Source organism: Molossus molossus, unplaced genomic scaffold (genome assembly GCF_014108415.1).
Source record: "Molossus molossus isolate mMolMol1 unplaced genomic scaffold, mMolMol1.p scaffold_m16_p_12, whole genome shotgun sequence".
Classification (NCBI taxonomy): Eukaryota; Metazoa; Chordata; class Mammalia; order Chiroptera; family Molossidae; genus Molossus; species Molossus molossus.
This window is the reverse complement of record NW_023425347.1, coordinates 88,604,017-88,888,440: the sequence shown is the minus strand read 5'-3', so window position 1 is coordinate 88,888,440 and position 284,424 is coordinate 88,604,017. Positions and strand designations below refer to the sequence as shown.

The 284,424-nt window shown below is 47.1% G+C and overlaps 11 protein-coding genes, 1 non-coding gene and 1 pseudogene across 14 annotated transcripts in view; 8 read left to right on the top strand and 5 right to left on the bottom strand.

The window, feature by feature from the left end:
• Positions 1 to 56,208: 56,208 nt before the first annotated feature.
• Positions 56,209 to 61,833, top strand: LOC118626815 (elongation factor 1-alpha 2-like). Its single transcript, XM_036256826.1, is given in 5 exon segments — positions 56,209 to 56,241; positions 56,555 to 56,728; positions 56,827 to 56,972; positions 56,974 to 57,103; positions 61,645 to 61,833. Coding segments are annotated over 5 exon segments (672 nt in total).
• A 5,929-nt stretch (positions 61,834 to 67,762) lies between these two features.
• RPL11 (ribosomal protein L11) lies at positions 67,763 to 73,632 on the top strand. The gene is made up of 6 exons (XM_036257424.1): positions 67,763 to 67,800; positions 68,579 to 68,729; positions 69,517 to 69,623; positions 71,852 to 71,983; positions 73,030 to 73,140; positions 73,555 to 73,632. Exons 1-6 carry the CDS (start codon positions 67,795 to 67,797, stop codon positions 73,582 to 73,584), a joined length of 537 nt encoding a protein of 178 aa, XP_036113317.1. The 5' UTR covers positions 67,763 to 67,794; the 3' UTR covers positions 73,585 to 73,632.
• A 34,140-nt stretch (positions 73,633 to 107,772) lies between these two features.
• LOC118627392 lies at positions 107,773 to 107,936 on the top strand. Its single transcript, XR_004959138.1, has one exon. It is a non-coding gene; the product is annotated as a U1 spliceosomal RNA (small nuclear RNA).
• A 1,883-nt stretch (positions 107,937 to 109,819) lies between these two features.
• ELOA (elongin A) lies at positions 109,820 to 129,897 on the top strand. Its single transcript, XM_036256140.1, has 11 exons — positions 109,820 to 110,011; positions 116,383 to 116,439; positions 117,640 to 117,746; positions 121,333 to 122,506; positions 122,878 to 122,992; positions 125,206 to 125,358; positions 125,465 to 125,562; positions 126,755 to 126,935; positions 127,472 to 127,583; positions 128,121 to 128,302; positions 129,512 to 129,897. Exons 1-11 carry the CDS (start codon positions 109,859 to 109,861, stop codon positions 129,571 to 129,573), a joined length of 2,394 nt encoding a protein of 797 aa, XP_036112033.1. The 5' UTR covers positions 109,820 to 109,858; the 3' UTR covers positions 129,574 to 129,897.
• A 5,016-nt stretch (positions 129,898 to 134,913) lies between these two features.
• On the top strand, positions 134,914 to 135,600 carry LOC118627113 (annotated as a pseudogene).
• A 2,887-nt stretch (positions 135,601 to 138,487) lies between these two features.
• Positions 138,488 to 139,662, bottom strand: LOC118626814 (60S acidic ribosomal protein P0-like). Its single transcript, XM_036256825.1, has 2 exons — positions 139,553 to 139,662; positions 138,488 to 139,489 (listed from the first exon to the last, which is right to left on the bottom strand). Exons 1-2 carry the CDS (start codon positions 139,660 to 139,662, stop codon positions 138,541 to 138,543), a joined length of 1,059 nt encoding a protein of 352 aa, XP_036112718.1. The 3' UTR covers positions 138,488 to 138,540.
• A 7,778-nt stretch (positions 139,663 to 147,440) lies between these two features.
• On the top strand, positions 147,441 to 158,074 carry PITHD1 (PITH domain containing 1). The gene is made up of 6 exons (XM_036257078.1): positions 147,441 to 147,726; positions 148,345 to 148,388; positions 148,755 to 148,832; positions 154,795 to 154,899; positions 155,643 to 155,751; positions 157,143 to 158,074. The coding sequence occupies exons 1-6, from the start codon at positions 147,529 to 147,531 to the stop codon at positions 157,242 to 157,244; spliced, it is 636 nt and encodes a 211-aa protein (XP_036112971.1). The 5' UTR covers positions 147,441 to 147,528; the 3' UTR covers positions 157,245 to 158,074.
• Positions 158,075 to 160,158: 2,084 nt separating this feature from the next.
• Positions 160,159 to 164,618, top strand: LYPLA2 (lysophospholipase 2). The gene is made up of 10 exons (XM_036257294.1): positions 160,159 to 160,325; positions 161,736 to 161,838; positions 162,101 to 162,132; positions 162,261 to 162,326; positions 162,813 to 162,860; positions 162,953 to 163,023; positions 163,164 to 163,237; positions 163,316 to 163,417; positions 163,519 to 163,692; positions 163,779 to 164,618. Exons 2-10 carry the CDS (start codon positions 161,761 to 161,763, stop codon positions 163,827 to 163,829), a joined length of 696 nt encoding a protein of 231 aa, XP_036113187.1. The 5' UTR covers positions 160,159 to 160,325; positions 161,736 to 161,760; the 3' UTR covers positions 163,830 to 164,618.
• Positions 164,619 to 164,689: 71 nt separating this feature from the next.
• Positions 164,690 to 169,094, bottom strand: GALE (UDP-galactose-4-epimerase). The gene is made up of 11 exons (XM_036256225.1): positions 169,061 to 169,094; positions 167,304 to 167,429; positions 167,049 to 167,164; positions 166,851 to 166,964; positions 166,437 to 166,613; positions 166,067 to 166,180; positions 165,907 to 165,973; positions 165,721 to 165,806; positions 165,532 to 165,609; positions 165,204 to 165,318; positions 164,690 to 165,061 (listed from the first exon to the last, which is right to left on the bottom strand). Exons 2-11 carry the CDS (start codon positions 167,422 to 167,424, stop codon positions 165,003 to 165,005), a joined length of 1,047 nt encoding a protein of 348 aa, XP_036112118.1. The 5' UTR covers positions 167,425 to 167,429; positions 169,061 to 169,094; the 3' UTR covers positions 164,690 to 165,002.
• A 1,981-nt stretch (positions 169,095 to 171,075) lies between these two features.
• On the bottom strand, positions 171,076 to 185,401 carry HMGCL (3-hydroxy-3-methylglutaryl-CoA lyase). Its single transcript, XM_036255849.1, has 9 exons — positions 185,319 to 185,401; positions 183,575 to 183,658; positions 181,919 to 182,026; positions 181,105 to 181,200; positions 179,630 to 179,778; positions 176,658 to 176,721; positions 175,125 to 175,313; positions 173,170 to 173,295; positions 171,076 to 171,669 (listed from the first exon to the last, which is right to left on the bottom strand). The coding sequence occupies exons 1-9, from the start codon at positions 185,376 to 185,378 to the stop codon at positions 171,568 to 171,570; spliced, it is 978 nt and encodes a 325-aa protein (XP_036111742.1). The 5' UTR covers positions 185,379 to 185,401; the 3' UTR covers positions 171,076 to 171,567.
• Positions 185,402 to 189,812: 4,411 nt separating this feature from the next.
• Positions 189,813 to 205,612, bottom strand: FUCA1 (alpha-L-fucosidase 1). The gene is made up of 8 exons (XM_036257163.1): positions 205,194 to 205,612; positions 202,599 to 202,733; positions 200,376 to 200,513; positions 197,383 to 197,488; positions 194,455 to 194,655; positions 192,872 to 193,059; positions 190,784 to 190,883; positions 189,813 to 190,559 (listed from the first exon to the last, which is right to left on the bottom strand). Exons 1-8 carry the CDS (start codon positions 205,574 to 205,576, stop codon positions 190,419 to 190,421), a joined length of 1,392 nt encoding a protein of 463 aa, XP_036113056.1. The 5' UTR covers positions 205,577 to 205,612; the 3' UTR covers positions 189,813 to 190,418.
• A 4,319-nt stretch (positions 205,613 to 209,931) lies between these two features.
• On the bottom strand, positions 209,932 to 247,667 carry CNR2 (cannabinoid receptor 2). Of its 2 annotated transcripts, XM_036256597.1 has the most exons (3): positions 247,460 to 247,667; positions 221,127 to 221,243; positions 209,932 to 212,158 (listed from the first exon to the last, which is right to left on the bottom strand). In XM_036256597.1, exon 3 carries the CDS (start codon positions 212,111 to 212,113, stop codon positions 211,031 to 211,033), a length of 1,083 nt encoding a protein of 360 aa, XP_036112490.1. In that variant the 5' UTR covers positions 212,114 to 212,158; positions 221,127 to 221,243; positions 247,460 to 247,667; the 3' UTR covers positions 209,932 to 211,030. The 2 variants fall into 2 exon arrangements, with proteins under 2 accessions (XP_036112490.1, XP_036112491.1); XM_036256598.1 differs by lacking the exon at positions 221,127 to 221,243.
• Positions 247,668 to 284,312: 36,645 nt separating this feature from the next.
• Positions 284,313 to 284,424, top strand: part of PNRC2 (proline rich nuclear receptor coactivator 2) — a 3,768-nt gene continuing 3,656 nt past the window's right edge. The window contains exon 1 of one of the 2 annotated variants that reach the window (XM_036257041.1): positions 284,313 to 284,424. This exon is cut by the window's right edge and continues 52 nt beyond it. The gene's annotated coding sequence lies outside the window, so the exon portion shown is untranslated. The other variant, XM_036257042.1, reaches the window with a different exon arrangement.

Sequence of the window (284,424 nt, the reverse complement as noted above, 5' to 3'; positions counted from 1 at the left end):
TCTTTCTTTTTTTTTTTTTAAAGAAATGTTTACCACTTTATTATTATTTTTTATCCTCACTCGAGGACATTTTTGCATTTATCTTCAGATAGAGCAAGAGGGAGGAAGAGAGAAAGAGAGAAACATCAATGTGAGAGAGACACATTGACTGGTTGCCACCCAAACAACCCCAACCGGGGCCAGGGACAAACTGCAACCAAGATACATGCCCTTAGTGGGAACCGAACCCGGAACTCTCTGGTCCGCAGGCTGATGCTCTAACCGCTAAGCCAAACCAGTAAGGACCCTTCTGTAATTTTCTAAGATTATGGTTCCTGAAGGGAAGCCTGGGTTTGAATCCTGGCTCAGCCACTTACCAGCTGACTGCCCTTGACAAGTCTCTGGACCTTAATATCCTTATTCAAGGACTAGCCAGGGATACAATTGCCCGTCCTTGTCTGTTGTCTTTATTGTTGCATCCCAGGGCTTAGAATAGTACCGGCATATAGCAGACCCTAGATAAATATTTGCTGAATGAATGGACGAAAATTCTAGTACAGTGCCTAGACACATAGACGGTGCTCAGGATCTAGTCACTGTTATTATTACTAATTTCCGAAGGAGAACCTCCTGAGGATTTCTGCTGTCCAGCCTATACCTCTCTCAGGATCAGTGAATACGCTGCTGTCAGTGGGTCTTGGGTGGGCTCATTCGTGTGAGTCCGGATCCCAGAGCCTGGACACCTGGGCTGGTGGAAGGGGGTTGGGCAGGCAAGAGCCTGATCTTACGAAGTTCAGGAGGAAGATGGGGGCATCAGAGCTGCTACATGTGGGGCTCAGCTGGGCAGGCAGCTCTGCAGACACGCCTCGCCCTGGCCTCCCTCTCAGCTGGGTCTTACTCCACGCCTCCGGAGACTTTCCTGAGACTGCGCTGTCCATTGGCGTGTAGGGACCTTTTTTTGCAGCTGGGATGAGAGACAAAGAACACCTTGATAAATAAAAATAGGGAAACTGGCTCCCTGCTTCAGTCAAGTTTCCAGCAGGAACCAGATGGCTCATTGGAAGAGGCGACCGGAGAGAGAGTTTAACAAAGGGCCTTCATCTCCCGGGTCGGCAGGGTGAAGAGATGGGCGGGCACCCGAGGGCTGGCAGCAGCAGGGAGCGCTGGCCACCCTTCACCCGAGGGGCGAGGGGGAGTGGTGAGAGCTGTAGCTCCAGGAGGAAGCTGCGGCCTTAGGTAGACGTGAACGCGGTCAACCCAGCCCAGGGGGAAGGAGGGAGCCAGCACAATAAAAACCTGTTCCCTCTCTCTTCCTTTACACACCAGTCTTCTGCCAGAGTTTCCACTGACAAACCAGAGTGGAAGCCAGAGAGCAGAGAAGCCCAGGTGTTTCCCTGGGTGGGAATGGAAGGCCAGTCTGGAGGGGCACATGGATAACACACAGCAAACTTTGCTTTTGTTTTTAGCACCTGTGTGTGCGAAGGGCTTTACATGCATTATTACAGTATTATACATATTGCATGTATTCCGACAGTTGCTCTGGGAGGTGAGGGAACCAAGACTCAGAGAGGTGAAGTCACTTGCCCCATGTCACACAGACTGACCCCCAAATCCATGTTCTTGCCATGCAGCATGACTCTGACAGGGCTCATGCTGACTCTGGCTATGCTCTACTTCCCAGGGAAATCTCTCTCGACTTGGTGATGCTAAGAGTCAAAGGGGAGAAAATTCAGGGATCAGGGTGCACTGATGGCAGGGAAGATGGGTGCTTACCAAACCGTTCCAGGACCACCTCTGAGGATGAGTCTCAGTCCTTTTCTGATTCAGTTGCTGTGAAACCTACAAGGCAAGGGGAGCAGGGGCTGGGTGGGGGAGGGGCATGCCCCTGGAGATCAATAAGTAATTAGGTAATTACCACCTGGCATTCCACCTCTGAGAGGAACACACACATCTGTACAAAGAAGCACATGTAAAGATGATCACTGCGGTGCTTTCTGCAACAGTGAACAACTGAAAACCTCTAAATGCCCATTGTTCCATGTTTTGATGGTACCTGGGACTTATAGAGGTGACCAAGTGACGACAAATAAGGCCAATGCCATTGAAAGAAGTTGTATTACTTATAGTTCCCAGGAAGAGGGGGCACATCACACACATGAGGCCACGTGGGGAAGCACCAGGGTTGGTCAGGAGGCAGAGGAGGTGGGGATGGGGTGTGAGTGGGGGGTGGGGGCAGTATGGCCCACAACCTTGATTGTGGTTTCCTTAGTAAGAGTGGGCGAGGTAGGGTAGGCAAGTTTGGACAAGTTTAGGATGGGACAGTTTGAATAAGGTCGCAGGCTCTGGCGAGAGGAGTGGTCTGGAGCTGTCCAGTACCTGGCTGGGTGATTTAGGGCAGGGGAAATACTGGCCTGGGGTCTGAGAGTGAGATAAAGGAGGTGGTTGGGGACATGGCTCTGAATATGAGAGGTGCGTCCTCAGGCAAGTTGTTTACTGTCTCTAGGAATTAGCTAGCCCTGGGAGGGGCAGTCTTTCAAGGATTAGCAAGGCTCTAGGATGTGAACCAATAGAAAACAAAGAAAATTAAAAACATAATTACATTTTGAGAATGACTAAAAAAAAATGACAGTACATTATATTTTAGAATACAGTACAGCAATTCTGACATAGATGACTCCAAGACATTGTTAAGAAAAGAAGTTGTGCCCTGGCCAGTTTGGCTCAGCGGTTGAGCGTTGGCCTGTGGACTAGAAAGTCCTGGGTTTGGTTCCCGCTAGGGGTACGTACCACAAAAAAAAAAAGAAAGAAAAGAAGTTGTGAAACAATAATTATCCATATGATTTCATTTATGTGAAAAAAATAAGCACAGAATGAATCTTAAACTTCTGTACATCTATATGTATGTGTGCAGTGAGCCAAAATATGTATAAATGAATACACACCAAACTAGTATCAATGAAAAGAAAGTCTTTTATTATATCTATATGTTTTAAAATGTTATAAGTACATGTTTGTATATTAACTGTATAATTAAATATAAATGAATTGGCCCTGGCTGGTTTGGCTCAGCGGTTAGAGCGTCGGCCTGCAGTCCTGAGAGACCCGGGTTTGGTTCCCGCTAAGGGCACGTACCTCGGTTGCAGTTTGTCCCCAGCCCTGGTTGGGTCATGCAGGTGGCAGCCACTCAATGTGTCCCTTTCACATCGATGTCTCTCTCTCTCTTCCTCTCTTTCCCTTCCACTCTATCTGAACAAAAAAAAGGAAAAATGTCCTCGGGTGAGGATAAAAAAATAAATAAAATAAAAATAAAAAACAACCCGCGGAAGTAAGGGAAATTGGGGGAAGGGTTCAAAGGGAAATTGGGTGGTCGAAAGGTACAAACTTCCAGTTATAAGGTAAATAAGTCCTGGGGGTGTAATGTACAGAATGGCACTATAGGTAATAATGCTGTATTGTATATTTGAGAGGGTTGCTCTTAAAAGTTCTCATCACAAGAAAAAAACAAATGTGGAACTATGTGAGATAATGGATGTTTACTAAACTTGAGCTAATCACTTCATAATATATACGCATGTCAAGTCATTATGTTGTGCAGCTTAAATACAATGTCATATGTCAATTCTATCTCAGTAAAACAGGAAATAAAAATATAGGAACGACCCTTCTTCTCCCAGTAATGTCAGACCTATGTGATGAATACTGTGATGGGGAAGCATGGGTGCCGGCTGGTGTGGAAGTAGAGAGGAGGTGCCCCTCACCATGATTAGGCAATCAGGGAGGGCTTCCCCAAGGAGGTGAGTCCTGGGTTATGTTTTGAAGGATGGATGAACATTTAGCCAGCTGAGGAGGTGAAGAATGAGGATTGTAGACATAGGGTACAGTATGTCCACAGGAGTGGAGGAATAGTTGTATTTAGGAATGTGAGATTTGAGAGGGAGAAAGGGGAGGCATGAGGCTGGAGAGGTGGGTGGGAGCAGACCTTGAGGGGCCTCATAAGTCCAGCTGAGTTTTGATTGAGGGCAAAATGGGTGAAATCATTTGGTGATTTGGTGAGGAGTCTTGGAAGGGCTTTTGGCTTTGTTGGTAATGGGCCAGGATGGTGAGGCCAGGAGGGGGCAAGGCAATGAGGGGGATGGGCTAGGATGAGGCCAAGGATCAGCAGTCAGCCCCTCTCCCTCCGCACACTCCAGCCAAGAGCTTTCCTCCTGAGCTCTAACACATGACTCAAAATTCAAGGTGCCTCAGAATCACCTGGAGGACTGGTCAAAAAGCCATCTCGCTGGGTCCCACCCTCGCGGATTGTAATAGGTCTAGGGTAGGTCCTGAGAATGTGCTTCTCTAACCAGTTCCCAGGTGATGCTGCTGGTTGGGGGCCCCCGCCTTGAGAGTTCCTGCTACAACAGACCTTTCCATTCCCATCTCAAGTCCTTTGCACTTGCTGTTCCTTCTCCTTGGAATGCTCTTCCCCAAATCTTTGTCACTCCCTCAGAGAAGCCTTCCTTGACCACTCACTTTAAAGTAGCCACTCAGTCACTATTGTCTTGCCCTGTTTTATCTTCTTTAGAGTGCTGGTCACTATTAGAATGATCTTCTTGCTGTATTGGTTGACTTGTTTATTCATTGTCTGTCTGCTTCTATTAAAACATAAGCCCCAAACAGAACAGAGACCCCAGAAAGTGACCCACACCATTATGGTCAATTAATATTTGACAAAGGAGACAAGCGCATGCAATGGAGTAAAGACAGTCTCTTCAATAAATGGTGTTGGACAGGTAGGTACATGCGAAAAAAATGAACCTAGACCACCAACTTACACCACACATAAGGATAAACTCAAAATGGATAAAAGACAAATGTAAGTTGTGAAACCATCAAAATCTGAGAAGAAAACATGGGCAGTAAAACCTCAGACACCTCATGCAGCAGTATTTTTGCCCATACATCTCCCAGGGCAAGAGAAACAAAGGAAAAAATAAACAAAGGGACTACATAAAACTAAAAAGCTTCTGTACAGTAAATGAAACCAGCATCAAAATGAAAAGGGAACCTACTGTATGGGAGAACATATTCACCAATGATACATCTGATAAAGGGTTAATTTCCAAAACATGCAAAGAACTCATACAGCTCAACACCAGGAAGGCAAACAATCCAATTAAAAAATGGGCAAAGCCCTGGCCAGTTGGCTCAGCGGTTGGAGCATTGGCCTGCAGACCAGAGAGTCCCGGGTTTGATTCCCACTAGGGGCACGTACCAAAAAAAAAAGGGCAAAGGATCTGATTAGACACTTCTCCAAAGAGGATATACAAATGGTCAATAGGCATATTAAAAAATGCTCAACATCACTAATCATCATAGAGATGCAAATTAAAACTACAATGAGGTATCACCTCACACCTGTCAGAGTGGCCGCCATCAATAAATCAACAAACAAGTGCTGGCGAGGAGGTGAAGAAAAGGAACCCTAGCATACTGCTGGTGGGAATGCAGACTGGTGCAGCCATCGTGGAAAACAGTATGGAAGTTCCTAAAAAAATTAAAAATGGAACTGCCGTTTGACTCAGCGATCCCACTTCTGGGAATATATCCTAAGAATCCTAAAATACCAATCAAAGAATATGTGTACCCCTATGTTCATAGCAGTGCTATTTACAATAGCTAAGATCTGGCAATAGCCCAAGTGCCCATCAGTAGATGAGTGGATAAAAAAGCTGTGGTACATATATACAATGGAGTACTATGCAGCTATAAGAAAGAGAGATCTCTTATCCTTTGAGATGACATGGAGGGACCTGGAGAGTATTATGCTAAGTGAAATAAGCCAATCAGAGAAAGACAAATATCACATGACCTCACTTATATGTGGAATCTAATGAACACAATAAACTGACAAACAAGATAGGTCCAGAGGCATGGACACATGGAACAGATTGACAGATCTCAGAGGGGAGCAGGGTGGAAGGGACAGAAAAGAGATTAACTAAAGAACATATATGCATATATACATAACCCATAGACACAGGCCATAGTGTGGGGAAGGCCTGGGGTGGGACGGGAGCTGGGTGGAGGGGGCAAATAGGGGTAAAATGGGGGACATCCGTAATATTGTCAGGAATTTTTTAAAAAGTGTTAGCTCCAGGAAGGGTCTATCCCTGGGGGCTAAACAGTGCTTGGCATGTAGCAGATGCTCAGGAATTGTTCAGCACATCGAAAGTGGCTCGGGTGGGTTCCTGCCACCTGGGGGAATCTGCAGGGCTGGGGGTTCTGGAGGTGGGGGCACTGGTGACAGATACCAGAAGAGAAAGCTGTTGGGATATTGAACTGAACTGTTGACACAGGTTAGAAAAACTTATCCTCTTCTGGGGGCAGGGACAGGGTGGGGTGAGAAAGAGTTTAAAATAGGCGACCTTTTCAAGCAGATGTGGGAGGAAGGAAGGGCCCTGACATCACAGCTGAGAGGCCCAGAGCTGTTGTGGTCCAGGGACCGGGGCCACCAGAGCAGGCCCCCAGCCTGCGTCACTCCCACCTGTAAGTCAGGTGACCAGGCCAAACCTGGGGGTGGGGGTGTGGTCCTGGGAGGGCTGGGGAGGGCTGGGAGAGGTGGTAGCTGCTATTCATCCTGCCTCTTCTTTCTCCCGTCAGCCCTACTCCAGCATTCACCAGCCCACTGTGTAATGAAGGCCTGGGGACAGCACAGGTCCTCCATTTCCTTGTCTGGGAAGGATTAGGTTCACCACTTGTCACAGATGACCTCCACAGCTGTTCGCCTCCACTCATTGCACCCACATTTGCCTCTGAGTTCTAGAACAGTCCTGCCTCAGGTCTCCATTCAAGATATCCACCGGCCACCCAACACTCACCCTACTACCTCCTCCTCCAAGTCCACGCTCCCCACCCTCTAGGCTCCTGGGTGCCGGGTGCGGCGAGGAAAGAGCATGGGTATTGGAGGCTGACGGAGCTGGTCCTGGACCCAGGATCCAGCCCTCTTCCTCATACCCTGGTGAATCTTCGCCCCTCTGACTCAGTTTTCCTTTCCACAGAGTGGGTATGTCTCCCTTCAAGATTGTGGTGAAGATAAAGAGGACCCTATTATGAAAGTTGGTTGCCTTTACTTTTTTTCCAAAATTTTTTATTGTGGTACAAAAACACAAACATAAAATTTACCATCTTAACCATTTTTAAGTACAGTTCAGTGGCATTAAATATATTAATAATATGCAACCATCACCGCCATCCATCTCCAGAACCCTTTGCATCTTGTAAAACGAAAACTCTATACCAATGAAACAATAACTCCCCGTTTCCCCTCCCCCAGCCCTGGCCACCACCACTGTGCTTTTCGTCTCTATGATTTTGATCACTCTAGGTATCTCATCTAAGCGGAATCATACAGTACGTGTCGTTTTGTGACTGGCTTATGTCACTTAGCATAATGTCCTCAAGGCTCACTCATGCTGCAGCCTGTCAGAATTTCCTTCCTTTTCGAGGCTGGTGACATTCCATTAGACAGATGCACCACACTTTGTTTATCTACTCATCTGTCAGTGACCATTGGGCCGCTTCCATGTTTGGTTACTGTGAATAATGCTGCTATAAACACGGTGTACGGATACGTCTTGGAGACCCTGCTTTCAATTCTTTTGAGTACAGACCCAGAAGTGGAATTGCTGGGTCACATGGCAATTGTACTTTTAGTGTTTTGAAGAATCACCATATTCTTTTCCATAGCAGTTATACCATTTCACATTCTCATCAGCGGTTCCTTGGCTTTTTTCCCCCCTTTCAGTTCCAACCACTGCTTCCCTGAAGCCTCTCAGAATTGCTCAAAAAGGTGAATTCCAGTAGCACTGACAGCCTATGGGCTGGCCCACCACAAAGTCTTTGGCCCCAGCCTGTCTGAAAGCAGAGACAGTTCACTCACCACCAACTCTGCCCCCGCTTCTGGCTCAGAGCTGCTAGTGGAGCAGGTGGGTTTACAAAGCACCAGCCATGCACCGTGTACCCTCCTGGGTACTTCACAAGCACCAGCTCCTTCATCCTCATCACTGTACGGAGCTGTAATCGTGCCCACCAGAGCAGTGAGCCCTGGGAGGTACTCTGACTCGCCCAAGCAAAGATTGCTGAGCTATGAGACTGGGAAGGAAAAGTAGGCAGAGCCCAGTTGACAAAGGGCTTCGAATATACCATCTTGAGGGCAATGGGGAGCCACTGTCAGTTTTAGACAGGGAGGCAATATGATCAGACTTGGGCTGAAAGCTGAGCAAAGTTGAGATAGGTAGGGAGGAAAGGAGAAGGATTATGGTTTGATTTCTGTTTCCCCAAAAGGTAAGAAGGTAGGCCTTACCTTGGCAATGTGGGAAGGTGATGCAGGCAGGGCAGATGGGAAAAAACCTGGCATGTGTGACCTGGAATGAGCCATTTGAGCTGGGTTTGGGCAGGGAACTTGAGGTGGGTCCGCGTGGCCTAATACAGGGGCTATGTGGTCTCATGCAAGTTCCTCTGAGTCTCAAGTTCCTCATCTGTCAAATGGGCTTAATCACCTTACAACCTCCTGGGGAGCTGTGAGAGTTCAATGAAATCATTAAGACATGCAAAGCACTTACTCAGGCCAGTGCCAGGCGCCCAGCAGGTGTTCAGTAACCACCAGAGCTTTGTGGGGCACTGTCATTATTTTTATCGGAACCATCCCAGCTCCTCTGACAACCTCCCAGGTGGGCTGGGGTCTTGGACTCCTAGGAGCATCCCCAAACCTAGCTGTGTGGGGTGGGCTTTGTCAGATGACTTTCTCTGCTCCCTGGCAGGAGGGGTGGGAACGGCAGCCACGCGTGCAGGTGCCGCCTCTCTGCCCTCCGCAGCTCCTGCTCTCTGCCCCGGTCTATTTCCAGCAGCGCGGCTGCCTGAGGCCAGCGCCAGGTGTGGGTGGTGAGTCAGAGCCCGGCCTAGCACACCCGGTGGCCCTGAGGGCCTGAAGCTGTCGCGACCTCCCTCCCTCAGTGTTTCCCATCAGCCCTATGGGCACTTTAATGGGGGGAGGAGGGGGCTGGACCAGTGCTAAAGAGTCCCTCACCAGTGTCACCAAGAAGACAGAGACAAAGCCCCAACCTGCCGTAAATCTAACTCTTTGCTGGCTGGAGGTGGGTGCAGGGGCCATGTACCGTTCACCTCCTCTCCCCTTACACCCAAGACCGGGCTTGGCACACACAGCACGCGATAATGTTCTGAAGGAGCCAACATTTGTATAGACCTCCGGAGAACAGGATGGCTGTGTGCAGGGTGCTTGTGAGGACAGAGCTTGGGTTCTGGAGATAGACAGACAGACAGACAGACAGACACAGAGTTTCTGTGACCCTGGGCAGGTGAATTTGTCTTTCTGAGCCTCAGTTTGCTCATCGGTGATATGGGGGTAACAACGTACACCTTGTAAAGGACCGATGTGAGGTATGAATGAGGCCACCTCAGAGGACTGTCTGCTGTGCCTCAGACTCTACCTATAACAACATTGCCAAGAAATTTTTTAAAAATACGGTTTTATTGTCCGGCCAGTGTAGCTCAGTGGCTGAGCATCAACCCATGCACCAAGAGGTCGCTGGTTTGATTCCCGATCAGGACACATGCCCAGGTGGTGGGCCCAATATCCAGTGGGGGGCATGCAGGAGGTGGCCAATCAGCGTTCTCTCTCATCGATGTTTCTCTCTCTTCCTTCCACTTTCTCTCTAAAAAAAAAAATCAATCAAAACATTAAAAAAATTTTTTTATTGATTTTTTTAGAGAGAGAGGAAGTGAGAGGGAGAGAGAGACCGAAGCATCGATGAGAGAGAAACATGGATTGGCTGCCTCCTGCATGTCCCCTACTGGGCATTGAGCCCGCAACCTGGGCATGTGCCCTGATCGGGATTTGAACCAGGACCTCTCAGTCCATAGGACAACACTCAGTCCACTGAGCCACACTGGCTGGGCTCCAAGAACTTTTGTTACATGTATACTACCATATCTGCTCCTCCAGGGATGGTGACCAACTCCTGGATCAGGGCTGGGTCTCATTCATTTTTGCTCCCCCATGCCAGGCGCTGGGCCTGGCACAGAGTCAGAGCTCCATACATGTTTGTCACATGACTGATTCCATCCAAGACTAGAGCTTGTGAGACTGAACAGTGGTAATTGTGACAGTAGGCCTCACACCATTCCTACCCAAAAGAGAAGACAGCTTTTGGCTTACCATTTCTTACGCACCTGTACGCAAAGAACTTCGTAGCTTTTTTCATCAAATTCTCACAGCATCACATATGCAGGTACTGGTATTATCCCCATTTTAGATATGAGGTGACTGAGGTTCAGAGACATTGGGTCACTTGCTTGCAGTCACATGTTGACCTAGAGGTAGAGCTGAGACCCAGATCTCTAGCCTCATGATGTTCTCAGTGGTCCCTGGCATCTCTGGTGTAGACGTAGAGGGAGCAGGCACTGCTAGCGGATTTCCTTGCTGATCTGTGCTGGCTTCAGGGGCCAGGATCTCAGGTCTGTCTGCAAGTCTATGTACCCCCCAGTACTGAGCACTTTTAGGAATAGGACTATGTCTCCTTTACCTTGATAACTCCAGGGCTCGGCAGAGGGTCTGGCATGAACAGAACAGGTGCAGGAGGCAGCCAATCGATGTTTCTCTCTCATCGATGTTTCTATCTCAGAACAGGTGACTAATGTGAGTTTTCAGAGTGAGTGAGTGGCCTTTGGCCTTCTCTGGTGACTGGGTCCCATACTGTGGAGATGGCACACATTATTCCACTTGAAGGCACTGGATTTCTGGACTCCATTCCAACCCCTGCTGGCAACAGTAGGCACATAAACAGGGTTACCACACCCAGCTGAGCTGGTTTCTTAGTCATAGGCAACTTTCCTCCATTTTGGCTTTTCTCTGTCCAGCCCCAGATCAATTCTCCCTCTTTCTGCTTCGACTGGAGTTTTCTTCCCTCGCTCTCACTCCTGGCCAAGTGGGGACTTGCTTTCAAGGTCACTGAGGTAGCTTCCTGTCAGGTGGGCTGGGCCTTTTTGTCTCTGGGTCTTTAGTCATTATAGCCCCAGTTCCTAGCACCATGCCAGACACATAATAGGTGCTCAATAAATACTTGTTAAATGAATGAACAGATCTCGGGAGTCAACATATCTGCAGCTCTGCTGGTAAAGCTCTGGATTGATACATGTGTGACCTTGGCACTTTGGGGCCTTGGTTTACCCATCTTTGAAATGGATCATTTGATGGAACCAGCCCTGCCCACCCCAGTGTTCATTGCAGCATGCTGGACAGACAGTGGGCATTCCAAAAGACAGGCCTCTCCCCAACCCTGTGCACCCCCAGATTCTGATGAACCTCAACAATTTTTGTGGGAGAAGCAAAGCTCTAAAATTATTTGCAATCATCGCAATTATTGACCTGGGATCCAGCCACTCACTGCAGCTTAGAGTTTTACAAGCCTCAGTGCAGGAGTGAGACTCCCTTTTGTTCTCTTCGCGGAAGCAGATTGCAGAGCATCTGGTGTGAATGACATTATTACAGGGACTCATTCGCTCATCTCTTTCTCTCTTTAACAACCATTTAGAGGGCATCTTCTAAGCACTGGCTCCAGGGATATAAAAATGAACAAGAAGCCCTTTTGGAGCTTACACTCTGGTTGGAGAGACAGGATATAAAAAAAAGAAAAGAAAGAAAGAAAAAGGATACATGTTAAGCAAGAGGATTTCTGATAAGAGATGAATGACCCTGACACAGCAGGCCCTCCATGCTCTTTGGATTGGGTTTGGCTTCAACCAGAAGCCATTAGACCTGACGAGTAGGGGAATAATCCTGTACATTAAAAGAGAAATCATCATACGAAATGATCATATTATAGGTACTGATGAGGTCAACATGGAGTGAAGGAGTGGCTCGAGGGGCCCCTAAGCAAGCAAGTATTGGGGTTGCGTTAGGCTGTATGAAAAGCTGAGCATTAAATGGTAAGTATGAATGAACCCGCAGCAGTACCCTAAAGGAAATGAGCAGGGTGCTGGGCTAGGGAGGAATGAGAAGGTGCTGACGTAGCCAAAAGCAGCGGGAAGAGCATGCCAGCAGAAGGAACAGGATGTGCAAACACTCTGAAGGAGGAAAGGGATTATCGTGAATGCTTTTTATCAAAAATAAAAGAAAACCTATATAAAACCATAATTTTTTTTAGTTATTAGTAGTACCAGATTAATTTCCTCCTTCAACAAACAAACCCCTAGTGTATAGCTGGCCCTGCGCTAGGCCCCGGGGACAAACAGTGATGTATGAAACTGACATTCTTGTCACATACATCCTGGACCTGGCACCCCATGGAGATGGGCTGATCAGATGTTTGTGAAGGGCTCCCAGCTTGGATCCTTGGGGAATCCAAATAAACCCCGCAGGTTCTGGCATCCCAGGCCTCCAGCCAGCCGCTCCTGGCCGTCCTGGGAGGGAGGCTTCTGTTTCCTGCCTCTCCCTCCCCCACCCACCTGGGCACAGAGGGTCTTTCATCCATTGTTACTGCTTCCTGCCCATCCATCTCCAGCTGCTGGTCTGAACCCAGCAGATTTACACTGACAAGCGGATGCTTTTACCGGGACCCTCCAGGGGGGATGAGGAGGGCAGTGGTCTGGGTGGGGAGCAGAGGGGGAAGGCAGGCCTTCAGCTCTGTGACATGGAAGAGTTTCCTGCCCTGAAGAAGTGTCAGACCCTACGGTCTGAGAAGACGAGAGGACTGGAAGCAGGCCTCTGTCCCCAGACTCCTCCCCTGTGGGAGGGAGAGATGAATGACCCTGACACAGCAGGCCCTCCATGCTCTTTGGATTGGGTTTGGCTTCAACCAGAAGCCATTAGACCTGACGAGTAGGGGAATAATCCTGTACATTAAAAGAGAAATCATCATACGAAATGATCATATTATAGGTACTGATGAGGTCAACATGGAGTGAAGGAGTGGCTCGAGGGGCCCCTAAGCAAGCAAGTATTGGGGTTGCGTTAGGCTGTATGAAAAGCTGAGCATTAAATGGTAAGTATGAATGAACCCGCAGCAGGAAGGGCGATCCTGGCAGAGGGCACCGCATGGGCAAAGGCCTGCAGATGAGAAATAGCACTGGGTGCTCCAGGGACGTGCAGGTGGAGATTCAGAGGCCCAGAGGGAGATAAGGCAGAGTTAGGTGTTGGGTCACAATCCCGCAGATGATGAGGGGGTTTTAAGGGAGGAGGGACAGATCTGAGCTTGAGCTTACTCAGTCCAGAGGATGGATGGGAAGGGTGGTACCTGAAGGCGCTGAGGTCACACGGGAGGCTGGTGAGGTAGCGCTGAGGGTGGTAAAAAGGGAGAGAGCTTTCCTGCCCCTTTGTACTGTTTCGAAGGTTAAATGAGAATACTACTCATAAAGGGCCTAGCACAGAACCCGGCACATAGTAGGTTCTCAGTTAAAGGTCACTGTAAATATAGTTAAATGCTGAGGGTCTGGTAGCAGGGATGGAGTAGGAGACTGGTTTGAGAAACACTGAGAAAGTCAAATCTGCAGGAACCATTGATGGATTAGATGTGGGGGTGAGAGGAGTCAGAGAATTCCTTAAATGTTAAGCATCACCATATCTATGAGCCAATTCATTCAGCTCCTTGTCCAGCTCCATTCATCTAGCTCCTTGTTGAGTACCTACTATGTGCAAGGCACCTTCCTAGGTGCTGAAGCTCCAATACATAGCAGAGCTGGTCCCTGATTCCCTGGAGCTCACTGTTCAGACTTGGTTAGTGATGGAAGGACAGCCTCTGGAGCTGTCTGTCTCATGGAAGATTCTCTCGGTGATTTGCAGACTTCTCAAACCTGGCCTGCCCCAAACTGGATGCCCACACCTGCCCCCCCTGCCTGCAGGTTTCCCCACCTCAGGAAATGGCACTGCCACCCACCAGGCGCTCAGGCCAGAAACCTGCGTGTCCCTGCAGGGACCTCCTCCTCTCTACTATCCACCCCACCCCCTTCAAGTCCATCTGCAACTCCCATGAAGTTGATTTCCAAAACAGATTTGAATCCATTCAGTTCTCTCCTTTTTCCCTTTCCTATCTTGGTCCAGGCCACTGGCACTCCTACCTGGAGACTATGTTCTTGCCTAACTGGCCTTCTTGTAGCTTGGCCCCACCCCCACCCCCATCATTGTCCCACACAACAGGCAAGAGGAAGCTTTCTAAAAGGCAAACAAACCACACCCCCTGATTCCACCACTCTAAACCTTGCTTCTGTGGCTTCCCATCGACCTGCAATCAAATCCATAAGGCTAAGCAGGTCCTCAAAACCAGCACAGATCTGGTCCTGCCCCTTCCAGGCTCCTCCTGCAAGTCTACACCTCTTCTCTCTTTCCCCTGCACGGGCCTTTTTTGAACCACCAAGCTGCTTCCCTCTCACCTTCTGGCTATTGTGCATGCTGGCCTCTCTCCTGGAGATGCCCTGCCCTCCATTCTCTGCTGGGCTGGTCCAGGTCCCAATTTTTTTTTGTTGTTGTTCCTTAATGTATTTTATTATTATTATTACTATTATTATTATTATTATTTTAATCCTCACATGAGGACATTTTTCCATTTTCGTTCAGACAGAGTGGAAGGGAGAGAGAGAGAGAGAAACATTGATGTGAGAGGGACACATCAACTGGCTGCCTCCCTCACCACCCCGACCCTGGCCAGGGATGAACCACAACCAAGGTACATGCCCTTGACTGGAATCGAACCCGTGACTCTTTGGTCCCTGGGCCGATGCTCTAACTGCTCAGCCAAACCAGCCAGACTCCAGATCCCACCTTAAATGTTCCCTCCTTCCAGGGGCCTCCCTGCCCAGCCTGGTCTGCCCCCTTAGTGTGTGCCTTAGCCTTGATTGTTTCCCTCATAGCCTTTATCCCAGTTTGCTATTATTTTGTCAACTTTTGTTATCTGTCTCCCTGCTCCTTCGACTACAAACCCTTGAAGGCAGCGTCCAGGTGTGTCTCAGTCCTTCTCCTGTCGTTGGTCAGATACTGTGTTCCATAGGTCCCCAGCCAGCTCCTCAGTCTTCGGCAGCATCCCCCAACTCCCTTTTGGCTCAGGCAGAATTGCACTCGGTCCCTCTCCAGCCTCAGTGGAATAGTTTGTGGGCTATCTTGTCATCTATCAATCTCTAATAAACCTGGTTATTTTTAGAACAGGTGAAAGCAACGATCTAACATCTCTGAGAGGATTTTCCACTCCCATCTGCCTTTTGACTACACTTTGGTTTCCTGTGGTGGTTGCTGAGGCTGCCAAGCCAACAGGCTTTGTTATTCTGGGGTGAAAAGAAGGCCTTCATAAGAAAATCACGCCCCCCCCCCCTTGCGCCTTCTTCCACCCTGGTTTGGAGAGAGAACTGAGGTGCCAGGAGGTGCATCCCCCTGGCAGATAGTGGGGAGCCTGGGAGGAAGCCTGGTGCTCCACCCATGGGCTCCTACGGGTGACCTTGGCCTTGTCACTTTCCCTCTCTGAGCCTCAGTTACTCATTTCTAAAAGGAGGGGGTTGGAGGGTTAATCACGAAAGGCTTCTGACTGCTAAGATTTAAATGGAACCATGAGCCACTGCATCTTTTCCATCCCTGGGTATCAATTAGATGACAGTCTCAATTCTTTCTATGAATGAAATGTAGTTGGTGCCTCTTATAGCACATATGCAAATATATGCAAGTTGATACAAAATAAAGGATCCTAGAAGCTCTTGTTTACTGGACCAAGGTCTGGCCAGACCCAGGGTGGAGGGAGAAGCTTGGCTCGCGCTTTCATCCTGCTTGGATGTCTTTCCTCATAGACCATTCTGCAGGGAAGACACTGAGGCCCATCGAGGGAAACTGACTTGTTCACGGTCTCTCAGCAAGACACTGGCAAAGCCTATTAGCAACTAGGTCTCCAATGTGGTAGTTTTCTTGCTGGTTCTTTCTGCCATGCAGCTAGCTCTAAGGAGAAAGAGGTACATCCCCTGGTCAACACGAGGTGAGTTAGAATACGTTTCATGAAAAAGTTTATTTGGAGGAGGATGTGGGCCCTTTGGTTATGTGATGAGGGTAAATATGTCCTTTGAGTCAGAGGTTGGAAAATGGAGACGTGGAGAGTACATTCCATGTAGAGGGGACAGCATGTGCTAAGGAACAGATGTGGAAAAGAGGACAGTGCAGCCAGCCATGCTCAGGTGTTCCTGCTTCTAGAGACAACTTCGAGATAAGCCCCCTCTATATCCCTTTCCAACCAGAACCTACCACTCCAGTCTCTTTTAAATGGAAATTCTGGAAACTCCATTGCTTGTAGGATAGAGCACATGTATGGAAATGGTGAAAACAAGTCTGGATAGCTACCTGGAGACCAACTTGTCCAGGCCTGAAATTGCAGGCTAAGGAATCTGGACTTTATTCTGAGAGCAATAGGGAGTCATTGAAGGTTTTATGGCAGGAAGCGAAGTCATCAGATTCATGTTTACGATGACCCAATTGGCTGCTTGTGGCAGGGAAATCAATTTGGAGGTGAGGGCAATAGTTCCAGTGGTTAAGATAAAGGCCCGAACCAGGTCAAGGAGGCAGAGGCAGAGCGTGGACATTTTTCTGAATGGAGCAGTCTGAGCCTGTTTGGATGAGGAAGCAAGGGAGAAAACGGAGAACAGTGGGTTCTGCTTAATCCAGGGAGAAAGGGAGCTGAGGCCTCTCTTCTATCCTTCTCATGACTGACTATGCCCCAAGCTGGTGCCCAGGCAGGAGGGGAAGGAGGTGCCCAGTTCAGTGGAACAGCTGCCTGCCAGGAATCCAGGACAGAAGGCAGCTCACTTTGATCTCTGGGGACATTTATTCTATTTCTCTAACTTGTTAAGGAAAGACCTGAGGGCCTTAGGGGACCACAAGCCAAGTATTTCTCAAACATTTATTTTGTATTCACTAGGGCAAAGTATTAGTGTGGGGGACAGATATGCTGAGGCCATATTTTCTGAATCTCAAACTAGGACGTGCAATCTGTATGGGATTTTTTTTTTTCAGCGTCCAGATTTATCTATATGACAAGCACTTTAATGACATGTTATGAGTTGAATTGTGTCCCCAAGAAAGATATATGGAAGTCCTAACCCCCAGTACTCAGAATGTGGCCTTATTTGGGAATAAGATGGTTACAGATATAATTAGTTGAGATGAGGTCATACTGGAGTAGGATGGGCCCTTCATCCAATATGACTGGTGTCCTTATAAGAAGAGGAGAGAGACCCGCAGGGAGAACGCCATGAGGCCAGAGCCATGCCGCTGAAACCACGGAGCGCCAAGGATCGTCAGAAGCTACGAAGAGGCAAGAGAGGTTTCTTCTCAGAGTCTCAGACAACGTGGCCCTGAAGACACCTCGATTTCAGTCCTCTAACCTCCAGAATGCGGACAGAGGACATGTCCGTTCTCTTAAGCCACCTGGCCTGTGGTACTTTGTTACAGTAGCCCTAGGAAACAAACACGGAAATAAATCACATTTGACTTGTGTCCACCGAGGCCGCTGCTGATCGCCACTCTAAAGGTGGGCATCTTTCTAGAAAAAAACACGGCCATGCCACTCCCTTGCTCAAAATTTGTCCATAGCTGCTCAGTGCCCGGGGCGATTCTTTGAGGGGCTTCTTGCCTGGGCTCCGGCGGCCCCCAGCCTCAGGCTCAGCACCTTCCCCGCTCTCGCGCCAGGACACCGGCTCCTCTTCGGGCTTCCTCTGGGGCTCCCTCCACATCCTGCCCCACATCTGCCCCCTCTTCCCTTTCCTCGGTGGAGCGGTTGAGAGCAGGCCACCTGTGTCCAGTCCTGGCTCTGCCATTTCCTAGCAGTGCCCCTCTCTGGGTCGGGAAGAGGCCGTCCACATCCTGGCATCTGGGCACACCGCAGGTGCTTAATCAATGCTGGTTGAATGAACTGTTGAGCAGAGAATTGCCAGGGGCCAAGGGGATCTGGGAGGTAGAGCTTGAGGACAGCTTTCGTAGGACGGTCTGCCCATCCTTCTGGAAGTGAAAGTCTTACCGTTAGTTCTGAGAGCACGAGAAAGAAAGTGAGAACCAGAGAGAAAACGGCAGAACCTGAACCCTGCTCCAGCACGCTTGACCTTGCCCCCCAACCCCAGCACATCCTGCCCCCCATGGTGCCCCTCTTCATGCTGTCACCCACGCACACCTCACTCGTCCCAGCCAGCAGCTTCCTCTGACACACATTTTCCATTGCTGGGTGGGGCACCGCAGGTTACAGGTGAAAACAATCTCCGAGGTTTCCTTTCCAGGGTCCTTCCCCCGTCTCCCAGGCCCCCACCCCCGTTTGGTTCCTGTCCCTGCTGAACCTGTCTGTCCACAGCCCCTGACTTCAGTGGCACAGGGTCAGTTAGGGGCCAGAATATTCAGGTACAGGGCGGGAAGTCAGGGTGCTGGCTCTGCTACATTTGAGCTGTGTGACTCTGGGCAAGTCCCTTCCCCTCTTTGAGCCTCCTTTCCCCCATCTGTAGAAAGAAGCAGTAATTCCAGTGATTTGGGATTGTTGTGGGAATTAAATGGGACAAAGGAGAGAGCATGAACGAGTTCCATCAATCTGATTATTTGTGGGGACAGGGCAGAAACCCAGTGGCAATAGAGAAGGTCCCCTTCTCCGGGCCCAGCACTATGCCAGGCTTTGAGGGGTTACAAGTGTTTAGACTCCATTGTTGACTGTATGTATATGGGTGAGGTGAGGGGGGAGACCCAGACTCTAGTGGAAAGAACACTAGAATGCACTGGGGTGAGAGACCTGAGCTTGGGGACCCCTAACTCTCTATGTGACTGTGGCATGTCCTTCCTCCTCTCTAGGTTTCTATTTCCTCAATTTACAGTAAGTGAACTAATCCAGATGCTCTCTAGGTCTGTGAGTTCCAACATCCCAGACTCTATGCTGTGCTCAGAGAAGGCAAGACCTGGTAAGGCTGGCGCAGACTTCTGGGTTGTCACCATTTTTAAGCCCCTCCTGAGAACCTGGAGTGAAGTCTTGGCTCGAGGCCAGTCCTTCATTTCCTCCCACCGGCTTCTGCTGCCGGTCCCTTTGAGTCACTGGCCAGCCCGCATCACTGCCCATCTCGTCAGCCAGGCTTCCTCCTTCTGGCTTCACAAGCCCCTGTTCCTCTTTCAAAACCAGCTCAGGTGTTCCTTCCTCAAGCAGCCTTCCTGACTCCCTAGGGTGCAGTTGGGCATTTCCTCCGTGGCGCTCCCGCTGCACCTCCTAGAGCCCTCCGTCGCCACGCTTACGCCCCTTGCTTAGACGAAGTGTCCATCAGCCCCGCCAGGTCTGGAGGAAGATCTGAGTCTTAAGCACTGTTACACGTAGAGCATCCAACCCCGGACCAGGTGCAGAGTCAATAGCAACAGACGGGTAGATGACAGGATGGGAGAACGTGAGTCTGGATGAAGGAATGAAGGAGCCGAGAGATGGATGCATGGATGGGCACACCGTGGACGGCGGAGGGGATGGACAATTGACGAGTAGTGAATTGGTCGGGAATACTCAGCCACTGATCATTATTTTTAGCACCGCACACACCTCTGGAGGCACCAAACACACACCCGGACGTGCCAGGGAACTCTCCTTGCTCCCATTACGGCTCTGGTTTCTCATCCAAGGACGAGGGTCTGAGAATTCTCCCACTACTCTGTCCACGTGAGAGCCTGGGGTGAGCTGCCCATTGGAATGTCTTACCTTTATCATCCCCTTTCAACCTCCCAAGCATCAGTGTGAAATGATGGTGACTAAATCACTGTGACCTCTATAAACTCCACTAGGCTCAGGGAGTGGGCATTTTTTGGATAATCCAGTGTTCGGGCTAGGAAGGAATTGCTGACTATGGCTTTGGCAAAGATGCCAAGCTGGCTTCACAGTGTGCCTAGGCTAGTTGCCAACTTACTCTCCCCATCCCGACTGCGCCTTCCTCCCGTTAACAAGCCCCTTCCCCTAAGAGAATTGAACACTGTGCCAGCCACCCTGGGTTCTATGCTGCCACCACACATACTCCTGGGCCATCTTGATAGGGGTTAGAACCCATTTGGGAGGGTTGTGACCCTTTCCCAATCTGTCCCATCGAATCAACTGTGGTAGAAACCTCACCGGATGGGGGGGTCAGAAGACCTCAGTTGAAGTTTGACTTTTCAGTGTTTAGCTGCTTCTCTCTGGGGAGGAAGGTTTGGCCCTGAGACAGAGCAGGGCAGCGGGAAGAGGTAGGCTTTGGAGCGTCACAGATGCAGGTTCAAATCCTGCCCTACTAGGGAGTAATTGTGACCTCAGACAAGTAACAACTCCTCTGTGTCTCTGTTTTCTCTTCACCGGTTATCTCTTCTCAGCACCATTTATCCCCCAGAGCTGTTGTGAGGCTCAAATGAGATGCTTGCTCGACCCCTAACCAGAGGAGGCTCCTGAGCCCCGCAGTGCAGCCAGGCTGAGCCCAGCTCAGTGTAAGACACACACCGGAATGTGAAGACTTAGAAAACAACAGATCTAAGGAACTTTCATATCACTTTTTATTGATAAGATTATACGTTGATAACATTTTGGAATGTGGGTTAAATAAAATGTTAAGTTTTCTGAAAGATGCTGACCCAAAGTCCCCCTGGACAGCTTCCCAGCCTCCTCCGGCGTTGGATGGTTTCTCGTCTGCCTCTGCCGTGGCTTTGAGCAAGCACTGTGGTTGTCTGTGTAGGTGTCTGTCTCCCCAACTAGCCCATGAGCTCCTTGAGGTCAGGGGCTATATCTTGGTCATCCTCTGCTCCCAGTTTCCTGGCACACAGCAGATACTCAGCAAAAGTTACTCAGATGGGTAAACCCGCGTATGTAAAAGCAGTGTGAGTGTCTGTTATTCCACCACACCTGAGTCCTGGATGAGTAGGACAGAATACAGTGTGATCAGGGCTCTGGCAGGAAACAGATGGTGCACTCGAACTGAGTAATTTGAAGAGAGTTTCATCAAGGGACTATTAACAAAGACATGGGGAGGATTCAGAGAAACCGAGAGGGATGGTGCTGTGTCCGGGAGCCAGCAACAATGGGGAGCCGTTACCACGAAAGGCCTGGAGGGTGGGGGGAGAGAGGTTACCGGGACCCAGGGCCAGAGATAGATGCACAGGGCTGCCTGTAGGAGCTGTAGCCTTTGGGTGAAGGATACAGCCAACCCGGGGCAACCTTGCAGGAAGGGGCTTGGGAAATAAGTACTCAGGCCCCATTCTCCATCTGCCCTCTGCCCTCCTGCCCCTCTGCTCCACCCAGCCAAGAGCCAGAGGCAAAGAAGACCATTGATCCCACTCACAAAGGTCACCTAACAGGGCACAGAACAGGATGCAGAAAGGCAGAGGGGAGTTCTGGTGGGCGCAAACAGAGAAATAAGTCATCACTAGAGAAACAATATACGCCTAGGATCTTTGAGGGCCTCTGGCTATCCTTATAAAGTGCAAGAAATGCTCACAGCCAACCACAATAGTTAATTAAGCAACTACTGTGTGATGGATACCATGCTAATCTGTTTCTCAGGTTCATAGCGTGTAAGTAACTTGCCCAAGATTGTACAACAGGAGATGGCATGGCAGGTTTGGAACATAGGTCGGCCCCAAAACTCACGTTCTGGTCGCCTCTTTGAGGCTGCATGTCAGGTACCATGCTAAGCACTTTATCTACATTATCTCTAGTCCAACAAAACTCTGCAAGGTTGTATCCTTCCCCTGTCTCAGAGAGGTCAAGTAATTTCTCTAGAACCACACAGCTCATGGAGGTGGGAATGGGACAGGGAAGCAGAGTTGAAGAATTTGCCACTAAACGGGGCAGGTATCTGACAGATTGCAGTGGCAGCCTCAGGGATTTTTTTAGCCCCTATGGGTGGAGTCACCTCTCACCAGGTGCCTCCTGGAGCCACTACCCAGCTGCAACCACCAGCTCGATTTTCAGAGCTGGGCAGGGCCCTCAGCATCCTCTAGGCTGGCGCTCGCCTGTGACTCGGAAACTAAGAATAATTGCGGCAGTGACAACCATGACTTCCTGAGCTCCTGGTATAGTCATGCAGCGTCTTTTTCTACATTGTCACTGACTGACCACAACTCTCCCGTAGGATTGTACAGTATCTACAGGCAGGGATTAGGGGCTGCTCACTTTGCAGATCAAGAACTGAGGCTGAGAGGCCAATGCAGTCTGAGGTCACAGAGCAAATCAGACCCCACACAGCCAGGCCTGCCCCCAGGGAAAGGTATGCAGCTAACAGCAATGATTCTGGACCCAGCCGGGCTGGGTTCTCCCTGGCTCTGCACTAACCAGACTTGTTGACCTTGGGCAAGTCACTTTTCTGTGTCTTAGTTTCCTCATTTGTAAAATATGAATGACAATAGTATCTACTTCATTTGATAAGGTGAGGATAAAATGAGTTATTATACAGAAAGCATTTAAACAGGGGCTAGAACATGCTAAGGAGTATTCTACCTCCGAGTCCTCTGAGCTTGCCAACCACAGCCATGAAGGGTGTGAAATGGGCCATCCTGCAGGATGCTTTCCTAGTCACTGACTGTGTAGCTGCCACGGGGCCCTGCACCGTGCTTTACCTGCCTCTCGTGCCTACCACATCCAGCCCTCACCCTCTCCATCACCATCGCCATCACCCTTTCACAGACAAGGAGACTGAGCTCCAGAGAGAAGTAATGAGCTGGCCAGGCCTTCACACCTCATACATCACAGAGCCAGGACAGCCACTCCCAAGATGATGCTGGTAATTCCCTCTCTCCCAACCACAGGAAACCCAGATTGTTATGATTATTGGTATTGTTGTCCAACACAATACCGGAGACAATAACAATAAAACAATCATGAAGGGTGCTTATTTCCTGGGGCTCCATAATCAGCGCTGCCCATGGGGAGGGCCTGGGGCCTTCAGCAGAGGCGCCTCGAGGCAGGATGAACAAACAAGCAGTGAAAACTCGCAGCTGTGCCCCAGGTGCTGGGAGAGAGAGTGGGGCAGGAAGCGGGCAGGCCATTTCTTTCTTTCCTCTTCTTTCTTATTTGTTTGAGAAGCAACTTTACTTTCTAAATCGGTCATTGTCACCCGTTGGCCCCCGCCCCACCTGGGCCAGGGCCTCTGGTGATAGGGGCTCAAGAGGAAGCTCTAAGGAGCAGAAGGGACCATCATACTAGGTGTGGCAGGTCCCCAGGCCCAGCTGGACTGGGGTGGGGGGGCTCTTCCTTGGCAGGGGCCTCATGGGCCACTTTCCTGTGACCAGGGCCTGGCAGACAGTGACTGGCTGAGGTGGGATCTGAGTCCTCCAGGTTCAGCTGCAGGGGAGTAGTGGGGGCAGTGGTTAGGGCCATGGCCCTGGAGTCAGACCTATTTGGCTTCCAAGCTCTCTGACCTCACCTCTCTGAGCCTGTTTGCTCACCTGTAAAATGGGAGGGGTGGTTGTAAAGATTAAACATAATTAAATAACAACCAATGTAAGGCATGTAGCACATTTACAATACTTAGCATATATACTAGCTGGAGATTTACTTAAGAAGCCAGCATTTATTGGGCACTTACTATATGCCAGGAACTTTTTAAGCATCCTACACGAATTCATTTTAATCAGTACAGTAATACTCTCCCCACCTCCACAGATAAGAAAACTGAGGCCCGTGCATTGCTCACACAGGGTGGGTCCGGGTTTTGCATGTTGTCAGTAGAGCTTATACAATATTAGGAGACCCCCTTTAAGAAAAATTATATAAAATTGCGAAATGAGCTACAAAGCCATGAGACAAGGGACTCAAGGCTTAACCTTCACTCTCTCTCTCAGCTCAAGATCACCTTCCTAGCAAATGGCAGAGACCAGATGGCCAGCTCCAGAACCCAGCGTCTTATAAAAGCAGAACTGATGGGCAATGAGGCAGTCACTGCAAAATGCCATACAAGGTGCCAGTGATTAAGAGGACACATTTATGTTGTGCATGCCATAAGTCACACTTTTCTAATTTAACACCTCCTCCAACAACCCAATGACACTATTACATCCACATTTTACAGATGAGGACATTGAGGCTCAGAAAGGACTAGCAACATAGAGCTAAGAAGTTGCAGAGCAGGATTCAAACCCAGGCAGCCGGACTTCAGGGGCTAACTGTTTAACCACTACACTAACCTGTACCTCCCTCATCACCAGGGATCAGTGACTCTTGCCTTCACCCCTTGCCTCCCTGTGCAGGACCTCTCGTCTCTTATCTGACAGCAGCTTGGGGTGGGGATAAGACACCCAGGCTCTGGAGTAAGAGATGTTTGGATGCTAATCCTCATCCTGTTGCTTCCTAGCTGTAGTCCCTAAGTCAGACTTTCCACATCACTGATCCTCAGTTTTCTCATCTGTAAAATAGGATTGTATCATTTACAGGGTAGCCCTAAAGTCTGGATGCATTGATTATTATTTCACATGTTTTGTAATGAATGTACTATTGATAAACTACTTATTATGTATGAACATGTGCCTCTGTTACCAGACCTTATGGCTGCCCTGGACAACACTTCAGAGGGTGGTTTGGAGGACCAGAGAAAAAGAAGGTGAAGTGCCTGGTCCATACTAACTGTTCCAGACCGGTAAGGTTGCTATGGTGGAGGCACTGCGAGAGGTCATTTGTGAGGAGTGGCTTGTGGAATGGAGAAAGAGCCCAGGGCCAGGTGTCAGGACCTACATTCCGGATGGAGGTCTGCCACCAGTTCACTGAGTGACCTTGAACAAGTCACCTCACCTTTTCTGGGCTCTATTTCTCTATTTGCAGGTTGCATGCACCACCCCCATAATGCAGGGATGTAACTGTCTCTAAGGTCCTTAAGATATTGAATGTGTATTTGTATTAGAGCGCAGGAGTGTCTTCTGGGACCCATCAGGGCTGCTCCCACGGAGGCGCGCCCCTTCTCTTGGGATGCTCTGTGGCAACCACCTTGAGACAGAGAGGAGGGTTTGCAGGGAGCTCTCCCACCCCATCTGCTCCAGCAGAGCCAGAGGGCCTTGATCTAATCTCTGCTTCCTCGCCTGTGGAATGGGGATGGAGATAACAGACTTCTTTATCCCCACAGAACAGGTAAGGAGACTGAGGTTCCAGGAGGAACGGGACTTGCTGGAGGTCATGGCTCCCATTTGTCTTTGTCCTATTGTCCCTGTCCCACCCTCCCACAGGCATGGGCTTTCCCAGTGTGGGGATCTTGGCTCCTTCTCCCCATCCCGGAGGGTTGGGTCACATTATCCTTTTGTCTCTGCCTGGCATCCTGTCTCTCCTTTCTTCCCTACCTGGTAAAATCATTCAGTGGGGTCAGGTCCCTGGGCCAGCCCTGGTGCCTCCACTTATGAGTGTGCTGACTCTGCCCTGTTCGGTTTGGCTCAGCGGTTGGAGCGCTGCCCCGTGGACCAAAGGGTCATGTGTTCAATTCTAGTCAAGGGCATGTACTTGGGTTGCAGGTTCAATACCCGCCCCTGTAGGGGTCGTGCGGGAGGCAGCCAATCAATGTGTCTCACTCATATCGATGTTTCTCTCCCCCCTCATCCCTTCCACTTTATCTAAGAATCAATGGAAAAATATTCTTGGGTGAATAGTAACAAAACAAACAAACCAAAAAAAAAAAAACAAGTGTAGTGACTCTGAGCAAGCCACCTTACCCCTCTGGGCCCCCATTCCTTCACCCATGTAATGGGAACAACCTGTGAAAATGCTCAGTACACCCAGCACCCCGCACCATGGTGAGCATACACAAAATGTCAGCTTTTTTGGTCTTCATCAGTTGTACTTTGGACCCACCTCAAATGTTGCCTTCATAGGGGGTTGCCCTGGTACCTCCACACAGACCCAGTTTCTGTGGGCTCCCACAGCATGGCATTTATTGCCTGCATTATGACCACCCGCCATCACGTCTGTATCCAACACTGCAAACTCCGTGTTCTAGTCTTCTTTGCATCTGTTGTGTCTGGCACAAGGACTTGTATATAGCAGGTGTTCAAAGGTGGTTGAGTGAATGAATGAATGATGCCTCGGTAATGCTGAATTTATTAGCTATACTTTCTGCCCTATCAGGCAGCAGGATTCTGGATGCTGTTACTATGACTACTGCTACTATTTATTCCACCAGCACTATAAGTAGCTCCCATTTATTGAGCATTTACTATGTGCCAGGCAGTGGAGTAAGCATTTTTTAGGAAACAGGCTCTTCTGGGGTAGATAGTAGAATCTGTACTGGCCCAAGCAGGGTTTATAGCCTTTCCACTCCAGGTGGGGGTGCGTATTGGACCCAGCACAGTAGGGGCCTATCACTCTTTCCAGAATTTGCCTTCAAACATTCCCTCCTTGTAGAACTTCTCTCTTCCCTTGAAGATCTTGCTTCTCCCAGAACCTCCCTCATACTCATCAGTCTCCTTCCCAAGTTCTGTCCAACCCTTAAATGTTGGTGTCCTAGGGTTCTGCCCTCAAACCTTATAGTGAACCAAGAGAGTGATGAATTTAATTTTGTCTGTCTGACTTATTTTCCCATCCTCTCCCACTTCTTGTCTATGGTGGGTGTGCATCAGAGGTCCCCACCCACTGAGAAGGGCAAGTAGGCCAACCACAGTGCCCGTTCTCCTTGATACAGTGATTGGGTTGGGCCTGGGCATGTGACGAAGGCTGGGTCATTCCGGGCCCTCCCTGGGACTGTGATGGAGCCGATGGGGACTGCTGGCTTTCTCCTTCTGAAGTGTTAGCTGATGGAACGTAAATATGTAGCTTTCCTGGGACTGGAGAGGGCCCGCCTGCCGTGGGACAGAAGAAAGCCCATTCTTTTATTTTTATGTCATTTAATTAATTTATTTATTTTAATAATTTTTCTTTATTGATTTTAAGAGAGAGAGGAAGGGAGAGAGAGAGAGAGAGAGAAATATCGATTGGCTGCCTCCTGCATGCCCCCCCACTGGGATTTGGCCCACAACCTGGGCATGTGCCCTGACCGGGAGTTGAACCAGTGACCCCTTGGTGCATGGGCTGATGCTCAACCACTTAGCTACACCGACTGGGCAAGGAAGCCCATTCTTAAAGAAAGGCAGAAGCCAGTGCTGACTGATGGGGGTAGTGGTGCGATAACCCAAAGCTATTATTGGGAACCCCCTGGATCCAGCAATGCCTGAAGTCGACTCACTCTTGAAACTCCAGGATAAAGGAGACACTCAAGTCTTAATTTCTTTTTTTTCCTTTTTAATTTTTGTTCTTAACCTAGTTTGAATTGAGTTTCTATCACTTACAACCAAAGATTCCCAACTAATACAATATTCTCTTCTCTCTCTCACTTCTCCCTGGATAGTCTTGGTTCTTATCTACTCCCACACCTGGGTGCCTGGTGCAGACCGCTCTTAAAGAAATAAATGCCTGACAGGTACCTCAAAGGTGACCTCACCTGCTCCCTTCCTGGGTTCCCCATCTGTCACCATCTACCTCAGCCTCCAGAGACAGAGCTCAGTCATCTTTGTCTTCTCTCCCTCCAACTGTGCTGTTGTAGGCGCTGCTGTTCTCCCGCACCCTCGCCATTGCCTTGGGCCGAGTGCTGCCCGACTCCCCAGGGTGGCACTGGAAGCCCCGCCCAGTTTGCCTTCACCCTGAACCCAACTCTTCTCACCCGTGTTTCAGCCGCACACCGCACCCTTCCCCCGAACACACCAATCGCTTTCCCGTCCGGAATTTTCCTGCTGCAATGTGTCTCTGCCCAAATGTGCCTTCCCTTCTCCTCACGTGAGCTACCCCTCTCCTCAAATGTTCTCCCCAGGCTGCCTCCTCCTGGAAGTCCTCCTCCCGTAACCCCTCGGGAGTCCACGTCCTCCCAGGACACCTCTGCCTCTCGGGCTCATCGGACCAGGACGCCCCTGAAGGTAGAATCTCCTACACCCTGTGCCAGCCAGGCATGCTGTCACCGGCTGACGTGGAGGGCCCCACACGAGATCCTCTCCACGGGATCCTTTGAAACGCAGTGGCTCAGTCTAGTTCAACTCTTTTTTTAAAAAATTTTAAATTTTTATTTATTTTTATTTTTTTTATCCTCACCCAAGGTCATTTTTGCATTTATCTTCAGAGCGGAAGGGAGAGAGGGAAGAGAGAGAGAAACATCGATGTGAGAGAGACATATCAACTGGTTGCCACCCACACGACCCCCAAAAGGGCCGGGAACAAACTGCAACCGAGGTACGTGCCCTTAGCAGGAATTGAAACCAGGTCTCTCTGGTCCTTGGGCCAACGCTCTAACCCCTGAGCCAAACTGGCCAGGGCTATTTCAGCCCTTTACGAATCCTTGAGTCCTTAGGACAAAGAGGCACTGGAAGAAATCATAATTACAGTCTGTGCATGTGGACAGCAAAGAACATTACATTACAGAATGTTTCCGGATTTATTTTCTTATGTGGCCTTTACAATCTCCTCGGGTTGGCAGAGAACCTGTTATCAAACCCATTTTACAGACGGAAAACATGGTTCAGAGAGTTTTCTCTCTCTCTGAACAAATCTCCAGTCTTGGGCAAGCCCCCGACTCGCTCAGAGCCTCAGACTTTTCTGATTCCAGCATTCCCCAAGCTCCCCATTTCCCAGATAGGAGTGGGAAGCAAGGCAAAGCAGGGGACCTGAGTGCGAGAGCATGCGCCTCTGGACGGCCCAGCAGTAACCACAATGACAACCACTGCCCCTGTGCACAGTGCTTTAGGCACCTCCTGAGCATTGCCTGCTTGTGAGGAAGAGGTCATCATTCCCTTTTACAAATGCAGAAACTGAGACACAAGGCAGTTAAGAGACTTGCCTCCCTTGGACAGGTTCTTCCTGATGACTCAGTGTCGTTACAGTACTTGAGAGTTTATAGCGATCACATCTTTTCCTTCCCCCATCACCAGACTGACACTCTCCCATTTTTAAAAAAAGTTTTCTTTATTGATATTAGAGAGAGAGAGGCAGGGAGAGGGAGAGAGAGATAGAAACATCCATGAGAGAGAACATTGACTGGCTGCCTCCTGCATGCCCCCCACTGGGGATCAGACCCACACTTGGGCATGTGCCCTGACCAGGAATGGAACCGGTGACCTCTGGGTACATGGGTCAACGCTCAACCACTGAGCCACACCAGCCGGGCACACTATCCCATTTTATAGAGGCAGCGATTGAGGCTTGGAAGTCAATGGCGGAGCCAGGAGATGGGCACTAGGTCATCTGATCTGGTGGAGCAAGCTGGGAGCCAGGGGGCTAAGCTTGGGCGGGGGCGGGGCCTCGGCAGGGCTGGCCAGGAGTGGGCGTGTGAGTCGGTTGCCCCCCTCTTCCGCAGGCAGCAGGCAGAGCCCAACTTCCCTGCAGGGAGTGCGCCAGGTGCGCAGCCGGCCGGTGGCCCTGCACACGCTGCCAGTGTGCCCTCGCGGGCGTGGGCGAGGGACCCAGACGGGCGGAGCCCCACGCCCATCCTCCCTCCCACCCGCCCTTTCTCCCGTGCCTGGTGGCAGGTGAGTGGGTGTCGAGGAACCGCCATGCAGCGGAGAAAACAGGACGCCGCAGAAATCAGATTACTCACCTGCAGCTGCGAGTACCCAGGGCTAATAAAAGCTGAGCTTCCTGTTGTTTCTTTATTACCACCCTCTGCCTCCCCCAGCCCCAGGCGCTCCCAGCTGCAGCCAGAGCCCTAACTGATTGCCAGAAACCAGTAGCTTCGGGGTCCAGGACCACTCTGCCACCTGAAAGTCCAAGCACGCAGCACACCATTGGGTTCATGCTGCCTCAGGGTGGCCCCATCACCTGCATGAGAATCACCTGGGGTGCTGGTTGACAAAACAGGTCCCCAGGCACTACTTCGCACCTGCTGAATCAGAATCTCAGTTTGAGGCCTAAGAGCCTGCGAATTCATACCAGTCTCTGGTGTTTTGTATGCAGGCTAAAGTTTAGAACTATCAAGTTCAGGTATTGGAGGTTCAAAGATGTGAATTTGTTTTTCCTGACTGCCACCCAGTTACAGATGGAACCTGTCCCCAATATGGGCCAAGTAAGTCCCTGACCCCAGGGCCTCAGTTCACTCACCTGTTTAATGGGGATGAATATGATATTTCTTGGGACTGAAATGAGGCTCAAGTGAGAGAATATGTTTAGCACAATTCCTGCTTGTTGCTCCTGGAGTTTACAGACCAACCAGGAATAGACATTAAACAAAGATGGTAAGTAAGACCTAAGATGTAGGCACGATGGCCCGGGGCTGTGGGGCACAGTGAAGGGGCCCTAGATCAGTCTGGGAACGTTGAGAAAAGCCCCGCACCGTGCAGCTTCACCAAAGCTCAGCCCACACCATGCCAGGAAATCGTTCTTGCCCAGAGCATTGACATCCTTGAGGGCCAGGTCTGGTGGCTTCTTCTCAGCCTCCCTGTGACATCTGACTCTGGGGTGGGCCACACCCTCCTGCTTCAATCTCTCTCCTCCCTCAGCTTCAGGGAGACCTCATATTCCTATTTCCCGCCTCCCCCACAGCAGCTCCTTTTCCGTCACCCCAGCATCTTGGCCTGCTGCACACCTCCCCAGCCTTCTGGACAACCTCACCCACTCCCAGTTACCTTCTCCAAGCGAGCTTTGCCCTCAGGTCCCAGTGTATAAATGCAGTACCCTTTATTTGTTTATTTAAAAATTTTTCCCCTTTGTTTGTTTGTTTGTTTATTACTTATTTATTTATATCCTCACCTGAGGACATTTTTGCATTTATCTTCAGATAGAGCCGGAGGGAGAGAGGGAGGAAGAGAGTGAGAGAGAAAGATCGACATGAGAGAGACACATTAAGTGGCTGCCACCCACACAACCCCAACCGGGCCGGGGACAAACTACAACTGAGGTATGTGCCTTTAGTGGGAACCAAACCTGGGACTCTCTGGTCCGCGGGCCAATGCTCTAACCACTGAGCAGACTAGCCAGGGCTTTTTTTCCCTTTATTGATTTTAGAGAGAGAGGAAGTGAGAGGGAGAGAGAGATAGAAACATCGATGAGAGAGAACATGGATTAGCCGCCTCCTGCATGCCCCCCACTGGGAATGCAGCCCACAACCGGGCATGTGCCCTGACTGGGAATCGAACCAGTGACATCTTGGTGCTGGGTCGGCACTCAACCACTGAGCCATACCGGTAGGACAAAACACAGTACCGTTTAAATATCTCCATTTATTAACCTCCAAGCACTCCAACTCAGCTTGACCAACTCTGAACCCGTCATCTTGATCTCCCCTCCAACCTGCTTCTCCTTCTGGGTTCCCTGTCTCAGGGCATCACACTTGGATATCGTCCCAGGTGATTTCTGCTCCTTTGCTCCCACATACAGTCTCCCAGTCCAATAAATTTTATTTCCCCAATAGCTTTAGAATCTGTTCCCTTCTCTGCAGTCCTCCTGTCCCTGTGGACTTTAGACCCCTAGTTCAGGACTGCATAATCTCTAACCAAGATTATTTTAACAGTCTCTCTTAAACAGCTTTCTTGGCTCAGGTTGTATCTCTCACTTTAGCCAGAGGGATCTTTCTGAGACACAAATTCTGTCCCTATCTTTCTTTAAACCTTCATTGACCCTTCAGAGCCTTCGATATATAATCCAAACTTCAGTATACAATCCTTCTCCTCCCATTCAATATTCACCTGGGCAGAGTGGCACCCTCCTCTCCACACCACCTCCTCAGCACTGTGCACTCACAGGGACAATCACTGAGCTTGTAGTAAGTGCTCAATATCAGGGCAAGCCAGTTGTTTTTCTAGCTTTATCTCAGCCTCGTAGCTTTCCCATTCCTGATTTACAGATGAGAAAACTGAGGATGAAGGAGTTTGGGTAACTCACCCAAGGTCACACAGCTAGTACATAGCAGAGTGTGGATTCATACTCAGGTCTCTCTAGCTCCAAAGCTTGTGCTTTTCACTGCTCTGATCTTAAGCCACCTCCTCTCAGTTAGATTGTGTTCTCAATTTTTGTATCTTAGACACAATTTTGTGTCTAAGAGGGTGCTTGTTATTTGGTGGATGCTTGTTGAACGAACAATAAACTCTATCCACACTTTCATTTGATTCTTACAATGACCCTGGGAACTACAGAAGTTTACATTTTTATTATGTAATATTTAATTAATACAAAAAATGTGTGATGAATGTCTGGTTTATGAAAACAAATATCTGTGAACGCACTGCATTCCTCATTGGCTTGATTTTTTTCACGCATTGCTAAATTTTGCATTTTAGCTGTCATTCATTTTTTTCAGCCGTCTAGTACTCCATTGTCTAAACAGACCTAGGTCACTTTACTTATTCTCCAGTCAGTGGGCATGTATGACGCTTCTAGGGTTTTGCCATGATCATTCTTATAACATATCTCTTGGTGCACACATGCAGGAGTTTCTCTAAGCTACATACCTAAGATTGAAATTGTGGGTCATAGAGTATGCATGTCTGGCTTTACAAATGCTGCCAGATTGTTTTCCTAAGTGCTTGTACCAGTGCACACTCTCCCCTTCCTCTGCCACGGTGGATGAGAGTTCCAGTTGCTCCACATCCCCACCAGCATTTCGTATGATCAGATTTCTTCATTGTCCCTAATGTGTCAGTCTTCATTTGCATTTCCCCAATGAGATGCTGAATATTTTCATTTGTTTATTTTGCATTCTGGTTTCTTTTTCAGTGAATTTCCTGTTCAAGCCTTTTGCCCAGTTTTTTAAAATTAAGTTTCTTACTGCTTTGAAGGGTTTTGTTTCTTAATAGAATGAGAATCTAAGACCCAAGTTCACAGGAGACAGAGTTGGGTCCCAAACCTACATCTCTCTGATTCTAAGGTCCTTTGTACCAATAACGTTGCTTCTCATTCATTCATTCATTCATCCATCCATCCATCCCTCAAATGTCTACTGCTGACCTGAATAAGTACTGGAGAGGCAGTAGAGAGTTGTGGTTAAGAGTGTAGACTCTGGCCCTGGCCGGTTTTGCTGAGCGGTTAGAGCATCGGCCTGCGGTCTGGAGAGACCCGGGTTCGGTTCCCGCTAAGGGCACGTACCTCGGTTGCAGTTTGTCCCCGACCCTGGTTGGGTCGTGCGGGTGGCAGCCACTTGATGTGTCCCTTTCACGTGGATGTTTCTTTCTCTCTCTCTCTCTCTCCCTCCTGCTCTATCTGAACAAAATATCGAAAAATGTCCTCGGGTGAGGATAAAAATTTATAAAAAAAAAAAAGAGTGTAAACTCTGGAGCCCCTCTGCCTGGATTTTAATCTCTTCTCTGCCTCTCACTAGCTGTGACCAGGCTAAATTTCTAGCAAATCATACCTTAGTTTCTTTCTTTTTTTCATCCTCACCTGAGGACATTTTTCCATTTTTTGTTCAGACAGAGTGGGAGGGAGAGAGAGGAAGAGAGAAAGAGAAAAAAACATCGACGTGAAAGGGACACATCCAGTGGCTGCCTCCCGCACAACCCAACCAGTCCCGGGACAAACTGCAAATGAAGTATGTGCCCCTAGCGGGAACCGGACCCGGGTCTCTTTGGACCGCAGGTTGACGCTCTTAACTGCTGAGCCAAACTGGCTAGGGCATACCTTAGTTTCTCTATCTATAAAATAAGGATAGTACTAACAATACTTCTCTTACAGGGTTAATGTGTAGGGACTGAATGAGTTAGTTCATATAAAGGCATTTAGGACTGCATCCAGCATAGTCAGTACTGAATAAATAGTACATGCCAGGCACCATGCCAGTAGAGTACTTGTTCTGGGGACATGGGGATGAAAAGACAGAAAATGAAAAGATGACAACATAGACTGACCAGGCACTGACTCAGCTGGGCAGTCATGCAGGGAAAGCCCTCTGAAGGAGGTGACATTTAGGCTGAAGTGTGGAGGATGAGAAAGAGCCACTCAGGCAAAGAGCAGAGGAGAGTAGCCCATTATAGTAAAGGGCATATTCAAAGGCCCTGAGGCAGGAAGAGCAGGGCATGTCCAAGAGACCGCAAGGAGCGCAGCATGGCTGAAGCCCAGCATGGCTGAAGCCCAGTGAGCGAGGAGGTGAGGCGCAGGAGGAGAAGGAACAGAAGCCACCGGGGTGAAGACTCTGAATTTTATTCTGAGGGCAGTGAGAGGTTTTGGACCATAGAGTGTTGTGATCTGGTTTGTGTTTTTAAAAGTTCACTTCCACTGCTGTGTGAAGATCAACTATCTATGAATTCATCTAAATACTTCTCGTAGCTACTCGTATTTTTAGTCAGTACCCCTTCTGTGTAAAGCAGAACTTCCCCTCGTTGATCTTATATTTACTGCTTTTGAGTTTCAAGGGGAGCCACCTTCTGCCTTGTGTCCGAGGGTTAATGGCCCCATGTCAGATCTCTGGTCAATATTTTGACAGGGGGCTGAGAGGGAGGTCTCCCAGGTTACACCTTACCTGCTCTGTAATGTTTCTCCACCTATAAAAGGAAAGTGATGAGAGTTGCCACCTCAGAGATGCTGTCAGGATGAAATGAGATGCAGCTGATGGCAGGGAGTGACCAGCACAGGCTAGCTGCCATGACAACGACGATGGTGATGACAATGATGATGGTGGTGGGGATGATGGGATTCTGCTGAGTGATCTTGGGTGAGTCACTGAACCTCTCCAGCCTAAGTTGAGAAATGAAGATGTTGTCAAATAAACCTGTAAATGAGGTTATTGGACCAGAGGATCTGTGGGACCTGTCCAGCTCTGGTGCCCTAGAATTCTCTGATTTCGCCCCTCTCTTCCCCTTTCCAGTCGAGCCAGGCACTGGCTTTCCTGGAGCTGTGTTGTTCCCTGCGCACAGTGTGGGAAGGGTAGCGTGGCAGAGCGACACCTGGCCTGCAGTCGGGAGGCCTGAGGTCCAGCCGTGACATTGACCGTGGGGTCCGCATCACAGTGCATGTACCGAAAACACATTTAAACACACGTGGAAGGAGAGGAAAGAGAGCGATACGCATGAATCGCTGCTACAGAGTTACACTCCCCTCCCACCCGGGAGCTCTCACGCGGTGATGGGGACATGAGGTAATGTGACCTGCCACAGCCCCCCAGTTGGTCCCAGTTTCCCCATGCCCAGCAGAGTGTGTGGGCTCTTTCCATGCTGACTGTGATTAAGGTGTTCCAAGGAATTTAAATTTTTTTTTTAATTCCTCACCTGAGGATATTTTCCCATTGAGTTTTAGATAGAGTGGGAGGAAGGGAGAGACAGAGACACATGGATTGGTTCCCTCTCGCACCACCCTGACAGGGGGCCAGGGGCCTGGGGGGAGGTATGGATCTCTGACCTGGAATGGAATCTGAGACTCTTTGGTCCGTGGCCGATGCTCTAACCACTGCTCAGGGCTCCAAGGCTTTTTATACTGTGTGATCCTAAATACAAACCATTTCACCTGGTGGTCAGTGGAAGCCATCGCTCTCTAACAACACCAGGGAAAGAACCTGCCGTTCTCACCGTCAGCTGATGGATAACCCTGCTTCCTGTTTCACTGGGGAAACAGAAGCAATGGAAGGAAACTTCCCGACTCCCACCTCGACCTCCGCTCACCTGCCACATCTGGGCCCCCATTCTCTGTCTCCCGGTTACACAGATGCCACGTAACCTGGGGTTAACTTCTAAGACCACGCCCTCCACCTGGGCCCCTCTTGCTTGCTCCAGGGCATCATGCAGAGCTCCTGGGTCTCCTGCAGTGCTGCCCCCCCCCCCCCCCCCCTCCGCTCCTGGTCCACTCCCCCCAGCACACATCACACTGCGCTTCGTCCCGTCTTAAACAGACGCACCAGCCAGGACACTTTTCTCTGTTCCCTTTAGAGTAAAACTTCCCCAGGAGCTTTCTGGATCTATAATCTGAATTGCTTTCTTCTCTTTCTCTCTTTAACTCACTCTTTCACTTTCACACCTACCACTCCACGAAAACGTTCTTGTCAAGGTCACCAATGACTTCATGCTGCCCAATGTAACGGTCACTTTTCAGTCCTCATCATCAGCATTTGACCAGGGGACTGGGCCCTCCTCCAGGTACAGTCCTTCCTGTATCTTCCTGGACCGCACTCTCTTGGTTCCCCTCCCACCTCACCCCTGTTTGGTCCCGTCTCCCTCATCTTCCCAGTGTCCACATGCTGGCGTCCCCTGCAAGCTGGCCCTGGGACCTTTCCACTGCCTCGCTCACTTTCCTAGCTGGCTCCCATCCGTCCAAGGCTTCACACACATCTTCTCTACTGATGACTCCAGATTTGCTTCCCCAGAGCAGACCTTCCCACTCGACTCCAGAATCGCACATCTCTACTCAGATGGGCGACGAGAGACCCAAACCTGATACAGCCACAAATGAACTCTTAATTTTTACCTCCAAATCTGATCCTCCGTCGGGCTTCCCATCTTAGCAAATGGCAACTCCTTTCTTCCTGTTGCTCAGGCCACAACTCGGGTTGTCCTTGACTCTTCTCTCTCACCCCCACACCTGAGCCAGCACGAATACCGCCAGCCTTGCATCTAAAGATGTCCAGAATCTGACCCTCAGCTGTGTCCAAGGGATCATCATTTCTTGCCTAGATTTGTGTAACAGCCTCCCAACAGAGCACCCTGCTTCTGCCCTTGCCCCTTCCCCCATGTTCTAGTCTCCATACATAGCCAGCAACACCTTTTAATAACAGAAGTTAAATGACATTATTTCTGTTTTCAAACCCTTCATTGGCTCCCTTCTCCCTCCAAGAAAATCTTAACACCTTTCCATTCCCAAGAGGTCCTACATGAGCAGTGCACAGCCCTCCTTACCTTATCTCCTTTTGCTTTCCCTTCCCTCACCGTAGCTACATTGGCTTCCCTGCTGTTCTTTGAGCAGCCAAGAACAATTGCACCTCAGGGCCTTTGCACTTGCTGTTACTGCTGCCTAGAGTTGGCTACTCTGGCCCATTTATCTATCCACAGGGCTCACTTCTGCTCATCATTAAAGAGGCTTTCCCTGGCCACCCCACATAAAATAGCATCTCATCCTCCCTCCTTCCCTTCTGCCACTTTCTAGCTCTTCTTTTGCTTTATTTTTCTTCATAGCACTCATCATCATTGCATGGACATACTAAGCATTTTCTTGTGGATTTATCATATGTTTCCCTTAGAATGTCAGCTCCACAAAGGCAGAGGCTTTGTTACATTCTCTGCTGTATTATCCAGAACAGTGCCTGGCTCATAGATGATAAATAAATATATGTTAAATGAATTAAAGTGTTTGAATAACTGGGAAGCTCTTTGTTGGTATCCACTGTGGCATCTTCCTACAGGATTTTCAAACATTTGCTCATTCAACAAATATTTAATGGGGTATTTTATTTATGTGCCAACTTTATTATTATTGCTATTGTTATTATTATATTGATGTGAGAGAGAAACATTGATCAGCTGCCTCCCATATGCACCCCGACTGGGGATAAAACCTGCAACCTAGGTATGTTCCCTGACCAGGAATCAAACCCATGACCCTTCAGTGCACGGGATGATGCTCCAACCAATGAGCCATACTAGCGAGGACTATGTGCCAACTTTAAAATTTAACCCCTAGTGCCAGGCCAGCGTGGTTCAGGGGGTTGAGCCTCATCCTATGGACTGAGAGGTCCCGGTTTGATTCCGTAGGGGCACATGCCCAAGTTGCAAGCTCAATTGCCAGTAGGGGGCGTGCAGGAGGCAGCCGATCGATGTTTCTCACATCAATGTTTCTCTCTCTCTCTCCCTTCTTCTTTCTCTAAAACAATCAATAAAAACATATTTAAAAAATAATAAATAAGCCCTGGCCGGTTTGGCTTAGCAGTTGGAGCGTCAGCCTGCGGACCAGAGAGTCCCGGGTTCGGTTCCCGCTAGGGGCACATACAAAATAATGATAATAATAATAATAAATAAGTAAATAAAATAAAACCTAACCCCTAGTGAGATGAACTTCCACTGTATTCTCAGTGTCACACCCCTCTCAGGCTGTGAGACGGAGCAACCATACTTCCAACATACATGCACTGAGCACCTCTCGTGTGCCAACTTTTGTGCTCAGGTCTGAAATTGCTAAAGGAGCAATAAAAATAAGATAATCTCTGGAGAGAAAGGCACAGTTAAAATATATACTATGTGCACACAATTGCTGGAAGCGTGAAAACATTGGTGAGGATGTGGGGACCTGGAGAGTCTCCTGCACTTTCAGAGGAAGTGTGTTAGCACAGCCTCGTGGAAGGCGTGTCCTTCTGCTCCGGAATCACCTTCCAGTCTAGGACTTGCCCGCAAGAGATTATCACCCAAAGGCAAAAAGACAGGGATGTTCACTGAACATTTTGTTTTTCATTATAGTAAAAAGTTGGAAACAGCAGTGTCCAACCACAGGAGGCTGGTAATGAACATTGTCATAGCTCCATACAACGGAGACTAAGGGGCCAGTGAACATGACACTGTGGAAAAACATTTAGTGAAACTTGAGAAGATATTTGTAATATATTATTATTATTTAATATTTGTTCTTTATTGATTTTTAGAGAGAGAGGAAGGGAGAGGGAGAGAGAGATAGAAACATCGATGAGAGAGAACATCAATTGGCTGCCTCCTACATGCCCTCCACTGGGATCAGGCCCACAACCTGGGCATGTGCCCTGACCGGGAATCAAACCAGCAAACTCTTGGTACACGGGTCAATGTTCAACCCCTGAGCCACACTGGCTGGGCTGTAGTATATTATTAAAAGTAAAAATAAAAATAAAAATTGCTGAACAAAATGGAAAGCATGATGTCCTTCTTATATTTACATACCTGGATGTGTTAGATCCAGGAAGATGTTTAGAAAGAGGGCACCTGCCCTGGCCGGTTTGGCTCAGTGGTTAGAGCGTCGGCCTGCGGATCGGAGAGTCCTGGGTTCGGTTCCCAGTAAGGGCACGTACCTGGGTTGCAGTTTGTCCCCACCTCGGTTGGGGTCGTGTGGGTGGCAACCAGTCGATGTGTCTCTCTCACATCGATGTTTCTCTCTCTCTCCCCCCATCTCTCCCTCCTGCTCTATCTGAGGATAAATGCAAAAATGTCCTCGGGTGAGGATAAAAAAAAAAAAAAAAAAGAAAGGGCACCAACGTGTTTAAAATGTGGCCGCGGCGGTGTCACCTGCTAGCTCCAGCGGTGGGTGTGCAAGTGTTAGTTGTGCTGCTCTCTCTTTTTTTTTTTTTTTTTGATGCGTGCCCTTGGCGGGAACCGATCCCGGGACTCTCTGGTCCTCAGGCCAACGCTCCAACCACTGAGCCAAACCGGCCAGGATGGTTGTGCTGCCCTTTTAACCTTTCTAAGTGAGAGAAAATCTTACAATTAAAAAGTTGAAAGAAAACGTGGTTATTTTGAGGTTGAGTGATTTGGGGACTTTCTTTTCTTCTTTATACTTTATATATTTCCTTTAATTTTCTCCGAGCATTTACTGCTTTTACAAAAATAATAAAGTGATTTCAAAATAAAATACAGCTCTAGCCCTGGCCAGTTTGGCTCAGCGGTTAGCGCGTAGGCCTGTGGACCAGAGAGTCTTGGGTTCAGTTCCTGCTAGGGGCACGTGCCTCAGTTGCAGTTTGTCCCCAGCCCTGGTTGGGGTCATGTGAGTGGCGACCACTTGATGTGTCTCTCTCACATCGATGTTTCTCTCTCTCTCCCTCCCTTTCTCCCTCCCGCTCTATCTGAGGATAAATGCAAAGGTGTCCTTGGGTGAGGATGAAAAGAATAAAAATAAATAAATAAAATAAAATACAGCTCTTCTCACACAAAATATTTAAATATATTTTTAAAAGACTAGTTATCCTGATAGTTTAAAAAAAAGTAAGACAACACAGATACCTGTGAATAGAGAATTGGGTAAATTAATTGTGGAAGTCACCTAAATACTGCACTACTGTTAAGAAAAAAGGTGTCATAGGAAAGATATGTCTAGTGCCCTGGTGGTGTGGCTCAGTTGGTTGGAGCGTTCTCTCTTACCCCTAAAAGCGGTGGCTGCAATTCCTGGTCAGGGCACGTACCCAGGCTGCAGGTTCAATTCTCGGTCGGGGCGCATACGGTAGGCAACCAATCGATGTTTCTCTCTCACAACATCAATATTTCTCTCTCTTTTCATCTTCTATAAAGTTAAATTTTTAATAAAGATATGTATTGTACTTTGATAAGTGAAAAAAATACAAACCATTTTTTGGAAAAAAAAAAAAAAGGAAAATAATATATAATGCCCGCCCATAGAAAAAACTGGAAATATCCACGCCAAAATATTAGCAGTAGTTTTCTTTGGGAAATGGAATTACAGGTGTTTTTCCCCTTCCTTTTGCTTATTTGTGTCATAAATAGCGTGTCCCGCAGAACTTTCTGCAGCGATGGAAATGTTCTCCAGCTGCACTGTCCAGTCCGGTGGCCACAAGCCACCAGTGGCTACTGAGCACTTTAAATGTGGCTAGTGAGACTGGGGGATTGATTTTCACATTTCATTTAATTTTAATTAATTTACATTTAAAAAGTCGCATGCAATAAATGGCTACTGCATTGGACAGCACAATTCTAAGTTGTTCGCAAAGAATACACATTGGCTTTGCAAAGAGGAAAAATAGAGCTTTTCCTTCTTTTTTTCTCGTTTGTTCGCTTGTCCTGTCCTGCTACCAGCAGAGCTCCTCTGAGACCTCAGTAAGAGCCAGTGAGTGTGAAGGCTTTGCAAACTGTAAAGTGCTGGAGCGCATTGGAGATCTTGCTCCCTCGCCTATGTCATCAGTTTGGCTAAAACAAACTCTTAGAAAAAAACAAAACGGTTAAATGCTATACTCTGTAAATGCTGCGGTATGTGATTCTTCTTCCTTTTGGCTCGGTCCTTTTTCCTCCTCCCATCCGAGCTCTGAGATAGAGCCCTGACTAGAGGAAGCATCTCTGGGTGGTTTCTGGAAGCAGGGGCTGGCCCGGGGGCTGGCCCCTGCAGCTAAGGAGGCATTCATTCGCTCTTGCATTCATTCAGCCGCCAATGTGAGCCCTTCCCTCCTGAACAGGCACTGCACCAGCCACGGGGCCAGTGGGGCGACAGAGTGTGTGTGATGTCTGCCCGAGTGGAGCTCAGTGTCCAGGCTTGGGAGGTATGGAGTGGAAAGTCACAGGGCTTGGACACAGAAGGCTTGCGTTTGAGCTCCAGCTCAGGGTCCTCTGGGCACACCACATAATCTTCCTAATCCTCTATTTTCTCTTCTGTAAAACTGAGAAAACAGCGGCACTGCCCTGCCGACCCCACAGGGTTGATCAGGGTTGGGAAAGTGAACTGCAAAGTCTTTAACCATGAACATGCTCTTCTGGGAATAACAGGGTAGTAGTGATAGCCAGCTCCAATGCCCCCCGCAGATATTATTAATATTTTATCATAACACATCATAGTTTCTTTAAGCATAGTTAAAATACCGACCTTAGAAGGACCAGAAAGAAGTTATTACTCATCCATGAGACATTTGTGGATCCCTTACTATGTTCCAGGCCAAGGTAGGGTATGGGGTCTATCTGGAAATACAGACATGGATGACAGCCCTTCTCTTGGGGACCTGGCAAGGGAGCAGAGGGGACACATAAGGAAATAGCCAAACTTCATTCAGCCATCCCACTGGTATATGCCAGGCCACTGTGGACACAACGGAATGACAACCTCTGCTCTCAGGAAGCTTTCAAAGGCAGTGGGTGAAGCAGATAGTCATCAAATAGCCACTCTAATATATAATTACAAAGGGTTAAGAGGAGAAAGCACAGAATGCTATGAAAACATATCATAGGGGAACTTGACTTAGTGGTAATGGGAGGCTCAGAGATGATGTCCCTGAAGAGATCAGGATCTGAAGGAGTCTAATAAGAGGAGAGGGAGAGGGGAAAGAGGGTCCTGGTGGAAGAAACAGGGGCGGGAAGTCCTGGGGTGAGAGGGGGGCGATCACTCCTGAGGCTAGTGTGGCTGCGACCCAGTGGCTGGAAGGGATGAGTCCATTACGTGGCTGGGGGGTGGCAGAGCTGCAGGGTCTGGTGGGCCATGCTTGAGAGCCGATGAAGGGTTGCCAGGAAGGGGCGGTGAGAGCATGGCTCATTCTGGAAGAACACTGACAGGGCAGAGGGGAAGCAGGGTGGACACAAGGGTGGCTGGGGTAAGGGAGGTAGCAGTGAAGATGCAGAGAAGGGGAGAGATATGGGAGATAAATGACTTGGTGTTGGATTTGCCCCGGGGAGGCAGGGGGAGGTGGCAAAAGGGGTCATACGTGATCAGCTCTGGGAATGAGGGAAGGAATGTGTCATTAAAGCTGACTCAGGAGGCCAGGAGCAGGCCTCCCAGATGGAGCAGGGTCTGCCCTGGGCTGTGGAATGGGTTGCAGCACTCCTGGTGGACAGAAAGGGGAATGACAGTCTCACAGCCTTTCCCTAAGGAGCAAAACTTCTGTGTACTTGGAGAGCCCACAGTGAAATGAAACTAACAATTGTTGAGTACCGGCCATATGTCAGGTCTATTCCAAATGTTTTATTTCATCAGCTCATGTGATCCCCACAACAACCCTACGAGGTCGGTGCTATTATCACAAATGAGGAAACTGAGGCTCAAAGGGGTGCTGCTGCAGGGATATGAACTACAGCCAGGCCAACCCCAGACCTGCCTTTTAGCCATGGTGTCATAGTGCTCTTGTGATTCGGGGTGACTAGGGCCTGGAAGGGTTGGAGAAGGGAGAGGGATGAGGCCGTAGCTGGGGAGATGGGCTAGTACCAAATACTGCAGGGCTGTTGTGTCAGGATAGGGGATCTGGACTTCATTTTAGCATGTTCTTAGGGTGAGGATGATGAGATTGGATGTGCTTTTCTGAGAAGTCACTCTGGGACCAGATGTGGGGGGACTAGAGCGAGGAGACTGAGGCAGGGCATGGGGGAGTGCAGGAAAGAGACCACTGCCATCGCAGAGGTCAGGAGTGTGAGGCTGGAGCAGCAGGGCTCCAGACAGGGTCAGACTCCAGACAGACAGTTCAGATAGTCAACAGGGTGGTTGGCAGGCAGGACGGGAGGGGTGAGCAGTCACACTTGGGTAACAGGATGATGCTGTTTTATTTCATTCATGCATAGAACAAATTTTTATTGAGCATCTACTAAGTGCCAGGTCCTGGGCGCAGTGCTGAGAACACAGGGAAGTATGTTGGAATTGCTAGTCTGAAAAAGCCAAAAAGGGAGGTGGGAAATGCTGAAGGGAGGGTGGGGGAGAGAATGATGCATTTGGCTGGGGATGTACTGAGTTAGAGGGCCAGGGGATAGCCAAGTGGCAGTGTCCAGGGGGTATTGGGTAAAGGGTCTGGAATCTGGATAGAGGTCAAATTTAAGACACGGGCTTTTAAAAATCAAGTGTTGAGCACAACTTGGGCTCCAGACAGAAAAGCATTGAATAGTACACTCAAAATGAGTAAATTTTTATGATATATAAATTATATTTCAATAAGGTTTAAAATACAATTAGGAAAAAACCCAACAGGTCCCAAGCTTTCTAGAAAGTCATGAAACAGGGAGGGGAACACTATTCCAGACAGAGGGGAGAAGGCAGGAATGGAAGCCTGGTGACATGTGTGGACGTGGGTAACATGGGTGGCTCAATTTGGGCAGCTTGCGAGGGATTGGAAGATGTTGCCTTGCTCAGGCCAGTTGTTCTAGTCACATTACTGACCACTGACCCCTGCAGGTGTTGAGGAGACTGCATCCTAGATCAAATCAATCCTGCCTAACTCCAGAAAGGGAGGTGCCATCCTCATTTTACAGATGGGAAAACTGAAGTTCAAAGAGGTTAAGCAAGTTACCCAAAGTTACGTTGCCTTTTTAAAGGGGTAGAAATCAGTCCAGTTGAGTCAGTTGGCTACAAAATTTGGGCTCTTAATTAACACTCAATGAGTTTTGCCACATATAACAAATGTCCCCATCCAAGCACAGGCAGGCAGCGATGCGTTGGGACCTGTGGCCCACTGTAGGGAGACCTGGGGTTGAGATACTGGTGCTACAATAGTGCCATCTGCTGGCCAAGATGTGGCTCTCAGCTGGTGATGGAAAGATGAGCTCAGCCCCAGGGATCTGTGCTCAACCAGAAGGGCTGGAACCAAACCCCAGCTCCCAGCTCTAACTTTATGAAGCAGCTGTGGCAACTCTTCAAAAAAACCCTTATTAGTTTTTTTTTAAATGGCATTAAAGATAAGCAGTATAACGGTATAAGTTGGTAAACTATGGAAATATTTCTCTTCTAGTTAATAAACAGCAGCTGTCCCAAACCCTATGAGTGAGTGGCCCAGCACCCTGGCAACCTCAGCCCAACCCAGAGACCCCCCCCCCACTTTTGTAAATAATTCTAGATAGGATACCCCTGTAATTATATTTCCTTTGGGTAAATACCTAGAATTGAGTTACTGAGTCAAAAGGATAGACATTGTACGGCTTTAGATTCCAAAATGCCCTGCAGAGAAAGTGGACGTTGATTGAAGCTCCCACCCACAAAATATGAGAGTGTCTGTTTCCCCACATCTTCCCTAATAATGGTTTTAATAGTTTTTCTATTGTTTGAAAACCTGGAAGATAAAAAAATTGTATGTTGTTTTCATTCATTGGTATGTCTGATTTCGAGAAATAGTCTTTTTTGGTTTATTGGCCTGTTCATGTATTGTCAGGGCCTCTTCTTATTGATTTGGAAGGAAACTTTGCATATTAAGATGATGGAACTGCAAAGCGAACCTTGCTTCCAGCCCTGATTTGGGTATTGCCTCTTCCTCTCCGTCCCGCCCCTAACCTCCTCCAGGGAGTTAGTAGAGGAACAATTTTTAATCAATCCAGGAAGGCTTTTTGTAGGAGAAACCTTGAGAAGATGGAAAACAAGAGATAATGAGAGATTCCAAGTGTTTTTCATTTTGGAGGGTTTTCCTCTCCAATCCACCCTTCCCAGCTTCAGCTGTGGAAAGGTCGCAGTGTTCTCGTGTAGCCAGAATAACTGAGTCACGCCTCATGGCAGGGCGTGATCTTTCTGGCTTGCTACACTCTGGGTCAAGTGGGTCCCCACCCAGGAAATCTCCTCACTCTAGTGCTGGGCTGACATAGGTATGACCCAGCTTACAGCCATCTCGCCAAACCCTGATTTGCATTGTCTCTGCTGCTCACCAGCTGTGTGCCCTTGACAAGTCCCTCAACTTCTCTGTTCCCTCATCTCTGAGATAGGGAAATCATTGCCCCCCCCACACACACACCGGGGTTGTTGTGAAGATTAATCAAGGTAACGTGTACAAGGTCCTGGGCACAGTGTCTGGCAACGGGTAGGTGCTCAAGAAACGTCAAATTAATAATTTGATGGCTGTTTTTCTTTCAGTTTGTTCTTGTTGCATTGTGTGTGTGTCCTTGTTTGGTTTTGTTTTCTAACTGAAAACTTATTTGACTTTCAGAATAATAGTAGACCAAACCTCAGCTCCTCAACCTGTGTGGGTCAGGAACCTCTGGTGACCAGGAACACAAGTTAACTGAAGCTTCATAGCAAAGAAGGAAGTGGGGCCCAGCTGGTGTGGCTCAGTGGTTGAGCATTGATCCATGCATCAGGAAGTCGCCAGTTCGATTCCCGGTCAGGGCACATGCTCAGGCCGTGGGCCCGATTCCCAGTGTGGGGCATGCAGGAGGCGGCCAATCAATGTTCTCTCTCATTGATGTTTCTATTTCTCGCCCTCTCCCTTTCTCTCTCTCAAAAAATCAATACAGGAAAAAAATATTAGAAAAGAAAAGAAGGAAGTCGGGAGAATTCATTACAAAGACTCAGGGTGTCTCACAGGCTCCAGGAGCTTGAAATGCGATTCTTTTCTCTGTTTTGCCCTGTAGGTCTGCTCTGTTCTCTCTCTCTCTCTCTCTCTCCCTCCCTCCCTCCCTCCCTCTAGACTGGCTTTCTCCACCAGGACCACTACCAACAATTCCTGATTCTCCCAGTCATAGTCCCAGTCACATGCAGAGACTCACTAACATGGACCCTAAGTCCCCAAACCAGGTTCCTGTGAGAGAGACTGTGATGGCCCAGACGCGGCCAGGTTCAATCGGATGGCATCCCTTAAATATCCTGTAAGTCACTGCTGGAGGGTCAATGAGCGAGTCGAAGCTCCTCTGGAGGCAGGAAAGCCGGGACACTGAGGAGCTGGCGTGCTCTGAGACCTGGGGTGGGGGTGACCAGAAATGGAGTTCAGGGCTCACAGAACTGACGCCAAGGGCCAGAGCGTGACCCTACCTCCTCTAATCTCTGCCCACATTTTGTAAAGAAGAAATAAAGTCCAGAGGTACGTGGTGTGTCCAAGCCAGTCAGTGACAGAGCTGGAACCGGAACTCAGGTCTCCTGGCACCAGGGCTCAGCCTCACGTTTTCAGAAGCCAGACCTGATTTCACCAAGAGCAATGTTGTCTAGTAGAACTGTCGATGGCAATGTTCTATTTTTTTTTTTTTAAGAGCGGGAGGGAAAGAGGGAGGAAGAGAGAGAGAAATATAGATGTGAGAGACACACATCGAGTGGCTGCCACCCGCACGACCCCAATCGGGGCCTGGGACAAACTGCAACCAAGGTACATGCCCTTAGCGGGAACCGAACCCAGGTCTCTCTGGACCGCAGGCCGACGCTCTAACCGCTGAGCCAAACCGGCCAGGGCCACATGTGGCTCTTAAGCACCTGCAATGTAGTTATTGTGGCTGAGGAACTGAATATTAGATTTGAGTTAATTTACATTTAAATAGCCACAGGTGGCTAGTGGCTACCGTGTTAGACCAGGCAGCCCTAGAGCGGGAAACCTTTGGTTCCTTAGAAAAGGAGTAGACACCAGTCAGATGGGTATATAATTTATTAGGATGATCACTTAGTAAGTTATATAATATCTACTCCTTGGGGTGTACACCTGAAACTATATTGTATGTCAACTATAATTGAAAAAATAAAAAGTGATTTAAAAAAGAGTAGACATCAAAAGATAAACACAGACAATTCATGTAATAATATATAGAGAAAACTATTACAGTTAAGTCCTCACTTAACATTATCAATATCTTCTGTAACTTTAAGTAAAATGATGTCCAACAAAACCAATTTTACCAGAGGCTAATTGGTATAAACAGAGTTAAGTTCTTATGGCATCTCATCAACCTTATAATGAAATGATGTATTCAGGGACCTGCTGTACTTTGTAAAAGCGTTTGGTACTTGCTGGCAATTATGGAAATATAAAACAAAATTGCTTTCAGCTCTCCCCTTTTTGCCTGTTAAATTGATGAAAATAACTAGCAGATGTAAATTGTACCATTAATCTCCCAACAACCTTATGAAATAGATCCTTTGGAGTGTTCTCAGAATGCCTGGGCAAATCATGTCTGCATCCTTTATGATCTGTATGTTCTTTAATAAATAACTTTTCTTTGCCTCAGTTTCCTTATCTGTTAAAATTGGATTAACAATACCTCGTATGTGGTAGGAGCTGAATACAGGCAGAACTTCTTAATTGTACTTCACAGAGGTTGTGTTTTTTACAAGTTGAAGGCAAGACCCTCCACCAGCGGAAAGGTCATTTTATTGGGTGGTCTGGAACTGAATCTGCAATACCTCTGAGGTCCACCCGTATATGTGAGCTGGGACTATTTTCTCTATTTTAAATGAGGCTCAGAGAGGGCAACTAACTTGTTCCAAATTGCCCAGCTATTAAGAGTTGGAGCCAGGATTTATACTCAGGTCTCTGGCTCCAAAGCCTTCTTCCAAGCTTCATGGCTCAGGGTCCCCTAGCATCCTCCCCTCCACCCCTGCCTCTAGAATCCTGGTGACTCTGTGAGATCTCTAGGCTCTGGGTTGTTCCTCACTCTCTCCTGAGCACCCCTCCATACATTGGGAACTGCTTGGCTACATGTGGGGGGGCTGCTGAGGGACCTGCTGGGGTCCCAGCACTTCTGCGGCTGACCTGTGGCAGCAGGCCCCTCGGAAGGAGAGCGGGAGAGCAAGGTCAGGCAGGTGAAAATGTACAGGAGGCGGAGGAAGAGGGAGCAAGGAAGCTGAGAACGAAGATGGGATAGAGAAGAGAAATTGGGTAGGGAGAGGAAGGACTGGGAGCAAAGCCAGGAATGAAAAGGGGGAGCAAATGAGGGGGAGAATGAGAAGAGCTCAGGAGAGAACAGACACCTACTGAACGCTCCCTCGGAGCTCCCCATGCTGAGCACTGTCCACTCATCTCTTCGTCCTCACCAGGCAACAGGTAGGGCTGAGGGAGCGAAATGAGTCAGGTGGCTTGTCCGAGGTCCCCCAGCTGGACAGTGACACAGCGACAGCCTGAGCCTGGGTCTCAGTTCCCATGAACCCCTGCACCAGAGGGAAGGCGGTGCCGCACGCCTGAAACTTAGTCCTTTGGACTAAGCAACCTTGAAAATATTCTCTAAGGATAAGCACAGAAAGGCTTGGAGAACTACGCAAACTAATACAAAATAATATTGAATTAGAGTGTAACTGAAAAAAATTTTAAACATTAAAAAAATTAAAAGAAAGAAAATTATACATGAAATGTTTCAGGGAGCTAAAGGTCTATCTTTTGGTAAAGACACGCATGATAAAACTGGATTTGTATATTAGAAGGAGAAGAGGGGAGGTGGGGAAGCCGACCAGAGAGGAAGATGGAAAGGGGGGAAGGGCAGGGGGAGGGGACGGGAGGGGAAGTGTAGGGGAGAGGAAAGCACCTAAGGGTGGTCCTGTCCACCATTCCCCAGGGGTGCCAGGGCCCTCGGTGCTGGTGGCGGCTGTGAGTCCATCACCTCAGTCGTCTTGTGCTCGCTCCACGACCTTGACCTTGTTCTTTCTTTCTGCCAGCAGGCTTCTTGGTGAACCTCATCGACCTTGCCCCAGATGAGGCCTCTCCTTGCCTCCCTGTCCTCCCTCCTGTCCTCATTTCCCACCTGGGTGAAGGCTGGGCTCTGCTGGAAAAGAAAAGGTCAGAGGTAGAAAACCCAGAGGACCAAAACGTGGTCCACAGGTCAAATTCTGTGTTCAGAAGGTCTGGATTGGGTCTGAATAACAATGACATTTGAAACACCTTTAAGAACCAGGTCTGAGGACACTGGGGGAAGTGGCCAGCCGTGTGTGTGTGTGTGTGTGTGTGTGTGTGTGTGTGTGTGGTCTTGACCTTCGAGCCTGCCTCTCACCCTGTGCTCCAGGCTGCAGTTACAAGACTTGTCTCCCCTTCTCAGGAATCACTGTCTTGCATGGCTGGTGGACCGACGTCAGAAAACCATTATTTCATGTATCTTGGGCAGGTTTTTTCATTGTTTCAGGTACGAGAGTATATCTAGTGACTCCATCTCTGCCAGAAACAGAAGTGACTTTTCTTTCTTTTTTGTTTTATCCTCACTAGAGGACATTTTTCCATTTTTTATTCAGACAGAGCGGGAGGGAGAGAAAGGAAGAGAGAGAGAGAAACATCGATGTGAAAGGGACACATTGAGTGCCTGCCACCCACACAACCCAACCAGGACCGGGGACAAACTGCAACCGAGGTACATGCTCTTAGCAGGAACCGAACCTGGGTCTCTCTGGACCTCAGACCAATGCTCTAACCGCTGAACCAAAACAGCCAGGGCTGTTCATGCCTTTTCAATGGACCAGTTTAAAGTTTGTTTTCAGGCTCTACTAAAGAGAAGGGTTCTTGGACTAAGCAGTCCTGAAAATATTCTCTAAGGATAACCACAGAAAGGCTTAGAGAACTACACAATTTAATCAAAACTAGACATCTTTTTTGTATTAGGAGTCAGAGACCTGAGTTCCCTCCTGTTCGAGATGGTTTTCAGGGGAATTCAGCTGGTCCTTGGTCTCCCACCTGTGAGGATGCTGACATCTTTCCTCTCTCCTTCCACCAGCTCAGGAGGTGTTCCTGTCTCCACCCTTCGAAGTAGGTAGCTACACCAACCTCCCCGCCCAGAGGCACAGGAACATGACAGAACCTTGGCATCCCAGCCTGGAAAGGGGAGAATCTTGGCACTGGATACATTGGCAGATGGCGAAGAGGCCTCCCATAGCCACTTCTATCCCCTCCCCCAGTTTTAAACTTTTATTTTGAAATAATTATAAACTCAAAGGAAAGTGAAAACATAGTACATCGAGACTCATGTATCCGTCACCCAGCTTCCCACTATGGTGACATCATACGTATAGCTGTAGTACAATAACCAAACCGAGAAATCAACATTGCTCTTGGTGGGCTACTATTAACCAGGCTAAAGATCTTATTTTCACCATTTAAAAAAGTTGCATTCATTTGTGTGTAGTATAGGTTCACGTAACCACCACCACAGTCAACATACAGGGCAGTCCCATCACTACAAAAGCACTACCTCATGCTACCTCTTTGTATTTGCAAACAGTCCCATCCTAGCCCGCTGCCGCACCCCTGTCCCTGTTCCCCTGGCAACCACTGATCTATTCTCCATCTCTGTTAGTTTTGTTCTTTTGAGAATGCTCAGTAAATGGAATCACACAGTATGTAATCTCTCGGGATTGACTTTTTCCACTAAGCATTAGGCTCTGGAGGTCCAGGTTAGTGTATCTATCAGTAATTCAGTAGTTCAGTCCTTGGTATTGCTGAGTCATACTCCAGTCATGGACATACCAGCGTTTGCTCAACCATTCACCCACTGCAAGACATTTGGGTTGCTGCCAGTATTTTGCCATTACAAATAAACCATCTGTGCGAATATCTGCGCAAACTTACGTTTTTGTATGAACTTAAGTCTTATTGGGGTAAATGCTTAAGAATGTAGTTACTGGGTTATACAAGTGCATGTTTAATTTTATGAGAAACTGGCAAACTATTTTCCAGAGTCACTATCATTTTTATATTCCCACATATATTTTATAATCAGAAAAAATGGATTTTTTTTTTATCCTCACCCGAGGACATTTTTCCACTTTTTGTTCAGATAGAGTGGGAGGGAGAGAGAGAGAGACATCGACGTGAAAGGGACACATTGAGTGGCTGCCACCCGCACGACCCAACCAGGGCCGGGGACAAACTGCAACCGAGGTACGTGCCCTTAGCGGGAACTGAACCCAGGTCTCTCCAGAGCACAGGCCAATGCTCTAACCGCTGAGCCAAACCGGCCTGGGCAAAATGGATTTTTTTTAAAGAAAGAAAAACTGTTTCTTTTTTGTTTTTAATCCTCACCCAAGGACCTTATTTTTTGGCATTTATCTTCAGATAGAGCAGGAGGGAGAGAGGGAGAAAGAGAGAGAGAGAAACATTGCTGTGAGAGAGACACATCGACTGGTTGCCACCCACACGGCCCCAATCGGGGCCAGGGACAAACTGCAATCAAGGTACGTGCCCTTAGTGGGAACCAAACCCGGGACTCTGGTCCACAGGCTGACACTCTAACTGCTGAGCCAAACTGGCCAGGGCCAAACCCAAACTTTAGTGTTCAGGGAGGAAAAGACAGACTTGTGGAGATCTGTGGAAGCTTGACTTGCTTCCCTGTTTTGTACTCTCTTCATTTCTAGATGCAAGGATGATGGAAGACGCTTTAGTGTCATTCTGGATAGCACTTGCCTCCAATTGTACCAGCATTCACTAAAGACCTACTATGCACCAGGCCTTTTGCTGGGCCCTGGGGGCACAGAGGTAATTGGGCCGTGGTCCTTGCCCTGGAAGAGCCCACCGTGGAATCTCCAAGGATTGGTTTTGCTCAGAGCTAGGAGCAGTTTTAGCTGGAAGCCGAAGCCTTAGGCTCACAGTGTCCAAAGTGGAATTTAAAGAGTCAGCAAGCCAGTGGGAAAAGCCCTTTGGGAGAAGGGAAGGGAGAAAAAAAAGGGAAGTAGTTGGTGATAATGCTTTAAAAGAGGAACCCAAGCCCTGGCAGGTTTGGCTCAGCGGTTAGAGCGTCGGCCGGTGGACCAGAGAGTCCTGGGTTCAGTTCCTGCAAGGGACACATAGCAAAAAAAGAGGGGAGAAACCCAAAATAGCAAATTGTTTGCTATGGTCCAAATGTTTGTTTTCCCCCAAAAGTTCATATGTTGAAATCTGAATGCCCAATGGTGTTAGGAGGTGATTAGGTCATGAGGGCCCTCATGAATGGTAGTACGCCCTGATGAAAGAGGTCTCAGAGAGCTCCCCGGCCCCTTCCACCGTGGAAGGATACAATGAGAAGCCAGTCACCTGGAAGAAGGCCCTCACCCCGACCATGCCGGCACCCTAACCTCAGTTTTCCAGCCTCCAGAACTGTGAGAAATAAATTCCTGTTGTTTATAAGCTACCTAGCCTGTGGTACGTTGTTACAGCAACCCAAACCAAGACGTTGTCAATGGTGCAATTTCTAGGACTGTGACAGGCTGGTGCAGAGAAGGACTTTCAGGGGCCATCAAGTCATTACAAAGGTCATCTTGGCAAAAAGCCCAGTCCAGTGTTCTTAGTGTAGGAGACATTGCTCCAACCAGCTGAGCCACCCCAGCCAGGGCCCAGTCCAGTGTTTTAAAAAAAACTCAGATATTAGAAAAATGTCTTGAAAGGTAAAATGAAATTTCTGACTCCCTGGGGTGATGGATCAGCAAATAATAAGCATCCTTAAAAACATTTATTAGGCACTTATGACCTATTTCTACAGGCCAATGCCATACAACTCACCTGATTTTCACAATGACCCTCTGAGGACAGCCATCACCGTCTTTCTCTCACTGCTGAGATAAAGAGGCTAGAGGTCAAGTGACCTGTCCAAGGTCACACTGCCAGGAAGTGACAGAAGTGGGGGCGTGGGGCCTGGTCTTTAGATCTCAAAACCATTTTCCTTCTGATACCCTCAGAAACACGAGCTGAAAGGTCAGGAATGGGCGAGAAACACAACCATCCCCAGGGCCTCACTTTACCTTTTAGGAACTTGTGGGAGTTACCACCAAAAAATTCTGTTAATACACCAAGATGCAAAATAATCAGTGAAAAACAAGGCTTAGAAGAAGGTGAAATTAGCTACATGATCCAACCACGCACTCACCAGATCATTTCTCTACCACTACCTGTGTCATTAGGGGGAAAACCGGAATTGGTCAGTATGATTAGCAAAGAGTTACAGCCCCAGAGCTGTTATGTCCCAAGTGCCCTGGTTGTAAAAACATTTATATCTGTGGTTAGAGCGCCCCCATGTGTTTTGACGCTGTCTTAGGTCTCTTCAAGGACCTATTACCAGCATCATCAGGATTTACAATGGGGGGGGGGGGGGGAGTGCAACACTTCTTTGAATCAAGGCAACTCTGAGAGGTAGATGGAAACCCAAGCTCAGGGACCTACTGAAGGAGAATGGCATACCCAGGATTCTGACCCAATTAGAGTTGCTGGCCTCAGGGCCCTGTTCTTTTTTTTTTATAAATATTTTTTCTTTATTGATTTTTAGAGAGAGAGGGAGGGAGAGAGAGATAGAAACATCCATGAGAGAGAACATTGATTGGCCACCTCCTGTATGCCCCCCACGGGGATTAGGCCCACAACCTGGGCATGTGCCCTGACCGGGAATTGAACCAGTGACCTCTTGGTGCAGGGGTCGACGCTCAGCCAGTGAGCCACCTTCCCCTGCATCAAACTGGGCACAGAGCCTGGTCCTCAGGAACTCATGTGTGGATTGTTCTGGAACCCTAGAGTATGCCAGCATTGTGCTGGCCTCAGACTCCAGTCCAATATCTCTGACCCTCAACCCTAGGGCAGATATACCCGCTCCACTTCTCCTACTCCAATCCTCCCCCCCAGGTTCTACCCTGAATATCATTCAGCAACTCAGCTCTGGCGGCTGGGACCACGGACATGAACGGCGCTGGGCTGGAGACACGTCCCTCCCTCCCTTCATTTCTTCAGACATGAATTCACTGAGAGGCCGAGCTGGGCTCTGGAGAAGATTCTGGGGTCAGACAACTTTCCAATCCTACTTCTGCCACTTTCCCACCAGCAGTCCTGCTCCCGAGCCTCAGTTCCCTCAGGTTTTAGACAGAGTTAGTAGGAGCATGAAGGAGATGACGCACGCGGTGCTCTGGGCTCAGGGCCTGGAAGGTGGTAAGTGGTCATTCTGCAGTCACTCAACAACTCAAGGTTTGCCACTGGTCAGGCTCTGTGCTGGCTGCGAAGAAGGGGAGCAATCTATCTGGCCCAGCATGACCCAGGCAGGAGGTAGAAAGCTAGAGCTCCCACCTCCTCCCTCCTTCTCCCCCAATTCTTTTACACACACACACACACACACACACACACACACACACACGCACACACACACACACGCACCAGAGAGCCTAGGGACAGCGAGACCTGGGACTTCCTCCTGATCCCATGTTTCTGCTTTCCCTACCCACCCCAGGCCTGCCTTTGACCCTTGGGCCATGTCTTAGTGCCCAGCCTGGCCCTGGGGATGTGGGGAGGGGTTACCAAGCAGCTGGGTTTTTCCCACAAGGTCAATGGGAGGGGGAGCCTGGGAGGTAGGCTGCATTGGGATGGATGGAGAAAGAGCCCATGCAGAAGAACGAGAGGAGGTACCAGGGAGCTGGGTGGTGGGTAAATGTTGAAGAAGCATCTCAATTGACAAGACGCACTGGCCTGGAGAACCAGCTGCTGCGGAGGTATAAACAGGGAGCACTGGAAAGACACGGAAACACCGTAAGTCAGTGCCATTGGCTGTGTTGATTTCAGTTTTCTAATCTTGGCTTCCTGAGGTGCAGCCAGAATTGTGGGGGTGTTTGTGTGGCAGGGGCTGTAAAGGAAAGCTTTAGAACCTGCGAGAAGACTGATTGGTCCATAGCCAATGTGGTGGAAGCATAACCAAGAAAGCTATGGAAGAACAAATTATCTGATGTGGTGGTTCTCAAACTTTCTGGTCTTAGGAACCCTTCCCACTCTTAAAGGGTCCTCAAAGAGTTTTTGTTTACATAGATTACTTCTATATTTCTGATATCTAAAATTAAAACTGGGTTTTAAAATATTTAATTCATTTAGCCCTGGCCAGTTTGGCTCAGTGGTTAGAGTGTCAGCCCATGGACCAGAAAGACCCAGGTTTGGTTCCTGCTAAGGGCACGTACCTCGGTTACAGTTTGTCCCTGGCCCCGGTTGGGGTCGTGTGGGTGGCAACCAGTTGATGTGTCTCTCTCACATCGATATTTCTCTCTCTCTTTTTCTCCCTCTCTCCCTCCTGCTCTATCTGAAGATAAATGCAAAAATGTCCTCAGGTAAGGATAAAAACATTAAAAATAAAATATTTAATTTATTTAAAATAACTAACAAACCCCTTATATATTAACATAAGTATCACATGTTTGGTGTTCGGAAAATATTTTCCAAAACAAAAAAATCTTAGAAGGGTGACATAGTTTTACATTTGTGCAGATATCTTTCATTTCTGGCTTAGTAGCAGACAGCTGAATTCTCATCTCTGAATCTGGAAAACACCGTTGTACTATGTGAGACAGTGAGAGGGGAAAAGGCAAACAATGTCTTAACATTACTACAAAAGTCATTTTGACCTTGTAAACCCTGAAGGGTCCCAGGGACCACCAGGGGTCCCCAGACCACTCTTTGAGAACTGCTTATCTAATATATATTCTAAACCAGGATGGACTTTATAAAAGTTTCTGTAGTAGCAAAAGTCAGAACACCTGGGTTCTAGTCTTATCTGTTAATGACCTTATTAGTTTTCTTGAGGAAACCACCTGGCCTCTGGTCTATCCTGAGGGCCTAACACAGGGTTCTGTTTGGGGCTGAAATGAACAAATGCCCAGGATCTGAAAGAAGTTCAACTCACTCATGGTCCTGGGGTAATTATCAGTCATATCTACTATTTAACACAGGATAGTGGTTAAGAGCTTGAACTTTAGAGCTCCATGCCTTGGGTTCAAATTCTGGCTCTGCAGCATGGCCGGTGTAGCTCAGTGGTTGAGTGTCGACCCACACACCAAGAGGTCACCAGTTCAACTCCTGGTCAGGGCACATGTCCAGGTTGTGGGCTAAATCCCCAGTGGGGGACATGCGGGAGGGGCCAATCGATGTTCTCTCTCATGGATGCTTCTATCTCTCTCTCTTTCAAATCAATAAAGAAAACTAAAAAAAATTTTTAAATTCTGGCCCTGCAGCTTATTAGCTACGTGAACTTGAGCTAGCCAGTTAATTTCTCTGTTACTTTATTTGTAAAATGGAGATAATATAACTTCACTGAGTTGTTTTGAGGATTAAATGAGAAAATCCATGTTAAGTGCTTACGACAGCCCCAGCTACATGGTCAGCATTACTTACGCGTTTGCTGCTATTACTAACTTGGAGGCTTGCCAACCACGTGCCAGATTAACACTTTATCATGTGGCCTGAGTCACTGACTCAAAAATTGGTGTTAAGAACTTAATTGAGAACATAATTAAGAAAAACTCAATTATGTAAGTAATACATTCTATTTTTAAAATTCAAAGACATCTCTATACATTGCCTTGTTATAGTTCCTCTGACTCTCAACTTATTTGGAAACCTTCTTCTTGGTCGATGGGCAGCTTTGTAAACAGGAGTGACCCTGGGGTTTTTCCTCCCACTCTTGGCCCAGGTGGGCAAAGGCTCCTTCAAGTACACCCGGGTGCTGGACAAGCCGAAGGCAGAGCGGGAACGTGGCATCACCATTGACATCTCTCCCTGGAAGTTCCCAACTAAGAACTATTGCATCATCCATGCCCCTGGTCACCTCGACTTCATCAAGAGCATGATCATGGGTACCTCGCAGGTACCACCAGGGTGCCCTTGGCCCTGCTATGGGGATGAGCAGTGGGTATCCCAGCCCAGATCTGAGCTGGGCCTTCCTTTCTCGGTCCCCTGGGTCATGTGGACTGTGCTGTGCTGATTGTGGCAAGTGGTGCAGATGAGTTGGAGGCTGGTGTTTCCGAGAATGGGCATACCCGTGAGCATGTACTGCTGGCCTACACGCTGGGCATGAAGCAGCTCATTGTGGCGGTCAACAAGACCACCCTCCAGTTGTGTGTTCTTTGAGGAGATCATCAAGGAGGTGAAGGCCTATATCAAGATCGGCTGCAACTCTGAGGCTGTAGCCTTTATGCCCATCTCTGACTGGCATGGGGACATGATAGAACTCAGCACCAAGGTGAGGGCTAACAGGGCCAGGGCCAGTTAACTAGGACTTATCTATTCAAATCTTTGAGCTTCTCCTAGTACTTAATCCCCAGGATTTATAGCATGCTTATGGGCCAGTCACTGTTAATGACCCCCACCCCCATAGAAAACATGATTTGATCCCCATTTCACAGATGAACACACAGAGGCAACTCAAGACTACACAACCAGTAAACATACAGCTACATTGTCTAATGTGACAACCAGTATGTGGCTTTTTAAATTATTTAAATTAAATAAAATTAAATAATTTGTATTTCTTAGTTGTATTAGTTACATTTCAAGGGCCCACCAACCAACCATATGCGGCTACCTTATCAGACAGTGTGGTTTAGAATATTTCCATCATGGTAGAAAGTTCTATTGGGCAATGCTGGCAAAGTCTAGAATTCTAGCTTTGCTTAAAACTGTCCTCCCTCTCAAGATGGCTTAGGCAATGCGGAGGCAATATAAACATGTCTAAGATATAGTCACTGTGCTCACAGATCCCACAACATAGTAGGGTTTAACATTCCTACATGAATATCTCCCTACTAAGGAAGCCTAGCTCTGTCATCAGACCTGGGTTCAAACCCCAGCTCCAGCCCTGGCCGGTTTGGCTCAGCGGTTAGAGCGTTGGCCTGCGGTCCTGAGAGACCCGGGTTCGGTTCCCGCTAAGGGCACGTACCTCGGTTGCAGTTTGTCCCCGGCCCTTGTCGGTTGTGCGGGTGGCAGCCACTCAATGTGTCCCTTTCACATCGATGTTTCTCTCTCTCTCTCTCTGTTCCTCTCTCTCCCTCCCGCTCTACCTGAACAAAAAATGGAAAAATGTCCTCGGGTGAGGATTAAAAAAATAAAATAAAATAAAATAAATAAATAAATAAATAAACCCCAGCTCCAGCCTTTGCCCACAGTAAAGGGGTAAATGAGGTATTAACACTCTGGGGCTTAGGACTCGCTCCATGGGGTTGCAAGAATAACATGAGAGACTCCACATGAACATCTATCCATGCATACAACTGGTGCTCAAATGCTAACTGCTGTCACATCACATTTGTCTAAAGCCCACCTTTTCTATAGCTGACTTGAGGATTCTTAGCCTTTTCCCTTGCAGGTACTTAGCTATTGTTTTTCTGGTTATAAAAGTAATGTCTTACATTTTTACAGTGTGCATTTCATGTAGATATAAAGCTTTAACTGCAATCTAAGGCTTATAGATAACCCGATTTTCATGCAGTTCTTTCTAGGTTGTCCCTGCAGAACTCAAACTGTATAAAATATTCTATAACACTTTTTACTTTTTAAATATTCCTTGCCATTTAAATATGTTGAATAGTTAATGGGTGTTTTGCATTGCATCTCACAGAGGTACAGTAGTTTGTTTAGCCATATTTATTGTGAAATGAAAGTGGTGATTAATGATTTGAGAAATTATATGCCAGACACCAGACTAAACACTTCACATATACACAACACCATGAAGAAGGCCTTTTATTCTCATGTAAATTGAGAAAACTGGGACACATTGTAGATAAGTAATAGCCCAAGGTTACCTGCTTCTAAGAATGTTGTTTTTAATTTTATAAGCTTCTTGATAAAGAAATCTTTGCATGTCTCCTCAATAATTTAATTAGAATAAGTTCCTAATGAAACAGAGGGTAGACATTATTTTGGAATCTTCTGACACGTAATGCCCAGTTGTCCTTGAGAAACATTAGAACTGCCATTGACAGTGTTCACTGGGATGGTATTTGAACATTTGCACGCTGGGCACTGTCCTTGGTGCTGAGGGTTCTGCAGTAACTGAGGTGCAACTCTGCCCGTGGCACTTAGTCTTGTTGGGGGAGCAGGCGAAATATAGTGGATGACAGGTGCTAAGAAAAAACTAACGAAAGGTGAAGGGGCATGATATGAGAGAGTTACTTTATATTGAGTCAAGAGGGACTCTTCTATGATGACATTAGAGCAGAAAACTGAAGCTTTGATGTCCATTTCCCCAGCCCTATTTATTATCACATATTTCAGTGAGTAAGAAAAAGGGATCTTATTCTTATGTCCTTTTGAGAATTTATTAAGCACCTACTATGTTCTAGATGCTAAAAAGAAAGCATTCAGTCAGTGGTCTAGATAGATTTAAGGTTTAGGCTGAGCTCTCAAGAAATACCTGTAACATTGGAGCCCTCGGTTTCCCCATCTTTAAGAGGGGGATAATGCTGACCTCATAGGCTTATGCAGGTCTCTGAGTTTGCATAGAGCCAATGAGTTGCCAAGTTCATCAAACTAATGGAAAAAACTCATCCTCGCTGATGAGGCTGGTGTTGAGTGGGGAACTGGCCTCATTAGCAGCTTTTGGCTTAGGCCTTGGGCAGCCTACTTCTGACTCTCAATTATACCCTCTGTAAAAAGAGAAAATACTCTCTCTCTCTTTTTCTTTCTTACAAGTTTTAATTAATTCATATAAAAATGCTTATTACATTTTCCCAAGATCTCTTATCTTCCACCCACCCTCTCCTTCCTTCTGAGAGTTGAGTACTAATAGAAGTGATAACTTTCTTCTTTGGGCCACCAATTTTTGTGTCCAAGAGACAAGATGTGTTCTTCTTGTTGTTGTTGTTATGTGCCCCTAGCTGCTAGGGCCTAGTGGAAACCAAACCCGGGACTCTGGTCTGCAGGCCGACGCTCCAACAGCTGAGCCAAACCGGCCAGGGCCAGATGTGTTCTGTGTGGTTTCTGTTGTGCATAGCTCTGCTTCTCGCCCATGGAAGAAGGTTTCCTTGACTGGAGCCCTCTTCCCCATCCACCAAAGCCTTCCCTGGTCCACTTCCCAACCCTTTCACCCATGGCAGTCACCGCGTCCTCCCTCCTCTGAGAGTCTCACCGGGACTGAGTGGCCCATCACTGCGAACCTGCTGTGCATGATCCCAGGACCACTCTCCCAGGTTTTGCCTTTATTTATTTATTTATTTATTTATTTATATTTTTTATTTTTTGTGTGGTATGTGCCCCTAGCAGGAACCGAACCCGGGACTCTCTGGTCCACAAGTCGATGCTCAACCGCCGAGCCAAACTGGCCAGGGCGGTTTTGCCTTTAATTTATAGTTCTGAGGAAGAGGTTGGTGTTTCCCTTGGCATTGATGGGACACTGAGGTTTCAACGCTTAGAGATTTGCACAAGAATCTATGGCTAACCCTGGCTGGTTTGGCTCAGTGGTTAGAGAGTCGGCCTGCGGTCCAGAGAGACCCGGGTTTGGTTCCCGCTAAGGGCATGTGCCTCGGTTGCGGTTTGTCCCCGGCCCTGGTTGGGTCGTGTGGGTGGTGGCCACTCGATGTGTCCTTTTCGCATCGATGTTTCTCTCTCTCTCTCCCTCTCTTTTCCTCCCACTCTGAGCAAAAAAAATGGACAGGTGTCCTTGGGTGAAGATAAAAAATAAAATAAAATAAAATAAAGAATCTATGGCTAGAAAGGAGAATCTCCATCGGGATTCTGATAGTCCACCAGACCTAAGGCCCAGGTGCTGACCAGTCCTGCTGCTTTGATGGTTTGACCACTCACTTAGCCCTTAACTTCAACCACCTTGGTTCTTTCTGTACCTCTTCTGTCCTGTATTTCCAGTTAACTGATACGGCGTCTTTCAGGACAAAGATGATGTCTCTGATGTGCTTTGGCTGGGGTTTTTAGAGAAGTAAGTACAATGTCTGCTTAAAAGGCATGCATATGATGCCCTGTCATACTAAAAGCCTTCTCCCTGCAAGGTCTTACACTCCATGATGCTGCCCTTGTTTACATGTCGGCCGCCATGGGAAAGTCTTCAGTGGCCGCTATAGCACAGTCTATAGGGAACTTGTGATGGAGAGTCTAGTCTGCAGGAGGCACGAGTACTAGAGTATTTGAGTCTTGTTTTTCTTCTTACTCCTGATGCTTACTTAACTTTGCTGTATGTCAACAAGTCCAGAGAGGGGAAGGGGCCTCAGTTTCCCCGTTTGTGTAATGAGCAGATGGAATGTGATCTAAGAGCTATTCAGGTTCTCAGAATCTGTGCTTCCTCAACTTGGCTCAAGGCCTGTGAAATTTACAGTAATTCCCACCATTTAGTGGGTACATAGTACACGTCCGCACTGTGCTTGGTGGATTGCGTGTGGTCCTTTGCCTGTGGGCCTGTACGTGGGCCTACAAGGTGGGCGATGAAACCCCTGTTTCACAGATGAGAAAGCCAAGGCTCCAAATGCTACAGAAACACACAAGGTCCCATGTTAGGTGCAGGCTGGTGCCCAGAACAAACCCTCTCGGGGCTGAGTGAGGTCACATTTGGTGGCTGTTCCACACGCCCTGGTTCAGAGGCTGCAAGGTCATCAGAAAGGAAGGGAATGTGGTGGGTATGATGCTGCTGGAAGAATTTGGATTCTATCCCACCCCCTGTTCACCTCAGCAGGGCGTGCACAAGGCTGGGGGTGAGTACATGCCCTATGGGCTACTTGGGGTTGGGGGCTCACTGGGGACTGGCTTCTGACAGCCCTGGTTGCTCTGTCCCTCCAGGCCTCAGTGCCCCTGGGCCAGGGGGAAACGGGCTTCCCCATGGCAGGCATGGTGGTGACCTTTGCCCCCTGCAACATCACCACAGAGTTCAAGTGTGAGGAGATGCACCACTGGGCCTTAACTGAGGCCCTGCCCGGTGATAACGTGGACTTCAGCATGAAGAATGTGTCAGTGAAGGACATCAGGTGAGGCAACGTGGCAGTGGACAGCAAGAATGACCCACTCTCAGAGGTGGGGAGCTTCATCTCACAGACCCACCTAAGGGCATCCTCTTGAGGAGGCCACCCTGTCCTGTGCGCAGTATGGGTCCCTAGGTCATTCAGGAAGTGGTCTCGAGCACGTGCCGGGCTCTTGACAGCAGAGTAGGTAGAGTTACACAGTCTGGGTTAGAATCCTGACTGCAGCTTATTTGCTGTTGGCTCTTGAACAAAACAGTACACTTTGCCCACCTTGTTAGTTTCCACAACACGCTCTCAAAGCCTTAAAGCGGTAGTTCTCAAACCAGGTGGATTAGACTCGCCTGGGCAGTGTTTCAAAAACAGATTCCTAGACCTCTCCCCAGTGGTTCTGATTCCGTAGGTCTGGGTGGAAATTTGGAATGTTTGAAGCTCTCAGGTGATTCCCTGGCTCAGAGTTAGAACACGAGGCTCTGTCTTTTTTTTTTTAATTGTCACCTGAGGACATTTTTCCTTTTTTTTTTTTTTGTTCAGGTAGAGTGGGTGGGAGAAAGAGGAACAGAGAGAGAGAGAGAAACATCGATGTGAAAGGAACACATTGAGTGGCTGCCACCCGCACAACCGACCAGGGCCGGGGACAAACTGCAACCGAGGTACGCGACCTTAGCGGGAACCGAACCCGGGTCTCTCAGGACCGCAGGCCGATGCTCTAACCGCTGGAGGCTCTGTGTTAATGCAGCGTCTGGCACATTCTTACTTGTGCTCGTGGCGGCTGGCGCCACCTTACTGCAATCTTGGGAACAGTAAGCGAGGTGATGATAAGTAAACAGCTGACCTGGGGCCACCTTACAAGTTAGGTAGCTGCCACTATTATAATCCCTTTTTCTCAATGGTGGGAAGAAGCAGTACATATAATAACATCCACGTGTGTAGATTTTACTATCACTGGTACTCAGCTCTGCCACTTCCCAGCTATGCAATCTTGGATAAGTGACTCAATCTCCCTGCTGTGACAAGTAAATTGGAATGCATGGGAAGCACTTAGCCTGGAATTTGGTATACCCCAGAAACATTCAAATAGGCACTAGAATTTAAAGTGTGTCCAAGGCGCCTGACCCCTTAGCTGGTTAGGGCCACCTCTTTTGGAGGATGCTTGGTTACCACCCTCCCCCTCCCCGCCCCACCCTGGGCTCTAGGTGATGATTCTCGACTACCCTGGAAGCACGGCAGTTGCATACTCCCGGTGATGGACTGCCACACAGACCACACATCCTGCACATTTGCAGAACTGAGGGGAAACATCAGCCGGCACTCAGGCAAGAAGCTGGAAGACAACCCAGAAACCCTGAAATCTGGGTACTTGGCCATCACCCAGATGATTGCAGGCAAGCCCATGTGTGTGGAGAGCTTCTCAGAGTAACTGACTACCAGATCTGCCCTTCCTCATCTTGGGTCCAGGGAGCCGGTTGACCAATGCATCACACCTGAGCCGGGTAACAATCCCTGGACAGAAGGATCTAAATGCCAGGTTAGAAGGGCCCAGAAAGGGAAAGCAGCCTGCCTAGTGTCACACAGCAAGTTAGGGGCCTCTTTAGAGCCTTGCTACTCAAAGTGTAGTCCGTGGACCAGCAGCACCGGCATCCCCCAGGAGCTGGTTAGAAATGCAGCATCTCAGGCCCCATCCAGACCTGCTGAATTCAGATTTGTATTTTAGCAAGACCCTTACATAATTTGGGTACACATCAAAGTCTGAGAAGCACTGATCTAGAAGAGGTGAACAGAGCAGAGATTAGTAGGGACTTTCCTTTTTCCTACCTATGCTCTAGGGCCATGGTTTTCAAACCTGGTAGATTATCAAATGGAGCCTATTTAACTCAGTGGCTCAGACCCTGATAGATTTTCCTGGTCAATGCCGCAGCCTAGAAGTCTGTTTCTTAGATCCCCCAGGTATCTTATGTGTGGCTGGACTTCAATCACTGCCCTAGGAGGCTTTGAACTCAAAGGAAGGAAGCACCTTCATGAAATGCTTCTGTGGTGGCCTGTGCTAGATGTTAGGTATTTACAAGTAAATCAGGAAAACTCTTAGGGGCTCCCAGTTAATGGGAAAGGGTGTGCATTTCAAAAGGCTAATTTTATAGGTGGGTCACAGAGGCTGCCACATAAATCTTGTAAAGCTGGTTGAGTTCCTCCTCTCTCTGCCATAAATAGATAGATTTGAAGCTGGGTACCAAAGCCTTTTCCTCTACAACTTGAAATCAGGGGAACATTCCAGAACCCCCAGGAGAATGTAAACGAGTTCCACTCCATGGGCTGTGGTGGGCACAGAAAAGGTGCTAGTTGCTTGGAGGCTAGGAACATTAGTATGGTGGGGTGGTGGGTGCCCCAAAAGCAAAGTTTCCCTGTGACCTTTATTTATAGAAGCAGAATAGTTAAGTGGCTAGGAATAAATGTGGCGGTATGAGACTTATGGGTTTTCAACCATTGTAGCCAAGTGTCCTTCCACTTCTTTGCCTCAATTTTTTACCTATACAATATAAAGAGATTTGCAACGAGTTGTTGGGAAAATGAAATGAGTTTATAGATATACTCAAAGTATCACTCATGCCTGGCCAGTGTGACTCAGTGCTTAAGCGTCAACACACGCACCAGGAGGTCACCGGTTCAATTCCTGGTCAGGGCACACACCCAGGTTGTGGGCCAGATCCCCAGTGGGGAGCGTGCAGGAGGTGGACAATTGATGTTCTCTCTCATCAATGTTTCTATCTCTCTCTCCCTCTCCCTTCTTCTCTTTCTAAAATCTACAAAGAAAAAATATTCAAAGTATCCCTCACTTGGTTCACCTGACCTCCTGTGCAGGTACCTACAGCTCATGCCCTGCCAGTGTTCCCACTTGTTTCTTCACGTCCCGTGTCCTAGGTCGCTTCACTGTGCATGGCATGAGGTAGACGGTGGCCGGAGGAGTCATCTAGGCCGTGGGGAAAAAGGTCAGGTGGCCAAGTCACCATGTCAGCCAGGCAGTGAGTGGTGATAGCTACTTCAGGTCCCTCCCGGCCAGGGGCAGCACAGACAGAGGCACACCTGGGCAAGATAGGGTGGCTCATGGAGAAGACTTGGGGTTGCTCTTGTCTTACCTGAAGTGTCCTAACCCTGCCCCTGCTAATGCGTTTTTCTTTTTGCTGATGAGTATGAGGCATGAGAATAAAGCACAGCAAGTCTTTTTGCCTCTGCCTCTCCTGACCTGGAGGTCTCAATCGAGGAAGGAGTGGGGAAGCGCGGGGGCTAATTCTGCCCCTTCTGCTTCCTTTGGGGACCTGACTCATGCAAGAACCACAGGGAGGCTCACAGGGAGGAAAAGGGGGGAAAAGAGGAACTCTGGGGAAGCTTTTGGCTCTGACCTAGTTTATCAGCTCCTAGGGACTGGACTTTAGCATTAGACTATCTGACTTAAACAGCATCTATAAAAGTTACTAGATTTCTGTTTGTTCATCTATAAAATGGGAAAACAATAGTACCTGACTCACAAGGATGTTAAAGCTTGACGAGTAGCCCGGATGGTGTGGTTCAGTGGATTGAACCACATTCCATGGTCTGAGAGGTCCCCGTTCAATTCCCAGTCAAGGCACATACCCGGGTTGCAGGCTTTATCCCCAGTAGGGGGCGTGCAGGAGGCAGCCGATTGATGTGTCTCTCTCATATTGATGTTTCTACCTCTCTCTAAAAAAATGAATAAAAAAAAAAAAAAGGTCGCGTGAGCCCTGGCCGGTTTGGCTCAGTGGTTAGAGCGTCGGCCTGCGGTCTGCAGAGACCCGGGTTTGGTTCCCGCTGGGGGCGCGGGCCTCGGTTGCAGTTTGGCCCCGGCCTGGTTGGTCGTGCGGGTGGCGGCCCCTCCATGTGTCCCTTTCACGTCGATGTTTCTCTCTCTCTCCCTCCCTCCCACTCTATCTGAACAGGAAATGGAAGAGTGTCCTCGAGTGAGGATAAAAAATAAAAGGTCAAGTGAGTTGATACCTGTTGGCCATGGTAAATTTAATTATTGATTCTCATCAACACGGTGTGGGTATTGGGGTCAAGTGAGAGCTATTATGGGAAAGTTCAGTGGAGAAAATTGGGGGAGGATAGAATAAGACTGAATTTTGGAGGATGAGCTCTGTTTTATCTTCCTAGGCGATGTGTTTCCCTCAAATTATTTTCTTAACTTTACTTTGACAATTTCAGAGTTACAGGTAAGTTGCATGAAGTCCCAGGTACACTTCACTTAGATTCCCTAAACCTTTTTTTTTTTTTAATCCTCACCCGAGGATATTTTTCCATTAACTGTTAGACCATTACTTTTTAGATAGAGTGGAAGGGAGGGAATGAGGGAGGGGGAGAGAGAAGGAGAGAGAGACAAGGGTGTAGAGACACACATCGATTGGTTGCCTCCCCCACGACCCTGATGGGGCTGGGGATCAAACTTGCAACCCAGGTACATGCCCTCAATCCTTCTGTCCAAGGGCCAACTCTCTAACCTCTAAGCCAAACTGGCCAGGGCAGATCCCCTAAATCTTAAATTGACCTCATTTGCTTTGTCCTTTCCCCTCTAAATGCAATATTTTTTCTGAACCATTTGAGAGTAAGCTGCTGTTATGATGCCCCTTTACCCCAAAACTGAATGTGTATTTCTTAAACCAAGGCCATTCTTTTATAGAACTAAGGTTAAGTAATCAGAATGAAGGTATTAAATTAACATGGGTGCATTTCTGAAGTCTACAGATGTTATTAAAATTTTGTCAATTATCCCAATAATATGCTATACAGCAGAAGAAAATCCAGATCATGTGTTGCATTCATTCAGTTGTCCTTTATTGCAAGTTTTGAACCAGCCCCTCCCTTCACTCTGCCCCCTCCCAGAGGTCTGGCTGAGCCCCTAGCTCTTGGCGAGCCAGTGGGTGCTTGAAGGAGGAGGCTCTGTGGAGAGGCCTTTTCCCTTTGCCTTCCTCCATCAGACCAGCTTCTCAGAATGCCCTTTTGTCCCGACGATGAAACAGTCTATGGGCCTCAACCCCACCTCTAGCGATGAGAGAAGAGACTTATGGCAGCACTTGGCTCATTTCCTACCCAATTTCTGTCTGTTCTTTTACCATTGGTTCCTCTTAAAGGAACTGGCCGACTGGAGGTCAGCTTCCGCCTGTGATGCGGATCCTGACACCCGCTTGGGTCCTGTTGCTAAGGATTTAGTGTAAATCAGGGAGCCCTCTTACTGTCTGGATGGGAGACCTTGTCTGTCGGGGCCTGCTCTGCAAGCTGTCTTTGTGCCTTCAGGACGACCCTCTCTTAATTATATACCATGTCTAACACTTTTGGGGGAGGGGAGTCACTTGGATATAGTAGGTTTATATTAATAACAAAAGTAACCACTTTTTGTGGACTTACTATGTGCTCTACATAATTACCTCATCTAATTCTCACAATATGATGTACCCATTTTAAAGATATCTTATTAGTAACCTGCCCAATGTTACTAATATAGCTATTAGCTAGCCAAGATAGGACAACAACTGCCGGTCATCACAGCTCAGGACTCAAGTCACTGTTCTAATTGTATAAATGCCATTTATTTACACTGTTGCAGAATAAATTATTTGTTTCGTAATTTGTATACTTGACTTAATGTAGTTCTGGCAGTCTCATCACGCAAGACCCACCAGGCCCTGAAACTGGGCGCGCGGAGGGCCCGAAAGTTCAAGTAAAACCCAGTCTCAGAGCTTTAAAAACTATTTTTGGAAAACCCAGGTCCGGTTTTGCTCAGTGGAAAACCTCAGCCAAGGTTGTCTGCAGTTGCTTGCAGGGTCCACGAGGGGGGAGCCGACCCCACGCTGAGCCAGGCGCGCCTCTCTCTCTTCCTCATCTCTCTTGTTAGCAGGGGAAAAGAGCCCGCCTCCTATCCCATAAGGCCCTGAGCCGGAAACGTCACTCTCTCTTCCTGTTCTCCATCATGGCGGTGAGTATCTGAGGCCTGAGTTGGCTTCCCTTCATCCGTTCCCATCCACGGCTGGCCGAGTCCCCGAGGGCTGCCTCGCCCGCGGCCCGAAGAGGGCGGAGCCGCCGGTACTGGCCGTTCAGGAACTTCAGAGCCATGCGGGCCGAGAGCGGGGAGCCGGCCCCTGTCGCCTCCCCTCACGTCCTCGGAGCAGGCTCGGGACAGCCGCCCGGAGGGCTCCGAAGCATGGGCCCGTCGCTGCAGCGAGAGCAAGCGGCTCGAACGAAGGGGTCTGGGTCTTGGGGTCCGACCGGACCTGTTTCCGGTCCTGGGGACTTGCGCCTTGGCCGGTGCTGGGGAATCTCCGCCGGGACCTGCGCTCAGGGAAGGGGCCAGCCTTTTGCCGCAGCCTCGGAGCTGCTTCCGAAAGGGATGGGAGACGTGGCTCAAGCACGTGCTTCCTGTTTCATCAGCAGTTAAACTATTTTCTCGTTTCCCCCACCGGCCTTATAATGGGGCGCTTGCTCCCCGTCACCCTACACGTTGAGCCCCTTGGGGTTCATCCTCAGTTCGTCCTCGGTACCTGCCGTAAGTTTCGGTTGACCCGTTCCATCCATGGAGGAAGAAAGATCCCGAGCTGTCTTCCTCGATGCCTCCCAGACAAACAGTGACACATACAATTCTTTAGGGCTTTCGGTACGATCTGGGATGAGCAGAGATAAATATGCTCTGTATAAAAATAATGGGCCCGCGGCTGTGGCGGCTTGAGTGTGTTGACCGCCGCGCTCCCTTTTTACAGCAGGATCAAAGTGAAAAGGAGAACCCCATGCGGGAACTGCGCATCCGCAAGCTCTGCCTCAACATCTGCGTCGGGGAGAGTGGAGACAGACTGACCCGGGCAGCCAAGGTCCTGGAGCAGCTCACAGGCCAGACTCCTGTGTTCTCCAAGGGTAAGTGGCAGACGTGAAGCGGGCCGGAGGCTTGATATACCTGGGTGTTTCTTAACTCCCTTTCTGCCAAGCCTGCTGAGAGCCCATTTTGAAAGTGACAGAGTTGACATCCCTTAAAAGCATTACCTTCCTGGGCTGCCTTCCTTGTAGGATGGTTGTGAGGTTGGAGTACAAGGTTTTATGTGAGCAGAGATTAGTTACGAGCCCAAGCAAAGACTTTCCAATTTCCAAGTAAGGGCTGAGGTAGAGTGGAGATGCTGGGGAAGCAGTACATGGTATTAGGCCTGATAGACAGGCTACATTGAGAACAGGGTCAGGTTGTGTAGCGTTAGGGTAGTGGGATATGTCAAGTACTTGGGTTCAAATCCTGCCCCTTATTACCAACTGTGATCTTAGACACGTTAGCTTCTCAGAACTTTATCTGTAAAGTGGGGGTGACAGTACAATAAGGTTTAAGCGAACATTAGCTATTATTTATCCTAAAGTTGTGTTTTTGTAGGACACAATGATTATCTTTCTAGGGGCCTTTTCTGGTTGTGAACTTGCCCTTTCCGAGACTTTGGCATTGTGACTGAGCTCTTAATTGCTTAAGTATGATTTGGAGTTGGGGGGAAAATCTGTGTTTCAGATGAAACCAATGAAAAGATGTAGGTGGCATTGGTTAGAACACCACCACTTAGAGTGTGAATAGATACTTAATGATCTCTTTGGAATCATGGAGGTGATGTTCTGGGGAATAGGCAGGGGGGTATAACAACACCTGACTCCTTGTTACCCCTGCCTGCAGCCAGATACACTGTCAGATCTTTTGGCATCAGGAGAAATGAAAAGATTGCTGTCCACTGCACTGTCCGTGGGGCCAAGGCAGAAGAAATCTTGGAGAAAGGTCTAAAGGTGAGGCTCATCTTGTCATGGGGTGATGTTAATGAGCACCAGCTTAACACAGATCATTGTAGTGGCAGTAGTTAAACTTAATGCACTAGGGTGTTTTTCTTTTCTTTTTTTAAGTGTAATTGACATAACTTTGTGTCTGTTTCAGGTGCACAGTATGATATTTGCATATACTGAAATGATCACAATAAACCTAACAAGTCAACCATCTGTCTGTGTACAGAGTTAAAAAATAATTTTTTTCTTGTGATGAGAACTTTAAAGATTTCCTGTTAGCAACTTTCAAATATGCAACACAGTATTGTTAACTATGTAGTCAAACCTCAGTTTTGGAACATCTCCCATTTCGAACGATTCACTTCTCAACCTGACAACCCTTACATGCTGTTGCTGTATGATCAGTCAGGTGTATCTCAGGCAACAAAGGAGAGAACGAGTCAGTTTACTGCCTTTCACACCTCAGGAAATTGTGCTGTGAATATTTTCGTGATTTTTTTTTTTTGCTTTTGTTGCTGCTTATTACTATTATTATTAAATTTTCATTTATATTTCATGCCCTTTACTAAAAAATATGTTTCTTATTGATATTTTTAGGGAAAGAGGGAGAGAGAGATATAAACATTAATCGGCTGCCTCCCACACACCCCGCCTTGGGATTGAGCCCAAAACCCGGGACCTCTCAGTCCATGGGACAGTGCTCAATCCACCGAGCCACACCAGCTAGGCAGTCTTTTTGTTTTTAAAATAATTCTTTATAGATTAAACAGTACACTAGACATGTACATAAGAAAGGTTAAAACGGAATCATTTGTGGGTCTGGAACGCATTGATTCAATTTACATTATTTCTCATGGGAAAATGCTTCAGTTTTTTTTATTTGTTTTTTATCCTCAACAGAGGACATTTTTTTCCATTTTTTATTCAGATAGAGTGGGAGGGAGGGAGAGGGAGAGAGAGAGAGAGAAACATCGACGTGAAAGGGACACATCGAGTGGCTGCCACCCGCACGACCAACCAGGGCTGGGGACCAAACTGCAACCTAGGTACGCGCCCTGGGAACCAAACCCAGGTCTCTCTGGACCGCAGGCCGACACTCTAACTGCTGAGCCAAACCGGCCAGGGCAAAAAGGCTTCAGTTTTTGAACGGATTTCTGGAACAAAGTTAGAAAACCGAGGTTTCATTGTAGTCACCATGCTGTATGTTATATCTCCATGATTTATTTTTATAACTGGAAGTTTGTACTTCACCCATTTCACCCCCCATTTCACCCTCCTTCCCTAGCAACCACCAATCTGTTTTTTTGGCATCTGGGATTTTTGTTTTTTAGATTTTACATGTAAGTGAAGTGATGGTGTTTTTTTCTCTGTCTGACTTATTTCATTTAGCATAATACCCTAAAGGTCCATGGTATTATTGCAGATGGCAAGATTTCATTCTTTTTTATGGCTAAGTGGTATTTCATTGTGTGTATATATACATCACATATTTATACATTCATCCATCATTGGACACTTAGGTTGTTTCCATATTTTGGCTATTGTAAATAATGCTACAGTGAACATAGGGTAGCATGTGTATTGATTTTTGAGGAACTTCCATACTGTTTTTCATAGTAGCTACACCAATTTGCATTCCTACCACCAGTGCACAAGAGTTCCCTTTTTTCCACATTTGACAACACTTATTTATTGTGTTTTTGATAATAGCTATTCTGACTGGTGTGAGATGTTATCTTACTATGATTTTGATTTGCTCTTCCCTAATGATTAGTGATGTTGAGCATCTTTTCATGTGCCTGTTGACCATCTGTCTTTTTTTTCTTCACTGATTTTAGAGAGAGGGAGAAGCATTGATTTGATGTTCCACCTATTCATGCACTCATTGGTTGATCTTGTGTATGTCCTGATCGGGGATTGAGCCTGCAACCTTTGTGTAAGGGAACAGTGCTCTAATCATCCGAGCTCCCTGGTCAGGGCCATCTGAATTGCTCTTCCTGCATTTGGCAGAGTTAAAGTGTACTCTGATGCTTTCCTCTGGGTTTTTTCCTGCCCTTTGAAAGTTGGAAAAGTTCTGTGAAATCCATAGTTGGGATGTGATTTGGTGTAGTGGGGACATCAAATTTTGTTCCCTGCCAAATTACACTAAATTGTATTTCTAGGGTGCTGAATATTGTAAGCTAAGCTGGTTATTTTGGGGGAAAGGAGTGTGAATGCTACATTTTTCTCCTCAGGTACGAGAGTATGAATTACGAAAAAATAACTTCTCAGATACTGGAAACTTTGGATTTGGGATCCAGGAACACATCGATCTGGGGATCAAATATGACCCAAGCATTGGTATCTACGGGCTGGACTTCTATGTGGTATGAATATTTCATCTTTTCCTTATCTGGGAGGAGCATGAAATCTGTTACTCCTTTATTTCATATGTGCTATTTTGACGTTCACATGTTGAATTGAAGCTTTGAGTGTTGTCTGCCTTTGTCTTTTTTCCCTTTGGAAGATGTGCCTCGTTTGTGGTGTGTGTAGGGATGTAGCACTGAACTAGATAGACAAGACCACTGCTATTGTGAAGCTTAAAGTTTAGGATCTGTCAACCACCAACATGGCTGTAAGATGGATGAAGAAACTATTTCATCCAGCCACTGAATTGAAAATTTGAGAGAGAGTGTTGGGCGCCTCATTTGACATTGGGTTGGCTGCACTAGGCTGCTCTTTCTAGCTCCTTTCCTTAGACCCTGGGAGAGGGTGGCTTCCATCCAGAGGACAGGTTTGGTGATGTGGCTGGTTTGTCTCAGGTGGGGATTTCAATGTAGGAATGGCCATTTGTCTTAACTGCTGTGCTTTGATCCAACCATCAAACTAAATAGCAAAGACCAGAAGTCCTGACTGGTGTGGAACCTGAATGATAGCAATACCCTTGTTAGATTTGGATATCCAAACAGTAATGGGAATTGGGTGCTCACTGGGAGTCTGGGAACAGCAAACCTAATTTAAAAAGGACTTTTGTACTGAAATGGAAGGAGAGCAATAAAACTACTTCTTTGTGCTTCTCAGAATTTTAAGTTTTCTACAATACATATGTGGTAAGATTGTTCTTAATAATGTTTTTAAGAATAAAAGTGCTTTGGAGATTGGGGAGCAGTGGTGGAGAATCCTCAGCTACCACTGAAAGTTAAATAGAGAAGGAGGGCGGTGCGGCAAGTTCCAGCCTCCAAAGCAAACCTATAGTATGGTGGTGTGTTGTCCAGGATATTGGTACCAGTTCCATCAGACCCTGAGGTGATGGGTCCAGAATGCATTGGGCCACCAGATGACTCATGAAGATTGATCTCTCCAATGTGTGAGTCTTGTCTGTCTGCTCTTGACTCTGAGCTAGCGAGGTGACTGTTGGTTATTCCTGGGACAGGTGCTGGGTAGGCCAGGTTTCAGCATCGCAGACAAGAAACGCAGGACAGGCTGCATTGGGGCCAAACACAGAATCAGCAAAGAGGAGGCCATGCGCTGGTTCCAGCAGAAGGTAAAGCTGATTCATCTCAGATGAAATGGTGGAATATGAATGGAGTTGGGATTTGGGGGTGCAAAATCTATCACCATTTGGTGGGTAGCTTTATTGAAAGTAGAATATTTGGGCAACTTGGCAAGTGGGGGAATTCCAGGGTTAGTGGATTAAAGGAGCACCCAGAATCAGGCCTTTTCTCTACTCCTGTGAATGCTGATAGCTCGAAGGGTGGGAAACGGCTTAAATAAGAGCCCCCTTTTTTCTAGGGTACAGTACCGTTGAGCAGTGTAGCTTGACCAGCTTCAGAATGGGTATGGGATTCAGAGCCAAGTTTGTGTGTCAGATTTTGAATTCTGAAATGAAACGTTAGCCGTTGCTGCAATCTTTGCTGTTGCCTCCTGTTCTGAAAAAAATAAATCTCTTCTCTTTCAGTATGATGGGATCATCCTTCCTGGCAAATAAATTCCCGTTTCTATCCAAAAGGCCAATAAAATATTTTCAGTGAAATGTACGTTACTGTGTGTGTTCTGTGAAAGGAGCCTGGCCATATTCAAGTCCTTGGACCTCAAGCCATTAAAGCTTCAATGGGAATAGCTGGTAACAAACCGTCTTCCTCTGAGTGGATGCCAATGTTTCCTGGCAGATCTAATCCTGAGCTTTGCAGCATTGCCTGTACACACCACACCCTCGTTGATAGGCTGTGGTGCAGTAGTTGCGGGTGATTTTAGAGGGGAAGGTATGATTGGGGCTGGGATTAGAGCCTTAATTAAAGGTGGGTGCAGTGCTCCCATATTCCAGGAGGCTCCACTTGACTCAGTGATTCTGTTCTTCAGGAGTTTTTATTAGCACTGATGCCTGGTCTTGAAGGGGTCACAGGCTTTAGTATAATGCTTGGGTTTAAATTTTGGTTTAACTGTTCAGACCCAGTTTTCCTTTAAAATGAGAGTCTATAAGGTTGAGATACAGTATAAGTAGAGAAGAGGGTGGTCTCTGAAGCAGATTGCCTGGATTCGGTTCCCACATTTTTCCAGATGTGTTGACCTTAATCAAGTTCCTGTCTGCCTCAGTTTTTTCATCTGTATCACGGAGGCAATAATCAGTAATATATCCCTCAGAGGGTTATATAATATTTGTAGAATGTCTAGACTTGTACCAGGCACACGGTGCTCAAAACAGGTTAATTTTGTGTCTTGGTGTATGAGAAATGTTTCTCTTAACCAGTTTGGTCCCACCCCCACCCCCCTTTGGTGTGACAGTGGAATTTTCTTGCCTGTACATTTCCAGGTCACTGAAGCAGTGACATTTAGAGGCACTTAACTGTCTTGTGACTAACAAGTTCAGTTGTCCTTGAGCCACCTTTTTATTGCTGTTCATGGTGCTGTATGTAATTTGTTAGCTGTCTTCATAGGTATTTTAAAAATCAGAGATTATTTTGGTGTGCCTAATTTTTTATGGAAATGAGATTTATTTTGTCTTTATGATAATAAAGTCTTATTCAATAAGATCAGGTCCAGTTGTTTAAAGGGGAGAATCGTGAAATGTGTTGCCAAATACTTTTTATTGCACTTGAAATATCAATGTGCACTCACTTCTGAACCTTCTGTAGGGCCAGGGCTATCACCTTGTAAACAGTGAAAACTTGTAAAGGAGTCTTGATTCTTGTGTCTGCTTCATTTTTATAGGGGGAACCTCACTCATTTTAACTTCTGTAATTATAGTACAACTGGAATAAATATATTTGAGAACAAACTAACACGTGAATATGTAGCTAACATGTTGGTGCTATCTGCTGTGGGAAGTCGGCATGTGTACAAAGGAGATGGAGAGCATTTGCTAGTTTTATCTAAAAGCATTTCAGAAATGTGTGCAAAGTTAAGTCGCCCTAATGCTACTATCAACTTTGTGCACTTTACTGTTAGTAATTAGCTGTGTATCTGTTTTAGAGAGAGAGAACATCGATTGGCCGCCTCCTGCACCGCCCCCCTGCCCCCCGCCCCCCCCCCCCCCCCCCCCCGGGGGATCAGGCCCACAACCTGGGCATTTGCCCTAACCGGGAATCGAACAGGCGACCTCTTGGTGCATGGTCAATGCTCAACCACTGAACCACACTGGCTGGGCTGTATCTGTTTTTATGTTTGTATTACTATTTAACAGTACAAAACTGCCTACCCTTCCTTTGGTCCTTCTGGACGTGTACTCAGTTGAGTTGATTTCCTGTTTATAAAAATTTTTTTTCTTTATTTTTAGAGAGAGGAAGGGAGAGGGAGAGAAACATCAATTGGCCGCCTCCTGCATGCCCCCCACTGGGGCTTTGGCCTACAACCTAGGGATGTGCCCTGACCAGGAATTAAACCAGCGACCTCTCGGTGCATGGGTCGATGCTCAACCACTGAGTCACACCGGCCAGGCTGATCTTCCTGTTTTAAAGGTAAACTGTCTGGGCTCCTGGCCCAGTGAAAAAAGGACTCTTGGGAGTTCAGAGATCCAACTGGATTTTTGTCTTGGCTTTAGCAATATTTTAGGTGAGTCATGAAACATCTTGGGGATTGGAGTTAGTGGGAGTACTTCCCCAACCAGTTTAGAGCAGCCACTGCTGGGAAAGCTTACCCTCTGTTCTGGTTAGAAGCTTGGTTCCAAACATATCACACTGAGGTCTAAAGCATTGATATTTTGGGTTGAGCTGCTAATAAGTGGATGGGGTCACCTGAGGAATTGCTGAAACTCTTGGACTCTACCTCAGACCAACTGCATTAGAAACTGTCCTTTAACAAGATCTGCAGGTAACTTGTATGCCCACACTAAAATATAGACGCACTGCCCACGCCCTAATGCCAGAACAAAGGGAGAGGACATAATATCCCAGGAGAGTTCTCAAATAAATTTAGTTTTGTGAAGTTCCTGCTGTGTGGTTATTTTTCTCATTTCTTCAGCTGCTACCTGTGAAAATTTGGATCAATGTTGGGTGACCCTCTGCCCCCATGTCCCATTGTGTTTGTTTTCAGAATAACGTAGTGTCCCTGATGGGCATCTTTCTGTATCCTTTACTAGGCTCAGAAATACTGGGTGCTATTTATCTGTTAGTAGGGTTGCTATTTGCATTAGTTCATAGAAGTCAGATATGTGGAACATTGTGCCACGTGGGGATAATACCACAAATATGTGAAGTGCTATGGGAATAGGTACAGGGGTGGTCTCTGGTACTTAAGCAACAGCTAGATGATGGGGCCAGCTTGCTGTGCGAACGCTAGGAGGTCCCAGAGAGGCCAAAGAATTAGACAGCAAGGATAGAGAGCAGTAGATCAGATCGGGCTAGTGAGGAGCCAAATCACAGATCCCACCAATGGAGACTCTGGCAGGGGCAGCAGGACACTAGAAAGGGCATTTAGGCACAAATGGGAAAAACCACTTAGGTTATTGTACCAGAGTGCTTGGGAGAGGTCAAAACCCAGGTGAGAGTAGGGTACTTCTTAGAAATGTAATGAAAACTTGAGAAAATTGTGCGTAATGCATATGTTACTGTTTTGAACTGTTAGGTAGAAAATATCAATCAACAAGGACTTTATGCCAAATAACTCTCTTTTTAAATTTTTTTATTTATGGATTTTAGAGAAGTATCAATTTGTTGTTTTATTTATTTATGCATTCATTGGTTGATTCTTGTGTGTTCCCTGATGGAAGATTGAACCTGCAACTTTGGTGTATGGGGATGATGCTCTAACCAACTGAGCTACCTGGCCAGGGTGCCAAATAAACTTTACTCAAAAGTCATATTTGGCCTGGTTAGTGTGGCTCAGTGGTTGAGTGTCGACCCATGCACCAAGAGGTCGCCAGTTCGTTTCCCGGTCAGGGCACATGCCCAGGTTGTGGGCCAAATCTCCAGTGGGGGGCATGCAGGAGGCGTCCAAAGTTCTCTCTCTTCCCCCTCTCTCCCTTCTGCTCTATCTGAAGATAAATGCAAAAATGTCCTCAGGTGAAGATTATTGAGGAAACTGGCTATAATTTTAATTTGCCTTTTTTCCCCTCTAATTATTTTCTCATGTGACAGTGGCTTCATAATATGCCATCTTCGGAATGTGTCTTATCTGTACAGCCAGCATCAAATGTCAGGAATGTTAGGTTCATGGAACTGCCCCAGGAGAGGCGCTTCCTTTGCCCTGTTGTCTTGGCCCTCTGTCCAGTGTCTGTGAAGTCCTTGCACAGTACCTTCAAGCTATTAGATGGTGTGGTATAGTTGAAAGAATGCTAAGCTGGAAGAAGGAAGGTCGCGATTGTTCTTTCTCTGCTTCCCCTGCTGCCATGGTGGCGCAGGCAGGGTAACCAGGCAGATTGCAGCCTTCTTGGTGTTCCAGAGCAGACTGGCCTGTTGGATTTTGTGCACAACCCTTTATCTTCTGAATTTTGTGCTCTTTCCTTTTCCTGAAGTTTAACCACCTGCTAGTCCTAATCTGTTAAACTCCATACATACACTGAGGTACTTCAGCCAACGAGTGGGTAAAGACCACAATGAATAGGCTGCCAGAGGTCTGAGTTCTAAAGGATTAAGGCCAGGCTTCCTAGGTGAGAGGTGAGGTTAGAGCCAGAAACCACTCACAAATACTTTAAGCTGCCAGCACTAGGGACTTGGCTGGTGCCTGGGGTTACAGATCCACTTCTAGAGCAGCTTGTTGTGGAAACCACAGTTTGTGGCTGTCAGAGGGGAATCCAGCCTCAGGGATCCAGAGGCACCAGGTGGGCAGGTACACGAAAGTTTAGGAAACAAATACAGGTGGTTTCACAAATCTGAACAAAAATGATGAGTTGTGATTGTACCAATTGAGGAACTTAAGCAACTTGCTTTTAAGATGTTATGTAATTATATTTGTCACTTGATTTAATTTGCTGTGTGGTAAATGTCAGTTACCTAGAGTCTGAGAGTAGCTTGAAAGGCAAAGGCATTCAACAACAAGCAGAAATGATGTTCTAGACTCCCTCAATTACCCTGGTGAATGTAATGCTTTGACAAGAAGACTTTTAATCCTTTTTAACACCATGGTGACTGTCTGGAAGTGCTTTTCTGTCATGTCTTTGTATTTTGCTTTTAAGGATTGATTCTGCTCAGACATTACTTGGTATATCATAGTGGATAAAAATCACAGAATTTGGAATTAATGCATCTCAAATCCCTTGATAGGATAGCCTTCTGTTCTATGAAGAGTTCCACTAGCTGCCACCTGGCCCTTCTTCCAACTCTGATTTTAGGACATGGTTGTGCAGTGGTTGTTCCTCTCAAGGTGTTTGGGCAAAATCCTGGGGACAGGTATGCTTTCCTGGATGTTGGTTTGAATTCTTCCCTGACATGCAGTTTTTATGACTACGAGGTATTAAAATGATGAGCACACAGGAAGACATAGAGAAGGAAATGAATTGCCCAAAGTCACAAGTGGTGGTAGAGCCAGTCTTCAACCCAAGATAATCAGACTACAGAACCTGCAGACCTGCTGTCTTTTTTTTCCTTCAATTTATTGATTTTTTTTTTTTCCCAGAGATCGAAAGAGAGAGGGAGAGAGATAGAAACATCGATTGGCCACCTCCTGCATGCTGTCCACTGGGATCTGGCCCACAACCTGGGCATATGCCCTGACCAGGAATCGAACTGGTGACCTTTTGGTGCATGGGTCGATGCTTATCCACTGAGCCACATTGGCTGGTCCCTGCTGTCTTTTTGTACGGGGTTACAACTCAAGTAATGAGGCTAAACCACACACAGCTGATACTTCCCAAGTCCCCAAGAAGGGCTGGCAGTCATAGAAATGGAGTTGGTCTTAATTTGTCAGTAATTGAGTTTATAGGGATAAGCACCCAAGTAGCCCCTGAATTGCAATGAAAGGAAGACAGTACCTCAAAATGGGAGGTGTGTGTGTGTTTTGTAACTGATGTTCTATAATCTGTCTTTTTTTTTTTTTTTTTAAATCCTCACTTGAGGACATTTTTTCTGTTCTTTGTTCAGATAGAGTGGGAGGGAGAGAGAGAGAAACATCGATGCGAAAGGGACACATCGAGTGGTTGCCACCCGCACGACCCAACCAGGGTCGGGGACAAACAACCGATATACGTGCCCTTAGCGGGAACCGAACCTGGGCCTCTCTGGACTGCAGGCCGACTCTCTAACCGCTGAGCCAGACCGGCCAGGGCTGTAATCTCAGTCTTAAGGCTGCCTCTTTATGTTCCCAGTAGCTGACCTCCAAGACCAGTATGTTGCTCAGATTGGGCATAGATAGCAACATTGCCACTTACTACCTGGGTGAGACCTCAGGCAATCAGCCAACCTCCCTAGGCCTCAGGTCTTGTGTAAAATAGGTCAACACCGCCCTGGCCGGTTTGGCTCAGAGATTGAAGCGTTGACCTGCGTGCGGACCAGAGAGTCTCGGTTCGGTTACCGCTAGGGGCACATACCAAAAAACAACAACAAAAGAAATAGGTCAACACTTCAACACCTACCTTTGCAGAATTATTTTCAAGAATTAAAAGTAGTATATGTAAATCACTTGGCACATAGTGGGAGCTGTTGTCAGTGTGTAAATATGTACCAGGGTGGGCAAACATAGGCTTACAGTTGTTTGTATGGAAAATAATACAAGAATAAACTTGTGTACTCACAACTGTAAACCTACGTTTGCCTACCCCATATATTTGTGTTCTGTAGCAGGCTTAAATGGAAGAGGTTTTATCCTGTGGCTTGAGTGCTACCCTTTCCTGGGAAAGAACAGGTGAGCATGGGGGTTATTCAGTGTAAAGGTATTGAGTAAGTTCAGATTCAGGGGGTTGTTTCCTGGGCTTCTTTTAAGGAATCTCTAAAGTCTATGAATAACTGGGCTTTGGGAGTGACGACAACTTGGAGAGAGAACAGGTACAGCTTCCTGTGTTCTCAGTTCAGCACATCTGTCTTTCATTCAGTCAACAGATACTTGAGTGCTTCCCAACATGAAGCATGGCATTGAACCAAACTGATACAGGCCTCTGCTGCTAAGTGGACAAAAAGTACATGTCCCTCCTTTCCCCACTTTTCAGGTGAAAAAAACATCAAGTGCCTTCTTTAATGGTACAAATAACAAAATAGTATTCCTGCATTACAGTGATATTAACTATTCTTTTCCAAATCACTGCCACCACAAAAATGGGAGGCTGGGATTTGCTCCCTCTGAGGGCATCTCACCCCCAGTGTTGAAAAGCACTGGGGATGGGTTTGAGTTCACAAAGCACAGTAGTCTAACTGTGGTGTGGGCCCATCTACATCAGTCACTTGTTTGAAAAGCAGATTCTGTTTTTTAAACATCTTTATTGTTGAATGTGTTACAGATGTTCCTTCTTTTTCCCCTATTGATCCCCCCTCCTCCCCGCTCCCGCACCACTCTTGCCTTTACCCACACTGTTGTCTGTCCATTGATTATGCATATAAGTTCTTTGGTTTTTTTTCCACTCCCAACCCCCTTCCCTTTGAGGTTTGTCAGTCTGATCACGAATTGGTACTTCTTAATCCCTTCACCTTTTTCACCCATTCCCTCAACCCCCCTCCCATCTGGCAACCAACAAAATATTCTCTGTATCTATGAGAATGTTTCTGTTCTGCTTGTTCATTTTGTTTGTAGATTCAGTTGTTGATAGATAGGTATTTATTGCCATTTTGTTTGTTCATATTTTTTATCTTCTTTTTCCTCAAGAAGACCCTTCAACTTTTCATATAATAATGATTTGGTGGTGATGAACTCCTTTAGCTTTTTCTTGTCTGGGAAAGTCTTTATTTGTCCATCGATTCTAAATTACAGCTTTGCAGAATAGAGTAATCTTGGTTGTAGGTTCTTGGTTTTCATCACTGAATATTTCTTGCCACTCCTTTCTGGCCTGCAAAGTTTCTTTTGAGAAATCAACTGACAGTCTTATGGGAGCTCCCTTGTAGATAACTAACTGCTTTTCTCTTGCTGCTTTAAAGATTCTCTCTTTGTCTTGAACCTTTTGCATTTTGATGATGATGTGTCTTTGTGTAGGCCTCTTGGGGTTCATCTTGTTTGGGACTCTCTGTGCTTCCTAGGATGTATGTCTGTTTCCTTCACCAAGTTAGGGGAGTTTCTGTCATTACTGTTTCAAATAGGTTTTCAATTTTTTGTTCTCTCTTCTCCTGGCACCCCCATCATGCAAATGTTGGTACGCTTGAAGTTGTCCCAGAAGCTCCTTACACTATTCTTGTTTTGTTTTTGTTTTTTTTTATTCTTTTTTCTTTTTGCTGTTCTGGTTGGCGGTTTTTTGCTTCCTTATATTCCAAATCGATGGTTTGCTTCTTGGCTTTACTTACTCTACTATTGAATCTCTGTAAATTATTCTTTATTTCAGTTAGTGCCTCCTTCATTTCTGACTGGTCCTTTTTTATGCTCTTGAGGCCCTCACTAAGTTCACTGAAATTCTCACTAAGTTCATTGAGCATCCTTATAAGCAGTGTTTTGAACTCTGCATCTTTTAGATTGCTTATCTCCATTTCGTTTAGTTCTTTTCCTGGAGTTCTGTTTTTTTCTTTCATTTGGGACATGTTTCTTTGTCTCCTCATTTTGACTGCCTCCCTGTGTTTGTCTCTATGTATTAGGAAGAGTTGCTATGTCTCCTGGGCTTCCTAGGGTGGCCTATTGTAGTAGGTGTCCTGTAGGGAGCAGTGGCAGTTTCCCTGGTCTCTCAGCTGGGCCTTTGAGGTGCACCCCTTGTGTGGGCTTTACACCCTTCTATTGTAATTGAGTTTTGATTGCTGTTGGCACATCAATAAGAGGATTTTATTCAGGCTGATCAGGTGCAAGGACTGGCTGTACTCACTCTCCACTGACCTCGACTACCTTGGATGATCAGCTGTGCAGGAGCCCACTACACAGAGCAAGACTTACTTCATCAAGGCTCTAGTACCACTGAGTCCACTCCTTGAGTGTGTCACTTGGGGAGGTGGTTGGGTGGTGGTGCTTCGCAGTGTTCTGAAGCTGTCCACTGGGTGTGCTAGCTCTGGGGCCAGGTCAGCCACTGCCTGAGTTCTACCCAGGGCCACCAGGCATAAGCTATAAAGCTGTCTGCTGATGGGTGCTTCTTGTGCTGGGCTTGGAGGTGCCCAGGCAAAGCCAAGTTGTGAACCAAGGCTGGCTGCTTCTAGTGCCAGGCCTGGGGCCACTTAACGAGAGGTATGGGGCTTGCTGAGACCAGATGCTGCTTGTTTGAGAGAATTTAAGAAAATGAAGCAGGATCCAAGACAGGCCATTCCTTTGGTAAAGCCACTGGGAACAGCTTGGGTGGGCCTGAAAGTTGGGTGGGGCGGGGCCTCAGGGAATCACCAGGGCGGGGCAAATAGTGTGAGCCAAGTTGCTGGACTCCCAGATATGGCTGCAGTCTCCCTGCCCTGTGGGGGAAGAGCTCACCAAAGGAACAAAGGCCTCCAGCACATCTGTCCAGGAGAAAGCTGCCTCTCCAGCCCTCGCCCCAATGCCAAACAATTCAGTTCTTCCTGGTATGTCTCTGGTGCCTTTCCAGCTGCCTCCCGCATTCTGGAGCCTGAAGGGTGTGAGTCCAAGGGTCTGTGAGCGGGGCCCTTTAAGATGAGCTGCCTGGGACTTAAATAATCAGCTTTAGCCTTCCTCAGCCTCGGTTCCTGCTGGTTTTATAGCCAGAAATAATGGGGACTTCTCTTCCTGGCACTGGAACCCTGAGCGGGACACCTGGAGTGGCACAGGGACCCCTCACTCCTCAGGGAGGACCTTCCCAGCCGAGGTGTCCCTCTTGATTTTTATCCGCCACACGTGGATGTGGGACCAGCCTGTCTGCACCTCTGCCCCTCCTATCAGTCTCATTGTGGCTTCTTTAATTTCGTAGTTGTAGGACTTCCATTCAGCTTGATGTCAGGTGGTTTTGAATGATGGTTATGCTGTAGTTTAGTTGTAATTTTGATGTGTTTGTGGGAGGACGCGATACCGCGTTTACCTACCCTCCATCTTGACCTTCAGTCTGAAAAGCAGATTCTTGAACTCCACTCAGAGACTTAAACTTTGTGGGGTTCAGAAACCCACATTCTTACAACAGTGTTGAGATTTGTTATTCTCTAGACAGCACTAGCTTTCAAAGTTTTTTTTACCATAGCCCACAATGAAATATATCACCACTTATCCATATATTCATCTCTGAAAAATACTTAATGAAATAATACCCTTACTATAGGCAGTGCATTCTCATTTCTTTTTAAATCCTCACCTGAGGATATTTTTCCATTTATTTTCAGATAGAGTGGGAAGGGAAGAGAGAGAGAGAGCATTGATGTGACAGACACGTTGATCAGTTGCCTCCCGCATGACCCTGACGAGGGCCGGGGTCTGGAATCCAACCCGTGGCTCTTTGATCCACTAGCTGATACTCAAACCATTGAGCCAAACCGGCCACAGCAATGCAGTCTCATTTTATAGTTTGTTACGTTTACTTTTTTTCCCCTGATGCTGGTGCTAATGCATTAAATCTGCAGTTTGAAAAACCCTGCTCTACAATGTAGTCAGCCATGTTTCAATCACAGAGGTGGGATGGAATATCTTAGCTAAAGGAGCCCTCAGAGGTCATCTGACCTAGCGGTCTCTTAAGTCCTAATTTTTGCCTAGTCCTGAACTGCTTATAGGAGACTCTTCTGAGACATTTACTTAAAATATAGATTCCAGGCCCAATGCCAGAGAGCTTAGAGTAGAACACAGGAAGCTATTTGTTAGCAGTCTTCCTAGATCCTTTGAATGCACAGCCAGATTTGGAAATTCTAAGCTGCACTCTGACTGGTGTGGCTTAGTGGTTGAGTGTCAACCTATAAACCAAGAGGTCACCAGTTTGATTCCTTGTCAGGGCACATGCCCAGGTTTTGAGCTGGATGCCCAGTAGGGCGCATGCAGGAAGCAGCTGATCGATGTTCCTCTCTCACATCGATGTTTCCCTCCCTCTTTCTAAAAATCCAAAGAATATTTAGAAAAGAAAGAAAATTCTAGGCTGCAACACTTACACTGTGAAGGCTGTCTAGAATGGCCGAGGATTCGACTGTACCTGTCTCTGCTGTTAGAGGGCAGGGTTTCCCAATGGTGTAGCCCCTTCAGATTACTCATAAAATGCCATTATTTACCAGATAATTTTAAAGACAAAAAGAACATGTGGGTTAATGGGGGGGAAAGGTGGGACATCTGTAACACTTGTTTTTTAATATGTTTTTATTGATTTTAGAGAGATAGAAACATCGATAAGAGAGAAACATCAACATTGATTGGCTGCCTCCTGCACACTCTCCGTCCGGAGATTGATTTCGCAACCTGGGCATGTGCCCCGAACAGGAATTGAACCAGCAACCTATGGTCCATGGTCAACACTCAACCTCTGAGCCATACTGGCTGGGCTGTAGTACTTTCAACAATAAAGATAAATTAATAAAAAACATGTTACTGCTGAATTTACAGGTTTGATATATTTCTAATGAACCCAAATAACTCTTTAAAAGTGTATTCTTGCCCTGGCCGGTTTGGCTCAGTGGTTGGAGCGTTGGCCTGCGGTCTGGAGAGACCTGGGTTTGGTTCCTGCTAAGGGCGCGTACCTCGGTTGCAGTTTGTCCCCGGCCCTGGTTGGGTCGTGCGGGTGGCAACCACTTGATGTGTCCCTTTCACGTCGATGTTTCTCTCTCTCTCTCCCTCCCACTCTATCTGAACAAAATATCGAAAAGTGTCCTCGGGTGAGGATAAAAAAATAAAAAATAAATAAAAATGTATTCTTGGGGGGAGGGGAAGAAACATCTGTAAGAAAAATAAATTAATAAAAAATAAAAGTGTATTCTGCTAAAGACATTTATCCACTAACTTTTTTGAGTACCCCCTAGATGCTCAGCACTGTTTAAGTTACTTAGAATACATCAGTGAACAAAAATCCTTGCCTTCATGGAGTTTACATTCCATTGGAGGGCGATATGGACAATAAACACAAATTATAAAGTGTAAGATGATATGCTATAGAGAAAAGAAAAAGTAGGGTGGGATAAGGGGTGTGAGGAGGGCTGGTTAGGGTAGGCCTCATTGTGAAAGTGAGATTTGAAGGAACGGAGGAGGTAAGAATTGGCCAAATGGATCTGTGAGGAAAAGCTTTCCAGAAGGAACAGCTAAAGCAAAGGCCCTTGACAGGACGTGAGCATGGAGATCACTATAGCTAGGCAGATGAGGGGAGCGATGGGAGAGGTAAGGGGGTGGGGACGCGGCTGTGTTGGGCTTGGTAGGCCATTATTAAGATGGGCCTTGCCCGGCCAGTGTGGCTCAGTGATTGAGCATCGACCCATGCACCAAGGGGCTGCCTGTTCGGTTCCTGGTCAGGGCACATGCCTGGGTGTGGGCCTGATCTCCAGTGGAAGGCATATGCAGGAGGGGGCTAATTGTTTTCTCGCATTGATGTTTCTGTCTCTCCCTCTTCCTCTCTCTCTAAAATCAATAAAGAAAAAAATAAAAATGAAAAATGATAAGCTTTTACTGTGAGCAAAATGAATCACTGGAAAGTTAGGAGCAGAGGCATCGTGTGATCTGACTTTTATTTTAAAACCACCTTTGCTATGTTGAGGTTGGAATAGGGAGAGCATGGGTAGAAGCATTGAAAGTAGGGGAAAATGGTCAGATAATGGATACATTTTGAAGGTAAACCATTAGGATTTCTTTGAATGAATGGATGAGAGGTATGAGAAAAATGTCCAGAGCCCGGCCAGCATGGCTCAGTGGTTGAGCATCAACCCACGCACCAAGAGGTCGCCAGTTCAATTCCTGGTCAGGGCACAGGTTGTGGGCCTGATCTCCAGTGGGGGCATGCAGGAGGCGGCCAATTAATGTTCTTTCTCATTGATGTTTCTCTCTCTCCCTCTCTTTTTCCCTTTCTCTCTAAAATCAATTTTTTTTTTTAAAAAAGGAAATTTCCAGAATATCAAAAACTTGAGGCAATAGGAAATAGGAATTGCTGTTAATTCAGATGGGGAAGGCTGTAAAGCAGGTGTGGCAGGAAACTAGAATCCCATTTTGGACGTGGTTAATTGAAGGTATCTGTTAACCAGCCGTGGGGAGCTCTTGACTAGGCAGCCTGGATTCGAGTTTGGGCTACAGATAGTGTTTGGGGTGCTTCGGTGTAGAGATGTCCGTGTTTAAAGTTTTGTGACTAGATGAAATCATAAGGGAGTGAGTGTGATGAAATGACAAGAAAACCTGAAACTGGACCTTAGGGTGTTTCAGTACTAAGAGGTCTGGGAAAAGAAAAAAAGGAATTGGCCGGGACTATGAAGTAGGGACCAGAAAAGCAGGAGAGAAATAAAGAGTTTGTTATCCTGGGAGTCGTGAGTGAGTGTGTGAAGGAGGAAGGCGTGACGAGCTGAGGGGAGTACTGGTGGGTCAAGTAGGACTGACCATTGGGTTTCACAGCATGGATGCCACTGGTGACCAGGCCTGCAGGGGTGCTGGTAGGGTGATAGGCGTGAAAGCCAGAGTACAGTGGGCTTGAGAGAGAATGGGAGGAGAGTGAACTCTTATGAGTAGTTTGCTATCATGGAGAGCAGAGATGGGAGACATAACTTTTTTCTGGTGATTGGAAAAATTGACGTGAGAAAGAGGAGACTTGCTGAGGCAATATCCTTGAATAAATGAGGGTTGGATTTGGTTAGAAGCAGGGCTGGGGTATGGTGGTTAGTCGCGAGGCTGAGTATAGGTGGATGATGTGGGATGATCTGTGGGTGTTCTCTTCTAATTGATTTTCTCAGTGAAGTAGGGGAATAATCATGGGGGAAAGGTGTTAGGCATTAAAGAAGGAGTAAACGCCAGGTGGGAGTGTCCTGCACCAAATAAAGGGGAACACTGTTGAAGGGCAGGACCTTCTCAATGAAGCACCCATGGGCGAGGAAACGGGTTTGGAAGGGAAAGGGCTGTGTTCAAGATCACACAGCTGGTTAATGGCAGAGCCAGGCATCACCTGGTTTGCTGGCCTGGTCACTCAATGACCCACATTGAATTAATCTTTTCCAAGATAGAATCCTCTTGGCTCTTCCTGACAGCGTCTCAACCTGTGGTCTTTCCTTTTTTCCTTTTTTTTTTTTGTTTAAATTGATTTGAGAGAGAAACATCGATTGATTGCCTCCCATAAGCACCCTGACCAGGGATCGAACCCTCAACCTGGGTATGTGCCTTGACTGGGAATCAAACCCATTACCTTTCAGTATACAGAACGACACTCCAACCATCTGAGCCACACAGGCCAGGGGAACCTGCGGTCTTTTCTGACATAGAGAGCTGCTCTTCCTCTCTGGATCCCATCTGTATCTTTATCCTGTGGATCAGTGATGATCAAACTTGAGAGTGCGTTAGCATCTCCTGTAATACTTGTCAAAACTAGCCTGGCCAGTATGGGTCAATGGTTGAGCATTGGCCTGCGGACCAAAGAGTCGCTGGTTCGATTCCAGTCAAGGGCACGTACCTTGGTTACATTTAGTCCCTGGCCCTGGTCGGGGTCATGTAGGAGGCAACCAGTCAATGTGTTTCTCTCACGTCGATATTTCTCTCTCTCTCTCTCCCCCAATCCCTCCCGCTCCATCTGAAGATAAATAGAAAAATATCCTTGGGTGAGGATAAAAAAAAAAAAAAAAAAAAAAAAAGAATCAAACCAATGACCTGGCCGGTGTGGCTCAGTGGTTGAGCATTGAGCCATGCAGCAAGAGGTGGCTGGTTTGATTCCTAGTCAGGGCAGGTGTGTGGGTTGCAGGGTCAATACCCAGTAGGGGGTGGGCAGGAGGCAGCCAGTGAATGTTTCCCTTTCATATTGATGTTTCTATCTCGCTCTCCTCTCTCTAAAAAAAAAATCAATAAAAACATATTTTTTTAAAAAGGAATCAACCAATTAATGCATAAATAAATAGAACAACAAATCAGTGTTTTTCTCTCTTTCTCTTTCCCTTCTATTGAAAATCAGTAAGTAAACATTTTTTAAAAATAGCAAAAGAACCGCAATGCTTTGAGAGCCAAGAAGTAGACTGTACATTTCTGTTGGGTTTAAGTTTGTGAAGTTGGGCAGCATCTGTCCTCTATCATGCCTTAGGCTCTGAAGCCCCAGAGATCTGGGGTAGAATCGCAGTCCTGGCTCTATTTTTTTTTTTTCTTTATTAATTTTAGAGAGAGAGGAAGGGAGAGGGAGAGAGATAGAAACATTGATGAGAGAGAACATCGATGGGCCGCCTCCTGCATGCCCCCCACTGGGGATCGGGCCCACAACCTGGGTATGTGCCCTGACCGGGAATCAAACAATTGACCTCTTGGTGCATGGGTCGATGCTCAACCACTGAGCCACAATGGCCGGGCCAGTCCTGGCTCTTAATAACCTTCTAATCTTGGTGAATTTCTTTGAATTCAGTTTCTTCTTTATCTGGTAATTAGGGATAAATATTCCTATATGACTTGGTTATTTTGAGAAGTAAAAACAATGTAAGTGAAGTTATTATGACACAGTGGTCATTATTATCAGTTACCTCTGTGTTTAGAAAGTTCATCTTATCAGCAGTGTACAGGGGCATCACGATGGCAGAGGCAGAACATTTTGCCATATTCCTGATGCGAGATGGTGTGGCCAGAACTGAGGGAGTCGGAGAGGGGGTGGCAAGCAGAGATAGCTGAGTGATATCTAGTGTTTGCAGATTTTAGTCAAAATCACACTGTTAGAAAGCAAACTTGAAAGTCCACAGCAGATTTTAATTTGTAATTTTGCTGAGACACCCTAACAGTTAGGGTGCCTAACTGGTATCTGTTGTGAAAATCATTTGCTAGTGAAGGTGATGGAGGTGAAGAGAAAGTGATGCCATCTAAGGAAAATGGTTTCTGAGACAAACAACTTTGGCTAAAGAGTGGAGGTCAAGTTCAGCAAGCTTGGGTCCATGATGTGAGGTGGCTGATGTGAGGTGGCCTGTACAGGCAGAGCACTGTGTTCTCTGTGGCAAAGAGGAAAAGCCATTTATTTTCATCCACTCTAAAAATTACGCATCCAAGGAGAAAAAGGTCAGGCTAAAATTGAAAAGAGAATGTAATAGCTCTATAAAGCACTGTAGTTCTGGATTTAAAATATGTTTTTATTGATTATTTTAGAGAGAGAGGAAGGGAGAGAGATAGAAGCATCGATGTGAGAAACATCCATCAGCTGCCTCCTCCACCCCCACCCCCCCACTGGGGACTGAGCCTGAAACTCGGGCATGTGTCCTGACCAGTAATTGAACCGGGACCTCTCGGTCTATGGGACGACACACAATCCACTGAGCCACACCAGCCAGGCTGTAGTTTGGGATTTATATGATCATTGAATATCTAAAGGTATCCCCCCTTACCCCCCCCCCCCAGTTATAATGGATTTCATATTTTGGAGAAAATCATATGGAATTATAATTCTCAAAAAGTCTGCTGTCCCTTCAGAATATTAAGTATTTTCTGTAGAATTGATTGTATCAATGTTAGCATCCTGGTTGTGATATTATACTATAATTTTGCAAAATATTACCATTGGGGGAAACTGGGCAAAGCATACAGAAATCTATTATTTATTATTATTTTTTAATCCTCACCCAAGGATATGTTTACATTTATCTTCAGACAGAGTGGGAGGGAGGGAGAGAGAGAGAAACATCGATGTGAGATAGACAAATTGATTAGTTCCCACCCACACAACCCCAACTGGGGCCAAGGATGAACCACAACTGTGGTACATGCCCTTGGCTAGAATTGAACCTGGGACTCTTTGGTCCACGGGCTGATGCTCTTAACAGCTGAGCCAAAACGGCCAGGGCTGGAATCTATTATTTTTTATAACTGCATGTGAATCTACAATTATCTCAATAAAATTTTCAATTAAAAACGTCTTAACCCGGCCAGTGTGGCTCAGTGGTTGAGCATCGACCCATGCACCAAGAGGTTGCTGGTTCGATTCCCAGTTAGGGCACATGCCCAGGTTGTGGACCTGATCCCCAGTGCGGGGCATGCAGGAGGAGGCCAGTCGATGTTCTGTCTCACAGATGTTTCTTTCCCTCTCCCTTTCTCTCTCTCTCAAATCAATAAAGGAACAAAAAAGTCTTAGAGAGCTCTTGTATACCCTTCATCCAGTTTCCTTTGATAGTAGCATCTTATATAACCATAGTTCAGTGATCAAAACTAAGACGTTAATATTGATATAATACTACAGATATTATTTGTGTTGGTTTTTTAAAGAAGAGTTTTTTTCTTCTAATTTTTTTTCTTTTATTGATTTTAGAGAGAGAGGAAGAGAGAGGGAGAGATAGAAACATTGATGAGAGAGAACATCGATTGGCCGCCTCCTGCATGCCCCCCCACTGGAGATTTGGCTCAAAACCTGGGCATGTGCCCTGACCGGGAATCAAACCGGCAACCTCTTGGTGCATGGGTTGATGCTCAACCACTGAGCAACACTATCTGGGCTACAGACATTATTTGGATTTCACTAGTTTTTCTACTTGTGGTCCTTTTCTGTTCCAGGATCCAATCCAGGCCCCACATTGCATTTAGTTGTTATCTGTCTTTAGTAGTCTCATTCTGTCTGTGATAGTTTTTAGTCTTTCCTTATCTTTTATGACAGTGATACTTTTGAAGAATGCTGATCAGTTACTTTGTAGAATGCCCATCAATACAGGCTTGTGTGGTGTTTTCTTGTGATTAGGTTAAGGTTAGTGCATTTCGGGGAAGAACACCATAGAGGTGATGTGTCCTTCTCAGTGCATTATTATCAAGGCTTTGTGATGTTGATATGTTACCTGAGAGGTAGCAGGAGAAGAAAGGATCGGACCTTAACTTTGGAAAATAGTGTATGATTGAAAACTGTAAGGCTAAAGACAAAAAGAACTGTACACAAACACTGTATTCTAGTTTCTAGTTGGTAAATTTGTTTATGATAGTAGGGGCAAGGGAAGAGAGGAAGAGGAGTCTGAGTTAACAATTCCAAAATTACTTTATATTTATCTTAGGACTGAACAATAAGTAAATATATTGAAGGTAACAAGAACCAGGTTTCTCAGTGTTGAAAGAGAAGTAACCAAACGAATTACCGGAAGCCAAGAGGAAGTGCTAGACTGAACCCTGTGGTGCTGGACTGGAGTTGGACTATTGGTTGAAACTTGGTGCAGAGACAAATGTGTGTATATATACACAAGTTAGTATAAATACATCTGTTTCCTAACTCTTTCTGTTGACAAAACCCAGTAACACCACCAGACACCCCATATCACCACTTTACTCAAGCAATTGATTAAGATTACCATAACCAATAATAGGGCATACTGACATAATGTATGTTTTTATTTTATTTTATTTTATTTTATTTTATTTTATTTTATTTTATTTTATTTTATTTTATTTTATTTTATTTTATTTTTATCCTCACCTGAGGACATTTTTCCATTTTTTGTTCAGATAGAGTGGGAGGGAGAGAGAGAAACATCGACGTGAAAGGGACACATCGAGTGGCTGCCACCCACACGACCCAAGCAGGGCCGGGGACAAACTGCAACCGAGGTACGTGCCCTTAGCGGGAACCGAACCCGGGTCTCTCTGGACTGCAGGTTGACACTCTAACCGCTGAGCCAAACCGGCCAGGGCTATTTTTTCTTTATTGATTTTAGAGAGAGAGGAAGGGAGAGAGAGAGAGAGATAGATAGATAGAAACATTGATGAGTGAGAACACCAATTGGCTGCCACCTGGGACTTTGGCGTGACCATCTGGGTTGAGTGGCTGTGCTAGTTCCCAGTGGGGAAAGACTGCGAAACGAGCAGGTTCAAAGACAGAAAAATCAGGAGTTTTATGGTATGTATATTTTACCATTACTTTATTTATTTATTTATTTATTTATTTATTTATTTATTTATTTATTTATTTATTTTTGTTATTCTCACCTGAGGACATTTTTCCATTTTTTGTTCAGGTAGAGTGGGAGGGAGAGAGAGAAACAGAGAGAGAGAGAGAGAGAAACATGGACGTGAAAGGGACACATCGAGTGGCTGCCACGACCAACCAGGGCCGGGGACAAACTGCAAACGAGGTACGTGTCCTTAGCGGGAACCGAACCCGGGTCTCTCGGGACCGCAGGTCGATGCCAAACCGGCCAGGGCTATTTTACCATTACTTTAAAAAGTAATACATTTGAGATCCAGTCTTGAAGAAGAAAATGAAATGATGAAAAATTACAAAAATAGATTTATTGTATATGTAACCAATAAAAAGGTAGTACAAATAGTCATAGGATAGCCACCATGGTAAGTGCTACACAGAGTGCTCCCTGGACTTGGGAGAGAAGGTAGCAGGTGAACTTGATTCTGGTTAGTGGGGTTAGGGAACCAGAAAGGGCTTCCTCAAGACAATAGCATTTAAACTAAGCCCTGAAGAGTTAGGTTGGTGAAAGTGGGGTAGGTATGTGTGGAGGACAGAACATTACAGACAGAAGGAATAGCAAGGGATGGCCATGATCAGGGAAGGCCCTTGGTGCAGTTGAAGAGTCACAAGGTTTGTGCGCTGGGCACCAAGGAGGAGGGGTAGAGTGGGGAGGGGAGGTTATCCTTGCAAGGCCTTGCGGAGAATTTAGGCCCCTCCCAGGAGCAAATGGAATGCCCCAAAGAGTTTAAACAGGGATTTTTATTTCTAATTTGCAAGCCCATTGATTTAGTTGAGAATAAGTAGAAAGAAAAGGAAATTAAAATTTATTGAGGGATTACTCTATGCCAGCTAGCTCTGTACCTACCATTTAGCTGTCTCTAAGTAAAATACTTGGCAGAGACAAGGTGCTCAACAATGATCCAAATGGTTGATTTTACAGGTGAGGCTCAGAAGGTAAAGCCATTTGACCCAAGACAGTGCTGCATGTGGGATCCTAGGCTCTGGACTTTAAAGGTCCTTCCCTGGATCTCTTTAGTTGCTGTGACCTCCCCACAGGGTGAGGCCATGTGGCCCAGGAATTGTGCCAACCAGAGCCCATACCCCCTTTCAGATCATACCGTAAGTGCTAAAACCCCACATTTCCTTGCTCAGATGGCCCCAGCCTCTTCCAGAGCCTCTTCCTTAGGTCCCTCCTCCCGAGATCACTGATATGTGTACCCCTAGGCTCAAGGGGTGGCAAAAGGACAGATGTTTGTGGGAGTACAACTTTGGATCTGTATCACAAACTTACTCTTAACATTTCTGGAGGTCAGAAGTCCAAAGTGGGTCTGGTGGGCTATAAAGTGGGTCTGGATAGGTGTCGCAGGGCTGTAATCCTTTCTGGAGGCTTTAGAGATTACTTGCCTTTTCTAGCTTCTAGGGACCACCCATATTCCTTGGCTCCTAGCCCCCTTCCTCCATCTTTGAAGCCAGTAATCATATCACTCCAACCTCTGCTTCTGTGTCGTATTTAATTCTGCTCCCCTCTTTCATTTATAAGGATGCTTGTGATTACATAGGGTGCACCCAGATAATCCAGGATAATCTCTCTATCTCAGCGTGATTTTAATCCCCTCTTGCTGTGTAAAACAACATATTCACAGGTTCCAGGGATTAGGCTGTGAACATCTTGGGGGGAAGGGTCATTATTCTGCCTTCCACAGGTGGGAAGAAAACTGGGTAGGTTAGAGGCTAGTTGTCCTTGTGTCACCCTATTTCCAAGAACTCTGAGAATTCTAAATTCACTGTGGCCTTCCAGGTCATTATGAAGATGTATTTGTCAAGGAGAATAGGTTAGAAACTATATTTAATAGTTTGTTAGTTTAATTTATAATATTGATTTACTATTTTTTTTCACCGAGTTCCCCAAACCCCCCCCACTCTGGCAACTATCAATCTGTTCTCTATGTATCTATGAGTCTGTTTCTGTTTTGCTAGTTCATTTATGTTGTTTTTTTTTGCTTTTATTTTATTTTATTTTATTTTATTTATTTATTTATTTATTTATTTTATCCTCAACGGAGGACGTTTTTCCATTTTTGTTCAGATAGAGTGGGAGGGAGAGAGAGGAAGAGAAAGAAACATCGACGCAAAAGGGACACATTGAGAGGCCACCACCCGTACGACCAACCAGGGCCGGGGACAAACTGCAACCGAGGTACGCGCCCTTAACGGGAACCAAACCCGGGGCTCTCTGTACCGCAGGCCAACACTCCAACCGCTGAGCCAAACCGGCCAGGGCTATTCTTTTAACTTTTAGATGATTAGACATATGGGCCTCCATTACATTCCTCCCACCAGCCCTGCAAATATTAGGGGTAAGCCCAACCCAAAGACACATACAAGCGAGTGCCCACATTAGAACACACGGATTAGAACATGTGTCCTCTGTTGTTTCCATCACACAAGACCACCTCTCCAAAGAGAAGTAAGACAACAGGCTGCTACCACTGTTTTACTTGGTTTTGATGCTGTCTTTATCCATCTGCCTCCCTGGTGGTTACAGGGCTGAGTTTTTGAACTTCCTATCCAGAACCTGGCTTCATGAAGCTTCTAAAGCTGCGATTCTCCTCTAACTAGTTTCCAATCTGCTCATTCCTTGCTTGTTCCAAATACTGCCCTGTATGACTACCTCTAATCCAGACCCTCCGTTTTACTCAAATTCATTTAAGTTCATTCCTGTGTAGATTCACCAAACAGCGCCTCTACAGGCATACGGAAATGGTTTAGTCACTATCCCTGCCCTCAGGAGCTCACAGTCTAGTGGAGGTGCCAGACAATGAAATGGACAGTGATAACAATAGATGGAGTGATGGGTATGATGATAATCTGGGCAGGTCCAGGGGTGGGGTTAGGTAGAGACTTTTCAGAGGATGTGGTTCTCAAGCTGAGTCTTAACTAGGCCAGGAGGCTGAGGGCTGGAATTTGGGGCTGAGAAAGTGGCATATTTACAGGCCCTGAGGTTACAGCTGTGCAAGTTTAGGAATCTCAAATTGGTCATAAGGACTACAAAGGAGAGGGAGGAGGCAGAAATAAGGTTTAAAGTATAGATTGACCCTAATATTCCATAAACTTCATGAGGAGCCTAAATGTTATTTATTCTTTGCTTAGTCTCCATGCCAGCAAGGTGTCTGGTACATAGCAGGTGCTCAGTAAATATCTGCAGGAAGGTTGAATGATACAGAGTTCCTGAATACCATACAGAGGAACCTGCACTCTATATTCTGCAGACCAGTGGTTCTAACCCTGGCTGCTCATTAGAATCACTTTGGGAGCTTTAACTAGAAATCTGGGCCACACCTCAAACCAGTTTAGTCTGAATCTCACAGGCCGTGGGGACTTGGTGCACTGGGATAGCTTGAAAAACTCCCTAGGTGATTCTAATTTGCAGGCAGGGCTGCAGGCCACAACAGACCATGGGAGGGTTTTACCCCAAATGAGAAGCACTCTGAATTGACAGCCCCGTGGGAAATACGTGGGGCTGGGTACCGGAGGCAAGGTGGGTTGTTTTTAGTGATCCAGATGAGAGAAGGAGAGCCCCAACTAAGGAGATGGAGAAGCAAGTGGATTTTGAGAGATTTAGGAAACTACAAGCAACAGGATCTGGTGATGGGTGGATGAGTGTGTGCGGTTTAGGTGAATGATGGTGCTGTTTCCTGGAACTGGCAATACTGGGCAGAGACAGGGTAACAGCTGTCTGCTGTTTTACTGGACTTCTCACTGCTAAACTCTAGGTTTCCCCTAATCTCCTGCACCTTGCCTCAGGCCCCAAGTCATTCCAGCTACGTTCTTTTCTTCTTTTCTTTACCACCATCAATATCCACTTGAGGTGAGGGACTGTGCTGACAGGTAACAGTCTCTAGCTCCTCTCCTCCATGGTGCCCCAGTGACATACTCTGGGTCTGTTTTCTTTAAGGAAATAAAAAGAGGTGTATAGGGATAGGGGTCAGCAGGGAGAAAGTTTCCTCTACTGTTATGTTAAAGTAAGAACATTTGGAAAATACTGAAAAAAAATTTACCGCTTACATAATGCCCACATAAATCCAATCTCTGCCATCGTGCCAGTGTTTCCTGCCCCCCTCCCCCCTTTTATTTTTATTTATTTATTCATTTATTTAGAGGGGAAGGGAGAGAGAAACATTGATGAGAGGGAATATCGATTGGCCTCTTCCTTCATGACCCCCGCTGGGGACCAGGCCCACAACCTGGGCATGTGTCCTGACTGGGATTTGAACTGGCAACCTCTTGGTGCATGGCTTGTCGCTCAACCACTGAGCCACACTGGCTGGGCCCCCTCCCCCTTTTAAATTAGATATAGATTATTTTGTTTTGTTCCTTTTATGGTTGTAATCATACTCGTGAAACTGAACCAATTATAAGAATAATGAGGCAGCTTAAGGGAGACAGTTTGAGTGCGTGCAGAGAAAGCAGTAGAAAAACATACCCAGTGAGGCACAGGTGTGGGAAACTGGCACTCCCTGCAGTGCTGGTGGGAGTGTGCAGTGGTAGAGTCTTTCTGGAGGGCAATTTGACAATATCTATCAAAATCTTATATATGCGTGACCTTGAGCCCATTATTCTACTTAGAATTATTCTATAGAAAGAAAGAAATGTTGGCCCTGGCCGGTTTGGCTCAGCGGTTAGAGCGTCCGCCTGTGGTCCGGAGAGGCCCGGGTTCGGTTCCCGCTGAGGGCATGTACCTCGGTTGCAGTTTGTCCCCGGCCCTGGTTGGTCGTGCGGGTGGCAGCCACTCGATGTGTCCCTTTCACATCGATGTTTCCCTCTCTCTCTCTTCCTCTCTCTCCCTCCCACTCTGTCTGTACAAAAAATGGAAAAATGTCCTCGGATGAGGATTAAAAAAAAAGAAAGAAAGAAATGTTGCCCTGGTCAGTGTTGCTCAGTGTTTAGAGTGTCGGCCCTTGGACCAAAGGGTCTTGGGTTCAATTCCCTGTGAAGGGCATGTACCTGGGTTGCAAGTTCAATCTTCGGCCCTGTTTGGGCATGTGCAGGAGGCAACCAATTGATGTGTCGCTCTCAAATAGATGTTTCTTTCTCCCCCAGCCCCTTCTACTCTCTAAAAATCAATGGAGCCCTGGCCGGTTTGGCTCAGCGGTTAGAGTGTCGACCTACGGTCCAGAGAGACCTGGGTTGGTTCCCACTAAGGGCACGTACCTCTGTTGCAGTTTGTCCCCGGCCCTGGTTGGTCATGCAGGTGGCAGCCACTCGATGTGCCCCTTTCAAGTCGATGTCTCTCTCTCTCTGTTCCTCTCTCTCCCCTCCCACTCTACCTGAACAAAAAATGGAAAAGTGTCCCCGAGTGAGGATAAAAAATAAAAATCAATGGAAAAAATACCCTCAGGTGAGGATTAAAAAAAAGAAGAAATGTTAAAATGCACAAATTTAGGTGAATGAAGATGTTTGATGCATCAAATTTTTTTTTAACTTTTTTTTTATCCTTACCCGAGGACATTTCTCCATTTTTTGTTCAGATAGAGTGGGAGGGAGAGAGAGGAAGAGAGAGAGAGAAACATCGATGTGAAAGGGACACATCGAGTAGCTGCCACCCGCACGATCAACTAGGGCCAGGGACAAACTGCAACCGAGGTACGCGCCCTTAGCGGGAACCGAACCCGGGTCCCTGGACCGCAGGCCGATGCTCTAACCACTGAAGCAAACCGGCCAGAATGATGCATCAATTTTTTTAATAAAACAAGGAAAAACCAGAGACAACTTAAATGTTTATAAGGACATAAGTTAAATACATAATAGCATGTCCAATGAACTGGAATACCATGTTGTTATGGAAAGTGCTCCATGGTATTTTGTTAAATGGGGGGGAAGACACATTGCAGGCTACTATGTGGTATCCAATTTCGATGTTAAAGGCAAACAAAATGTTTATGACTTGAACAGCAGCACTGAATTGTGAACTGGGGACCACGAAGAGTGAGTTGGCAAGTCCAGGAGGTGGGGACATGACCTGCAGAAGCTCCAGAGGCCTGCCAGTGTTGCACTGAGATTCAGGCTACAAGGAACTACTGGGTTCAAATCCCAGTTCTGCGTTTTACTAGCTGTGTGGCCTTCGATAAGCTATTAATTAATCTCTGTGCCTTCATTTTCTCACAAGTAAAATGGAAATAATTGTTCCTATCTCATAGGGTTGAAGTGAGAAAGTATTTAGTTTATGTAAATAAACTAAATAAACTAAATACTTACCAGTACTTACCAGTGCTTAAGCATGAATGTGCTTGATCAGTATTAGCTAAATCTAAGATTTGTGAGGTGCATTCCAACCTTGACCCTCATTGGGCAAATTTATTAACTTATCTGAGCCTCATTTTCCTGCAGGGTCATAAGAATTTGGGATAGTAGTTTTAAATATCTTGTTTCTGGCTGTAGTTCCTGACCCCCATTGCAGAGTTGTTAATACCAGTCTCTGGATTTTATCCCTTGGAGTGGATCCCATTAAATCTCCAATTGAGGGGGAGCACACTTCAATGCTCCCAGGGCTGGAGAGAGAATGGAAGTCCCGGTGAGGAGGGTGGGGCAGTGGTGCTGATGTGGTTAAAGGCTGGGTTCAGCTGCCACTCAGCTCCAGCCACGTGTTGCCCCATGGAGACTGGGTCAAGAGCTGCCAGATTTTACTGTTTTCCAAGAGAAGTTGTGAAATCTCTTGATTTTTAACTTTTGGCAATTAGTTCCATTTTGTAAACACTGTGAGGGCAAACAAAACGTGGCAGCAGGCCATATTTAGCCCATGAGCTGCCAGTTTGCTATCTGCTCTAGCCTTTCTATGCTTGAGTTAGCAAAATATTTACTAAGTGCTTGTTGCACCTGTCTGTGCTCCTGTGCTCGGTCAGGTTTACTGTTCTGCAACCTCGGGCCTGCTGGCCCAGTATTCCTGTCAGGTACTGATTCATCTGGTGGGTTTGAAATGCTAGTTCATTGCGATTTTACTTTTCACCCCCCTGATTACTACTGAGATTGAATGTCTTTTTATGTATCTATAAAAGTTTCCTCTTCCTCAGTAAAATTTTTGTTCCGAGTCTTTGGATCATCCTCTAATTACTGATCGATTTAAGGCTTTCCTAATGGAATTTTTCTTTTGAATAACATCACACCCACTAGACTGGACTTCTTGTTTAGGTTTGAGGCTGTCTGTACATCTTAGAAGGCCCAGCAACAAACACAGTGCCTGCCACAGAGTAGGGGCTCAATAAATATTTTGAATCAAGTGCTGTTTCAAGAGCATGATATTTATTTGTTTCGCACTTCTTGGCACAAGTAGTATTGATTTAGCTATGAACTTATTTAACAAGCCCAACTCCCCTACTTTGATGAGAAAACAGTCTAAGAGAGATTTGTTTGTGTCTTGCCTCATTAAAACTAAGAAGTAAAAAGAGGAACTGTACTGAACTGGCTGACTGCAAGGGAACCGTGATTCTTTTAGGTGATTAAGGAAGTGTCTACCGAAAGGGGTGTTGGAGCTTGAGAGCGGGCAAGATCGGAATTCTGATAGCCAAGTACAGAGATTATCCTAACAGGAGGCCGAAGATGATTAGCCCAGATGCGTGTGCCCTCTTGTTAGTTTGTGCATACATATTAATACCTGGAATTCAGTGTGCCCCTTGGCCCATTACAGAGTCATCCCTCCTTCAGTAGTCAGTCACAAAGTGAAGCCTCTTTGTGGTGAAGTTGGAAGAGCATTTTCACAGCCAGAGACCTGGGTTCCAGCCCCAGTGGTTCCCATTACCTCAGCAAGTCTCGGTTTCTTTTCCTATAAAATGGGGACAATAATACCCACCTCATAAGGTTCTCCTTTAAATGAGAAAACATGTAAAACACCCAGTTGTGCTAACAGTACTAAGTCTCCCATTTGATTTTTGTTGTTGCTACCATAACTACTATCCTGCCTTCATACCAGGTTAGAGGAGCCTCTTATTTTGTAGGAAGGGATCTAACACCATATCTGTCTATGAATCAATCTGCCTGTCTTAGGCAACTGCTACCATGAGTGGTCTTCCTGTGGGTTTGCTGATCAAGCCTGGTCTTTATCTGTGGTGACAGTTTCTCTGATTCTTGGTTACACAGCAGCTTCTCTAGAGAGTCAGTTCCTTGAGGTAGGTCACGCTGTTTAAACATGGTGGTTTGTGCAGCTGAAGGTCATGCTGGTTTGAGCACGGTGGTTCTGTTTGGCTGGTCTTGCATCTGTGTTCAGATAGATTACCTGCTTTTTGTCTTCAAAGTGGAAGACTATGCCAACTTCACAACCCACTGCAAGTATTTGTGGATGTGTTTTATCAGTTTTAGGGGGTACACTGTGCACATTGCCTTTTCCCTCAGCTCGCCTTCATGTACCCTGCACTCAAGCCACATCCCGTGTCCTGCAGTGCTGCAGACGGTCAGACCTCCATTCCAACACCTGCTGTTGCCTCACCTGGAATGTCTTTCCACTCACTTCTCACCGGGAAAAATCCAGTTTCTTCCTTTTCATCCTTCAAGATCTAGGTCAAATGATCCCTCTCTGAAGCCTCCTCTGGCCCTTGAAGCTAAATTAGGCCTTCCTTCTTTGTAGATCTTCATTCTCTCACTCACTTGGTTAGCTAAGCTTGAGGGTTCTATGCACCAGGCAGAGATTACTGGCATTCATTTTTTTAAAAATAGCCTGGCTGGTGTGGCTCTGTGGTTGAGCGTCCACCCATGCACCAAGAAGTTCACCAGTTCGATTTCCGGTCAGGACACAGGCCCAGGTTGTGGGCCTGATCCCCAGTGGGGGGATGCAGGAGGTGGCCAATCAATGTTCTCTCTCATCAATGTTTCTATCTTTCCTCCCTTCTTCTCTCTCTAAAGTCAATAAAGAAAAAAAAAAAAAAATAGCCTGCCCTGGCAGGTTTGGCTCAGCGATTAGAGCATTGGCCCTTGGACTAAAAGGTCACAGGTTCAATTCCCAGTCAAGGGCACGTACCTGGGTTGCAAGTTTGATTCCTGGGGCCTTGCAGGAGGCAACCAATTGATGTGTCTCTCTCACATCGATGTTTCTCTCTCTCTCTCTCTCTCTCTCTCCCCCCTGCCCTCCCTCCCTGCCACTCTATCTAAATCTCAATGGGAAAATATCTTCAGGTGAGGATTAACAAAAAAAGTGTTCTACCCTGGCCGATGTGGCTCAGTTGGTTGAGTATAGTCCTGTGCACCAAAAGATGTCACCAGCTGGATTCCTGGTCAGGGCACATGCCTGGCTTGTGGGCACTTGATCCCAGTGGGAGGCATGCAGGAGGCAACTGATAGATGTTTCTCTCCCTCTCTCTCTCTAAAAATCAATGAAAAAATCTTAAGAAACAAAAATGTGTCCTTTCCCTAAAGGTGCTCATAGGCTTATAGAAGAGGCATACCCATGCACGCAGACAGACAGGCTGACAACGTAGCAGAGCTATGAGGAGGAGTCCCTCACTTGTTTTGGGGGACAGATGACAAGGAAGGTTCTTGAAGGCGGTGCTGCCTGCATCCTAAGAGTGTGTGGGTATCCAGGTGGAGGGACTGGCTTGGGCAAAGCACAGGGAAGAGAAACAGTGTGTGCAGGACAAAGGCAAACAGTTGGTTTTGTTAGACAACAGGCAGGGGCCAGAGAATGCAGGACTTTCTATAGGTTAATAACATATGAAATTGTCATTTTCTTTTTTAGGTCAAAGCAAAAATAATAAGATATCATCCATTTCTTATGGTTCAAGCTAATATGTTATCTAAGGTTCTTGGATCATAGTATTTCCCAAACTTCTGTGATTCCTGAACCACCTTCATGATTTTTACCTTATATGAGTTTCTACCGACTAAGCAGCCACTTAATTTTTATTTTATTTATTTATTTATTTATTTATCCTCACCTGAGGACATTTTTGCATTTATCTTCAGGCAGAGCAGGAGGGAGAGAGGCGGGAAGAGAGAGAGAAACATCGATGTAAGAGAGCCACATCGAGTGGTTGCCACCCACACGACCCCAACCAGGGCTGGGGACAAATTGCAACCAAGGTACGTGCCCTTAGCAGGAACCGAACCCAGGACTCTTTGGTCCACAGGCCAATGCTCTAACCGCTGAGCCAAATCAGCCAGGGCTAATTTTCATTTTAAAAGACTCACTTTTTTTTTTTTTAAATCCTCACCCGAGGATATTTTCTCAAATATCTTCAGATAGAGTGGGAAAGGGAGAGAGAGAGAAAGAAACATTGACGTGAAAGGGACACATTGATTGGTTGCCTCCTGCACAACCCTGACCAGGGCCAGGAACAAACTGCAACCGAGGCACATGCCCTTGGCCAGAATCAAACCCACAACCCTTTGGTTCGCGGGCTGATGCTCTACCACTGAGCCAAACCGGCCAGGGCAAGACTCATGTTTTTTTACTTAAATAAATGTATTTAGCCCTGGCCGGTTTGGCTCAGCGGTTAGAGTGCCAGCCTGCGGTCCGGAGAGACCCGGGTTCGGTTCCGCTAAGGGCATGTACCTCGGTTGCAGTTTGTCCCCGGCCCTGGTTGGTCATGCGGGTGGCAGCCACTCGATGTGTCCTTTTCACATCGAGATGTTTCTCTCTCTCTCTCCTTCTCCCTCCCTCCCACTCTATCTGAACAACAACAACAAAAAATGTATTTAAAAAAAATTTTTTTTAATTGAATTTTTTTTTTTTTTTTTAGAGAGATAGAAACATCAATGTGAGAGAGAAACATTGCCTCCTGCATGCCTCCTATTGGGGATCAAGCCCACAGCCCGGGCATGTTCCCTGACTGGGAATCGAATCGGGACCTCTCAGTCCATGGGACGATGCTCAATTTACTGAGCCACACCAGCTAGGCAAATAAATTTATTTTAAAAGGAAACTTTATGTCATTGTTATTGTTATCATTACTTTGACCCATCAATCTTTCTCGGTTAACAAATGAGGAACTAGGTTCCTAATTTTGCTTTGTCATTTACCACATTTGAGCTAGTTGCTCAACCTCTCTGAGCCTTGGGTTCTCATTCTTAAACTGCCGCACGAGATTGTTGGGAGGTGGAGAGAGGGCACAGAGAATGGTGGCACAGCCCTGGCCGATGTGGCTCGGTTGAGCATCGTCCTGTGCGCTGATGGGTCACCAGTTCGATTTTCGGTCAGGGCACACGTCCAGGTTGTGGGTCGGTCCCCAGTTGTACAGGAGACAACCAATCGATGTTTCTCTCTCACTTTGATGTTTCTCTTTTTCCCTCTCCCTTCTTCTCTCTCTAGAATCAGTAAAAACATTATTTATTTATTTTTTCTTTATTGAATTTAGAGAGAGAGGAAGCGAGAAGGAGAGGGAGAAAGAAACATTGATGAGAGAGAACATCGATTGGCTGCCTCCTGCATGCCCCCCACTGGGGATCAGGCCCACAACCTGGGCATGTGCCCTGACCAGGAATTGAACCAGTGACCTCTTCGTGCATGGGTCAACGCTTAACCACTGAACCACACCGGCCGGGCATAAAAACATATTTTCAAAAAAGGTAGCTTAGAGCTGTGCCTTCAAGAAGTCTCTGGACAAGTAGCAGTTATTCTTATGCCCCTGTGGTGCTTTCTTAATCTCTCAATCTTCTCTACTTAACTCTGTGGTTTTTGATTTTTTTTCTAATGAGAGGAGGGAGATGTGGACTTCTTTGAGAATTTGTCATTTGTGGACACCCAAACTCAGATGGTTCATAGACCTCTTCTGACATTAAGGGTGAAAACTTAATCCAGACCTAACCCAATCAGTCATTCTCGCCTGCCTTTCTCTTCCTCTCCTTCTCTCCTCCTCCTCCTTTCTTGTACCTGTTTAGCCCTGTCAGCTCCCAGCTAGCTGCCTTTAGCTTATACTTTTTAAAACAACTTCATTCTAAGGGCATTCTCAACAAAGACAACTACACTCTAGGATTCCGAAGCTGAGGGCATGCTATCACTTAAATTTCCTAAGCATCAATCTCCTTTTCTGTGAAATGGGTAGAGAGGATTAATTAAAATAACATTATTGGTTGATAGCACTTTGCTATCAACACATAATCTCATTTAATCCACACAATAATGCTGTGAGGTAGATTTTCCATTCAAGTCAGTCAATATTTATTGAGCGCCTACTATGTTCTAAGCAGTTTTAGCCACAGTGATGCCTCATGGATCTTATGTAATGGGAAGAGAGGATTAAAAACATCAACACTACCCCTAGCTGGTTTTGCTCAATGGTTAGAGTGTTGGCCTAAGGACCAAAGGGCACATACTGTACCTGGATTGCAGGTTTGATCCCTAGCCCCAGTTGGGGTCGTGTGGGAGGCAACAAATTGATGTGTCTCTCTCACATCGGTGTTTCTCCCTCCCTCTCTCTCTCAAAAAAAATCAATTGAAAAATATCCTCAGGTGATGATTAACAAAAATAAATAAATAAAATAAAAACAAACATTAAATAAGGTCATTTCAAATTGTGATAAATGCTATAACAAAAATAAAACAGCCCTGGCTGGGTAGTTCAGTTGGTTAGAGTTGTCCCAATATGCGAAGGTTGCAGGTTCAATCCCTGGCCAGGGCACATACAAGAATCAACCAATGAATGTATAAATACGTGGAACAACAAATCGATGTTTCTCTCTTTCTCAAAAAAAAAAAAAAAAAAAAAATCAATAAAAATAAAACAGAGCTAAGGAAAGTCATTTAGGTCATCTCATGGCACACATAAACTACTAAAAATCTGCGGTACACCAACTAATATATTTTTTGCCTATCTGACAAAAAAATAATAGGTATAATTTTGATTCATTCACACCAGACGGCTGTTATTATGTTGACTGTTTTCATTTTTTATTGGACAATCTAAGGGAAAAGAGGTCAGCGCCCCTTACTAAATAGTCAGGTATTGCATGTTTTAAAAAGTGTTGTGTTATCCTGGCCAGTTTGGCTCCGCTGTTCGAGCGAGCGTCAGCCCTTGGACTGAAGGGTCATGGGTTCGATATCCGGTCAAGGTCACGTACCTGGGTTGTAGTGTCGGATCCCTGGCCCCAGTCAAGGTCATGCAGGAGGCAACCAATTGATGTGTGTCTCTCACATCGATGTTTCTGTCTCTCTCTCCCCCTCCCTCCCTTCCACACTATCTAAAAATTAATGGAAAAATATCCTCGGGTGAGGATTAACAACAACAAAATGTCTTATGGCACACTGGTGTGCCACGGCTGATTGAGGTTATTACCTGGATACAATTTACATAAATTCATAAAGTATCAAAGTATTTATTAGTTACTCTTTGATTTTTATGTAGCTTTTTTCCTGGTAAGTACGGAAGCGGCTGCTCTCCCTGTGCATTACAGAATGCTGCAATCTGCCCGCTTTAGACAAAGGGCCTCAGAGGATGGCTGGCCTGATATCCTTAAATTGTTAGTGGGATTTAATCCAACTTCAGGGCAATCTGTGAAAGGTGTGGATTTTGAACCTCAGATACCATTCTCTGGAGCTGGCCGTCTTCCACTTGTATGACTATATTTGAGGAAGGCGAGTCCAGCTTGTGAGACCCAGAAAGATGCCATCCCTAAGCAAATAACCAACTGAACATGTTTGAAGGATGTGAAACAAAGATGAATATAGTCAATTCAGAAAAATGAGCCCATTGGGGAAGAGAACAGTGGCTACAGCTGTGCAGAACAAACTGCCCAGATGGAGGGTTTCATAGTCTCCTTACAGCAGGACACAGTATCCCTTTACCAAGGCAATGAATTTTCCCTAATAACTGCTGCTTAAAAAAACAAACCCTACTGAACATGAATAAGCCTCACAAGAAATCTGTCAAGTAGGAGGAAACAATGTTAGTGAGTTTAAATAACACAACCTGCAGTCATGGTTAGCACTGGTAGAATTGGGGATTGGAGCTCAGGTTGTCACTGATTCCCCAACCCAGTGTCCTTTACACCCATCATCCAACCAATCTCAGATGCTGCCTACTTGGTAAAATAGAGTGGCAGAGCCAGGCCAGCAAAGGCCTAAGGGGAAGCTCTCCACCCCCCAGTATTCCTCACTCAACACACTATCCAGCCTGAAGAATCTCACTTGACCATTCTGTGAAAGTAAGGCCTCTTTTTTTCTGTTGAGGACAAGATAGTTGGTGGGTTTGTTTTTCCCACTTGTCTTTCAGTTAAAAAAAATTTTTTTTCTTTATTGATTTTTAAAGAGAGAGGAAAGGAGAAGGAGATAGAAATATTGATGAGAGAAAACATCAATTGGCAGCCTTCTGCATGCCCTGCACTGGGCCCACAACCTGAGCATGTGCCCTGACCAGGAATCGAACTGGCGACCTTTTGGTGCACGGGTCGACACTCAACCACTGAGCCACACCGGCCGGGCATCTTTCAGTTTTTTAAATGACTCTAGTACCAGCCAACCTGGGATTGCTCTTTTCCAAAATTAAAATAACTAGCCCATATTTGTTGCAAACACTCAGAAGGGTGAATAGCAGAAAATGAGAGCTTCTCTGCCTATCTTTCTCCCCTAATACAGCCTTAAACTTACTTCTGGGCCGAATGAGATGGGTCTTTTAATTCTTCTCACAGGGGGCATTATAGTGCTGGCAAAAGAGCTAGGGAGTCCTCAGGTTTTCAGGCAATACTCTGGGCTAGCCTAACTTTAGTAATAATTAGTTCTGTTTTTAACAAACCTTCATGGACTGTCACCTGTGTGCTAGGTGGTGTTGATCCAAGATGGACAAAACAGCCTCTGACCTAGGGTGTTGAACACCCTTGTGTAAACCAAGGATTGCAGTGACAATCCCCTAATGAACACATACAGAGTACCATTTTAAGAAGTGGTTAAGCCCTGGCCGGTTTGGCTCAGCAGTTAGAGCATTGGCCTGCAGTCCGGAGAGACCCGGGTTCGGTTCCCGCTAAGGGCACGTACCTCGGCCCTGGTTGGTTGTGCAGGTGGCCACCACTCGATGTGTTCCTTTCACATCGATGTTTCTCTCTCTCTCTCTGTTCCTCTCTCTCCCTCCCACTCTACCTGAACAAAAAATGGAAAAATGTCCTCGGGTGAGGGTGATAAAAACAACAAACAAACAAAAAAGAAGTGGTTAAAAACTTTCTTTTTAATCAGAAAGACACAGACATAGTTAACTGGTCAGAGAAGTAGTCGTACATTCAAGTGTAAGAGTTCTTTACTTTGAAGATCAGCCTGACTCAGGCGGTGGAGGGGTGGGGTGGACCCTCTCCAGAAGGTCCTTGCAGCATGCGGTGTTTCTCTTCATTCTAGTTATTGAGATCTCCTTGGGTACCATGCGCAAAATGTTCCACATCTTCCCAAGTATATGCCAAGTCAGTTAGTCAGCAATTCTGCTTTAAGAATCGGCTCGTTTTCCATTGCACCAATGCTACATTTTCAACATGGAAGGAATTTACAATGTAAAAGCATTTGCTGTGTAGAGGAGGGAGACTCGAGGGCTAGGACTAGAATCCATTCCCCTCATACCCAATTTGATGCCTTTTCCATTACACCCCATGACTGAATCTTAGGGCACCACATGGATGGTCATTAATCTTGTATGGACTTTTTATCCACGATTGATGATCTCAACTGGATTGTGCCAGCAGCAGAGATTTATCGTTGGACAGGTCAGTTACTGCATTTTATAAATAAACAGCCCAGTGTGACAAGACAGAAAAATAAATTGAATACTTACCTGGCAAGGGAGATACCATGACCAGGAAGGTGGTTTTTCCAGGGTGAGACTTATCCATTGCACTTTGGATGTGCTGACCCCGGCAGTTTCCCCAAATGTGGGAAACTCGGCTGCATAATTTGTGGTAGTGGGTGACTATGTACCCACTCTCTCCTGGGAAAAAATGGACAATTGACACCTTGACAAGTGTCAGGTGTGGAGGGAGGGGCACAAAGCAGAGGGGTGGGAACACAGTAGGGATGGCTTCTCAGCAGTGTATGAAAGTGCATTTGAAGAAACAACTTTTTTTTTTAAGAAGAAGAAGAAGAAGAAACAACTTATATTTTCTTTTTCCAGAGCAGGGAACTGGAGGTCTCTCTGCTTTCCTGCATGGAGCAAGAGGTTAGGTATATTGGCTAATTTGCTGCTGGAGATCTGACTAGGATCTCATCTAATCTAATCAAACAAGATGTAATCGTTGCTGGTTTTTTTTTTTTTTTAATTAGTGTTTATTTTTTATCCTTACCTGAGGACATTTTTGCATTTATTTTCAGATAGAGTGGGAGGGAGAGAGGAAGGGAGAGAGAGAGAGAAACATCCACCTGAGAGAGACACATCAACTGGCTGCCACCCACACAACCCCAACCGGGGTGGGGACAAACTGCAACGAATGTACGTGCCCTTAGCAGGAACCAAACCCGGGACTCTCTGGTCTGCAGGTCGACGCTCTAACCGCTGAGCCAAACCAGCCAGGGCTATTGCTGGTATTTTTTAAAAATTGAATTTATTGGGGTGACATGGGTTAACAAAACCCAACAGGTTTGCTTGGCTGGTGTGGCTCAGTGGGTTGAGCATTGACCCATGCACCAAGAGGTTGCTGGTTTAATTCCTGGTCAGGGCATGTGCCCAGGTTGTCACTTGATCCCCAGTGAGGGGCGTGCAGGAGGCAGCCAATGGATGTTCTCTCTCATCAATGCTTCTATCTCCCTCTAAAATCAATAAAGAAAAAAATGTAAAAAAAAAAAAAAAAAGTAAATTTATTTAAAAAATAAAATAAACCATACAGGTTTCAGGTGTACAACTCAGCATCATCTGCATACTGCATGGTGTTCCCATCACCCAAATAGTCTCTTCCTGTCCCCATTTATCCCCCTTTGCTCTCTTCCACCTCCCTCACTCTTCATTGTTGGTATTTTAAATCTGTATTCAACTGTTGTTCTTTTTAGTAGTAATAATAGTAATAGCAAAATTTAGTGCTTCTAGGATTAGAGTTAGTGCCCTCAAGGGTGGTGTCTTGGACTGGTCTCAGGCCCTACTGCTTCAGAGAAAACAACCATTCATTCATTCATTCATTCATTCATTCACCAGACACGGTTTGGGGGGAAATCGAGACACAGGCTACTACCTCATGTAGCTAAGCTGTTTTACTTTTCACAAATCCCTCTCTCTCTCTGGGCCTCAATTCTTCGACCTATTCAGAGATGTGTGCTCACAGTGGACCTAGACTATTTAGATTCAAATTCCAGGTTCCTTCACCTCCTTCCTGGTACGTGACCACATGCAAGTTAATTTGGTTTCCGTGTGCCTCAGTGTCCTCGTCGGTAAAGTAGGGATAACGTAACTTGTTTCATCGGGTTGTGTTGAGGGTGAAATTAAGGTAGCGCTCAACCTAGGGTGGCGCAGTCGTTAATGCCTGCTGATTCCCGGAGCTGTGGACCAGCCCGGGAACCACTGACAGGTGTTAATTAGGGCGTGGCTCGGAGCCCCCCACCCCCAGAGGTGGGGGATTAGGATTTATAAAGCCAGAGTCTGGCGCTGTGGCCTCATTCCGTCTGGACTAGACACCGGAGAGGTCTTCAGGCTTTGGCTCCGCACACCGAGGGCCAGGAGCCGGGCTGCCCGAAGCAGCCAGCGCGGAGCCAGCGCTCCGGGACCTAGCGGCCCCAGCTCTCGTTGCGCGCGGCTGCGGAGCGGGCACTGGGGACCCGGCCCCCCGGTCCTGGGGGCGGGGCCTGCAGCCGCCCTTGTCCCTGCGCCCCGCACCTCCCCATCCCGCCGAGGCCCGGAAGGGGCCAGTAGCGCTTCCGTCTCCGCCGGGGATGCACGGAGGGCGGAGCTGCGGCCCGAGGACGCAACGCGAGCCCAGTTCCGGCGAGGAGGCCGCGCCAGTGACAGCGATGGCGGCGGAGTCGGCGCTCCAAGTTGTGGAGAAGCTGCAGGCGCGGCTGGCCGCGAACCCGGACCCGAAGAAGGTGAGCGAGTGGGCAGTGCGTAGCGGGGCGGGCGTTGGGCGGGCGCGGCCCCGTAACGGTCGTGGGCCCCGGCGCGGGCCCCTCCTGCTCGGCTAGGGTCGTGGGGGCTCGGACCCAGAGCCAGGCCCCGCCGCGTTCGCAGCCCGGAGTCGGGAAGTTCGCGGCCATTGGCTGCTGCCCACGCGGTGGCACCCCGCACGTCGAGTGGCGGCCTCGGCGCGCCGGCGCCTCCCTGCCTCCCTGCCTCCCGGGCCCGGGCGCCCGCGGCGGACAGGGTCGCGCACTGAGCGGACACCGCGTGTCGGCGGGGCTCCCCGAACCTCCCTCGGAGTCCGGGACCAGCTGTTTCCAGTCGGAGAGCTCGCCTGGAGTTAACTCCTGCCCGCTCCGGCCCTTCCTGCGAAGTGTTTCTGATTTCTTGGTCTTTTGGTGTTTGTTGGAGGGAGGAGGAGGTGATTCTGTCTGTGCGTGATGGAGTCTAGGCTCGGTGTGTGGTCCTGCAGGTCTCCAAGACACGTTTTATTGCTTTCTGGCTTGATATTAGAACTTGGACCTTTTCACTTTCTGGGTAAATCTTTTTAAAAAAGGAAAATAAACGTCACGTCACTTAACTGTATATAGCCTGAAACCTTAGGTTGTGATTGTAAGAAGAAAACAAGGTTAGAAGTTGCCGGTAGATTTCTTCCTGCCCTTGAGAGAAAGGTAAGAGCTACACTTTCTCATTTTGCTGCGAGTGATGGGGCAACCATTTTTAATTGTACTCAGCCAGTTTTGTTTTATTTTTAAACTGTTTTCTTAAATGCATTCTTCTCCCACTCCGACTCTGTTATCCTGCTTATCGGTGTCTGGGAGAGTGGAGGATGTTAGAATTTTTGAAAATTGAAATACACGGATGAAAACACCTAAGTTTGACATTCTCTATCAGCGTTCTAGCTAGAGTGTACAGTTCCTAAGAATTGGATCTCTCAGCCCTAGAATGCCTGTTGAAGAGGAAGTAATCGAGGAGGTGGTGGTGATCTAGTGGTGATGAGATTTATTGTCCTTTGACATCGGGGACATTCTTTGCTGAGCCTGTTTCCTCACCTGTTTCTTCCTAAGACTAAACTAAAAGGCAGAAGTGCCAGGCTCATGGGAAGTGCCCAACAGATATTAATCACTACCCTTCACAATTTTTCTTGAAGGGCCCCTTTCTCTTCACCTTGTTCCCAGCTTGTCACAGGTGAGGTTTTTTTCCCCTCCATTTCTAACGGCTGCACACAGCATTTCACCATCAGGGCATTTTTTAACTTTGCATTCATACCTAGCTCAAAGATCCACTTATTTAGGAAGCCATTTTAGTTTTAAACATAAATGCTTTTCATCATTTTGTGTTGTGTTTTCCATTGCGGCTTCAGTACTTCATGGCCAGACGTATTTACAAGTTTCTTTTTCTTTTTTGAAATATATTTTTATTGATTTTTCTTAGAGAGGAAGGGAGGAGGGGAGAGAAGTAGAAACATCGAGAGAGAGAGAGAAACATTGACCTGCTGCCTCCTGCATGTCCCACTGCTGGGGATCAAGCCCACAACCCAGGCATGTGCCCTGACCCGGAATCGAACTGGGACCTCTCAGTCCACGGGATGATGCTCAAACCACACCAGCTGGGCTACAAGTTTTTTTTGTATAATATCCCTTTTTGGACATTAATAAATGTTCATTATTTCTGAGTACTGGTTTGTTTTCCTAAATACTGTAGGTTTGTGGCTGATTTTTAAAACCTTAAAGCAGTATTATGTAAATCCATCTCCCAAACCCCAATTTTGGTCTTTCTATCAGGTTAAAAAAAATGTGCCATATAGCCCTGGACTTTTTGGCTCAGCGGTTAGAGCGTTGGCCTGAGGTCCAGAGAGACCCAGGTTTGGTTCCCGCTAAGGGCACGTACCTCAGTTGCAGTTTGTTCTGGGCCCTGGTTGGGTCGTGTGGGTGGCAGCCACTCAGTGTGTCCCTTTCATGTCGATGTTTCTCTCTCTCTTCCTCTCTCTCCCTCCCACTCTGTCTGAACAAAAAATGGAAAAATGTCCTCGGGTGAGGATTAAAAAAAAAAATGCACCATGTAGTATCTATAGTCATTCTTCCACTAGAATTTAAATTTTTTTGTTGTTGTTGTTCAGATAGAGCGGGAGGGAGAGAGAGGAAGAGAGAGAGAGAAACATCGATGTGAAGGGACACATCGAGTGGCTGCCACCCGCACGACCAACCAGGGCCGGGGACAAACTGCAACCGAGGTACGTGCCCTTAGCGGAAACCGAACCCAGGTCTCTCTGTACCGCAGGCCGACGCTCCAACCGCTGAGCCAAACCGGCCAGGGCTAGAATTTAAATTTTGAAGTAGCTTCTCTAGTAGTAGATGTGCACGAAATTCCAAATTAGGAAAAGGTTTGACTTCCCATCCTATTTTAACTATTAGTAATTATTGCCAATATTTGGGCTTTCTCTTCCCAAATAGGAAATCACTGTGAACTTCTGGCTTTGTGTTATGAAGTGAGCATTAAGAAGATGAGAAAAGCCCTGGTCAGTTTGGCTCAGTTGGTTGTCCCGTACACCAAAAGGTGGCAGGTTTAATTCCCGGTCAGGGTACATAACCAGGTTGCTGGTTTGATCCCCAGTTTCGGTGCGTGTGAGAGGCAACCAATTGATGTTTCTCTCACATCAGTGTTTTTCTCTCTCTCTTCCTCCCTTCCTCCTTTTCTCTCTCTAAGATCAATTAAAATTTTTTTTTAAAAAAGAGAGAGAGAAGAGAAAATGTTAGGAGATCATTTTTGCAAAGGGCGCATTAGTTGGCGTTCAGAAGTGAGCTACCTGCAGGGGGAAAACTGCAAGCTGGCACACTGGCCTTCGCCTCAACCTTCTGTTATCCAAACAAGCTCCCACAGGTTGTTCTTGAAATTGCAAGATGATTATATAGCAGTATTGAATTTGCAACTAAATCTTGATTTCAGACCATTGTTAGCTAAAGGGTGGGTGGCTTCCACACCTATGTTCATGGATTTTCTGGCATTCAGCTGGTGTTTAACCGTAACTGTTTTCACTTTTAAGTCCATCTATGGTCAAGGTTTACTTGGGGAAAATGTATCAGGCAGAGACCACGGTCATTTGGTTCCTACTATTTCATGGGAAACAATTTTCATGGCTGGTAAAGTTACCTGGCCATTGTTACATTTTGAATGTGAAAACTACCCAGTACACAGTTTGATAGCAAGTGGAGAGTAAGGAGTCCATGTTATGAACTTCTTTTGCTCTTTAGGTTGAAGGAATATGCAAAAGACAACAGAAATTCCTAAGCATGTATTGATTGTGTAAATGTTTGACATTTCTGTAACCTGTTATCAGTTCTTGCAAACTCTAAAATTGGTCTGTTGGTTTAATAATAATATGTCCCCATCTACTTGAGGATACCCAATGTGCTTTTACCTTGTTATTGCTTTGGGTTTTTTGTTTGTTTGTTTTTTCTTAAACCTTATTGAAAATAGAGGGGCTCTGAAGTCCTTTTTCTCTTATGTTGGGCTAAATAATTTTGAAAATCTCCAGGATTTTAGTTTTGTCTGCTTTTAAGTCACCCCTGCTAACCCAAAGCAAACCAGAAAGGTAGCATTTACTCCAGTTAGTGCTAGGCTTTGAGATGAAACACACCCTCAGTGACTTCTGGCCCATCCTTAATGTTGGCTTCATAGAGGTCCTGAGGATCCTTTGTCCCCATGGTGACCTTGACATTGTGGACTCTAAACTGTCGAACAATGTGATACTATAAGAAGGAGCATCTTGCTTTGTTTGGGGTATGCTAAGAGGTACATGAACTATAGCTTTATTTTCTGTTCCTATTTTCTAAGGACAATGTTACTATTTTGGGTGTTTCTCCTGGCTTTGTAATACATGCTGTGGTAGGTATACTTGATTTGCTAGCTCATTAGACAAGTTACCTAACCTCACTGAGTCCGGTTTCAGTATCTATAAAATGGGGAGAATAATATCTACTTTATTAGAGGTGGTTAATGAAGATGAAATGAGGTAACACATCTAAGAATTAGCATAGTAGCCAACACACAGTAGATGGTATATAAATGCCTTCCAGGGAATGCCATTATAGGAGACAACCTATTTATTTATTTTTTTATCCTCATCCGAGGACATTTTTCCATTTTTTGTTCAGATAGAATGGGGAGGGAGAGAGAGAGAGAGAGAGAAACATCGACATGAAAGGGACACATCGAGTGGTTGCCACCCGCAGGACCCAACCAGGACCGGGGACAAACTGCAACCGAGGTACGTGCCCTTAGCGGGAACTGAACCCTGGTCTCTCTGGAGCAGGCCGACACTCTACCACTGAGCCAAACTGGCCAGGGCACAACCTATTTTTTTTAAATCCTCACCCAAGGACATTTTTCTGTTTATCTTCAGATAGAGTGGGAGGGAGGCAGGGAGAGAAACATCTATGTGAGAGACACATCCACTGGTTGCCTCCCGCACTACCCCAACCAGGGCCAGGGATGAACCGCAACCGATGTACGTGCCCTTGACCGGAATTGAACCTGAAACTCTTTGGTTCAAGAGCTGATGCTCTAACTGCTGAGCCAAACCAGCCAGGGCCTATTTTTAACCTTTTCAATGATTCTGAATTTTCCTTTAAGAAAAGGAATTTGGGCCCTGGCTGGTTTGGCCCAGCGGCTGGAGTGTCGGCCTGTGGACCAAAGAGTCATGGGTTTGATTCCGGTCAAGGGCGTGTACCTTGGTTGCAGTTCTTCCCTGGCCCTGGTTGGAGTCCTGCGGGAGGCAACCAATCAATGTCTTTCTCTGTCTCTCTCTCTCTCCTCTCTCCCTCTCCCTACCTCTCCTTCCCTCCCTCCCTCTTTCCCACTCTGTGTGAAAATAAATGGAAAAATATCCTCAGGTGAGGATTTAAAAGGAAGGAAGGGAAGGAATTGGCATTAATCTGTATACCCATAGCTCAGATGGCAAGAAATACACATAAACTTTCTCCTAAGTTGGATGTTGGTGGTGATCAAATTTGAATTGGGGGATAATTTTCACTCTACTATGAAGGTTAAACTCCCTAGATCCTCCACTTGGCTTCTCATTTGTTCCTAGTCAAACAATGTTATTACTTGTGATCCAATTGCTCTGCTTAGTGACCATATTCATATTAATTATTGAAGTAGAATGACCAGAAAAACATACTTGCTACTCCACCTATAGCATTGTGACACTAATTATACCCTAGGCTACACGTGGAAAAAGGACAGATCTCGTTATCTAATGTAAAGGTAAAGTTAGCCACAGTTCTCTATTTTGAACTACTTGTAATCTGCAGCTTCTTGAATGGTAGTATGTTTACATGTATATACATATTTTGTGGAGAAAGGCATGGCTAGTCATGACTTTTGGTGGAAATGGAGCAAGTAGGAATTGGCTGGTGAACATGTGGTTGAGGAACAAGGGTAGGCATTTTAAAGATTTTGTTTGTTGATGAATGAAATGATTAATAATAAACACTTATTGAGCTTTTATAGGATTCCAGGCACTATGGCTAAACACTATACATGGTTTGTCTCAGTGAGTCCTCGCGCTTGTGCAGTAGAAACAGGATCCAGTTCCTATTTTGCAAATGAAATAAATGAGGTTCAGAGAGGTTACTGACTTACACAAGATCACCTGGCAAGGAGGTGACAGAGCCTGTCTCTGACTCCGGAACTCTGTCTTAACAGCAATGCTATCCTGATTTTGACCTAGTTTTAAGGACTAGAGAAAGGAAATGTGACCAAACCCAGATAGGTTTTCTAATATACTCAGACATTGCGTGTTTACCATTAACGGCAAAGCTCTGATTCTGGCACCTTGAAACTGGTCTTGGCTTCTCATTGTAGCCAAAACACAGTTCTGTGAAACAATGCTGACTGCCGGGACACATGATACCCTTTTCTTATAGAGACCTCCGCTCCTTTCTTTTCCTCTGTGCCAGGTCCATGGGTAATTTCCCTAAAACTGGTATTATTCTCAGAAATTCTCTCTCAAAACTGGGCAAAATGATAGTTGATGGCTTTTCTTAGAGCCAGTAGGTTTCTTTTTAAGTTTCATTACCTGTTGGTATAGCATAGTGGTTGAAAGCAGGGAGTCTAAAGCCACAGACATGAGTGAATCTTGCCCTACTTGCATCCTAGGGCAAGTACCTTACCTTTTCTGAGCCTTTTTTCACATTTGTAAAATAGGAATAATAACCATACTTGTTACTGTATAATACTTAGATTGAGTAAGTTTTTAACCATCAGATATTATTTTCATTTGTTTCAGTGAATGATTATGATTTTATAGGAATTAATGTTTATTTTATTCTTTCTGTAGCTATTGAAATATTTGAAGAAACTCTCTGCCTTGCCTATTACAGTGGACATTCTTGCGGTAAGAGCTGTGCAACTTTACATATGATGTAAAACTATATACTATCCCCTTCCCACTGGGAGAGATTGTATAGTAAGACAAAGAGCATGGGCTTTGGGAGTGAAAGAAATGAGACACAAGGCCATATATTGAGTGATTCCATTTATACGAAATGTCCAGAATAGGCAAATCATAGGCAGAAAGTAGGTTAGTGGTTGCCAGGGGTAGGGGGTAACTGGGAGCAACAGGGTTTCTTTCCAGGATGACAGAAATGTTCTGGAACATTGGTGATGGTTGCACAATATTGTGAGTGTTCTGAAAACCACAGAACTATACACTTTAAAATGGTTAAAATGTTGAATTTTATGTTATGTGAATTTTTTTTCTTTATTGATTTTAGGGGGAGAGAGAGAGAGATGGAAACATCGATGAGAAAGAACATCAACTGGCCGCCTCCTGCATGCCCCCCCACTGGGGATCTGACCCACAACCTGGGCATGTGCCCTGACCAGGAATTGAACTGGCGACCTCCTGGTGCATGGGTCAACGCTCAACCACTGAGCCACAGTGGCCGGGCTCAAATTTTTTTCTAAAAATTAAAAGAATATTGGCTTTGGCATCAACTAGTCCTGGGTTCAAATCCAAGTTTTGTGACTTTAGCCTGATCCTTTGTAAAATGGGGTAGATTCCTGCCTCTCAGAGCTGTTACCTAAAGGACTGATTCAGATCCTGTATGCAAAGCTCTTACCTCAGTGCCTGACACCTGCCAAAATCACTCTGGTTATTGTAGAAGTGTTTTTGTGGTTTTTTTAGATTTTTTTTTTCTTTCCTTTATTGATTTGAGAGAGAGAGGAAGTGAGAGGGAGAGAGAGATAGAAACATTGATGAGAGAGAACATCCCTGCTGGGGATCAGGCCCACAACCTGGGCATGTGTCTTGACTGGGAATCGAACCGGAAACCTCTTGGTGCATAGGTCGCCACACTGGCCTGACAAAGTGTTTTAACTCAGTATCTCCTCTTCTGATCTGGTATGCTTTGTTTGCTACTGTGTGTCATTAGAGGTTTAGGGTATAGAAACAAACTAATTTTGTACTGAGGTTTGCAAGGTATATTTTTAGGAAGGAAGTTAATGGTTTGTTGAAAAGGAAGAGGTCTGATTTCTTTGAAAATTATGATCATATTTCCACAACACCATAACAATTCCTTTGTCCAATTTACAGGAGACCGGGGTCGGGAAAACAGTAAATAGCTTACGAAAACACGAGCACGTCGGAAGCTTTGCCAGGGACCTCGTGGCACAGTGGAAGAAATTGGTACCTGTGGAACGGTAAGAACATTGCTTTGTAGCTTTGTTCAGTTTCATGGTTAAATCTGGCGTTTGGGGTGTTTACAGACAAATGTTCTTTTTTTTTTATCCTCACCCAAGGACATTTTTGCATTTATCTTCAGATAGAATGGGAGAGAGAGAGGGAAAGTGGGAGGAAGAGAGAAACATTGATGTGAGAGAGACACATCGACTGGTTGCCACCCACATGACCCCAACTGGGGCCAGGCACAAACTGCAACCGAGGTACGTGCCCTTAGGGGGAACCAAACCCGGGACTCTCTGGTCCGCGGGCTGATGCTCTAACTGCTGAGCCAAACAGGCCAGGGCCAAATGTTGTTCTTTATTACTCCTTCTCTGCCTTTTTAAAAATATTTATTTTACCTCAAATATAAAAATAATCCATGATCATTATAGAATATTAGAAAATATTTAAAATAAGGATCAAAATTTCTTATAAATCACCATCCAAACATAAATATTATTAACATTTTGGTATGTTTCAAAAGCTTTTTTTTTTTTAATCCTCACCTGAGGATATTTTTCCATTTATTTTCAGATAGAAGGGGAGGGGGAAAGAGAGAGTGGGAGAAACATCGATGTGAGAGAGACACATCGATTGGTTGCCTCCCACACGACCCTGACCAGGGCCAGGGACTGAACTGCAACTGAGGTATGTGCCCTTGACCGGAAATGAACCTGTGACTCTTTGGTCCCCTGGCCAGTGCTGTAACCATTGAGCCAAACAGGTCAGGGCTTAAAGGCATTTTATTTTTATTATTATTTTTTTAACTTATCTTTATTGTTGACTGTATTACAGATATACCCCTTTTGTTCCCTCATTGACCCCCCTCTTCACGAATCCCGCCCCCTTCCTGCCTTCCCCACACTGTTATCTGTGTCCATTGATTATGCATACATGTACAGAAGTTCTTTGGTTTATCTCTTTCTGCCCTCTTTCCCCCTTCCCTTTGAGGTTCATCAGTATTAACAATCAATTTGTACTTCTTAATTCCTTCATCTTCTTTACCCATCCCCCGAGCCTCCTCCTATCTGCAAGCAACAAAAAGTTCTCTGTATCTAAGAGTCTGTTTCTGTTCTGCTTGCTCATTTTGTTTGTAGATTCAATTGTTGATAGATATGTATTTATTGCCATTTTATTTATATTTTTGTTCTGCTTCTCTTTCAAGAAGAGCCGTCAACATTTCATATAATTCTGGTTTGATGAACTCCTTTTGCTTTTTCTTGTCTGGGAAACTCTTTATATGTCCATCAATTCTAAATGATAGCTTTGCAGGATAGAGTAATCTTGGATGTAGGTCATTGCTTTTCATCACTTTGAATCTCTCTTGCCACTCCTTTCTGCCCTGCAAACTTTCTTTTTTTTTTTTTTTTTTATCCTCACCCGAGGACATTTTTCGATATTTTGTTCAGATAGAATGAGAAGGGGAGAGAGAGAGAGAAACATCGACGTGAGAGCAACACATCGAGTGGTTGCCACCCACACGACCCAACCAGGGCTGGGAACAAACTGCAACCAAGGTACGTGCCCTTAGCGGGAACCGAACCCGGGTCTCTCCGGACCGCAGGCCAACGCTCTAACCGCTGAGCCAAACCGGCCAGGGCATGCCCTGCAAACTTTCTTTTGAGAAATCGGCTGATAGTCTTATGGGAGCTCCTTTGTAGGTAACTAACTGCTTTTTTCTTGCTGCTTTTAAGATTCTCTCTTTGTCGCCCTGGCCAGTGTTTTGCACTCTGCTTATTGATTGCTTATCTCCATTTTGTTTAATTCTTTTCCTGGAGTTTTGTTAGTTTCTTTCATTTGGGACATATTTCTTTGTCTCCTCATTTGAGCTGCTTCTCTGTTTGTTTTTATGTACTAGGTAGAGTTGCTATGTCTCCAAGGCTTTGTAGGGTAGCCTATTGTTGTAGGTGTCCTGTAGTATCCAGTGGCACAGCATCCTTGATCACCCCAGCTGGGCTCTCGAGGTGCATCCCTACTGTGGTTTGTACATCCTTCTGTTGTAATTGAGTCTTGATTGCTGTTGGCACATCAGTGGGAGGGCTTTATTCAGGCTGATCAGCTGCAAGGACTGGCTGTGCCCACTGACTACTGGTGTCTGACTCCCTTGGAGGATCAGCCATGTAGTGGCCCAACACATGGAGCAAGACTTACTTCATCAGGGCTCTGGTACCCACTGAGTCTGCTCATTGAGTCTGTCACTTGTGGAGGTGGTTGGGTGGTAGTGTTTCAGTGTGGTCTGAAGCTGCCCACTGGGTGTGCTGGCTCTGGGGCAAGGTCAGCCACTGCCTGTGTTATATTTGGGGCCACCAGACATAAGCTACAAAGCAATCTGCTGATGGGTGCTTCTTGTGCTGGGCTTGGAGGTGTCCAGGAAAAGCAAGTTGTGAACTAAGCCTGGCTGCTTCTGGGGCCACTTAACAAGAGGTATGGGGCTCGCTGAGACCAGATGCTTCTTGTTTGAGAGATTTTAGGAAACTCTGAAGCAGGATCCAAGACAGGCCAATCCTATGGTAAAGCCATTGGATATAGCTTGGGTGGGCCCGAACGTTGGGTGGGGCGGGGCCTCAGGGAATCACCAGGGCGGGGCAAACAATGTGAGCCAGGTTGCTGGAGTCCCAGATATGGCTGCGGTCTGCCGCCCCAGGGAAGGGCTCACCAAAGGAACAAAGGCCTCCACCAGCCCCTCTGTCCAGGAGAAAGCTGCCCTTCTAGCTCTTGTCCCAATGCCAAACAACTCATTTCTTCCCCATATGTCTCTGGTGCCTTTCAAGCTGCCTCCCCAATGCTGGAGTCCAGGAGTGAATCCAAGTAAGTCCTTAAGTAAGGAACTTAAGAGGAACTGCCTGGGGCTCCAGCAGCCTCAGCCTCCCTGAGCTTCAGTTCCTGCTGGTTTTGCCATCCAGAAGTTATGGGGATTCTCTTCCTGGCACTGGAACCCTGAGCGGGGCGCCTGGTGTGGGACAGGGACCCCTCAGTCCACAGGGAGGACCTTCACAGCCGAGGTGTCCCTCCGGATTTTTATCCACCACACGTGGGTGTGGGACCAGGCAGTCCACACCTCCACTTCTCTTACCAGTCTCGATATGGCTTCTTTAATTTCGTAATTGTGAGACTTCCATTCAGGCAGTTCTGAATGATGGTTGTGCTGTAGTTTAGTTGTAATTTTGATGTGGTTATGGGAAGAGGCAATATCGCATTACCTACCTGCCATCTTGACCGGAAGTTCAAGGCTTTTTATACAGTTGCAAACAAACTATATATAATAGCCCCTTTGTTTTTATGTAACAATTAAATATGTCCCCATGTTAAGCATTTTCACATCTACAAGATACTTGATCATCTTTGTGTCCTGTAGTTAAACTCATCATTTTCCATTTATTGAATATTTGAGTTCCCAGTTTTAAAGCCTAGTTGAGTGTCTCTGAGCAGAACACATTTACCTTCCTCCCAAGACCTTGTCTGCCTTTTCTGCGACTCCTTGTGGGTTCAGGTTCTGTGATTTTTCCTCTGTACAAGGATAACACAGAGATTTATAACTGCTTTACTGTATCTTCTTTTATTTAGAAACACTGACCCTGATGAACAGGATTTTGAGAAGAATGATTCCCGAAAGCGCCCGAGGGATGCTCTTCAGAGGGAGGAGGAGATCGAGGGGGGCTACCAAGAAAACTGGAAAGCCTCAGGTAGCCAGCCGTATAGTCCTGATCACAGACAGAAGAAACACAGAAAACTCTCAGAACTTGAAAGACCTCACAAAGTGTCTCACAGTCAGGAAAGGAGAGACGAGCGGAAGAGGGGCCACAGGGTTTCACCACTCTACTCTTCAGACCATGAATCTTCCGATAACGGCCATGTTCAGTCCCCTCTGTCGTCCAGCAGTCCTCATCAGATGTCCATGGACCATTACAGATCCCTAGATGAGGACCACGAGCCCTTTGTTCTACACCAGAAGCCGGGAAAGGGCCACAGTAATTCCTTTCAGGACAGACTGGGGGAAAAACCCCTGAGTGAACCCCGAGGGAAAGGGGTTGTGAGTCAGAACAAGGAGCACAAATCTTCCCATAAAGAAAAACGCCCAGTGGATGCCAGGGGAGGTGAGAAGTCGTCTTTGAGCAGAGAGAAATCCCACAAGGCCATCTCCAAAGAGGAAAACCGGAGGCCCCTGTCAGGGGACGGCACAAAGGAGAAACTGCCCTCTAGTGGTAGCAAGAAAGAGAAGGAAAGAGAGGGCAGCTCCAAGAAGTTTTTATCCCCTTTGGAGACTGCTTCAGACAACCACCATAAAAAGCAAAAGCACAAAGACTCAGAGAAAACCAAATCAGACAAAAACAAGCAAAATCTAGACAGCTTAGACATAGGAAAGGGGGCCAGAGACCTGCTGCCCAAGGCAAAGGAGAAAGTTTCTAACAACCTAAAGACTCAAGAAGGGAAAATAAAAACTCATTCGGAGAGAAAGTCGGTGGGCTCTCTCCCTAGAGGTGAGGAGGCAGATATGGATGATGAATTTGAGCAGCCTACCATGTCTTTTGAGTCATACCTCAGCTATGACCAGCCCCGGAAAAAAAAGAAAAAGATTGTGAAAACCTCAGCTGCGACTGTTAGAGAAAAGGGACTTAAAAAAAATGATTCAAAAAGCACTAGTAAAAACTTGGACTCAGTTCAGAAATTGCCTAAGGTGAATGAAAACAAGTCAGAGAAGCTTCAGCCAGCTGGAGCCGACAAAGCCAAGCCCAGAAAGGTAACCCCTTCAGCCCTTTGGTGGCTTCCCATTTAGAGCACCTGGCTCTGCAGAGCTCCCAGGACCCACCCTGCTGCTGTTTTGCTTGGCTGGCTTTTATGTGGCCTGTTGAATTTCAGTTTGAAGTAATTTCCTCTGGGCCTCTCTAGCTGCCAGGGTAGGGAATACCCAAGAAAATTGTTTGCTGAGGTGTGCTGGGCCCTTCTATGTGTATTTCCTGACTCAGGTAATCAGACATGACTGCTGCCCCTCCTTCAGCCTTATCTGCCTGTGACTTATCTTCCTAGCTCTCAGTGCTGGGAATGGACTGGAGGGAGGGATGCTGTGCCTGCAAGAAAAGCGCTCACCAGTCACTTGTCTCTTCTCCGCAGGTCCCCACCGATGTACTGCCAGTATTGCCAGACCTCCCATTACCTGTGATACAGGCCAATTACCGGCCACTTCCTTCCCTTGAATTGGTATCCTCCTTCCAACCAAAGCGAAAAGGTAATTTTCTTTTGTATTGATTTTTTTTTTTTTTTTAAGAGAGAGAGAGAAACATCGTTGTGAGAAACATTGGTCAGTTGCCTCCTGTACACACCCCAACTGGGGATTGAATCCATAGCCTTTTGGTGTGTAGAACAATGCTCCAATTGAGCCACACTGGCCAGGGTGAAAAGGAAATTTTCTATATGTGTTTTTAATGGAAGAAAGATGTTTTTGTTTAAATCTCCCGAAGATAGTATTTTTCCATTGATTTTTAGATAGAGTGGAAGGGAGGGAGAGAAAGAGAAAAACATTGATGTGAGAGAGAGATCAATTGGTTGCCTCCAGCATGACTCGACAAGGGCCTGGGGATTGAACCTGTAACTCAGGCTTGTGCCCTTTACGGGAATTTGGTCCACAGGCCAAACCTGCCAGGGCTGAAAGAAAGATTTTAAGCATTCATGATCAGACTTTGGTGCATATCCTAATTGCACAAGCTCTGGAGTTTGATGTCTTGGGTTTGAATCTAGTGCTGCCTTCTTACAAGTTACATGAACTTGAGTAGTAACTTGATTTTCTTGGACTTCAGTTTCATAATCTGTAAATGGGAATAATAATGGTTTCTTCCTTATAGGGTTGTTGAGTGGATTAAAACTGATAAAAGCTCTTAGCTCCCATAATGAGTGTTCAGTAAATTTTAGCTTCTGCTGTTATTAGCAGCCTATTATTCTAGGTGTTCTGCCTGAGCTTTACACACACACACAAACACACATATATGTGTGTGTGTATATATATATATTTTTTTCATTGAGTTTTTTAGAGATAGGAAGGGGGAGAGAGAGAGAAACATCGATATAAGGGAGAAACATCGATTAGCTTCCTCCTGCAAACCCCCTACTGGGGATCAAGCCTGCAACCCGGGTATGTGTTAAACCAGGGATCGAACCAGGACCTCTCAGTCCATGGGACGATGCTCAATCCACTGAGCCCCACCAGCCGGGCTATCTGAGCATTTTATCTAAAAAGAAAAAATTCTACTTTTTTTTTTTCTTTATTGATTTTAGAGAGAGACATATAAACATCGATGACAGAGAACATTGATTGGCTGCTTCCTGCATGCACCGCACTGGGGATTTGGCCCACAAGATGCGCATGTGCCTTGACCAGGAATCGAACCAGTGACCTCCTGGTGCACTGAGCCACCCGGCCTGGCTAAAAAGTCTAGTTTTAATAGCAAAAAATTAAAAGCCACATAAGTGTTTCTCAACAAGAGACTAAGAGATAAATTGTAGTTCATCCACACAGCGGCGTCCTGTGCAGCTGTGAAAAATGTGGGAAGTCGCCCTGACCAGTGTGGCTCGGTTGGGCATCGTCTGTGCACGGAAGTTGCCAGTTTGATTCCAGTTGGGGCACAAGCCCTGGTTGCAGGATCGATGCTTTGTTCTCACATTGATGTTTCTCTCTCTTTCCCCCTCTCCCTGTCTCCATTCCTCTCTCTATAAAAATCAATTAAAAAAAATGTTTTTTAAAATGTGGAAAGTCACCTGACCGGTGTGGCTCCCTGGTTGAATGTTGACCCATGCACCAAGAGGTCGCCAGTTCGATTCCTGGTCAGGACACTTGCCCAGGTTGTGGGCCCAATCCCCAGTGAGGGGCATCCAGGAGGCAGCCAGTCAGTGTTCTCTCTCAGTGATGTTTCTATCTCTTTCTCCCTCTCCCTCCTTCCTCTCTCTAAAATCATTAAAGAAAAAATATTTTTTAAATAATGTGGAAAGTCTATATACTGACATGGAATGGTTTCTAAAAGGTGGTAAATGAAAAAAACGATAGAGCATGTTATTAATTGGTTAAAAAGGAATACAATTCATATTTGCTTACTTTTGTATAGCCTCTGGAAGGATACATGAGAAACTGGTAACAATGGTTGCCTCTGAGAAGTAACTGGGAGGCTGAGGAATGGGGTGGGAAGGAGAGTTTTTACTGTATAGCTTAGAGCAGCGGTTCTCAACCTGTGGGTCACGACCCCTTTGGGGGTCGAACGACCCTTTCACAGGGGTTCCCTAAGACATAACAGTAGCAAAATTACAATTATGAAGTAGCAATGAAAATAATTTTATGTTGGGGGTCACCACAACATGAGGAGCTGTATTAAACGGTTGTGGCATTAGGAAGGTTGAGAACCACTGGCTTAGAGTCTTTTGTAAGTTAACATTCCTGTTTTCCTTGTGCTGCAGCACACTCTTCCCAGGAAGAGGAAGAAGCTGGATTCACTGGACGGAGAATGAATTCTAAGATGCAGGTGTATTCTGGTTCCAAGTGTGCCTATCTCCCCAAAATGATGACCTTGCACCAGCAGTGCATCCGGGTACTTAAAAACAACATTGACTGTAAGTCACATGCTTCTCTCTCGCTCTCAAGCACGTTGTGGCACTGGGACAGCATCACTGGGTGGCTTGGCTGCTACTCAGTGCTTTCACCTTTGATTCTCTGCAGCAATCTTTGAAGTGGGAGGTGTTCCATATTCTGTTCTTGAACCTGTTTTGGAGAGGTGTACGCCTGATCAGCTGTATCGTATAGAGGAATACAATCATGTACGTATCCTGTTTGGGTGAGAAGAGGGCAGTTTTCTGGCTTGTATCTCCAAAAATAGCTTTGTTTCTGTGAATCTGCTGCAACTGAAGGGCAGGTCACTGGTTGGTCACTGTCCTGGGCATGTTTGTTTTGCCATTGGGCCTTTAAACAAGGATATTTTTAGCATCTGCCTCTGGTACCTTAAATGGGCCCTTGGGCTAGAATCAAGGTGGGATTCAAAGGGAGCAGGAAAACACTTCCCTGCACTTCCCCTGGGATTCAGGCCAGGGACAGAGCTTTGTGGTGACACTCAGGTGTTTGGTGAGTTTTTAAAAGAGCACAGCTGGCCCTGGCCGGTTTTGCTCAGTGGTTAGAGTGTCAGCCTGGGGACCAGAGAGTCCCAGGTTTGGTTCCCGCTAAGGGCATGTACCTCGGTGCAGTTTGATCCCACCTTGGTTGGGGTCGTGGGTGGCAACCAGTCGATGTGTCTCTTTCACATCGATGTCTCTGTCTCTGTCTCTGTCTTTGTCTCTCTTTCTTCCCCCCCTCCCTCCTGCTCTATCTGAACATAAAAAATGCAAAAATGTCCTCGAGTTAGGATTAAAATAAATAAATAAAAGAGCACACTGGCTGGGTGTATCCCAGAAACATTGAGATCTATCCAGAAACCCTTGTAATGCTGCGACGTACTCATCTGATGGTGTTAGCTGTTTCTCTGATTCCAGCAGAATCAACGTATCTTTCTTAGGTGGCCCTTGTGCCATTACAATTCAGTTTAGTACTCAGCAAATGTTTGGCTTTGACCTCATTTTGGTTCTACCCTTCACTGATTTTTCTAAAGAAAAAGACTGATCTTAAACTAATTTTGTGTTGTCTTGTCTCCTAGCCCCACAACCCCCAAAAGCATCTAGTACAGTGCCTCACATTTAACTTTCTTGTCTTTTTTAAATTTATTTTTGGGGACCTTTGCTCTACTTTCTGCAGCACTTTATGCATACCCTATTATCACAACATTGCCTATTATAACAAAATGTGTTAGGTTTCGGGCTTAACTTTATTTTCATTTAGTGATTTGATTTTTTTCTAGAACTGTGGTATTTTAATATAATTCTATGCAAACCAAAAAATATTAGAAAACCCTAGGTGATTAAGGATGGAAAAGAGATATATAAGGAGGCTTGCATATAAAGGATGTCCTGGTTCTGGTTCCAGGTATTAATTGAAGAAACAGATCAATTATGGAAAGTCCATTGTCACCGAGACTTTAAGGAAGAAAGGCCAGAAGAGTATGAGTCATGGCGGGAGATGTACTTGCGGCTTCAAGATGCGCGAGAGCAGCGGCTGCGATTACTGACCAAGAACATCCGATCTGCACATGCCAATAAGCCCAAAGGTGAGGCAGGGGGCAGGACGGGCAGGATGGGGCCTGGCAAAATAGTGAGCCCTGTGCCCTGGTCCACAGCAGGTTCTTGGTAGGCCTTGCTGACATAGGGCCTCTCGGATTTGCAGAACTGGGGCAGAGGTGGGTTATTTCTACCACTGGTCACGCTACCTTATGGAGTAGTTTTCAGGGTTGGTAAACTCTCAGCTTTGGGAGCATTTGAAAGGCCTTTATCTGGTAATAGTATAGATTACTGGAATGACAGTAGCATCTCTGTTCAAGAAGACAGGTATGGCCCTGGCCGGTTTGGCTCAGCAGTCCAGAGAGACCCGGGTTCGGTTCCTGCTAAGGGCACATACCTCGGTTGTGGTTTGTCCCCGGCCCTTTTTGGGTTGTGCAGGTGGCAGCCACTCGATGTGTCCCTTTCACGTTGATGTTTTTTTCTCTCTCTTTTTCTTACTCTGTCTGAACAAAAAAATGGGAAAATGTCCTCAGGTGAGGACAGAAACAAAAACAAGGCAGGTATTAATCTTCTTATTTCTCTACAGGCCGACAAGCAAAGATGGCCTTTGTCAACTCTGTGGCCAAGCCACCTCGTGATGTTCGAAGGAGGCAGGAGAAGTTTGGAACAGGAACAGCAGCTGTGCCCGAGAAAATCAGGTGGGAACTCGGCTTCTCTCTGGTGTCTGCAAGCTCAGGGAAGAGAGTCCCTTGTCACGTACCCTGAGAACACAGCCCAGGCACAAGAAGCAGTTGGTTCTGGGGGCGAAAGCTCGGCGACGCAGCGTGGGTTCTGGAGCCTCGGCTTCCGTGACTGCAGTGCGGGCTGGTGATTAGTCCTCTTCTGAAGGTCAAGATCGAGTGAGAGCAGGGCCTGGCTCCTGGGAAACATTCACTCGTGCTTTCCCCTTCCCCATTTAAACAAAAAGGGTTTACTGTAGGACTAAATTACTTCATCTCAGTCACATTAGCATTTTCACAGTGCAGGTTCACACCCCAGCAGTGGAAAGTTAGTTGAGATTATCTTTCAGTCTGAAGGGCTGACACCGTCATCTCAGAGCCATTTCCACGCTAGGGTGCCCACGTTCACTGGTCAAAGCCACAACGTGGAGTCCTCTGCAGAAAGGCCAGCTTCAGGTTGTTGGTGCTGCAGGTGGGTTCCCATGTCATGACCAACCACTTTGTTCTGTGTTGCAGGATTAAGCCAGCCCCTTACCCCGCAGGAAGCAGCCATGCTCCCTCCAGCAGTGGCAGCAGCAACAGCTTTAGTGCCAGCCCAGAGGAGCCAGCCTATGATGGCCCCAGCACCAGCAGTGCCCACTTGGTGCCCGTGGTCAGCAGCACTGTTTCCTATGATCCTAGGAAACCGACTGTGAAGAGTGAGTGACTTGGGGTTTCTGCTCAGATATTTCAAAACTAGTATTTGAGCCCCTTTAAAGTCATTCCCCCTGCACCATTCTGTGACCTGGATGTGGCGTGTATGTGTGCCTTGCACACAGCTGGTCTAAGTCAGTGCCTCCTTCCCCTGCTTTGTTCAAAATGCATGTGTATCTTTTTTTTTTTTTTTTTTTATCCTCACCTTAATTTTTTGTTCAGGTAGAGTGGGAGGGAGAGAGAGGAAGAGAGAGAGAGAGAAACATCGATGTGAAAGGGACACATCGAGTGGGTGCCACCCGCACGACCAACCAGGGCCGGGGACAAACTGCAACCGAGGTACGTGCCCTTAGTGGGAACCGAACCTGAGTCTCTCGGGACCGCAGGCTGATGCTCTAACCGCTGAGCCAAACCAGCCAGGGCTGCATGTGTATCTTTTAAATGGTGATCATGGTGAATATTCATTTCACACTCAGCTTTTTTTTTTTTTTTAAACTTAAATGTAAACCTTTCTCCAGGCAAAAACATGGTTTGTAACCATTTTTGACAACTACATGATACTCATTTTATTGAGGTTTTATAACCTTAAAACCCCAGCTTCCAAGTATTTTTTTATATCTGGTGGGTCTGTTTTGTATTTTATTAACTTGATTACCATAGATGGTGCCCATTATTCTAAGGAGGTGTCCTAACTTAAAGCATTATTCTGTATTCACTTCAGAGCCCATGGGAGGGTAGAAATCCTGGCTTAAGCTATAGCTGAGCTCAGGTAAACCAGTCCGTAGGTGGTATTTGCATTTAACTCATGTGAGACCTGTTGCTGGACAGATGGGGTGGGAAGGGAGTGCTTTTTGCTGGTTTGGATGTTGGTGAGGCAGTTAAATTATGGCTCAGCATGGCCTTTAGAGTCTGAATTGAATGCTCATTCTGCCACTTACTGTACATCCAGAGGCAAATTGGCCAGTCTCTCTGAGTCTTGGTGAGGTTGTTAGAATTAGAAATAATGGTTGTTCCAGGCCTGGAGGGTGCTCAGCAAGTGTTAGCTCTGTGCCGCTGCTTTTTATTGTGGTCTTAATAGGCAGCTACTGCTTGCATGCACCTTTCTGGTGGTGCAGAACCAAGCGTGGCGAGACTTTGGTTTTGATTGTAAACCGCTGGTGGTGACTGTCTAAACTGCCACATCTGAAACAATGGCCTTATTTCTCTTTTTACAGAAATTGCCCCCATGATGGCTAAGACAATTAAAGCTTTCAAGAACAGATTCTCCCGACGATAAACTAGACTTGCCTTGGAGGTGGAATTTGGGGGTGAGGAAGACAAGGACGGTGGGAGTTGGGGAATGGAACTTCCAGGAAGACCCGAACCTTTTGCTCTGTGGAAGCTTGGTCTCCGAATCCTGCAGTTTACAGGGGGCACCTGGGAACCCGTGTGCCGCAGCCACTGCCTCCTGCCTGGAGAGTACTTCAGAACTCTGAAGATGTGAAGGCTCAGTCTCGCTGAGCATTTTAAGGTCAATTATACTTTTGTTGTTATTTAGCTTCTTTGTAAACTATAAGATAGTTTTAATTAATAAATGTTGCCCCAGATTGTATTTATATTACCCCAGGTTTTTTTGGTTTTGTTTTTTGTCCTCTACCACTCACTTAGTCTTTTATATTCAGGTCCTTTATTAAAGTTAAACAAAAGCCTAATGAAAGCCATTCCCCTGTCTCAGCTCCGCTCTCCTGAGTGGACTCTGGTGCAGAGGGAGGACTGGGTGTCCCGAGCGCCTGCGTGGTGCCTGGTCCGCGTAGGGTGAGGGGTGGGTCCTGTGCTGCCTGTCCTAGAGGGCACCAGCATGCAGATGGGAGCATCAGCTTCGCCCCCTCGCCGCTGAGACCCTGCTCGCTGTGGCTTTGAGCTCCTCTGCAGGTGCCTGTCTTTCTTATTCATTAAACAGTATTTATGACGGGAGTTTATTTGTAAAGGTCTAGGGTCTTTCCCTCATCCTTTTTTGTTTTTTTTTGAGGCTCACTAGAGGACACAGAACCTTGGGAGATCGATTTGCACAGAACCCTGGCATTTTTACAATTTCCTGTGTCTGATTCAAAACTTTAGGGGTTTTCTCCTCCTCTGTTTTTCCTTCTCCCACTAGCATGGGGGAAAACACAGATACATGGCAGGGCTTTTTGTAGCGCCCCCCGTCCTCCCCAGTACAACTTTAGAGTTTTAAAAGCCAGCACTTTAATCTCTTGATCCCTGTGAATTACTACCAGAACGGTTTTTAAAGTTGTAATACTATGTTGGAAATTGGTTTTGTCTTTGCTTTCTTTAAGAGGTAAGATCATGTGATTGGAAGAGCACAACAATTTGTTATGTTTTGTAGAGAACTTTGCAGCTGAAACTGTCTCTGCTTTTTGAGTATTTAAGCCAGAACCCGGAGGGAAGGGTAAACTTAGCAAAAGAGTCTGAGCTATAGTGTCAGGTTGGGGAGAACCAAGGGCATCCATCTGGTTTGGGGAGAAGGAGGGTCTCACTTTCAAGTTGACTTAGAGCATGATCAGAAGCGGGATATTATCAGTGCCGCCCTTGGCCGTCGAAGAGCACTGATCACGTGGGAACCCACTTGGTTGTGACCCAGGTGGAAGTAGATGCTCTAAATTGAGGTGCCCATCCTTATGAAACCTGATACGTAGACTGAGGATGTGATTAGTGTAGCAGCCCGAGGAGCTTGGCAGTCAGTCCCCTCAGTAAGTTCACTCAAAGCTCCGAATATGGAGGGAGCATTTGAGATCTTGCTCCCTGGCATATGTCCACGATTTGACTTAAATAAACTCCTATAAAAAATTCTCCCCAAAAAAGCTCAGTATGGAGCCCACTGTTTTTAACCATCCTGGAGACCTCGGTTCGGCTAACCTCGAAGATCCAGAGCAGCGACTGTTGCGTGAGTTGCTGTGTGCGGTACGTGTTGCAACGGGACATAAGTATCACTCTGTTTTCATTTACTGTAGTTTTTAATTGGGTAAAGCATTATTTCTCTTGACTGATTTTATTTCTCTTTATCGACTGTATTACCATTCCACCCCTACCCTCAAATCTAAGTTAGGAAGCCTCTTACCTAAAACCAAATGGACATCTGGGTCAGGTGCCTCGAATAGCTTCCTCAAGGCATCTACCACCTTGAATTTGTCTCTTAGCTGTGTGTTCACGTCTTTGTCATTGAACCAGTTTTTCATATTTCAGATTCAGTTGTGTATGATTTAATTTCTTTTATTAGGAGTCATTAGGCAGGGAGGGGGAAAAAAACCACACAGGTTCATCCCAACATCACTGCCGGAAAGATCATTGCTCAGCCCTGTTTGCATAGAGCCAGATCTTCCCCGTCCCCTTCCAAGCAAGTCTGATCCGGGTGTGACTTGGTGAGAAGAGCAAGGAGGGAAGAGGAGAAACCGAATTTCTGAACGACCTCCTCACCTGGGTGACTGAAATGGCTGTGGAGCCGACGCAAGACGATGTCGAACTTTTGGTCTCATTTGTGAAAACTTGTGCAATTTTTTTCCTGTGCTACACTACATACAAATTACAAATTAACCCTTGGTGATTGTTGGTATAATGAGCAGTTTCTTTAGGGCTTTCTCTTTCTTTCCGGGGAGCGGGAGGAACAGGAGCGAGGTATCGGCCTGCTCTTCATTTGTATTTTGGTCCCAAAATGTAAATACGGTTTTCTATGTTACTTTTTTGTGGTAACTACCAAGATGAATATTTTAATTAGATAAGTTATATGAAAAGGAAAAGAAATTCCATGTCTAAATAAAAAACAAACAAAAAAATCTCATATATTGTGTCTTTCTCCCTTATTGTGTCAGAGAATGGAAGTCAATCCGAAAATGTCTGGTTCCTGTGCTGTGAGGCAGAGATCTTACTCCTTGGGTTGGGCCTTAAAGGATGTGGGATCTTTGTAGCATAGCCGGACTGGGAAAGGAGAAAGAGCCCTGTAAGCAAAGGGAGCAACTCAGATAAAATGAGCGCCTACTTTTTGTTACCAAAGAACTTATATGCATGTATGCATAACCAATGGACAGAGACAACAATGCTGGGGTGGGGTGGGGGGAGGATCGGGGGGAGGGTGTCTAGGGGGGAAAGGAGGAACATCTGTAACAAAAATTAATTTAAAAAAAAAAAGAGCACCTAGTGGGGACCAGGCACTGTCCTTTGTTATACTTGGAACCCTGGGACTGAGCTCTTAACCCCATTAACAGAAGCTGAGGCTTAGACAGTGAAATAATGCAGCCAAAACTGCATAGCTAAGAAGTAGCAAAGGAAAGGGTTTGAGACTCGGATTGTCCGACTGAAAAGAACGCCACTCCACCTTTCAGTCACTTGGGGGTGTAGAAGACACAGGTCGTCTCTTCAGTGTTACATTGGCTTCCTAATGACAGCATAATGAACACTGACACGGACAGGTCATGTCAACAAGGAATTAATGAGAACCCGCTGTATGGCTGAGCTGTTGGAGTTGTAGCGGTTGCTAATGGAGCTGAGGGCTTGGTTTCAGCTCCTACATACATCCAGTGGATTGGATCTTACCTTAAACCTACAACGTCTCACAATAGTTTTACTACCCCTTCTCATAAAGAGGGCATTTTTGGTATGTAGAGTCTGGACATATTTTTCCGATTCTTTATTGGATCTATTTCTCACTGTTAGAAATTACTATGCATTGAAGTTAATTATGGAACATGGTTATCTGATGGATGGCCTGACCCAGAGTTTATAAATTAGCCCTTTGTCCTTTATTTTATTCAACATTTGCTGAGACAGGACCTGTATTAGACCTTGGGCTACAGACTTAACACAATCAAGTCTGGTGTTCACAGTTAGGTAACTGGCCCTGCTAGTTCTGCACCTACTATGTGCCAGGTACCACTCTGTCTCGTATACACTGTCTCTGTTATCATAATAATCCTATAAGATAGATGGCCATGGCCCCATTTTAAAAATGAAGACAAGCACAGAGAAATTAAGAACTTGCCCAAGGTCACACAATCAGTGAGCAATGGTGCTTTGTGTTGGCCTGACTCCGTAGCACACCTTCTCAGTCACACTTGACTATCTCATAAACAAACACACCCAGTGTTAGGCTTCTGCACCAAAGCTGACTCCAGTGCAAAAGATGCCTGAGCCAAGGCCCTAATCATTTCTAAGAATGAGTTTTTTTTCTCTGCTGCATGTAACTGATGCCCAGAAGAATCCTCTTCCTGGCTTATCACCTTAACAGATGCCCCCTTCGCAGGGTTTCTCACTAGCATTCCACATCCACTTGAGTTTCCCTGGTTATTGGCAAATGGTGACATAGACAGTTTGTCTTCACAGGTCCTCAGACTTCTCTCTGTGATGCCTACTGTCTCAGTCCTTTTCAAAAACTTATGAGGAGCCCTAGCCAGTGTGGCTCAATTGGTTGTGTGTCATCCCATGCACTGAAAGTTTGCCAGTTCGATACCTGGTCAGGGAACATGCCTGGGTTGCAGGCTTGATCTCTGGTGGGTGGGTGTGTATGTGCAGGAGGCAGCTGATCGATGTGCTCTCATATCAATGTTTCCCTTCCTCTTTCTCTAAAAATCAAGCTATTCTTAAAAGAAAAACAACCCACAAACTTATGAGGAAAGTTCAGGTCATCAAAATTGTATATAACTATGCCTGTGTTTCTCAAGCATAAAATTTCGAGTTGGCCTCTAAGCTATGTCCAGAAGTGACATCCATCACATTTCATTGGCTGCACCTAAATTCAAGGGGACAGGAAAGTACAGGTCATCCATGTGCCGAGACACAGACTGGAAATATCTGCTAACAACATCCGAGACTCCAGAGGCAATCCCCGTGCTCTGGGCATCCACAAGGCCACCCGGCCTCGAATCCCACCCTGCTTAGATGTGTGCCCTCGAGCAAGTCACTGAACCTCTTTGTGTCTCACTTTCTCAAAAATGAGAAAAATGCATCAACTTTGCAGAGCCATTGTATAAGGATGCAGTGAGTTAAATAAAACATTAAAGTGCTTAGAAAAGTGCTTTGCAAATAAAAACAGCTCAAGACACCCAGCCGGTGTGGCTCAGTGGTTGAGCGTCGACCCATGCACCAAGAGGTCGCTGTTCAATTCTGGGTCAGGACACATGCCCACGTTGTGGGCCTGATCCCCAGTGGGGGGCATGCAGGAGGTGGCCAATTGATGTTCTCTTTCATTGGTGTTTCTCTCTCCTCCCTTCCTCTAACATCAATAAAGAAAAGAAATAAAATACTCCTTCCTTTTCCAACTGTATATTTATTATTATTTTTTAATCCTTACCCAAGGACATTTTTGCATTTATTTTCAGATAGAGGGGGAGGGTGAGAGGAGGGAGAGAGAGAGAGAGAGAGGAACATCGATGATCGATGTGAGAGAGACACATCGACTGGTTGCCATCCACACGACTCCAACCAGGGCTGGGGACAAACTGCAACCAAGGTACGTGCCCTTAGCGGGAACCAAACCCGGGACTCTGTGGTCCACAGGCTGACGCTCTAACCGCTGAGCCAAACTGGCCAGGGTGCAACTGTGTTTAAAAAAAAAATAAGGTCAGGTGGCCCTGGCCAGACACGAAGAGTTGCATGTGTCGCTTCAGCTGGCGGTAGTGGCGGGAGTGGAGGCGTCGGCGGCTGTGCGACCGCCTGGGTTTGAGAGATGGCTGCTGACATTTCTGAACCGGGGGGCATGATTGCAGAGGAGACCCCAGAAGCAATACCAAGCTAGATGCAGATTACCCACTCCGAGTCCTTCACTGTGGAGTCCGTTCATTACCAACAGAGTACTGGGAATATATGCCTGATGTTGCTAACTGTAGACAGTGGTTAGAGAAGAATTTTCCAAATGAGTTTGCAAAACTTACAGTAGAAAATTCACCCAAGCAAGAATCTGGGATTAGTGAGGGTCAAGAAACAGCAGGGGAAGAAGAGAAGAAAAAACAAAAGAAAGGTGGAAGGGGTCAAATAAAACAAAAAAAGAAGACTGTACCACAAAAGGTTATGATAGCCCAAATTCCCAGAGCAAAGAAGAATATGTAACAAGAGTGTGTGGCCTTGCAACTTCCGAAATTGATCTTAAAGAAGCACAAAGATTTTTTGTTAAAAAATTCTCCTGTGGTACCTCAGTGACAGGGGAGGATGAGATCATCATTCAGGGAGACTTTACAGACGACATCATTGATGTCATTCAGGAAAAATGGCCACAGGTAGATGATGATAGCATCGAAGATCTTGGAGAAGTGAAGAAGTGATTTTGAAAGTTTGTCTGTATTTAATGGTCTGAACTGAGAGTTGATACGGCCAAAGGGAGAGAGGCCTTTTGAAAAAAACATATTTATCCTACAGTAAAACTGTAGACTACCCTCGCCCTCGGCATTTTCACTGTTCTGTACAAGGCTGCTTGTTTGTTTGTTTTTTTATTGCCAAAGTCTAATAAACGGGAGACCGTCATGCTTATGCATGAAATAGAATTTAGTCAAATAAAAATGTTTGGTCACTTGGAAAAACAATAAAATAAAAAGAAAGAAAGAGCCCTGGCCAGTTTAGCTCAGTGGTTGGAGTGTCGGCCTGTGGACCAGAGAGTCCTGGGTTCGGGTCCCACTAGGGGCACGTACCCAAAAATAAAACAAACAACAAAAAAGAGCTCAGGACAGCCCTGGCTAGTGTGGCTCGGCTGAGGGTTGTCCCAAGCACCCAAAGGTCGCCAGCTCGATTCCCAGTTAACACACACACACACACACACACACACACACACACAGCTCAGGACATGGAATGGACATTTAGTAAAGGAGTGTTGTTATTCAAGCTATGAGGAAAAAGACTTCTCCAAGGTAACCCAGCTGGTAAGTACAGCATCGTGATTAAGAGTCTGAGCTCTATAGTCTCAACTTCGCACATAGTGAGTACTCAATGTTAATTAATATTTGGAGAAGGCTCACCTTGGCTGGTTTGGCTCAGTGGTTAGAGCGTTGGCCCACAGATCAAAGAGTCGTGGGTTCGATTTTGGTCAAGGGCACAGACCTCGGTTGCAGTTCGGTCCCCAGCCCTGGTCAGGGTCGTGCAGGAGGCAGCCAGTCAGTGTGCCTCTCTCACATCAATGTTTCTCTCTCTCTCTCTCCCTTCTAGTCTATCTGAAGATAAAAGGAACAAATATCCTTGGGTGAGGATTAAAAAAAAAAATGTTTGGAGAAGGCTCAATGTGGTAAGAATGCAGACTCTGGAGGCCCACAGCCTGTGTTTAAATCCTAGTTCCACTACAAACCAGCTGTGTGACCTATGACAAGTTACTTAGCCATCCCAGACCCCAGTTTTCTCATCTATAAAATAAAGATAATAGTAGGACATTTGTAGTTGTAAAGATTACAAAATAATACATGTACAGTAAAGCCCTTATTGGCACATTATTAGTTCCATAATAGCTATTATTGTTACTATACTCTCAGTTTGCCACAAAGAAGCATTAAAAAGTAACAGAAAAACAGTTTCAGTCTCAGATAGAGACAGGAAAAGGGATACAAATTCAGTTCTTAATCTAAGGAAATGCTTGCAGATGGAGCCTGGGAGTAGGAGCAAGAAAACAAGTGGAAGTTTTTCCTACCTGCCCCAGAGTAGTCCCAGAAGTCAGTGAGCATTCCCATTTGTCTCCAAACACAGGAGTGCAAGAAAAGGGGGCAGGCCGAGTTAGCAGAGGCAAAAGGCTAAGCTAGTTTCTTTCTAATTCAGTCCACTAAGCAACTGTAGTTTTCCATCCAACCAGACGGGGGTGCTGGGCCGAAAGTCCTGCTCTTGGCAACAGCAATAGACAACTATTTAACCTTTTCTCATCGACCCAAACATTTTTCATGCATCATCTCATATTACCCTCATATAAAACATCACAAAGTAGGTAGGTACTCTTTTTCCCATTTACATATGACAAATCTGAGGCTTAGAGAAGCTAAGCAACTTGCCCAGCAGGCCATTCCTAATATTTGTGGTACTGGATGGAGAGTACAAAAGGAAGCACACTGCCCTGGCCAGTTTTCTCAGTGGTTAGAGCATCGGCCCACAGACCAGAGTCCCGGGTTTGGTTCCCACTTAGGGCATGTACCTTGGTTGCAGTTTGTTCCCAGCTGGGTTGGAGTTGTGTGGGTGGCAACCACTCGATGTGTCTCTCTTGCGTCAATGTTTCTCTGTATCTCTTCCTCCTTCTCTCCCTCCCACTCTATCTGAAGATAAATGCAAAAATGTCAAGTGAGGATTAAAAAAAAAAGAAAGAAAGAAAGCATACTTAAAAAGTTATAAATGGAGCTAATAAAATGTTAAATAAAATACAGACTATTCTGCTACTTTGGCAAATAACCCTTCACAATGACCTGGACGGCCACATTCACATTTCTGAGTCTCTTGGAACTCTGCCCTGGAAGGTGGTGAATGGGGGAGAGCCAGACCCTTGCCCCACCCCCTTCTCTACACATCCCTAAATATGTTTCCCTGCCTTGTGCACTTGCGTTTAGATATTCTAAACTGTATTCCCACGTTCTGTACTAGAGTTTTTAAATTGAAAGGGTCCATCAGGTATTCAGCACAAAATGACAAAGGCCACAACATTTCAGAATACTAGGGACCAAGAGAAGATCTTAAAAGCTTCTAGAAAGGGACTTGGGGGGAATCCCAACAAAGAATTAGGAATCAGAATGGCACTGTACTTCTCAAAGCCAGGGAAAACAGAGAAATACCTTCAAAATTCGAAGAGAAATCTATCCTTAAATTACCAAATAAATATAAGAGAAGAATGAAGACATTTAACATGTATGGTAGTTCCTGGGCAGTGTGGTTCAGTGGATTGAGCCTCTTCTCATGGACTGGGAGGTCCCAGTTTGATTCCCAGTCAGGGCACATGCTGGGTTTCAGGCTCGATCCCCAGGAGAGGGTGTGCAGGAGGCAGCTGATAGATGTTTCTCTCTCACATCAATGTTTCTATCTCTCTTCCTTCCTCTCTCTCACTAAAAAAAGTCAATGACATGTATGGTAGTGTGGTAGCCCTCTAAGGTAGCCTCTGAGTTGTACCTACTGGTATTTGCACCCTTCTGTAGTTCCTTATGGGACCATGGGATACTGCAGAATTGACAACATGTGACTTCTTTTTTTTTTAACTTTTAAGAGAAGTACGCCTTTATTTCCTTGTTTCACAAATAAAGTTGGCTGAGAGCTGGTTGCTTTTTGGTGATTAGTCAAAGAGACCAAATCCCATATCCTCGTCCGACTCCTCCGACTCCTTTGCTTCAACCTTGGCTGGGGCTGGGGCTGCGGCAGCAGCTGGAGCAGCAGTGGTGGCAGCGGCCACGGGGGCAGCAGCCACAAAAGCAGATGGATCAGCCAGGAAGGCCTTGACCTTTTCAGCAAGTGGGAAGGTGTAATCAGTCTCCACAGACAAAGCCAGAACCCGCTTGTACCCATTGATGATAGAATGGGGTACTGATGCAACAGCTGGGTAACCAATCTGCAGACATACGCTGGCAACATTGCACACACCCTCCAGGAATCGGGCATGCAGAGTTTCCTCTGTGATGTCAAGCACTTCCGGGTTGTAGATGCTGCCAATGTCAAACACCTGCTGGATGATCAGCCCAAAGGAGAAGGGGGAGACGTTCAGCATGTTCAGCAGTGTGGCTTCGCTGGCTCCCACTTTGTCTCCAGTCTTAATCAGCTGCACGTCACTCAGGATTTCAATGGTGCCCCTGGAGATTTTAGTGGTGATGCCTAAAGCCTGGAAGAAAGAGGTCTTCTCTGGCCCCAGACCAGTGTTCTGGGCTGGCACAGTGACTTCACATGGGGCACTGGCACCAGCACGGGCAGCAGCTGGCACCTTATTGGCCAGGAGCATGTCCCTGATCTCAGTGAGGTCCTCCTTAGTGAACACAAAGCCCACATTCCCCCGGATATGAGGCAACAGTTTCTCCAGAGCTGGGTTGTTTTCCAGATGTCCTCGGATGGCCTTGCGCATCACGGTGTTCTTGCCCATCAGCACCACAGCCTTCCCGCGGAGCGACATGCGGATCTGCTGCATCTGCTTGGAGCCCACATTGTCGGCTCCCACAGTGAAGCATTTTGGATAATCATCCAGAAGTTGGATGATCTTAAGGAAGTAGTTGGACTTCCAGGTCGCCCTGTCTTCCCTGGGCGTCACGGCGGTGCGTCAGGGATTGCCACGCAGGGTTTAAAGACGATGTCACTCTCACGAGGACGCCTGGCGAGAGGACAACATGTGACTTCTAAGGTCATAAAAGACATTGTGGTTTCCACCTTGCTCACTCTTGTGTCCCTTGCTCTGGTGAAAGCTAGCCACCATGGCGTAAGGACACTCAAGCAGTCCTTATGAAGAGGTCCATTTAGCAAGGAACTGGGGCCTCTTTCCAACAACCTTCCCCACCTTGCCAGCCATGTGTGCACCATCCTGGACATGGATCCTCCACCCCCATCAAACTTTCAGAAGACTTCAGGTTCATGACAGGGCCGAGCCAGAACCACCCAGCTAAGCCAGAAATTGTGAGATAAATGTTTTTTGTTTTTTAAAATATGTTTTTATTGATTTTTTAGAGAGAGAGTGGAAGGGAGAAAGAGAAACATTGATGTGAGAGAGATACATTGATCAGCTGCCTTCTGCACACCCGCTACTGGGGATCGAGCCCACAACCTGGGCATGTGCTCTGACTGATGGAATTGGGACCTCAGTCCACGGGATGACGTTCAACCCACTAAGCCACTGAGTTTGGGAGTAACTTGTGACACAACAAAAGATAAATCAGGTATACTGGGGTAGGGGAAGCCACAGTGTTTTGCAGTTCTTCCCATCAAAAGGTGAAGTCTGTCCACCCTTGAATTTGGATTTTGCCAATGAAACTTGTTTTGGCTGAAGGGACAATTAGCAAAAATTATAGAAGCCAAGAGTTAAAAAGTACTTGTGTAGACTTCCGGTCAAGATGGCGGGTAGGTAACCGCGGTATCGCCTCTTCCCACAACCACATCAAAATTACAACTAAACTACAACACAACCGCCATTCAGACCACCTGAAATCGAGCTGAATGGAAGTCCTACAACTACAAAATTAAAGAAGAAGCCACATCGAGACTGGTAGGAGGGGTGGAGGGGTGGAGGGGCTGGTCCCACACCCGCGTGTGGTGGATAGAAATCAGAAGGGACACCTCGGCTGCGAAGGTCCTCCCTGAGGACTGAGGGGTCCCCGTCCCACACCAGGCTCCCAGCTCAGGGTTCCAGTGCCAGGGAGAGAATCCCCATCACGACTGGCTGGAAAAACCAGCGGAAACTGAGGCAGAGGGCAGCTGTGGCTGCGGGAGCCCCAGGCAGATTCTCTTAAAGGGCCCGCGCACGAACTTACTCAGACTTGCTCCCTCCAAGCTCCAAGGAGAGGCAGCTGGAGAGGCGCCAGAGACATACAGGGAAGAACTGAGCTGATTGACCATGGGACAAGGGCTGGAGAGGCAGCTTTCTCCTGAACAGATGTGCTGGTGGAGGCTGATATTGCTTTGGTGAGCCCTTCCCTGGGGCGACAGACAGCCATCATATCTTGGACTCCAGCAACCTGGCTCACACTTTTTGCCCCGCCCCACCCAACCACCCAAGCTATTTCCAAAGGCTTTACCATAGGATTAGTCTGTCCTGGATCTTGCTTCAGAGTTTCCTAAAATCTCTCAAACAAGAAGCATCTGGAATCAGCAAGCGCCATACCTCTCATTAAGTGGCTCCAGGCCTGGCACTAGAAGCAGCCAGGCTTGGTTCACAACTTGCTTTTCCTGGACACCTCCAAGCCCAGCACAAGAAGCACCCATCAGCAGATTGCTTTGTAGCTTATGTCTGGTGGCCCCAAATATAACACAGGCAGTGGCTGACCTTGCCCCAGAGCCAGCACACCCAGTGGGCAGCTTCAGACTACATTGAAACACCACCACCCAACCACCTCCACAAGTGACACACTCAAGGAGCAGACTCCGTTGGTACCAGAGCCCTAATGAAGTAAGTATTGCTCTGTGTGTTGGGCCCCTACACCGCTGATCCTCCAAGGTAGTCAGAGGCCAGTGGTCAGTGGGCACAGTCAGTTCTTGCAGCTGATCAGCCTAAGTAAATCCCTCCCATTGATGTGCCAACAGCAATCGAGACTCAATTACAACAGAAGGATATACAGTCCACACTAAGTGTGCACCTCGAGGGCCCAGCTGGGGTGATCAGGGAGGCTATGCCACTGGATCCTACAGGACACCTACAACAATAGGACATTCTACGAAGCCTAGGAGACATAGTAATGCTACCTAATACATAGAAACAATCACAGGGAAGCATCCAAAATGAGGAGACAAAGAAATATGTCCCAAATGAAAGGAAATAACAAAACTCCAGGAAAAGAATTAAACAAAATGGAGGTAAGCAATCAGTCAGATGCAGAGTTCAAAACACTGGTTATAAGGTTGCTCAAGGAACTTAGTGTGACCTTCAAGGGACTTAGTGAGACCTCCAAGGAATTTAAGGAGACCTTCAAGGAACTTAGTGAGAACATCAACAACCTAAAAAAGGACCAGTCAGAAATGAAGGAGGCACTAACTAAAATAAAGAATAATTTACAGGAAATCAATAGTACAGTAGGTAAAGTCAAGAAGCAAACCAATGATTTGAAATATAAGGAAGCAAAAAACACCCAATCAGAACAGCAAAAAGAAAGAAGAATAAAAAAAAATGAGGATAGTGTAAGGAGCCTCTGGGACAACGTCAAGCATACCAACATTTGCATCATAGGAGTGCCAGAAGAAGAAAGAGGACAAGAAATTGAAAACCTATTTGAAACAATAATGACAGAAAACTTCCCTAACTTGGTAAAGGAAACAGACTACAAGTCTAGGAAGCACAGAGAATCCCAAACAAGATGAACCCAAAGAGGTCCACACCAAGACACATCATCATCAAAATGCAAAAGGTAAAGGACAAAGAGAGATTCTTAAAAGCAGCAAGAGAGCCCTGGATGGTTTGGCTCAGCAGTTAGAGCGTCGGCCCGTGGACCAGAGAGTCCCGGGTTTGGTTCCTGCTAAGGGCACATACCTCGGTTGCAGTTTGTCCCTGGCCCCAGTTGGGGTCGTGTGGATGGCAGCTACTCGATGTGTCTCTCTCACATCGATGTTTTTCTCTCTATTTCTCTCTCCCTCTCTCCCTCCCGCTCTATCTGAAGATAAATGCAAAAGAAAAAAAAATGTCCTTGAGTGAAGATAAAAAAAAAAGCAGCAAGAGAAAAGCAGTTAGTTACCTACAAAGGAGCTCCCATAAGACTGTCAGCTGATTTCTCAAAAGAAACTTTGCAAGCCAGAAAGTAGTGGCAAGAGATATTCAAGGTGATGAAAAGCAACGACCTACAACCAAGATTACTCTATCCTGCAAAGCTATCATTTAGAATCGATGGACATATCAAGAGTTTCCCAGAGAAGAAAAAGCTAAAGGAGTTCATCACCATCAAACCAGTATTATATAAAATGTTGAAAGGTCTTTTTTTTTCAGATAACTTATTGAATTTTAAGAAAAAATTATTACACTTATTAAAGGCAAATTTTTTTTCTTTTTCTTTTTTCCTTTTAAAATCTTTATTGTTGGATGTAAAATGTATTACAGATGTTCCACATTTTTCCCCCATTGACCCCCTCCTCCCCACTCCCACCTTTTCCCACACTATTGTCTGTGTCCATTGGTTATGCATATAAGTTCTTTGGTTTATTTCTTCCCACCCCCCAACCCCTTTCCCTTTGAGGTTTGTCAATCTAGCAATGAATTTGTGCTTCTTAATCCCTTCACCTTTTTCACCCATTCCTCCAACCCCCCTCCCAACTGGCAACCAACAAATTGTTCTCTGTATCTATGAGAATGTTTCTGTTCTACCTGTTCATTTTGTTTGTAGATTCCATTGTTCATAGATATGTATTCATTGCCACTTTGTTTGTTCATATATTTTATCTTTTTCTTCAAAAAGACCCTTCATCATTTCATATAATAACGGTTTGGTGGTGATGAACTCCTTTAACTTTTTCTTGTCTGGGAAAGTTTTTATATGTCCATCGATTCTAAATGACAGCTTTGCAGGATAGAGTAATCTTGGTTGTAGGTTCTTGGTTTTCATCGCTCTGAATATTTCTTGCCACTCCTTTCTGGCCTGCAAAGTTTCTTTTGAGAAATCAGCTGACAGCCTAATGGGAACTCCCTTGTAGGTAACTAGCTGCCTTTCTCTTGCTGCTTTTAAGATTCTCTCTTTGTCTTGAACCTTTTGCATTTTGATGATGATGTGTCTCGGTGTGGGCCTCTTGGGGTTCATCTTATTTGGGACTCTCTGTGCTTCCTGGACTTGTATGTCTGTTTCCTTCACCAAGTTAGGAAAGTTTTCTGCCATTATTGTTTCAAACAGGTTTTCGATTTCTTGTTCTCGCTCTTCTCCTTCTGGCACCCCCAAGATGCGAATGTTGGCACGCTTGAAGTTGTCCCAGAGGCTCCTTACACTATCCTCATTTTTTTGGATTCTTTTTTCTTTTTGCTGTTCTGATTGGGGATTTTTTTGCTTCCTTATATTCCAAATGGATGGTTTGCTCCTTGGATTTACATACTCTATTATTGAAGCTGTGTAAATTATTCTTTATTTCAGTTAATGCCTCCTTCAATTCTAACTGTGTATCCATGATTTCTAACTAGTTCTTTTTAATGCTCTTGAGGCCCTCCCTAAGTTCACTGAGGTTCTCACTAAGTTCATTGAGCATCCTTATACGCAGTATTTTGAACTCAGTATCTGTTAGGTTGCTTATCTCCCTTTCGCTTAGTTCTTTTATTGGGGTTTTGTTCTGTTCTTTCATTTGGGACCCGTTTCTTTGTCTCCTCATTTTGGCTGCCTCCCTGTGTTTGTTTCAGTGTACTACTTAATGAGAGGTATGGGGCTCGCCGAGAACAGATGCTGCTTGTTTGAAAGAATTTAGGAAAAACCTGAAGCAGGATCCCAGACAGGCCAATCCTATGGTTAAGCAAGTGGCAACAGCTTGGTGGGCCTGAAAGTTGGGTGGGGCAGGGCCTCAGGGAGTCAGCAGGGCAGGGCTACCAGTGTGAGCCAGGTTGCTGGAGTCCCAGATATGGCTTCTGTCTGCCGCCCCTGGGAAGGGCTCACCAAAGGAACAAAGGCCTCTGACAGCATGTTTGTCCCCAAGAAAGCCCCCTCTCCAGCCCTCGCTCCAGTGCCAAACAGCTCAGTTCTTCCCTGTATGTCTCGGGCGCCCCTCGAGCTGCCTCCCCTCCAAGCTTAGAGGGAGAGAGTCCGATAAGTCCGTGCGCGGGCCCTTTAGGGAGCTGCCTGGGGCTCCAGCCGCTTCAGCTTCCCTGAGCCTCAGTTTCCGCTGGTTTTTCCAGCCAGAAGTTATGGGGACTCTCTTCCTGGCACTGGAACCCTGAGCGGGGCACCTGGTGTGGGACGGGGACCCCTCAGTCCTCAGGAAGGACCTTCCCAGCCACGGGAGCCTCCTGATTTTTATCCGCCACACTTGGGTGTGGGACCAGCCCGTTGCGCCACCACCGCCCCTCCGCCCCTCCTACCGGTCTGGATGTGGCTGCTGCTTTAATTCCGTAGTTGTAGTACTTCCATTCAGCTTGATTTCAGGCGGTTTTGAATGATGGTTGTTCTGTAGTTTAGTTGTAACTTTGATGTGGTTGTGGGAGGACGCGATACCGCGTTTACCTACCCGCCATCTTGACCTGAAAGGTCTTCTTGAAGAACAAAAATATGAACAATAAAATGGCAATGAATACATATCTATCAATAATTGAATCTACAAACCAAATGAGCAAGCAGAACAGAAACAGACTCCTAGATACAGAGAACTTTTTGTTGCTTGCAGGTAGGAGTAGGCTTGGGGGATGGGTGAAGAAGATGAAGGAATTAAGAAGTACAAATTGGTTGTTAGACTGATGAACCTCAAAGGGAAGCGGGGAGGGAGGGCCTGATGAGATAAACCAAAGAACTTCTATGCATGTATGCATAACCAATGGACACAGACAATAGTGTGGGGAAGGCAGGAGGAGGTGCGGTTGGGGAGGAGGGGGTCAATGGGAAAAAAAGGGGGGACATCTGTAATACATTCAACCATAAAGATGAGTTTTGTTTTTGTTTGTTTGTTTGTTTGTTCTTAAAGTACTTGTGTAATTGGATCTTCCCTCTCTTGCTCCTGGAACTCTGCAACTGCCATATGTGACTAAGCTCAGGTAGCCTGCTGGAGACATGTGGCCCATCACCTCACTATTATCAACTGGACGTGTGAGTGAGGCCATTCCAAACTATCTAGCTGAAGCCCACTGGCCCAGAAAAGAATTTCCCAGGCAATCTACAGAATCATGAGAAATAATAAATGCTTGTTGTTTAAAGCTTTTAAGTTTTGAGGTGATTTGTTACACAGCATAAGCTAATTGATACAACATATTTATTTCCTGCACACGTTTTATTTCAGGAAACTAGGATGTGTTCAAAGCCTGGTTAGTTCCTAACCTTATCCGAATTGGGGCAAGTTAATTCACCTGTCTCAGCCTCAGTTTTCCTCATCTTCAAATTGGAGATAACAATGGGTAATTTTACCTATCAAAGTTCATGTAACAAGTAATTGAGATGAACTACATAATGTGCTTAGCACAATGCCTGGCACATAGTGTTCAATAAATCAGTACAGGATGACAATGATGAAAATGACAAGGAAGCCAAAAGGAAGGAGATATGAGTAAGGCTTGTGTTCGTCTTGCAGTGGAACGCGATCTTTCCCAAGAAAGGCTATTGAGTGTATCATTCAATTAAACAAATATTTACTAAGTTTCTACCATGGGCCAACTCCCTTGCCTGAAAGTGTGATGTGAAAGCAGGAACAATTCAGGACATTGAACTATATTGAACCAGAACTAAGTTTGCCTTTTTTTTTTTTTTCTAATCCTCTCCCCAGGATATTTTTTCTCCATTGATTTTAGATAGAGTGGAAGCGAGGGAGGAAAGGAGACAGAGAGAGATAGAGAGACAGAGAGACAGAGAGACAGAGAGACAGAGAGACAGAGAGATTGGTTGCCTCCCACACCACCCAGACCAGGGCTGGGGATGGAACTTGCAACCCAGGTACTGCCCTTGACTGGAAATCGAACTGGACACCCTTCAGTCCTGGGGCCGATGCTCTAACTGCTGAGCCAAACAGACCAGGGCCATTCTGAATTTCTTTTTCTATTTTATTTTTTTGAATGGTGATCACATTCCTCTAAATGGATTTTAAGGCCCATTAAATGGGTCACAACCAGCCCTTTGAAAAAACTGCTCTGAAATATCACACGGGGAGGGGACTTCAAGGTCATCTAGTCTAATCCTTGCACTTTACAGGGGATAGCGTGAGACTCTGAACCCAAGGTCATACAGCTAGTAAGTGGTAGGCGGTGCTTGGATTTGCATCAAGATCGGACTCAGCTACTGAATTCCTACAACGTGCCACTGCGCTGAGTTCTTCGAGTGCATTCTTTCATTTAACACTCACTGCGATCCTATGAAACATATTATCATGCCCACTTTATAGATGAGGAAACCAAATCTCAGGATGGGGAAAATGACTTATTTAGAGTGTCACACCGTCAGTAGCCGACTCAGGACTTGTCTTCAGATCCGGCCATCCATAAAGCCCATGCCCTCGACCGCGAAGCCCACTGTGAAGAAGGTGGTTATGAATGGGTTCGCCTGGACGTGCATGTGTGAGGTGCTGATAACGCTCTCCCTGCTCTTCGGGGCCTTATCATTGCACACGCTTTCCTCCGCCAGCTCCCCGCAGCCTTGGCGGTGAAACGGCGCAGACTTGAGCCTAAGCGGGAAGAGGATTCGAAACCCAGCGCCACCGTTTACTCGGAACGCCAGCTTACTCTCTCTGCCCCTCAATTTCCACACCGGTGAAACTGGGCGAGCGATAGCATTGGTCTCTAGGACATTAACTCCCGGCACCTGGAAGAGCTCGCCAAATGTCAATCCTCTTGGAGCCCGCCCCCTTTCTCCCTGGACGCATGCGCCGCTTAGGGGCGCCTTTTACGACGCGGCGGCCGCGGCGCGCTTGGCGGCCGGAGCGGAGGGAGCGCGGTGGGAACGGCGGCGCCGGGGCTGCGAGACGCGCGGGCGGCCGCAGCGCCATGTCTCACGGCCACAGTCACGGCGGGGGCGGCTGCCGCTGCGCCGCGGAACGCGAGGAGCCCCCGGAGCAGCGTGGTGTGGCCTACGGCCTGTACCTGCGCATCGACCTGGAGCGGCTGCAGTGCCTCAACGAGAGCCGGGAGGGCAGCGGCCGCGGCGTCTTCAAGCCGTGGGAGGAGCGGACCGACCGCTCCAAGGTGGGCCTTTCAGGGCCCGGGGCGGGCGAGGCGGGGACCGCGCGGGCCCTCAGGCCACGCGTCTGCTCTGTCAGCCTCTTTCCTGAAGTTAAAAATGACAGCCCGATGGCGAAGCGCTTTCCCGTGCCCACCTCTTGCTAGCCCTTCGGGAGCCGAACAGGATCGAGTCTCCCTATTTTGCAGATAGAGACACTGAGGCCCAGCGAGGGAGAGGGGGCGCAGCCAACGCTCTGTTCCCGGGCTTCGGTGGGTAGCGAGGGAGGATGGCCACGAGGGCTTTTTTTCCTACCATTTGACTGCTAGTTCCAAAGGCTGCCTGATCATATCACCTGGAGACCAGTCTAGAGCATTTACCATTGTGGGGCCACAGACATTTGAAAGCTGTGGACCGCATAGGCACAGATCTTTGCACACAGGGCTGCCCATTAAGAACCCTGATTGGATGGTCTGTGGCTGTCATCTTGATAACATCGAGTTAATAAGTGCTGAAAAGCCTAAGGAGATTGACTGTTTACTTGCATTGTACTCCAGTTGTAGAACTGGGTAGAAAATACCTGAAATTGTAGGCTCTCAGCAAATATTTGTTGCTTTCTCCTCCCTCCTCCCCAACCCCTCCAGTTTGTTGAAAGTGATGCAGATGAAGAGCTTCTGTTTAATATTCCGTAAGTATCTCCTTGGTGCTTACTTCAGGCTAAAAAGACTGTATAGCCAGTTGCTTTATCAGAATTCATTGACTGGTTGTGTCAAGAACCATCTATTTCTAGAAATGGGGTGAATTACTGTGGCGGGTTTGAGAAGGAAAGCATCATAGATTTCATAGTGCAGACAAAAACGACGTCTTCATTGAAAGAACTGAAAAGTCAAGATAAATTAGAACTGCAGAATGCCAGAGGCAGACAGGATCTTAGAAATTATCTAGTACAAGTTGACACTTGAGTAAACTAAAGCCCAGAAAGGGGAAGGGTCTTGCCTGGAGTCAGCAGAGATTCAAACCCAGGTTGACAGTCACCTCTTTTGCATTCTGGCAGATTTACAGGCAATGTCAAGCTCAAAGGCATCATTATAATGGGAGAGGATGATGACTCACACCCTTCTGAGATGCGACTGTAAGTGTCAAGGGTTTATGCCCTCAAGAAGCTCCTAGTTCTTCCTCTTTTCCTTGTTATTTATTCCAGAATAATATATAATTCTTTTTACGGGCTTAAAGATCCCCTCCCCCCTTGAAAAAAATGTTAGTCTTGTTCTGCATCAGAATACACATCTCTTCCTGAAGCAGACTTTTTTAGTTAAGCATCTTTAAGACCAACAGCTTGTCTCTTTTCAAAGTGTTTCCATGGCATCACTCATTCAGAGAGCATTCTATAAACGCCAATTGTTGATGACTTTGCAGTTTTCTTAATAACCCAGCTGCAGATCTCAAATGATTTTACTCGTGGGGTTAGCTTCAAAATTTCCCCTTGCTATTTCATACAGTTAGAATCTTTGCATGTGTTTCACTGACATGGAATTACTCCACCCGAGTTTGTGTGGCCTTTAGTTAGCAAATTATTTATACCTACTGCAACACTGGACTGTTGCCCCAGAGGTAGTATCCCCCCCCCCCCCTTTAATACTTTTTTTAAATTTTTTATCCTCACCTGAGGACATTTTTCCATTTTTTGTTTAGATAGAATGGGGAAGGAGAGAGAGAGAGAGAGAGAAACATCGACGTGAAAGGGACACATTGAATGGTTGCCACCCGCACGACTCAACCAGGTCCAGGGACAAACTGCAACGTACATGCCCTTAGCAGGAACCGAACCTGGGTCTCTCTGGACCGCAGGTCGACGCTCTACTGCTGAGCCAAACCGGCCAGGGCTTTAATACATTTTTACTAATTTTTTAGAGAGGAAGGGAAAGGGAAAGAGGTAAAACAAAAAACATTGATGTGAGAGTGTAACATTGAGATAGGCCGAACACACCCTGACGGGATTGAACCTGAAACCTGGGCATGTGTGCTGACTTCAGCCTGTGACTTATGGTGCATGGGACAATGCTCAGCCAACTAAGCCACATTGTCCAGGGCTGGTACTCTCCTTTTAACAACTTGCCTAGAAGAAGGGAAAACCATTTTTAGAGTGTTGGAGAAACAAATATCAGAAGAATTTTATATTAAAAATTTCTTCTGAAAAATTGATCTATATAAAAAAGATTTAAGGAATTGATATATATATAACCAATGGACACATACACCAGTGCAGAGAAAGGGGGTAGGGGTGGGAGCAGGGATGAGGGTGTCATTGAGTTAAAAAGGAGGGACATCTGTAATAAAAATAAATAATTTTAAGCCCTGGCCTGTTTGGCTCAGTGGTTAGAACATCAGCCCTCGGACCAAAGAGTTGTGGGTTCGATTCCGGTTAAGGGCATATACCTTAGTTGCCGTTAGTCCCTGGCCCTGGTCAGGGTCAAGCAGGAGGCAACCAGTCGATGTGTCCCTCTCATGTTTCTCTCTCTCTCCTTTCCTCCCATTCTATCTGAAGATAAATAGGGAAATACCCTTGGGTGAGGATTAAAAAGAAAAGAAATTGACGCTATTTTTAAAAAAATATTTTTTATTGATTGATTTTAGAGAGAGGAAGGGAGAGGGAGAGAAACGTCGACGTAAGAGGGACACATTGACTGGTTGCCTCCCGCATGATCCCGTCCAGGGCTGGGGACAAACTGCAACTGAGGTATGTGCCCTTAGCCGCAATTGAACTGGAGACTTACTGGTCTGCGGGCTGATGCTCTGCCACTGAGCCAAACTGGCCAGGGCAACACTATTTTTTTTTTTTTCCTTCATTGATTTTTAGAGAGGTAGGGAGAAGGAGAGAGAGAGAGAAATATCGATGAGAGAGAACATTGATTCGCCACCTTCTGCATGCCCCCCACTGGGGATCAGGCCCACAACTTGTTCATGTGCTCTGACAGGGAATCAAACTGGCCGCCTCTTGGTGCATGGTCGACGGCTCAACCACTGAGCTACACCAGCTGGGCGCAACACTATTTTTTAATGTTAGGAACATGAATTTGTAAAACAGCTTTACATATTTAATTATTTTAGGGAAACAGTATGTTTCAGTTGATGCTTTTGGAGGCTTATTTATGTAGGAGATAGATTGGATTGAGAAGACTAGACATTCATGTTACGTTGTGGTTAGTAGTGGAGTCTAGAATAAACTGCTTGTGTTCAAATTCTGTCTGTATCACTGGCTAGTTGCATGACTTTGGGATTTATTTGTCTTCTCTGTACCTCAGTTTTCTTTTTTTTTTCTTTTTTCTTTTTTTATTTTTTATTTTTTTTTATTTTATTTATTTTTCTATATAGATTAGAGAGAGAGAGGAAAGAAGAGGGAGAGACAGAAACATCGATGAGAGAGAACATCGATTGGCCGCCTCCTGCATGCTCCCCACTGGGGATGTGGCCCACATCCTGGGCATGCGCCCTGACCGGGAATCCAACCAGCGACCTCCTGGCGCATGGGTCAACGCTCAGCCACTGAGCCACACTGGCCGGGCTAGACAGTAGGCATTTTATTTTATTTTATTTTATTTATTTTTTATCCTCACCCGAGGACACTTTTCCATTTTTTGTTCAGGTAGAGTGGGAGGGAGAGAGAGGAACAGAGAGAGAGAGAAACATCGATGTGAAAGGAACACATCGAGTGGCTGCCACCCTCACGACCAACCAGGGCCGGGGACAAACTGCAACCGAGGTACGTGCCCTTAGCGGGAACCGAACCCGGGCCTCTCAGGACCGCAGGCCGATGCTCTAACCGCTGAGCCAAACCGGCCAGGGCAATACAGCACAGTCTTTTTTTTTTTTCTTTTTTGGTACGTGCCCCTAGCGGGAACCGAACCTGGGACTCTCTGGTCCGCAGGCTGACGCTCCAACCGCTGAGCCAGGGCCAGAGCACTGTACCTCAGTTTTCTTATATGTTAAATGGCAGTAGTAATGGTATGAACCTCATAAGATTATGTGGAGAAGTAAATAATATAAAACATGTAAAGAGCTTAGAATGAGTCTGGAACACAGTAAGTGCTCAATTTTTGGAATCAGGTGCAAATACATAGCTCTCAGTTCTAAGCACTTTACACGTATTTATTAAATCTAAGATGTCATTAATTGTAAAATGTACCATTATTTTATGTACCATTAGTAAAGAAAAAATATTTCCTATTCAACTATGATGTCATTAAAACATGATGCTATTAAACAGCCAGAAAAGTTAAATTGAGACTTAAATCAATGAACTTTGAACACAGACTAGGTGTTAGATGATACTAAAGAATTATTGTTAATTTTTGTTAAATGGTATGATGGGTATTCTTTTTTTTTTAAGAAATCCTTTTTGGCCCTGGCCGGTTTGGCTCAGCAGTTAGAAGCGTCGGTTCGCGGACTGGAGAGTCCTGGGTTCGGTTCCCACTAAGGGCACGTACCTCCGTTGCAGTTTGTCCCCAGCCCCTGTTGAGGTCATGTGGGTGGCAACCACTATATGTGTCTTTCTCACATTGATGTTTCTCTCTCTCTCTCTCCCTCCCTCTCTCCCTTCCACTCTATCTGAAGATAAATGCAAAAATGTCCTCGGGTGAGGATAAAAAAAAAAAATTAAAGAAGTCCTTTTTGGAGGTACATACTGATGTATTTATGAGTAAAATGATATGCTTGGGATTGCTTTAAAATATCAAGCACAGCTCTTGCCTGTATGGCTCAGTTGGTTGAACGTTGGCCCATGCACTGAGAGGTTGCTGGTTCGATTCCTGGTTAGGGCACATGTCCTGGTTTGGGGCTTGATCCCCAATGGGGGGCATGTGGGAGGCAGCTGATCGACCATCAGTGTTTCTCTTTCTCCCCCTATATTCCACTCTAAAATCTATAAAATGTGTGTGTGTGTGTCTATTTTTTCCCCTAATGTTTACCTGAGGATATTTTTTCATTGATTGTTTTCAGGGAGGGAGGCACATCGATTGTTGCCTCCCACATGACCTGACTGGGGCTGGGTATTGAACCAGAAACCGAGGTACATGCCCTTGACCGGGAATCAAACTGGGACTCTTTGATCCTTGGGCTGATGTTCTAACCACTGAGCAAACTGGCCAGGGCTGTAAAACATACTTTTATTTTTATTTATTTATTTTTTAATCCTTACCTGAGGATATTTTTCCATTTATTTTCAGGTAGAGTGGGAAGGAGGGAGGGAGAGAGGGAGAGAGAGAGAGAGACATCAATGTGAGAGAGACACATCGACTGGCCACCTCCTGCACAACCGTGACCAGGGCTGAGGACCAACTGCAACTGAGGTATATGCCCTTGACTGGAACCAAACCTGGACTCATTGGTCTGAGGTCTAACGCTCTTAACTACTGAGCCAAACTGACCAGGGCTATAAAACATTTTTAAAAAGTAAATAAAATATCAAGCATAAACAAAATTGGGGTGATAGGCAAAATCATTACAATGTGGATTATTGAAGCGGAGTGATAAGTATATGAAGATTTATTATATTATTCTCACTGCTTTTGTGTGTGTTCGAAATTTTCCATAGTAAAATTTTTTCAATATGTATTTCTTAGGATTGATTCAATTTAATCTCCACATCAGCTATGTGGGATATGTACTATCACTATCCTTATTTATTTATTTATTTGTTTGTTTCCTCACCCGAGGACATTTTTCCATTTTTTGGTCAGCTAGAGTGGGAGGGAGAGGAAGAGAGAGAGAGAGAAACAGACGTGAAAGGGACACATCGAGTGGCTACTACCCACACGACCCAACCAGGGCCTGGGACAAACTGCAACTGAGGTACGTGCCCTTAGCAGGAACCGAACCTGGGTCTCTCTGGACCGCAGGCCGACACTCTAACCGCTGAGCCAAACTGGCCAGGGCCACTATCCTCATTTTACAGATGAGGAAACAGACACAGAAAGTTAAATCACTTGCCCAAAATTACACAGCTGGTAAGTGATAGAGTCAGTCTTTAAACCTAGGAAGTCTGGCTCCAGAGACACTGCTTTTTTACTGCAGTGCTATACTGCCTCTCTTAATGCTGCTCATAAATGTTCACTATTATTATTATTCTGTGCCTCATTCTTAGAAACATTTTGAAGCAAACATTTATTTTCTTAAGTTGCCTGCATTATGCTCAGTTAACTTCTAGGTCTTCTCCTATATGGGTGTGTTAATAAAATATTCTAGAGATTGTGGGTGTTTGTGGCTCAGTCCTTTAGAATTTGTGAGTGAGGGTTAGATAGAGGAATCAGTGGTTTCTTTTAAAAATTTTTTCTTTACTAGCAATCTTACTCGACTTTCCAAAAGCCTTTTGGAGTTTGTAGTCTTTTGTGCTCTTTTCAAAACAGAAATCCCCAAATTGTATTTTTTTAAGAACTGTAACATGACTCAATATATAGAGTAATTTTGGACATAAAATATGCTTGAGCGATGAGTTACTTGATCTTATCTTTAACTGTTTAATATGTTTCTGACAAAGTATTTTTCCTCCATGAATAAGCTATTTTATTGAAACATCCTCAGCGTAGTCTGAATGCGCTGAGTTGCTTATTTTCTCCATGCTTTTGCTGTGTGTGACGTACTTTGAGCTATCTCTTTGTGTATTGCTTCTCATGTGATCCTAACCCACTCACAGATGCCATTGGCTTATGTTGCAATTTTCAGCTCTTGTTGGATTAAAGATAATTTGTAAATAAATGCCATTTCCAAAATTTGATCTTTTTGATGGAACTGAAGGCAGTTGAGTCAGTAGGAAGTTTTCAAAAACTTAAAAATGTGATAATGTAGCCTGGCCGGTATGGCTTAGTGGTTGAGCATCGACCCATGCACCAAGAGGTCACTGGTTCAGTTCCTAGTCAGGGCACACGCCCAGGTTATGGGCCAAATCCCCAGTTGGGATCATGTGGGAGGCAGCCAATTGATGTTCTCTCTCATTGATGTTTCTATTTTCCCCTTCCTCTCCCTTCCTCTCTCTCTCTAAAATTAATTTAAAAAAATGTGATAATGTATATTTATTTATTTATTTTTCTTTCCTTTCTCAGGTACAAGAACATTCCACAGATGTCCTTTGATGATACAGACAGGGAGCCAGATCAGACCTTTAGTCTGAACCGGGATCTTACAGGAGAATTAGAGTATGCTACAAAGTAAGGACTGGGCCTGTCTTCCACTCTCTGTGGCTTCTTTCTTTCTTTTTTAATTTCAAGATTTATTTTTAATCGAACTTACTGGAGTGACATCAGGTGTTCTGTGGCTTCTGAGGAATAGTAGGCACAGTCATTTACAATGAGCATATGTGCATTAGCGCTTTCTGGGCTTGCAGTTTCATTTTGGCCCATCTCCCGCTCTCTTAGCATCAGAAACAAGTTAAAACAGTGGAGGAGGCTTGATCCTTTGCTTGGTCAATTTTTGGCAGAAATTTGATGCAAGCCACAGATTTGTTAACTTGTAAGCAATTGTCAGATATGAATGAGCCCCTAGGATGTTTTCAGAATTCCTCTCTGCATAGTTGGCTTATAGCAGGCCAAGTTTCATGTGACCGCTGTATATCTTCACTAGGTCTCTTTCCTGAGGCAAGGTCAGCACTGAACTCGTTATAATTTCTGCTTGGTCATACAGCATTTCTTAATCCTGCCCTTCAAGGACAGGGGTAGTGATTCATTTTTCTATCCCTATTGCCTTCGGCAGGATCTGGCAAATTCTAGGTAAATGTGCATGGAATTAATTGCTTGTCCAAAGGAGGAGAATAAGACATAAGACCCCAAGAATGTTCTCTGACATTTGCCTGGGTGTTACCATAAGTTGGAGCTGGAATTGTTTTTTACATTGTGATGAGATGCTCATTGAACTCTAACCTCTGTCTTTCCTCCCCATTCCTTTCACCCTTTAGAATATCTCGTTTTTCAAATGTCTATCATCTCTCAATTCATATTTCAAAAAACTTTGGAGCGGATACCACAAAGGTCTTTTATATTGGCCTGAGAGGAGAATGGACTGAGGTAAGATGGGGTTGGAAACGTCATTGCCTTCTCCAGTATGTGTATATATCTGCATGCTATGCTAGTGGGAATTTTAAGGAAAGGAAAAAGAGCAAGTTGAGACATTGATTGCTCTCAGTCTGTTTATAATATTTCTTGGTTGCATCATTATAAACTGTCCCTCTAATTTGAGAGGCTATAGGTATTTATATATATATATAAAATCCTCACCCGAGGATATTTTTCCATTTATCTTCAGATAGAGTGTGGGGGGGGGGGGCACTGATGTGAGAGGCACATCGACTGGCTGCCCCTCCCATGACCCTGATCAGAGCCAGGGACCGAACCACAACCAAGATATGTGCCCTTGACTGGAAGTGAACCCACAGCTCTTTGGTCTGTGAGCCAACACTCTGCTGCTGAGCCCAGCTGACCAGGGCTCATTCAGCATTTTGGATAACCTTTTTTAAAAAGGCATCAGCAGCCCAGCCAGTGTGGCTCAGTGGCTGAGCGTTGACCCACGCATCAAGAGGTCGCCGGTTTGATTCCCAGGCAGGGCACATGCCCAGGTTGTGGGCCCAATCCCCAGTGGGGGTCATGCAGGAGGCGGCAAGTCGATATTCTCTCTCATCGATGTTTCTATCTCTCTCTCCCTCTCCCTTCCTCTCTCTCTAAAAATCAATAAAGGAAAAAAAAAGGCATCAGCAGCCCTGGCTGGTTGGGCTCAGCAGTTAGACCAATGAGTCGTGGTCAAGGGCACACGCCTCAGTTGTGGTTTGTCTCCGGCTCTGGTTGGGCCTTGCAGGAGGCAACCAGTTGCTGTGGCTCTGTCACGTAGATGGTTCTCTCTGTCTCTCTCTCCCTCCCACTCTGTCTGATAATAAGTAGAAAAATATCCTCAGGTGAGGGAAAAAAGGCATCGGCAATAAGATGATAAACAAGATAAAGAGACGTTCACCCTGGCCGGTTTGGCTCAGCGGTTAAAGTGTTGACCTGCAGACTAAAGGGTTGTGGATTTGATTCTGGGTCAAGGGCATGTATCTGGGTTGCAAGTTCGATCCTGGCCCCAGTTGGTGTCATGTGGGAGGCAAGCAATCAGTGTTTCTCCCACTCTCCCTCTCCCTTCCAATCTATCTAAAAGTCAGTGGGAAAATATCCTCTGGTGAGGACTAACAAGTGAAATAGAAAAAATAGAGAGGGTCCTCTTCTTGTGGTGCTTCCAAAATAGTGGGGGAATGAGTCTTCTAAGTTGGGGTGAATTATCGATAATGATCTTTACAGCCTTCTCAAAATAAAAAGTATCAGAAGGGGGAAGAGATTAGATGATGACTTCTAGAAATGGACCTGAATAACTACTCCATTGTGTCATCTAGGAAATGGCCAGCTGACCTAGCCTCTCAATTTCCTTTCAGTTCCGCCGACATGAGGTGACCATCTGCAACTATGAAGCATCGGCCAACCCAGCAGACCACAGGGTCCATCAGGTTACCCCACAGACACACTTCATTTCCTAAGGGCTGGCCAGGGCTCCCACAGAGTCCCTGTGTCAGTGAAGGTGTATGACAACCTGTTGAGAAGGACAAAGAGATGGGGCTCCAGAGAGAGTTGGCTGCCACAGCCTCTGCCAAGCTTTGTCTTAGGGGCTTGCTGCAGAAACCTGGCCTATGGAAGACACCACACCACCGGGGAGAGTTGTGTGGGTGCCAAGGGACAATCATGGTTCTCTAGGGCCCTGTGGAAATTGGGTTTTGGTCTGGTCAGTATTTGGCAGTTATGGATAATACCTGCCTTTCCAGTCAGATTGGCCATGGGATTCCAAGTGTCTTGTTTTGTGGCAGGATTTTTGTGTGACTTTTTTTTAAATGGAAACTTCCTGGGCTACAGTAAACTTTCTGAAGCCTCCACATTGTGTTTGTATTTGCCATCAGGAGGATCTCCAACTGGAAATACTTGTCCCTGCTTGCTACTCCCTGTCATCATTTAGCATTCTTGTCAAGTTGCCCAGCTTGGAGTTGTCTGTCATGCACTAGTGTCCCATGGTTATAGCTGGAAGAGCAGGACTCGCCTGATGATGCTTAATTGATAGCTTGAGGAGAAGGTATTTTTTCCTACTGCCTAGCTAAGCAGTCTGGGGAGAAATGGGCATCTCATTTCTGTGTTAGTGGGTATCTGGTCGAGGTAAGATTGGGACTTAGGTAAGATTCCCCTCAGGACATCCTTAATGTTTATTAGCTTCTCACTAGTGCTGTAAGGCAAGTGCCAGAATTTGGAGATCTCAGTTCTTGTCATGGCTTTTTATTAACTGTGATTAATAAGCCTCCTAATAAATCCTTGCCAGACTTCATGTTTGTGTATTCTTTGAGTTCTTGGTAGTACTGATGAAATTTTTACTTCGCTGGGAACTGTATGTAACTTGGAAATTTGTTGTGTTGGACCAAGTAGATTATAAATGCTACAGTTACATCAAGACTAGATCTGTTTTTCTAGGAAAGATCAAGCTTAATTTTGTACAGTAGGCTAAAAAGACTCCTATACCCACCTGCTCACTCACATTTTGTAAAGAGGAAAGTGAGGTTAAAAACCTCTAGTCCATTTCTCATTCAAGAAAGAAAGTGTAAATGAAGGAGAACAGATTCTGGAGCTCATCAGAAGAAACGAGGGCGAGGAAGTAAGTGAGCAGCACCTGCGGTCTGAAGGTGGACCCAAGACTTTGGACTTAAATTTTGAAAGTCAGGACAGCAGTTGGAGAGAATTTATCTACAGAGAGAGGACTTAAAATGGTCAGTATTCTCTCCCTTGCAGAAAATAGAAACAATTAATAATGAGAATTAGTGTTGAATCTGATCCTCTTGAGAGAATTCCTCTGGGGTTTGGCTCACACTGTTAGGATATACTCACTGTTTATCCAGCCTGTCCTAGTTAGAGCCTGCCACCACCAAGTTTTGTTGAGCCTCAACATTCCTAAAATACAGCTTGAGATCAACCAGAATGCAAATGCAATTCTTGACATCGTAAGGGTCTTAGTCCTCAGCCTGTTTCAGTTGCATCATTTTGGAGATAAAAATAAAAGGACTACACTTTAATTTGGAGTAGGGGGAAACATAACATCAGAAATCTTGGAGCAGAATAGCCCTTCATTAATTCTATTAAAGCACTAATTACAGGTAGCCTCTGGGACCGAGCCTCTGAATTTGAAGCTGCACGCTGAGGAATTGGCTCAAAGTGTCCCAGTGTCAGGTGATTAGGGATGCCGGAGGAATTGTTCATTCTTTCACAACAGATGTAGCCAGGGTTCTGTTGAGGGTGGGAGTAGCTGTCTTGTCTTCATCCACTTATCCCCTTTCTGGTCCTGGGTCCTTGGCTTGCTGTGGTCCTCTGGGCCTGAAACCTTCCTGCCCAGGGAATCCTGGCATTTTAGGCTTATCTCTGTGACCTGTTGTGCACTTAAGACCAAACTGACTCTTACCCTGGGAAAAAGTGCTTGGTTGATTGGGCTTCCGAGTTTACAGTTTTGTTTTCAGTTCAAAGAAAAACTAGTGTAGGTTATGCTGAAAGAATGAGTCCTAAGTTGCTGAGTGATGAGCAGGACTCATTTCCTATTTGCAGATGCCCTCCTGTTCTCTCAGGGACATGGTCCTTCAACTCTGCCTGCCTCCCCTTCCAGCTTTTCTGCGAACCCTGATCCCCATTTCCACTTTACTGTGCAGCAAAGGAGCAAAGGGTAACTCAGTGGTGCCCAAATGAGGCCCTTCTTGTTCTTATTAATGAGCACATTGATGGTGGTATTGTGTGCACTCTGCGTGGAATTGCTTGTCCAGGGCAGAGCTAAGATAACACTGCTGATGCCTGCCCAGCTGTCCTGCTCTGCCCTTTTATTTTCCCATGGTCCTTTTTAGAGTCATTAGGACCTCTCACTGATTTTACAGTGTATTAAGCATTTCCACACGACCTCATTTGAGCCCACTAGCAAAGCTGTGAAGTAGGCAGGGTGGTTATTAGCACCATTTTATAGCCCAGAAAGCAGGTGCAGAGAGGTAGCATTACGGTGTAATCCTGAGATTGCTGTTTACTTCCCCTCCCTGGGCCTCAGTTTCCTCATCTTTAAAATAAGACTGGAGGACTAGATGGTTTCTAAGGATCTGGAAGGGTTCCATCCATGATCCTGGATTAGGGCATGAAAGCCGGTGGTAGATACCAAAGACCAAAATGAAGTGTGGCCCACGGGGACGGGAAGGTGGGAAACTTCTGCTCCTGTGAAGAACGCCCCTCCTCCCGGTGGCTTTCCTCCAGGAGGCGCACGGGTGGTGGCAGCAGTGGGAGTCTGGGATGCGCTGTCTGAATCCTGCAGGTGACTCCGGGGCTTAATTACGGGGAGTGGCTCCGCTGTATCCAGCACCGGAGCTCCAATCTGGCGAAGGCCCGACGCCCACTTCCGGGTTCCGTACCCCTGGCCAGGCTACTTCCGGTAGCGCGATGGCTGGGTTCCCGGGACTCAAACGGAACTTCCGGCGGGGGCGGTAGAGGCAGAAGAGTGTGTCTGTGCGGGAGAAAGAGGAGAACCGCCCGAGAGGTCTCGGAACACCCAGGGAGTGGAGGTACCCCGGTCCCGGGCCAGCAGGCCGAGGGCGGGCGCGGGGAGATCGGACCACGGCGAGGGTCCAGGCGCGTGGGGAGCAGGAGCCGCAGTTGTGAAAGATGGGGGTGGGGAGTGAGGTGCGAAGAGGTGCTGGCCAGTCTTGGGGACTTTGGGGTTAAAGAGGGGTAAGAAGTGGGGTCTGGGTGTGATGAGAGGGACTTAGGGTCGAAGTGGAAGATCCCATTGTGGGGTGGAGGCCCCCCAGGGTCAAAGGTAGAACACCCCTTTATGGGCAGGAGCGGGTCCTGGGTCAGAGTAGGAAATGTCACAGTAGGGAGGGGGCGACCCTTGGTCAGAACAGAAGTTCCCATTGTGGGGAGTGGGAAACCCTAGATGGGGTGGAAGTTTTTATGGTAGCGAGGGAGACCCCAGGTCGGGGGTGGGGCACCACTCTGAGAAGGGGGGACTCCGGTGAGGGGTGGAAGTCTCTCAGTAGGGAAGGAAGGGAATCCCAGCTTGTGGTGAAGGGTGTATTCCCGCGTGGGAAGAGGTGAGGGATCCACTGTGGAGAGGTGCACTGGGGGTGGGAGGGGTAGGCACTGAGGGGCAGGTAGCAGAAGCTTCTGGGGAGTTTGAAGGATGCTAAGGATAGCGAGGAGCTAGCCAGCCTGACATTGTTTTGTGTGTTTGGGAGTCTCAGAGGTGGTCAGGCTGGGGGACCCATTTGGAGTCAGTGGGCAGCAGCAGCAGCAGCAGCAAGTTGCCCCATTCAGGCGATGGTGGGGCACCAGTTAAGAGATGGGTGGTGGACTGGAGTCTGTGCCTTCTGGGGACATGGGCAGCCCCCAGGGGCTCTGGAAATGGCTAAGCCAGAAACTGCTGTGAAGGCTGGGTGGGGGCCGAATGGGAGGGAGGTTGGAGAAAATGTGTGTTGGGGGGGGAGGGGCGCGTAGGGGGTGGAAGCTTATTTCCCTGGCATTTTTCTCCCCTTCACTTCCCAGTAAGGCTAGGAGTTGGGGAGGAAGGGACTCAGGGGTGCTAGAGAAGGGGGATGATTGGAGAGCTAGGAGAAGGAGCTACCACTGAGGACTGTTGGGTGGAGGGGCTGCAGGGGATATCCTGGCTCCCTTCCCCCACAGTCCTTAAGCCCTGCCTTTGCTCATCTCTAGCAAGCTCAGGCTGCGTGGTGGCCAGAACCAGGGACACTAGAGGGGGCACCTCTGCTTCTCATCTCTGGAACAGAGGCAAACTTTCTACCTGCTCTTTTCCGGGACTTCTTCCTTGCCTTTTCTTTGTGCCCAGGACGGAACCTGGGGTGCTGTGTGGGGCTGATGGCCTGGGTGGGCCCTGGGTTCGAGACTCTGCCCCTGTGTCAGGAGTCTGTTCCCTGCCTGGGCTTGCTCTTGACCACTCCCCTGAATTTTCACAGGCCCCAGCCTGGAGCCCTGCAGTGTATGTGTGGTAACACCATGTCTGTGCCCCTGCTCACCGATGCTGCCACTGTGTCTGGAGCTGAGCGGGAAACGGCTGCGGTAAGGGTCCTTGCCCACCCCGGCATCCCCCAGGCCCGCTGGGGCCCTGGCTGGAGGGGGTGTGGGAAAAATGGAGTCGACAGTGATGAGAAGCGAGCAGCCTAGAGCCAGGAGGTGGGTGTGGTGATACTGTTTAGCTGCTGCCTCAGTCCCCCCCCAGGTCCCTGGGGAAGGGGTGGCCCAAAGTTGGAGGACAGTAAGTAATGATAGCAAGATGATGACTGCCCTCTTCTCCATCTGCCCATCTCTGATCCTTTTCCAGGTTATTTTTTTACATGGACTTGGAGACACAGGGTGAGTGAACTGGGCAGTGGGTATTCCCAGGGGAGGTGGGCACCAGCCCGGTTGGCAGGGCTGGAGAGGCCTGTGCCCTCCCTTTCTCCGTCTCCACATTGTTGCCTTTTCTCCCTTTCCTCCTACAGGCACAGTTGGGCTGACGCCCTCTCCACCATCCGGCTTCCTCACGTCAAGTACATCTGTCCCCATGCGTGAGTGTCACCCTAGCAAGGGAGGGGCTGAGGATGGGAATCAGCTGGGGGGTTAATCCTGTGGTCCCAGGCTTGTTCTCTCCTGCCCGCTGCACCCTGGGGCCTGGGCCCAGGGCAGTCAGAAGTGCCATTTTCAGCCTTTACTCTTGTGGTACCCCCAGGAATGGGGTCCAGCCCCAGCCCTTAGCCCCAGGCCTCCTAGATCTGAGACCTCCTAGAACTAGGACCCCCTGTTCCCCTTCCCCAAGTACTCACCGAATGAGCTGGAACCCCGCAAGCTGAGTTTGGGCTCTGCTTCTCCATCTCTGCTGCCGAAGCTTTAACCACAGCTTCCAGTCCCACGTGGCAGGTTGCCTAGCAACACTTAAACACAGGCCCTGCCTGCTGGGAGCGGGCCCCAGGGGCTGCTCTGCCCCCTCCTGGGCTCAGTGCTATGGCTTCCTCATTTCTCTGGAGCATGATGGCCCTTCTTGCTGTTTTCCCCAGGCCTCGGATCCCTGTGACACTCAACATGAAGATGGTGATGCCCTCCTGGTGAGTTTGAAGAGTGGGGAAATGGGAGCTGACGGAGCTGTAGGGGGCTTGCTGCGGTCTTCCTGTAGCTGCCAATGCCTCTGCTTTCCCAGGTTTGACCTGATGGGGCTGAGTCCAGATGCCCCTGAGGACGAGGCTGGCATCAAGAAGGCAGCAGAGAACAGTAAGGCCTCCGCCCCTCCTCAGCATGCTCCCTCCTCCCCTACTTCCTCTAGAAAAGAGTTGGGTAGTACCTCTGTCTGGCTCTCTTCCTGGGGCCCCTCCAGCCGCTTTCCCTTCACCCAGTCATGCCCCTCCCTCTAGTAAAGGCCTTGATTGAGCACGAGATGAAGAATGGGATCCCTGCCAATCGGATCGTCCTGGGAGGCTTTTCACAGGTGAGGGGAGAGAGAAGGTGGTGGGTGGTGGGTAGGTGAGCTATGCTCTCATGACTTCTCATTCTCTCCTTCCTCCAGGGTGGGGCCCTGTCCCTCTACACAGCCCTCACCTGCCCCCACCCTCTGGCTGGCATTGTGGCATTGAGCTGTTGGCTGCCTCTGCACCGGGCCTTCCCCCAGGTGAGTGTCTCCATGACCCCTGTCCTGCCCTTTGAGTCTCCGTGTGGCGTGGGAATTGTGCTGAAGCACTGGTTTTGCCCTGAGTCCTGTCCGGCCCACAGGCAGCCAACGGCAGTGCCAAGGACCTGGCCATCCTTCAGTGCCATGGGGAGCTGGACCCCATGGTTCCAGTACGGTTTGGGGCCCTGACGGCTGAGAAGCTGCGGTCTGTTGTCACACCTGCCAGGGTCCAGTTCAAGACTTACCCAGGTGTCATGCATGGCTCCTGTCCTCAGGTCAGTGGTGAAGGGCCCCTTTCTGCTCCTACCCCTCTCCTTCCTCCCTCAGCCAGGAGCCTCTCACAGTCTCCCCTCCCTTCCAGGAGATGGCAGCTGTGAAGGAGTTTCTTGAGAAGCTGCTACCTCCTGTCTAACCAGAGTTGCTGGCCCCCAGTGCAGTCCCCCAGCTCACGGGACCCAGCACGCGTGGCACCATCTTGGATCTGAGCCGGTCGAGCCCCTGTCCCCACCATCCCTGACCCATCTCTTCCCACAGGCCTCTGGGGCAGGCGGGCCAAGGTCTAGCCAGGCCTTTCTTCCTGGCTTGAGCCACCTGGCTGTCTGCAGCAGGGGTTGGGCTGCTTTCTTTCCCATTTCCCTAGAGGGGGCCCCTGGCAGCAGTATTGGAGGGGCTGTAGGCAGCGGGAGAAGGGGCCCAGCCGCTGACCCACTCACTCAGGACCTCACTCACTAGCCCCGCTTTGGGCCCCTCCTGTGACCTCAGGGTTTGGCCCAAGGGGCCCTCACAGGCCCCGTCCAACCCCTCCCACCTGATTCTGCCCAGATAATCGTGTGTCTCTCCTGCCTCCACTCCAGCTGCTTCTCAATCATGAATGTGTCCATGACTCCCGGCCCCTTGCTGCGTGGGCTGCCTGCCCTGGGCTGAAGTGTTAGTGAGGGCAGAGTCCTTGGAGGGGCCATCAGCCCTTTCTAACGTGGGGGCTGGACCCTGCCTCCCCATTCCCTTCCTCCCCCGCAGGCCTGGAGCCTGCAGGGCTGGACTGAGGCTCAAGGTCTCCCCGAGCTGTGTCACCCCCACGTTGTCCCCACTCAAGGGCCAGGGGAGGTGGGGGAGGAGTTGTGTCTCGTCTTCTGTCTCTATGTGGTTTCGGGCGTTTTTCTTGTTGTGTCCTGGATTCCGATAAAATTAAAGAAATTACTTCAACTCTCAGGCCTCGTTGATTCTGTTCAAGCAGTAGGGAGAGCCCATGTGTGAGCAAATGGTCCAGTGTAAGAAACCTTTTTATTTTAAATACTTCAGAGAGTGCCTTCATAGCAGTATAAATTAGTGCCTGGGAGCGGGGTGTTTTGTCTCAGGGCCCTGCCTCCCCTGCTTGCTCACATTGATCCTGATGGGTTCTCAGATCCTGTGGAAGAGGAGAGTTAGAGACCCCAACTCCTGATCAGTGGAGCCCTAGGCCTCATGCCTGTGGGCTGAGTGAGCCTGGCTGGTCTTGAGGTAGGGCAGGCTGAGGCCCCTGGATTCCTCCCAGGTGCTGGAGAGGAGTTGTTTCTCACTTCCTTTTCTGGTCCACGGTAGGAGGGTCTCAGGCCTGTGTGCCAAAGCCTGAAGGATTCTGCTTCTGCCAGCGCCACAGATCTTCACCTGTGACAGGGCGGGGTGTGTGGTCAGGGTCCACGTGGGAATGCAGGGCCTCCACCCCTCTGGTAGCCCAGTGTAGGCATTGCCAGTCCCAGTCAGCCCCTTCGGGCCCCTAGCTCTCTCCCGGGGTCAGGCTAGCACTCACACATCCTGTCCAGCCCTAAGGCTGCTGTCCAGCCCAGCTCCTGGAGGGCCAGGCTCGGGTTGGCATAACAGGCAGCCACATCACCTTCCCGCCGTGCCACCACCTTGTATGGGATCTGCAAGAGAGGGGACAGTCATAGCTTAGCTGAGCCAGCCCTGGCCTCACCCAGCCAGCAGCTGACCTCAAGAAATGGAGGTGCAGGCAGGATATCTCTCCCAGGCTCCTAGCACTACGGCAGGCGAGTAGATGTGGCTGTGCTCCTCAGGGAGGCTAGTGGGAGGGCCAGGTCTACCGCTGCGAGTCAGGTGGGGCACGGCAGACGGCCTACCTTCCTCCCGGAGGCCTTCTCCATGGCCTGGACCATCTGCAGCACCGAATAGCCTGTGCCTGTTCCCAGGTTGTAGATCTGCCCGGGAGAGAACAGGTATTATGGATGGGGGCTGGACTAATGACCCCTCTGGGCCCCATTTGCCCAAAACTCCACTTCTCTCCCTCCCTCGCATCTTTCTCTCCCTACCCGGCAGCCACACTGATCCTTCAGTTTCCTCAGGGCAGCGATGTGGCCCTTGGCCAGATCCACCACATGGATATAATCCCGGACGCCTGTAGAGGAGTTGGTTGGGTGGGAGGGTTCAGTACAGTCTATCCCACGTCAGTGTCCCTCTTGACTCCCACTCCTGGATCCTCCTGATCCTGGGCTCACCTGTGCCATCCTCTGTGTCATAGTCATTGCCAAAGACATTCAGTGCCTCCCTTCGCCCAATCGCCACCTGGGGTGGAGGTCAGGTCAGCTCTTCCCAGGCCCTCAACACCAACTCTCCCCTTAACCCTAGGGCAGTCCCTGACTTCCCCTCCTCCCTTACCTGGGAGACATAGGGCATGAGGTTGTTGGGGATGCCCTGGGGATCTTCACCAATGCAGCCCGAGGCATGGGCGCCCGTGGGGTTGAAATACCGCAGCAGCACTGCATTCCAGGTCTGTGGGACATGGGTCAGGTGATGGGGGTGGGGTACAGGCTGTGTCCCAGTTTCAGAGTCCTTTACCTCTCTTATCCCCTTATGCCCGTTCTTTATCCCTAGAAAGAAGCTGGGATCAGGCCTCCCCCAGGTGCTGTGACCTTGGGCAGTCACAGCCATTTCCTGAGCCCTAGCTTCCTCCTTGGTGGGGGTTGCTCAGGATCCCATCTGTAGGCTTACAGGGGCAGAACCAGGGCTGGGTCAAGGGGTCCCTCACCTTGTCTGCCTGGCACAGGTCCCGGATCATTTCCTCGATGAAGAACTTGGACTTGCCATAGGGGTTGGTACAGCCACCTGTGGGGTGGGCTTCGTCCAGGGGCAGGTACTGGGGGTTCCCATACACAGTAGCTGAGCTGCTGAATACCAGGTTCTTCACCCCGTGGGCTCTCATGATCTGGCCGTGGGGGGGAGGTGTCAGTGGCCTCCACCTCACACGTTACGCCCAGCCCCTTATGCCTTCACAGATGGGTGGGGCTGAGGTACGGGCACTCCCACTTACAGATGGGGAGACTGAGGCTGAGAGGTAAAGAAAGATATGTGTCCAAGATGAAACAGCTTTGGGCCCTGCCTGACTCTGCCCCCCTTTACCCACTGTGTTTGGCCCCCCCAGTGTCTTTGTGCCATGCCTCACCTCCAGGAGTTGGATAGTTCCTGTCAGGTTAACTCTGTAATAATCCAGAGGTTTCTGGACTGACTCGCCCACGGCCTTGAGCCCCGCAAAGTGGATGACAGCCGTAAAGCTGTGCTGCAGGGAAAGAGCCTGCGTCAGAGGTTGCTTTACAGGCCCTGGCCCTTAGTAGTGGCCCTGCCTACGGGCCAACGCCCCCACCTTCTTGAAGAGACGCTCCAGGGCCGCCTGATCCAAGATGTCCATCTCCTCAAACTCCAAAGAGCGGCCTGTCAGTTCCTGAACCCGCCGCAGGCTCTCGGGCATGGAGCCCCCTCCTGGTTGGGCACATGGAGGCCATCAAAATCAGAGGAGATGGGGCCTGGAGACTAGGCAGACACACACCCCTTGGAAGTGGAACCCAGGGTTTTCCTTCCGTCCTCTCCAGAAGCCCCAGACCCCCCTGCCCACACTCACCACGGATGGCATTATGGAAGTTGTCGATGACCACAGGTGAATAGCCCGCCTCCAGCAGCTCCAGCACTGTGTGGCTGCCAATGTAGCCAGCCCCGCCAGTCACCAACACCTTCTCTGCCATTGCACCTGGCCGAGGACACAGTCTCAGAGGTGGCTGAGGCTGGCCACTCAGGGCCTCCTTCCAACTGAAGTCTGGCCTTGGAGGGAGGCAGCAGTGTGTCCTAGTTAATAGGGTGGCTCTGGAGTCAGCCCTGGTCCAAGTCTGGATACCATCATTTTCTGGCCTTGGAGATCACTTACCTTCTCTTGGCCTCAGTTTCCATTTCTATAACATGGAACTTATAATAATTGTACAAGTGCCATATGACAGTGTAAGGGATCACTGAGGTGATTTAAAGGCCTGCCACATGGTTTGGGTGGGGAGACCCACACAGGTGCCCTATTTTCTAGACCCAACTGACCCCGGGTTGGGAAGATGGAATCTAAGGCTTCACACTTCCCCAAGGTATCTGGGAACTGGACAGTTCTGGGCAGACGCAAGTACAGCAGCAGCACTGGGACTCTAAGAGCCCAGGAAGGGCTCTTGACTCAGACTCGGCCTTCCCAGTCCTTCTGCCACCACTAGGTGAGAACTGGCTCCTGGGTTCTTGCCAGTTTACACGGAATGGTGGCAGAGCCCCCCTGACTTATTCTCTCTCAAGGGTGAGCTGGGAGGAAACAGGAATACACCAGATGGCTTTAAGGTGGGGTCCTTTGCCAGGCAGGCTGTGTCCGGCTCTGGGGCTGCAGCACTGCTGTCCTGGAGTTGGCCCCACCCCACCCAGGCCAGCCAGGCTGGCTCAGCCTCTGCCTCTGCCAGGGCCAGCCAGATCACACTGGGTTTGGAGCTTAGGATCCCGCCCAACTCTGGTCCACACAGAGCTGGCTGGTGTAGACGTGGCCTTGGCCCCCACTCCACTGCAAGGTGTGCACCCCGCCCTGAACAAACTTGGCACAGGGCGGTGGAGGGGGAGGAAGCCCAGACACTGAGGCCTTTCATTCGGGACGGCCTGGCCCGCAGCCGCCTTCCTCCAGGCTGCCTCAACTGCCTCCTGGGCTCATCCAGCCCAACCAACTTGGCTGAGCGCCCTCGGTGTACCGGGCACTTCTGCATTATTTTCCCGAATTCTCCCAGCACCCTGATGGAGCAAGTATTATCACTGGCACTTTACAGACAAGTATACTAAAGTCAGAGAGGTGAAGAAACTTGACCTGTGATAGCTGGGCTCGAGCCCGGATCTCCAGGCGCCCAGGCCAGCCCCTCGGCAGGCAGTTCGCCCTTCCCCGACTGCTTCCCGCTGGACTCTCCTCCGGATGCCGAAACCTCGCCCTCACCCCCGCCCGAGGGCCACGCACTGTGCGACCCGGAAAGTGGTCGCGGAGAGTGCCCCGGGAGGCAGGAAGGTGGGCCGGCGGGACGACCCAGGTCAGCTTCGCCTCCTCGGCTTTCCCATATGCATAACGGATGGGAGGGGCACTGGGTCTCCGGCAGCAATTTGGGACAATGCTAGGAGGGAGCCGCGCAAGGAGACCTCAAGCTGGGAATGAATGACCCCGGGCTACCCCAGCCCTGGCAGCGGGAACTGGGCGCAATGGGGGCTGGCCCTGGCGGTACTCTGCCGGAACGCAGTCCGGGGCCCCCAACTCTCCCTCACTCCCCGTGGACCACCCAGCCCCTCGCGAGCCCGCCCGTCCAGCCTCGCACTCCCTTCCCGAACCTGCTTGGGATCGCACGCCCCGCCTCGCCACCAGTGGTGCTGCCCCCTGCCGCCTCGGTCCCTTTAAGAGCTGACGGTCCACCTGGTCCCGCCCTCTCCACGCCTCAGCGAACGTGTCAATCGAGACACGCCACTACAGGGCGCGGGAAGGACAAAAGAATCTGCGGGTGGAGGGCGCCTGCGCAGCGCGTTCTTCCAGAAGCCAGCCGAGGGCAGCAAGCCAAGCGGCAGAGGTCCGCTCCTTTGATGGGTGCCCCCGGTACGCTCCAGGCGCGAGCGCGCGACCCAGACCCCTGGAAGCAGGCGAAGGGTTTGTTGTAGGCGCAGGGCAGCTGTTCTGTAGCGGAGTGGGGCCACGGCTTCCGCAGGGATTCCAACTTTATGTTGTTAATCCTCACCCGAGGATATTTTTCCATTGACGTAGAGTGGGAAAGAGAGAGAAACATCAATGTGAGAGCTACATCCATCCATTGGTTACCTCTCATAGGACCCCAATGGGGGCCAGGGATGGAACCTGCAACCCAGGTATGTGTCCTTGACTCGGAATCTAATCCATCCACCCTTTGGTTGTGGGAGGCCAACACTCTAACTGCAAAGCCAAACCAGCCAGGGCCCAGCCTTTCTGTTTCTGCCAAACCCTTTCTTCAGGGTGAGCAGTGCATGAATACACAACTGCCGGAGGGCAGTAAGGGGCGATGCTGATGGGAGGGTAGTTGGAAAACCTATAAACTGGAGGGAACTGTGAAGCTCAAGTAGGAGTTATGTGCCTTTTGCGCTTGGCCTTCAAACGGTGGCCCCCAGCTGCTGGGAATGGTTTGTCTGCACCCTGCCTACCACAGTGGTTTAAAAATGTTTATGTTTCTATTTAAGATAAAAGTAGCCCTGGCCTGTTTGGCTCAGCAGTTAGAGCGTTGGCCTGCGGTCCAAAGAGACCTGGGTTCGGTTCCCACTAAGGGCACGTACCTCGGTTGCAGTTTGTCCCTGGCCCTGGTTGGGCCCTGCAGGAGGCAGCCACTCAGTGTGTCCCTTTCACATCGATGTTTCTCTCTTCCTCTCTCTCCCTCCCACTCTCTCTGAATAAAAAATGGAAAAATGTCCTCAGGTGAGGATAAAAAAAGAAAGTAGGGTTAAGGAGTGTGTATAAGGGCATGGCATACTGAGTGATGACACCTGAGCGAAGAAATAAATACACAATTGTTCCCAAACCTGGAATGCACTAGGCCTGCGAAGGACAGCTGACAGTGGGCAGAGCCCAAGGAACAAAGAGCTAAGGTAGGCGGGCATAGCTCGGTTGGTTGAGCATCATCCTGTGTACAGAAAGGTCACCAGTTCAATTCTAGGTCAGGCCACATGTCCAGGTTGCTGGTTTAGTCCCTGGGTGGGGTGTGTGCAGGAGGCAACTCATCTGTTTCTCACATAGATGTTTCTCTCCCTCTCCCTTCCTCTCTAAAATCAATTTTAAAAAAAGCATTTACAAGCCCTGGCCGGTTTGGCTCAGCGGTTAGAGCGTTGGCCTGCGGTCCAGAGAGACCTGGGTTTGGTTCCTGCTAAGGGCATGTACCTCGGTTGTGGTTTGTCCCCGGCCCTGGTTGGTCGTGCGGGTGGCAGCCACTCGATGTGTCCCTTTCACGTCAATGTTTCTCTCTCTCTCCCACTCTACCTGAACAAAAAATGGAAAAATGTCCTCTGGTGAAGATAAAAAACAAACAAACAAAAAAACCCCAAAACATTTACAAAAGAAATCATAAGAAAAATAAAAATAAAAGAGCTAAGGTACCCAGACCTGCTAGCCCAGACCCAGAGGAGCACATGGCCACTGCTGCCTGCAGGGGAGCTTATGCAACAGCCCTTGTCAGACCCAGAGCTCAGAAACGGTCTTTCCAGGGTTTTCTGGTCAGCCCTGGGTAAGCTCAAAGCCACCAATTTCCAGTCACTGTGAGTCTGGGGCTCAGGGGGGGAAGATGGAGAAAAATCCAGAGATTAACAGTCTGCATTTTCCTCTCAGAGTGTGAATAAAGATGTTTTATTCCCCCACTCTCATATATACACACATCTGGAGAATAATGGAATTATTCTACATCATTAAATCTTTAATTACATAGCTGTTTTCAAAAATCATGTTCAGAGTGGAGATTTTCCAGGGGTGCTAGAGTTGGCAGGTGGCCAATGCAGAAGCTCAGCCTGTACCCCTTTGCCCACTACCAACTTGGAAAGCCCCCTCCATGCCCTTTTGCCCTACAAAGTCAGAGAGCAAAGGCACGAAGGCCATGACAAGGTTAAGCTGTGAAGCCACCTGGATAATTTCACGCAGAGATAAGACTTGATTAACCCAAGCCAGGGAATTGGACTCCCAAGTGTCCTCAGGGATTCAAAGCCTCTCACTCAGGTGTCCTGGCAGTGAGGTGCCTGTTCCTGTTGATTTCATTCCCATTTCCATGTGTCCATCAGTGAATCATCCAGACGTGCCCCTATTCCCACAGTCCTAGAGCTTCAGGTGAGCAAGGGGCTCACAGTTTACAGGTAGCCTGAGCCACTTTGGAGCTGGTTTTTCTGTTAAGGGCTTGACAGATAAAGGTCCCAGCTTCTAGGAGCTTCTGGAAGTTCACACCCTTTGAGAAACAAGTTGGAAAATGCAGTTAAGTCATGACATGCCCTCAACTGCCAGGGAAACAGCAGGCTGGACAGACAACTGGGATACTGAAGAAGTAAAGGTGGGCCTGGCCAGATGGCTCAGTTGGTTGGAGTGTCCTCCAATACACCAAAAGGTGGCAGGTTTGATTCCTGGTTGGGGTGTGTGTGGGCAGCAACCAATCGATGTTTCTCTCTCTCTCTCTACCTTCCTCTCTCTAAAATAAAAGTTTAAAAAAAAATGAAAAGAAAAAGGTGAAGACGGACAGGCTCTTGTTACTCTGGTGATGGACACCAGCTAGCTGCCTGTGAGGTCATGTCCTTGTGGCATCTGGGTTCTCCTCTGACTCCTGTTGTGTGGGATGCCTCAATCTGTTATGGTTTGTAGTGCCACCACCAGAATAGGGATCTATTGCTCGGGCAGGTTTGGCCGAATAGGGATCCATCTCATCAGTCTTGTTTAGTCCCCCATCTCCAGGGCCCAGCACAAGCCTGGTCCACAGTGGTCAGAGACTGCATAATGAAGTGATGAACTGTGAGGCCGAGTGAAAACACCAACTGAAAGAGCCACTCCAGAAAACCTGTATACATAATAGCTCCTATTTACTGATGTGTATACTATGGGCTAAGCATTCTACATTTTCTTACTTAACCCTCAAAATGGCCCTACAAAATAGGTGCTATTATTATTCCCATTAGGCCCAGAGACATGAAGTAATTTGTCAGGTCACACAGGCTGTGAGTGGCAGGACTAGGGTTTTTTCCCCCAATGTTTTTTAAAAAGATTCTTTTTCATTTTTAAAATTTATTTATTTATTTATAATCTGTTTTTATTGATTTCAGAGAGTGGAAGGGAGATGGAGAGAAAAACATTGATCGACTGCCTCCTGCAACCTGGGCATGTGCCCTGACTGAGAATCGAACTGGGGGCCTCCTGGTGCATAGGTTGATGCTCAGTCCCTGAACCACACTGGCTGGACTCATTTTATTTTTTAATTAAAGTTTACATTCAATATTATTTTGTATTAGTTTCAGGTGTACAGCATAGCAGACAGACAATCATATACCTTAAAAGGGGTCCACCCGATATTTCAAGTACCCACCTGGCACCATACAGTTATTACAATATTATTAACTATATTCCCTATGCTGTATTTTACATCCCCATGACTATTCTGTAACAACCAATTTGTACTTTTTTTTTTAATACTTTGGGGGCGCTCTCCTTACACCTCGGTGCCTCCTTAAACTAAACTGTCAAACTCATACTGAGAGTCTGGCCTTGATCAGCTACACTCTGCTATCTTGAAAATACACAGTAATTCCCTGGCACTCTTCCCTCTTAACTGCTACCCCTCCCTCCCTCCCCCTCCACACACACTCCAACCAATGACCCCAAACAAACCATCGGCTCCTGTCCTCTGGCTGCAGGCAGAGCTCTGTTAGTCCGGGCAGTGGCCACAGCGGGCAGAGAGGCTTACCGTGTGAATGCCCAAGCCCTCCAGCATGTACACCAGGTCCTCGGTGGCCAGGTTTCCTGATGCCCCCTGTGCGTAGGGGCAGCCTCCAAGTCCTGCCACAGAAGAGTCCACGACACTCACTCCCATCTGGAAACATAAGGATGGTGAAACAAGGCTGTCACTGTGGGGACCAGAGCCGACAAAGCGGGTCCTTATAAATCTCCTGTCTGCTGCCTGAAATTCCACTGCGAGTTATTAATTCCTTTGGTGTATGATTCTGTTACAGTGAAAATCCCATTGAAAGAGAGAATTTCTCTTTTCAGCTCCTGGGCCAGTGTGAGTCTTTTTGGTGCATACCGTTTCCTCTGCCAGGGATATCCTCCCTCAGTTCCTGAATGGTTTCAAGGTTCCATATCACTCTTTGTGTTTTTTTTTTTTTTTTTAATCCTCACTGGAGGACATTTTTGCATTCATCTTCAGATAGAGTGGGAGGGAGAGAGGAAGAGAGAGAGAGAGACATTGATGTGAGAGAGACACATCGAGTGGTCGCCACCCACACGACCCCAACCGGGGCTGGGGACAAACTGCAACTGAGGTACATGCCCTTAGTGGGAACCGAACCGGGACTCTCTAGTCCGAGGGCCAACACTCTAACTGCTAAGCCAAACTGGCCAGGGCCACTTTTTTTTTAATCCTCACCCGAGGATATTTTTTTCATTTTTGTTCAGATAGAGTGGGAGGGAAGGAGAGGGAGAGAGAAACATCGATGTGAGAGGGACACATCGACTGGTTGCCTCCCGCATGACCCCAACCAGGGCCGGGGATGAACTGCAATAGAGGCACATGCCCTTGACCAGAACCGAACCCGAGATTCATTGGTCCACGGGCCGATGCTCTAACCACTGAGCGACCAGCCAGGGCCCCATCACTCTTAAGGTCTCAGCCTACATGCCACCTCCTCAGAAAGGCCCTTCTGGATCACTGACCTCCCACTGTTGAGATTTCAGATCCTTGTGGTTTACTGCGATTCATTTATGCGCCCCTCCCCTGCAAGACGGCTCTAACCCCAGGGGACCTCGGCCACTTTCCTAGGCCAGTCATTTCCCACTCACCTAGATGACTGTTTCGCTTTCTCCTCTCCTTAAACCTCTCACAGACCTTAATCTGGACAACCACAACTCTGAGAAAGTAGACCCAGAAAGAAATAGAATCATTTGAGACATGAGCTAGGGGATAACTTGAGTGAAAAAAATGTGGCCCAAGAATGCTCTAGCTAACCTAAAACAACAGGGTGGACTCAGACTAACACTACAGCAAGGTAGCCTGTGGTCAGACACTGAGAACCTTCCTTCTGATGGGCAGCCAGGACATGGACTCCTCATATGGGCCAGCCCACAAGGAGCAAACCTCAAGGGAAACCCAATCTGAGGTCTCAGTGCAATCTCTGGGGAGCAGCATTCAAGGCTCTCCCTGCCCTCTGCCTGCCTCCTGCCTCTGCTCCCACGCAGCGGCGTGTGCGCACTCACAACCCGCGTGCTCTCCAGGGCCAGGGTACGTGAGTCCTCCCTGAACCCCACTTCACTCGTACAGCGCAGTGCTGCTGAGCCACCTGCTGCTTCCCTTGTCCAACCGCTGGACTTCTTCACGTCCTTTAGGCCTCACTCAGGCCTCTTCTGGCAAATCCTCTCTGACCTCCCAGCTGGGATGGGGACCTTCCTCAGCCCCATGCTTCCTCCCTTCATAGCATTTGTCATAATGCATTAAAATGATCACCTAAGTCCCTCGCTGTTGCCTCTAACACACAGTTGTAAGAACTTTTGGGACGAGGTCATGTCTGTGTCCATTATGGTTAGTCTAGGGCCTGGCACACAGGTGCCAACATTCGGCACAGTGAAGGCTGGCTAAAAGCACAGACAAAACACAGCTGTCCTGATGGGAGATGGACATGCCTCTCTCTTAGGACATGTCCAGATTACCTGCAGGGCCATCAAGGTGTTGGCCAGGGCCTGGCCATAGGTGTCATGACAGTGGACAGCCAAGGCAGTCAATGGCACCTCCTGCATGACAGCAGACAGCATATCCTTCATGGCCCTAGGGGTGCCCACGCCGATGGTGTCCCCCAGGGAGATCTCATAGCAGCCCATTGAGTACATCCTCTTGCTGACCTGGGAAAACAAGCAGACACTTGGAGGACATCAGATTCTCCAAGCCAAGGTCCAAGAGCTCAGAAGCAGGGGTCCTTGGCTTGTCAGAACACCTCCTCCATGTCTGAGCACTAAATCAATCAGATCAAAGGCTCCTTACAGCTTTGAGTGGAATGATATTCCTCATTCTTCTCATCAGGAGACTGGGACATGAGGGGCAGGCTCTGGGGCTCTAACCCCTGTGCTTTCCTCCCACCCCGTGTCTCGAATTCCAGTCCTTCCCTTACCACCTCACACACTGTCAGACTCAGATACTGGAATCAGTAAAACTGAACCCTTTTTGTAGCTTTATCTTCAGTAAGATCTGTGAAATCATGAGTCTCAGGTGCTAGCTTTATATTTTTTATAGAAGTACATAACTATTTAAATTTTTAGAAGCCCATTTGCAAACCCCTAAAATCACTGCAAAATCAGAGCAGTGTATGCCTGGGCCAAGGAGATGCCTACACTGTGCTGCCGAGAAGGTAGAGGAAGGAAATGGTGGGGCCAGGGACCCAGAAGACACTCAGCAGTGGTCCGCCACATGAGGGAATGGTGAGAGTGACAGGAGCCCAGCAGCCTGCGGGGCAGAGGGTGCAGCTGCAGGAGTGGCTTTGGAGTGAGATGACGCTGGATTAAAATCCCAGTTCTGCTGCTCACTAGCTGTGGGACCTTGGCAAGGGGCTCAACTTTTCTGAGCTTCAATTTCTGCTCCTGAAAAACAGTGATGAGCCTCTGAAGGGCTATGGCTGCAGCAGGAGACAGACCTGGAGCACAGCAGTCACCCCACTGGCAGATGTGACGGCTATAATTTCTCACTTCTGGATGATACATGGTGATGAGGGAACAGCAAGCGGGCTTTGGAGGGAACAAGATGGGGTCTGAGACCTGGTGGCAACTGCGTGGCAAGTTAGTTAGTCTCAGTTTCCGCAACTGTGAAATGGGATAACAAGACCGAATTTGCAGGTTGGCTTTGAGGACATTTATAAATGCCACGAGCTCTTGCGTTGCTCAGAGTCAGTTCCTACACTGTTCTTCTCAGGGCTGACTTGGTTGCTGCTCAGAGAATGTGAAGTGGCTTCGACCACAAGGATAGGAGCCACAGGAACCTTTGGGGGAGGAGCCTCTCTGAAAAGGATGATCTCTTCAATGATCGCCTGTCCACTGACCAGAATGGAAACTCAACTGGAGGCATTCACTCTGGGGTAGAGGGCAGGGACATGAAAGAAGTCCATGACCCAGCGGGAAAGGGTGGGGAGAGGAACCTATGTACTCAGGGGCAGGCAAGGTAGCCAAGCCTCACAAAACCCCCGCCCTGACACACACCTCGGCTACTTTGACGGGGGAGATCTTCCCTTCGTAGGGGCATCCAAGCACACAGGAGACGTACCTGTGGGAAGACGGGGATGGTGTCAATGCCCCTGGGTTCTCTGGCCAGCAGGGCTGAGGCAGGGTGGCTATCTGACACACATTCCTGGTTAGTCCTCAATCAAAACCTGAAGGTGGGCAGGGGAGCAAGCGCCTAGACAGCGGTTCTCAACCTGTGGGTCGCGACCCCTTTGGAGGTCGAATAACCCTTTCACAGGGGCCGCCTAAGACATAACAGTAGCAAAATTACAATTATGAAGTAGCGACGAAAATAATTTTATGTTGGGGGTCACCACAACCTGAGGAGCTGTATTAAAGGGTCGCGGCGTCAGGAAGGTTGAGAACCACTGGCCTAGGTGAAAGCCTGATTCAGCGATGTGGAGCCAGTGAAGCTGGTGCTGCTCAGTGCAGGAAGGGGGCAGTGGAGAGCCACGGCAGGCAAGGGAGGGGACTCATAGGCTGGTAGTTCGGGAAGCAGGGGATGCATAAGTCTCTGGAGAGGCAGGCAGCCAGAGACCAGCAGGAAGGAGGAGCTGGAGGGGCACCTGGGGGTACGGGGGTGGAGAACAGAACGTGGGCCAGGATACCTGGGGCCCATACTCACAGAAGGAGACCAGGGACCCATGAAACCAAAGGCAAGAATAAGAGTGGGGCGCCTGCTCCAGGGGGCCAAACAGTTCACTCATTTATTCAATTGATATTACTGAGCTGCCATCTATGGGCCGGGCACTAGGGTAGGTCAGTGAGCAGGTCTGACACAGCCCCCACCCTCATGTGCTTATTTCAAATCAGGGAGATAGCAGATCAAAGGGCAATCAAATAAGTCAATGAGAATCTCAGAGCGGTGTGCTAGGCCAGGACAGGGGAAGTGGCAGGAGCAGCTAGAGGCCAACCGCAGCCGCAGTGCTCAGGAAGACCTCTGAAGACAGACACTGCAGCCGAGAGGGGGACAGCCACAGGAAGAGCATTCCAGGCAGAGAAGAGCCGGTGTAGAGGCCGAGTTGGAAGAGTAGGTGTGTTCAAGACATAGAACAAAGGATGGAACAGCTGAAGCACAGAGAGCAAGGGGGCAAAGAAGTAGGACATGAGGTTGGAGAGGTGGGCATGGGCCTGATCACAGGGTCTTGCAAACTATGGTCAGGAGTTTGGATCCTGGATGTAGACAGCTTCTATTCCCACCCACACCATTGGAGCCGAGGCTCCACTCAAACCTTTCAGTCCTGCTCTGGCTGGTTTGACTCAGTGGTTAGAGCATCGGACCTCGGACTGAAGGGTGATGGGTTTGATTCCTGATCAGGGGCATGTACCTGGGTTGCAGGTTTGATCCCTGGCCCCAGTTGGGGCACATGTGGGAAGCAACCAATTGATGTCTCTCACATCAATGTCTCTCTTTCTCTTTCCCTCCCTCCCTTCCACTTTCTTTAAAAATCTGGAAAAAATACTGAGTGAGGATTAAAAACAAAACAAAACAAAACACCTTTTCAAGTGTAAGAAACTATTCTGCATATTAAGAGGAGTAACAAATACTTGCTGGTTAAATAACTTCAGCCTTAAAGATCTCAGTATATTTTTCTTTCTTTTTCTTTAATCCTCACCTGATTTTTATTGATTTTTAGAGAGAGAGAGAGAAACAACACGAGAAACATTGATTGGTTGCCTACTGTATGTATCCCGACCAGGGATTAAACCCACAACCTAGGTTATGTGCCCTGAATCAGGAATCGAACCTGCAACCTGTTGGTGTACGAGATGACACTCCGACCAAATGAACCATCTGGCCAAGGCTCAGTATATTTTTCCACTTTAATTCTCCCCCTTATTTTCCAATCATTGCTGAGCAAGGAAAAGTTAAGAGAGGACAGAGAACAGGCTTAAGAGTCAGGCAGCCCTGACAAGGCCCTGCTTCTCCTTCTACCCGTCCACCCATCCGTTCCTGAATACCTACTGTGTTCGGGGCCTTGAGCTGGCAGAGAGGCACACCAGGGACTAAGAGAGATGTGGGCTCAGCCTAGTGCAGTGGGAGGCAGGGGACAACTTAATCACAAGCTACGTTAGAGGATGTCTAAGGGATAATGGGTGCCCAGAGGAGGGGCACTAACTCTAGCTGAGGAACAGAGAAAGCTTCTTGGAGAAACTAGCATCCATGAGGGGACCTGAAGGATGAACAGGAGTTAGTCTTGATGAGCAGGACATAAGAGGAAGAGAGTTCTGAGTCTATGGAAAGGGTGTGCAAAGGCCCAGAGGTGAGAGAGTGGGACATATAACAAAGGGGAAGAAATTCCAGCTGGGCAGGAAGGGAGAGTGAACAGTGAGGCCGCACAGAGAGCTGGGGCTGCATCCTGCAGGGTCGTATAAACCACGTGGAAAAGTCTGGAGCTGGGGAGTCACTGTAAGGTTTCTAACCGGGAAGTGATGTGGTCAGGTGTGCACTTTTGAAACCACTCTGGCTGCAATTTGGACAGCCGTGTGACCTTACAGTAGACTCATCATCCTTCCTGAGCCTCAGTTTTGTCATCTGTAATTGGGGCCAGTCCCTTCCTTGCTGCCTGATTGTGAAGTTAAATGATGATTCCTGGCAGTACTGCTATTAGACATGGTCTTGGAGAGAGAGGCCCAGGGGATTCATCGGGGGCGTGTGAAGAGCTGGTGGTGGAGCCAGGAGTAAACTGAGCTCCACAAATCATGTCCAGTGTCCTCTCCTGCTGGATTTCCTCTGGTGAACTAACCCAAAATTCAGGTTTGGAGAAAGTGCTTGCTAGGATTTCATCTGACCACATTCACCCGGGAAAGGATGTGGAGGTGTGTGTGGAGCTTAGGCTGCCTGCCCGAAGGATGAGGCGTTTGAGGGGCGGGGGTCACTGGGGTTAGAGTCTGCCAGTGGCCAGATGGTACTGAGGAAAGACAACCAGCACCGACGTGGTCTGACTCACCCCCGCACAGAGATGCTGGCGGCCCGAGCTGCCTTCAAGATTTGGTCAAACCGCTGAAAACTTTCATCTATGGAGCAGTTGATGTTCTTCTGTGTGAAGAGCTCGGAGGCAGCTCCAAAGATGCTCACTTCCTTGGCTCCAGCAGCAACCTGCCAACAGCCAAAGGGATTCCTCTTAGCATTTTTCTCTTCAAGGAACGCCAGAGTGGCAAAAACCATCTTACAGTGAATTTTATGACAAGTTAATGTCATAGGTTGAATTGTGTTCCCCCAAAAAAGATAGGTTGAAGTCCTAATCTCCAGCACCTCAAAATGTGTTCTTATTTGGAAAAATGTTCACTGTAGATAACAATTTATTAAGATGAGGCCATATTGGTTCCTCTCTAATACGACTAGTGTCCTTATAAGACAGCAGCCAAGTGAAGACAGACAGACAGACACGAGAGGAAGGCCCATAAAGATGGAGGCAGAGATGAGAGCGATGGACCCAGAAGCCAAGGAATGTCAATGATTGCTAGCTGTCATCAGACACTAGGAGAGAAGCATGGCACAGATTCACCCCAGGGCCCTTGGATGGAACCAACCCTGCTGACACCTTGATTTCAGACTTCTAGCCTCCAGCACTGTGAGAGGATGCGTTTCTGTGGTTTTCAGCCACCCAGTTTTTGGTATTTTGTTATGGAAACCCTGGAAAATGAATATAGTGAAATATATTTCGTGAGAAAGAAACCTTGGCCTTCCCCCAGGGACAAACACTGCCATTGCTGTCACCACCCTGGAAGTCAGTCACTCCTAGAAGCTTTATGCCTCAATTTAGAATTAGTATCTCTAATGATGTTTTCATCTAAAATTTTTTCTCCTTTATTGATTTTAGAGAGAGAGGAAGGGAGAGAGGGAGAGAGAGAGAGAAACATCGATGAGAGAGAACATCGACTGGCCACCTCCTGCATGCCCCCCACTGGGGACTGGGTCCACAGCCAGGGCATGTGCTCTGACTGGGAATCGAACCAGCGACCTCCTGGTGCATGAGCTGACGTTCAACCACTGAGCCACACCGACCAGACTCTCATCTAGTAGTTTAAAGAAGTTGGCAGACAATAGCACCTCCTGCTGAAACTCTGTGGAGAGCTTGCTCACCTTTCTCTAAGGAGGAAATGGGTAAGAACCACAGCCACTACCATTTATCAAGCAATTATCTTCCACCAGGCTCTCACTAAGCAACTTATGTGCGTTTTTATCTTCTGAGATCCTCACAGTGTTACCCTATCACTAGCCCTATTTTATAGGCAGAACCTGAGGCCTGTCAAGACCAGAGAGCTGGGAATGGCAAGGCCAGGACTGCCCTCGGTCTGTCTGACTGCTCGTCCACTGGAGACAGCCCTTCAGATAGGCATGCTGAGACACGGACTGAGGCCCAGGGACAAGGCAGGGACAGTGCCATCAATCTCATTTCAAGGGCCCCACCAATAAGCTTACCGCTGCCTGGTAGCCTTTCAAATTTGGGGTCAGGACTGAGTAGCTGATACCAGGAAACTTCTGGATACCCTTCAAGACTTCAGTGTGGTCAGCCATCTGGAACCAAAGGAGACATTGGGGAGTCATCACCAAGGGCAGGCAAAATGCTCAGGAGGAGAAAACAGTTGTATCATAAGATCTCTGTTCTCCAGACCTTTGGAGAATGAGTCCTTCTGCAGAGCTGAGTCTCCCCAATGCTTTCACTATTTGTTTGATGGCTGATGGACCAGAAGGTCCCCTGGGTGCAGCCGATAACCCCAGTTTCTCCACATGGCTAATACTGTCAACTTTACATAGCAGTAACAGCAGTAACAATACTACCAGCCATGTACCGAGAACACACTCCAAACCAGGCACCGGGCTCAGCTCCTCCATGTGATCTAACACTCAGTTGGAACAGGATCTTTCTTCCCCACTTGACTGTCTCTGTGAAGCAGGCATCATCAGTCTTGCCCTTTTACAAACACAGAAACCACAGGCCAGACCTAGAGATTCTAGATTTTCAGAGCCAGAAGAGGTCACCTTCAATCTGGAGAGGGGATGGACTTAGCAAGGTCACCAAGAAATTCAGGGGCAGAGCCCAGACTGAATCCAAGCCTCCTGCCCCTCAGCTTACATTGTGTTGTTGCACCACGCTGCTATGAATCCCCCAAGACCTCTGAAAGCCAGAGACTCGGAAAATCTATGTTCCTGACTTCTAGTTACTTGCAGGGAAAAAGCAAACCTTTCCATCCCTCTCATCTGAAAACACCTCTCACTGAGGGCAGGGGCTCACCTGAGGAACCCACTTGGGGGACACAAAGCTGGTGGCTTCGATAACGGGGAGTCCTGCTTCAGAAAGCATGTCTATCATCCTGATTTTCACTGGAGTAGGTACGATATTCTGTCATGGAGAGACAAACACCAGAAAAGACAGGTCAGCAAACTGGGAAGAAAATGGCCTCAGAAAGCAGTGCCTGTTAGTTCAAAGCTTTTGCTGCAGCACACAGTTCACTATCTCAATTTTCAAACACTAACATGAATTCACATGCAATTATCGCCAACAGGGTACAAAGCATCTTCAAGTTCTACAGATGGTGTTTTGCAGTGCAGGCAGCTTATCATCTGAAAGGGAGTTAATACTTATATGGAAATAGTATTTTCTGCCATACAGGCTTTTTCTTAACTAAATGTTTGTTAATTTATTGCCCCATCATAAACAAATTGAGAGCAATGTACCATGGCCTGAAAGGGCAGAGATGACTAACCCTCTGGGTCTTATGAAATGAGGCCCCAAACTATTCCATCACCTGAATGGCACAGGATTGCCTCCTCATGTGGCCAGCCCATTGTTTCTCTCCCTCCCCCTACCACGTCTAGTTGCTAAGCAGATTCTATGGATTCCTCTTTCCAAATCTAATATCATCATCCCATGTATATTATGGCATGGTCTCACTCCACCAGTTCATTCCACAAGAGTCCTCCTTAAACAGTTTCCATGTCCCACTCTACTGCTCAAAAGCCTTCCATGGCTCCCTAGTACCTTTAGGATCAAGTAAAAAAAAATCCAAAGCCTCCCCTACAATTTATCTTGCACTGCTGTAATATAATCTATTCCACAGACAATTTTTGAGAGCCTTCCATGTTCCAGGGATTGTGTTAGGTGCTAGGGCGCACAACAATGAGCAGAACAGACATGATTCTGCCCCCATGGAGCTCATGGTTTATTGTTTCCAACAAGTGCCCAATATTAAAATTAGGCTGGTCATGCTTTTTAAAAAAATCTAGCTTTCTTAGTGAAAAAATAATTAATACATAATTATTTCTGAGACACATGCCAAAAACAAAAGAAAACCACCCTTAACACCTCCCAGATATGTAACTTTCTAGATCTGTGCAGTCTAATATGTTAGATTCTAGCCATACGTGGTTATATAAATTTAAATTAAAATGACATGAAAATAAAAGTGCATTTCCTCAGCCACACTAGTCACATTTCAAATGCTCAGTAGCCACATGTGTCTGTCTAGTGGCTACCACATGGGACAGCTCAAGTCTAGAACATTTCCATCTTCACAGAAAGTTCTATTGGGCAGACTATTTCAATTTTCTGCAGGTTGTAAAGAATATCCCCAAGGCTAAATCTTTACATTGTGGTCTTCATGTCTTCCTTCTGATAAATCCCCTTAATCTGCTAGATCTGAAGGCATACCCTCACCTTCACCCTGAACTCCCATAGCACTCATCATCCGCCGCACCCCACTGGGCCTTGAAATAGACCTGGGAATACCACACCTGTTGTAGCACCATCTTAGATTGCTTAACTGTCACAGGAGCCTGACTGTCCTCCCCAACCATGCCCTAAGTTAGACAGAGTGATCATGTCTTGCATAGCTGTGTCCATCCCTGCGGCACCTACCACATGAATTCTCAATGCTCAAAAATAATTCACCTTTTCATTTTGTAGTCCATCTCGGGGACCAACTTCCACAATTTTCACCTGCTTTGGGAAAGTACTCATTGATGAGGTGTTGACCTTTGGTTTAAAAGAAGAAACAAAATGTAACAAAAATAGTGTCACAATTCCCCAGGGGGTACACACACACACACACACACACACACACACACACAGCAGAGGCGGCAGTGTGACCATGGAGGCTGAGACTGGAGTGATGCAGCCCCAGCCATGGAAATACTGACAGTGCCCAGAAACTGCAAGGACAAGGAATGGATTCTCCTCTAAAACCAGAGAAAATGACTTTGGACTTCTGACCTCCAGAATTGTGGGGGTAAAAAATGAATGTTGTTTTAAGCCACCAAGTTTGTAAGAATTTGCTATAGCAGCCATAGGAAACGAATACAGTATCTTAGTTGGGAAGGGTTACATGACCAACAAAGAAAATGTTCTGGATGGGTTAACAATAACATCCTACACAAAGGCACTTGCAACTGCTCCATCACCCCATGTCTTCTGGACAGTTCTGAAGGAATTAAAGCACTTTGCTTTTCCCACAGTGACTAATGAGGCTTGCTGTGCAATATACTAGAGTGCCGTTTGGCTGTACTTTTTTTTTTTTTTTGGTATTACTTATTTTATTTATTTATTTTTTTATTGATTAATTTTTGTTACAGATGTTTCTCCTTTTTCCCCCACTGATCCTCCCCGCCCCCGCCCTTTCCCCGTGGCTGTACTTTTTTGGGTACGCTGTGGAACTCATTACTTATTTATATTTAATTTTTTTAAAATTGATATTTAGAGAGAGAGAGGAAGGGAGGGAAGGAGAGGAGAGAGAGAGAGAGAGAGAGAGAGAGAGAGAGAGATCAGTTTCTTGCTCCACCCATTCATGCATTTGTTGGTTGATTTCTGAATGTGCCCTGACCCGTGGAACCTGCCCTGCAACCTTGGCATATCAGAAGGACGATCTAACCAACTGAGCTACCCGGCCAGGGCTTGGAAATCATTATTGTAATACTTGAACAAATGTAATCCCCTAACTGGCACTCCTCTTTTGTTCCTTTCTCCCTGTGTGACTAACCGTACATATTGCATGATGAAACTAAATGAACTCCATGAAATGTGGGGAAAGAAAGTTCCCCAGGGGAGCAAATCTGAAGGACTGGATCCATCTTCACTAATACTGAGACCAGAAGCAAATTTCTCACCATTTAGTTCACATTTGGTCTGTTTCGGAATTAAGAGCAGAAATAATATTTCACTTAGAAACAGGAATAAACAAGAGTCATGCTCCCAGTACAGGCCCATTTCCAACTTCCCGAAGCCCAGACTTATTTCCAGCTGCCTAACTGTTTAGCATTTAGCTGAAGGGAGGGGAATGACCTTGCTTTTCCTACTCGGAACTGGAGGAGTATTCTTGATTTTTCACTAAGCAAGAGCTTGGGGAGGTCGGAAGCTCTCAACTAGAGGGAGAAAGGTGCCAGGGTCACCGGGAAGTCTTGATCAGGGAACGAGGACACCTAGGACGACCTGGGCAAGTCGCTCCCCCTCTCTGGGCCTCCGTTTCCCCTATACCCCTCACGGGATGTGGGGTACGTGGAGAGTCTCAGACTTGAAGGTCCACCTGACTCGGGCCTGAGAAGCTCTCTGGCTTCCTCTCGGAGTGGAGCCGACACGAGCCAAGTTCCCGACCCCCAGCCTCACGGTGCTGTGTGGCCGCTCCTCCGGCCGTGGCACTTACAGCCTTGACAGACGCCAAGCCCAACAGTCTCTGCCGCACCGCACTCCTCGCGACCGCCATCTTCGCTCAGCTGACAGGCGGAGGCCCAGCTGAGTCCCACGTGACCACCAGGTGGGCATGGCCCCGCCTTTGGGGCGGGCCTCTGAAGCAACAGCGACGTCCCCCGCCGGCCCCGCCCCGCCCCGCCGGCCCCGCCCCGCCCCACCCCGCCGGCCCCGCCCCCCGCCTCTCCGCGTTTGTTACTTCAGGCCAGTTCTTCCATACACCTTCAGGGCTGTTTGTTTTTTTTTTTAAATGTATCTTTCTTGTTGAAAGTATTACAGCTGTCCCCACTTTTTCCTCCTATTGATCCCCCTCCTCCCTGCTCCCGCTCCCTTTCTGCCTTCCCCACACTGTGGTCTTTGTCCATTAGTTAGGCATATAAGTTATTTGGTATAAGTTATTTGGTTTATTTCTCTCCCTCTCCCCCTTCTCTCTGAGGTTCATCAATCTAACAACCAATATGTACTTCTTAATCCCACACCGTTTCATTGCCAAGGAAAGTGAGATGCTAGGACTGTAAAGATGAACAAGAATTAAGTTTCTGTCTTTATAGGTTTAGAGTCTGGGAGGTGTAGGAAGGCAGATATTAATAATGTCGATATAAGAATGGCTTTTATAGAAAAGTTCTTTTTTTATTTTTTAACTTATCTTTATTGTTGAATGTATTACAGAAGCCCCCCCCCCACTTGACCCCTTCCTTTCTGATCCCACCCCCACTCCTGCTTTCTCCACACTATTGTCAGTGTCCCTTGGTTATGCATATACGCACACAAGTTCTTTGGTTTCTCTCTTCCCACCCCACCTCCCCCCTTCCCTTTGAGGTTCATCAGTATCCCTTCATCTTTTTCACCCAACCCCCTCCCATCTGGCAACCAACAAAATGTTCTCTGTATCTATGAGTCTGTTTCTCTTCTGCTTGCTCATTTTGTTTGTAGATTCATTTGTTGATAGATATATATTTTTTGCCATTTTATTGTTGTTGGGTTTTTTTGCATTTATCTTCAGATAGAGCAGGTGGGAGAGAGGGAGAAACATTGATATGAGAGAGACACATCAACTGGTTGCCACCCACACGACCCCAACTGGGGCAGGGGACAAACTGCAACCGAGGTACGTGCCCTTAGCAGGAACCGAACCGGGGCCTCTGCGGTCCACAGGCTGAATGAGCCAAACCGGCCAGGGCTATTGTCCTATTTTTTTTTTTTTTTATCCTCACCTGAGGACATTTTTCTATTTTTTGTTCAGATAGAGTGGAAGGGGAGAGAGAGAGAGAGAGAGAGAAACATCGATGTGAAAGGGACACATCAAGTGGCTGCCACCCGCAAGACCAACCAGGGCTGGGGACAAACTGCAACCGAGGTACCCGGGAACCGAACCCGGGTCTCTCTAGACTGCAGGCTGACGCTCTAACTGCTGAGCCAAACCGGCCAGGGCACCTTTGGCATTTTGATGATGATGTGTCTTGGTGTGGACCTCTTAGGTTCATCTTATTTGGAACTCTCTGTGCTTCCTGGACTTGTATGTCTGTTTCCTCCACCAAGTTAGGGAAGTTTTCTGTCATTATTTTTTCAAATAGGTTTTCAATTTCTTGTTCTCTCTCTTTTCCTTCTGGCACTCCCATGATGCAAATGTTGGTATGTTTGAAGTTGTCCCACAGGCTCCTTATACTATCCTCATTCTTTTTAGATTCTTTTTTCTTTTTGCTGTTCTAATTGGATGTTTTTTGCCTCCTTATATTCCAAATCAATGGTTTGCTTCTTGGCTTCACCTACTGTACTATTGATTCCCTGTAAATTATTCTTTATTTCAGTTAGTGCATCCTTCATTTCTGACTGGTTCTTTATTATGCTCTTGAGGCCCTCACTAAGTTCATTGAATATCTTTATAAGCAGTGTTTTGAACTCTGCATCTGTTAGATTGCTTATCTCCATTTAGTTCTTTTCCTGGAGTTTTGTTCTGTTCTTTCATTTGGGACATTTCTTTGTCTCCTCATTTTGGCTACCTCCCTGTGTTTATTTCTATGTATTAGGTAGAGTTGCTATGTCTCCTAGGCTTCCTATTGTAGTATGTGTCCTATAGAGTCCAGTGGTACAGCCTCCCTGATCACCCAGCTGGCCCTCGAGGTGCACCCCTCGTGTGAACTTTACACCCTTCTGTTGTAATTGAGTCTTGCTGTTGGCATGTCTTTGGGAGGGCTTACTCAGGCTAATCAGCTGCAAGGACTGGCTGTGTCTACTAATCACCGACCTCTGACTACCTTGGATGATCAGCTGTGCAGGCGCCCAGCGCACAGAGCAAGACTTACTTCAGCAGTGCTCTGGTACCCACTGAGTCCATTCCTTGAGTATGTCACTTGTGGAGATGGTTGGGTGGTGGTGCTTCAACATGGTCTGAAGCTAATAACTGGGTGTACTGGCTCTGGGGCAAGGTCAGCCACTGACTGTGTAATACCCAGGGCCACCAGGCATAAGCTACAAAGCGATCTGCTGATGGCTGCTGCTTGTGCTGGGCTTGGTGGTGCCCAAGCAAAGCCAAGCTGTGAACCAAGGCGGGCTGCTTCCAGCCTTGGGGCCTGGGGCCACTTAGTGAGAGGTATGGAGCTCACAGACCAATTGCTGCTTGTTTGAGAGAATTTAGGAAAATCTGAAGCAGGAGCCCAAACAGGCCAATTCTATGGTAAAGCCACTAGAAATAGCTTGGGTGGGCTTGAAAGCTGGGTGGGGCGGGGCCTCAGGGAATCACCAGGGCGGGGCAAACAGTGTGAGCCAGGTTGCTGGAGTCCCAGATATGACTGCTGCCTGCCTGCCCTGTGGGGGGAGGGCTCACCAAAGGAACAAAGGCCTCCACTAGCACATCTGTCCAGGAGAAAGCTGCCTCTCCAGTCCTCGCCCCAATGCCAAACAACTCAGTTCTTTCCTGTATGTCTCGGATGCCTTTCAACCTGCCTCCCCTCCATGCTGGAGCTCAGAAGGAGCGAGTCCAAGTTAAGTTCGTGCGCGGGCCCTTTAAGAGGAGCTGCCTGGGCCTCCAGCAGCCTCAGCCTTCCTCAGCCTCAGTTCCCGCTGGTTTTATAGCCAGAAGTTATGGGGACTTTTCTTCCTGGCACTGGAACCCTGAGCTGGGACCTTGGTGTGGGTCGGGGACCCCTCACTCCTCAGGGAGGACCTTCCCAGCCGATGTGTCCTCCTGATTTTTATCTGCCACACATGGGTGTGGGACCAGGCCATCCGCTCCCCCGTCCCTCCTACCAGTCTCGATGTGGCTGCTGCTTTAATTCCGTAGTCGTAGGACTTCCATTCAGCTTGATTTCAGGCAGTTCTGAAGGATGGTTGTTCTGTAGTTTAGTTGTAACTTTGATGTGGTTGTGGGAAAAGGTGATACCGCGTTTACCTACCCGCCATCTTGACGGGAAGAAAGCTATAGAAAAGTCTTATAAGAGTTTATTTGAGCCAAATTTTGAGGACATGCCAGTAAGCAAAATCTCAATGGACTGAGTAAATGCACTGGAGGATGGCAGTTTTGGGTCTTATTTTATACATTAGACTCAAAGAAGAAGCTATAAGGAGGGTTACAGGAAATGAATTGGTGGTAGATTAAGGAGGCAGAGAATGGATTTGTCTGTTTTTCCTTTTGGTGTCATATCCAAGAAGTTATCGCCAAATCTGAATCATGAAGCTTTTGTTCTGTTTTCTCTGGAATGTTGTTTCAGGTCTTACATGCAGACAGTTCATCTGTTTTGAGTTAACTTCTGTATGGTGTCAGGTTAAGAGCCTAACTTCATTCTTTTGCATATGGATATCCAATTTCCCTGGCACCATTTGTCAGTTTCTTTCCTCCAAGTTTTTATGGTTCTTTAATTATGCTACCGACATACTATATAGTCCATACGATACTTCGTTGGTATTTATATTTATAAATGTTCCATATGTGCTTGAGAAAAATATTCCTGAAGTTGAGATTTCTAAATATATCTATTAAATAAAAAAGACATAGAACACTTGATTAGGTCTATCGCAGTTTAAGTGGCTGAACTGGTAGTCAACTGAAAAGAATGGTACTAGCCCTGACTGGGTGTCATTCTGTACACCAAAAGGTTGCCCGTTTGACTCCTGGTCAGAGCACATGCCCAGGTTTTGGGCTCCATCTCTCCAGTAGGGGCATGTAGGAGGCAGCTGATTGATTTTTCACTCTCACATTGATGTTTCTCTCTCTCCCTCTTCCTTCCTCTCTCTCTAAAAAGAAATACACACACACACATACACATGTGTGTGTGTGTGTGTGTATAGAGAGAATGGTACTAGAAGTGAGGAAAAGAAAAACCAAAGAAATTAACATTTTTTGTTCTGCATTAAGGAGACGTGGCCGGCCCTTTTAAAACACAGAAACATAAAGCTATAAGCAGTCCATATAGAAACTGAGGGAAGAAAGCTATCACATGTTTTTATGGTAGAAATCATGTGACATTAAACTTTATTTATTTGATCATATTTTTAAAAGCAGGGCAGAATAACATTCATTTTCTTCATTATATCACTGTACACAGTCTGAATTTCAGAGTCCTTCATTGGCTTTGGAAATTTCTGAAGAGCTATTAGTCCAGCAAGCCTTTTCTTTTCCCTCCAGGCCCCCCTGCTCTGGAGTGCTGGTGACAACTGATGCTAAATAAACAGCATGTGGTTGAGCTTGCCAGGCCTTTAAAGCTCTTCCCATAGGCAAGAAGGTGAATTGGCTTATTCTTTATCTGAAGTCATTAAGCAAGCCAGTTATCAGAGAATGGAGGGAAGGTTCCATTGTAGATAATTTCCAAAGTTAGGAAAGAATGAATTCAGAACTTCAACTGTTTAGTTCCTTCTGCTGATGAGAGAGAGATGCTAGCAAGCTGGTCTCAGATCTCTGATCCACTGAGACATCAGAGTAATGTACTCAGTTCCTTTGATTAAAATATGTTGGAAAACCCATCGCTGGGTAGAGAAGAGTAGTTTATTACGATGATGGTACTGTAAGAAAATCAAAACAGGGAACAGAAGGCAGTGCCCCTTTCCTCTTGAACTGCAATGATCACTCCACTCCTGTCATCTTTATGGTCCAAGCAAACTCAACTGGTAGAGCAGAGGGTGGTATCTGCGGCAGATAAATCAGGAGACCTCCATGTGGATCTGTAGACCACTCCAGATCTTTCTGGATTCCCAGCATCATTACCTGAAGAAAGCAAAAGGCAACGGAAAAAACATGAATGCATTAATGAGGACAGAATACGTCCTGAACATGGTGGAAAACAACCAAGCTGGGCCAGGGAAGGGAAGACAGCCTAAAAGGAGAATGAATATGGGAGAAACCTGGGGGAGGAAGGAGGAAGTAGAGAAGACCTGCCAAGTACTTTAGAAAAATTTACATCTCTGAAAGAACTGACTGAGGCTCTTTACCTGTGTAGTGGAGGTTGTTTTGGGGGATTTAAGGCTTAACTCTCCATTTTCTGGCCAGTTCAGAAAAATGGCATAAACAGCTGATCCTTTTGAGGTATACCTGGGAAAAAGAAACATCATTGTGAAAGATACCTGGCTTGTTACCCTGAGACCTAAGATTATTACATATAGCTTTTATACATTCCCCTTTCTATTATCTACCAATTCCAAGACCTTGTGTCTGCCACTGATACTAGGAAGCACTAATAACTCAATAGTTATTAGGCCTGTGGGAAGAAAGCAGCCTCTTTCTGGTGATATCTTCTGTTTTCCCTCTATTGGGTTGTACGTTTTCTTGAAAAATTTTAAACTCTTAAACTAGTTATTTCACACTGAAGCTGCTTGCCTTATTATTAAAATATTTTTCAACTCCCAATCCATGTGAAAACACCAGAGGACATAACACGGGCAAGATGTGCAATGAAGACACATTGTTATTCTGAGATTTTGCCACACTTAGAGAAGGGGATGAAAAACCCTAACCAGAAGCTCATCAGAAACAGAGAGATGATTGTGTGTCCCCTGATCCAATGCCCTCCGCTCTATGGTATAACATTAGCAGATATCTTTTTATTTATTTACTTAATTTATTTATTTCTTTTCCTCACCTAAGGACATTTTTTCCATTTTTTGTTCAGATAGAGTGGGAGGGAGAGAGAGGAAGAGGAAGAGGAAGAGAGAGAGAGAGAGAGAGAGAGAGAAACATTGACGTGAAAGGGACACATCGAGTGGTTGCCACCCACACAACCCAACCAGGGCCGGGGACAAACTGCAACTGAGGTACGTGCCCTTAGCGGGAACTGAACCCGGGTCTCTCTAGACCGCAGGCCGATGCTCTAACTGCTGAGCCAAGTCGGCCAGGGCTAGCAGATATCTTTTATTAAACAAACTGTAGATGCCTGGCACTCTGCTGGAAGTTTTACCTACAATATTTCATTTTACCTTCACAACAGCTCTAAAAGTTAAGAATCATCACCCCACCCAGCCAGTGTGGCTCAGTGGATTGAAAGTTGTCCGTCCATGGACTGAGAGGTCCCAGTTTGATTCCCAGTCAGGGCACATGCCAGAGTTGCAGGCTTGATCCCAGTGGGGGCATACAAGAGGTAGCCAATTGATGTTTCTCTCTCACATTGATGTTTCTATCTCTCTTCCTTCCTCTCTCTCTTAAAGAAAAAAATCAATTAAAAAAAAAATCATCACCCCCATTTTTCAGTTGCAAAAACTGAGGCCCATGCTCAAATAACCAGATCCACAATTCCAAGTATGAATCATAGCTTCTCCATTTACTAGCTTTGTGATCCTAGGCAAGTTATATTACTGCTCTGGGCCCTCTTTCTCACTTGTAGTAAGGGGATAATATCAGTATGTATCTGGTGGGCTTACTGAAGGGAATGAATGGGTGGAAAGAATTTAGAATGGAGCTGCGAACATCGTAGTTGTTACACAACTATTAGCCAGTACTATTTTAGGAAGATGGGGTAAAGTGTCAGGTAAACTGACTGATGCTTTTTTTTTTTTAATTCTCACCCGAGGACATTTTTCCATTTTTTGTTCAGATAGAGTGGGAGGGAGAGAGAGGAAGAGAGAGGGAGAGAGAGGGAGAGAGAGGGAGAGAGAGGGAGAGAGAGAGAGAGAGAGAGAGAGAGAGAGAGAAACATTGACGTGAAAGGGACACATCGAGTGGTTGCCATCCGCACGACCCAACCAGGGCCGGGGACAAACCACAACCAAGGTACATGCCCTTAGCGGGAACCGAACCCAGGTCTCTCCGGACTGCAGGCCGATGCTCTAACAGCTGAGCCAAACCGGCCAGGGCCTGACTGATGCTTTTTGATGCTTTTTACACCAAGCCTATCCCTGCCCTCACTAGTCAAAGATATCTTGGTAGCTTAAGCCATAAAATGGGGTACAAATAAATAGCAAAAGAACAGTTTTGGGGTTTCTTCAAGATGACTTCCAGTGTGACTTTCAACTTTATGGACCCAAGGAGATGCCGGGTCAGGATGGGCTGCCGACCTGCTGCCACACACAACAGAAGACAGGACTCACCATACAGATTCGTTCTTTTCCAGCTGTACCCTCCATGGTTGAGAGGCGTAGATAGCCTCCCCACTGATGCTCAGCCACTTCCCAACAGCAAGCAGCCTTTCTTGGAAGATGGGAACAATCAGTCCATCTTTCGTTGGCCCAATGTTGAGAAGATAGTTTCCTCCCAAACTGACTGTCTGAACCAGTTCCTGGAGAGAGGAGAAACAATGAAATCCTAGCAATGAATTCTAAGCCTAGCATAATGCCTAGGACACACAGATACTAAGAGAAGAGAAAGAATCTAGGGCACCTTCTCTCCTTGCTTCCTGACTGTCCTTTACCCTTTTGAAAATACTATATATTTTTGTCATTGTAAAATCAAGACAGGATTGTGTAAGAAAACAGAAAAAGCCTGCTACAAGATGGAGAAATAATTAACTTGAACTCCAGGGAGTGACCATGGGCACGCCCCGGTGAGGCTGCGCCTCCACGGTGCCGGAGGCAGTGGGAAGGCTTATGTGTCAGGAGCACAAAGGACAAGCAGGAAAGCTGAGAACAAAGCGCTTGGCCGTGAAGGGATCTGTAAAGTGGTACAGTAGCCCCCTTATGCACGGTTTCACATTCCATGGTTTCAGTTAACCACGGTGAACCGCAGTCTGAGACTATTACATGGAAAATTCCAGAAATAAACAATTCATAAGTTTTAAGTTGCATGCCGTTCTGAGTATATCACTTCATCTCATCAAGTGAGCATCGTATGATCTCACATCATCACAAGAAGGGTGAGAGAGTCTATAGTATAGTCAGATATTTTGGGGGAGAGACCAAATTCATATAACTTTTATTACGGTATACTGTTATAATTGTTCTATTTTATTAGTTGTTGTTAACCTTTACTGTGCCTAATTTATAAATTAAACTTTATCGTAGGTATGTATAGTATAGGAAAAAACAGGCTTTGGTTATCCTTGGTTTCAGGTATTCACGGGGCGGGGGGTCTTAGAACATATCCCTGAGAATACGGAGGGACTAATGTATATTCTTCAAGGCTCCTAAAGTAGGATGTACATGTGTTTACTTGTTTACTCTGACCTCAAACAGTTGTTTTTCAAGGTGGTCCCCCAAAATTAGGGCTATATACAGAAATTTTTAAAAAGGAGATTTGTTACTGTACCCCAAAGACACCACACCAGTAACTTTTTGTTTCCTTTCCGTCTTTTTCCTATGCAATTAATTCTATATAGCTTTGATAATATGTAACTTATTTTTTCACTCAACCTTCTAAGCATTAACCCATATTACAATCATAAACATTTTAATGGTTAAGGACAACCTCCAAATCTACTTAACTGTCCCTTTATGGTTACAAGAAATTGAAACAACCCATTCGTCCAACTGCAGATAACCCTGGGAAGAAAACATCTGTATATAAAACTTTCCTCTGGAATTATAATAATTTCCTCAGGACAGGTTCTTGGAGTCTGTCCAATAACCCAAAAGGGCTTTGTCAACCTGCATGTTCACCCCGAGTGTTTCCACCGCGCTCAGTTAGCAGGCTAGTTTGAAATGGCAGCTGACAAACAGCTAACTCACAGGTGTCTTACCGCAATGATCTCAGATTCATCTGCAACATCGGAGATGGACATGGTGCGACGGTAGCCCCAGGACCTCTTGTCGATGGACGTACACATCTCCCACTTGTGATGTGGCAAACTCGATGGCTGGAACTTATCTTCACAGTTGTAGTATCCTCCATGGTGACAGGAACAGTTAAAACCCCATCGGTCATTCACCACTACCTCATCCTGCAGGGGAATGAGTACTGGATCATCAAGCGCAAACCCCTTATCTTTCTCACATAACACAGTGTGATCAATTAAGTCTATTTGGAATCAAGGAACAGACTTACTCCAGAGCAGTAGTTCTCAACTAGGGGCTGTTTTGCCCCCGAGAGGAATTTGGCAAGGCCTAGAGACATTTTGGGTTATGACAACTGGGGTGTACTACTGCCTAGACATCTAGTGGGTAGAGGCCTGGGGCGGTGTTAGAGTTTTTACAACATAAAGAACAGCCTCATCACAACAGAGAACACTCAACCCTAAATGTTAATCGTGCTGAGGCTGAGAAAACCTGGTCAGGCGACTGCGTTAGAGTTGGAAGAGCCACTATTTCATTAGAGGGGAAATGGAGAGAAGACTTGCCAGAGGTCATATCCCCAGGTAGTTTCGGAAAGCTGGGACTATGAATCGTATCTGCATCCAGCCCAGGACACTTTCCGCTACATGACCCAGGTAAAGAAAGTCCACAATCAAAGAGAAATCATTACATGAAATATCTAAATGTAAATGTTTACTACTACTAGGAGGCTCATACTGGGGTTCCTAAGGTGAATAAAACACAGTTCTTGCCCTCCGAGATCCAGTGGAGACTAGCCGAGGAGACATGTGTGAACAATTATAATACGACATCACATAGGAGGTAATTATTAGGGATTGACATAAATGGGGAACACTGACCCAGGATGTTTCTTAATACTGCCAAGAAAGAATATACATTGTCGGGAGCCAAATTTAGTTTACATTCGACCAATATTATTATGGGCCTAACTAGGCCAAATGCTGTTCTCAGGGTTAGGGATACAGCAATAAACAGACCCAAACCCTTGCCCTTATAAAGTATAAAGCTGACCTTTCAGTGAGAGAGACAGATAATAAACAAGGTAGCCCAGCCGGTGTGGCTTAGTGGATTGGGTATAATCCCGTGGACTGAGAGGTCCTGGTTTGATTCCCAGTCAGAGCCTGGGTTGTGGGCTAGTTCCCCAATAGGGGGCGTGCAGGAGGCAGCTGACAAATGTTTCTCTCCCTTTCTCTCCCTCTAAAAAAACAATCAGCCCTGGCTGGTTTTGCTCAGTGGTTAGAGCGTCGGCCTGTGGTACTGAGAGACCGGGGTTCGGTTCCCGCTAAGGGTGCGTACCTCGGTTGCAGTTTGTCCCCGGCCCTGGTCAGTCGTGCGGGTGGCAGCCACTTGATGTGTTCCTTTCACATCGATGTTTCTCTCTCTCTCTCTCTCTGTCTTCCTCTCTCTCCCTCCCACTCTACCTGAACAAATAAATAAATAATAAAAAAACAATCAACAAAAACATACTTTAAAAAATAATTACTAAACAAATAAACAATATAAATAATATCTGGAATATGTTAGAACAGGTACGTGCTAAGAGAAAGAGAAAGCAGGGAAAGGCATGCAGTGTGATGGGGAATGCTATTAATAGACAGCTATTATGAACAACTATTATGTAATTTTAGATAGGGTGGCCAGTGACCACTAAACAGAGGACCTCTGAGTGGAGACCTGCAGAAAGCACAGGACTGAGCCATGTGGGAACTACAGACAGAGGGAACAGTAAGGAGCAGGGGCTATTTCTCCTAAAAATGCTCTCCTAATGTAACTATCACTCCGAAATAACCCTCTTTCCTAATGCATGAGAAAGCACTCAGAACACAAGTGGGAAACCAGGGTCTGCAGCATCCTACCCAGGGGTCCACAGCTGAGCCACCCCAGTGTGAGGACCCCTGGCGGAGAACCATGACACTGTGCCACTAAAAGTCCCCACACATTTTCAAATTAAGAAAACCACTCTTAATTTGTCTGAATTGGTCATATGGGATCTCTTTCCTTTTTCTTCTCTTTCCATTTTCTGAGTTTAGTGACAGTTACTAGTTACTCAATAAGAGGCTTATCAATCTACCAAGATAGCTTAGTTTAAACCATTCTTAGGATTTGTAACATTTAAAAATTTTTCTATAGCAAGGATTAAGATTTCTGCTACTTTGTAAGTGTACCAAAATATAAACTGTAAATGGACAGCTATTATGCAGTGTAATAGTGTTGACGGGGTGGGGGTAGGGAAGGAAGACAAAGTTCCCTCAAGAATCTGGATATAAGGGAAATTAAATTTCCCCTTGAGAGTTTAACTACATAATAAACAAAGAGTAGATGAGGTCATATATATCTGCATTTTACTCCTATCATTTAATTTTATTTGTTTGGCCCGGTCAGTGTGGCTCAGTGGATTGAGCATTGTCCCATGGACTAAGAGATCCCGGTTCGATTCCTGGTCCGGGCACATCCCTGGGTTGCAGGCTCGATCCCCAGTGTGGGGCATGTAGGAGGCAGCCGATGGATATTTCTCTCTTTCCCCCTTTCCCTCTCTCTAAATAAATCAATAAAAACATATTTTTAAGAAATAATAATTTTATTTGTTTGGTATATTAATTTTAGCAAGATTTAAACCTGTGTTGTCAAAACCAAGAATTATAGGAGAAAAATAATGTTTATACTTCAAGGAAGGGGAAAATAGAATTAAAGGAGAAATCTTTAACATGCAATAAGTTCCGGGGTCCCTACCACCACCACGGTGATATTACTATTTATTATTGCTGCTGTCATCATTGTTGTTATTACTCCAGATCTTGCTTCCTTATACTTTTATCACAACAGATAAATAAGAGATAAGTCATACAATCACATACCTTGACTGGGCTATCACTGTAGAGCCAAGAAAGAAAGTCTGTAGAGTTCCAGTAAGTATCAGGACTTTCCCAGTCTCCATCAGACCAAATCAAGTCAGGCTTATACCTGAAACACATGCAAGTAGAACAAAGTTTATTACATGAATCCATTCACAGTAAAGTCTTATGAACAATTTTTTGCAATGAATATTTAAAAATCAACCTTCTCCCATTTTGAAAGTACCATAAAATTACCACAGTGCAGAGAATGTGGAAAACTAGAGACAAAAACAATCACACACACACAAAATGCCTCTTGTTCTTCTAATCACTGTTTAATACACAGCATTTTGATATATTTCCCTCTAACCTTTTGTTTTAAATGTCTTTTTAAAAAGTAGAATTGTAATCAGTATTATACAATTCGGTCTCCTTACAGCAACTAATTTCAACTAAAAGAATGGAGCTCCATGCCGTGGCCAGTTTGGCTTAGTGGTTAGAGTGTTGGCCCGTGGACCGGAGAGACCCACGTCCGGTTCCCGCTAAGGGCATGTACCTCAGTTCTGGTTCGTCCCCACCGTCCCTGGCCCTGGTCAGGTCGGTCAGGTCATGTGGGAGGCAACCAGTCGATAAGGCTCTATCATATGGATGTTTCTCTCTGTCTCTCTCTCTCTCCCTCCCTCCCTCCCACTATATCTGATGATAAATAGAAAAAAAGTATCCTCAGGTGAGGGGAAAAAAAAAATGGTGCTCTCCAGAACGATAAGATTAACGTTTCTAAGATTTTTTTATTGAGTTTTAGAGAGGTGTGTGGGGAGAGAGAAACATCCACGTGAGAGTGAAACGTCGACCAGCTGCCTCCTGCATACCCTTTGCCAGGGATCAAGCCCTTAAGCTGGGCATGAGCCCTCACCAGGAATTGAACTGGCAACCTTTTGGTGCATGGGACAATGGCCAACCAACTGAGCCACACCAGCCAGGGCAGGTTTCTGTATTAAGAGCTTGAACTATTCCACTCAATGCATTTTAGACAACTACCCAGCGCTTTGACCTAAAAGATTTGTAGAAGCCCGAGCCACACCTGCCCCTTTCACATGTTATTACTCTGAGCCCAGTGAGGTGTGAGTGTGAGTATATGCCTATTAGGTAAGCATTGTTAGTCCCACTTTAGAAAGCAAGAATCTGATGCTCAGCAGGGCAATTTGTTTTAGGTGAAAAAGCTTGTAAGTAAACAAGAGCTTGAACTCAAATGTTAATCCGCCTGTTGCTAACTCCTATACTGTACCCATATTTGGGACAGCAAATAGACTCCAGGAAAAAGACTGCCTGTTTAAGAGGCAAAACAGCCCAGCCGGTGTGGCTCAGTGGTTGAGCATCAGTCCATGCACAAGAGGTTGCTGGTTCAATTCCCAGTCAGGATACATGCTCAGGTTGTGGGCCTGGTCCCTGGTGGGGAGCATGCAGGAGGGGCCAATCAGTGTTCTCTCATCAGTGTTTCTCTCTCTCTTCCTCTCTCTAAAATCAATAAAAAATAAAATAAAATATAAAAGGCAAAATACAGCAGAGTTCGTGTTTTACTGTGTACAAGAAACTGTATTAGGCATTGTATAGTCATTACATCATTTGTTCTTACAATGATCCTATGCTGTATATTATCCTCATTTCACAGATAAAGAAACAGAGATCCAGAAAGATTAAGTAGTTTATTCAAGACCACATAACTCGTAAGAAAAAAAGAACTAGGTTTCAGATCTGTTCCGTCTGACTCCAAGCCTATGCTGTTCTCTTAAACTGTATTACTTCCTTAGAGAAGTCATCTGGATGCAAGGAGTGTCCAAGTCCCCAACCCTCTTCTAAATGAGAGTCAAGCTAGTTTGGCTCAGCGGTTAGAGTGTAGGCCCACGGACTGAAGGGTTAGAGGTTCGATTCCCAAGGCATGTACCTGGGTTGGTTTGATCCCCGACACTGGTCTGGGTTGTGCAGGAGGCAACAGATAGATGTCTCTCTCTCATGTCGATGTTTTTCTCTCTCTCTCTCTCACTCCCTCCCACTCTATCTGAAGATAAATGGAAAAATATCCTCGAGTGAGGATTAAAAAGTAAATAAATAATAAAATGAGAGTCCAGGCAGAGATGGCTCCTCTTATGTGATAAAGATATAACATCCCTCCAGGAGCCCCCAGGTGCAAGAAGAGCAAATTAGGAATAAAACAAGGTGAACGAGGTGAAGACAGAGTGCAAAGTGAAAGCGATCATTTTAAGAATATCAATAACAGCTCTGGCCGGTGTGATTCAGTTGGCTACATGGGTTGTTGTCCCATGTACTGCAAAGTTGCTGGTTCAATTCCAGGTCAGGGTACATTCCCGGGTTGTGGGCTCGATCCTTGGCTGTCAATTCCTCAGGTCAGGATGTGGTGGGAGGCAGCCGACTGATGTTTCTCTCTCTCTCCCCCTCTCCCTTCCTCTCTAAAATCAATAAAAACATATTTTTAAAAAAGAATATTAACAATAATAATACTTATTCTGTACCAGGCATGGTGACAGATACTTTTCACATACTACTCTGAGCTCTATAAGAAGCCACTGTTATCCCCACTTTACAGTGAGAATGTGAGGCTCAGAAGGGTGATCTGGTTAAGGCTTTGTAAGGAACACCAGCCAGGATTCAAATGTAAATCTGCTGGATACCAAATCCTAGGCAGCGTCTAGGGTCCTTTAGACTCTGTTGCCTTTCCACGGTCCTGAAAAAAAAAGTCATGCCAGGAGGGAACTGCAGTTCTGACTTACTACCATCCTGGGTTCTGTTTGATTGTCTCCAATTTATAAAGGTAATGTGACCACATTACGGGAGGTTTGAAGAGTAGGAGGAAAAATATATTTGTCTCAATACAACCATCACTTTTATCATTCTAATGTCCTCTAGATTTTTTTCATATTCCACCTTTTCTCCTTTACCCCCAACTTTTCTGATTTCACTGAGAATAGTCATAAGGCCAAAACATTTCTGTGTTTTACCTGTTCACAAGGTCGTAGAGCTCTGGCATTGTTTTCCCAGCGACAAAATACTGTGTTCTGAAGCCATTTTTCTTATCAAGTTGGTAGAGTGGATGGAACCATTCGAACAGTGAGTGATAGAGTCCATAGCGTATGTTTCTTAAATAGAAAAACAGGACAGCAACTGTCATTAAGCAAAGAATAAACAGTTTAAGAAAAATCAGTGGCAGCATTTTTATATCTCAGTGAAACTCACCCATAGGACATGCAGGGGGGGTGGGATCCAAAACCATTAACTTAAATGATCTCTTATCATTCAATTAAAATGATTGGGTTTACTATGTTTTTGATAGTACACAAGCTACCTTTTCTACATAAATATCTTAAAAAAATTTTTTTTTGTATTGTATTTTAGAGAGAGGGAGAAAGAGAGACAGAAACATTGATGAGAGAGAACACTGACTGGCCACCTCCTGCATGCCCCCCATGGGCCCATGTACTCTGATCGGGAATCGAACCAGCAACCTCTTGGTGCATGGGATCAACGCTCAACTACTGAGCCACACCAGCTGAGCTCTACATAAATATCTTAACATCAAATGTCATTTTAAACCATCTTTTGACTTTTAGGTTGATTATTTCAATAACATATAGTCCATTTAAAAAAAATGTTTTCTGCTGTGGTTGGTTTTGCTCAGAGGTTAGAGCGTCGGCCTGCGGTCTGGAGAGACCCGGGTTCGGTTCCCGCTAAGGGCACATACCTCGGTTGCAGTTTGTCCCGGCCCTGGTTGGGTCGTGCGGGTGGCAACCACTCGATGTGTCCCTTTCATGTCGATGTTTCTCTCTCTCTCTCCCTCCCACTCTATCTGAACAAAATATCAAAAAATGTCCTCGGGTGAGGATTAAAAAAAAAAAAGTTTTCTCTGTCAATTATAAGAATACACATTGTAGAGATATTGAAAAATAGAGAAAAGTATAAAGAATAACATATCCAAAATCGTATAACTCAAATATAATCATTAGTAACATTTTCCATGTAGTTGGAATGAATGAAATATAGGTTTATTGTTTCATTTACCTAAGACTGCCTAATAGTTTTTAACATACCCAAAGGGAAATGTGGTTAAAGTGACCTATTTTCATACACAAGAAAGCTTGTTTTGAGTTAAGACTGGTGATACACTATGATGCCAGTAAGAAGCACGGTACACTGTAATGGCACAGACAGGGCAGAAAGTCATATGAAGTTGTTTCATACGATTTTGGAACTAAATAGATACAAAGAAGATAAAAATCAAGTATCCTAAAATCTGAATCTACTCAACACCTCAGAGTTTTACAGCAGGACTATTACCTAAGCACATCATCGGGAAACTGAATCTTGAACAGGTGACAGGAGTCAGCACACACTTTTTTAAAGGGCCAGATAGTACTTTAGGCTTTGCAGGCCTTGTGGTCTCCACCCTAACTCTAAAATTGTAGCTTGAAAGCAGCCACAGACAACAGATAAAAGAATGGGCATAGCTATGTTCCAATTAAACTTCATTTACACAAACAGCTGGCCTGCCCCTTAAATAGGACATCAAGTTTACTAAATCACAATAGAGCTGAGACTGGGCATGGCACATATACCACTTTTCCTCCTTGTAGGCAAATATGCTTGGAACTCCAGGGTACAGAACCAGAAAACCTGCATTCAAATCCCACTTTTGCAACTTCCTAGCTCTTTGATCTGGGGTCTTAAGTGGCAAATACCAGGGAGTGTTAATTAGAATCAACCCAGTGGCTCCTTACTTTACTTTTTGCTGCTTTAACTGCTTTTTTCAGTTCCCTCTTGATCTATCATTTACCCAAACCTTCCCTGAATGCCTGCAAAGATCTGTGTTGACAGCTAAGGGGACACAAAGATGAGAGACTCAGTCCCTGGCATCCATCAGACACTGGAAAAGGACCTGGGCTGGAAGGCTTTCCAGAAAAAATCCTTCTCAGAGTACAAATGAGCCATTGTAGTCTATGCTGGGTATACTTCACCCAACCAGACAGAGCCATGAATTTCTCTGATGGTGTCACCTCTGGTCACATAAAAACTGCCAAGCATCAAACACTGCTAATTCAAAGGCCATAAGCCCTTCAGGTTACTTGCTAAATGCAATCTTAGAAAACACACACGAGTCGAGAAGGTACGGTACACTGGATGGCTGCTAGATCAAAAGCTATGATGGATTAACTGCGGCAGACACATACCTCTTCCGGATGGCTGTTTCCAACTCACCAACCAAATCACGATGGGGCCCCACATCCTTAGAGTTCCAGTTCCAAGACACAGGACTTGGCCAGTTTGTGAAGCCTTCGTGATGCTTTGTTGTCAGGACCACATACCTGCAGACATCAAGACCATATGAACAAGCGAAGTGGGCAGTGGGCCATGAGCATGAACTTACCCTGCATGACTGAGGCTTTGGAAATGGTTGGGAGAACTGGCTGGCTGAATGTGGAGAGGAGGTACAGTGACCACTTAAGGTGTCTTAAGACCAAAAATCGAAGCAGGCAACTCTACAGAATATATCAGAATTTATTACAGGGTAATTTACTTACAGGGATGCAGGGTCAGAGTGGACAGACAACCCTGGCAGTCCTGCACAGCTTATTCTCCACTGCTCTCAGAGATTACAGCAAACGTTTGCTAGGATAGCTGAACTACTAATGGCTGACAAGGCACAGGGACAGAGAATGCAGTACGAGCCAGGAACCCTACTTCCTTAGGATGGACAATTGCTTCGAGTTGACACTGACATCTAGGCTGATATTTGTCTTGGCTGCTGTACCATTCTGGCCTTACTGACAGGAATCTCTATGATTACATTCTACAGGCTTACAGAACACAGTAGTCATTACCTATAAGGCCTGATAATGTGGCCAGGAACAGTTAGCTTGGTCAAAGTTAAAGATTGAATAGAGAGTGGGGGGCTTACAAAGATGGAGCCGATGTTCACATCAGCATCTGCACAGTCACCTACAGGAAATGTACCTGTGTGAGTTGTAGCCACAACTCCCCATGGGTATTGCTCTGGGAATGGAAGCAAACTTGAGGGAGCCACAGTCCTTAGTTCCCAGCCAAGGAGGAAGCTCAGAGGGAATAGACGTGTGCCTTAGCTCTCTCGGCCTTCAACCCTACTAGGAATTAGTGATTAGCTCTTCTTAATCCTTTGCTCTAACGAAGAAAAAAAACCTCTACTAGAAATAACAAATGATAGAAAAGTAAGCTATTTGTTATCAAGCCCACATGAATTACCTCTCATTTACAGAGGTGACAAAGGTCCAACAGAGCTGGGGAGGAAAGGTAAGTGGTGAAATAATCACCAAGTCACTCAACATTTCATCTGCTTTTATGCCCCCCCCCCCCAAAAAACCCAACAACAACAACATGAGATAATTTAACTACTGGTAAGGATGGGTAGCTCAAAGACTTTAGGGGCCAGATAGTATTTCAGGCTTTGTGGGCTATAACCCTTTTAAGATGTAAAAATCATTTTCATCTCAAGGAACTTACAAAAGCAAGCAGAGGACCAATCCCTCTAGCCATGGTATGCTGACCCTGGTGTGGAGCCAAGATTTGGAGTCTAGGACATCAGTTCCCTTCCTCTATCTGGGCCAGTCACCTGGTCCATGAAATAAGGGATCTGGACAAAGGATGTTTCCCAGATTTTAATCTGTTTTTTTTAATTTTTAAATTATGGATCTCTAAGACTCCTAGAAGATAGAGAACACCTGTTCTGTTTATTCCACTCTATATTCCCAGACATTTAATGGCAAACACTAAATGTCAGTTGTAATTTCTTAGTACAGGAGATCTCAAAGTCCAAGAGAAACTAAAACCTGGACGATGACTGAAGAGACAAGGGTGGAAGTCTGTTCTAAGCCAGGAGCCAGGAGACCTCCCAGTCTCCATGCGTACTCTCCTCCAACCTGCATCCCTCCCAGCAGCCAAACTAATCCTTCTAGAAGCTGAGAGTAACCATTCACTGACTTAACTGGCCACACACTGCCCTCGAGGATTACTCTTTCAGGACTGGATCCAGCCTTCAACAACCTCATGCATGGGTGCTGGCCTCTCTCTCTCCCCACCCCAGCAGGCTACATGCTACACTTTCAGTTCTCTTGCCTCTCTCGGACCCCAGCGGGCTACACTTGAAGTTCTCTGCAAGCTCCAGCAGTTCTCAAAACAATTCAGACATTTCTTGCACATTGAGCACTGTCATGTGCAAGGCATCGAAAAGAGCAGATAAATGATAATCTGTACTGCTGCCCATATACAGTGCACACGAGAACTCACCTCCCTTCCCCTCTCGGAGATATTAAAGCTGAAAGGAAGGAATACAATCTTTTTCCAGCCACGGAAGGAGGCTGCAGGGAGGTGAAATGCTTTGGTCAAGTTCACTGTTGACCTAGGCCCAGACTCCATACCACTGGCTTAAATCCTGGAATCCTGATTGTCTTGTGGTCCTGGAATGGACAATGAGATACCACCTAGCTCCAGCCTCTCCACACACAGGTGTGGACACTGAGGGCTTTCCACCCACCACCTCCCTGAAACTTCGATTTCCTTCTAATTCCCAAACAGACGCACCTTCTCCTTATGATCAGGCAAGCCACATTCAATTCTGCATCATTCAGAGGACAAAACACATGACCTGGGGGTATTTTAAGTCAGACGGATGGCTGTGCGACCCTGGGCAAGTCGCCTCGCCTCCCGCAGCTCGGTCCCCACCAGCCCGAGCCCGCTCCCCCTGCTCCGGTCCGGGGCGCAGGCGCTCGGCCGGCACCCGCGGCGACACTCACTTGGCCCCGGCGGCCTGGAAGAGGTCGGCCCAGGTGTCCGGGTCGAAGAAGCGCGCCGTGAACTGCGGCGCGAAGTCAGCGTAGCTGAAGCCGGGCGGGTAGTTGTCGCTCATGAAGCGCTGGTACTGCGGCAACCCCTCACCCTTCCAGTGCCACCAGAACCACTCGCTGCCCCAGGCCGGCACCGAGAACACGCCCCAGTGCACGAACACCCCGAACTTGGCCTTGTCGAACCAGTCCGGCAGCGGCCGGGAGTCCAGACTCGGCCAGTCCGGTGTGTAGCGGCGCTGAGCCCCGGGCGCCGACTCCGCGGCTCCGAGAACCAGCAGCAGCAGCAGCTGAGTCCCCACCGACCCCCGCGCCTGCATTTCCGGGGACCACATCTCCGCCTTTCCGCCTCTCCGCCACCACCATCCCCTCTTTACGCGAAGGTGCCGGCGCGGGCCGCGGCCCCGCCCACCCTAGCTCGTGATTGGCTCGGAAGGGAAAAGGGGCGGGCAGCCCTGGCTGCTCGGCTATCGAGTCTCTTCCCTTCTGGGTCCCGTCCCGCTTGCGCCCTCTGGCGCTTAAAGGGAGAATAATACAAGGAGGTGTTGAACGCTCGCTGCTGGTGGTCAGCTGAAAACTTGATGAAAGACTTCATGGCGGGGTTCACTCGTGGGGACTGGAAAGCCCGGTGTGTGCAGAGAACTAAGAGTGTATTTTGCTGTTGGGAGCCATAGGGGACTTTTTGTGCTGTAGTACAGAAGAGCAAGCCTGGAGGCAGGAATACCAGATGCAAGGACATTGTAACAGTCCTGGTAGAAATAACAAGGCACAATAATGATGGCAGAATCATTATGAGGAGGGAGAACAGTGGGTGCTGAAAGGGGAAGAGCAGGTGTGACTTTGCCTGTCTAATACTGGCTTTGGGAATTCTGAAGCCATTCAAAGAACTTAACATCTCATTGGAAAAACAAGACCCATGTACATACAAGCCACCACAAAGGAACGATTTTTAGAATAGTAGGGTAAGAAAATTAAGAGCTCCAGGCTCTACAGCATAGGGAACATAGTCATTAATATTGTAATAACTATGTATTGTCCTAGAATTATCAGGGGACTTCATAAATTATATAACCACTATGCGTACTCCTGAAACTAATATAAGTAATATAAACTAATATAAAATGATATTGAATGTCAACTGTAATTTTAAAAATTCTTTTTAAAATTAAAAGAGTCCCAGGCCCTAGGAGTACCTGTGTGATCTTTGTCTGGTGGGAGGTCACCAAGTCCCCTCAATCCATACATCCTGTGCAATCTCAGACAGAGGTGAGGCCATCGGGTGTGGGACGTATAATGACCCCAAGAGGCACAGCCAATCCCCACATATCAGTGAGAGAACTGCAGCATGTCAGAGTTGTAAGGGACTTTGGAGATCCTCTGAGATCCAGAGAGGGGATGGAATTGCTCAAGATCATGCAGCTAGTTGGAGTCAGAGGGGGACCAGAATCCAGGTCTCTAGATGTGGAATCTAAGCCTCTCAACATGCTGCTTCTCTGGGAGGGATCAGAGCCCACGTTGACAGAATCAAGTACTTCCTCATGCTAGGAGTGGTAAGGATATACAATGGCAGCTGCTGTTGTATTTTTCTAATCTTTTTTTTCTTCCTCTGTAAGGTTATGCTGAAATATTGTCCAAAACAGTAAGCACAGACACCTTAAAAAAGCACACACATCCATCTTCACATACTATCTAGTGATCAGAGTAGTGGTCTTTGATGTTACAGAACTCATTTTGGGGAAGATGAAATGGGACATTGTGATCCTCATTTCTCCTTAACCTTGTGAACATTAATAAACAGAAACCTCTTTTAAAAGAAGTCAGGAGGCCCTGGCCGGTTTGGCTCAGCGGTTAGAGCGTCCACCTGCGGTCCGGAGAGGCCCGGGTTCGGTTCCCGCTAAGGGCATGTACCTCGGTTGCAGTTTGTCCCCGGCCCTAGTTGGTCGTGCGGGTGGCAGCCACTCGATGTGTCCCTTTCACATCAATGTTTCCCTCTCCCTCTCTCTCCCTCTCTCTCCCTCCCACTCTCTCTGTACAAAAAATGGAAAAATGTCCTCGGATGAGGATTAAAAAAAAAGAAGTCAGGAGGACAGAATAGAGAACTCTCATTCACATGTGACTCAATGCATACTACTAACTCCAATAGGAAGAGACATATTTTGCATCTACAATAGGAGGTGATACTACATTACTACCTGAGCATAGGAAAGAAAAGATTCCTCCTTGCTCTGTAATAGCTCAGCCAATGGGAAACTGCCATAACTCAGCCAATGAAAAATCACTAAACTTTGAGAGAGAGGGAGAGGGAAACATCATATGAGAGAGACAAATTGATTGGCTGCCTTTCACACTTGCCCCAACCAGGGCCAGGATAGAACCTGCAACCCAGGTACATGCCCATGACTGGGAAGCGAACCCACGACCCTTTGGTGTGTGGGTCTAACCACTGAACCACGCTGGCCAGGGCTCCGATGGACTCTTCATTTACAACAGCCACTCTGAAGTCCATCAAAGAGCAGTCCCCTTCTTTGTTTCTCTAGATTTGAGCATGGTTTACCATTAGATCGCAGGACCTGAATTGCAATTCTTTGTTGTTCCTGAATAAACCCATTTTGATGGAGAAATATCTGGCTGTCTATTTGTTAAAGGTCAACATCCTTATAACCAAAATGCAACCTGCAGGAATAGGTGAGAGGCACTGTGACAGAGTGGACAATATTGGAAGTTGGGAAACTAGGTCTCTTGCACTAGACACCACATCGTGGGGTCTCCTTGGGCAAATCTTGTCCACAGTCTGGTCCCATTTCCTCATGTAAACAATGAGGGCAGTTCTCAGTGATATCCAGGGTCCCTTGCTCCCTTGCTGTCTTCATTCATAAACTCTAGCTCTTCACTTAAAGCCGAAATAGGAGATTGTGAAAGGAGAGAGGTAGAAAGTGTGAAAGTGCATTTAAGCCAATGATTTTTAAACTCTGTATTTATTAAAGAAATATTTACTGACACTTTATGTTAGGCACTTGGACATTTTCTTTGCTAAAATAAAAAAAGACATCCCCCCAGTTGAATAAAGAAAGGCATATCGCAACTTTAAGGAACCACAAATTGACCTTTAAAATTATTGCACTTCAGGTGGGTTCAGTGGTGGCCCCCAGAACTTCATGTCTACCCAAAACCTGTGAATGTTTTTGTAGATGTAATTTGTTAAATTAAGATGAGATCATAGTGGATTAGGCCTTAATCCAATGGTTGGTGTCCTTAAGATGCCAAGAGACAAAGCGGGTGGGGAGGCTCTGTGTGCAGACAAAGGCAGAGACTGGAGTTATGTTGCCACAAACCAAGGAACCCCAAGAGCTGCCAGAAGTTGGAAGGCAAGAGAGGATCCTCCTCTTGGCCCTCTGGAGGGAGCACGGCCCTGCCAACACCTTGATTTTGGACTTCTAGGTCCCAGAACTGTGAAAGAATCAATCTCTGTTGTTTTAAGGCACTTAGTTTATGGGAAATTGTTACAGGAAACTAATATAGGGCATAAAAGGAAGTACATTGAGAAATAATGATGATTTAAGGCTACAGCAATGAAGTAATGAAGTCTAACATTACTTTTTTTTTTTTTAAGCAGATTTTTTTTTCTTTATTGGTTTTAGAGAGAGAGGAAGGGAGAGGGAGAGAGAGATAAAAACATCAATGAGTGAGAGCATCAACTAGCTGCCTCCTGCATGCCCCCCACTGGGGATTTGGCCACATCCTGGGCATGTTCCATGACCGGAAATTGAACTGGCGACCTCCTGGTGCATGGGTCGACACTCAACCACTGAGCCACACCAGCTTGGCTAACGTTACTTCTAATCAGGCTGAATTTGACTGAACTAGTTTGAGGTTAGTGGTCAGGAGAGTAGGCTTTGGAGTCAAACAGAACTGGCTTGAGAACCCCAGCTCTGGGTACATATTAACAGTGTACCCAGGCAAGTGATTTTGTCTCTTAGAGGTTTCCTTATCTGTAAAGTGAGGATACCAAATCCTTATCAGGTTATTGTGAAGACCAAGCGAAATACCTCATTTAAAAGTACTTAGCCCAGCCCTGGCCGGTTTGGCTCAGCAGTTAGAGTGTCAGCCCACCTCAGGCTCAATTCCCAGTCAACGGCACTTACCTCAGTTGTGGGTTCAATCCCTGGCCCGGTCAGGGTTTGGGGGGGTCATGCGGGAGGCAACCAATCAATGTGGCTCCCTCATATCAATGTTTCTCTCTCTCCCTCCCTCCCTCCCTCTATCTAACCCCCCCCCCCAAAAAAACCCAATGGGGAAAAATATCCTTGGGTGTGGATAAAAAATACTTAGTCCAGTGCCTGGCACATAGCAAAGACTCAATAAAAGTCAGTCAGCATTTGTGACCAGAGTACCTAGTAGGTCTGCCCTACCTAAATTTGCCTCAATTTATCCTTACCACACGACTTTGATGATTTCTTTCTTTGTACCACCCATAGTTATTTTATATATTTATTTATTTAGTGGCTCTCTCCCCCATCAGAATGGAGACTGCAAGCTTCATTAGACAAGGGCAGAGTCTCCTTTATGGCTGGGTATCCAAGACCTAGCACAGATCCTGGTATGTATTTATGAGATGGGTAAATGAGCGAATGAATAGTGGGCACCTTGTCTTATAAAGTATTAAATAAAGACACGTTTAATCATCGTCTTTCCTTTTATTCTGTCTTTGGTCTCAAATAATTGTATTAGAATTTCTTACAATCCTCCTGCCACCAACGATTTCTCTTGCCCACTGTTTTGGGGCCCTCTGGTAGGAACTCAGACTCCTGATATGTAAAATACAGTGTCCTGGGATCTTCAAAAGCGTCGGCTCTATTCTTGCTGGAGATAATGGACTGTGGGATGTCAGCCCTGGGCTCAGCCCATCATAAAGGAATTTCCCCCGCTTACTGTTTGCTCTGTTTATTATTTGTCATAGGGGTGTGGAGGAGACAAATGGCCTGAACTGAGAGTGAATGAGAATAATTTGGGGATTTATAGAATCTTTGTGAATATCTTCCTTTTTCATGGAATTGGGTTAGACTGGGACGCTGCCTGCTTCCAGTGGTACCACTAAAAGGACTTTACAGGGTCCATACAATTCTTTGAAGATTTTGTGTCTCAAGTGATCCCAGCCTCTGTGTTCCCCAGAGACCTAAGGGGTCACAGTGGCTGTGAGTGGGGATTATCAGGAGTCAAGGAGGGCCACTGTCCTAATAACAAGATGCCCTTAACTGGAGGGTTGTCAGTTACCTCGGACAGAGGTGGATCAACACCCATTATCCTCATTGCATTATGGTTCTTGGTCCTCAGTGGGATAGGGTGACCTAGAACCAAGAAGGCCCTAACAATTAAGCAGTAACAAGGGCTGGCCAGCCACCCACCCATACCCTGAGATCTCTGGAGAATAATCCATTTTTCTCAGATGTCCTCTGAGCCCCTCATTGTTGAGCCTGAAGACCCCCTCTGGCTCCTGTGGTCGCTGGAGAATGCAGGCACTCAGTCATCTTGTTGAGGTTTTCCTGACCGGACGTGCACCAAGCCCGTCCCCTGTGTCTTGCCTCCTGCTCACCTCGCCACTCCTCACAGGCCTAGCTTTCTAACAGACTGTGCGAATAGGCATGACCAAGGTACTTTCATCAGCAAAATGGAGTGTGTCGAGGCCTTTGGGGTTGGTTCAAGTAAGGTGAGAAGGTCAATACTGCTCTGTTTCCTCCAGGGAGTGAAATGATTTCTAACTTGACTTGCTTAAAACTCTGAAAGAGGCCATATCAGGAATCAGAGGGGTATGGACCTTGGGAATCTGGCCACTGCGTGACTTTCACATCAGCCTCTGTCTCGGTGACTGAGGACCTCGGGATTTCTTCTTGCCCTTCAGGCACATGGCTTCTCAGGTGTCTCTTCCAGAAGGCCAGGCGATGGTGGGCAGAGGAGCGGATCTCCCCACTCCTCAGGGCATAGATGACGGGGTTCACCATGGAGTTGACAAGGCAGAGCAAGGAAAAAAAGGCGAAGACCTTCTTGATTTGGTCACTTAGAGTGGTGGTGAGGCTGTAGACCATGAGGGTTAGTACCGGAAACCAGCATATGAAAAGAACAGCCAGCACCACCCCTAGGGTCTTGGCCAACCTCACATCCAGCCTCATCCGAGCCATTCCTGGCACCTGCCCATCCTGGTGCTCAGCCAGGCTGGCTACGTGCTGATAGGCCTTCCAGAGGACGTGCCCATAGGTGTAGATGATGCCAAAGAAGAGGATGGTGATGAACAGAAGCCAGCCCAGCAGATAGTTATTTGGAATCATAGGGAACAGCTCAGAGCAGGGACTGGGACAGCAAGTCCATCCCATGAGGGGCAGGTAGGAGACAAATGCTGAGAGGACCCACATGATGCCCAGGCTCACCAGTGCCCTCTCCCGGGTGAGCAGAGCTTTGTATGTAGGTGGGTAGCACAAACAGAGGTAGCGGTCAATGGCGGTCAGCAGCAGGCTGCCTACAGAAGCTGTGAAGGTCATGGTCACGCTGCCAATCTTCAGCAGAAAGACAGCCTTGGAATCCTTGCCATGAAAGACGTGGAAATTTACGAAGTTGCAAGCAAAGACAACACTGGCCAGGAAGTCAGCCCCAGCCAAGCTGCTAAAGAACAGGTATGAGGGCTTTCTGCGAAGCCGGTGGGAGGACAGGATCAGGCAGAGCACAGCCAAGTTCTCCAGGGCGCTTAGCAGGCCCAGGGTGGTGCACAACACCGCAACAGCGATCTTTTGCTGACTGCTCAGAATCATGTAATCCTTCAGGGGGTTGAAATCCAAGCCATCCTTGGAGCCATTGGCTGCCTTCATCACCAAGCATGTCTCCATGGAGTGAGTCCTTCAGATTCTGCTGGGCTTGCCAAGAAGTCTTTACTGTAGTACAATGAGAAGAAATGAGTCTTTTTCAGTCAGCACAGTAATGACCTCACACAATCACTGACGCTAGCCAAACCCTTTATCTGTGCAGATGGATAAGTTGAAATAGCAATTTACATTTTGTTCTCTCTACGTTGCCTTTTTTCCATTCTAGAGGGGCACTAGGTCTGCTGTGGTTGCCTTAGGAGAGGTGTATGGGAATTCAAGAAGCAGAAGTGGGTGGCCTGCAAACTTTTTGGCCTTTTTTTTTCAAAAAGACTAATCCTAAGACTTCTCTTTAAAAGTAAGTAAATCTCCAATGGTCTAAAATCAAGAGGAAATCAAAACCAAGGAAAAAATGAAATCTAGAGTGATCATGTGGAGGGGTTTTTCCGCATTGGTGTTTTGTTTTTTTGTTTGCCAGTTTTGGTAAGTAAGATGCTGAAGTTTAAGCAACTATTTAGGGATGGGAGGTAAGACTTGGGCTTCATACTAGTAGGGTTACCAGATAAAATATAGGAGTCCAGATAAATTTCAATGTCAGGCAATAAATCATTTTTTAGTATAAGTATATCCTAAATATTGAGAGATTAAAAAAAATAAATCACCCAAATATTATATGAGACATTATTAGATGTTATTAGAAAGCGAACTCAAATTTTCTCTAGAGGAATATACTTTCTATCCAGATCACACAAGATTCCCACATATACAGGCCCATGGAATTTGAGCTTACAATGCAAAATTACAAAATGTGTAAGGGAACATGAACAGGAGTAAGCAGAAATATCAGACAGTAGAATTAGAGTCCCAGGAACTTCATATAATTCTTGGGTATATGATATAAAAATGTTTAATATTATTAAATGATCAAAAACACGAGTACATAATGAATGACTGGGAAGACCTGAAAAAAGAATCAAGTAGAATTTTGGAAGTGAAAAATAAAGTCACTGAAACAAACAAACAAACCCTTAGCCCGGCCCATATGGCTCAGTGGTTGAGTATCGACTCACACACCTAGTCAGGGCACATGACCCAGTTTTGAGCTCCATCCCCAGAAGGGGGCGTGCAGGAGGCAGCTGATCGATGTTGATGTTTCTGTCACCCATGTTTCTCTCTCTCTCTACCTCTCCCTTCCTCTCTCTCTAAAATCAATAAAAACATTTTTTGAAAAACAAATGAACAAACCCTTAAAGGTAGGTTAAAGAACACAAGTCTCGTTGAAAAGCATTGATCTGGAAGGCAGATCTGAAGAAATTTCTCAGAATGCAGCACAAGGAAATAAAGCTATGGGAAACATGGAAGAGAGCTTAAGAGACATGAAGGATTGAATAAAAGCTTTAAATATATCTCACTGGAGTTTCAAAATGGAAGAATAGAATTGGTGGTGGGCATTGTGGAGGCAATATTTAAAGAAATAATTGGAGAGTTGGCCAGCAATCACAGGGAACTCCAAGCAGAATTTTATTATTTATTTATTTATTTATTTATTTATTTTAAAAAATGTTTTTATTGATTTTAGAAAGAGATGAAGTGAGAGGGAGAGAGAGAAACATCAATTGGTTGCCTCCCTTAGCACCCCAACTGAAGACTAAACCTGAAACCCAGGCATGTGCCTGACCAGCAATCAAACTGGTAACCTTTCAGTACACAGGTCAATGCACAAGCAACTGAGCTACACCAGCCAGGGTCCAAGCAGAATTTTAAAAACAAACTAATTTCACACATATATTCTAATAAAACTCCAGAACACCAAAGACAAAGAGCAAATATTAAAAGCAATCACAAAGATACAATACCTGCAAAGGAATCATAATTAAATTTAAAAGCAGATTTCCCATCCGGCCAGTGTGGCTCAGTGGTTGAGCGTTGACCCATGCACCAAGAGATCACCGGTTTGATTCCCGGTCAGGACACATGCTGAGGTTCTGGGCCCGATTCCCGGTGGGGGCATGTAGGAGGCAGCCAGTCGATATTCTCTCTCATCGATGTTTCTCTCTCTCCCTCTCCCTCTCCCTCTCCCTTTCTTTCTCTCTAAAATCAATAAAGGAAAAATAAAATAAAATAAAATAAAATAAAGGCAGATTTTCCAATAGCAACAGCAATAGCCAGAAGGTAAAGGGGAAAAAGCTAAACTATCACTCGAAGTAGAGAAATACAAATAGAATTGTCCACTAACAGACCTTTGCTGAAGGAGCATCTAAAGGATACACCATCAGCCCTGGCCGGTTTGGCTCAGTAGTTAGAGCGTCGGTCTGCGGACCAAAGAGTCCTGGGTTCAGTTCCCACTAAGAGCACGTACTGCAGTTGCAGTTTGTCCCCGCCCCCGTTGGGGTCGTGTGGGTGGGAACCACTCGATGTGTCTCTCCCTCACATTGATGTTTCTCTCTTTTCCTCTCTCCCTCTCACTCTATCTGAAGATAAATGCAAAAATGTCCTCGGGTAAGGATAAAAAAAAAGGATACACCATCAGAAAAGGAAATTCTTCAGAGAGGGAAGAACAGAAGGCAAGAAGAAATTATGAACAAATAAGTTGAAAAATGTATAAGTAAAATTTAAAAAAGTAAATATAAGGCCAGAATAATAATAATTATGACTGATTTGGAGGGTATAAAAACAGAGTGGAAGCCCTGCTGGGGTGGCTCAGTGGATGGAGTGTTCTCCCCTGGACTGAGAGGTCCAGGTTCAAGTCCTGGTCGAGGCATATGCCTGGGTTGTGGGTTCAATCCCCAGTGGGGAGGGGTATGGGAGGCAGCCAATCTATGTTTCTATCTCTCTTTCAGTTCCTCTCTCTTTAAAAAACTCAATAAAAACATATTTAAAAAACATTAAAAACAAAAGAAAAACCAAAGTGGAAGTAAATTATGAATGACAGTAACACAAGCCGAGAGAAATGAATAAAGTTGAAATTGTATTTAGGAAATGAATAAAGGCATTGGTCTAATTTAGGCTTTTCAAAATCAGGCATTATCTCGTACCTGGTTTACTGCAATATTAACTGGGCTCCCTGCTTTTAATCAGACCTCTCTTTAGTCTAATTTCAACACATCAGCCAAACGGATCCTTTAAAAATATGTCAGGTCACACTACTCTGCCAACCCTGCACAGGTCCCATTCCATTCAGTGTAAATCCAAACTACTTCCAATGGCCTGGAAGGTTTTATGTGTTCTGGCCACATTCCCTCTCTGCCCTCCCTCCTACCATGCTTCGCTTGGCCAACCAGCTTCCGGCACACTGGCTCCCTGATGGGTCCGCCCTCCTGCTGCAGGCCTTTGTGCTGCCGGTGCTCTCTGCCTGAACACTCTTTCCTAGATACATGCTCGGCTCAGTCTCTCACCTTCTTCAAGTTTTGGCTCAATTTTTACCTTTTCTATCTGCCCTACCACACTATTTAATACTGAAACTCACCCCATACTCCTGCTCTGGTTCCCTTCACTCTGCTCTATTTTTTTTTTTCTTTAATATTTTTCTTCATTGATTTGAGAGACAAGAAGAAAGAGGGGGAGAGAGATAGAAACATCAATGAGAGAGAACATCGATTGGCCACCTCCTGCATGCCCCCCACTGGGGGTTGGGCCCATAACCTGGATTCCCTCACCATGAATCCAACCAGCGAACTCTTGTTTTATATATATATTTAAAGACAATTTTTTTTCTTTCTTGATTTGAGAGAGAGAGAAAGGGAGAGGGAGAGAGAGATTGAACTATCGATGAGAGAGAACATCGATTGGCCCACAACCTGGGCATGTGCTCTGATGGGGAATCAAACCGGCGACCTCTTGGTGCATGGATCGACACTCAACCACTGAGCCACACTGGCTAGGCAACTCTATTTTTTTTTTTCTTATCACTTACCACCTTCTAACATATAATTTACCCTACATAGCTTACCTATTTTTCATGTTTTATTGTTCATTGTCTATTTGTTCCACTAGACTTTAAGTTCCATAAGATCAGCAAGCTATTTTGTTCACTAATGTAAGGGCTTAGAATAGTATCTGGTATGCAATAGCCATTCAATAACTACTTGTGAAACTGGATTAAAGTGCATTGAATTGTGAGTGATGATAAAACCGGTTTGGGTCAGTGGTTAGAACGTAGGAGTCCTGGTCAGGAGCATGTACCTTTGTTTCGGGTTAGATCCCTAGCCTCAGTTGGGGTCATGCGGGAGGCAACCAATCGATGTGTCTCTCTCATATTGATGTCTCTTTCTCTCCCTCCATCCCTTCCATTCTATCTAAAAAAATTAAACAAAAAATATCCTCACATGAAGATTAACAACAACAAAAACGATAATAAAAATAAACATACCTCAGGCAAAACTACATAAGGAAAAAGGAGAGAATCCACAAATAAGAAAAATATGAGGCATGAAAAAAAATGGCCAATAATCCTTTGACAAGTTATCTAAGCTCCATAGCATCTGCAGAAATGCCAGTTTCTCTCCCATCAGATTGACAGAAAATTAAATCTGACAGTTTTGCATGTTGGAGAAGGTGTGCAGCAATGAGAACTTTCAGGACACGACTTTGGAGAGCAGTTTGGCAAAATCTAGTGACATTGAAGATGTGCCTTGGCTTTGGAGGCACCAAGTCCACTCCTGGGAATGTCTTCCCAAGGAACTCTCACATGTGGGCCCAAGGAGACACACATAAGGATGTTCATTTCAGCATATTTGAAATAGAATAAAAAATGTCCATCAACTGAAAAATGGATAAATTATACTCAATCCATACAAAGAAATACAGGAAGCAGTATTGATGAACTAGAACTCTGTGTATCAATAAGGATAAATCTTAAAAACACAGCGTTGAGCCTGGCTGGTGTGGCTCAGTGGTTGAGCATCGACCCATGCACCAAGAGGTCGCCAGTTCAATTCCCAGTCAGGGCACATGCTCAGGCTGTGGGCCAAATCCCCAGTGGGGGGCATGCAGGAGGCGGCCAATCGATGTTCTCTCTCATTGATGTTTCTATCTCTCTCCCTCTCTCTCTAAAAAAAAAAAAAAATCAATGAAGAAAAAAGATTAAAAAAACAAAACAAAAAAAACACAACGTTAAACCAAAGCCTAATCCCTTAGGAAAATGTAGAGGATTTACAAAGTAGGTAAAGAAAGAGAACTTGCAGGCAGGGGAAGAGGATCTGGAGAAGGGGCAAGGAGGGCAGGATTCTCCCTGGACTCAGCCAAAAAAGCAGTGCCTTGCCTGAGGAGAAAGGAAAATGTGTGCCTCCCTGTAGACATTTCCACGATATCTTTAGTGGCGTTTCTTTTTTTAACCCTCACCCGAGAATATTTTTTTTATTTAACTTCAGATAGAGTGGAAGGGAGGGAGGGAGAGAGAGACACACACACATATTGATTGGTTGCCTCCCACACGACCTCGACCAGGGCCAGGGACGAACCACAACTGAGGTACGTGCCCGTGGCTGGAATCGAACCCGCGACTCTTTGGTCTGTGCGCCAACGCTCTAACCGCTGAGCCAAACTGGCCAGGGCTCACAACCTTATTTTATTTTATTTATTTATTTTTATCCTCATCCAAGGACATTTTTGCATTTATCTTCAGACAGAGCGGGAGGGAGGAAGAGAGAGAGAGAAACATCAATGTGAGAGAGACACATCGAGTGTCTGCCACTCACACAACCCCAACCTGGGCTGGGGACAAACTGCAACCGAGGTATGTGCCCTTAGCAGGAATTGAACCCGGGACTCTCTGGACCACAGGCCGACGCTCTAACCGCTGAGCAAAACCGGCCAGGGCTCACAACCTTATTTTATAAAGTTAAATATTTTATTTGCACTCAAAACAAAATTTATTTTGATTGTTTCTATGGCCATTTAAATGTTGTGCTCACAGTGAGTGCCTCACTCCCCTCAGCCTGTCCTGGTCGGGCTTGAGTGCTCAGGGCGGGAAGTTGGGATGAGAGAGGTCTGTGGCTTCCTGAGCAGTGGCTGCTTGGTGAGTCTGGTCAGGAGACCTTCACAGCTCCCTCACAAGGGCCCTCAGGGTGTGCTTATGCTCATCTTGTGGAGGAAGAAGGTTTAGGAATGATAAGGCTATGGGCTCCCTGTCAAATGGGGATAATCATGGTAATCCAAACCTTTACAGATAATTCACGAGGATTAAGTGAATGAATGTATAAAATATATTTAGATGACAGCTTGACCCTGGGGATAGCTATTCTTAATTTGGAACTTGCCCAGGATGACTTAGTTATTTAAGCGTGGGAACTGGGGCTTGACCTCAATTCTGTCCCTACCCGCTCTGTCAAAGCGGCTAGTGTGGATTGAGATGTGCCTTAGGTGTGAAAGTCTCACCAGATTTCAAAGACAGTATGGAAAAAAGAATGTAAAATATCTCATTAATAATGTTGTATATTTTTTATAAGCCAAATGATAATATTTTGGATATATTGGCCTAAATATTTATTTTGCCTGTTTCATTTTATTATTTTGTACTGAGGCTACTAGAAAATCTTAAATGCCCCGTGTCTCATGTCATATGCTTAGGGGACGGCGCTAGCCCAGCCGGATGCACTGTGCTGCCGGCTGATAGACAGGTCAGAACGAATTCCTCGGCGGCCACTGTGGGCAGCCCCGGTCTGGATCACCCGATGTCTCACCATTCCCAAAGAGCTCCCTTCCTTGCGCCTTTGCCCCTGGCTTTCTTTCCCTGAGTCACCTTCCTTCTTTGCCTCCCCTCTGGGCTCGTCTTGGCCCCCTGAAGCCTTCCCAGATCCCTCACACAGCAAGCCCCCAGCCTTATCCTGCATATGCTGTCACCGATTCTGCATTAATTAGTCTTTCCTCCAACCAAATTAATAACTGCACTCATCAACAATTGTATGGAATTTATTTATTTTTTAATTTTCAGTTATAGCCAACGCATACTCTTATTTTATTATTATTATTTTTTAAAATATGTTTTTATTGATTTTTTTTTTTAGATGGAGAGAGAAACATTGCTGAGAGAAAACATCAATCGACTGCCTCCTACACGCCCCCTACTGGGGATCGAGCCCACAACCCGGGCATGTGACTGGGAATCGAACCTGTGATGTTTTGGTTCATGGGATGACGTTCAATCCCCTGAACCACACCGCCGGGCTATAATTTAAATCCTACCTAATATTTTTCACAGCCACAGTCTAATGTAATCCACACATCTCTATAATATAAGAATTATGGTATTGGCCTGTTTCCTGGGAGCGCGCCCACTCCCTTCCCCTCCCCCCACTCCCCCCAGGTGTTACATTTACCTTTCTTCTTTCCTAAGCTCCCAGGGTCCTTGTTTTGCCTCTGGACCTTTCTAAATAAATATTCTCTTATAGTTTGAAAAAAATTATGGTCATTGTTGCTTCATAATGGAGGCTGAGAAACGTTAAACCACTTGGCAGAGGCCATACGGTTTGTCAAGGTCAGGGACTGAGCCTTCATTATTTCTGGTCTTCAGAGCCTTGTACACTGTCTGCTACATAGTAGGGGCTCAATGACTGTTTGATAAATGAGAGCCATTGAGATGGAAGGGGCTGACTTAGATGGAGTAGACCCAAGTAAGGGTGGAAGGGGAGGGGAACACACTTCATATGTAGGTTCAAATCTCAGCCACGTGAACTTGTTCAAAATACCTAATGCCTCATTTCTCACCTGTAAATGTTTTTTTTGTGAGCATTTAAGTAAATTAATATAATACATTGAAGTGTTTATTATTATTATTATTATTAGGAGCATCTTCAAATGGGTGTAACTCATGGACTTCGCAGGGTTGTCAAGAATAATATGCTTAGTGCATCATAAGTGCTCAATAAATGGCAGCCCTTATTATAAAGGTTTATATTTTATTATTATTATTTTTCCCTTTATTGATTTTTAGAGAGAAAGAGGAAGTAAGAAGGAGAGAGAGATAGAAACATCGATGAGAGAGAACATTGACTGGCTGCCTCCTGCATGTCCTCCACTGGGGATCTGGCCCACAACTTGGGCATGTACCCTGACTGGGAATCAATGGCCGACCTCTTGCTGCAGGGTCGATGCTCAACTACTGAGCCACACCTGCCGGACTTTATTTTATTATTTTAAGATAGCAGAATGCACCCTGGCTAGGTAGTCCAGTTGGTTTGCACGATGTCCCAGTACACCAAAGTTGTGGGTTCATGATCCCTGGTCAGGCACATACAAAAATCAACCAATGAATGCATAAATAACAAATCAATGTTTCTCTCTCTCTCAAATCAATCAATATAAAAAAAAATTTTAAACAGTTATGTTTAAAAAAGAGAGAGCGAGCAGAATGCTTTTCACAGTTGATGGAACCCTATGCATAAACCAGGTAAAAGCTGAGTCCCTGAGCCCATGTCACCTCTTCAAGGCAACCCAGGTTCTTTTGTGGAGTGCTCAGTCTTCAAGAAACAGATTGAAAATATCTAATTTAGTCCAACGCCATCATTTTACCACTGAGAAAACAGTCCAAGGATGGGCATGTAATTTGGCTCAGGTCACCCACTGAATTAGCAGCAGAGCTGGAACTAGAGTCCACATCCCCCAAATCATGAGACAAAACTTGTGTGCTTAGCCTTGGCCGGTTTGGCTCAGCGGTTGGCACGTTGGCCTGCGGACCAGAGAGTCTCGGGTTCGGTTCCTGCTAGGGGCACGTACCAAAAAAACCAAAAACCAAAACAAAAACTTGTGTGCTTAAGCACAGAGATGACCCTACAAGCTGATGAGCTGGAAGGGGGATTTCCCTGAGACAGAGGCCCTTTGCTGAATGCTGTCAATATCACACCTGAGATGAGACAGGAAATGGTCTCAGCTGAGTTCTCAGCCCTGGTCACGAATGAATGACAGAGTGAAAGCCTTTCTCAGCTCCCACCTGTTCACCCTGACACTTCTGGAAGCTTCCTCCCTACATTCCTGCTGCCCTTCTGCCCCAAATCTCTTCTCTTATTTCCCTTAGAAAACAGTGTCCCATTAGAAAATGGCTTACCCCATGCAGAGTCCAGCCTAGAAGAGGGATGCCTGGGGTAGCCTGGTGTGGCCACCAGCTCGTGGTTGTTGTCCAGATTAGGTCAGGGCACAAAATCCAGGCATTTGGATGGAGTTCCTAAAAAGACAACATCAGGCAACAACAGAACGCACAGAGCCCAGGAAAACCAGCTTCTGCCTGCCTTCCCTCGGGCAGACACATTCTTCTGGAGCCGGGGAAGCTGGCTGCTAGACCGGCCTTCCTCAGGGCAAAGCCTCCTGGGTGTTTGCTGCGCTGCGGTCACCCCCCCCCCCCCCCCCCCCCCCGCCAGGGCTTGGCATGTGACTTCTGGCAATCCCTTCAACTTTCTGAGTCCCTTTTCTCCTTTGTGAAGTGGCAATGACAATACCTGTCCCGTTCCCTTTGGGAAAACCAAATCGACTGCTGATCTCCACCAGGCCTTTGTCACTTGGTCCACGGGTTGGCTGTAGCGGGACAGCAGTCCTTTCAAAGTGTATGTAAAACTTTATTTCTATGCATTTGTTAGGTGGAAAGAGTGCCTATTCTTTTTGTGTTTTTTTTTAATCCTCACCCAAGGATATATTTTTATTTATCATCAGATGGAGTGGGAGGGAGGGAGAGAGAGGAAGAGGGAGAGAGAGAAACATTGATGAGAGAGAGACATCAGTTGGTTGCCTCTTGTACAACCCGACCAGGGCCGAGGAAGAACCGCAACCGAGGTACGTGCCCTTGACCAGAATTGAACCCGCAATTCATTGGTCTGCGGCCCAACGCTCTAACCACTGAGCAAAACCGGCCAGGGCGGGCTCATATTCTTTATAAGTGTGTCACTGCAGGTCTAAGTATTCAGAGCACTGAAGCATGCAAAAACAGACGCCACACAAATGTACGGTTCAAAGAGAACCAACCAACTAACCAAGTGCTTTCTCCACCTAAGGAAAGTGCCAAAGCCCCACCTGCCACTCTCCCCACAGAGGTGTCCACGCTGCCCTTGGTGTGCACGGCTGGCCCAGAGCCCTGCCTCAGGCTGAGTGTCTGGGAAGGGAACTTCGAGGGCTGTGGAAACTGTTCTGAAAAGGTACGCTGGGGGGTTTTTCTGACCCAAAATGAAAGTGTGAAGTAAAACAATGCCACACTCACAGGTGGCCCTGTGATGGCTGCACCTACAATAACAAGCTGAGGTGAGAGCTCAAGACCCATCATTGTCTCTCTGGGAAAGTGGACGCCTGTGTTTTAGTCCCTGTTCTGCTACTGAGTGGCTTTGGGCAGGTCCCGTCTCCTTTCTGGGTCTTTCTTTCTCATCTTTAAAGCCGATGGGATGACTGAGTGGTTTTGTTTTAGCAGGTTAGATCTCAATGGCCACAGGCTTTGCAACCCGACCTCCCTGAATTCAAATCAGGCCTGAACCTTATGGGCAGTGTGACATGGGGCAAGTCACTTCCCCTCTCTGAAACTGTTTTATTCATTGTAAACTTGGAGAAATGCTACCAGTATCACATTGTTGTGCAGATTAAGTGACAGAAGTTTGCTAAATGCATGGCGTTGTGCCTTGCTTACAGTACATGTCTAACGAAAGGCAGGAAATCCTCCATGGTGAGTTTGTAGGATTCTGTGCTTGAGTCTTGTCCGACCTTTGTCTGAGAGCTCAGGCTGATAGAAAGATCTCGTCATCCTCAGCAGACACGTTACCACCATGAAGCCTGAGCCATCACATTTTTAAAAACCTGTTTGACCTGCATCAGTAAAAGAGCAATGTGACCCTCTTGACCTACTTCCTAGCAGGCTGGGCTCTTGGTGCTATGTCCAGCTGTGACAAGGGTGCCAGGGGGACTTGATTCTACATTTCTTTTCCTAGTCTTCCTCTGTGCTTGGTAGTACTTGGTTGCAGTTGCAAGGAACTTTTCTGGGGTTTGGAGTTGTAGGCTGTGTTCCTTTGCCCAAATCTTATCTGTTATAGGCTATATGAAAAGCCTGTAAGCGTTCTCTGGTTTCTTCCTACCTCTCCAAGTAGATGAAGCTCACTGAAACCTATTGCATGGATCACTGTTTATCTTTAATTATTTGTGTCCATTTCTCATCTTGCTTCCTGGACTGTGAGTTTCTCATTAAAAAAAAAATTTTTTTTTCTTTATCGATTTTAGAGAGAAAGGAAGGGAGAGGGAGATAGAAACATCGATGAGAGAGGACATCGATTGGCTACCTCCTGCATGCCCCCCACTGGGGATTTGGCCCACAACCTGGGCATGTGCCCTGACCAGGAATCGAACCAGTGACCTCTTGGTGCATGGGTCAATGCTCAACAAATGAGCCACACTGGCAGGGCAGTTTCTCATTTTGCGAGTAGAATCTGGGTCAGGGAGTAGATAGATACATCTTTGTATTCTACTGCCCCTCACCCCAAAAATAGCCCATAGTAGATTTTTGGAGATCTTTTCATTTATTTATTTATTTATTTATTTATTTATTTATTTATTTATTATTATTATTTTTTATCCTCACCCGAGGACATTTTTCCATTTTTTGTTCAGGTAGAGTGGGAGGGAGAGAGAGGAACAGAGAGAGAGGAGAGAAACATCGATGTGAAGGGACACATCGAGTGGCTGCCACCCGCACGACCAACCACGGCCGGGGACAAACCGCAGCCGAGGTACGTGCCCTTAGCGGGAACCGAACCCGGGTCTCTCCAGACCGCAGGCCGACGCTCTAACCGCTGAGCCAAACCGGCCAGGGCAGGAGATCTTTTCATATGGGGCCTAGCTAAGCAAAGCAGCCCTTGTGGAAATGCAACTCAGCTCAGAGAAGTGAGGCAGTTAGATGACCCCACTCCTCAGTCCCAAATCCATGGCAGACATCACTCATCGGACCCAGTTCTCATTCTCCCTCAGCCTGACCACAAACTTCTCACCACCATGCTCCTGATCCAGGCAACCAGGACTGCAGAAAAAGATGAGAATCCCAGGCAGCATCTAAAGCAGAAGGTGAACTAGAAGGTTGGCACCGTCAGGCTCTTTGACCTTGTAAACAGAACACCAGGAGAGTCCCTTCCTGAAATGGATTTGGCAGGGGAAGTGGGACAGCACAAGGGGAAGGAACTTAAAAATCTCTCTGGTGAGCCCTGGCTGGTTTGGCTCAGCGGTAAAGCGTCCGCCCGCAGACCAATGAGGCGCGGGTTCTATTCTGACCAAGGGCAGGTACCTCTGTTGCGGTTCCGTGCGGGAGGCAACCAGTCAATGTGTCCCCCTCACGTCGATGTTTCTCTCTCTCTCCCTTTCCCTCCCTCTCTCTTCCTTCCTCTCTATCTGGAGAGAAAAAGAAAAAATCCTTGGGTGAGGATTAAAAAATAAAAATCTCTCTGGTGATATAAATCGCAGGAGAGGTTCAGGAAAAATAGGAGGAGAGAGGCAAAGCTCTGCCAAAGGGTTTTGTTTTCAAACTGATTTAACACACGCCTCCTGGGATTTCCAGCATTTGAGCACAGGGCCTGGCACAACGTAGGCACTGAGATATTTTAAAATTGACGTACTGAATGAATGAATGAATGAATGAATAACAAATGTCCATTAGGGAAAACAGGCGGCTTCTGCAGACAGGTCCCTGCATTTCCTTTGTCCTCGGCTGCCGGGAAGCGCAGAGGCAAATGCAATGCAGGACTGCAGGCCTGGGCCATTCAAGGTTGTCTCTCGGTTCACTCATTGCTCCTTTTAGTGGTTTCTGATGCTGTGCTTTTATTTCAATTGCCCTGGCTCATAATATAGGCCACCTCCAGTCCTTTTAGGAAAGAACTAATAATTTACAGAATTGGGGCAAAAGATGATCATTAAGGTCTCCTCTATAATTCCTCTCTCAAATGTCTATGGGTTGTCAATGAAATCCACTCCCCATGAGTCTGCCCTATAGAGCTGACGGATTCCATCCCAAGCCTGCTATCCACTCACCATTCATCACCCCCACCTGATGGGGTCTGTGGGGGTACCACCTGATGTCTGGACACACATTATCCCTGGACCGTCTGTCCTCATCTGTCTGTATCATCTCCAGTCTCCCTCCCCGGAGAAATAGGGCTACATGGTGTCTGAGCCCTCTTTCCACTGTAAGAAGGTTAAGCACCAAGGATGAGGAATAAAATATTGGTGGGTTCAAATCCCAGCTCTGCCACTGGTGGGCTGTGTGACCTTGGCGCAAATTATTCAAACTCTCTGAGCCTCAGTTTCTTCCTCTGTGTCTAGGGAAGCGAACCTTTGCATTCTTGATATGCAGGTTAAGTCATTTATTTATTTATTTACTATTTATTCTTACTGTTTCAATTGTCGCATTTGTTTGAATTGCCAAAGGACTTCACATCCATCGAAAGAAAGACACGTTGTAAAAATCAATCATGTATACGGCTGCAAAGAAAACCTCAAGAAAAGATGAAAAGCAGAAATTCTACAGGCCTCATTCTCTGATAGGAATTCAGTAAAATTAGGAATGAACGATGATATCTCAAAGTACTTTTAGAAATTCAGAAATTCCTTTTCTCTCTTGACGCAGCCTAGCTTTCAAGAGCCCTTTGTCCTGGGGACACAACACAGAAGAAACTCCGTTTGACAGTCAGAGCGGAGTGAGGACTTTGGTGTCCTAGCCAGTGACTACCCTGCCCCCGAAGCATCACAATGCGTTGATTAACAGGATGGGGAGCCATATGACATCTTCACTTAAGAGGAATAAAAATATAGTGATTCCTAAAATATCATATGCATTATTCATAAGTATGGCCATTACTTTAAATCCAGGGCCACAGAATGTCAATCAACTGATGGTAAGGACCAGAACTATGAGTCGCCATGGCACCTCTATGCCCATCTTTGGTCAGTTCTCTGGAAGGATTAATAAACAATGAGGTAAGAAGACTTACTGATGAATGGGATTTCAGCCAATAGCTGGAAAAATTGTCCGAACATCGGGGTAAGTACTTCTCAAAGTGCTGTGCCGGTAAACATGCGTGTCTGAGGCCCCACCATGAACAATTGAATCAGGAAATGTGGAGCTCAGAAATCTACATTTTCTTTTTGCTTACAAACACTTTTATTTTTCTATTGAATTTATTGGGGTGACATTGGTTAATACAGTTATATAGGTTTCAGGTTTGCAGTTCAAGGACCATCTGTATATTGTGTGTTTGCCACCCCAAGCCAAGTCTCCTTTCATCACCATTTATCCCCCCTTCACCCTCTTCCACCTCTGCCCATAGGTAGTTATTTAACACAAACTGTCAGTAGCTTGGCTGCCCAGTTGAACTACAGAACGTGCACGTGATGTGTGGAAAGAAAAGGACCCCGAGCTGGGAAGCAGGTTCTCGGGTGGGAGCCCGGTCCGGCACCAGTTAGTTCTGTGGAGAAGCAGGTCTCTCAACCCCGTATCACCACAGGCGCACCAGGCTGGAGGATAATAATGGTGAGTGTTGGTCTACATGTTATCCCATTTAAGCCTCAAAACAACCCTGTGAGGCTACGATTATTGTCTTCCGTCTTTGGTAGAAGAGAAAATGGGGCTCGGAGACGTGCAGACACTTGCTGAGGGCCCTGGGAGCTGCGCCCTTGTCCACTCCTCTGTAGACCAGGGTCCCATTCCTCTTGCTCTGTAGTCTCTCCCACGTCCAAATACTTGGTACGTTAACTGACTGATCAGAAATCTGCCCACAGGACAATGTTGTCAAATCTTTTCAAAGATCTTCCTCTTTTCAACTACCAGATACCCACGCAACTTCCCTTTTAGAGAATGTATTAATAATGCCCACAATTTTTTCACACTTGAGTTTACACAGCAGAGGAAGGCTCTCAGCTGTTATCTGAGGCAGGTGGTGTTCCTTGCGCCAACAGGTTCAGAGAGGGTTAGTCACTGGCCCCAAATTCCACAGCAGGTGGCAGGCCATGAGCCCTTGTGTTATGAAAGTCGGGTTGGTGGAGGCCCAGCCACATCTATTTCATGACCCTGCCCAGGGTGAGGGGCCCTGACAACGGACACAGACACTCTTTTGTCTTTAATCCCAGGGGTAAATCACATCTCTTTTCTCTGTTTTTGGCTTTTTCCCTCTTTTGACCAGTTTCACTCACTGATGCCTGCAGGACAACCTGCAGGACTAGGGTTCAGTCCTGTCCCCACCAGCCTGGTGGAGCCCTGATTTACCAGTCAGGCTGGTGGGCTTAGGAGTCAGACAGACCTGACTTCCAGTCTTGGCTCAGCCAAGTGTTAGCTTGATGCCCCTGGATAACGTCGCTCACTTCTTTTCCTCAGTTTCCTCATCTGTGAAATGGGAATAACAAATAGTACCTATCTCTTCAGGGGTGGTGAGGCCCGAGGAGTACTGGAATAGCACCATGTTTAATTCAGTACCTGGCACACAGCAAGCCCCCCCGCATGGCAGATTTCATGTATGTCATATATGGTATGTATACATATCATACCTTTCTCCTCACGCTCCCAACTTTTTTGCTAGTTGGCAACAAGTGAGAATAACAAGTCATCTCTGTTGTGCTTTGGGCTGGTGGGGGGCGAGGGTCAGGAGGGAGGTGACAGAGAGGATGAGGAGAGTGTTAGCAGAGCAGAGGGAGAAGACCCTCTCTCCACTTGGGATTTTGGAGTTGAGTGAACAGCAGGAAGCTGGGTGTGTGCCGGGGCGCCTGGCCCATCCTCAGCCAGGCTGGGTGAAGAGCTCAGCACCTGTCCGTCGCAATCATGACGACAGTCCTGGACCAAGGACACAGGAGCCTGGATTCCAGCTCCAGTTTTGGGTGGAGCTGATGGCTAGGCGACCTCAGACAAAACAGTCCCCCTCTCAGTGTGTCCCTCTGCACCAGGAGAAGGTTTTTGAAGATATCTCAGAGGGTCCTTTCGGCCCGGGAGTTGCACAATTAACTGCAAGGGGCGGGGTGAGGGTGGCTGCTGCCAGGTTACATAGCACTGGTGAGAAAGCCAGCCGGGGAGCCCGAGCGCAGCTCCAAGCGTCTGCTCTCAGCACCTCTTTACGTCTGAAGGTCACCTGGACCCTGAAGAGCTTTCGCTGATGCACGTTACGTCCATCAGTTACTACTGCATTAGAAAATAAAACTTAAAAAAATGTCTTTAGCTCTGGCCAGCTCGGACTGAAGGGTCTCGGTTTGATTCCTGGTCAAGGGCACATACCTGGGTTGCAGGTTTGAGTCCCAGCCCCGGTTGGGGTCATGTGGATGGCAACCAATCAATGTGTCTCTCTCACATCGATGTCTCTCTCTCTCTCCCCCCTCCTCCCTCCCTTCCCTCTGTCTAAAAATAAATGGAAAACATCCTTAAGTGAAGATTAACAACAAAATTCTTTAAAAAAATTTTTTTTCTTTATTGAATTTTAGACAGAGAGAAAGGGAGAGAGAGAGAGACAGAGAGAGAAACATTGATGAGAGAGAACATTGATTGGCTACCTCCTGCATGCCCCCCACTGGGGATCTGGCCCACAACCTGGGTATGTGCCCTGACCGGGAATTGAACTGGTGACCTCTTGGTGCATGGGTGGACGCTCAGCCATTGAGGCAAACCAGTCGGGCAACAACAAAATTCTTTTTTTTTTTTTTTATCCTCACCCGAGGACATTTTTCCATTTTTTGTACAGATAGAGTGGGAGGGAGAGAGAGAAAGGGAGAGAGAGAGAGAAACATCGACGTGAAGAGACACATCGAGTGGCTGCCACCCGCACGACCAACTAGGGCCGGGGACAAACTTGCAACCGAAATACGCGTCCTTAGCGGGAACCGAACCCGGGTCTCTCTGGACCGCAGGCCGACGCTCTAACCGCTGAGCCAAACTGGCCAGGGCAACAAAATTCTTTAATAAACCTAGTACATATTAATAGAAATAACACGTTGTCGTGGTTAAAGTATATAAAGAAAAGGAAGTTGTCACTGTACCCTGGTGTTCCCTTTGTGGCAGGCATGCTAAGAGGCTTCCTACCCCCATGATCTCATTTAGCCCCCAAACTGTCTTTGCAGGTAGATTGTCTTATTTTCACTCTTTTTTTTTTTTTTTAATCCTCACCCAAGAATATTTTCTCATTTATCTTCAGATAGAGTGGGTGGGAGGGAGGGAGAAAGAGAAACATTGATGTGAGAGAGACACAACAGCTGGTTGCCTCCCGCATGATCCCGACCAGGGCCAGGGACCTAACTGCAACTGAGGTACGTGACCTTGACTGGAGTCAAACCCGGGACTCTTCGTTCCATGGGCCAATGCTCTAACCGCTGAGCAAACCGGTCAGGGCTGTTTTCACTGTCTTATCAATGAAAAGGCTGAGACTCAGATGGATGGATCTGCCCAAGGTCACAAGGCTTGTAGGTGGCAGAGTCAGAACTCAAACCCAGGCTGCTAGGCAACACCTGATGCTGGACACTGCCCACGGAGGATGGAGGGGCACGGGGTTCTTGAACACTCTGGGCAACAACCTTCCTTGCTCTCTGCTTTTCCTCCTCCCCTCCTCGGACCGGTTTTCCAGCCAGGGTCTCCAGCACCGCGCTTGGCTGCTAGGACTCGAGAACGTCAGCTCTAAGAAAGTAGTTCTGAACCCTACTGAGCTCAGCGCCTGGAACACGGCTTGTGCATTTGTGGAGTGAATTGGTTGAAGGACTTCTCCCTGACACTTGTGAACATCCTCAAGGACAGTTACACGCTTCAAGATTTTCACAGTGGACACACTGATTTTATTTGTGGGGAAAAACATGACTTGATGGAATGGATATACAGCAGCTTACCACTTATTTCAAAAGGATCTGTCGCGCCCTGGCCGGTTTGGCTCAGCGGTTAGAGCGTCGGCCTGCGGTCCGGAGAGACCTGGGTTCGGTTCCCGCTAAGGGCGCGTACCTCGGTTGCAGTTTGTCCCCGGCCCTGGTCGGTTGTGCGGGTGGCAGCCACTCAATGTGTTCCTTTCACATCGATATTTCTCTCTCTCTCTCTGTTCCTCTCTCTCCCTCCCACTCTACCTGAACAAAAAATGGAAAAATGTCCTCAAGTGAGGATAAAAAAAAAAAAAAGGATCTGTGGCAAGAGGACTTAGGAACAGATTTTCAGAGCTTAACTTGCCCTTCCTTAAATTCTCGGGGCGTGGGATCCTTAGGAAGGTGCCTGAATAATGGTGGCTTGCTGTGCTTTGCATGTAAACTCAGTTGATCCTCACAGTAAGCCAGGGAGGGCGGTACTGTTATCATTGCCTGTGTTTTATAGACAAGGGGACAGACACACACAGAGATGAAGTGACTTGCCCGAGGTCATACAAAAGGGCAGAGCCCATTGGAACTCAGGCCCAGGACATAATCACCATTTTTCCTGCTCCTGGATGCTCAGCTGGCTCCTGAGGCCTTCACCTGGGGACCTCTAGCCTTCCTGGGGAACCCCTTAAAACACTGTAAGTAGCACAGGTTTCGTTGCTTCCTGCTTCACCAGATCTCAGGGTTCAGGGGCTTAAGATGGACACGTTTACACGCTGTCTGAAGGTACCTGCCTTAGTTCTGTCCCCACAGGGAGCTCAGTCCCTTGGGATTCAGGGCACATCACTCTGATTCTCTGCCTTGTATTTTTATTTTTGTAGTCGGAACAGAAAGGCCTCTACCCTTCTCACAAAGAAAACCTGCTCCAGAAAAATTTTGAAACTCAGTAATATTAAAATGTAAATGCCTGATAACAGTGTCTGAATCTCCCTCACCCTGGGGGTAGCTTGCTACTGCTGAAAATTTGGTCATTAGCCATCGGGAAGTGTGTGTGTGTGTGTGTGTGTGTGTGTGTGTGTGTGGTTGGGGAGTGGCTGGGTTTGGGGAACATTGTTCAAGTTGTTAAAATTACACCTGGAAGTGGTAGGCGCCTCTTCTGCCCATGAAGTTCCCTCTGTAGAACCAGCAAGGTTCTGGTGACCATTATAACCAGGGAAACAGAAAAGCCTTTGACTGATGGACAGAGACTTTTCACGGTCACTTCTCTATATAGCAGAGAGTAGGAAAAGAGTTTATCTCATGGTGGAGATTATGAATCATCTGTGGTTTCCCTGCAGGCTGGTCTACCTCTTCCTGGCTTGGTCAGATCCCAAAGCATGGGGACCCTGCTCTACCCTTGATTCTGGTTGTTTCTAGGGTTGCAGCAGTGGGGGTGGGGTTGGAATTCAGCTGGTTCCCAGAGCAGAGGTGGAAGTTACGGGGCGATGATGATGTGAAGAGCCCGGAGACAGCTCTTGAAGCACACTGGTGATGGTGGCAACAATAGCAAGCAGCATCGAACACGTGCTTTCCACGTGCTGCAACCAGCTCTGTTCCACACACTACATGTTAAGTCATATATTCGTCATGACAAGACAACAAGGCACTGCTGTCACTCCTGTTTCATAGCAGAGGGACCGGCTCCTGCACCGAGGCGGACTCCCAGGGCTTCAGGCCACGAAGATCTGTGAGTGGTGACAAAGTGGCTGGAGGGTTGCAGGGACAGCTGGACAGAGGCTGATGATAAATTACACCTGGTGTGGGCACTCAGGTCATGGAGAGACGAGGAGAGGCCAGAGAAGGGCCTAGCATCTGGGGAGCTGGTCCCCAGCCCCCCATCTCCCTCCCTACAGTGGAACGAATTCATGTGCATGTGTGCATCTGTTTGGCTTTTGGGCCCTCGAGCCATGAAGAAGAAAGCATGTTACCCCTTCTGGCCCGGGATTTGGTATCAAACCCAGCAGTACTTATCCCACCCAACTTGCAAGGTGAGCTGAATTTCTATCTCCTGCTTCTGTGAAGAGAGGCCACTACCAGGGAAGGATCAACTGAGGATAAGAAGAAAATATGCTGAGAGGTTTAAGAGGCAGCCCTGAGTCACAGTTGTGAGTTCTGATTCTGCCCCTTAGTAAATCTGTGGTCTCTTGGGAACATTACTCACCGCCCCGAGCCTCAGTGTTCTCATCTGTGAAATAGGAATAATGACAGTACCTCCACCCTGGGCTGCTGCAAGGAGTAAATGGGATGGATGGCAGGGTTCCTTTTGCTTCCTGTCTTTGATCATTGGTTCTTCAAGGGTATACATTAAACAGGATAAGATAAAGAACAAGGTCACATGTCAACCAAAGCCACTCCAGTGGCCAAATGTTCAACAGCCTGGTTGGGACTCATGAGATCATCGTTGGTTTGATCACCACTAACCTCTGCTTTTGTGGGTTTGTTTTTGTTCTTTTCTCCTTCCCAGATGGGGGCCTTGTCTTGTTATCTTCATGCCCTCAGAATCTGTCATCCTGTCTTTGTACACAGCAGGAATTCAATAAATATAGTTTCATGGTGGGCATGCAGTAACTCACCACAATGCACAACAGTTTTATATGTTTTCCCCCTAACACACACACACACACTTTCCATCCTCCTCCTTCTTTTCTGGTGACCATCAGCTTGTTCTCCATGTCAATGGGTCTGTTTCTCTTTTGTTTTATTTATTTGTTTGTTTGGGTTTTTTTAGATTCCACATACAAGTGAAATCATTGGTATTTATCTTTCTCTGTCTGACCTATTTCACGTAGAATAACACCTTAGGTGCTGCTTGTGGTTCTTCCATTTATCCTAAGAAGCTCTCACACTGGGAAACGACGTCTTTTAAGTAGTAAAATAATTACTCACTAATTTAAAAAATGAAGACAGGCGCCATGATCATCTCATGATGTGAACCTTCTGGAATAACTCCTTTTCTGTTGGGAAAAGCTGGCGAAAAGTCGTGCAAAGACAGACTTGACTCTGGACTCTGTCACTGACCTGCCATGTCTGAGCCTTGGCGGCCTCATCCGTCAAGTGAGTATCATGAAGATGGGCCTGGTGTGAGGACTAGAGAAGCATCGTGCTCCCCCTGGGTCCTCGGCTGACGCCCATCCCTGCTTCCAGCTCCATCAGATTCCCCAGGACCCCAAGAGATCCTTGAGCTACACGGAAGCCGACTCACGGAATTCTGGCTGAGGCAACACTGTGAACGCAGCTGTGGTTCTCAAAGAGGAACTTTGGGGTGGCCCCAACCCCCAGGGAGAGGTAGGTGGGGGGTGTTGGTGGAAGGGCTGCCACTAGCTGCGGTGTGAAAAGATTGGGGCCTCCCCGGCAGGGGTGGGAGCAGTCGTGGAAGAGAAACAGCAAAACCCACAGGACGCCCAACCCAACCTACTTTGCCCCTCCCCCCCCCCTTCACCAACATCCTCCCCACTGGGATGGGATCCCAGCAGCCTCCCCTCCCATGCCTGGGTGGCTCCTCCCCATCTGATTGACTCCATTGATCTGCCCTTGTCTGCCACTTTCTGTTCTTGGATTTGGGGCCTTTCCTGTGGCATGGGGCTGTGGGCAGGACACACCTGATGCTCTGTGGACGCTTCCTCTCCACAGGAGATGGAGGGAAGAGGGAGTGGTCTTAGCCTTTCCTGAGTTCTGCTGGCAGAGGGCTGACCCTCTCTCACGTCTGCATCGCACCTGAGCGCTTTCGAGGCGCTCTCCATACCTGCGTCCCTGTTCATCCCTAGGCACACTCCGCACCTGCGCCCCTGTTCATTCCCCTGTTCATCCCTAGGCACACTCCGCACCTGCGCCCCTGTTCATTCCCCTGTTCATTCCTAGGCACACTCCGCACCTGCGCCCCTGTTCATTCCTAGACACACTCCGCACCTACGCCCCTGTTCATCCCTAGGCACACTCCACACCTGCGCCCCTGTTCATCCCTAGGCACACTCCGCACCTGCGCCCCTGTTCATCCCTAGGCACACTCCACACCTGCGCCCCTGTTCATCCCTAGACACACTCCGCACCTACGCCCCTGTTCATCCCTAGGCACACTCCGCACCTGCGCCCCTGTTCATTCCTAGACACACTCAGCACCTACGCCCCTGTTCATCCCTAGGCACACTCCACACCTGCGCCCCTGTTCATCCCTAGGCACACTCCACACCTGCGCCCCTGTTCATCCCTAGGCACACTCCGCACCTGCGCCCCTGTTCATCCCTAGACACACTCACCCCTGCGCCCCTGTTCATTCCCCTGTTCATTCCTAGACACACTGCGCCCCTGCGCCCCTGTTCATTCCCCTGTTCATTCCTAGGCACATCCGCACCTACGCCCCTGTTCATTCCCCTGTTCATCCCTAGGCACACTGCGCCCCTGCGCCCCTGTTCATTCCCCTGTTCATTCCTAGGCACATCCGCACCTACGCCCCTGTTCATTCCCCTGTTCATCCCTAGGCACACTGCGCCCCTGCGCCCCTGTTCATTCCCCTGTTCATTCCTAGGCACATCCGCACCTACGCCCCTGTTCATTCCCCTGTTCATCCCTAGGCACACTTCGCACCTACGCCCCTGTTCATTCCCCTGTTCATCCCTAGGCACATCCGCACCTGCGCCCCTGTTCATTCACCTGTTCATCCCTAGGCACATCCGCACCTGCGCCCCTGTTCATTCCCCTGTTCATTCCTAGACACACTCCGCACCTGCGCCCCTGTTCATTCCCCTGTTCATCCCTAGGCACACTCCGCACCTACGCCCCTGTTCATTCCCCTGTTCATCCCTAGGCACATCCGCACCTGCGCCCCTGTTCATTCCCCTGTTCATTCCTAGACACACTCCGCACCTGCGCCCCTGTTCATTCCCCTGTTCATCCCTAGGCACATCCGCACCTGCGCCCCTGTTCATTCCCCTGTTCATTCCTAGGCACATCCGCACCTGCGCCCCTGTTCATTCCCCTGTTCATCCCTAGGCACACTCCGCCCCTGCGCCCCTGTTCATTCCCCTGTTCATTCCTAGGCACACTTCGCACCTACGCCCCTGTTCATTCCCCTGTTCATTCCTAGGCACATCCGCACCTGCGCCCCTGTTCATTCCCCTGTTCATCCCTAGGCACATCCGCACCTACGCCCCTGTTCATTCCCCTGTTCATCCCTAGGCACATCCGCACCTGCGCCCCTGTTCATTCCCCTGTTCATTCCTAGACACACTCCGCCCCTGCGCCCCTGTTCATTCCCCTGTTCATCCCTAGACACACTCCGCCCCTGCGCCCCTGTTCATTCCCCTGTTCATCCCTAGGCACACTCCGCACCTACGCCCCTGTTCATTCCCCTGTTCATTCCTAGACACACTCCGCCCATGCGCTCCTGTTCATTCCCCTGTTCATCCCTAGACACACTCCGCCCCTGCGCCCCTGTTCATTCCCCTGTTCATCCCTAGGCACACTCCGCCCCTGCGCCCCTGTTCATTCCCCTGTTCATTCCTAGGCACACTGCGCCCCTGCGCCCCTGTTCATTCCCCTGTTCATCCCTAGACACACTCCGCCCCTGCGCCCCTGTTCATTCCCCTGTTCATCCCTAGGCACACTCCGCCCCTGCGCCCCTGTTCATTCCCCTGTTCATCCCTAGGCACACTCCGCCCCTGCGCCCCTGTTCATTCCCCTGTTCATCCCTAGACACACTCCGCCCCTGCGCCCCTGTTCATTCCCCTGTTCATCCCTAGGCACACTCCGCCCCTGCGCCCCTGTTCATTCCCCCTGTTCATCCCTAGGCACACTCCGCACCCTGCGCCCCTGTTCAGTCCCCTGTTCATTCCTAGGCACACTCCGCACCTACGCCCTGTTCATTCCGTGTCATTCCTAGCACATCCGACCATGCGCTCCTGTTCATTCCCCTGTTCATCCCTAGGCACACTCCGCCCTGCGCCCCTGTTCATTCCCCTGTTCATCCCTAGGCACACTCCGCCCATGCGCTCCTGTTCATTCCCCTGTTCATTCCTAGGCACACTCCGCCCCTGCGCCCCTGTTCATTCCCCTGTTCATCCCTAGGCACACTTCGCACCAACGCCCCTGTTCATTCCCCTGTTCATCCCTAGGCACACTCCGCCCCTGCGCCCCTGTTCATTCCCCTGTTCATTCCTAGGCCCACTCCGCCCCTGCGCCCCTGTTCATTCCCCTGTTCATCCCTAGGCACACTCCGCCCCTGCGCCCCTGTTCATTCCCCTGTTCATCCCTAGGCACACTCCGCCCCTGCGCCCCTGTTCATTCCCCTGTTCATCCCTAGACACACTCCGCCCCTGCGCCCCTGTTCATTCCCCTGTTCATCCCTAGGCACACTCCGCCCCTGCGCCCCTGTTCATTCCCCTGTTCATCCCTAGGCACACTCCGCCCCTGCGCCCCTGTTCATTCCCCTGTTCATCCCTAGGAACACTCCGCCCCTGGCCCCTGTTCATTCCCTGTTCATCCCTAGGCACACTCGCCCCTGGCCCTGTTCATTCCCCTGGTCATCCCTAGACACACTAGCCTTGCGCCCCCTGTTCATTCACGGTTCATCCCTAGGCACACTCCGCCCCTGCGCCCCTGTTCATTCCCTGTTCATCCTTAGACACACTCGCCCCTGCGCCCTGTTCTATTCCCGTTCATCCCTAGGCACACTCCGCCCCTGCGCCCCTGTTCATCCCCCTGTTCATTCCTAGGCACATCCGCACCCTGCAGCCCCTGTTCATTCCTAGGTCACACTCCGCCCATGCGATCTGTAATTCCCCTGTTCATCCCTAGGCACAAGCCGCCCCCTGCGCCCATCTGCATCCCCTGTTCATCCCTAGGCACACTTCGCACTACGCCCCTGTTCATTCCCCTGTTCATCCCTAGGCACACTCCGCCCATCTGCGCCGCCTGTTCTTCCCTGTTCATCCTAGCACACTCCGCCCCCTGCGCCCCGGTTCATTCCCTGTTACATCCTAGGCACACTTCGCACCTACGCCCTGTTCATTCCCCTGTTCATCCCTAGCACACTCCGCCCTGACGCCCCTGTTCATTCCCCTGGTTCATCCCTAGGCACACTCCGCCCCGTGCGCCCCTGTTCCATCCCCTGTTCATCCCTAGGCACACTCCGCCCTGCGCCCTGTTCATTCCCCTGTTCATCCCTAGGCACACTCCGCACCTGCGCCCCTTTCATTCCCCTGGTTCATCCCTAGGCACACTCCGGCCCATGCGCTCCTGTCTTCCCCTGTTATCCCTAGGCACACTTCGCACTACGCCCCTGTTCATTCCCCTGTCATCCCTAGGCACACTCCGCCCATGCGCTCCTGTTCATCCCTGTTCATTCCTAGCACACTTCGCACCTACGCCCCTGTTCATTCCCCTTGTCATTCCTAGACACACTCCGCACCTGCGCCCCCTGTCATCCTGTTCATCCCTAGGCACACTTCGCACCTACGCCCCTGTTCATTCCCCTGTTCATCCCTAGGCACACTCCGCCCATGCGCTCCTGTTCATTCCCCTGTTCATTCCTAGGCACACTTCGCACCTACGCCCCTGTTCATTCCCCTGTTCATCCCTAGGCACATCCGCACCTATGCCCCTGTTCATTCCCCTGTTCATTCCTAGACACACTCCGCACCTGCGCCCCTGTTCATTCCCCTGTTCATTCCTAGACACACTCCGCACCTGCGCCCCTGTTCATTCCCCTGTTCATCCCTAGGACACTCCGCACCTACGCCCCTGTTATTCCCTGTTCATCCCTAGGCACATCCGAACCTACGCCCCTGTTCATTCCCTGTTCATCCCTAGGCACCACTCCGCCACGCGCTCCTGTTCTTCCCTGTTCATCCCTAGGCACCATCCGCACCTGCGCCCCTGTTCATTCCCCTGTTCATCCCAGGCACACTCGCCCCGCGCCACTGTTCATTCCCCTGTTCATCCTAGGCACATCCGCACCTACGCCCCTGTGCATTCCCCTGTTCATGCCTAGGCACCATCCGTCACCTACGCCCCTGTTCATTCCCCTGTTCATCCCTAGACACACTCCGCACCTACGCCCCTGTTCATTCCCCTGTTCATTCCTAGGCACATCCGCACCTACGCCCCTGTTCATTCCCCTGTTCATTCCTAGGCACATCCGCACCTACGCCCCTGTTCATTCCCCTGTTCATCCCTAGGCACATCCGCACCTACGCCCCTGTTCATTCCCCTGTTCATCCCTAGGCACATCCGCACCTCTGCCGCCACCTGTAATTACCCCTGTCATCCCTAGGCACATTCCGCACCTGCGCCCCTGTTCATTCCCCTGTTCACTCCTAGGCACACTCCGCCCCTGCGCCCCTGTCATTCCCCTGTTCATCCCCTAGACACACTCCGCCCCTGCGCCCCTGTTCATTCCCCTGTTCATCCTAGGCACACTCCGCCCCTGCGCCCCCTGTTCATTCCCCTGTTCATCCCTATGGCACACTCCGCCCCTGCGCACTGTTCATTCACCTGTTCATCCCTAGGCACACTCCGCCCCTGCCGCCCCTGTTCATTCCCCTGTTCATTCCCTAGGCACCACTCCGCACCCTGCGCCCCTGTTCATTCCCCTGTTCATCCCTAGGCACACTCCGCCCTGCGCCCCTGTTCATTCCCCTGTCAATTCCTAGGCAACACTCGCACCTGCGCCCCTGTTCATTCCCTGTTCATTCCTAGGCACACTCCGCACCTGCCGCCCCTGTTCATTCCCTGTTCATTCCTAGGCACACTCCGCCCCTGCGCCCCTGTTCATTCCCTGTTCATTCCTAGGCACATATCCGCACCTACGCCCCTGTTCATGCCCCTGTTCATCCCTAGGCACACTCCGCACCTGCGCCCCTGTTCATTCCCCTGTTCATCCCTAGGCACACTCCGCACCTGCGCCACTGTTCATTCCCCTGTTCATTCCTAGGCACATCCGCACCTACGCCCCTGTTCATTCCCCTGTTCATTCCTAGGCACACTCCGCACCTGCGCCCCTGTTCATTCCCCTGTTCATCCCTAGGCACACTCCGCCCCTGCGCACCTGTTCATTCCCCTGTTCATCCCTAGGCACACTCCGCCCCTCGCGCCCCTGTTCATTCCCCTGTTTCATCCCTAGGCAACTCCGCCCCTGGCCCCTGTTCATTCCCCTGTCATCCTAGGCACACTCCGCACCTGCGCCCCTGTTCAATTCCCCTGTTCATTCCCTAGGCACACTCCGCCCCTGCGGCCCCTGTTCATTCCCCTGTTCATTCCTGGCACACTCCGCACCCTGCGCCCCTGTTCATTCCCCTGTTCATTCTAGGCACACTCCGCACCTGCGCCCCTGTTCATTCCCCTGTTCATCCTAGGCACACTCCGCCCTGCGCCCCTGTTCATTCCCCGGTTCATATTCCTAGGCACACTCCGCACCTGACGCCCCTGTTCACTTCATTCCCCTGTTCATCCCTATAGGCCAACTCCGCACCTGCGCCATGTTCATTCCCCTGTTCATTCCTAGGCACATCCGCACCTACGCCCCTGTCATTCCCCTGTTCATCCCTAGGCACACTGCGCCCCTGTTCATTCCCCTGTCATTCTAGGCACACTCCGCCCCTGCGCCCCTGTTCATTCCCGTGTCCTTCCTAGGCACACCTCCGCACCTGCGCCCCCCTGTTCATTCCCCTGTTCATTCCTAGGCCACTCCGCACCTGCGCCCCTGTTCATTCCCCTGTTCATTTCCTAGGCACACTCCGCTACACTGCGCCCTTGTTCATTCCCTGTTCATTCCTAGGCACTCCGCACCTACGGCCCACCACTGCTCTCATTCCCCTGTTCATTCCTAGGCACACTACGGCCCAATGCGCTCCTGTTTCATTCCCCTGTTCATACCTAGGCACACTCCGCCCCTGCGCCCTCTGTTTCAATTCCTCTGTTCATCCATAGGCACACTCCGCACCTGCGCCCCTGTTTCATTCTAGACACATTACGCAACCGAAGAACCGTTCACTCCCTAGGCACACACTCCGCAACCTGCGCCCCTGTTCATTCCTAGACACACTCAGCACCTACGCCCCTGTTCATCCCTAGGCACACTCCACACCTGCGCCCCTGTTCATCCCCTAGGCACACACCACAACCTGCGCCCCTGTTCATCCCCTAGGCACACTCCGCACCCTGCGCCCCTGTTCATCCCTAGACACACTCCCCCCTGCGCCCCTGTTCATCCCCTGTTCATCCCTAGGCACACTCCGCACCTGCGCCCCTGTTCATTCCCCTGTTCATTCCTAGGCACACTCCGCCCCTGCGCCCCTGTTCATTCCCCTGTCATTCCTAGGCACATCCGCACCTACGCCCCTGTTCATTCCCCTGTTCATCCCTAGGACACTCCGCACCACGCCCCCTGTCATCCCCTGTTCATCCCTAGGCACACTCCGCACCTGCGCCCCTGTTCATCCCCTGTTCATCCCTAGGCACACTCCGCACCTGCGCCCTGTTCATCCCTGTTCATTCCTAGGCACACTCCGCCCATGCGCTCCTGTTCATTCCCCTGTTCATCCCTAGGCACACTCCGCCCCTGTTCATCCCTAGGCACACTTCACCCTACCCCCTGTTCTTCCCCTGTTCATTCCCTGGCACTCACTCCGCACCTGCGCCCCTGTTCATTCCCCTGTTCATCCCTAGGCACATCCGCACCTGCGCCCCTGTTCATCCCTAGGCACACTTCGCACCTACGCCCCTGTTCATTCCCCTGTTCATCCCTAGGCACACTCCGCACCTGCGCCCCTGTTCATTCCCCTGTTCATTCCTAGGCACACTCCGCCCCTGCGCCCCTGTTCATTCCCCTGTTCATTCCTAGGCACACTCCGCCCCTGCGCCCCTGTTCATTCCCCTGTTCATTCCTAGGCACACTCCGCACCTGCGCCCCTGTTCATTCCCCTGTTCATTCCTAGGCACACTCCGCACCTGCGCCCCTGTTCATTCCCCTGTTCATTCCTAGGCACACTCCGCACCTACGCCCCTGTTCATTCCCCTGTTCATTCCTAGGCACACTCCGCACCTACGCCCCTGTTCATTCCCCTGTTCATCCCTAGGCACACTCCGCACCTGCGCCCCTGTTCATTCCCCTTTCATCCCTAGGCACTCCGCACCTGCGCCCTGTTCATTCCCCTGTTCATTCCTAGCACACTCCGCACCTGCGCCCACTGTTCATTCCCCTGTTCATTCCTAGGCACATCCGCACCTACGCCCCTGTTCATTCCCCTGTTCATTCCTAGGCACACTCCGCACCTGCGCCCCTGTTCATTCCCCTGTTCATCCCTAGGCACACTCCGCCCCATGCGCCCCTGTTCATTCCCCTGTTCATCCTAGCGCACACTCCGCCCCTGCGCCCCCTGTTCATTCCCACTGTCCTCCTAGGCACACTCCCCACCTGCGCCCCTGTTCATTCCCTGTTCATTCCTAGCAACACTCGCCGCACCTGCGCCCCTGTTCATTCCCCTGTTCATTCCTAGCAACACTCCGCACCTGCGCCCCTGTTCATTCACCTGTTCATTCCTAGGCACACTCCGCCCCTACGCCCCTGTTCATTCCCCTGTTCATCCCTAGGCACACTCACGCACCGCTGCGCCCTGTTCATTCCTTGTTCATCCTAGGCACACTCCGCACCTGCGCCCCTGTTTACATGCCTAGACACACTCGCAACCTACGCACCTGTTCATCCTAGGCACACTCCGCACCGTGCGCCCCTGTTCATTCCTAGACACACTCAGCACCTACGCCCCTGTTCATCCCTAGGCACACTCCAGCACCTGCCCCCCTGTTCATCCTAGGCACACTCCACACCTGCGCCCCTGTTCATCCCTAGGCAACACTCCGCACCTGCGCCCCTGTTCATCCCTAGACACACTCCGCACCTGCGCCCCTGTTCATCCCTAGGCACACTCGCCCTGCGCCCTGTTCATTCCCCTGTTCATCCCTAGACACACTCCGCACCTGCGCCCCTGTTCATCCCTAGGCACATCCGCACCTACGCCCCTGTTCATTCCCCTGTCATCCCTAGGCACACTTCGCACCTACGCCCCTGTTCATTCCCCTGTTCATCCCTAGGCACATCCGCACCTCGCCCCTGTTCATTCCCCGTTCATTCCCTAGACACACTCCGCCCGCGCACCTGTTCATATCCCTGTTCATCCCTAGGCACACTCCGCACCTCGCCCCCTGTTCATCCCTAGGCACACTCCGCACCTGCGTCCCTGTTCATCCCTAGGCACACTCCGCACCTGCGTCCCTGTTCATCCCTAGACACACTCCGCCCATGCGCCCCTGTTCATTCCCCTGTTCATTCCTAGGCACATCCGCACCTGCGCCCCTGTTCATTCCCCTGTTCATCCCTAGGCACACTCCGCACCTACGCCCCTGTTCATTCCCCTGTTCATTCCTAGGCACACTCCGCCCCTGCGCCCCTGTTCATTCCCCTGTTCATTCCTAGGCACACTCCGCCCCTGCGCCCCTGTTCATTCCCCTGTTCATTCCTAGGCACACTTCGCACCTACGCCCCTGTTCATTCCCCTGTTCATCCCTAGGCACCACTCCGCACCTACGCCCCTGTTCATTCCCCTGTTCATTCCTAGGCACACTCCACCTACCGCCCTGTTCATTCCCCTGTTCATTCCTAGGCACCACTCCGCACTGCGCCCCTGTTCATTCCCCTGTTCATCCATAGGCACACTCCGCCCCTGCGCCCCTGTTCATTCCCCTGTTCATCCTAGGCACATCCGCACCTGCCCCAGCCTGCATTCCCCTGTTCATTCCTAGGACACACTCCGCACCTGCGCCCCTGTTCATTCCCCTGTTCATCCCTACACAATCGGCCCCTGCGCCCCGGTGCATCCCTGTTCATCCCTAGGCACACTCCGCACCTACGCCCCTGTTCATTCCCCCTGTTCAGCCCTAGGCAACATCCGCACATGCGCCCGGTTCATATTCCCCTGTTCATTCTAGACACTCCCGCCCCTGTGAGCACCTGTCATTCCCCTGTTCATCCCTAGACACAATACGCCCTTGCGCCCCTGTTCATTCCCCTGTTCATCCCTAGGCACATCCGCACCTACGCCCCTGTTCATTCCCCTGTTCATCCCTAGGCACACTCCGCCCCTGCGCCCCTGTTCATTCCCCTGTTCATCCCTAGGCACACTCCGCCCCTCGCCCCCTGGTCATTCACCCTTTTTCAGTCCTAGGCACACTCCGCCCATCGCTCCTGTGCATTCCCCTGACATCCCTCGTCCTGTTATCCCAGGCACACTCCGCACCTGGCGTACCTGTTCATTCCTAGACACACTCCGCCCCTGCGCCCCTGTTCATTCCCCTGTTCATCCCTAGGCACACTCCGCCCCTGCGCCCCTGTTCATTCCCCTGTTCATCCCTAGGCACACTCCGCCCCTGCGCCCCTGTTCATTCCCCTGTTCATCCCTAGGCACACTCCGCCCCTGCGCCCCTGTTCATTCCCCTGTTCATCCCTAGGGCACACTTCCGCCCACTTGCGCCCCTGTTCTATTCCCCTGTTCATCCCTAGGCACACTCCGCACATGCGCCCCTGTTCATTCCCCTGTTCATTCCTAGGCACATCCGCACGCTAGCCCCTGTTCCAAATTTCCCCTGTTCATCCCTAGGCACACTCCGCCCCTGCGCCCCTGTTCATTCCCCTGTTCATCCCTAGGCACACTGCGCACCTGCGCCCCTGTTCATTCCCCTGTTCATTCCTAGGCACACTCCGCACCTGCGCCCCTGTTCATTCCCCTGTTCATTCCTAGGCACATCCGCACCTACGCCCCTGTTCATTCCCCTGTTCATCCCTAGGCACACTCCGCACCTGCGCCCCTGTTCATTCCCCTGTTCATCCCTAGGCACACTCCGCACCTGCGCCCCTGTTCATTCCCCTGTTCATCCCTAGGCACACTCCGCCCCTGCGCCCCTGTTCATTCCTCTGTTCATCCCTAGGCACATCCGCACCTACGCCCCTGTTCATTCCCCTGTTCATCCCTAGGCACACTCCGCCCCTGCGCCCCTGTTCATTCCCCTGTTCATCCCTAGGCACATCCGCACCTACGCCCCTGTTCATTCCCCTGTTCATCCCTAGGCACATCCGCACCTGCGCCCCTGTTCATTCCCCTGTTCATTCCTAGGCACATCCGCACCTATGCCCCTCTTCCATTCCTACGCTAGAGCGTGGTTCTGTCCTCGGTGCACCTGGGTTTGAGCCTTGGCTTTGCGGGGTACCAACTGTAAGGTCGGCGGGCTCCGGGGAGTCGCATGACCTGGGAAATGATGGCCAGAGGGGAAATGGACACCTAACCCAGGATGCTCTGCCTTACCCCATGCGGCTGCAGCCACACTCCTGGTCACGTCCCACCACCCTTCCCAGCCAATAACATAGGCCACACCTGAATCTCCCCAGCAGGTAGCCAGTCTCCTGACGCCACACCTAGTCACCCCACCCCAGTCCCTAACGTCCCTATAAATCTTCCCCGGGCGAAAGTAGCAGCACGACTTCCCTGGCCCCCGCCACGTGGACCAGCGAACCTCGCCGGGATGCTCCAGTAAAACTTTCTTGTCCGCTTTTCGGCTCCGTTTCTCTTTCTTCCTCAGCGAGATACCTGACACCAACTGTGTGACCTTTCGAAGGTCTGAAACCTGTGAGAGCTTCAGTTTCTCACCTCTCAAGTGGGGGCAGTGATAGCATCTCCCTCGCAGGCTGTTGTGAGGACTGAAGGAGGCACTGCGGAAGGGCCTGGCGTGCAGTGAATAGGCGGTGACCTGATCAAGAAGCATCCCTTTGAGGCAGGTTGGTAATGCTGCTAAAGCTTCACTTTTAGAGTTGGAGAAACTGAGTGTTAGAAAGGTGATGTGGCTCACCCAAGGCTACCTACCTAATTAGTGAGGGGACTTAGGTCTTCCACGAGATTAGGTGACAGCTAGCACGAATTTGGGAGCCCACAGAGCTGGACTCAACTAGCTTCACAATTCCTTGGGCATGTGACCTTGAGCAAGTCCCCATTGTCTTTGTGTTTTGTTTTTTGTTTGTTTGTTTGTTTTCTTTATCGATTTTAGAGAAAGAGGGAGAGGCAGAGAGAGAGAGAGAGAGAAACATCAATGAGAGAGAACATCGACTGGCCGCCTCCTGCATGTCCCCCACTGGGGACTGGGCCCACAACCTGGGCATGTGCCTTGGCTGGGAATCAAACTGGCGACCTCTTGGTGCATGGGTCTATGCTCAACCACTGAGCCACACCGGCTGGGCCCCATTGCCTGTGAATCTTGGTTTTCCTTCTTTGAAAGGTAGGGCTGTCTCCCTTCAAAGAGCACCCTTGGCTAAGGGACTTCTGCTGGGGTGGGCATAGAAAGCAGAAGCCATTCAAAGACAGCCTTCTTCCTGTCCTTTGCGAAAACCTGAGCTCAGCAGAAGGTTAAGCTGGTGTCCCAGGTGGGTGGGGAGAAAAGAACCTGTATCTGATCCAAGGCCAGGGAGAGGAGAGATGGCCCAGACTGGAAGGGGCCAGAGGTCATGGTCCCTTGATTGTTGAGGACCTGGGCTCTGTTCCCTGGGGGTGCCTTGGGGAGATGGCAGCCCTCTGGGGAAGTTGCCAGGGGGCACACCTTGGAAGTTGAACCTAAGGCACAGTGGATTTGAGTCTTGACAAAGAATCCAGACTCCAGGCATTCCAGGGAAGTATACAGGGTTGGATTTCAGGGGACCAAGTCCCTTTGGACAGTGGGCAGCCAAGCTAGGAGGAGCCAGGGTGGCATGAAGACCAGGGGCCTCCCTCAAGCTATGCTCGTTTGTGACCCTCAGAGTCAATGTTCGATGCTGAGAGGTGCAGGTCGGGGAGAGGGAAGCTCTGTACCCACTGAGATTTCATTACCAACCAGCCCCGTAGGAAAAGGGCTCAGACTTCTACTGAATGTGCTGTAATAAGAATGCACAGCCCTGGCCAGTTTAGCTCAGCGGTTGGAGCGTCGGCCTGCAGACCAGAGAGTCTCAGGTTCGGTTCCCGCAAAGGGCATGTACCTTGGTTGCAGTTTGTCCCCGGCCCCGGTTGGGGTCGTGTGGGTGGCAGCCAGTCAATGTGTCTCTCTCACGTCAATATTTCTCTCTCTCTCTTCCCCACTCTCTCCCTCCCACTCTATCTGAAGATAATTGCAAAAATGTCTTTGGGTGAGGATAAAAACAAAGAATGCATAAAAGCACATTTATGCACATCTGAGAGCAGGCGATAAGATGAACAGGCTGAGGAGGGAAGAGAAGAGGCTGCTGGAGCTGGAAGGTTCTGCTCCACTGAGCCGGGCTGCCAGTTTGTCTGCCTTAACCACCTAATCGTCCTTAACCAGCCAAAGGGTGAAAGTCATGCTTCATTGGTAGAAATTGACGCCGGGGCCCAGGGCAAGTTAGGGGCCCACCTCCAGGGAGCCACAAAGTGAATTATAGAGCTGGGGCCAGAATGTTTGGGGTCCCACTTCCCAGGGCCTCCCCAGTTCCTCCCCTGCCTCAGTCCTGGCCTTTGTGGCTCAAGGTGTCGACATGCCACACATGTGAGGGAAGACAACCATCTCCCCATGTATCGTCACTTCTCATCCGCAGCCAGGACGGAGGGGTGACGATCAAAGTCTCCACGGCAGTCATTCTGAGCCCAGCACAGGTCCCCATCCCGGCACCAGCATCACTGAGTCAACCCTCACCACAAATCTACGAGTGATGGTCTTGAGCAGACATTCTCAGAAGAGGAAGCTGAGTGGGAGGACAGTGGGGTGGTTCACCTGAGGCCATAGAGTTACAGAGACAGTGCCAAGGTTCTCACGGGACACTGGCCCCAGGGCACACTCATAAACACTTCTGTTCCGCTGAGTGGAACCTGCAAGAAGCAAAGCCCTGTCTCCTGGGTCTAGCGTGTACTAGACTTTACGGCACTTCTGAGCTGCCCTAGCCAGGCGTGCAGGTCTTTCTGTGCCCCGGGCTCTCCATCTGTGAAACGGGGGCACTTGGATTCACCCAATGACCTCTAAGTCATCTTCCAGCCCTCGTCTTTCGGGGTGCTTTCCTGGCCCGCCGTCTGCTAGGTAAGCCGTACCTTGGAAGGCAGGAGTGGGTGCCTGGTGGTTAAAGGGCGGGCCCTGGAGCCAGGGTGCCTACGCTCAAGCCCAGCGCCCTCATTTAAGCCCATGTGACTTCAGGCAAGTTGCTTGGCCCCCTTCTGTAAAGTGGGGAATTATACCAGCCCTTGTGTGTGCAGTTGCGAGGATTCAATCAATTGAATAACGAAAGGCCCTAGAGCAGCCTGGCACACAGCAAGGCCATCTTTGTGCTGGTGATTACCACCTTCTGTCCTGACCTTGGCGGACAGGATCCCTGTCATGGCCAAGGGTGAGGACCACACGAGCCCTAAGACTTCTTGTGACTGGTCCTTAAAAATCCCAAGAGTCCTCATATGACATCAGTCCCCCAACCCAGGCAGGCCCACCCAGCCTCTTACATCCCAGGAAGGAAGGGATAAAGTAACAGCACAGGTTTTCTGGAATGAGGAAGAAGCCCCAAAACAAAACAACAAAAAAGCTACTCACAGTTTTTGTGGCTGAGCGCCGACCCTGCTGAGAGTGGAGGAGTCTGGCCGTTTGGTGTCTAAGACCTGGCCCCGGGTCCCGATCAGAGCTCCTGCCAGCTGCTGCCCACCAACCCAGCTTTCTCTCTCTTTCGCTCTTTCTCACATCACAGATGAGTGAGCCTGGGGAGGTCTGGCCTTCCGTCCCTGTCACCACTTCCCCTCCGGGTCCCCACTGCCACAAGGTTCTTGCCCCTGCAGCTGAGCTGTTTCTTATGAGGAACTCTGAGGGCGGGGCTTGAGCAGAGGCCCCAGAGTCCAGGGCCTGGGGTTCTAATCCAGTCTCTAACTTTGAGCAATGCACTTAAACTGCCTACACCTTAGTTTCTTTATTTGTAAAATGGGGATAATGTGCTAGCCTCACATAGATCACCTGAAAGGACATTCCATTCCAATGCCTCTTCCTCACCAGACCAGCTTTGAAATCTAAAACCCTATGGGTGCCAGGCTGATAACATCAGTGGGTGAAGGATGCTGGTATGGGGCAATGGAGAGCCGTGGGGACTGCGGGGGATGGGGGAACACACGGCCCAGCCAAAGGGGGCCGGCATCTCTCAGCTTCAGCCAAGCCTTGCCACTAGGAGTGTAGGCCCAGCCGTCAGCTGTTCCAAGCACTTGGAAGATGGGCCACATTTCCCAAGAGATACTAAGAATTCTGACTTTTATGTAATGGCTTCCAATTTTAGAATGTTGACCACAAAGTCAAATCTTTTAAAAAAATGCAATGAGCCCTGGCCAGTTTGGCTCAGCGGTTAGAGCATTGGCCTGCAGTCCCGAGAGACTGGGTTCCCGCTAAGGGCATGTACCTTGGTTGCGGTTTGTCCCCGGCCCTGGTTGGGTCGTGCAGATGGCAGCCACTCGATGTGTCCCTTTCATGTCGATGTCTCTCTCTCTCTCTCTCCCTCCCACTCTATCTGAACAAAAAAATGGAAAAATGTCCTCAGGTGAGGATAAAATAAATAAATAAATAAAATAATAAAATAAAATAAAATAAAAAATGCTATGGCCCTGGCCTGGTAGCTCAGTTGGTCAGTGTTATTTCAGTATGCCAAAGTTTTGGATTCAATCCCTGATCAGGCCACTTCAAGGAACAACCAGTGAATTTATAAATAAGTGAAACAACACATTGATGTTTCTTTCTCTCTGAGATCAATAAAGAAATTTGGCCTGGCTGGTGTGGCTCAGTGGATTGAGCATCGTCCCATGGACTGAGTGGTCCCAGTTCGATTCCTGGTCAGGGCACATGCCTGGATTTCGGGCTCTATCCCCAGTAGGGGGCGTGCAGGAGGCAGCCAATCAATGTTTCTCTCTCACATTGATGTTTCTATCTCTCCCCCTTCCTCTCTCTCTAAACAATCAATAAAAACATATTTAAAAAAGAAAAATGTGAAAAGAAAACATTTTTTAATATGCTTTTTTATTGATTGTTTAGAGAGAGAGGAAGGGAGAGAGAGAAACATCAATTGGCTGCCTCCTGCACGCCCCCTACTGGGGATCAAGCCCACAACCCAGACATGTGCCTTGACCGGGAATTGAACTTCAACCTCTCAGTCCATGGGATGACACTCAATCCACTGAACCACACCGGCTGGGCAAAACAAACAAACAAATAAACAAACAAAAACAAAACATTAAAAAAATTGCTATGTGGATCAAACCAAACACCATTTTCAGTTTATGTTTGCTGCACCATGAGCTCCCTGAGGGCAGACAGGGTGCCCCTGAGCCCAGTCCTGGGTAAATACTCAGATATTGTACCTGATACAGGTCAAAGTATTTTCACACCTGTTCTCAGACAGAATAATTAAGGAGAATCTACTTTTTTTCTGGGATAGAAGATGAGTATGATAAAGTTCCTGCCTTCCTAGGCTAATGGTCTTTGATTATCTCATCAGATCTTTCACTTACTACCCCACATCCAGCCCCAGAAAGATGGGTCTGGGCCAGTGGTTCTCAAGAAGGGAGGGAGATTTTTGCCCCCATGATAGAGTTGTCAGATACAGCAAGTAAAAATACAGGATGGCAATATTTCAGGCAGACCTAAACAATTATTTGTTGTTTACATAAACTTGAAGTTTAACTGGGCATTTTATATTTTTTCTGGCAACCCTACCCAGAGTGAACATTTGGCAATGTCTGAAGATGTCATAACTTGGAGGGGAGTCTTTTGACATCCAGTGGGTAGAGGCCAGCAATGTTGCAAAATGTCCTACAGTGAAGGTTAAATATTAATAGTGCCCAGGTTGACAAAGGGCTCTAGACTTGCCCAGGTGCCTTCAGAGCAAACCCCACTCTGGGGGAACTTTAACTTGATAATTAGTCCCATGAGGAGAGGGCACAGTGCCCTCTTTCAGCTCTTGGGCCTTTCCCAAGAGCAAGTAATTGACAGTAAGGAATGAAACAGAGAGCCCGACCCCGATGTGCCAGAGAAAGGAAAAGTAGACAGGGAGTAGCTGGGAACTGGGGCCACCTGCAGCCCACACCAGACTTCTGGCTGGGCTGGGATTGGGGATACCAGGGGTGAGCTGGCAAAGAACCTGCAGGTGCTTCCATGGCACTGAATCCAGGACCCTGGCTTTGAGCAAGCCTCACTGTGAAGGAGAGAGAGGCTGCCCCCGAGTCTGCCCTTCTTTGCAGTCTCCAGTGTGTGAGGACAGGCTGAATGCATGAGTGAGTGAATGGATGAATGGAGACAAAAAAGAAGCCACTTGAAGGCAAAGGCGCAAAGAACACTGGGAGTCTGGGTTCGGGTGAGGTTTCTCCCGGTGCTCGGCTGTGTGACATCACCTCCTCTGCAGGGCTTCAGTCTCCCATTCCTAAAATGAGGAAGTTGGAGATACTAGCTGCTTCTATAACTTCCAAGTGTATCAGAACAACTGCAGAGCTTGTCAAAACACAAACTGCTGTGCCCTGCCCCTAAGTTTCTGCTGACGTATTCTGGGGCATGGCCCGAGAATCTGCATTTTAACACATTCCCAGGTGATGCTCTGGACACACCTTGGGTAGCACTGGATAAGATGATGGATAAAGGCCCTTCTTACTTGGTTGGTCCAGGATCTCCAAGTCCCCTGGCTACCCTGGTCAGGGCTGATAAGGCCCTTACAGAAAGTCTCTTGTCTTTTTCCCCAGGGAGGGTAAGGTGCTTCTCCAGGGGAGGGTCCTGGAGCCAGTTTCTCCGTTCTCCTAGGTCAGCAGCCTCACCAGCCCTTGTACTGTGAGACACTGCCATCTACTGGATGCATCTACTCCATGCTGGACCCAGAGCGAGGCTGTATTTAGGGGCTGATTGAAGGAGGAACGTTCCTGGGTGGACTTTCCTATCAGAGCACTCCCCACCCCCGCTGGGGAAGCAGTCTTTGTAATATCTGGGCCATCTGACCCCTTGAGATGACTCAGTTTTCACTGTGGACACTGGCATTTGAATTACCCTGGGATTATGAAAAAGAAATATCCCTGCAAGGCGTATGGGATAACATCCTCTCACCAGATCATTGCTACTTTTTGCTTTTAAAAGCCTGACACAGCCCTGGCTGATTTGGCTCAGCAGTTAGGGTGTTGGCCTGCAGACTGAAGGGTCTCTGGTTTGATTCCCGGTCAAAGGCAGGTACCTGGGTTGCAGGTTTGATTCTGTTTGTGGTCCTGTGGGAGGCAACCAGTCGATGTGTCTCTCTCACACCGATGTTTCTCTCTCTCCCCCTCTCTCCCTTCCACTCTATCTAAAAATCAATGGGAAAATATCCTCGGGTGAGGATTAACCAAACAAAAAAACCAACAACAACACAAAAACAACACATGGTTACTTTAATTTACTAAAGCAAATGTTGGTGGTGACTTTTATGTGGGAGAAGATTTGCATATCTTTACACATTTTTACTTCCTCATCCTGATACAGCATGTTTAAAAAACATGGTGATTCCCTTATCAAATTAGGCAAAAACCAAAAGAACCCGATTGCGACATTGGCAAGCATGGACGAGACAGACATTCTTCTCATCCACTTAATGGGAGTTGTTAAAAAACAACTTCCACAGCTGAAAGTCTTTGTTTTATAATAATTTTTTAAAATTTCAATTACCATTGACATACAAGACTGTATTTGTTTCAGGTGTACAGCATAGAGATTAGACATTTACATACCTTATGAAGTATTCACCCTGATAAATCTAGTATCCGTTTGACACTATTGTGGGGGCTAAAAAAATATTCATACTTTTCCTCCCACCTTCTAAATTCTTCTAGGCTGAGCTAATTACCAAATTAACAGAGACAGATTGACAGGAGAAAATCGAGGTTTCAAACACGCGGGTGGGGAGTCCACATAGGCGTGATCATTCCATGAAAATTCCGAAGACTCTGGGTAAATGAGACATTTTGGACACAGGAGAAAGGGGGAACTGGGAAATTAGATTTCAGAAGTGAGAGTGGGCGATTTATACGTAGTTGAGGAAGAGTGTTAACACTTGGCGGACAGACTCTTGCTGGGAGACCCAGAAACGATGCAGCTAACAGGCCCCTGCCTGAAGCCCTCTCGGCCTCCACGCCGACTTCAGACTGGGCTAAGGCCCAACCTCAGTTCTTCTTCCTGAGCAGTGTTCTCTGCGTGACTCTCAGGGGCAGGAAGGGGGGAGGGTGGAAAGTTCTCTCTGAGTTTTTTGTTTCTTTCTTTCTTTTTTTTTTTTTTTAAACAGCATTTATTTATTTATTTTTTTATCCTCACCCGAGGACATTTTTTCATTTTTTGTACAGACAGAGTGGGAGGGAGAGAGAGGAAGAGGGAAACATCGATGTGAAAGTGACACATTGAGTGGCTGCCACCCGCACGACCAACCAGGGCCAGGGACAAACTACAACCGAGGTACATGCCCTTAGCGGGAACCGAACCTGGGTCTCTCCGGACTGCAGGCGGACGCTCTAACTGCTGAGCCAAACTGGCCGGGGCTTTTTAAAATTTTTTATTTTTTTTCTTTATTAATTTTTAGAGAGGAAGGGAGAGGGAAAGAGAGAGAGAAAAACATCAATGAGCGAGAATATTGATTGGCTACCTCCTGCATGCCCCCCACTGGGGATCGGGCCCACAACCTGGGCATGTGCCCTGACTGGGAATCGAACCGGCGACCTCTTGGTGCAGGGTCGACGCTCAACCACACCGGCCGGGCTTTTTTTTTTTCATTCTTCACCAGAGGATACTTTTCCATCTGTTATCAGATAGAGTGGGAGGGAGAGAGAGACAGAGAGAAACATCAATGTGATAGAGCCACCTCGACTGGCTGCCTCCTGCACAACCCAACCAGGGCCAGGGACAAACTGCAACCGAGGTACGTGCCCTTGACTGGGATCTAACCTGCGACTCATTGGTCCTCAGGCTGATGCCCTAACCACTGAGCCAAACGGGCCAGGGCGAGTCTTTTGTTTCTTAATAAACAGCTTAAAATCAATATCCCCCAAAGCAGCTTCAGGGTGGCAGAATTTTGGTCCCTTCACCACACAGTTGTTACAATATTATTGACTATATTCCCTGTGCTGTACTTTACACCCTCACGACTACTTTGTAACTACCAGTTTGTACTTCTCAATCCCTTCACCTTTTTTACCCTCTCCCACCCCCTCCCATCTGGCAATCATCAAAATATTCTTTGTATCTATGAGGTTTTGTTTGTTTGTTTTTTAGATTCCACATATAAGTGAAATCATGTGGTTATTTGTCTCTGTCTGACTGACTTCACTTTAGCATAACACTCTCCAGGTCCATCCATGTAGTTGCAGACAAGATTTCATTCCTTTTTATGGCTGAGTTATATTCCAGTGTCCATATGCACCGCTTCTTTATCCAGTCATATACGGATGGACACTTAGGTTGTTTCCATGTCTTAGCTATTATAAATAATGCTGCAATGAACACATGGAGGTCCATGTCTTTTTGATTTGGGTTTCTTTGGATAAATACCCAGAAGAGGAATTGCTGGATCCTTCTTTGTCTCTTGTTACGTCCTTTGTTTTAAAGTCTATTTTGTGTGGTATAAGTATAAAAGTCTTAAAAGAAAGTGTTTATTGGGCCATTGCTAGCAAGAAAAAGGACCAGGTCCTGGGGACAGCAGCAGAGTCGGGTGGAAAAAGGAACCTGTCTGCTGTCCTGGAGTGTTGAGTAGTGGGGAGGAGATGTGAGTTGGTTTGAAGGAGTTTACATTGGCTCTATAGATGAAGAAGGCAGGAGAAAGGGGACTAGCTGTGAAACAGACAGTCTGTAAAGGAAGCGTCTGGTCCTTTGGATTGGTGGATAACAGTCCGAAAAGTTCATGCATGTGCAGGAGGCCGTAGCTCCCGGGGTTCACCTGGCTGGTCTCCCTTTTGGAAAATGGCAGAAACAGCCACTTGGAAGTTCACTGAAAGTTCCAACACACACTCAGGAACGTGAGCAGTCTTGTTGGATTTGCCCTGCTGTGGTTCACGGATTAACCCCCTCTTGTCTCTACCTTCTCCTCTCTGGCCTGCTGCAGTTTGAGGACTTGTCAGAATTTTCTCCTTGACAGTGTAACCGGCAAGTACGCGGATGCTAGGTTTTCCAGGGTGTGTAGTGGTTTGAGTGCAGTCTCGAAAGTTGCGCTAGGCCTGGGTTTCGATTCCTGCTCAGGAAGGATCTGCGTTGCTCAGCCCAGCCTTTCCTTCTCTGCTCTCAGATACTGGAAATGAGGAACTGGGAGACGGTCAGTGTTGCTCACATTTTAACTTCATGGGAATCACCGGGAGAGCTTGTTAAAGTACAGAGATGCTGATTCGCAGGTGTGAGGCGGGACTGATAGTCTGGGTTTCCAACCAGCTTCCTTGTCACCTACGTGAATAAGTCACCTTGGTCACGTACCAAGGTGAGCCTCGGCTTCCTTACCTGGGAAACTTCGAAGGGCACATGTCTTACCTGAGATAATGGGTACAAACTTTCGTTGCTGTTGTGAACATTAAACATGTTCATAGTGACAAGAAAAAAATGTCCGAGATGTATTCAGTTAAAATTACAGAAACCAGCGAGTGAGAGAAAGAGACAGAACAGTTGTCCTGGTGATGGCCATGGACCAGCTCTGACAAAAGATTGCTCACATTGCTGTATAGCTGTAATTTAGGATTAATTGCCAGCGGCTGTTTCTGAGATTATCCACAAGAGAGAAGAGCCAGGTGCCATGGAGCCTCCGTCTATGTACGCGTGGATGTCTGCGGCCCACGCTAATCCACAGGACAGACCAGCCTTCCTTACAGACTCCGCACCTGTCCCAGAACTGGCCCTCCCGTTCCCTGACTATAGCTAATGAAAATCCTTTCGGAAGGGTTTTACATCTTCTCCTACCTGAGGGATAAAAATGCTTGCAGAACTCAGGACGATGAACACGTGACCGTTTCCTCCTAGCCATAGTGGTTTAGACTCCAAGCTCAAGACCGGCCTTTTTTGCTAACAATGGCCTAATAAACACTTTCTTTCTGTCTTTTTCTTTTTTTAAATCCTCACCAGAGGATAATTTTCCATTTATTTTCAGATAGAGTGGGAGGGAGAGAAGGAAACATTGATGTGAGAGACACACATCAACTGGTTGCCTCCTGCATGACCCCAACCAGGGTCGGGGACCAACCACAGCTGAGATACATGCCCTTCACCGGAATCAAACCCACGACTCTCTGGTCTGCAGGCCTATGCTCTAACCGTTGAGCCAAACCTGCCAGGGCAGGCTGAAAGTCTTTTTAAAAGAAAGAGTTTAGCCCTGGCCTATCTTTGGGTGAGGATTAAAAAAATAAAAAAGGATATCCAAACATTAAACATGTAAAGTGCTCAATAGGAGGTGGGGATTTGGGGTGGGAGGGGATAAGGTCCCTACTTCTTCCCTCCGTATTTGAGCCCCTGGGGCTCTGGGGCCTTATTTTATTTTATTTTTAGCTAGGTGCAATACATATATATATATTTTTTTCAGGGTGAAACGTCTTTTTAAAAATTATTTTAAAAAAATCTTTATTGTTGAATGTAGAATGTATTACAGATGTTCCTCATTTTCCCCCCATTGATCCCTTCCTCCCCACTCCCGCCCCGCTCCCGCCTTTTCCCACACTATTGTCTGTGTCCATTGGTTATGCACATCGATTTGGAATATAAGGAAGCAAAAAACGCCCAATCAGAACAGCAAAAAAAAAAAAAAAAAAAATCCAAAAAAATGAAGATAGTGTAAGGAGCCTCTGGGACAACTTCAAGTGTGCCAACATTCGCATCTTGGGGGTGCCGGAAGGAGAAGATCGAGAACAAGAAATTGAAAACCTATTTGAAACAATAATAGCAGAAAACTTTCCTAATTTGGTGAAGGAAACAGACATACAAGTCCAGGAAGCACAGAGAGTCCCAAACAAGATGAACCCCAAGAGGCCCACACCGAGACACATCATCATCAAAATGCAAAAGGTTCAAGACAAAGAGAGAATCTTAAAGCAGCAAGAGAAAGGCAGCTAGTTACCTACAAGGGAGTTCCCATAAGGCTGTCAGCTGATTTCTCAAAAGAAACTTTGCGGGCCAGAAGGGAGTGGCAAGAAATATTCAGAGTGATGAAAACCAAGAACCTACAACCAAGATTACTCTATCCTGCAAAGCTGTCATTTAGAATCGATGGCCATATAAAAAGTTTCCCAGACAAGAAAAAGTTAAAGGAGTTCATCACCACCAAACCGTTATTATATGAAATGATGAAGGGTCTTTTTGAAGAAAGATAAAATATATGAACAAACAAAATGACAATGAATACATATCTATCAACAATGGAATCTACAAACAAAATGAACAGGTAGAACAGAAACATTCTCATAGATACAGACAACATTTTGTTGGTTGCCAGATGGGAGGGGGGTTGGGGGAATGGGTGAAAAAGGTGAAGGGATTAAGAAGTACAAATTGGTTGCTAAACTGACAAACCTCAAAGGGAAAGGGGCTGGGGGGGTGGTGGTGGTGGTGGTGGTGAATAAACCAAAGAACTTATATGGGGCCTTATTTTAGCTTCTTAAGATGCAACACTTGTTCTTAACCTCCAGGGCCTTCAATGCCATTCCCCTGACCAGGAAGCTCTTCCCTTCTAATTCGTCCTTCAGATGTCAGCAATGTCATTGCCTCCCCTGGGAAGCCCTCCCTGACTACCCAGGCAAGGTTAAGCCCCACTGTTAAAAGCACTTTTTACACTTATAATTCTTGTCCTTCCCTTTTGAATGACTGTAAACCCCACAACAGCATAGGTCTATCTATTATATTCACTGGTTTGTCCTCTGCAATTGGCCACAGTGCCTGGCACATGGTAAATGCTCAGTTAGTAATTTGAAAGTAGATCTTGGTGAAGTTGTTAGTGTTGGTACTAGTTACTTATTGCTAATTAGCTAAGAAAGGGAGAAAATGGCCCGGCTGGTGTGGCTCAGTGGTTGAGCAACCGAGGTACGTGCCCTTAGCGAGAACGGAACCTGGGTCTCTCTGGTCCGCGGGTCGATGCTCTAACTGCTGAGCCAAACCGGCCAGGGCCCAAAATGCTTTTCTTGCAACTCCGTGGAAGAATTCTATTTCCACCAGCAACAAGGTCGCTCAAGTGTTATTTGGGAGATGAATTGGAATCAGGAGACTCGATGAGCCTAGTATTAATCCTTTGGCAACGCTGTTATCAAGCTGTGCAAACCTTGGATAAGTCACTTTTCCTCTCTGGGCTTTAGTTTCCGCCTCTGAAAAACGAGATGATTGGGTTTCCAGGAATGGCAGGTAGATTTTTTTCTTGATTACCAAGTCTGCTGTTGAGGAGAATTCTGAAGCTGAGTCTAAGCTCAGTAGGAAAAGTGTTACGGTCAATTAACGAGGTCTGTTATGGCGCAAGAGGGGCCGTAATAGTTTGCATGCCAGGTTTTTTTATCCTCAGAATATAGTTCTTAAACTTTCGGGGGGTCATGGCCCTCTTTAAGAAGCTGATGACATTTAGGGCAGGAATTAAACACAGCTGTGTGGGGACAGGTAGCGCCATGTGTGTGACCTCAGAGTGAAGGCCCGTGGCCAGCTGGAGAGCCCTTGCCCTGCCTGAATGGTTCCTTGTGGAAATGGGCTCAAGTGGCCAAATCACATGATTTTTCAAGAGAAGCCAAAAATCTGGCTTCGATGTTTTAATCAAACACTCTGAGGAACAAACAACACATGTCTGGAGGCTGGTACGATCCTGTGGCCTCTGGTTCTGACATTTCCATGTTGCTCGTCCTCTCCTCCTGCCCCTTCCAGACAGGACAGCTGAACACTTGTCCCATACCTTCCCTCTCCACGGGTACCTGGTCTCCCCCTTTCCAAGGAACGCCTGTGTATTCCAAAAGAAGGGAACATGTGACTTCACTACAGCTACCTTGAAATCCATCCGCCCCAACCTTTGCTATCTGTTAGATTTTCATTTTTATTATGAAAGTAAGCAATGCCCATACGTGCCAGCTTAGAAAAAGAAGCAGGACGCCCTGGCCAGTTTGACTCAGCGGTTAGAGCGTCCACCTGCGGTCCAGAGAGACCCGGGTTCGGTTCCCGCTAAGGGCATGTACCTTGGTTGCAGTTTGTCCCCGGCCCTGGTTGGTCGTGCGGGTGGCAGTCGCTCGATGTGTCCCTTTCACATTGATGTTTTCCTCTCTCTCTCTCTCTCTGTTCCTCTCTCTCCCTCCCACTCTATCTGTACAAAAAATGGAAAAATGTCCTCGGGTGAGGATAAAAAAAAAAAAAAGAAGCAGGACAAGACGTATCGCACACGACTATGTTATTTTGTCAAGATAAAAAAAATTATAAACAGCATAAAATACATTTTATTTTATTTATTTTTAATCCTTACCCAAGGATATTTTTTCCATTTCTCCTTTAGATAGAGTGGAGGGTAGGGGGGGGGGGGGGGAGAGAGAGAGAGAGAGAGAGAGAGAGAAACATCAATGTGAGAGAGACACACCAACTGGTCACTTCCTGTACAACCCCGACCAGGGCCGGGGACGAACTGCAACCAAGGCACATGCCCTTGGCTGGAATTGAACCCACGACTCTTTGGTCCATGGGCTGATGCTCTAACCACTGAGCCAAACCAGCCAGGGCTGAAATACATTTTATTTAAAACATATTTTTTATTTTTTTCAATTACAGTTTACTTTCAATATTATTTTATATTGGTTTTAGGTATACAGCATAGTGGTAAGACAATCATCTTACAAAGTGTTCCCCCCAATATTTCCAGTACCCAGCTGGCACCGTACATAGTTATCGCAATATTGACTGTATTCCCTATGCTTTCCAATCCCTCCAGGGGACAACCAGCCAGCCCTTGGACCAGACTAGTAGGGGAAGCATTGCTGAGGCATTGCAGTAGGAGCCAAAGTGGCACATGGGGGGGGCTGCTACTATGAGGCATGCACCATAGGAGCTAAAGTGGTGACATAATGGGAGGAGCCAAATCTGGGAACAGAATGAGATTGGATAAGGGCATGAAACCCCGGAAGATCCAGGAAAGGGATTGGTTAGGGGGAGGGCCCAGCACAAGCCTGTGAAGAGCCGGGAGAGACATTGGTTAGTTTGAACCCCAAATCCAAAATGATGTAATCAAAATGTAACTAAGGCCTTCGTCCCTTCTGTAGCAGCAGGGGGACTCCAAGAGCGGACCCAAGCATGGGCCTGGATGTGGCACTCAGTGCCAGAGTGTGGCCAGGGACAGAGACTAAGCTAGCCAGAGGGGGTCAGAGAGTGAACTGAGCTGTGGGAGCTTTGGATGCCCTGCTGATGCTGGGCTAATGGCACATCATCTCCGGGCTCTGGCCCTTCTGGGCTCGGTGAGGACAAGTGCAGGCTTGCGGCCCCAGAGGCTAGACTTCTCCGGCATGAGAGGGGGCTGAGCCACCTGGTGGTGGAGGAGACATCTGGCACCTGGGGGTAGTCCTTTGTTTTCACTCCAATTAATCTTGCACTACACCCCAGCCTCCTATGCATAGGTCCCTGAAATGCTTTTGAGATGCCTTTCTCGTGGCTCCGTGGAAGAATCCTGTTACCACTGGCAACCTGTGTTCCTCTCTTCCTCAACTACCCATCAATTGCCTACTTCCTTTGAAATCTCAGACCCCTACCCCACTTTCTCTTTTGTCCAAAATTTTATAAATACATACATATATATATGTGTGTGTGTATGTATGTATATATATATATGCCCAATTTTACCTCACTGACTTTGAAATTTTCATGCTTATGTGTACGTATTAAAATTTGATTTTCCCCTGTTAATCTGTTTCTGTTAATTTGATTATTAGCCCGGATAGAAGAACTTAGCAAGTGGGAGAAAAAAGTTTATTTATTTATTTTTATTATTATTATTCTTTTAGCTCTCACAATGCCTGTGGGGGCCATGGGGCAGAGGGACCGTTGAAGAGATGAATTAGAGGGTCAATCAATAGAATCTGACTTTGGAGCCAAACTTGGGGCTCTGGTGCCCAGGCCAAGCACGTGGGTATTTCGACCTGGTCTTTGCCCTTGTGTCACAGTTCAGCTCCAGCAGTAAACAATCAACTATAAATAACAGTGTGGGCAGGGGCTGAGGGCAGATGGGAACCTGCCAGGCTCAGGGACCCGAACATGTTTAATAATAGCCTTGGCTCTCACCATTGGGCTCCGACAGCAATGCAAGCAAAGACAGAGAACATCCAGGTCCCAAAACAGGAAATGCAGGGGCAGGAGGTTGGAACTGGATTTTCAAGCTGGGTTCTGGCCATGAGGAGTAACACAGCACCGTCCTTAAGTGTTTGGGTTCTAAAGCCAGATGGACCTGGTCCTCTATTCCCAGTTCTGCCACTGACTAGCTGTGTGACCTTGGTCAAGTCACTTAATATTCTTGAAACTCAGTTTCCCCTTGTACTAATACTACCTAGTAATTAAATTAAAAAATATTGACAGTACCACGTATACATCAGGGAGAAGTGTAAATACGAGATAGGTAAGACAGATACAGATTCTGTCACTAACAAAGACTCTCCCCGACCAAACGGTAGGTGAGCACCTCTGTGAGCCCTTTTCCAATAGGCCTTGATCTTGGCCTCTGTCCCGACTTAGACCTACCCAACCCAGTCTTAGCAGAGAATCTGGCTAAGTACTCCTCCTACCCCTGATACTATCTGGCCAAGTCCTCATCCTCCACTTTCCATGTCTAAGTCCTTGGCCAGCTTTTAGCAAGAATCCTGTTAGGTTAGTTCAGCAAGAATCCCCTTACCCTTGATGTCTCTTCTCAGTAACTTTCCATCCACAGACGCCCTCACCGTGCTCCTTGGTTGTAAACCCCCAGCTGTCTTTGCTGTATTTGGACTTGAGCCCCACCTCTCCCCCATTGCAATACTCTCGAATAAAGTCTTCCTTACTGTTTTGATAAGTGTAGGAATACTTTTTCTTTAACAACCCCAATCTGGACAAAACATTTTAAAGTTAACCCAAGAGAAACCAATGTCAGACAGTAATTCCACACTCCTGTTTTAAACTCCACAGGACCCCAGTACTTGGCACAAATGTCCCAGCCAGGGTAGGCCCTGAACAAGCATTTACTGAATGAATAAATACGAAGTATCCTTCAGAAGCTAAAAACAATAGGAGCCATGGTGTGTACGAGCTGTGTTCCATCTGTTCCCTTGGCTTAGGAAGGTGGCATGGTTTGCAGAGAAGGAGCACCGGGCGTCAGGAGATGGGTGTCCAGTCTCCAGCTCTGCCCTAGCTCTCTCTACGAGCCCCAGTCTCTTCTGTGAAATGAACGGGCTGGGTTTGATAAGAGAGTTTAAAAAACACACACACTTTTTTAAACAGGTGCAATTCATGAAAAATTCACTTTATGTCATGAGTCAGTGTATTTGTGATACGTGCTTCATTTAATATTCCAACATCAATTTGATGTAACAATAGTACTCCTTACTATATAGATATGCTCCTAATCTATTCCATTTTATTTATTTAAAAATGCTATTTGTGCTCAGTGGTTAGAGCGTCAGCCCACGGACCAATGAGTCGCGGGTTCGATTCTGGCCAAGGGCACGTATCTGGTTTGTGATTTGTCCCTGACCCTGGTTGGGGTCATGTGGGCGGCAACCACTGATATGTCCCTTTCACGCTGATGTTTCTCTCTCTCTCTCCCCCTCCCACTCTATCTGAACAAAAAAAAAAAAAAGGGAAAAAAGTCCTCAGGTGAGGATAAAAAATAAAAATAAAAATGCTATTTGTAGCCAAAGAAATAATTTCTATCAGCCATTGATGGATCATAAACTGAAATGTGAAAAACACCTGTTAGAGGGCCTCCCGTCCAGGTTTGGAATTCTAACCTGTCTGCATATTTCTGCCTCCACATTTTTGGTTATGTGGCCCTCCCAGGCTGCTAGCCCTCTTCCTCCTGCTTATCTATGTGATTTTGTCTGCTTCCTGGCTTACCCAAACCCTTTCTCCTACAGGAAGTCTTCCCTGCTTTGTCACAAGTTCTATTTCTCAATCTGTTTTTTCTTTTTTTAAAAATCCTCACCCGAGGATACTTTTCCATTTATCTTCAGATAGATGGGAGAGAGAGAGAAACATCGATGTGAGAGAGACACATCAACTGGTTGCCTCCTGCATGACTCCGACCAGGACCAGGGACTGAACCACAAATGAGGAATTGAGGTACATGCCCTTGACTGGAATCAAACCCAAGACTCATTGGTCTATAGACTGGTGCTCTAATTGCTGAGTCAAATCGTCCAGGGCTTTCTTTTCCTTTTTTTTTTTTATCCTCACCTGAGGACATTTTTCAATATTTTGTTCAGATAGAGTAGGAGGGAGGGAGGGAGAGAGAGAGAGAGAGAGAGAGAGAGAGAGAGAAACATCGACGTGAAAGGGACACATCGAGTGGTTGCTACCCGCACGACCAACCAGGGCCAGGGACAAACTGCAACCGAGGTACGTGCCCTTAGCGGGAACCGAACCCGGGTCTCTCTGGACCGCAGGCCGAAGCTCTAACCGCTGAGCCAAACCGGCAAGGGCTCTTTTCCTTTTTCTTACATGGCCACATCTATCAATTAGCTGGTGGGTATTTATTTGTCTACTTATGTGTCTAGAACTGTGCTTGGGACTATGGAAAAGTCAAAAAGGCATAAGACACATCCAGGGGCCAGGTGCTGAGTTGGAGTGATCAGCAAGACAAAGAACAAGGAACCTGGAAAGGAAGCATATGGGGTGACAGCCTCCTGGAGGAGAGCGAGGGGAGAACTCCCCATCTACCCCCACAGAAAGCATTCAGAGAAGTGCAGTAGGGGAAGACAGTGGGTGCTGAGGACAAAATGAGCCCAAAGGCAGGAGAGGTGCAGGAAGAAGTATCCCCGAAACAAAGAGGAGCTGACCTCCAAGGCCCCAGATCAGGGGTTCAGGGAAACAGGTCGGAGGGAGGCATTTCCTGCTGCCTGACTGGCCGTGTCCCTAGGGTTTGGCTCAGCAGCAGCAGTTTCCTCTCTGGGCAGGTGCCAAAGTACCCAGCTGGCTGCACACTCCTGACTCAAGAAGCTGTGAACAGGTTTATAGTGAACCTTTCTGGAAAAGAAAGTTGACTGAGCTATTGCATGGTTTGAATTATTTTTTAAGATTATTTGATTTAGCCTGACCAGTGTGGCTCAGTAGTTGAGCATCGACCCATGCACCAAGAGGTCACCGGTTCGATTCCCAGTCAGGGCACATGCCCAGGTTGTGGGCTAGATCCCCAGTGGGGGCCATGCAGGAGGCGGCCAATCAATGTTCTCTCTCATCGATGTTTCTCTCTCTCTCTCCCTCTCCCTTCTTCTCTGACTAAGATCAATGATGACAATTTGTTTAAGATTGTTATTTATTTTAATTAAAGTATAGTTAACGTGTAATATTATATTAGTTTCAGGTGTACAAAGAGTGATTTGACATTTATACACCTTACGATTGATCACCATGCTAAGTCTAGTAATCATCTGTCACCACACACGGTTACTCCGATATTATTAACTATATTCCCTGTGCTGTACATCACATACTCTATTTCATGGTTGTAAATTATGGACTGGACAGCCACAGAGCTTCTCTCCTTGACCAAACTCTATTCAGGCTGCCTTGGACTTTTCAATTAGGCCTCGCGTACTGGATTTTTATGTTTGTCTCTGCATTGTCCAGTTTTAGCAAGAATGCTGCTAGGTCGGTTTAGTCAGAATTCCCCAACCTCGATATCTGATCACCTATCCACTGCGTGACTTTGGGAAATCCCCGCACCATTCTGAGCCTTAGACACCTCTCCAAACAGGACACACAAATGGCCAAGAGACATATGAAAAAATGCTCAACATCAATAATCATCAGAGAGATGCAAATTAAAACAACAATGAGGTATCACCTCACACCTGTCAGAATGGCCACCATCAACAAATCATCAAACAACAAGTGTTGGCGAGGATGTGGAGAAAAGGGGACTCTAGTACACTGCTGGTGGGAATGCAGACTGGTGCAGCCACTATGGAAAACAATAGGTTGTTTTAATTTGCATCTCTCTGATGATTAGTGATGTTGAGCATTTTTTCATATGTCTCTTGGCCATTTGTGTGTCCTGTTTGGAGAGGTGTCTATTTAGTTCCTCCGCCCATTTTTTAATTGGGTTCTGTCTTCCTTTTGTTGAGTTGTATGAGTACTCTATATATTTTGGAAATTAACCACTTATCTGATATTCTCCCATACAGTGGGTTCCCTTTTCATTTTAATGGTTGTTTCTTTTGCTATGCAGAAGCTTTTGAGTTTGATGTAATCCCATGTGTTCATTTTTTCCTTTGTTTCTGTTGCCTTAGGTGATGTATCAGTGAAAATTCTGTGGCATATGATGTCTGAAATTTTGATGCCTACATTTCCTTCTATGATTTTTATGGATTCACGAGTCACATTTAAGTCTTTTATCCATTTTGAGTTTATTCTTGTGTATGGTGTAAGTTGATGGTCTAGTTTCATTTTTTTGCATGTAGCTGTCCACTTTTCCCAACACCATTTATTAAAGAGGCTGTCTTTACTCCATTATATGCTCTTGCCACCTTTGTCAAATATTAATTGAGCATAATGTCTTGGGTCAATTTCTGGGTTCTCTGTTTTTTTTTTTTTTTATCCTCACCTGAGGACATTTTTCCATTCTTTGTTCAGGTAGAGTGGGAAGGAGAGAGAGGAACAGAGAGAGAGAGAGAAACATCGATGTGAAAGGAACACATCGAGTGGCTGCCACCCGCACGACCGACCAGGGCCGGGGACAAACTGTAACCGAGGTATGTGCCCTTAGCGGGAACCGAACCCGGGTCTCTCCGGACCGCAGGCCAACGCTCTAACCGCTGAGCCAAACCGGCCAGGGCGGGTTCTCTGTTCTGTTCCATTGATCTATATGCCTGTTCTTGTGCTAGTACCAGGCTGTTTTGATTACAGTAGCTTCATAGTATAACCTGATAAGCGGTATTGTAATCCCACCTACTTTGTCCTTCTTTTTCAAGATTGCTGTAGCTATTCAGGGTCTTTTTTTGGTTCCATATAAACTTTTCAAATATTTGTTCTAATTCTGTGAAATATGTTGTTGGTATTTTGATGGGGATTGCATTGAATCTATAGATTTTTTGGAGATTTTAATGATGTTAATTTTTCCAATTCATGAAAAAGGTATGTGCCTCCACTTTTTTTATATCTTCCTTTATTTCTTTTTTCAATGTCCTGTAGTTTTCTGCAAATAGGTCCTTTACTTCTTTGGTTAAGTTTATTCCTAGGTATCTTAATTTTTTTTGCTGCAATGGTAAATGGGATTGCTTTTTCAGTTTCTCTTTCTGTGAGTTCATTATTGGTGTATAAGAATGCCATTGATTTCTTGACGTTAATTTTGTATCCTGCTACCTTGCCAAATTCGTTTATTATCTCTAGCAGATTTTTGATGGGGTCTTTAGGGTTTTCTATGTATAATATCATGTCCTCTGCGAATAATGACAGTTTCACTTCCTCCTTTCCAATTTAGATCCCTTTTATTTTTTCTTCATATCTGATTGCTATGGCTAAGACTTCCAGTACTATGTGAAATAAGAGTGGTGAAAGTGGGCATCCCTGTCTTGTTCCTCTTCTTAAGGGAAATGCTTTTAGTTTTTGCCCATTGAGTATGATGTTGGCTGTAGGTTTTTCATATATGGCCTTTATTATGTGGAGATATGATCCCTCTATTCCCACATTGCTGAGTGTTTTTATCAGAAATGTGTGCTGGGCCCTGGCTGGTTTGGCTCAGCAGTTAGAGCGTTGGCCCACGGACCAGAGAGTCCCGGGTTTGGTTCCCGCTTAGGGCATGTACTTTGGTTGCAGTTTGTCCCCAGCCCTGGTTGGGGTCGTGTGGGTGGCAGCCACTCAATGTGTCTCTCTCACATAGATGTTTCTCTCTCTCTCTCCCTCCTGCTCTATCTGAAGATAAATGCAAAAATGTCCTTGGGTGAGGATAAAAAAAAATTTTTTTTAAAAATGTGTGCTGGATTTTGTTGAATGCTTTTTCAGCATCTACTGATACGATCATATGGTTTTATCTTTTATTTTGTTTATGTGGTGTATCACATTTGATTTGTGAATATTGTACCATCCTTGCATCCCTGGGATTATTCCCACTTCGTCATGGTGAATAATTTTTTTAATGTATTGCTGGATCCGATTTGCTAGTATTTTGATCAGGATAGTGGCATCTACATACATCAGGGATATTGGCCTATAGTTTTCTTTCTTTGTAGTGCCTTTTTCTGGTTTTGGAATTAGAATTATGCTGGCCTCATAAAACGAGTTTGGGAGGCTTCCTTCTTAATACACTTTTTGGAATAGTCTGAAGAGAATGGGTGTTAGTTCTTCTTTGAATGTTTGGCAAAACTCCCCCATGAAGCCATCTGGGCCTCGGCTTTTGTTTTCTGGGAGAGTCTTGATTACATCTTCAATTTCCTTAGTTGTTATTGGTCTGTTCAAGTTTTCTATCTCTTCCCAGTTCAGTTTTGAGAGACTATGTGTTTTTAGAAATTTGTCAGTTTTGCTTAGATTGTCCAATTTGTTGCTGTATAATTGTTCATAGTATTTGTTAACAATCCTTATTATTTCTATGGTGTCAGTTGTTACTTCTCCTCTTTCATTTCTTATTTTGTGTATTTGGGTTCTCTCTCTTTGTTTCTTGGTGAGTCTAGCTAAGGATCCATCAATATTGTTTATCTTTTCAAAAAACCAGCTCTTTGTTTCATTGAGCCTTTGAATTGTTGTTGTTTTTTTTTGTTTCTATGTTGTTTATTTCTGCTCTGATCTTTATTATTTCCTTTCTTCTACTTGCTCTGGGGTTTTCTTTTTGTTTGCTTTCTAGTTCTTTACGTGGTGAGGTTAGATAGTCAATTAGGAATTTTTCTTGTTTCTTGAAGTAGGCCTGTAGTGCTATGAACTTCCCTCTCAGAACTGCTTTCACTGCATCCCATAGATTTTATGTTGTTTTGTATTCATTTGCATTGGTTTCCAGGGAGTTTTTAATTTTTTCCTTGATCTCCTTGGTAACTCATTCATTGTTTAATAACATGCTATTTAGCCTCCATGTGTTCAAATGACTTCTTGTTGCAGTTGATTTCCAGTTTCATGCCATTATGATCTGAGAAGATGCTTGATATGATTTCAATCTTCTTGAACTTGTAGAGACTTAGTTTGTGTCCTAACATGTGGTCTATCTTTGAGAATGTTCCATGTGCACTTGAGAAGAATGTGAATTCTGAAGTTTTGGGGTGTAATTCTCTGTAGATATCTATTAAATCCATTTGATCTAGTGCTTCATTTAGAGACTCGATTTCCTTGTTAATTTTTTGTCTAGAGGATCTATTCAGTGGTGTCAGCAGGGTGTTGAAGTCCCCTGCTATGATTGTATTGCTGTCGATTTCTCCTTTGAAGTCCTCCAGAAGATTTTAAATATATTTTGGTGCTCCTATATTAGGTGCATATAAGTTTACCAGGGTTATATCTTCCTGATAAATCTTTTCAATATTATGTAGTGGCCTTCTTTGTCTCTAGTTATGGCCTTCATTTTGAAATTTATTTGATCAGATATAAGTTTTGCTACCCCAACTTTTTTTTTCTTTTCATTTGCTTGGAAGATTTTTTTCCATCCCTTCACTTTCATCCTATGTGTGTCTTTTGTTGTGAGGTGGGTCTCTTGTAAACAATATATATATGAGTCATGCTTTCTTATCCAATCAGCTACTCTGTCTTTTTGCATTTATCTTCAGATAGAGTAGGAGGGAAAAAGTGAGGAAGAAAGAGAGAGAGAAACATTGATGTGAGAGAGACACATCAACTGGTTGCCACCCACACGACCCCAACCAGGGCTGGGGACAAACTGCAACTGAGATACGTGCCCTTAGTGGGAACAGAACCCAGGACTCTCTGGTCCACAGGCCTACGCTCTAACTGCTGAGCCAAACTGGCCAGGACTTGATCGGGGAATTCAGTCCATTTACATTTAAGGTTATTATTGCTATGTACTTATTTATTGCCATTCTGGTTTATTGTGGTTATATTTTTCTTTCTATTTCTACTAATTACAGCAGTCCTTTTAACATTTCTTGCAGTGTTGGTTTCGTGCTAATATATTTCCTTAGACTTTTTTTTTTGTCTGGGAAGCTCTTTATTTCACTGTCTATTTTGAATGATAGCCTTGCTGGATAGAGTATTCTTGGATTCAGATCCTTGTTTTTCATGACCTTGATTACTTCATGCCATTCCCTTCTGGCCTGTAGTGTTTCTGTTGAGAAGTCAGCTGATAGCCTAATGGGGGTTCCTTTGCAGGTAACCTGTGGCTTTTCTCTTGCTGCCTTTAGGATTCTCTCTTTGTTTTAATTTTTGGCATTTTAATTACTATGTGTCTTGGTGTGGGCCTGTTTGGGTTCTTCTTACTTGGGGCTCTCTGTGCTTCTTGAACTTGAATGCCTTCTTTCTTCACCAAGATAGGGAAATTTTCTGTTACTATTTCTTCAAATATATTCTGTAACCCTTGCTCATTTTCTTCTTCTTCTGGAACTCCTATGTTGTGAATATTGTTACGTTTCCAGTTGTCCCACAGTTCTCTTAAGCTGTCTTCCTGTTTTTGAATTGTTTTTTCCTTTTGGTTTTCTGATTGGTTGATTGTTTTCTACCCTGTCTTCTAATTCACTGATCTGGTCCTCAGCTTCCTCTACTCTGCTGGTTATTCCTTCCAATGTGTTCTTTATTTCTGCTATGTCAGTCTTCATTTCCACTTGGTTGGTTTTCAATGTTCATATATCTTTACTAATGGTGTTGATGTCCTTACTCATGCTGTTGAGCTTCCTCAAGATCATGGCTCTGAACTTTACCTCTGATAACTTGCTTAACTGCATTTCATTGATCTCATCTTCAATAGAGCTCTCTTGTTCTTTCATTTGAGATTTGTTTCTTTGTTTCACCATGTTGGCTATCTCAGTGAGTTTTGGAGCCTGCCAAATTTTCCCTGTGGATGTTGGTGTTCTGCTGTTTGTGGTTCCCTCTACTGGGTTTGGATGAGTGTGGGAGGACCCACATTAAACACCACTGTCAAGTCTTATTTTCCTGGGTAGATTTTCAAGCCCAGGAAAGGTTCAGTTATCCTCTAGCTTTTTGCCTGGAGGCTATCAGTGTCAGTTACTTGATGAGCCTTGGGTTGTAGCCCTCAACAGAATGAAAAACTCCCTCAGGTGTTCAGCATAAGAGAATTTCCAGAGGGTGGGGCAGATGCTGGTTGTTAATGAGCCTCAGTTTGCATTTCTCTGGCCCAGCTGGGTGGAGTTAAATCTCTGAGGGAAGAGCTGCTGCTTATCTCCAGAGCTCCACCGTCCTTTGTGGCCTCGACTCAGCAAAAACTCTGAGTGCCCTCCAAATCCTGGGTGTCCCCACAGAGTTCCAGTCCAGTCCGCTCTCTCTCTGCTGGAGCCCAAGGTGAGTGGCTATAGCTAATTCAATGCTCTGTCCCGGCCCTCTGCACTGTGGAGCCAGCTTGGGATTTTAACCCTGAGAGAGCTGTTCACAGCTGAAACAGCTGCTGTTCGTGGACTCCCAGGCCTCCCTCTCACACCTCCACAGACCAACAGGCTCGATTCCTGTCCCTGGTTATATGGTCCTCTCCAGCTGCTTTTCTGTTGCGTTTTTCCCGACGATTTGTCTTTATTTTAGTTGTAATTCCAGTTTGGTCCTGAGAGATGGTCTGTGTAGCTTCTATTCACTCTGCTGCCATTTTGGAATCTCTTTTTTTCTTTATTGCTTTTATAGAGAGAGGAAGTGAGAGGGAGGTAGAAACATCCATGAGAGAGAACACTGATTGGCCGCCTACTGCATGACCCCCACTGGGGATCAGGCCCACAACCTGGGCATGTGCCCTGCCCCGGAATCAAATTGGCTACCTCTTTGGTGCATGGGTCGACGCTCAACCACTGAGCCACACTGGCCGGGCAGGAACACCTTTTAGAAACACATTAAAACATGTTAAAAACATTCTCAACATTCCCAAAACAACCAAGCTTTCTATGCAGGGCTTGAAAGCTCAACCCAACATTTTTCTTTCTGGGAGTTTGCAGATGTAGTCCAAAAGAAGCGGGACAAGAAGCAGAGCCTTGCAGGCTCCATCAGACATGCCCTGGCACATTCCTGTGGTGGGAAGGAGGCATTCCATCACAAGTGGCAGAATCCCACTGGGGAGGAGATGGGGGTGGGTTACTTGAAAGCAGAACTCTCTCAGGGCAAGAGGTTCTGTGGAAACCTGTTTTCACAAAGTTCTCTTGTGTGTGAACTGACCCAAAAACTCTGGGGAAGTTTGAGAGAAATTTGATGTTATGAGGCAGCTGCCCATGAAATTAGGTCCCTAAAGGTGAGGTCCTTCTTAGGACCTGGAGAACCTAGTGTCCAGTGTAGCAAGAAGGGAAATTCTTCAATGTGTTTGTGTTAGTGGGTTTATCTGTCCTTTTCCACAGTGAGCAGCAAACTTCTATAACAGGCTGACATTGAACCAAAATAGAAGGATTTCTCAAATTCATTTGACTAGGGCTAAATGTAGCTGAGAAAGCTCCTTGTTCTGCTCATGAGCAGTCATCTGAGACTTTTGCCAACCATGGACCTAAGCTCTAAATTACAACCAATAACACTTCATATTCATCTGAGACACTGACGTAGCCAAGTGTGCATGGATAGTACGATGGTTAGAAACACAGCTTTGGAGCTGGACTGGCTGAGTGGGAATCCCAGCTCCAGCATGTGGCAGCTGTGGGGCTGTAGCTAAACAGTTTAATCTCTTTAGACCTCAATTCCCTCTATTACAAACTAGGTATAATAATAGTTACAGATTCCCGGGGTTATCGTCAGTATTAATGAGTATAGATACATATGGCATATTATATTAAGCCCTCCATAAGTGTCAGTTAGCTTTGTGGTAAGCAGCCCCCGAAATGGCTCTCAGGAACCCCTGCCTCCAGGCGTTCACACCCTCTGTGTAATCTCTTCTTGAATGTGGGCTGGACTCAAGGACTATCTTCCCACAAACAGATAGTGAAAGTGATGGGATGTTAGGGATCTCAAATAGCCAAAACAATCTTGAAAACAGAAGAATGAAGTTAGAGGTCTCACACTTCAAAACTTATTACAGGCTTACAGTAATCAAATCAATGTGTATTGGCATAAAGATAGACATACAGAGCAATGGAATAGAATAGAGAACCCAGAAATAAACCCTCACAAATGTGGTCAGATGGTTTTCGGCAAGGGTGCCAAGACCTTTGGGGAAAGGGATAGCCTGTCACCATATGGTGCTGGGAAAACTGGATATCCCCAAGGAAAAGAATGAAGTTGGACTCATCTTTTACCATATACCCAAATAACCTCAGATGGACCTGAGACTTAAATGTAAGAGCTAAACTCAGAAGAAAAGCTTGGAACAAAAGCTTCACCACATTAAATTTGGCAATGATTTGTTGGATTATGATACCACAGTCTTAGACAACAAAATAAAAACTTTCATAAAAACTAAATTTTTTTTCTGCATCAAAGGACACTATCAACAGAATGAAAAGGCATCTTATGGCCCTGGTCGGTTTGGTTCAGCACTTAGAGTGTTGGCTCATGGACTAAAGGGTTGAAGATTCTATTCCTGGTCAAGAGCACATACCTGGGTTACAGGTTTGATACTCGGCCCCAGTTGGGGTTGTGTGGGAGGCGGGCAACTGATCAATGTGTCTCTCTCACTTCAATGCTTCTCTCTCTACCTTCCTCCTTCCCTTCCACTCTATCTAAAAAAATCAATGGCAAAATATCCACGGGTGAGTAAAAAGAAAAAAAAAATGGGCAAAGTACTTGAATAACATTTCTCCAAGGATTATATACAAATGGTCAATAAGCACATGAAAAGATGCTCAACATCATTAATCACTAGGGGAATGCAAAACAAACTACAATGGATACCTAGTGCCTCACACCCATTAGAATGGTTACTATTCAAAAAACAGAAAATAGGCCAGCCAGTGTGGCTCAGTGACTGAGCATTGACCCATGCACCAAGAGGTCACCAGTTCCATTCCTGGTCAGGGCACATGCCCAGGCTGTGGGCTCAATTCCCAGTGGGGAGCATGCAGAGGTGGCCAAATGATGTTCTCTCTCATCGATGTTTCTATCCTTCTTTCCTTCTCTCTTCCTCTTTCTAAAATCAATAAGGAAAAAATATTAAAAAAAATAGCATATTCAACATTAAATCATTTCTTTTTTAATCCTCACCCAAGGAGATGTTGTGTGTGTGTGTTTTAAATTGATTTTAGAGAGAGAGAAGAAGGGAGATGGAGAAAGAGAGAGAGGAACATCCACTCAAGAGAGAAACATTGCTCAGTTGCCTCCCTCTAGGCACCCTAACTGGGAATCGAACCCACAACCTGAGTATGTGCCCTGACCAGAAAATTGAACCAGTGACCCTTTGGTACCAGGCAGGATGCTCCAACCAACAACAATGGCCAGGGCAAAACAATTTTTATAAAAATAGTAACAGCTGGCCCAGCTGGTGTGGCTCAGTGATTGAGCATCATCCCATGCACCAAGAGGTTGCTGGTTCGATTCCCGGTCAGGACACATGCCCAGGTTGTGGGCCAAATCCCCAGTCGGGGGCATGCAGGAGGCGACCAGTCGGTGTTCTCTCCCATCGATGTTTCTATCTCTCTCTCCCTCTCCCTTTCTCTTTCTAAAATCAGTAAAGAAAAAAAAAATATATATAAAAAAATAGTAACAGCTGTATTATTTATTTATGCATAACAAATAATCCCAAAATATAGCAGCTTAAAACACAAACATTTATTATCTCACTGTTTCTGTAGGTCAGAAATCTGGGTGCAACCTAACAGAGTCCTCTGGTTCAGGATCCCTCACAAGGTTCTTCATTTTTTTAGCTCCTCAAGTTGCAAAGTTAGGTTGCTGTTTTGAGATCTTTCTTACCTTTTTTAATGTGTTTGTACCTATCAATTTTCCCATCAGCATTTCTATTGCTGAGTCCCATAGGTGCTCGCATGCTGTGTTTTCATTTTCATTCATCTCTAAGTCTTTTCTTATTTCCCTTGTGATACATTCTTCGATCCATTGAATTTTTAAGAGTATGTTGTTTCATTTCCACAACTTTGTGAATTTTCCAGTTTTCCTTTTGTTTTTGATTTTTAACTTCACTTTGAATAATGTCTATATTTTTAAATCTATTGAGACAATAATTTGTGACCTAAAATATGCTCTGTGCTGAAGAGTGTCCTGTGCGTGCCTGAGAAGAATGTGCATTCTGTTGCTGTTGGGCAGTGTCCTGTATGTCTGTTAGCTCTGGTTGGTTTATTGTGTGGTTCACGCGCTCTGTTTACTTACTTCTGTCTGGTTGTTCTATCCATTACTGACAGAAGGGTATTGAAGTCTCCAATTATTACTATGGAAATTCCAATTTCTCCCTTCAATTCTATCCATTTTTGCTTCACATATTGATGGGTTGTTATTAGCTGTATAAACTTTCAAGTCTGTGCAAGGTTGATAGTTCTTCTCCAGCCAATGGATAAAAACATGGTGATGGGTCCGGCCGGTGTGGCTCAGTGGTTGAGCATCGACCCATGCACCAAGAGGTTCCCAGTCAGGGCACATGCCCAGGTTGCGGGCCAAATCCCCATTGGGGGGCATGCAGGAGGCAGCCAATCAGTGTTCTCTCTCATAGATGTTTCTATCTCCCTCTCCCTTCCTCTCTCTCTAAAATCAATAAAGAAAAAAATTAAAAATAAAAACACGGTGATGGGGTAGGATGGTAACAAGTTTGCTACGCCTGGGCAGGGCTGACATTTGGTCAGTGTGCTCCAGATGGCCCTGCTGTCTGTGCTATACCAGTTGTTATTTTCATTATCATCCTTTCTTTTGAGTAATAGAATTCTGAGGTCACTTTAACTTTTAAACTCAATTCTGATTCAGTAGTGAAAATTGGCCAGTCCAGGTAATAATCAGAATTCTGAATGAAATTTAAAGTGGAATGTGCTGTTCTTCCTTATTCTGTCTTCTGTAACTTGCTAACTATAATTTATTATTATTGTTATTTAAATTAATTAATTTATTTTTGTTACAGATGTTTCTCCTTTTCCCGCACTGATTCCCCCTCTCCCACCCTCCCCGCCTTGTCCCCAGCTTTGTTGTCCATGTCCATTGTTCATGCATACATGCATATAAGTTCTCTGGTTTATCTCTTCCCCCCGAGCCCCTCTTCTGGGGATTGTCAGTCTGTACCTCACTTCCATGTCTCTGGGACTACCCCATTCCTCAGACTGTTATGTTCATTATATTCCACGAATAAGTGAGATCATGTGGTATTTGCCTTTTTCTGCTTGGCTTGTTTCACTTAGGATAATACTTTCCAGGTCCCTCCATGTCATGTCAAAGGATAAGAGATCTTTCTTTCTTACAGCTGCATAGTACTCCATTGTGTATAGGTACCACAGGTTTTTTATTCTTTCTTCTACTGATGGATATTTGGGCTGTTTCCAGATCTTAGCTATTGTAAATAGTGCTGCTACAAACATGAAGGTACATATATTCTTTCTGATTGGTGTTTCAGGTTTCTTAGGATATATTCCTAGAAGTGAGAATATTTGACAAAGGTGGCAAGAGCATACAGTGGAGTAAAGACAGCCTCTTTAATAAATGGTGTTGGGAAAATTGGACAGCTACATGCAAAAAAATGAAACTAGACCATCAACTTACACCATACACAAGAATAAACTCAAAATGGATAAAAGACTTAAATGTGACTCATGAATCCATAAAAATCCTAGAAGGAAATGTAGGCATCAAAATTTTCACTGATACATCACCTAAGGCAACAGAAACAAAGGAGAAAATGAACACATGGGACTACATCAAACTCAAAAGCTTCTGCACAGCAAAAGAAACAACCACTTGGAAAGGCAACCCACTGTATGGGAGAGCATAATTGCCAATGATACATCAGATAAGGGGTTAATTTTCAAAATATATAGAGTGTTCATACAACTAAACAAAAGGAACACAAAGAACCCAATTAAAAAATGGGCAGAGGAGCTGAATAGACACCTCTCCAAACAGGACATACAAATGGCTAAGAGGCATATGAAGAAATGTTCAACATCACTAATCTTCAGAGAGATGCAAATTAAAACAACAATGAGGTATCACCTCACACCTGTCAGAATGGCCACCATCAACAAATCATCAAACAAGTGTTGGCAAGGGTGTGGAGAAAAGGGGACCCTAGTACACTGCTGGTGGGAATGCAGACTGGTGCAGCCACTATGGAAAACAATATGGTGTTACCTCAAAAAATTAAAAATTGAACTGCTATTTTATTATTATTTTTTAAAGGTGGCAGAACATAGGGGTGGAGGAATCAGTCTTTTTTATTTTTTTAAATGTATTGATTTTGGAGAAAGAGACACACACACACACATCGATCTGTTGTTCCACTTATTTTTATTTTATTAAAAAATTTTTTAAAAAATATTTTTTCTTTATTGATTTTTAGAGAGAGAGAAAGAGAGGGGGGAGAGAGATAGAAACATCGATGAGAGAGAACATCGACTGGCTGCCTCCTGCATGCCCCCCACTGAGGATTTAGCCCACAGCCTGGGCATGTGCCCTGACCGGGAATGGAACTGGCAACCACTTGGTGCATGGGTCGGCGCTCAACCACTGAGCCACATCAGCCGGGCTGTTGTTCCACTTATATATGCATTCAGTGGTTGATTCTTGTATGTGCCCTGACCCAGAATCGAACCCGAAGCCTAGGGTATTGGAACAATGCTCTAACCACCTGAGATACCTGACTAGGGCGCTAACTATAATCTTTAACATCTCTGGGGTTGCAGTCCGGGAGGAAGAAAGTAGAGCAAGACAGTTCCTCCTGAAGCAGAACTCTTGTCAGATGGCTTTATGTTTTCCTGCTTGATGATATCTAACGCTGCCTCCTTCTCTCATGGGCATTTTGGGGGTTCTTCAACTCCTCCTCGTGAGTTCACCAGGCTGTGGTTTCTTCAGACGGGCAACGCTCTGCCCCTCGGCAGGGCACTCCACTGCCGGAACCACGCTTGTGGGCAGGATTCTTTTGTAAACAACCCCACACAATGGGGGACTATAAATACTCTAGTTTTTCTTTGCTTCCTTTCAGAAAGGCATTTAAAATATGTGTGTTTACTGGGCTGACGACAGGCTGCACTCAGAATGGTGGCCACCCCCCATTCCAGAGCAAGTTATGTTCTGAGCACTTCCTAGGAATCTGGACCCTGAAGACTATGTTGGTGGAGCAGAGTGGCTAAGAGCAAAGGTTTTGTTATTACACTGAATCTGTTTTGAGTTCTCAGTGTGTGACTTCGGGCAAATCACATAACCTATCTCTTGGAGCCTCACTTTTCTCCTCTGTAAAGTGGGGATAACAATACTATTGACCTCAGAGAGTTGTGATGAGAATGAAATCAGACGATGCATATAAATTGCTTTGCACGGTGTTTTGCTCATAGTAAAGTGCTCAGTATTTACTGCTATTGTCTAATGAGGGGTACATTTGGAATATTCAAAAGATCATAACTTTGAATTGTACAAGGTGACATTTAAAACAAAATAAAATAAAGATATATCATTTAAGCCCTGGCCGGTTTGGCTCAGCGGTTAGAGCGTCGGCCTGTGGTACAGAGAGACCCGGGTTCGGTTCCCGCTAAGGGCACGTACCTCGGTTGCAGTTTGTCCCCGGCCCTGGTTGGTTGTGCGGGTGGCAGCCACTCGATGTGTCCCTTCACATCGATGTTTCTCTCTCTCTCTCTTCCTCTCTCTCCCTCCCGCTCTATCTGAACAAAAAATAGAAAAATGTCCTCGGGTGAGGATGAAAAAAAAAAAAAAGATATATCATTTAAAGGCAAAGAGATGATATAAAAATTCAGCCATGGTGAACTGGAGTCAAGAGATGGGACTGTCCTCGGGCAAGTTACTTCACTTCTCCCTGCCGCAGAAGCTGTGGGTTTGTTTAATTTTTTTTTCTTTATTGATTTTTATAGAGAGAAGAAAGGAGAGGGAGAGAGATAGAAACATCGATGAGAGGGAACATCGACTGGCTGCCTCCTGCATGCCCCCCACTGGGGATCGGGCCCATAACCTAGGCATGTGTCCTGATCAGGGATCGAACTGGCGACCCCTTGGTACATGGGTCGACGCTCAACCCCTGAGCCATACCGGCTGGGCAGAGGCTGTGGGTTTAATGGAGACTTCCTTGGTGTCTGCTGTTCCTAAGAGTGAAGGTCATACCCTGGTGCCAACTAGGCCAAGCAGTTTTAATTATTTTTTAAATCTATGTCAATCTGTATTTTTTTCTGCTGTGGCAAAACACATGGATGCTTGACTCACAGTCTCCTCCCAAACCCATACAATAAGCTGAGGACAAACAATGGACTGCCTGAGTCAGTGGAAAATTCCAGATGTTTGTAGCTCATTAACCACCATATTGACAGCTATGGAGGTTGTCAACTGGAATGAATAAGTAGACCTTATTACCTTCATGTTCCCCTGAAGAAAGAGCTGTCCCACAGGCATATTTTTTAAAAGGGTCATATGTACCATGTGATCTTTAAAAAACCTTTTAAATTCTTTCAACTAAATTCCTTCTATGTAAATCCACCAATTCCTCTTATATGTCCAATGCCAGCCATCGAAGCAAGAAGGAAGAATAGTTATCATCAAGCCAGAAGCCTGAGACTCGATTCTTAGCCTGATGGTGGGGACGTAGATCAACGTCTTGCCTATGTGTTTACTCTAGTAATTTATCTAAAGGAAATGAAGATTTATCTATAAGGATATTCAGCTCAGCATATAAAATAGCAAAAAAGTTGGGAACAAACAGTAGGGGGATGGTAAGATTCATGACAGATGGTAAGATTCAAGTCATAACAACGATGTAGATGTTTATGTATACACAGAAATATATTCACTGTATATTGAGTTTAAGAAATGAAAAGTCAGGTAACATAAGAACATATACCATTTATTACCACTTTTATGAAAAGAAAGAAAAAAAGCTCAGTAATTGAGGGTTTTCTATGCATCGGGCATTATTCTACATACTTCAAAGATGTTGATTTACTTAATCCTTACGCTGTTAGGTATTGTTATTATCCCATTTTACAGATTGAAACTAAACACAGAGAGGCAAGGAAGCCTGCTAGGAAGAGCTGTGCTAGGAAATCACAGAGTTGAGATCCGACTCCGAACAGGCTTCAGAGTCTGTGTTCTCACCACTCCATGCTGCTTCTCAGACAGGACTAGAAGGACACACTTTCCAAACAGGACAGTGCTATCTCTGGGAGGTAAGATGTTGAGCAATTTTTCTTTCTTTTTTTTTTGTTTATCTGCCTTTTCTGCCATTGATACATATTACTTATGTAACAAGATGAACCCCAATTAAAAATGTTTAAGATAGAAGGTCTTGGTTGCAGACTTGAACAAGTCTGTTTGAGCCTCAGTTTCTTCATCTGTAGCACGATAATAATGCCCATCCCGAACGAAGCGCTGATGCTAAGACTGAGGGAGAGAATGAATGTGAAAGCACTTTGATGGTGTAGATTCAGACTACGTTAAAAATGCTGGGTGCTATGATACACGGCTTCACATAAGAGAAAGCATGAAGGCAAAAATGTCTATAGGAATTCAGAGATTGTCAAACTGAGCAAACACGGTGTAGCAGGTTTGAGTGGTTTCATATTTCATTTGATTCCCTTTAGAGCCTTCCATGATTTCTGAGCTGAGGACTGTGTGTCTCTGTTCTTCGTGCCATGGGCGTGAAGAGCTGGGAAGGCAGGTATTGTTATGGTCTCATACATAAAGGAATGGCTCTCATATTCCACATTTTTCTTTTCCTTTGGTATTGGATGCCCCAGATTCCTTCTTCTTATCAGCCCAGTTGCTAGTCTGAGCCTGTTTTGATCATTCTTCTCAAGGTTGTTGCCCGTGTCTCTGTTCAACACAGCTTCTGGCCTAAAGGACTGGGAGCTCAGACCCTGGAGTGGACCGACAAATGGACAGCTTGTGTCAGCAGACTAGCAAGGAGCCTGATGGTAGAGCCTGGGAGTCTACTTGTGTGGTAGACACTTTACAAAACGCATCTAAACAACTCTGGGTATTCAGGAGCTAGTTTCTTACTTTTTCCCCATTGTTTGTTTGGTGCGATCACCTTTGAAGATTACAGAGGACAGAGAGTGCTCCCTTCATACAGTCGCCCTTAGAAAAGCTCAGGGCAGTAGTTCTCCATTAGCTGTGCGGGGGAAACAAAACTATCTCTACCCTCTTAGGGTCTTTAGCTGGGCCTGAGAATTTAATGGACATAAAACAGATTAACAGGCGAAAAGCATTCAAATGTATTTAATGTAAATTTTAAATGCCAGAGGAGGCTTCATAAGGAAATGAAAACCCAAAGAAGTGGCAACGCCTAAAATGCTTTTAAACAAGGTTGAACAAAGAGATACAATTGTGGCAACATAACTAAAATATGTACATGAGGAGGCTAGAAGAAGATAAGAGTTCTGTTGACAAGGTCTGTTTGTACAGAAATCTCTGCCCCTCCCCCATCTTTGATGATAATGTTTCTTTCCTCCTGGTGCAGGGAAGACATCTTTCTCTTTCTCCTGTTTTCAGGAAGAGGAGGAGGGGGTCAGAGTGCCCATCTTGTACCTGCTATTTCTCAAGTGCCTTTAACTCAAAATTATCTTTACACCAGAGTGGCATATTTTAGAGTGGCATATTCTTTCCTCTTCAGTTGGAATTGGAGCACCCAAGCACTTGTCCTCAAAGATTCTGATCTGAGGTGGGAGTCCATGCCTCAGAATCTTTTAAAGGACGGGGAGTTTGAGAGCCTCTGGGTCAGAGTCACAGGGAGCGTGGGAGGTTAGCATTGACTTCCTGTGTCTCATTTAGTAATCAGACTGAAATGGCTGTAATGGCTGAGAACTGATGTGCAACTGCTTGGGAATGTGTGAGCAACTGGGAACACGCAGAGGATGCTTCCCCAGGAAACAAATTCAGGTGTGCGGAGGGTTGTGTGTTTTGATATCAGTTTGGCAATGAGGTCAGAGCCCTAAGGCACATCGAAATCCAGGCAGGTGTTCCACTTTACTCTTTGTCTGGTTCTAAGAACTTGCTTCTAACTGCAAGCATTCAAAGTTGTACTCTGAATTCATACAGAGGAATAAAAATAACCAAACCAGCTTGTTTTGAGATAGGCAGACTGGGAGGTAAGTGACCCAGCCTGAAAGCCAGTCAGTCAGTCCCACTAGAGGCTTGTTCTACAGGTTTGGCAAACCTGGGTGATGGCCCCACCTTCCTGACGCTGGTGGGATCTAAACTACAATAAGCACCAGCCTGTAACCTGCTAGTGCTCCAAAGCTGAACTTTCAGAAACACTTTTTTGTCCCACTTCTACCTACAGATTAGGTAGGTAATGTTTATGTAACAGGTTTCATTGATTTTGGCTCCCTTGGGTACATAATTCAAACAGCCTCTCCAGGGAAAGGGTTTCAGCAAGTATGGGAATCCCTCCCTTTCCCTTCTCCATTCCAGTTTGTTACAATGTCTGTAACCTGCCCTCCTTAGTGATGTTAGCAGGTTGATTTTGGTGTTGACAACTGGCATTGCATGTCCTTGACTCTTGGAGGGTGGGGGGAGAACTGAGGAAATGAATCCCCCAGACACCAGCTTTCCTCTCTGATTTTTATAAAGGGAACAGCTTTTGAGTTCCTTTAGGGGTGGGATGGAGTCTCATTGACTGCTGTATCTCCAAGGTGTGGCAGAGTACCTGCCTCAAAGAAGGCACCAAATATATTTTTGTTACCTGAATGTTGGTTATTAAACACTTGCATATTTATTATGCATCTGGCTCACAGAGTTGGTGGCTGGTCTACATCCTGAGAGCTGTTTCTTTGCATCAACACCTTCCCATTTGAGCTGAGAACCACTAATTGGATGGTGTTGGTGGAACTGACTTTAAAGACCCACATGGGACAGATAGAGGCTGTATCACATGTCCTGAAGAGGGTGTATTTTTTTTTTTTTTTTAATCCTCACTCGAGGATATTTTTCCATTTTTTGTACAGATAGAGTGGGAGGGAGAGAGAGGAAGGGAGAGAGAGAGAGAAACATCGATGTGAAGGGACACATCGAGTGGCTGCCACCCGCACGACCAACCAGGGCCGGGGACAAACTGCAACCGAAGTACGCGCCCTTGGCGGGAACCGAACCCGGGTCTCTCCGGACCGCAGGCTGATGCTCTAACCGCTGAGCCAAACCGGCCAGGGCGAAGAGGGTGTATTTTTAACTCTTGCTCTCCAGTTCTGAGCTGTTGTTGGCACTTGGTAAATATTAATGAAGAACGAGGCAGGACCTATACTGAGAGGCTGCTAGGAGTCTGGGACATGGTGACGGCTTTAACAGTGCTCTCCTGAGGGCAGCCAGACTCTGACCTGGCAAAGAACCTGGTTCAGCCAGACAGCAGGATGGAGGTTCCATACTGCCCAAGCAGCCCGGGCAGCCCAGTCAACAGCCAGTCAGTGTCTGCTCTGGGCAAAGCACCTTTTGGGCAGTGGGGAGAACACGGAGGTGACTAAGACAGATGCGTCAGGCAGCATAGAGCTGGGGCTCTGGGGTCTTGGTGGATGCCTTTCAGCTCTGAACTGGCTGAGCCTCAGATTCTTCATCTGTACACTGGAGATAAAAATCGCACCTAGCCCATAATTTGTGAAAAGTAAATAAAATGATGTAAGCAAAACAGTTCAGCACAAAGCCGGGTGGGAATGGGGGGGAGTGGCAAAGTATTGAAAACACGATGTGTGTATTTATAAGTATTCAATACATTACCTGTGTGTTTATGCAGATAAGATTAGGAGGATGACTGCACCTATAATACAACTGGGAGCTGAGGTGTCTTTTTATTTTTATTTTTTAAAAATTTATTTATTGATTTTAGAGAGAAAGGGAGAGAGAAACATGGATTTGTTCTACTAATTTATGCATTGCTTGGTTGACTTTTCCATGTGTCCTGACCTCAAACCTGCAACCTTGGCATATAGGAACATGCTCCAAACCAACCAAGCTACCAGGGCCAGGACCTGCTGAAGTGTTGCTTTTTAAAATTTATTATTATTATTGTTTTTTAATCCTCACGGGAGGATATTTTTCTATTTATTTTCAGATAGAGTGGGAGGGAGAAAGGGAGAGAGAAACATCGAAATGAGAGGGGCCTCCCCTACAACCCAGACCAGGGCCCGGCACCACACCACAACCGAGGTATGTGCCCTTAGCCGGAACTGAACCCGAGGACTCATTGGTCCACGGACCCACGCTCTAACCGCTGAGCAAAACCGGCCAGGGGAGCTTTATGAATTTTTAAGAAACAGATCACAGGTTCAGTAACCTAGCAGTTACTTACCATGTATAGCGCATCTTATCTGATTACAATAGCATCAGAAAGTCCCATGCTCAAAAATACCTCTTCTGCACATTTTACCAAATTAATTTGATTAACAAACTCCTTTTTAGAAATGCAGTCGCTTAAATAGTTTTCTTAAGAAAATTTAAGGCCCGCCCTGGCTGGTTTGGCTCAGCGGTTAGAGCGTAAGCCTGCGGAACAAAGAGTCCCGGAGTCCCAGGTTCAATTCCGGCCAAGGGTAATCATCCCTGGCCCTGGTTGGGGTCGCGCAGGTGGCAACCAGTCAATGTGTCTCTCTTACATCGATATTTTTCTCTCTCTCTTTTACTCCCTTTCTCTCCCTGCCGCTCTATCTTGAGATAAATGCAAAAATGTCCTCAGGTGAGGATAAAACAAAAAACAAAATTTTAAGGCCCATGGCCAGAACATAGTGGTGGGGGATGATGTCAGCGAAAAACTGAAGATTGAAAAATGAATTATGGCCCTGGCCAGTTTGACTCAGAGGTTAGAGCCTTCTCCTGCAGACCAGAGAGGCCTGGGTTTGGTTCCACTAAGGGAATGAACCTCGACTGCAGATTGTCCCTGGCCCCAGTTGGGGTCGTGTGGGTGGCAGCCACTGATGTGTCTCTCACATCAATGTTTCTCTCTTCCTCCCTCTTGCCCTTCTGCTCTATCTCAAGATAAAAGTGCAAAACAAAACAAAACAAAACCCCAAAACAAAACAAAAAAAGAATTATGTGGAAGTTATAAACATGTACAGAAATCCAGTCACAAAAATATCCATATGTTCATAGAAATCGGTGTTCTCTTTTGAAGTTTTGGATTGCTAACCCACTCACTCCACAAGTTGCCCTTTTCCCCTTCTCTGCTCCTCGCTGGCATAATCGACTGAACTCTATCCTTCCTCCCGCTTTTCACTTGCAAATCAGGCAGGACAATACAGAAGCCCCCAACAAACGTGTGCTCTTACAACGTGCCAGACACTGTGCCCAGAAAAAGAAAACCTAGCCTTGCCCCCGGAGGGCGGGTGGGCAGATGAAGGGCCCCGACGGCAGTGGGGACTGGTGGGGACCCAGAGGAAGTGATGGGCTAAGCCCGCCTGGTGGAAACGCGTTCACAGGGGAGGCCGCTTCTGAGGAATTTCGAGGCAGGGGTGGAGACAGGAGGAACCGCAAGCTTTGGGGGCTGCAAAGGAGTTTCCGCGCGGAGGAGCAGAATGATGGGAGGGCGCGGGGCGAAGGGGCAGGTGCAAAGGCCTCGGGAAGCGGCAACTTGGTTGAGAATCTCACATCCGTGAAACCGGCTGCACGGCTCAGTCACCTGAACTTGGCAGCCAGATGGCCCCGCAGTCATCCCGCCGCCCCGCCCCCGGGAGGAAAACGGTCGTGGCCCTTAGGGAGCCAGGTCGGAGGGCTGCCCGGGAGGGCGGCTGGTGCCCCTGTCCAGGCTCCGAACGCGCGCCCTGAAAGCGGGCTCCTCTGGTGGGGGCGCCGGCGCCGCGATGCGTGGGGGTCGCTAGGGCCGAGGGCGGAGGCCGCCGCGGCCGGGGGTGCCGGGAACAGCTGGGCGGGCGCCTCCAAGGAGTCCGCTGGCACCGGGGGGCCCGCCGCAGTTGTTCCCGACATGCTCCTCTCCCGGAGGATTTCAAACCCTCGGCAACAACCACCTCCGTCCGTCGCCCCAGCCGCCCAGCAACAGGCGGTGGCTCTCGTGTCATTGGCCGGCCCCGCGTCGGCGCGTTTTGATTGGCCGCCGTGCCTCCCGGCCCGCTCCTGCGCTCGCGGCCACCTCCATTTTGTCGGTAGAGGCAGAGGGAGGAAGTGGTCCTGACGCTGAGGTGGTGAGCAGCTAGCTCGTCGGTGCTCGTGGGCTTTGTTCGTTCGGTGCCTGTCTCTCCCTGGAAGGGGAG

Bases quoted from the DNA above. Each gene is read 5' to 3' on its own strand.
- RPL11 (XM_036257424.1), top strand. The intron at 68,730-69,516 runs GTAAGTGGCAGA...CCCTGCCTGCAG, and splicing joins GACTCCTGTGTTCTCCAAGG to CCAGATACACTGTCAGATCT. The intron at 71,984-73,029 runs GTATGAATATTT...TTCCTGGGACAG, and splicing joins ACGGGCTGGACTTCTATGTG to GTGCTGGGTAGGCCAGGTTT.
- ELOA (XM_036256140.1), top strand. From the start codon at position 109,859: ATGCACGGAGGGCGGAGCTGCGGCCCGAGGACGCAACGCGAGCCCAGT. The intron at 125,563-126,754 runs GTACGTATCCTG...TTCTGGTTCCAG, and splicing joins GTATAGAGGAATACAATCAT to GTATTAATTGAAGAAACAGA. The intron at 128,303-129,511 runs GTGAGTGACTTG...CTCTTTTTACAG, and splicing joins TAGGAAACCGACTGTGAAGA to AAATTGCCCCCATGATGGCT.
- LOC118626814 (XM_036256825.1), bottom strand. From the start codon at position 139,662: ATGGTGGCTAGCTTTCACCAGAGCAAGGGACACAAGAGTGAGCAAGGT. The intron at 139,490-139,552 runs GTGAGAGTGACA...CGTGACGCCCAG, and splicing joins TCCTCTCGCCAGGCGTCCTC to GGAAGACAGGGCGACCTGGA.
- PITHD1 (XM_036257078.1), top strand. From the start codon at position 147,529: ATGTCTCACGGCCACAGTCACGGCGGGGGCGGCTGCCGCTGCGCCGCG. The intron at 147,727-148,344 runs GTGGGCCTTTCA...CAACCCCTCCAG, and splicing joins AGCGGACCGACCGCTCCAAG to TTTGTTGAAAGTGATGCAGA. The intron at 155,752-157,142 runs GTAAGATGGGGT...ATTTCCTTTCAG, and splicing joins TGAGAGGAGAATGGACTGAG to TTCCGCCGACATGAGGTGAC.
- LYPLA2 (XM_036257294.1), top strand. From the start codon at position 161,761: ATGTGTGGTAACACCATGTCTGTGCCCCTGCTCACCGATGCTGCCACT. The intron at 161,839-162,100 runs GTAAGGGTCCTT...ATCCTTTTCCAG, and splicing joins CTGAGCGGGAAACGGCTGCG to GTTATTTTTTTACATGGACT. The intron at 163,418-163,518 runs GTGAGTGTCTCC...TCCGGCCCACAG, and splicing joins TGCACCGGGCCTTCCCCCAG to GCAGCCAACGGCAGTGCCAA.
- GALE (XM_036256225.1), bottom strand. From the start codon at position 167,424: ATGGCAGAGAAGGTGTTGGTGACTGGCGGGGCTGGCTACATTGGCAGC. The intron at 166,965-167,048 runs GTGGGGGCGTTG...CTTTCCCTGCAG, and splicing joins TGGAGCGTCTCTTCAAGAAG to CACAGCTTTACGGCTGTCAT. The intron at 165,062-165,203 runs GTGAGTGCTAGC...GCCCTGTCACAG, and splicing joins CTTAGGGCTGGACAGGATGT to GTGAAGATCTGTGGCGCTGG.
- HMGCL (XM_036255849.1), bottom strand. From the start codon at position 185,378: ATGGCGGTCGCGAGGAGTGCGGTGCGGCAGAGACTGTTGGGCTTGGCG. The intron at 182,027-183,574 runs GTGAATTATTTT...TCTCCATGACAG, and splicing joins ATGGACTACAAAATGAAAAG to AATATCGTACCTACTCCAGT. The intron at 175,314-176,657 runs GTGTGTGTCAGG...TTGTTTTCCCAG, and splicing joins CCCCCGTCAAAGTAGCCGAG to GTCAGCAAGAGGATGTACTC.
- FUCA1 (XM_036257163.1), bottom strand. From the start codon at position 205,576: ATGTGGTCCCCGGAAATGCAGGCGCGGGGGTCGGTGGGGACTCAGCTG. The intron at 202,734-205,193 runs GTGAGTGTCGCC...TGATGTCTGCAG, and splicing joins TTCCAGGCCGCCGGGGCCAA to GTATGTGGTCCTGACAACAA. The intron at 193,060-194,454 runs GTAAGACACCTG...TCCTCTCTCCAG, and splicing joins ATGAATCTGAGATCATTGCG to GAACTGGTTCAGACAGTCAG.
- CNR2 (XM_036256597.1), bottom strand. From the start codon at position 212,113: ATGGAGACATGCTTGGTGATGAAGGCAGCCAATGGCTCCAAGGATGGC.